At 48.2% G+C, this 288358-nt stretch overlaps 5 protein-coding genes and 1 pseudogene across 5 annotated transcripts; 4 read left to right on the top strand and 2 right to left on the bottom strand.

Annotated features, from left to right (window-relative positions):
* The first annotated feature begins 49388 nt into the window (after window positions 1-49388).
* On the top strand, window positions 49389-82628 carry LOC149366875 (uncharacterized). Its single transcript, XM_089552813.1, has 3 exons — window positions 49389-49497; window positions 75426-75639; window positions 82104-82628. Exons 2-3 carry the CDS (start codon window positions 75465-75467, stop codon window positions 82253-82255), a joined length of 327 nt encoding a protein of 108 aa, XP_089408939.1. The 5' UTR covers window positions 49389-49497; window positions 75426-75464; the 3' UTR covers window positions 82256-82628.
* Window positions 82629-117248: 34620 nt separating this feature from the next.
* LOC149366874 (uncharacterized) lies at window positions 117249-136427 on the bottom strand. Its single transcript, XM_089572130.1, has 8 exons — window positions 136197-136427; window positions 135307-135385; window positions 128113-128198; window positions 127659-127691; window positions 126842-126943; window positions 125268-125351; window positions 124464-124514; window positions 117249-118901 (listed from the first exon to the last, which is right to left on the bottom strand). Exons 1-8 carry the CDS (start codon window positions 136425-136427, stop codon window positions 117249-117251), a joined length of 2319 nt encoding a protein of 772 aa, XP_089428256.1.
* Window positions 136428-147056: 10629 nt separating this feature from the next.
* On the top strand, window positions 147057-230704 carry LOC149366872 (phospholipid-transporting ATPase ABCA3-like). Its single transcript, XM_089572120.1, has 24 exons — window positions 147057-147393; window positions 149552-149800; window positions 151755-151825; window positions 155032-155190; window positions 159042-159282; window positions 161342-161527; window positions 164716-164894; window positions 172603-172731; window positions 173265-173382; window positions 176486-176622; window positions 179647-179802; window positions 182884-183094; window positions 184552-184804; window positions 188553-188611; window positions 194040-194472; window positions 200723-201192; window positions 204184-204309; window positions 210654-210908; window positions 213206-213351; window positions 216292-216663; window positions 220140-220327; window positions 224277-224450; window positions 227367-227628; window positions 230534-230704. Exons 1-24 carry the CDS (start codon window positions 147057-147059, stop codon window positions 230702-230704), a joined length of 5082 nt encoding a protein of 1693 aa, XP_089428246.1.
* LOC149366873 (uncharacterized) lies at window positions 191727-192741 on the top strand (annotated as a pseudogene).
* Window positions 230705-252146: 21442 nt separating the features above from the next.
* LOC149366870 (uncharacterized) lies at window positions 252147-277528 on the top strand. The gene is made up of 2 exons (XM_089565978.1): window positions 252147-252326; window positions 277161-277528. Exons 1-2 carry the CDS (start codon window positions 252152-252154, stop codon window positions 277334-277336), a joined length of 351 nt encoding a protein of 116 aa, XP_089422104.1. The 5' UTR covers window positions 252147-252151; the 3' UTR covers window positions 277337-277528.
* LOC149366871 (uncharacterized) lies at window positions 263838-266620 on the bottom strand. The gene is made up of 3 exons (XM_089569598.1): window positions 266375-266620; window positions 265085-265091; window positions 263838-263965 (listed from the first exon to the last, which is right to left on the bottom strand). Exons 1-3 carry the CDS (start codon window positions 266618-266620, stop codon window positions 263838-263840), a joined length of 381 nt encoding a protein of 126 aa, XP_089425724.1.
* Window positions 277529-288358: the final 10830 nt, after the last annotated feature.

The following is a 288358-nucleotide window of genomic DNA, read 5'->3' as shown; positions in this document are numbered from 1 at the left end:
ATAATAATAGAGCTACCAAATTGGTTTGCGGAGCACTTGGTCCAGAGACTTTTGTCCCCGACTGTAGACGTGTTTATGTTACTACGCTTTTTTCAGCAGGATTTATTTAACACTGGGAAAATCAAAATATCTTTCAAAACATGGGTATTTTACTAGGAGCTATTTTAATTTCGCATTCATATAGCTCTTTTCGACGGTGTGATTGCTGGTATCAACCATAGCTAGCCTAAGATGTTAAGACCAGTGCGAAATCATAAAAATGATTCGTTACTGGAAAAGGTTTCTTGTAATCAACAGTCTAACTTTGTTCTTATTACTGCGTTCTGAACTCATTCTTTTTGCTTCTGTGCCTAGTTTTTTTTTTTCACTTTTGAAACATATTGAACATAATCCAGGGCGTGAAGGAGCTATAAGCAGTGAAGTATTACCGTCCAAGAAGGATGCCAGGAGGGGGGGGGGGGGGGGGGGGGGGTTGACATCTCTCCGCTGCTAATTTTCACATGTTTACTGGAAGTTTGGTGTTCTTTGGTTATCGGGTTTAACGTCCCTAAACTACTCAAGCTATGAGGGACGTCGTAGCTCCGGAAATTTCGACCACCTGGGCTTCTTTAACGTGCACTGACATCGCACTGTAGACGGGACCCTAGAATTTCGCCTCCATCGAAATTCGACCGCCGCGGCCGGGATCGAACCCACATTTTTCAGTTCAGCAGCCGAGCGCCGTAACCACTGAGCCACCGTGGGACTGTTTACACGAGGTATTCAGAGCATTGTGTTGGGAAGAGCTAGCATCAAAGTTTTTGGAGAGAATCTTAATAAATTTCGATGTGCGGATGGAATCGCACTACAAACTAACTTAGGGGAGCAAATAGACCGAAAAGCTGAGGGCAAGGACGCAGAATAGTATAGCAGGAGAAAAAATATATGTGATGAAAATTAAAGCAGCTATCGTTAGAAAACCATTCTGTGTGTGTTTGTTAACGTGTCGATCACCTCTCTTTTTTAACTCAGGAGGGGGACGTTTATTTTGTTCGGCAGTCGGGGGCGAGAGTTCGCGACATGCGCGCTCGGCCATGAAGCAGGTCGCGCGATTTCACAAGGACAGCTGAAGCGTGGACCCGTGACTACTGTGTGAGTGTCAGATCTGACATAGCCACGACACCGTCTGTGCGGCAGGGGCGTCAAACGAGCCGGTGCAGTTTGTGTCCGAGCATGCGCTAGCAAGCCGATGTTTCCAAGTTTACTGTCGCAAGGCAGCGTACATTGTGTAATTATCAAACTTCAAGATACTTTACTGTACCTTGTAGTCGGTATTTCTGCCCGTATTTTACTGTACCTTGTAGTCGGTATTTGTGTCTATATGTCTTCGTCTCTGAGAGTAGCACAGCTAGCGCTGCGTACAGTCTGGGAGGAAAGCATTTCTTGAAAGAGAGTGAGACATCGGAAATAGAAAGATAGTAATGCATTTACACCAAGGTGTGATCACAGGTCCGGAGCGTGGAAAAAAAAAATGATTTGGATAATAAGTTAGGTTTGAGCGCATCCGACAGGCACTTAGGTAAGAACCGGGACTATTTTATTTTTATTTATTTATTACATCCTCGAAGGACCCATTAAAAAGGTAGTACATGAGGGAGTGGAGTTCAGGGCACATGGTTGATCCGATGGATGATCTGAATGGTGATAAGTCTGGAATGGAGTACGACGGCGTTGGTCAAAGCACTCCAATCCTTTGCAGTGCGGACAAGAAATGGTGACAGATGAGCACTTGTCTGGGCAGGGGGACGGTAAACAGTCTTCTAAGGGTTCGTGCAGCTGGAGGTGAGGAGGGCAGAGCTTGTAACAGACTTGATCATGAGATGATAGTAAAACTTATGACAAAGGCATAATCTTGCAATAGTACGGCGGACTGCTAAGTTTGTAGAGCACTACGTTTTATTTAAGTGACACTTACATGACAGGAATAGGCCGAGTGGATGAATCTTGCTAAACGGTTTCACGTTGCTTCTAGTAAGTTGATAAGGTTACTATGATAGGGCTCCCAAACAGCGCCTGTGTATTGCAGTTTGGGAATAATTAAGGTTAAATAAGCTAATAACGTCACTGGAAGAGGGGCGTGAGGCGAAGGGTTCGCCGAAGGTAACCGAGTACACGATTAGCATCCTTAGTAATCTCTGTTATGCGATGTCACCAATTAAGATCGCGGGTTAAATGACTACCTAAATTTTTATACTCTGTCACAGCAGTGGTTTTGCAGTTGGATATAAAGTAGTTTGAAGTTGATTGGAAGTGATGTCGATGAAAGTATAGAAGAGATGTTTTCTTCCCGTTTATAGACATTAGCCATTTGTTACACTAGGATCTTATGCATTCAATGTCAGATTCTAGGAGCTGAAGGCCGCCACTGGTGGTCATTTGGCCATGAATAACGCAGTCATCTGCAAACATGCCCACGTTAGAAGATAAGTTAGCTGGTAAATCCCATAATTTTTTTTATTTATTTATTACCCACAGGGTATAAACAGAAAGAGAAGGGGCCCCAGGACGGCGCCTTGGGTTGCCAGATACAACCCAGGCATAAGAGGATGTCCGCCTATTAGCCAAAAACAAACTGCTTTTTGGTTAGTAAAAAAGTTCCGAATACTTTATAAAAAAAAAAGCAATTAAGATTTAGGCGTGAGTTTTTTTTTTCGTCGACCTCCTCCTAATGAATATATTTAAATAAAAAATCGGACTGAATTGAATCGAATAATCGCGGCCGGCGCCGCGCGTGGCTAATTAGTGGTCACTTGGGAGATGCCATATTTTTCCTGCACTGGACCTAGAGAATGATCTGATGGTAGTAACAATGATAGCGAATTGTTACATTTTTGTTCAGTTCGCGAGTATTATGGTTTCTGGTTCGTTTTCACGGATCATTTTCTTTCCACAACAGTAGATACAACGCACTGCTTTCTTGCTTTCATTTGGGCGCATTTTTTTGTCTCTCCGCTACGCAGTGAGACATGCTGAACTACGAGCGTAATCTTATGGCTAGGATGCTGATGCTGTGGGTGGCGTTGTTCGTGCTGAAGACGGCGCATGGCTTCGTCTGCCCGCGAGGCATCTGCGCGAGGGTTCGGTGTCCGCATCTGTCGGCCAGGAAATGCCGTGGCTACCTGAGCTACGAAGGCAGCGTCTGCAGGTGCTGCAGTGTCTGCATACGCACTTTAGGTGAACCAGTTTTATTTAATTTATTTTATTTATTACATACTGCAGACCAAATACGGTCCAAGCTGGAGAAGCACAGTACAAAACACTAAAGTACAAAACTCCGAGCTTCAAAAAAAGAAAAAGAAAAACATACATAACGACGCAACAAGTATTAAAAAGGGACGACCAACACTTCTACAACGCTAAATAGGCACAGGAGGAAAGAAGCAACACGCAGTGTCAGCTACATAGCGCGTCACAGGCAGCGCCAACCGACGGTTGAAATTACTCAGGGGAGGCAAGCAAAGGAGAATGATGAGGCAGTGCGTTCCAATCATTAATCGTATTCGGAAAAAATGAATACTTATAGGCATTCGTGCGGGCAAAAGTGAGTTTAATGTAGTGTTTATGCTTATGACGAGATTTCTTAACGTTTTAATGTTAAACGTGTCCGAAAACCTATACCAATTGCCTCAGTGTGGTCCGGCGCTGCTGTTTAAAGAAAGATAGACTTTTTTGAATTTCTGGCTGTCGTCAAGAACAAGACCGCGACTACATTCGCTCACTTGCGTCAACTTAGTGGTCAACGGAGTAGAGGCGGCAGCGTCCGGTTGACTCGCCAACTCCGAGTGTTGTTGTTGGCTTCAGTTGAAATGGCGCTTACTTACAGTGGGGGATTGGCCACCGTTTAGGTTGACCAAAACAAGAGTTGGAATAATTGTGCTCAGTTAGGTCTGACGGCTCAGGAGAAATGGCTGAGGGACGTGGGAAGTATTGCACTAATTTTGTTATAAATACTAAAGTATGATGAAAAAACTGGGAAAAGATAATTTCGAAAGTAATTTTGAGGTTATCGAGGGAACACGCAATTATGCAACAATGAAGAAAATGAAGACAGTGAAGTGGTGAGAGCCCGTCTCTGCGCTAAATTCATGTTCGTGCGTGTGTACAGTGTTTGCGCTAGGAAGCTTCTTGCGTTTTCTGGGGCCGTATTCCACAGCTGTCCTGTTCAAATTGTTCATTACACGTCCATTTGCTCCTCTGTCATTGGTCACCCAGATATAGCCGCGACTTTAGAGCGCTTGTGGAAAGCGACACGGTCATTAGATTGTTGGTGACTGGACCGCATCATTCGCTGCATATTGATTGTCATTCGCTGCGATACGCAGCCAACTACAGTGGTCAGGTCCGGTCAGCTCCTGTTGACAGATCTCTGCGATGCACCTTACTATTTTGGCTGCATATCGTAGCCAGCGGCAGACAATGGTGAGGTCTGGTCGCCAACCATGGTCGGGTCGCTTACTACCGACGCTTGAATGCCGCGGCTATATTTGAGTGAACAAGGACTGCGAACCAAACGGACGCAGAATGGACCATGGAAAATGGACAACCTTTAGAATACGGCTGCTCTACGAGGGCACGTTGCAGCTGCAAATCCAGGGAGGCGTGCCCATCTGGCCCGCCTCCCTGGATCTCAAGCTGCAACGTGCCCTCGTCGCCTTGGCCCCCCTTACAAAAAAAGTTTTGTACAGTCTATAGAGTGTCTATACAATTCTCTCTATAAAGTCTATAGACTCTCTATAGACAACAGTCTATAGGCAATACAAATGCCTTCGACAGTCTATAGACAATCTATAGATTTATGGCCATACAGTTTTAGTAGACTTTTGTCTACAGTCAGTCTATGACCTCTGAATAGACAAAAAGTAATATCTATAGGAAGTCAATAGAGTCAATAAATAGTCTATAGACTATAATAGAAAGGATGCTCTAATAAAAGTGTCACACCACCACCACCCTTACATCTTTTGAAGCGAATGCTCGCAGTGTTCTGAGAAATTTGATACTAGTGGCTGGTGGTTGTGTATTCTGCGGTTACATGAAATTTATGGTACGCGGCATAGTTTACTTAGGAGGCTTTGTTCTCATTTGCAGGTTTGGGACAATCATGCTTATTTTCTGCTTTGCGAGGCATACCCAGAAGAGCAGTGTGCAGCCGTGGACTCATTTGCGACCCGAGGACTTGGGTTTGCAGATATCCATTCACGAAGCGGCTCACACAGAAGCCTGCCTTCAGTAACATCTGGTAACGAAACATCCGTACATCTTGTTGTCGTTAGCGAATGAAACTCACTGCCTCGTTACATATCAGTTATAAAGTGGAAGCCAGGGAAAGTTGGTGTGGCATTAACAGAGCAGCGCGCGGGCACGGACGAGCAAAGAAGTGGCACCCTGTCTATATACGCTTCTTTACCAGCGCGTTTTGTGCGCTTTTGCGGTAATTATCAGTTATAAGTTACGAACGGACTACTCCTTCCAAAGTAGACAATAAGCATCCTGACGCCTACAAAAACACTTTCTTTTAAATGCCATGCGCTTATTGTGAATTAAAGCTCATTACTAAGTTCCTTAAAGCTTGCACTTACTTGGACTTGCGTATGTCGTTACTGTCTGGAATAAAGGATAACATTGCTGGAATCCAGTCTCAAAGTGTGACGTTGTATTTATACGGTATTTATTATCAAGATTGGAGTATGCGCCAAAATGTCGCATACGCAACTCCTTGTTGCTTCAGCACATTTAAACTCTCAGTTCACGATGTATGACGATTACAAGCAATCTTGCTTTCATGGCCAGTTTTGAACCTGGTGAACATCCTGCTCAATTTGAAAGTGTTTTAAAAAATTCTGGAATATTGCATCGACCCCAGCCCTACTACGTCTGTTAGGAGGATCTACACCCAATGCTTGGTAGGGTGGGAGGTCTTACTTGTACAGTGAACTCCTAAAATTTTTATCTGTAAAAAAAACCGTTGCAATGTGTCTCTTTTCCGAAATTTATCGCCCGGGACGAAGTCCGCTCTTGCTGTGCCTAGTAATCGATAGACGCTTAGCGTCAATGACACAAAGATTAGAGGGAGAGAGAGAGTGACAGCGAGAGATAGTTGTTTTTTTTTAATGCGAAAGTATTGCTTGGTTATATCGACGGTTTCGTGTCCGCTAAACTTGTCGGCAGCGATTTCTCCGTTCGGGTTAAGCGAAAAAGAATGATTATGGGACTGTAGGAAATGATGTACGGATGATGCTCGTCAAAATTTGGTCGATGTGACTAATAAGATAATTGATTAGAGCCAAAAATGTCACTTAGAAGTCAAAATTGTATCGGACGTCGATATAGAGCGAGGACATGAAAACGGCACTAAACATCAAAATTTCGGGGAAAAAACGCAACCGCGTGTTAGAGGATGATAAAATGTTGCTGTACATCAAATTTTATTGATCTGGAGTAATTAGTCAGTTAATTAGAGGCCAAAAGATCATTTTGATGTTAAAATAGCCCCGGACATGCATATAGTGCGAGGACGTGAAAATAGCGGTAGACGTCAAAATTAGAACTAAAAAAGAGAGGCAAACTGTCAGAAGAGTGAGAAAGAGGCAAAAAGAGAGGCAAACAGTCTTAAGTGAAACAAGGAGAGGCGACGACTGCCGAGGAGGTGTCAATGCTTTCTCATTCTCCCAATGCGGGTCTCCGCAGTGGTCTGTTAACGTTTTTTTCTTCAGGCTAATAGTTCAATAGAGTAAACTGCTGGGCTAGTTGGTTCATAATGCGCAAAGGTGGTACCCGTGAAACAGACGCAGGACAACAACAAAGAGGCAGCGACCATCATAATCCCTGAAAAGGAGTTTCAGCTTTTATCTTCGTAAAATTTTCCCTCACCTTGTCCAAAGTGTGCGCTTGCGCAGGAAGTATGTATAACTGAGGCTCAATTCCCTCGGAATAAATCAGTTGTAAGTCCAGCGGTGTTGTGTGCATGCCTCCTTGTTCTTGTCCTGCGTCTGTTTCACTGGTTCCACCTTTGCGCATTTTCTTCATGCCTTCCGCGTTCATTTGACGTTCGCGCTGACAGTGAAAACAAAAATAAAGCGCACAGAAAGCCGCTCTCGGCTGAGCCGCAGCTGGTCGGTCGTCACGCAGCTGCGGTCTCGTCCGTTGCGCGTTGTATTCGGTCGAGCGAAGTTGGTTGACGCCCCCTCTCGGCTTCGCTCGTCGGGGAAATCAGCCCGCGTCGACGAAGCCCTAGCTGGCCACCGGCATGGCGTCACGTCCGCTTAGCGTTGTAAACAGGTACGTTGGAATTCCTGGGCTGGTCCTGCGTAACCTCCACTGTATGACGTTTGAGAAAAGGAGGGACGAAGAATTTGGGCGTAAGTTCACGCCGTTAGTAACGTACTCTACTTTGGCGGTATTTCCGACATCATGTACTTTGCCGTCTTGGTTTGCGAAGCATGTGGGGATGCCCTATGTTCAGAGAAGCTGCGACCCTTGCAAGTGTGAAGTTTGAAGCTTATAAGCAGACATGGTTTCATGACTCAGTTTCGAACCTGATGACTGTAAGGTGCAATTTGAAAGTGTGTAGAAAATCCGTCTCAGGAAGCGTGCTTGGTAGGTACACTTTCAAACTTAACTGGAAGTTAGGTGTTTCAATGTTATAGTTATTATGTACATTCGACCACAGCGAAAACGATGATACAGTTGGGGCAGCAAGGTGGAAAACTGGGCGATTGGGATGGAGCTATCTTAGATGGTGCACAAAACGTCAAAAGGGAAGAGGAACGATACACCACGAGCGCTTGCGTTTTGTCGTACCCTAAAATGAAAAGAAAGTTAGTGTTTGTTGCTTGTTCCGTGGTAACTGCGTCGACAATTAGGTATTGTTGACAGTTAGGTATTGTCAACAATACCTAATTGTCAGCTATATTGAATTTTCTTTACTCTAAAACCTCAAGCGTTTTTCATACTAGTCTTAATTTTTTTTTTGTCAATCTTCCCCAGTCCGTTGAATTTGTTCGTGAGTGACGGTAGGACACTGATCACCCATCTTAGCAGCTTTATTGCATGCATGCAATCGATCTTGATTTTGTATATAATGGTAATTATAATGTTAATTTGATCCTCGTTGCATAGTTTCTGTGTTCCTGTAGCGCTAGTGTGCGTACAATATTTCTACATATGTATGTACTAATTACGTCGTGATGTACAAGTTTTTGGTGTAATCACGTTATTTGTCTGCTCTGTCAAACTGTATCAGGGTGCCGACGCCGCGTCGAGTTTCTTTGTCAGCCTTTTGCTTCGGCTGGGTCTTTCTGTAGAAAATAAATAAATAAATAAATAAATAAATAAATAAATAAATAAATAAATAAATAAATAAATAAATAAATAAATAAATAAATAAATAAATAAATAAATAAATAAATAAATAAATAAATAAATAAATAAATAAATAAGTTCATGCTTAGCATGGACGACACACAAGCGGAGTACTTCCACCGTGTTTACTGGTTCTTGAACTGCGCGATCGCCGCACGGTACAATCAGGCAAAAAAAAACAACAAAACAAATATATCCATCCAGCATATCACGCTCTATTGTTTTGTTTGTGGCTTCTTGCCCAGTTCAATGGTTTGAAAGAAGAAGGAGACAAGGTCGCGTAGCCTCCAGAAATTTGAAGCTTTCGTTACGCAATACGAGTCGCGCTGAGAGGTCCAGAAACGAGCCCATTGGTCGAGGATTTCTTACAGGGAGTGCCGCAGTATTCGACGGCCGTGAGTAAAGGACTACTTATTGGCTTGCTGGCCGCGCTGACCTGCCACTTTCACCTCTGCCCCACGGCTAGATCCTACGAAGCCAGCTCTAACGTAGTGTGGTTTGGTTTGGTTTATGGGGTTTAACGTCCCTAAGCGACTCAGGCTTATGAGAGACGCCGTAGTGAAGGGCTCCGGAAATTTCGACCAACTGGGGTTAAAGGCTATGAGAGACGCCGTAGTGAAGGGCTCCGGAAATTTTGACCACCTGGGGTTAAAGGCTATGAGAGACGCCGTAGTGAAGGGCTCCGGAAATTTCGACCACCTGGGGTTAAGTCGATATTTCCTGAGCCCTTCACTACGGCGCCCCTCATAGCCTCGGTCGCTTTGGGACGTTAAACCCCATAAACCAAACCAAACCACACTACGTTAGATCTGGCTTCGTAGGACGTTATAACCTCGCAAAGAAACGAAAAGCAATGTCGCTTCCACTTTTTAATCAAGCTGTGCAAGCGATTGCGCTAAACAGAGCTAAATTTCATCCCGCTCGCTTTTACGCGTGTCGTTTTATTCTCGCGTCAGGAAAAGCTCATTTTCGGGAAGATTGCGTTGAGCTTTACCAAACTGGTAGTCAGCCGGCAGTTTGTTGTTTGAAAGCGTGAAATATTTCAAGCGGCGCCCGCTGTGATAGCAACCAGAACAGATGCCATCCCGGTTTTCTTTTTTGAACTCCGGCAGTGCGCGGTCGTAGAAAAATGAAAATGACCGCAGTGATGCCATAGTGGTTTCAGTATCCGTCTCGTCGGTGTGACGTGCGGCGTTGGATTTCCAGTGCTGCCAAGTAGCCACCGATTTTCCATTGGTGCAGGTTTCCCTCTGGACTACTGCTCGGTTTATCTGGTTCGAAATGCTCGCAAACGATGTGTTTTTGTCTCCACACCTTGCAGGTCACAAAAGTGATCCACGACGTTCGTTGGCCGAGCTGCTTTTGCACAAAATAAAATAAAATATTCCTAATCACGAACCTGTTGAAAATGGTGGAAGCGATAGTCCCGTAGTCTACAATACTTCACAACATGGCATCCGCAAATCGTATTCATGTGAAACGCAACTCATTTTTTTCACTGCTAAGTTGCACGTCATTCAATATCGTCGTTCGATTACGGATCGCACCTTTCTGATCTTTGAACGAAGAGCACAAAAGGACATCGGATAGGTAGAAGGACAGGCTATTGTTTCTAAAATTGAGCATGCTAGGGCTCACTACTGACGCAGTACGATGGCTTGAGTGTTTATAACAGGACATAAGCGTTTTAACCACCAGTAACTTTAACTTTCTTTTAAGAAAGTTTATGCTGTTCTGCAAGGTGCCGTCCGCTCGGCCTTTAATTTTTTAATGTGCATTAATGACTTCGCAAATTGCATTACTTCGACGGTTCACTTACTTGCCGATGACTGTTCTTTTGCGTGAAATAACAAGTGATAATGATAAATGCACAATCCAAACTGATACCGACAGCATTTCTTAGTGCTGCCGATCATGTCAAATGACGCTAAATATTAACAACAAATCATGCGCATATCCCGAAACACCAGCAAATTACCATTATGTCACCTAAATGGTATCGCCTTGCAATCTGTCATATTGTCACGAATATTACACAGCACACAGAGACACAAGAACCGCTCCAGTCTGCCGAGCGGTCACCAGCAAGAAGACGAACCACTTCTTCTTCCTCGTCACAAGCGAGATGGCGAAGCACTTCTTCTTCGTCCACTTCTGAGCTGTATCATTGCTCCCTCCCCTGCAGCAGCGCCTCGATGCGGGCCGCTTTCACAGAGGGGAAAATGGGTTAGACACGGAAAGTGAGACACAGCTATCACGACACACAACCGGCGGCACTCAGCGTCAAGTACAATCAGCAGGACGGTCGTGGTACGGCTTCATACGAACGACGTGCACAACATCCGGATGCGGTGGTCTGCGCGAAGGGCGGCCTGGGGTTGCCGGTGAAACTTCGTACGTCACGTCGCTAATGCGGCGGAGAACTCGGTAAGGTCCGAAGTATCGGGGCAGTAATTTTTCGGACAACTCACGGCGACGAACTGGTGTCCAAACCCACACGTGGTCGCCTGGTTCGTACGTAACAAATCGCCGTCCGAGATTGTAGCGGTCAGCGTCGGCGTGCTGTTGACGGTGTATTCGCTGCCTGGCCAGTTGACGTGCTTCTTCAGCCCGCTGAACGAAAGTGGCGACGTCAAGATCTGGCTCTAGGTCACACTGAGGGTCGACGGGCAACATGGCATCCAAAGAAGTAACAACTGGACGACCGAAGACAAGCTGGAAGGGCGTGAGCCGCGTTGTCTCTTGCAGGGCCGTATTGTAAGCGAACGTTACGTATGGGAGAATTTGGTCCCATGTTTTATGCTCCACATCCACATACATGGAGAGCATGTCGGCCAGGGTTCTGTTAAGGCGCTCTACTAAACCATTTGTCTGTGGGTGGTACGCTGTTGTACGCCTATGGCTGGTGTGGGTCAGATCTAGGACTGCCTGAGTCAAGCGGGCTGTGAAAGCAGCTCCACGGTCAGTAATTATAACCGCAGGAGCGCCATGACGCAGCACGATGTTGTGTACAAAAAACGTAGCCACTTCGACAGCAGTTCCGTTTGCAAGCGCCGTTGTCTCAGCGTACCGCGTCAAATAATCCGTCGCAACAGCAATCCAACGTTTTCCAGTGGATGACTTCGGGAAAGGGCCGAGTAGGTCCATTCCCACTTGTTGGAAAGGCGTCTTCGGAGGCGCTATGGGATGAAGAAATCCTGCGGGTTTGAAGGGAGGAGACTTACGGCGCTGGCAGTCGCGACAGGTTTTGACGTATGTCCGCACTGATGGAAGTAATCTTGGCCAGTAGTACCTCTGCCGAATCCTCGCTAAGGTACGACTGACCCCCAGGTGGCCGGCAGATGGTTCGTCGTGGCAAGCGCTCAAGATATCAGGTCGCAACTCGGACGGGACTACGAGCAGAAATGTTGCAGTGTTGCTCTCAAAGTTGCGCTTGTAGAGGACGCCGTTCTGCAGAGTGAAGGATTTGAGTCCACGAAGAAAAACACGAGGAATGCGGGGACCGTCGCAGCCTTCCAGGTACGCGATGAGCGGCGCTAACTCTGGGTCTTCCCTTTGAAGCTGCGCCATATCGGTTGCGCTAACAGCACCAAGGAAAGAGAAGTCTTCAGTGATTTCCGGGGAAGCAAGGTCCACTGGCGCGCGTGATAAACAATCCGCATCTTGGTGCTTCCGCCCCGACTTGTACACGACCGTTACGTCGTACTCCTGCAAACGGAGGCTCCACCTCGCCAACCGCCCAGATGGATCTTTGAGGCTGGCCAGCCAGCATAACGAGTGGTGATCACTGACAACGCGAAATGGTCTTCCGTATAGGTATGGGCGGAACTTACTGATGGCCCAGACTACCGCAAGACATTCTTTCTCAGTCGTTGAATAGTTGCATTCCGAGCGCGAAAGTGTACGGCTTGCGTATGCGATGACTCGTTCGGCGCCATCCTGCCACTGTACCAGGACCGCCCCAAGGCCTACGTTGCTAGCATCAGTGTGTATGTCAGTTGCTGCGGCGTCATCGAAATGGGCGAGTATCGGTGGACGTTGCAGGCGGTGGCGGAGCTCCACGAAAGCATCCTCTTGGTCGCTTCCCCACAAGAAGGGTGTGTCGTCTCTGGTCAGCGCTGTTAAGGGTTCAGCTATTTTGGAAAAATCTTGGACGAATCGTCGATAGTAAGAGCACAGTCCCAAAAAACGTCGAAGGGTCTTTTTGTCAGTGGGACGCGGGAAACTAGAGACAGCAGCGGTCTTGTCGGGATCTGGGAGAACACCGCGCGCGCTGACAACATGGCCGAGGAAACGAAGCTCCTCAAAACAGAAATAGCATTTCTCGGGCTTGATCGTAAGTTGCGCACATTGGAGCGCCCGGAGCACTGTGCGCAGCCGCTCCAAGTGTTGCTCGAAGGTGGGCGAGAAAATGACGACATCGTCCAGGTATACGAGGCACGTCTGCCACTTGAGCCCAGACAAGACAGTGTCCATCATGCGTTGGAAAGTGGCCGGCGCTGAGCATAGTCCAAACGGGAGCACCTTAAATTCGTATAGACCATCAGGCGTCACAAAAGCAGTTTTCTCGCGGTCTCGCTCGTCCACCTCTATCTGCCAGTAGCCGCTTTTGAGATCCAAGGAGGAAAAGAACCTGGCATCACGTAGTCTGTCGAGTGCATCGTCAATCCTGGGGAGCGGGTAAACGTCCTTTTTCGTCACGTTGTTCAGTTTGCGGTAATCGGCACAAAATCTCAGGGTGTTGTCTTTCTTTTTCACGAGGACTACCGGTGACGCCCATGGACTTGTCGACGGTTGAATGACATCGTCGGCGAGCATTTCGTCCACTTGCCTTTTAATGGCTTCGCGTTCCGTCGAAGAAACGCGGTATGGGCGCTGGCATACGGGTGGTGTAGTCTCGTTGGTGATAATGCGATGCTTTGCGACAGGCGTACGACCGACCCTGGAGCTTGTGGCAAAACAACCCGCGAAGTCGGTTAGAAGCGCCGAGAGAAGAGCCTTCTGCTCAGGCGCCAAATCGGGATTGATTCTGACGGACGGAAGGACAGGGCATGGTGGGGCCTGGTCTTCAGGGCTTGTCTCCAGGGCGCACACTTGAGGCACCACAGCGAAGTCATGCAGGAAGGCGACAGCCGTGCCCTTGGCGAGGTGCTGCAACTCGTTGGCAAAATTTGTAAGGAGCACACTAGCACAACCGTCTTGTAGTTGGACGAGCCCGCGAGCGATGGCTACTCCTTTCTCGAGCAGCAGGGGTACGTGGCTATCAGCGACACCTTCGTAGTCGTGGAATAAATCATTCCTCACGAGAACTAGCGCACTGGACCGGGGTGGCACCATTACGTCGTCGTCAACAAGTCGCAGAGCAGTGAAGCGTGAATCGTCTGTGTCAGTGCGTGCCACGGCCCGTTTCGTCGAGAACGTGACCCGTGATTCGTGGAGGTCAATGACAGCACCGTTCGTGTGGAGAAAGTCAAGACCGAGGATCAAGTCCCTCGAACACTCACGGAGGACTACAAACTCGCCGACGTACACAAAACCACGGATATCGACACGAGCTGTGCACCTGCCGGCAGGGATAATCAGGTGACCCCCAGCAGTGCGAATGCTAGGCCCCGACCACCCCGTCAATACTTTCTTCAGTTGTACGGCAAGGGCCAGGCACATGACAGAATAGTCGGCACCAGTATCCAGCAAAGCGGTCACGTCGATTCCGTCAATTTTGACGCACAAATCGGAGGTAGCGCGTCGGATGCTGTCGCTACTCGCTCCCGGAGAAACATCGTCGCGTGGTATTGGCGCAGGAGGATCTTCACAAGTCCCGGCATCAGCGGCCTTGCCTCCAGAGGCCGCTGGATCCAGTTTTCCCGGCGTGGACTGGGAGAACGGCGTCCGGAGTAGCCTGCGGCTTGACGGGGGCTTGGAGAACGGTAGCGTCGCGGCGACGGTGATCGAGCCTCCTGGTGGCCTGACGTGATGTGGTTCTGGCGCGACGACAGATGGAATGCTATCTCCTGCGGTCGTTCCCCGTTCTGAGGGCACGGGTCGTCCGGCGCGAAACCACGCAGGCCCACGCGGCGGTATGGGCACGCCCTGTAGAGGTGACCCGCCTCGCCACAGTGATAGCAGAGGGGCCGACGATCCGGGGCACGCCACACTTCACTCTTTCGCGGTCGCTGATAGGCTGGCGGAGCGTCACCACGAGGGGAGCTCGACGAGAGCACTGCTGGAGTCGCGGCAGTGACGTCGTACCCAGGGGCCTGGCGCAGGACGGACGCATACGTGGGCCTTGCATCAGGCTGGCGAGGAACCTCGGAAATCTGGTGCTGTTGTGCTGCCAGGCGCACCTCGTCCCGGATGACTTCGCTCAGTGGCGTGAAAGATGGCGTCTCGGACGGCGTACGGAAGGCCTGCAGTTCCTCTCTGACGACAGATCGGACCAGCTCGCGTAGAAAGGCCGCGTCGATTCCGGGAGGCATGGAGATGGGATCAGGCCCGAAGGTGTTGACGTCGCGATTGTACTGGCGGGCTCGCTGTTCCAGCGTCTTCTCCATAGTTGCCGCCTCGGTGAGGAACTCTGCCACAGTGCTTGGTGGGCTGCGCACGAGTCCTGCGAAGAGCTCTTGCTTGACACCCCGCATGAGGTGGCGAAGCTTCTTGTCTTCTGTCATGTTGGGATCCGCGCGCTTAAAAAGGCGAGTCATGTCCTCGTAGTACATGCGTACACTCTCGTTGTGGCGCTGGTTGCGCGAGTGTAACGCAGCTTCTGCTCGCTCTCGACGGTCTGCATTCGGAAAAGTGGCTTTAAGATTGCGGCAGAAAGCTTCCCAGGACGTAAACGAAGCTTCATGATTTTCGAACCATGTCCGAGCCGACTCTTCAAGTGCAAAATAGACATTGTGGAGCTTACGGTTGTCACTCCAGCCGTTGTAACGGGCAACCCGTTCGAATATCTCGAGCCAATCCTCGGCGTCCTCGAACACGTCGCCATGAAACGACGGGGGTGTTCGTGGCTGATGACAGAGGATGTGCGCCGGGAGCGTGGTCTCAGTTGCCATGGCAGCTGGTGCCTCCGAAGGCCGGGGTTGCGTCGCCCTGGTTGCAGCCGGAAGGAGTCCAAATTCAGGGGACGCTCCACGGAGGCGGCGGCCGCGGCGCTGGTGAACTGGGGTGAGATCCGTATTGGTCGGTAGCCTACGCGGGTCTGGAAGCGTACCCAGCACCTCCACCAGATTTGTCACGAATATTACACAGCACACAGAGACACAAGAACCGCTCCAGTCTGCCGAGCGGTCACCAGCAAGAAGACGAACCACTTCTTCTTCCTCGTCACAAGCGAGATGGCGAATCACTTCTTCTTCGTCCACTTCTGAGCTGTATCAATATCATACAAATAACTGGACCTTCATATCCCCTGTAACCCGTGCTGGAAAACTCCCGGTAACTTTACTGTTAGCAAAGCTAACAGGATGGTTGGACACTTAGAACGCAACTTTCACGCGGCCCCTGTTAACAAGAAGTACTTGAAGCTGGGCTTGTTGGTGCATATTCATGAAAGACATGAGAGCGCAAAACGGGGACACGGACGAGGGAGGGAACAGGACGAGCGCTGCACTTTCAACGTTGAAAGTGAAAGTGAAGGTTGAAAGTGCAGCGCTCGTCCTGTTCCCTTCCTCGTCCGTGTCCCCCTTTTGCGCTCTCATGTCTTTCCCTGTTAACAATACGCTTTTATTGGACAAAATCATCATTCGCTTGCAGCTTGAATGCGCATAGCCAGTTTGGGTTCCTGGTATTAACGATCTGATTAACGAGCTAGAAATGATTCAAAACCATTCAGCTCGTTTTATCCTAACCAGTCATCGTCTTTTTATCCTCTCCAACATATCTATGATGAACTCTAATCAGAACGTATCACCATTTGGGTCACGTCGGAAGCTTGCACGATTTAATTTAGTTAATAAGATATCTCACCACGATAATTTACGAGAAGAATCGCTTCATATGTATGATCGCACGTAGACCACTTACACAGTGTTGTTTTAATTCCATGCCACAATAAAATATTACATGAACCGTTAATTCCCCGTACATGGAAAGAATGGAGCTGCCCACTCTCTGCAGTTGCAACGATCGGTAAATTATCATTATTTCAGTCCACTCTGCAGTGTGTGCTAACACAGCGTGCACTAACTATCCTTGGTCTTGTATAACGTTACGTGGAAGTCTCTTATATTTGCGCTTACTTATATCTGACTGGATTTATTAATAAGAGGGTAATTACTCATTAGCTTCCACCCAAGCGCAGCCGAACGACTACAGAGGAAAGCTATACAGCTTCCACAAGAATTTCCTAGTTAAAGAAAAATTCCGTAGTTAAAGAAAAATTCCTTCTGGTTCGGGGTTCGAACCCGGGACTACCACTTCACCAGAGCAGTAACTGTACCAACTGAGCTAACCAAGGCGGCAAGGTTATGGTGGGGCGAGAGCGAATTGATCAATAACTCGAAGTGGGAACAGTGTTGGTAAGGTATTTAGGGAAGCCCTCAAGGGGGAGTAGATAGTAATGAGGGAGTAATTACTGGCATCCACCGAAGCGCAGCCAAAGACTAATTACTCGCTTATTATAAATATATTCCACCTTGGGGGATTCCCCAAAATATTTAACCAATCGCATTTAACCAATCGCATTGCACTATGTAATGTCACGATATGCATGTTTCATTGTGAAATGGTTTTCATACCATTGCATATTACACAAAAACTTATTGATATAACTACTGTTTTTTGTGTTGCACAGACAACACGTGTTATTTCTCTGTCTTTGTTTTACAGCCATGCATGTAAAGCACTTTGTACTTCATCCACCACCCTCTGTAATGTTCTATCCTGCGGGTATCAATTAACAAAATTAGTTTCTCTGATACCGTGCTATTTATTCCCGCAAAGGAAGGAAAGAACAAAATGAGGAAGTTTCTGAATGGTTGATAAAAGTAAAGTTTTGTATTTCCGAGCTGTAGCGCTTCAAAAGACGAAAGACGGGGAGCGAGATGGACACACAGCACTGTGTGTGCACACACATAGCGATAAGTGTGTTTATCTTGTTCACCGTCCCTCGTCTTTGGATGCGCTACAACTCGGAAATATAAACCAACAAGCCGATTCATCAACGTTACACAAGTTTGTACCCTACAGAACTACAAAGCAGGGCGGCGGGAACGGGAAGACAGCTGCATAAAAACAAGCCGTTGACATGCCTTGCCACTGATGGCTCTGCTTGCTTTAAGCCCTCCCTTAATCAAATATAGAGGACCTATAGTTGCAGAAATTTCTCCTGCACTTTCTTAAAGGTGCATGAGAGACGAACAGAAGCTGGCCTACATCGCTAGGGTGCCGTTTTCAAATTCTATAGATAATAGTCACACCGAATACGGAGCTTTTATAAGCTACAAAAAAAAACAACCTAAAAACAGAGTCGCCACCAGCGGCCGATTTCGCAAGCAAGATGCATGCGTCGACCCCGTTTGCCGCGGAGCGCTGAGGCTATTCCATTCACTTTCCGTTATTTCCGTCCTTTTCGTACAACCCGTCCTTCTCGGCAACGACATCGCGAGTTTGAATTGACTGGCGGGCAGATAATTAAGTCAAATTTTCTCGTCGTAAATGGGCCTCTATGCCAGGGAAGTGTCAATATGTACAGGCAGAAAGATCCAGGAGTCAGCTTTCACTGAGAGCATTAATTGCACGGAGACGTCCTCAGGGGCCCTTTAAGCAAGTATCTGTAGCAACAGGACGGATGAAAATGACTCACCGGTATTCTAGTTCCATTACGCCAGTCCGCCGCCATCAGCCCGAGTCTAAAGCTAATTTCAGTGCAGCAAATGGCATGATCGGTAATTGTGAGCAGAGGGTTTTAGGACCTCCAAAGAATCTATCAAACTGATCTTGATGTGTTAGAGTCTTAACAGGTTTCTGTGTTGTCTTTCATGCTGAAAAGCGAGTTACTATATGTATTTACAAAAGTGCCTTCACATTTTCCAGCGTTGTTACTGGTTTTTCGCCCCAACAACTTCTGTCTCGCTTTTCAAACCTATTGACAATCATCCAGGCCGTGGACGGAGCCTGTGAAGGTAGGCTAGAAAAGCCAGCAGGATCTGCGCAGCGGCCGTAGTCTTCAAAAAGAGGACTGATGGAATAGAAATAAGAACAGCGGTCAGTAAAGCCCACCCAGTCTCTCCGTATCTATTCACAGGTAGTCAGAGGGTATGGTTGGGAATGACCAGCGTAAGAATTAGTGGAGAACACCTCGGTAACTTCTCATCTGGCGATGACCTTTCGGTACAAAATTACTCGATGGAAGAATTGTCCTATACAGCTTGAGACCTAAACACGGATAGTGCTACTGTAGGCAATGCAAACAGAAGTCTAGGATAAAAACTGGAGAAGACACTTAAGCTTCGCCTTGAGGATATGACGCGATAGCATAATGGTTTAATTCCCATGTATGAAGGAGGTCATTCTCTACTTTACATTCATAGATTCCTAGGAGTCCCCGGACTCGTCCTGTCGCAGTGGTGCAGCGGTTAACCCTCACATATATTTTTTAGACAGTGTATAGACTATCTACAGACTTCTGTTTATAAAGTCTATAGACTCTGCAGACAAATCCTATATAGTAGTCTATAGCAATACAAATGCTATAGACAGTATGTAGACAATCTATAGATTTATGGCCCTACACCTTTAGTAGACTTTTTTTATAGAAAGTCTAAAGACTATGAATAGACAAAAAGAAATATCTATAGGAAGGCAGTAGAGTCTATAAGAAGTCTATAGACTGTCTATAGACCATTTTTATACGGGAAGCGATGCACCACTGCCCTGGGATGGCAGGTGCGCCCCAGGTTGCTCTTCCCGAGCGACCAATCATTGGTTTAGCTGCCACCTGCCACGGTGGACAGTTTGCTCGCTATCCGGTGGGCAGGTTATGATGACGCCAAGAAGTCACGTGACCTAGATGGCCCTCCTACCTCCTAGGTTGCTCTCTGTGCAGCAATTACTAGTCATGCTCGTGATTTTTCGCTCACTACGCCTACTCTGACAACGCCGACGCCGGATTTTCTGCGTGACAGAACCTCTAACGCTATCGCGTTGATAAGGTATTTAAAGCAGCAGGGCAGATCTATGAAGGACAAGTAATGGCCGCAGATCTGGTGCTATAGGTTATAACTGCATTTGGGAGGCGATCAATGCAAGAACAGCAAGTCACCTATGTTTCAAAAGTAAAGTATATAGCAATTATATCCTGTCAGTATCCACCTCTGGGAAGAAAACCTGGCGGCTGAAGAAAAAACGTTTTCAATTGGTTTTCTGGGTAAGGAAATGCGCAGTATCTGTCAAATATATCGGTGGACATCTGAACCGCGCCGTAAGAGGAGGGATACAGGAGTGGCTGTAAGAGAGGAAGGAAGAGGTGCCGTAGTGGAAGGCTGCGGAATAATTTGGACCCCCTGGGATCTTTAACGTGCACTGACATCAAACAGCACACAGGCGCCTTTAGCGTTTCGCCTCCATCGAAACGCGGCCGCGGGGTTCGAACCCGGGTACTCCGGCTCAGTAGTCGAGCGCCTTAACCACTGAGCCACCGCGGCGGGTAAGAAGAGAAAGGTTTCACATTGTATTACAAGCAGTGACTTATGGAAATGAAACTAACAAAAATAATTTTGTTGGTACAAAGACGGACGCGCAGTAGAAATGAAACTGACGTAATAGTACACCGCCGCCAATAGGCGGAAAAGAACGAACTTGTGCCGGACGTGTCACCTCTAGTGTCCCGTCCAGTTTTTAATGCGAGAGCATTATATTGCGCTGCCGCATCAGAAAAAAGCGTCCGCAAATTTGTCCGCACGATTGCGTCGTTCTCTGAAGATAAATGCGTGAAAGATTGCCACAGATAGTATGTGTAAAATGTGGCCGTGGGAAAAATTTGGTTGATTAGATGTAATTAGTGAATTAGGTAAACGCTAAAAAGTACATTTAGACGTCAAAATAGCCACGGACGTCGATATAGTACATGGACGTCAGAACAGCCATGGACGTCGATATAGTACATGGACGTCAGAACAGCCATGGACCTGAATATAGTATGTGGACGTCAGAACAGCCACGGACGTCTATATAGTACATGGACGTCAGAGCAGCCATGGACGTCGATATAGTGCTCCAGTGCGAGTCGCCGCAGTGATCTCAAAATTTAATAATCACTATAATTTTCTTTGGAGGAGAAATTCTAGAGGCCCGTGTACCGAGCGATGTCAGTGCACGTTAGAGAACCCCAGGGGGTCGAAATTTCTGGAGTCCTCCACTACGGCGTCTCTCATAGCCTTAGTCGCTTTGGGACGTTAAACCCCATAAACCAAACCAAACTACTATAACTGCGGTCTTGTTTTGCATATGTGACTTGATCCAGTGCACAACAAAGGCAGAAAGATTGCACGGGTTTCGTGCTTTCGGCTGAAATTTCGGACTCCACGCTACGCAGTGTGGCCTGCTTAACTCCGAGCGCAACCTCATGGCAACGATGCTGAGGCTGTGGACGACGCTGTTTCTGTTCAAGATGGTGCATGGCTTCGTGTGCCCGCCGAACTTCTGCGCGAACGCCACGTGTCCGACGGTGTCCGCCGAGAACTGTCCAGGTTACCTGAGCAACGAAGGCAGCTTCTGCGGGTGCTGCGAAGTCTGCATACACACTCTAGGTGATCCTCTATGTTCATAGCTTTATCGAACGGGAGCTGGAGTATGTTGGAAAAATCACTTTCTTCTTGGGAATTCCACACTGCTACCGTTTCTTCAAATAACTTGTCTTTCCTTGTAAGGTGCGGCCGGCTTTGTCATGTGCTTGCATTTTGCCTGATTATGCGTGCCTTTATAGCATCATAATCATCAGCCTGACTATACGCCCACTGCAGGGCAAAGACCTGTCCCATGTCTCTCCAGTTAACCCTGTCCTTGGCCAATTACGGCCACCGTATTCCTGCAAACTTCTTAATCTCATCCGCCCACCTAACTTTCTGCCGCTCTCTGCTACGCTTGCCTTCTCCTGGAATCCACTCCGCCACCCTTAAGGACCAGCATTTATCTTGCCTTCGCATTACATGCCCAGCATGCGTTTATGTGCTCTAGTGTTTTTGCCTTTTAGGACAGAAGCCTTTAATGCCTCATCGCTGTAAGCAGGAGTTGTCGACAGAAATGTCACACTCTTGAATTTGTCGAAATGGTCGTGACGTCACAGTGCGCGATTTTTGCTCTTTTTTAGTGTATTTGCTTATGTTTGCACCTTGTTGCATTTACTTATGCCCTAAGTTGAGCTCTTTAACATGTTATAATTTCTGGCAAGGATGTACACATTTATGGATAACCAAATGATAAAGAAACAGAAATGCTCATGTGCATCTTACCCACTAGACTAAGCCTGCTTCAGGGGAACCTCCGAGTGTTAAATGTGCGACTCCTCCGACGTGAGCACTTAAAATGGCAGGCATGTCGTGATTGATTGTGTTCATATAAACAAAATAGATTGAACTGCGCGCAGATTTTGATGCACAACGATCTGTACACTAATTCCGGGCATACTTAGTTGGTAACATACCAGCATTATTTTAAAACCAGTCTAGCACCATAATTCTTTATGCTCTCAACTCTTCACTCTTTCTTTTTACTCATTTTGTATCTATATAACTTGTTATATATTACCTTTGTTTTACTTACGGATTCCTCAAACAACTCCTGTGCTGAGTTTTAGTGTCCCTCCATTATAAGCTATGCACTGTAAAACGGCGAACTTCTAACTGTCCCCTCCCTGTCTTTTATTCCATTTCTATACCCTGCCTGCTATTCTTTCATTTCCGCTGCCTCAGCTCAGGTGCTTCCCGTAATGATGACAGATGCCGAGACTAGTAAAAATGTTTTTCTTCCTTTTATTATTGTTTATTAAAAGCACTACTAGTACACTACTACTACTATCACTAATAAAAAAATCTCTGCCTCTCCCGTAACCGAGAGCAGAGTAAGCATGAAATGTTTGCGGGCATAACACATGGGCTGCAGATGGTGCTAGTCAAAATCTTGAAATGGGTCTAGTGTTCAACACACCACACGACACCACACCACACCACACATACTGTGCACTGGTCCATGTGGAGGAGAAATTCTAGAGGCCCGTGTACTGCGCGATGTCAGTGCACGTTAAAGAACCCCAGGTGGTCGAAATTTCCGAAGCCCTCCACTGCGGCGTCTCTCATAGCCTCAGTCGCGTTGGGACGTTAAACCCTTATAAACCAAACCAAACCAACCATGTGGACGCAATCGTATCCTGTGAGTGTCTGGGGAATCTCTTCCGCACAGCCTCGATCGTCAGCTGTATCCGGTTCCTCTTTGCCTTTCATCTTTGTAATCGTGGTTTTCATTCCTCGGTTATTTGTACCACTTTGCCTATGTGGCACTGGTGACGTCACCACTAGATTACGTCACACATAATTGATGATGAAGTAATGTGCAATTACTAATTAGTGACTAATTACTGATTAATGACTAAATACTAATTAACTGCTAATTAATGACGTTTAAGCTTCGCCTTTAGGACTGGAACGCGACAGCGTGTTGTAGCGCTGCCAGGCCGTCCTATCAGGAGTTGCGGGAGGCCCACCTCGTGTACCAATTTACGCGGCTATCGCAGACGGTTCCTGGGCGCTGCCTGCTTTTCCGCTTACACATCCAACACACATGCGTATCACAGGGACGGAGAACATCCCGGTGCTGTGGCGCCACATGCTCTGGGTCGCTCCGCTCCCGCGTAACATGGACATGGCTTCACATGAAGGCAGACGACAAGCGCGGGTACGCACGCTTGAGAGGCAATATGGATCTAAAGAGGGCGTCTACTACGTGGACATCACAGGGACGTCGCCCGCGGGATTCTGCACGGCTGCGGTAGTCCACCGCGGAATGAATGTCGGTGGGCTGTCTTTTCGGGCCCCAAATTCAACACGAGCGGAGGAAGTCGCAATAGCTCTCGCTGCCGCCGATCCAAAATCGAGAACGGTTATCAGAGACTCTCGCCGGGCCAGTGAACATTATCTTGCAGGCGAAATATCACCTCTTGCCTCCCAAATTCTAATGCGCGCTCCCGCCAATCCAACTCGCACAAAAGTGATCTGGGCTCTAGGCCACGAGGGTCTACGAGGCAATGAGGCCGCTGATGCGGCCGCCCGAGCGCTCACACACTGGGCTCCTCATCCTAGCTCTCCTGGCTCAGAAGCTCATAAACCGCTTCTGCGGTTCCGCGAAATCCTAATTCATTATTGCGACAGCCACCGTCTCTACCCGGCACCTGCCAAGGGGCTGAGTAAGGTGGAGGAGCGAACTCTGCGGCGCCGGCAGACAGGAACTCTTCTCTGTCCTGCCATAGCAAAACACTTCGATTCGAACACAGATGGGTGGTGGTGGTGAAAAACATTTATGGGCAATTAAATTTTTTACAGAAAGGTGATTGGGGTAGGACCCTATTGGCCCTATCCCCTCACATTACTAGGTGGAGCCCCTATTCCGGGGCCCCATTGGCAAGCAACGCCGCCCGCGTCCGTTGAACCAAGGCCTTTTGGCTCTTTAGATCTTGACAGCCGAGCAGGGCCGCCTCCCAGTCCTCTCTGGTGGGGTTGGGGTTGGGGGGGATAGATGGGTTAGATTGACACGCCCAAACCATGTGGAAGGTGTCAGACACCTCCCCACAGAACTGGCACGTGCCATCAAAGGATGTATTGAAATGTTTAAGCACCGCCGAGCACAGTACAGTGTTAGTGAGAATTTTGATGAGGAGGCGCTCGTCAGCGCGATCCAGACTCTTACAAGGGGCCGGGTAGCGCCGGTGGTCCTCCTTGTAGTAATCGGTGATTTGTTTGAATGTAATGGCCAGATTGTCTGATTGGGAGTGTCCTTCCAAGAACAGGGAGATAGCCCGGGGAGAGAGTGCGCGGGCGGCCTGGTCGGCCTGTTCGTTTCCCTGGAGTCCCTGGTGACCGGGGGCCCAAATCAGGTTGCGTGGAGTTGGATCTTCAGATCGACAGCTATATTCCAGTATGCGCCAGGCAAGCGGGGGAGCCCAGCCCAACTCGTAGTTCCGACAGGCCCCTCGCGAGTCGGTGATGATGTGTTTTGACTTGGGATTCGTGAGAGCCAGAGCAATGGCAATCTCCTCCGCGTGTGTGGCGCTGTAGGCTTTGAAAGTGAGCCCGTTAACTGTGTTTGTGTTGTGTACGACTGCGGCCGTGTACCACCCCCCGTGGTGTGGGCCGACAACGTCTACGTAATACACATGTTCTTGGTTACCATATATCGCGCCAACGCTTCCGCGCTCGCCTGGCGACGACCGCTATGGTCTTGTCTGGACATGTTGCGGGGAAGGGGTCGGACCCGGAGGGCGCGTCTCCAGGGTTCTGGCACTCTCTCCCTTTCCACAATGTGGCAGTCGTGTTTGATGTGTGGCCGGTTCAAGAGGCGGCGACCGGACGTGGTCCGTGCAAGACGCGTGTATTGGTTGACTAAGTGGGCTTCTCGAAGCTCCCGGAATGCGTTGACCACGCCCAAGGCCAGAAGTCTCTGGTTGGACGTGGTGACCGGGAGATCGAGAGCCCGCTTGATGACTTTCCGCAGGATGACCTCCAGTTGGTCATCATCGTGTTTGCGCAGGTGCAAGTAGGGAGTTGAGTAGAGGATTCTACTCGTTACGAAAGCATGGGCAAGCCGCCGTGCATCCTTGCTTCGTAATCCGCCCCGCTTGTTGGAGACCCGGCGGACCATTCGGCCCACCTGGTCTCCCACCGTGCGAAGTTTGGCTAGGGTGGTGTCGACTCTGCGTTGGTGGTGTATGAAGAGGCCAAGGACGCGGATCTCCTTGGCCTCCCGGATCGGTCCCGAGGGGAGACTGATGCGAAGCGGTGTTGTGTCCCGAGGGGAGGGACGTAAGTGCACAAATTCTGATTTAGCTGGGGCGCACTCGAGTCCGCAGTAGGCCGCGTAGTCGTCGACTAGGGTCGCCGCTGCTTGCAGGCAGGACTCCATGAGGCCCAGGTTACCTTGTGTGGCCCAGATTGCAATGTCATCCGCATAGAGAGCGTGATGTATCCCGGGCAAAGAGGACAATTTGGAGGGAAGATGAAGCATTGCCAAATTGAAGAGGAGGGGAGACAGGACCGCGCCTTTAGGTGTTCCCCTCGAGCCGATGGTGTATGGCCCGTGTTCCGCATCTTGTATGCGTATGTAGGCTTGACGGTCTGTAAGAAACTGTTTTATGTAGTTGAATGTTTTGTGGCCACAGTTGGTGTTACTGAGGTGGTCCAGGATTACTTCGTGTTTGACGCTGTCGAATGCGCCTTTAAGATCCAAGGCCAGGACCACCTTGTCGTTGTGGGGACATTCGACAGGATCTAAGATGTTGTGGTGAAGTTGCAGAAGTATATCCTGTGCTGACTTGTGAGGGCGAAAACCGAACATGGTGTCCGCGAAAGTGTGCTGTGTTTCGAGAAAATCGGAGAGTCTGTCGCGCACCATCGTCTCCATCAGCTTGCCGACACAAGACGTGAGGGAGATCGGGCGAAGGTTCTCCACATCAATAGGTTTTCCGGCCTTCGGAATAAAGGTGCGATATCTCGCACGGTGTGGGCATATACTCAGAATTCTCACCTTCCCCCTTCCCCCTTCCCCCACCCCCACCCGAGAGGCATGGGGGACTGCCCTCCTCAAATGCTCCACACTGGAGTCCCAAAGGGCTCTAGTAATGCGGGCGCGAGACGGGGCCTCGTCGTGTGGTGTCCCGGACTAAGGATACCGACCATGCAGCGGGGTTTTCTGACCCTCAAACTCTCTGAGTATTAAAGTTTTTCACCACCCGACACCCTTCTAGACACACTTCAAACCATGTACACATCTCCAGGCGGCCCCATACCTCTACCGCACTACACAGGACAAGCAAATCCAACACTCGACACCGACATCACGGAGACGGAAGTCAGAGCGGCCCTCCTGACTCTCCGCGCCAACTCCGCACCTGTTGCAGACCAAATCACAAACTCCATGCTCCGTAATCTGGATGACCAATCGATCACCCATATTACGAAATACTTCAACCAGTGCTGGAGGGAGGGTAACCTCCCGCAGTCCTGGCGCCACGCGTAGGTAATATTTATACCAAAACCCAACAAACCACTCACCATTCAAAACCTTCGCGCGATTTCGCTAACCTCATGCCTCGGGAAGCTCCTCGAGCATGTTGTGTTAGCGAGACTCACAAGTCACATGGCGGACAACAATCTCTACCCGCATAGCATGGTGGGATTCCGCCCTCATCTATCCGCACAGGATGCCATGCTGCAACTCACACACGACCTTTTTGACCCGCTTCTTCCAGGTCACACCAAGGCAGTCTTAGCTTTGGATCTCTCCAAAGCTTTTGATCGCATTGAACATCAGGCGATCATGACTGCTCTATCCCCATTGAATGTGGGTGTGCGCACGTATGCCTACATTCAAGCATTCCTGACTGACCGCACGGCTGAGATACACTTCGGCCCTCTGTCTTCCACCTCCTACACACTTCAGAGTATCGGCACCCCTCAAGGGTCCGTCCTTTCCCCCTTTCTCTTTAACATAACCCTCATACCCCTCGCCCGGAAATTGGCAACTATTCCCCACCTCAAGCACACTCTTTATGCAGACGATATCACCCTGTGGACCACCCACGGCAGTGACGGCGACATAGAGAACACCTTACAGGAAGCAGCCACCCTCACCGAAAATTACGCACGGACCATCGGACTGTCTTGCTCCCCAGAGAAGTCCGAACTGCTCCTCATCCGGCCTAAGAACCACCGCTGTCCCCGCTCCCCCATTGCCATTGAATTGAATGGTTACCCGGTACCTGAGGTTGGCACCCTCCGTGTATTGGGCTTGCACATCCAGAACGATGGCAAAAACACCGCTACCCTCAAGAAACTCAAGCAGGTTGCAGGCGCGATATCGCACCTCATCCGCAGGGTTTCGGGACATCATAGAGGCATGAAAGAGCGCGAAATATGTCGCCTCATTCATGTCTTTGTCCTCAGCCGTGTACTGTACACTACCCCATACTTACAACTATCCAAACATGACATAAACGCTTTGGATGCTTTGATTCGCAAGGCATTCAAGGTAGCACTTCATCTTCCCCTCAACACACCCACAGACAGATTACTAGGCCTGGGCCTCCACAACACGATCGGGAAACTGGTGGAGGCCCACCGACAGGCCCAATACATCAGGCTCACAAAAACTTCCACAGGTCGGTATATCCTAGACTCCCTGGGAATCAAAATACCGGCCAATGACCCAACCCTTCTGGCCATCCCACGATCCCTTCACCGAGAGCTTCTCATCAGGCCGCTCCCGAGGAATATGCACCCGTCCCACCATGAGCAGCGCCGCAGAGCCCGTGCGAAGGCACTCCATCGAGCGTACGGCCCCCAGCCGGACGCCGTATGGGTGGACGCTGCCTGCACGGGTGATGAAGCGACAGCAGCTGCGGTGGACTCCTCTTCATCCACCCTCCTCACACTACCTCTCCCTCCAGATACGTCCCGAGAGGCTGCAGAGGATGCTGCCATTGCACTTGCTATAACCCCCACGGAAGCCCGGTATATTTTAACTGACTCTAAAACTGCGATTCTAAATTTTGCTCGAGGCCGAGTTCATGTCCCGGCTTTTGGCATACTGGACTCGCCCGATGCACCCCCGCCCCGCCAAGTGGAGCTGATATGGGTGCCTGCGCACTCCGGGAATCCCGGAAACGAGGCCGCCAACCTTTTAGCCCGAGGTTCTTTAAACCGGGCTCAGGTGGCCTCGGATCGGGGATTCACGAAGGATCGCATGCACTCATTCAGTGAGCTGACCCAGGCATACAGAGCCTCTCGCCAGCTCTACCCCCCGCCCCACCCCTCCCTAGATAACAGACATGCAACACTCTGGCGCAGATTACAAACACATACTCCCCCGTCGCCCCTTACCCTAACCCACTATCATCCCTCCTTCCCCACTCCTGCTTGCGCCCTATGCCCAGAACCCTTCGCTTCTTCCCTCCTCATCCTTTCCCTCTGCCCGGCGGACCCTCCCCCGCGGGACCTAGAGAACCTCAAGACCTGGGAGGACTGGGAGACCTGCTGCACTCGGAGGACCCGGCCGTGCAGACCATCGCCACCGGCCGTGCTGCCAGTGTTATGGACCTCAGGAACATAAACACTTGAGAGCAGTGGGGTCGTGCGGGGACCCTGGGGCGTGCCCCGAATTCCTTTGTAAATAAAGTTTTCTCTCTCTCTCTCTCTCTCTCACCACCACCACCACGGAACGCCACCACTCGTTCGGCGCGATGCCTTGCCCTTTGAACGTGACGCTTTTTGAGGAAAGGAAATTACGCAGTAATTCCCTGTCATCTCGGTGGACACCCGAACCGCACTATACAGGTGGTGGTGAAAAACATTTATAATACAATAAATATTTACAGAGAGGTGATTGGGGTAGGCCCTATTGGCCCTTTCCCCTAACAATACTAGGTGGAGCCCCTATTCCGGGGCCCCATTGGCAAGCAACGCCGCCCGCGTCCGGTGAACCAAGGCCTTTTGGGTCTTTAGGTCCTGACAGCCGAGCAGGGCCGCCTCCCAGTCCTCTCTGGTGGGGTTGGGGTTGGGGGGGATAGATGGGTTTGACTGACACGCCCAAACCATGTGGAAGGTGTCAGCCACCTCCCCACAGAACTGGCACGCGCCATCAAAGGATGTATTGAAATGTTTAAGCACCGCCGGGCACAGTACAGTGTTAGTAAGAATTTTGATGAGGAGGCGCTCGTCAGCGCGATCCAGACCCTTACAAGGGGCCGGGTAGCGCCGGTGCTCCTCCTTGTAGTAATCGGTGATTTGTTTGAATGTAATGGCCAGATTGTCTGATTGGGAGTACCCTTCCAAGGACAGGGAGATAGCCCGGGGAGAGAGTGCGCGGGCGGCCTGATCGGCCTGTTCGTTTCCCTGGAGTCCCTGGTGACCGGGGGCCCAAATCAGGTTGCGTGGAGTTGGATCTTCAGATCGACAGCTATATTCCAGTATGCGCCAGGCAAGCGGGGGAGCCCAGCCCAACTCGTAGTTCCGACAGGCCCCTCGCGAGTCGGTGATGATGTGTTTCGACTTGGGAGTAGTGAGAGCAAGAGCAATGGCAATCTCCTCCGCGTGTGTTGCGCTGTAGGCTTTGAAAGTGAGCCCGTTGACTGTGTTTGTGTTGTGTACGACTGCGGCCGTGTACCACTCCCCGTGGTGTGGGCCGGCAACGTCCACGTAATACACATGTTGTTGGTTACCATAGTATCGCGCCAACGCTTCCGCGCGCGCCTGGCGACGACCGCTATGGTCTTCTCTGGACATGTTGCGGGGAAGGGGTCGGACCCGGAGGGCGCGTCTCCAGGGTGCTGGCACTCTCTCCCTTTCCTCAATATGGTAGTTTCGGCGCGATGCCTTGCCTTTTGAACGCAAGGCTTTTTAGGAAAGAAAGTGGCGCAGTAATTCTCTGTCATCTCGGTGGGCACCCGAATCGCACCGTACAGGAAGGGAGGAACACCACCACCCGTTGGGCGCGAAGCTACCGGCGCTTGTATGCCGGTCCTGTAGGAGGGCTTAGGGAGTCTCGTTAAATCTCGTACGGTGCCCGGATGCTCTCGTTTCAGTGCCCGGATGTTGGCCCTCGGTCTCGGCGTGACGTCACCACACTGCCGACAACGGAAGCTAAAAGCATTTCATGCTTAAAATTGGACGACGCTTAAGCTTCGCCTTTAAGACGCGATAGCGTCTTTCAGCGCTGCCAGGGAGTCCACGGAACGCCATCGCCTGTTCGGCGCGACGCCTTGGCCGCTTGACCAATCGAAAATTGTTTTTTTTTTAGGAAAGGAGGTGAGGCAGTAACTGCCTCACTTGCCTCGGTGGACACCCGAACCGCGCATGATACGATTTATTTTACGCAGCCCTCATTATTGATCGCTGGTTCGAATCCCTGCCGCGAGCTAGGCTCTAGCTTAACTAGTAAGTTTATGCTGCACGAAACACCGAATCGTATGACATTATCCGGGACATTCTGCGGCAATATTTGCGCAGCCCCAGATTATTTCTGACGCGTGATGCCGAGTACTACTACTACGTCCCCGGCTTTTCGACCGAACGAGGTAGTACAGTGTATACGCTGACCTGTAAAATATTTATTGAGTGATTCATAGCCGACTGCACAGCTTCCTTGAGCGAACTCTTCTAGCTTCTTTGATTCGCTAGATTCTTTTATGCTAGATTGTTACCCTTGCTTTCTCGTTGGCGATTTTAACTGTGTTCTGGATCCCGTACGAGACGTTCGCGGTCGAGGCCAGGGGCGACCCTACGCCGGGGCCCGGTCTCTGCTGGATATTTGTATTCAGTTTGGTTTGACCGACGCGTGGGTTAAGCTTCACGATGGTTGTTTTGGTGGAACTTGGGAGCGGGGCAGCTCAGCGAGCAGAATTGACAAGTTCTTGTTCCCTCGAGAGCTCGAGTGTTTATTGGTGGCCTGCAATGTGCTCGCGTTCCCCCCGGGTACACCGCGCATTAGCGACCATCGACCACTGTCAGCAGTACTGGACATAGGCGAGCGCGCCCCACGTTTGGAAGCGTGGCGTATGGACCCATGTCTGCTGACAGATTGGTCGAGCGTGATAGCCCTTGAACATGCGCTGGGAAACCCGGGTGGACGCGACGCGACGCGCATTACCTGGGACGAGCGAAAAGCGGAATGGCGCGCGCTCCTTATCACCGAAGGGCGCCAACGCCGTAGGCGAATAACGGGCGAAATTAACATCACCCTCGCTCGTATACGCGCCGTGCAGCGCGGCGCGCCGCTTACTTTCGCCATGCGCGATTACTTGAACATCTTGAAGGCGCGCTACCACACACTCCTGCGTCAGTCATCGCGGACAGCAAGTAGGGCGCTCGTACAGGGCCGACCGGTTTCCGATCCGACCGTATTACGCCAAGTACGGGCAGGTAGCCTTGACGAGGAGCGACAGGCCCGCGTGGAGGAGGTAGTTTTGCCGGACGGTACCAGGAGCAGCAGCGCGGCTGACATCTCTGACGCATTTACGCGTCACTTTTTGCAGCTGTTTGCTTCCGAGGCCGAAAGGCGGGACGACGCCTCTTTCACGGACTCCCTCCGTAGTTTCTGTGCTACGCTACCGCAGGTCCCGAGCGATCTCGGCGCGCAGCTGAGCGCTCCTGTAGGCGCGGAAGAGCTCTTCGCCACCGTTAAGGGCATGAACGCCGCCTCAGCTCCAGGCCCTGACGGCATTCCCATCAGCTTTTATGCTAGGTTTTACACCGTCCTAGAGGATCACCTCCTCCAGATGGTGAGCGCCTTCGTCAGGGACGGCGAGAGGCCGGAGTCTTTTCGAGAGAGCCGCGTAGTGCTCATCCTGAAGCCTGGCGGGTGTCGATCTGACCCGCAAGCGTGGCGCCCGATCACTCTGCTAAACGCAGACTACAAGATCGTGGCGTCACTGCTGGCTAAAAGGTTGAGTAAGGTTTTATCGGTGCTCGTAAGCCCTGCGCAGACCTGCAGCGTGCCTGGACGCTCGGTGTTCTCGTCTCTCGCACTAACGCGTGACTTGTTCACGTTCACCTCGAGAACAGGAATTCCGGGTTGTTTTGTCTCTCTCGATCAGGCTAAAGCCTTCGATCGGGTCGAGCACCGATACCTTTTTGGAGTTCTCGGGGCTTTCGGCTTTCCGCCGGAGTTCGTAGAGCGGTTGGAGCGGCTGTACTCCGATCTTACAGCTTGCTTGCTATTCAACGGGGCGTTGACCGCACGTTTCGGGATAGAGCGCGGTATTCGCCAGGGTTGTCCCCTGTCACCTATGCTCTTCGTGTTATGTTTAGACCCGCTCTTGCGTCGCGTAGCAGAGTCTCCATCGATTCGCGGTTTCCCTTTGCCTGGCCAGGGCCAGGTGAAGGTGTCAGCGTACGCTGACGACGTGTCCTTGTTTCTGAGGGACGCGGACAGCTTCGTAGCGTTTGCACGGCTTTTTTCCAGTTACAGCGAGCTGTCCGGCGCCCTCCTGAACAGGGGCAAGAGCAAGGCTCTGCGTTTCGGGGCCTTCGCGTCGGACCTGCTGGGCGAGGTGGAGTGGGTCCCGGCTTGTAAGGTGCTAGGAGTCGTGTTCCTCTCCTCGGGGGAGGTAGCCCGCGACTCGTGGACCGAGTTGAGAGCGACCGCTGAGCGACGCCTGACAGTAGCAGCGCGTTTCCGCCTGTCGCTGTCGGAACGCGCGTTTATCATCAGGTCATCGGTGTGCGCGCCGCTCTATTATATAGCTCGCGTCGCTTGTCCGCCGCGCACCTTTACGCGCCGCTTGGCCACTCTCTGTGGCAGTTTTTTCTGGGCGGGAAAAACGGAGACCGTCGCTCGCGCGCTCCTCCGTCTTCCCACGCGCATGGGCGGGTTCAGCCTGCCCAACCTGCGCACAATGTGCAGCGTGCTTGCTGTTCGAGGCGTCCGCGACCTGGTCGACGCCACCGACTACCCGGGAAGAGGGCTCCTCGCCTACCTTCTCGGGACTTCGCGGCGGCTCTTCTTTGGTGAACTCGTAGGTCCTTCAGCCGAACGGCAGCCGGCGTTCTTCCGGTATGTCTGTCGGACGGCCGAGTCTCTCACCGCCACCCTGCCCGAGGTCGACGTCTCTCAGACGCAGGCCTCCCGCGTTTGCGAGCTCCTTGCCATCCAGGAGGCTACACCTGAACAACTAGAGCGGAGCAGGCGGGTGCGGTGGCGAGACTTGACGTCGCACTGGGTACCACCAGACGTCCGCGACTTCGGCTGGCTGCGAGGCTGGAGAGTCCTCCCAACGGGGGTCCGCATCGCCGCGTGGGGCATCGCTCCTTCTTCTCGGTGTCCCCAGTGCGGTGCGACAGAGACCCTCGAACACGCGCTTTTTGAGTGCGTCGTAGCGCGCACTTTTTGGAGGCTGATGTCGCGCATGTTTTTTGTTAGCCTCGACACGCACACCAGGCCGCGCGACGCATTTGTGCGGCTCTTGCTGTGTGTTTTGTGGCGCCAGAGAGGCGTCGCTTCCTTGCAGGGCCGGCCTCAACGCGCCATGTTCCCCATGCTGCAGAGGGTTCGGGCGCGCCTGTTTCAACAGGCGTGTTTAGATCATGTGACCCTCCCAGAAGACGAGTTCCTGCGGCGGTGGAGCACCCGCTTCCTCGCCGCCAGCGGGGGCCGCGTGACGGTGCGGCTCCTGCCGTATTGAGTGTGTGGTGCGCGGTGTCGGTGCGCGTTCATCGTATTCAGTGAGCGTGCTTCCCCGCGATGCCTGGACATTATGGACCCTTTGAACATTTTGTGCTGTGAATGATTTTGTGTGAACGGCGGCAGCAGTCGCCGTCGTGTTCTTGTTTCATAGCTTTTTTGTACCGAGCGACACTAGTCGCTGCCTTGGTGTTTGTGTCTTTGTGAGGGACTATGGTCCCTTTGTATGAATAATCAGTCCAATAAACTTCTCTGCAAGCTTCCTTGAGCGAAATGCATTGTCTTGTGTTTGACCTTGACCTGCTGTTACCGTCGCAGAAAAACTAAGCTATTTACGGTCATGTTTATGTTAATAGGGTTTAACCTCCCAAAGCGACTCAGGCTATGGGCACGCCGTACAGAAGGGCTCAGGAAATTTCGACCACCCGGGGCTCTTGATGACGATGACGATGATAAATTGGTAAATGGGTTTTTGAGGAAAGGAAATGGCGCAGTATCTGTCTCATATATCTGGGCGGACACCTGAACCGCGCCGCAAGGGAAGGGAGGAACGTAGGAGTGAAATAAGAAATCACAACTTTATTTTCCGCCAGACAAGGAAGTCCCCTACTCCCCGTCCCCGGCACGCAGGGTTTGGTGACGGGGGCCGGGATCTCCGGGATTAGAAGCAGGCGAAGAGGTGTTGATTCCTCGCGGCTTCTTCCACCAAGCGGATGGCTTGTTGCTGCGGAGCAGGGGCCCCGCTCCGCAGCAGGGCTTCCAAGGTATCTCTACAATTCATGTTTTCTTTAGCCCCTGGGGAGCTAGCGCATTCCCTGATTACGTGGTCGAGGGTCCCTCTCGCCCCACAGTGCTTGCAATAATCGTCTTCTTTGTAATCTGTCTGAACATGGTATGCCCAGACCCGGTTTACGAAGCTCCCAGCTTGGAGGCGTCGCCATGCGATTGCATCCCTATTGTTTAAACTTTTATCCGGTGGTGGCACCAGTCTCCTCTGTAACCTATAATTTTCAACAATCTCCGTATAGTTTTGCAGACGCTCGTCCATGTTCCGGCAGTCGGGCGGCTCCACACCTACCCGGAAATAGAGAGCTCGGGCTAACTCGTGGGCTGCGTTGTTGCCAGGAACGGACGCGTGTGCGGGACTCCAAATTAGGCTAACTTTTCTGTTTAGCCGTGTACTGGCCAGAATCCTTGCCGCTACCTGCGAGATCCTACCCTTTCCAAAATAACAGATCGCCGCTTTGCTATCGCTAATTATAAAATTGGCTTCCGTTCCAACGTAAGCTAGCGCTATCGCAACTTCTTCAGCTGTTTCCGCGTTGCGGCTTCTAATGGTGGCTGCCGATACGAGGGCACCGCGGCCGTCGACCACAGAGGCGACCACCGCACCCGACTTGTCACTTGCTGCGTCCACGTATGCAACTGACTTGCTGTGCATCTGTTCGAAGCGTCTGATTAGTGCTTGTGCTCTCTTCTGTCTCCTTTCAGTGTTGAATACGGGATGCATGTTACGAGGGTTTGGGGGGAAGATTAGATTTTCTCGGCAGTCCTGCGGAACGCTCGATTTGGCTCGTAGTCCCCTATCTGTTTGCAGGCCTACCATTTCACCACAACACGCGTCACATTGAAACTACAACCGAAACCCCTGCCCTCGACACACGCCTAGACCACCTCCGGGAAGCTTATCACAGCCTCCTGGAACGCTGGAAAGGCAACAAACTTAACAGGACACTTAAAAAGCGGCAAATCCAACAACACTCTGAGGAGCTCTGCCGGTCCAACTGGGGACAGATATGTGACGGCATCGCAGGAAACCTGTCCAGCAAACGCGCATGTCAACTCCTCCGACACCTCATTGACCCCACACGCACCAAATCAGCAACACAGCACCACGTTACACGACTCACACACGAACACATTGACGATCCCGATAACCTCCTAGACACACTTCAAAACATGTACACCTCTCCAGGCGCACCCACACCTCTACCCCACTACACAGGACAAGCAAATCCCACACTCGACACATCACGGAGACGGAAGTCAGAGCGGCCCTCCTGATTCTCCGCGCCAACTTCGCACCTGGTGCAGACCAAATCGCAAACTCCATGCTCCGTAATCTGGACGACCGATCGATCACCCAGATTACGAAATACTCCAAGCAGTGCTGGAGGGAGGGTAGCCTCCCGCAGTCGTGGCGCCACGCGAAGGTAATATTCATACCTAAACCCAACAGACCACTTACCATTTAAACCTCCGCCCGATTTCTCTAACCTCATGCCTCGGGAAGCTCCTCGAGCATGTTGGGTTAACGAGACTCGCAAGTCACATGGCGGACTACAACCTTTACCCGCATACCATGGTGGGATTCCGCCCCCATCTATCCGCACAGGACGCCATGCTGCAACTCACACACGACATTTTTGACTCGTTTCTTCCAGGTCACACCAAAGCAGTCTTAGCTTTGGATCTTTCCAAAGCTTTGGATCGCATTGAACATCAGGCGATCATGACTGCCCTGTCCCTATTGAATGTGGGTGTGCGCACGTATGCCTACATTCAAGCATTCCTCACTGACCACACAGCTGAGATACACTTCGGCCCTTTGTCTTCCCCCTCCTAAACGCTTCAGAGTATCGGCACCCCTCAAGGGTGCGTCCTTTCCCCCTTTCTCTTTAACATTACCCTCATCCCCCTCGCCCGAAAATTGGCAACTATTCCCCACCTGAAGCACACTCTTTATGCCGACGATATCACCCTGTGGACCACCCACGGCAGTGACGGCAACATAGCGAACACCTTACAGGAAGCAGCCACCCTCACCCAAAATTACGCACTGACCATCGGACTGTCTTGGTCCCCAGAGAAGTCCGAACTGCTCCTCATCCGTCCTAAGAACCACCGCTGTCCCCGCTCCCCCATTGCTTCCCGGAGCGCCCGAAATGTGTTCACCATGCCTAGGCCCAGGAGGCGCTTGTTGGAGGTGGTCACAGGGAGGCCTAGAGCCCGCTTAATAATTTTGCGGAGGATGACTTCGAGTGAATCCTCGTCTTGCTTCCGCAGGTGGAGGTATGGAGTCGAATATAGAATTCGACTGGTTACAAATGCATGCGCCAGCCGCAAGGCGTCCTTACATCGTAACCCCCCGCGCTTGTTAGAAACCCGGCGGACCAAGCGGCCCACCTGGTCCCCCACCTGACGGAGTTTGGCCAATGTTGTTTCCGACCGTCTGTCTTGATGTATAAAGAGCACTTGACTAACCAATACACACGTCTCTCGAAGACATCGTCGGGTCGCCGCCTCCTTGCCCGGCTACACATCCAACATACCACTCTCATGGAAGAGCGCGTACGTATTCCATCCCAGTGGAGATGCGCCCTCCACGTGCGCCCTCTTCCCGCGAACATGAACCGTGAGGACCATAATGGCCGGCGCCTGGCGCGGGCGGAAGCCCTGGCCCGCCACTATGGATCGAAACCCGGCGTATTCTACGTGGATGCCTCAGGCCCCCATCATGGGGGATGGTACACAGCCGCAGTCGTCCACCAATCCAAAACAGTGAACGGCCTTACTTTCCGCGCCCGTGACATAACACACGCGGAGGAGGTCGCCATTGCGTTGGCTGCATCTGATTCCAATTCAAAAACAATTATTTCCGACTCGCGAGGGGCATGTCGGAACGTCGAGCAGGGCTGGGTACCGTATCTAGCCTACCGCATTCTTCAAAACAGCGTCTACACCGGTGACCCCGCGCACCGGCGTATCGTTTGGGCTCCCGCTCACATGGGCATTGAGGGAAATGAGGCAGCTGACGCCGCCGCCCGCGCGCTCTCTCACCGGACATTCCCCTCCGACCCTGACGATCAGGAACTCGAATTTATTCCAGCTTACACCTTCAAAGACATCGTTTTACTCTATCAATCTGGCCATGGTCTTTATCCCCGCCCGTGTAAAGGTCTGTCAAAGGCGGAGGAGCGGCTTCTGCTCCGCCTGTATACTAATACTTTGCTGTGCCCGGCAGCTCTGAAACACTTCGACCCTTCTTTCTCGGGCAGCTGTCCGCACTGTGCGGAGAAGTCTTCAGACATCTACCACATGGTGTGGGCCTGCCCCTCCAACCCTGCTATCCCCCCTCACCCCAACCCAACCCGGGAGGACTGGGAGGCGACCCTGCTCGGCTGCTCTGACCTGCAGGCCCAACGGGCCTTGGTCGCGCGAACCTGGGCGGCGGCCGATGCCACTGGGGTCCCGAACTAGGGACCTCCACCTAGTATTTGTAAGGGCTGGCCCCCTCTGGGTCAGCTCATGCATAACCTCCTGTATTATACCTGTACATAAATGTTTTCCACCACCACCACCCCCATTGCCATTAAACTGAATGGTGACCAGGTACCTGAGGTTGGCACCCTCCATGTATTGGGCCTGCACATCCAGAACGATGGGAAAAACACCACCACTCTGAAGAAACTCAAGCAGGTTGTAGGCGCGATATCGCACCTCATCCGCAGGGTTTCGGGACATCATAGAGGCATGAAGGAGCGTGACCTATGACGCCTCATTCATGCCTTTGTCCTCAGCCGTGTGCTGTACACTACCCCATACTTACAACTATCCAAATATGACATAAACGGTTTGGATGCTTTGATTCGCAAGGCATTCAAAGTAGCACTTCATCTTCCCCTCAACACACCCACAGACAGATTACTAGGCCTGGGCCTCCACAACACGATCGGGGAACTGGTGGAGGCCCACCGACAGGAGGCCCAATACATTAGGCTCACAAAAACCTCCACAGGTCGGTACATCCTGGACTCCCTCGGAATCAGAATACCGGCCAACGATCCAACCCTCCTCGCCATCCCACGATCCCTTCACCGGGAGCTCCTCATCAGGCCGTTCCCGAGGAATATGCATCCGTCCCACCATGAGCAGCGCCGCAGAGCCCGTGCGAAGGCACTCCATCGAGCGCACGGCTCCGAGCCGGACGCCGTATGGGCGGACGCTGCCTGCACGGGTGATGAAGCGACAGCAGCTGTGGTGGACTCCTCTTTATCTGCCCTCATCACACTACCTCTCCCTCCAGACACCTCCCCAGAGGCTGCAGAGGAAGCCGCCATTGCACTCGCTATCACCCGTACGGAAGTCCGGTACATTTTCAGTGATTCAAAAACTGCGATTCTAAATTTTGCTCGAGGCCGAATCCATGTCCCTGCTTTTGGCATACTGGACTCGCCCGATGCACCCCCGCCCCGCCCAGTGGAGCTGATATGGGTGCCTGCGCACTCCGGGAATCCCGGAAACGAGGCCACCAACCTTTTAGCCCGAGGTTCTTTAAACCGGGCTCAGGTGGCCTCGGATGCGGGATTCACGAATGAGCGCATGCACTCATTCAGTGAGCTGACCCAGGTACACAGAGCCTCACGCCAGCTCTACCCTCTGCCCCACCCCTCCCTAGATAACAGACACGCAATGCTCTGGCACAGATTACAGACACACACTCTCCCCTCGCCCCTTACCCTAGCCCACTATCATCCCTCCTTCCCTACTCCCGCATGCGCCCTATGCCCAGAACCCTTCGCTTCTTCCCTCCACATCCTTTCCCTCTGCCCGGCGGACCCTCCCCCGCGGGACCTAGAGAACCTCAAGACCTGGGAGGACTGGGAGAGCATGCTGCGCTCGAAGGACCCGGCCATGCAGACCATCGCCACCGGCCGGGCTGCCAGTGTTATGGACCTTAGGAACATAAACACTTGAGTGGAGTGGGGTCATGCGGGGACCCTTGGGCGTGCCCCGAATTCCTGTTGTAATAAAGTTTTTTCTCTCTCTCTCTCTCTCCCGTAGTCCCCTATCTGTTTGCAGGCCTACCATTTCAAGGATGGCTCTGCCTGTGGTTGTTCGGCTTAATCTTTGGATCTGTGAAATTCTTACAGTCTCCGCTATAAGGAGCAGCTTCTCTGTGGAGGTGCTAATTGGTAGGCCCAGGGCCCTCTTTTGCACCGTCCAATGAGCGAGTCTAGTTTCTTCTTCTCCTCAGCCCTAATGTTTAAGAAAGGTGTGGCATAACCAGAGTCGGGTTGCTTAATAAAAGTTTTTTCCTCGTCCTCCTCCTCCCTCAAGACTCTGGAATAACTTACGCGGCATATTACGCATGCTTGGGTTAGTTTGAGCAAGCTTCTTTCCTTCAGGCCTCGTCCTTTCAGCGCGACCCTTCCTAACGTGCGGTGACATCGCACAGTACAAGGGCCTCAAGAATTTAAAATCTGGTTGGTAAATTGGTTTTTGAGGATCTGTCCTCGCTTCGGCGAGCGCGGCTTCGGCCGCTTATCTGTTTTTTCAGCAGCGTCCGCTCCGGCGGACGCAGTTGGTGCTGCGACGTGCGTCTTTTCTTTCCTTTTTCTCCTCCCTCTGATCTTTTGACTCCCCTCCATCTGCACGTGGTAGCGGTGGTGGCTCGGCTCGAGCCAGTAGGCATGTACGTGCAATTTCCTTTTCATCCTTCTCTCAGTCACAACAACAACAAGGAAAGGGCACAATATCTGTCTCACATATCTCGGTGGACACCTGAACCGTGCCGTAAGGGCAGGGAGCAAGGTGGGAGTGAAAGAAGAAAGAGGTGCCATGCCAAAACCGACATCCCAGCCTCATGGAGAGGGCAACTCAAGGCAGCTCCACTACCCAGGAATATGCACTCCGATTTTCACCAGTCAAGACGACAAGCATGAGCCGAAGCTATGAAAAGGCACTACGGCGAGCGCGAGGGCGTGTTCTATGTCGATGGTGCGGGTCCCGAGCAGGGAATGACGGCCGTCGCGGTAGTGCACCAAAATACAACAGCCGACGGACTAGTACTGGCTAGCCAGGACATGCTGGCTGCGGAAGAAGTGGCAATTGCTCTCGCTGCAACACACACTAGCTCAGAATACATTCTCACCGATTCACAGACAGCGTATCGCAATTACCCCAGGGCAGGGTCGCACCGCTAGCAGCTAAAATCCTGCAAGATAGCTACACCCGTGGCTACCAACCCACACAGAAACACTTAATTTGGGTACCAGGTCATCAGGGCATCTCAGGGAACGAGAGCGCGCATGCCTCAACCCGAGCGTTTCTCCCCCGGGCGCACAGTAGGCATGCCGGGTAACCTCTTACCCAACTCCCTTCCTAGCCTATCGAATATACCAAAATTGCATACGGGATACGGACCCCGCACACCGTTACCTCATATGGGCCCCTGCTCATCAGGGGTTGGTAGGAAACGAGGCAGCAGACGCAGCCGCCCGCGCGCTCTCTCACCGGGCTGTTTTCTCCTCCCCATCCGATCAGGAACCCGATTTTAATCCGGTCTATACATTCAAAGATATTACAACATATTATCAAAATTGTCATCGCCTTTACCCTAGCCCATGTAAAGGCCTGAAGAAGGCGGATGAGCGGCTCCTTCTCCGCCTTCTCACCAATACTTTGCTGTGCCCGGCAGCGCTAAAACATTTTGACCCCTCCTTTAGCGGCAGCTGCCCACACTGTAGTGCAGTGTCTTCTGACACCTATCACATGGTGTGGGCCTGCCCCTCCAACCCCGCTATTCCCCCCATCCCCAACCCAACCCGGGAGGACTGGGAGGCGACCCTGCTCGGCTGCCACGACTTACAGGCCCAACAAGCCTTAGTCGGGCGCGCCCGGGCGGCGGCAACCGCCACTGGGGTCCCATACTAGGGACCTCCACCTAGTGTTTGTAAGGATCGGTCCCTTACGGGCTGATCCAAACATACCTCCTGTTCATTCGTAATAAGTGTTTTCACCACCACCACCCCACTACTAACTTACAATGACATACTTCAGCACTTAAGATTATCCCGTCGGGTCTACCCTCCGCCGGCTAAGACACTGGACAAAGGGGAGGAACAACACCTTCGAAAGCTACAGACCAACACTTACAACACCCCACGAAGACTACACGCAAATTCTGCGGGGAGAAGGCGGACCTGTACCATATGGTATGGTCCTGCGGACGAAATTAGGCGATCACTGTTAATAACCAGCCAACGCAGGAGGGGTGGGAGGCAGCTCTGACCAGCTCGGATGAAAAGAGTCAAAAGCAACTCATCGAAAGAACCCGGACAGCAGCCTACGCCAATGGGGTTCCGGACTGAGAGCTCCAACCACCGCTACAACCTCCTAAATAAACTATTTCATTAAAATATTTTCACCACCACCGGAATAACTGCGACCACCTCGGGATCTTTAACGTGCCTCCATCGAAATTCGACCGCCGCGGCCGGGATCGAACCCGCGTCTTTAGGGTCTGTTTACATTCAAACTGCTTGCGCAGATGCAGCGTATGAAGTAAATATAGGTCAGTATGGGGATAAATTATCGATATGTGAGAAAAAGAGTTGACAGCCTGTATGTTAAACGTATACCGCATAAAAACTCACTTTCGAAAGCGGGCAAGGATGCGTGCCCGAGAAGTGTAAAGGAAACAGACGGAGAAGGTACGGTTTGTTCATAGCTTTGCGCCCGTTTTCTTCAACGGCTTCTAAGATGCGAAGCATATCACTAACTATCCCACGTGATGACTCGCCGGAAATACATCGCGTGGTTGCAGCTTTGTAATATCTCCTGGTAGTTTCCTTGTTTGAACACCGCAAACGGATGTCATCGATACGATAGTGATAGTACTCATGTGTCCTACATATTACGGGTACTAGTATCTGTTGCCGGAATAGTTAAGTGCGGTTAGTATTGGTTCGCGAAAGGAAAGTTTTGGCACGGCATCGCGAAATCTTTCCACTCCGTAGCGAAGAAATTTCCCCTTTTCAACAAACGTGGTTTGGTCCCTTCTTCAAGTTTGGTTTGGTTTAGGGGGTTTAACGTCCCAAAGCGACTAAGGCTTTGAGAGACGCCGTAGTGGAGGGCTCCGGAAATTTCGACCACCTGGGGTTCTTTAACGTGCACTGACATCGCGCAGTACACGGGCCTCTAGAATTTCTCCTCCAAAGAAATTCAGCCGCAGTCAACTAATTTAATTCGAAATGTGCATTTACCTGCACAAATTTCTTGCTGATGCTGAATGTAAACTTTCTAATTTTTTTTTAACAGATTACTTGTCGACTGAGCTAGTTCTGACTTAGTGAGCTGATAGTGTCTCTATTAGCGTTAACCACTTTTCTTCAGATCATTGTATAGTTTTGTAGGCAAGTATTCACAATGTTGTGAAGGATTGTAAACGACTGTTTTTTTTTAGACATTTAACTAATCAGTGCTTTTCTCATTTGCAGATGAGGGACAATCATGCTTTTCTTATCTTCTGCTCGGCCTGCCCCAAAAAGCCGTGTGCAAGGCTGGACTGGTCTGCGACATGAAGACCTTCGTCTGTAGACATCCGTTCACTCAACACAACACTCAACGTACCATCAATAGCCTTTAGTAAAGATTACGCCTTACTTATCGATGCGCCAGCGCCGCGGTGGTTTCGATACCTCTGTCACTCGACGTACCTCGGTCGCCTCCCCTTACGTTCTCCGCACCAGTGAGGCTAGCGCTTGAAACACATTCCTCTTCACATATCGTTTGGAGGTCGCTGCCTATCGGCACCCTACAAGCTCATCAACAAATCGTATCAGTCGTACAAAAACACTTTCGCTGAAATTGTATAGCCTCAATACCAGCCCAAAGTGCGCACTTCTCCAGGAGCTGAAATAAAAGATATCTGCCTGAATAAAAGATAGCCCCATTTGTATTCCACGTGTAAATGTGGCTTTTTGACAACACGACGTTCTTATGTCCCCTTATGCTTTCGTACTTCTGAAAGAACCAATTTGAACTGTCTGTTTTGGTATCTGCATTTTTTTCATTGTTAGGTGTTTGTTGCTAATATTATCGTTTATTCTGACGCTGTTGCAGTTTGGTTATAAATACTGTTTTACCTAAACTCTTCTGCATACAACTCGCTACTCTTCATTTCATATCATTTTATTACCTTAAAGACCCACGAGTGGTATTACATAAGGGGTGGGTGCATATATTTTGGTGAGCAAGTGTTAACACAAAGAAACATGACTACTAACATCATCGGCAAATTTGGATGAGCACGTGATGGCTACGATGTCGTTGGGTAGGTCGTTCCAGTCTGCTGCAGTACGGGAAAAAAATGCGGCAAAGGTGGTAGGTAGTACGGGCACGAGGTCTGGAAACTTGAAAAGGATGACGAGTGCGATGAGATATACGGGCTGGAGGGACGATGTAGGGTGCGCGGCCTAGTGGCATTGATGCCTCACAAATGTTCAGTGCTGTAGCAGATGTCACCTGCGCGTGTTGATTTTCTTTGCATATAATGTCACGCCATTTCAACCCCACTCCGTTCTGCAATGCTTCGGAGGTGGTGGATATTGTAAATAAATAAATAAAAAAATAAATAAATAAATAAATAAATAAATAAGCAGCATTCGCGGTTTATGTGCTTCGAAACGTCGGCCCCTACGAGGCAATGTGTGTGTTGTAGAGGCTTTGTAGAGACGTTGCAAGGAAGCAGGCTTCCCCTGTTCCGGATGCTCCGAGCATACCTGCATGTTCCCATAACACTGTCATTTCATGCTAAACGTATTCTGATGGCCAAGCAGTTAGGTCGAGAGTTTCAAGCACGTTACTTGCCTCGTGTTTCGTTCTATGCGCCGAAGCAATCCGTATTTGACGCAGGACGATGCAGGCGGAACACTCCCCAGCGGCAGAGCTCTCGACGAACACGTCACGATCAACGCACACAGCGCTCCACAACCCAGCTGCTTCTTTTATTCTGGCTGCGAATGCAAGCGTAGGCAATGCAGTGGTGTCCAGGTGGCTTCTTCGACTTCCAGAAGGTTGACAAGGACATGTTTCAGCACTTCCAGAGATTACAAAGCTTGCTTAGTGCATGGTGCAAGGGCGCTCCATAGTACTTTGGTAGTCCGGCGGAAGGTGGCGCCTGATGCCTGGCTTTGGGCTTAAAGAATGCGCGCGAAGCGGTCCACACACACCTTGCCAATTCCAGGACACGTACACGAACACTTAACAGTCCCTCTTCTGCCTAAAAACATGCATCCACACTACGATACGGACAGAAGAAAGGCTAGGGCACAAAAATTTCACGAAAGATTTTCAGTTGAGAAAGACACGGCGCACGTGGATGTGGCAGAACATGCGGACAGAGACGCCTTTTCTCTTGCAGTTGTCGATCATCGAGGTTCTCCCCTTGCATCGGCGACAATAGATAAAACAAAATTTCCGGAGGAGGCCGAAGAAGCTGCCATAGCTTTAGCCATAACCTCCACCACTTCCAAATACATCATAAGTGACTCCAAAACAGCAATTCGAAATTTTGCAAAGGGAAGGGCCCATTCAGCAGCCATCAAAATCTTACAAAAAATCTCCAATACCCGCCAGATAACATTGATCTGGGTCCCCACCCATTCGGACCATCCTGGAAATGAGGCGGCGCACCAATTTGCCCGAGGATTCGTGGTTAACCGGGAGGTGAGCTACCCCGAGCTCAGGTCGGCCAAGGAGCGAATAACAACCTACAAAGAAATTACTACCCACTTCAAGAAAGAAAAACAGATCTTCCCAGAACCACATAAATCCCTGAGTAAAACACAAGTCAGTTGGCGGCAGCTCCAAACAGACACTTTCTTTAATCCGTACATGTACTCCGTATGGTTCCCGGAGCAGTACAGCCCCGTCTGTTCTCTCTGTGAGCACCAAAAGGCAGACACACCGCACATCCTATACTCATGTACTCAAGACAAGCCGTCGCACAGTCTGCAGATCTCTACCCAATCTCAGTGGGAGGCCGCGCTGCTCAGCTCGGACCCGGAGGTTCAACTTCGAGTCACAGAGCGAGCCGAAGAGGTCGCCGAACGACATCGTCGGTCGGCTACCTGGCGTCCGGCCTAGAAGAGGAGCCCACCGCGGGAGGGGAACATCACCCCAATCCGCGCCTAAGACCTCTTCTTTAATAAAGTTTACCTCCTCCACCTGTGTCATACCTGTGTGACAGTATCATAGTCTGGTCCATAGGCGGGTCGGGTTTTGTTTACGGCCCCGGACAAAAGAAAGACATAAGTCAGAGATCACCGAAGTAAATATGAAATGTATTGCTCCGAACACTGTGCGACTTTATGGGCAACGTCCAACTGCCTTGCATTTCGCTTTGCGTCACTTCAGCGTGAGTGGTCACCGGAACGGTATGATGGGCTTTTTGTCGCATCGAGATATGGTTTTGTTGCACTTGAGGCCGCTCTTACACTGGCCCCAGAGAGCCAGGCCGAACTGGGTGAACGAGAAGCAGATTTCGCCTTCCTCTGTACAGGGAAAGGAAATACCGGAGCGAATGAATTGTACAAAGAATAAATGCATGAAAAGCACCAATACACTAGCAGCATAGTCACGAGAACATACACACATAGAAAGTGAGTCAAGACCTTCTTGTCTGAAAAGAAAAAAATCGCATTTTACACAACAATAAGATGTCCCCATCACATCACTATCCCCATCAAATTACTCAGAGGAGGCAAGCAAAGGCGAATCATGAGGCAGTGCGTTCCAATCATTAATAGTATTCGGAAAAAAGGAATATTTATAGGCATTCGTGCGGGCAAAAGTGGGTTCAGTGTAGTGTTTATGCTTGTGACGATATTTCTTAATGTTTTAACGTTAAACGTGTCCGAAAACGCATACCAGTTGCCTCAGTGAGGTCCGGCGCTGGTGTTTAAGATAGCCTTTTTTGAGTTTCTGGATGTGGTCAAGAACGAGACCGCGACTACATTCATTAACTTGCGTCAACGTTGTGGCCGACGGAGCAGCGGCGACAGCGCCCGGTTGACTCGCCAACTCCGAGTGTTGTTGTTGGCTTCAGTTGAAATGGCGCCCACTTACAGTGGGGGATTGGCCACGGTTTAAGCTGACCAAAACAAGAGTTGGAATAATTGTGCTCAATTAGGTCTGACGACACAGGAGAGATGGCTGAGGAACGTGGGAAGGATTTTACTAATTATGTTATAAACACTAAAGTATGATGAAAAAACTGGGAAAAAATAATTTTGAAAATAATTTTGATGTTATCGAGGGAACCCCCAAGTTGGAATTTGTAACAATGTAGAAAATGAAGTGAAGTGGGCCCGTCTGTGCTCTAAATTCATGTTCGTGTGCGTGTACAATGCTTGCGCTAGGAAGCTTCTTGGGTTTTCTGGGGCCGTATTCCACAGCTGTCCTGTTCAAATTGATCATTACACGTCCATTTGCTCCTCTGTCATTGGTCACCCAGATATAGCCGCGACTTTCAAGCGCCTGTGGAAAGCGGCACGGTCATTAGATTGTTGGTGACTGGACCGCATCATTCGCTGCATATTGATTGTCATCGCTGCGATACACAGCCAACTACAGTGGTCACGTCCAGTCGCTGCTGTTGACAAAGGTCTGCGATGCACCATGGTGGCAGTCCATGGTGAGGTCTGGTCGCCAACCATGGTCGCGTAGCTTCCTACCGACGCTTGAGTGAACAAGGACTGCGAACCAAACAGACGCAGAATGGACAAAGGAAAATGGACAACCTTTGGAATACGGCTCGTCTACGAGGGCGCATTGCCTTGGCCCCCCTTACAAAAAAGTTTTAGATAGTGTCTATAGACTTCTGTCTATAACATCTATAGACTCTCTATAGACAACAGTCTATAGGCAATACAAATACCATATACAGTCTATAGACAATCTATAGATGTATGGCCATACACTTTTAGTAGACTTTTGTCTACAGACAGTCTATGAACTCTGAATAGATGAAAAGTAATACCTATAGGAAGTCAATAGGGCACTGTAATGCCTCACGGCGCTGTGGGTACTGTAATAAATAAAAAAATAAATAAATAAGAGGCCTATAGACTATCTATAGACCATTTTTATAAGGGCCAGGACCTATTGAACGCATAACAGAAAGGATGTTCTAATAAAAGTGTCACACCGCCACCACCACCTCTACATCTTATGAAGCGAATGCTCGCAGTGTTCTGAGAAATTTGAAACTAGAGGCTGGTGATTGTTTATTCTGCGGTTATAAGAAATTTATGGTGCACGGCATAGTTTACTTAGGAGGCTTTTTTCTCATTTGCAGGCTTGGGACAATCATGCTTATTTTCTGCTTTGCGAGGCATACCCAGAAAAGCGGTGTGCAGACGTGGACTCATATGCGACCACAGGACTTGGGTTTGCAGATATCCATTCACGAAGCGGCTCACACAGAAGCCTGCCTTCAGTAATATTTGGTAACGAAACATCCGTATCTCCTGTTGTGGTTAGCGAATGAAACTCGCTCCCTGGTTACATATCAGGTATAAAGTGGAAGCTAGGGAAAGTTGGTGAGCAGCGCGCGGGCACGGATGAGCAAAGAAGCAGCATCGTGGCTATATATCTTTGTTTGGCAGCTTGTTTGGAGCGTTTTGCCGGAAATTTTCAGTTATAAGCTACGGACGGACTATTCCTTTCAAAATAGTAAATAAGCAGCCTGAAGCGTGCAAGAACGTTTTCTTTGAAATTCCATGCACTTAATATGAATAAAAGCTTATTACTACCTACCTTAAAGTGCGGAGTTACTTGGACTGTCGTATCCCGTTACTGCCTGAAAATAAAGGACACCATTCCTGGAATTCAGTCTCATAGTGGGACGTTGTATTCAGACGGCAATTTATGATCAAGATTAGCAGTTCATTATCAGGATTAGAGTATGCGCCAAAAATGTCGCATTCCCTACTTTTTTCTTCATCAGCGTTCTTTAAAGACTCAGTTAATGAAGTATGTAGATTACAAGCAGTCATGCTGTCCTGGCGAGTTTTGAACCTGATGTACGCTCTGCTCAATTTAGAAGGGTTTTGAAAATTTCTGTGATATTGCATCGACCCCAGCCCTAATACGTCTCTGAGGAGGATTTACGGTCAACCCTTGGTATGGTGCGTGGTGTTAATAGTTTAAATTTTTATTTAAGGAAAAAATCGGGACAATGTGACTCTCTTTTCCGAAATTTATCGCCAAGGACGAAGTCCGCTTTGTGCCCGTAGAAAATTTTTTTAGGCAGTATCTGGACTGTCCATAGAGTTCTGTCTATGCAGTCTACAGACTCTCCATAGAAAAATCTTAGAGAACAGTCTATAGGCAATACAAATGTTATAGGCAGTTTATAAACAATCTATAGATTTATGGCCATACAGTTTTTGTGGAATTTCGTCTATAGACACTCTAAGAATCTAAATAGAAAGAAGTAAATATTTATAGGAAGGCAATAGAGTCTATCAGAAGTCTATAGACTGTCTATAGAAAATTTTTTATAAGGGTGCCTTGTAATCGATAGATGCTTAGCGCCTACGACACAGAGGTAAGAAAGAGAGAGAGAGAGTGACAGCGAGCGAGAGATAGAGAGCTGACGAATGTTTTTTTCTTTATGCCTTCCGCGTTCATTTGATGTTGACGCTGACAGTGAAAACAAAAATAAAGCGCACAGAAAGCCGCTCTCAGCTGAGCCGCAGCTGGTCGCTCGTCACGCAGCTGCGGTCTCGTCCGTTGCGCGTTGTACTCGGGCGAGTGAAGTTGGTTGACGGCCCCTCTCGGCTTCGCTCGTCGGGGAAATCAGCCCGCGACGACGAAGCCCTAGCTGGCCACCGGCATGGCGTCACGTCCGCTGAGCGTTGTAAACAGGTACGTTGGAATTCCTGGCCTGGTCCTGCGTAACCTCCACTGTATGACGTTTGAGAAAAGGAGGGACGAAGAATTTGGGCGTTCCGACATCATGTACTTTCCCGTCTTGGTTTGCGAAGCATGTGGGGATGCCCTAGGCTCAGAGAAGCTGCGACCCTTGCAAGTGTGAAGTTTGAAGCTTATAAGCAGACATGGTTTCATGCCATTAGTAACGTACTCTACTTTGGCGGTATTTATTTCCGACATCATGTACTTTTCCGTCTTGGTTTGCGAAGCATGTGGGGATGCCCTAGGCTCAGAGAAGCTGTGACCCTTCGAAGTATGAAGTATGAAGCTTATAAGCAGACATGGTTTCATGAAGCAGTTTGGAACCTTATGAATGCAATGTGCGTTTTGAAAGTGCTGTGAAAATCCGTCTCAAGAAGCGTGCTTGGTAGGTGTACTTTCAAACTTAACTGGAAGTTAGGCGCTTCAATGTTATAGTTATTATGTACATTCGACCACAGCGAAAACGATGATACAATTGGGGCAGCAAGGTGGAAAACTGGGCGATTGGGATGGAGCTATCTTAGATGGTGCGCAAAACATCAAAAGGGAAGAGGAACGATACACCACGAGCGCTTGCATTTTGTCGTACCCTAAAATAAAAAGAAAATTATAGTGTTTGTTGCTTGTACCGTGGTAACTGCGTCGACAATTAGGTATTGTTGACAGCTAGGTATTGTCAACAATACCTAATTGTCAGCTATATTGAATTTTCTTTACTCTAAAACCTGAAGCGTTTTTCATATTAGTCTTAATTTTTTTTGTCAATCTTCACCGGTCGGTTGAATTTTTTCGTGAGCGACGGTAGGACACTGATCACCCATCTTAGCAGCTTTATTGCATGCATGCAAGCGATCTTGATTTTGTATATAATGGTAATTATAATGTTAATTTGATCCTCGTTGCATAGTTTCTGTGTTCCTGTAGCGCTTGTGTGTGTACAATATTTCTACATATGTATGTACTAATTACGTCGGGATGTACAAGTTTTTGGTGTAATCACGTTATTTGTCTGCTCCGTCAAACTGCATCAGGGTGCCGACGCCGCGTCGAGTTTTTTGTCAGCCTTTTGCTTCGGATGGGTCTTTCTGTAGAAAGGAAATAAATGAATAAATAAGTAGATAAATAAATAAATAAATAAATAAATCGGTTCATACTTAGCATGGACGACACACAAGCGGAGTACTTCCACTGTGTTTACTGGTTTAACTGCGCGATCGCCGCACAGTACAATCAGGCAAAAAAAACAACAACAAAACAAATATATCCATCCGGCATATCACGCTTTATTGTTTTGTCTGTGGCTTCTTGCCCAGTTCAATGGTTTGAAAGAAGAAGGAGACAAGGTTGCGTAGCCTCCAGAAATTTGGAGCTTTCCTTACGCAATACGAGTCGCGCTGAGAGGTCCAGAAACGAGCCCATTGGTACAGGATTTCTTACAGGGAGCGCCGCAGTATTCGACGGCCGTGAGTAATGGACTACTTATTGGCTTGCTGGCCGCGCTGACCTGCCACTTTCACCTCTGCCCCACGGCTAGATCCTACGAAGCCAGCTCTAACGTAGTGTGGTTTGGTTTGGTTTATGGGGTTTAACGTCCCAAAGCGACTCAGGCTATGAGAGACGCCGTAGTGAAGGGCTCCGGAAATTTCGACCACCTGGGGTTAAAGGCTATGAGAGACGCCGTAGTGAAGGGCTCCGGAAATTTCGACCACCTGGGGTTAAAGGCTATGAGAGACGCCGTAGTGAAGGGCTCCGGAAATTTCGACCACCTGTGGTTAAGTCGAAATATCCGGAGCCCTTCACTACGGCGCCCCTCATCGCCTGTGTCGCTTTGGGACGTTAAACCCCATAAACCAAACCAAACCACACAATACGTTAGAGCTGGCTTCGCAGGATGTTATAACCTCGCAAAGAAACGAAAAGCAATGTCGCTTCCACTTTTTAATCAAGCTGTGCAAGCGATTGCGCTAAAAAGAGCTAAATTTCATCCCGCTCGCTTTTGCGCGTGTCGTTTTATTCTCGCGTCAGGAAAAGCTCATTTTCGGGAAGATTGCGTTCAGCTTTACCAAACTGGTAGTCAGCGCCAGTTAACTGTTTCAACGTGTGAAATATTCCAAGCGGCGCCCCCTGTGATGACAACCAGAACAGATACTCTGTCTGTTTGATTTTTTTTTTCTAGTACGACACAGTGCGCTCGTAAACAAGTGAAAATGACCGTAATGATGATAGTGGTTTCAGTATCGGTCTCATAGGCATGGCGTCCGGCGTTGGATCCCCAGTGTCGCCAGGTACCCACCGGTTTTTCATTGGTGCAGGCTTCCCTCAGGACTACTCCCTTATAGAAATGGTCTACAGACAGTCTATAGACTTTTTATAGACTTTTTTGCCCTCCTATATATATTTCTTGTTGTATATTCATAGTCTATAGACAAAAGTCTACTGAAAGTATATGGCCAAAAATCTATAGAATTGGGTTTGCCAGTAGGCTGTTCTCTAGGATTTGTCTTAGAGTCTATATACTTTATAGGCAGATATCTATGGACAGTCTATAGAAATTTTTGTAAGGGCTGCTCGGCTTCTGTGCTTTGAAATGCTGGCAAAGGATGTGTTTTTGTCCCACACCTTGCAGGCCATAAAAGTGACCCACGACGTTCTTTGACCAAGCTGCCTATGCACAAAGTAAAATAAAATCGTCATCATCACAAAAATATTGAAAATGGTGGAACCTAGAGTCCCGTAGTCTGCAAAAATGGGAACCGAGACAGGTTCCACTTTCTGCTTACTCAACCCACGCACATGATCCGGCTGCTCAGTCGGCTGCAGATGCTTTCCTCACAGCTTATCCCGTCAGCAGGATATCGCGTTAGCACGGCTGCTCGAATTTCTGAGGTGGAACGTTAGCAGCATCTATATATTTACTTTGTCAATGGAACTGAGGCTATGGTTAGCACCAGCGAATTCGAAATTGAATATCGTCGAGCCCGGATGTATCGAACACGGATATTTCGAATTATTGGCTATATCGAACACACAGATTATCCACTCAGAAATCCTTTGTACAAGTAGAGGAAAGTCGCGCTATATACGAAACTATAATTTAGTCGGCCATTCGATATACTGAAGTGCTCGCCGCGCCCTTCCAATTGGCGCTTCTCCTAAAGACACTCTCTGGTCTCTTTCCGCGCTCTGAGACTGATTGATTGTGTGGCCTTGGGCACCTGCGTGCAGTGCTAGAGCGGGCTATGCTAGAGCGGGGCCTTCAGTCTCTTGTACTTATATTCCCCGACACATCGCTGCTATTAGGTGGAGCCAACTGTTACACTTTGGAGGTCCTCGCGTTGTGGAAACCAAGTGCACTTTGATATTAGTAGGGATTATTCCTTTTATACTTTACCGGTAAGAGGATGCGACTTCTCATGGTAGGCAACGGATAGTCTCAAAGCAGCGTCTGCAGCGTCTTCAGGGCGAGGCAGGCTTAATCTAGAAACGCCTTGCAAACGGATAGCGTCCGACTTGGAAATCGTATGGGTGTTCTTAACCTTAGCCCACCACCAAGGAATTTTAAATACTTGTTATCGCGCTATTAATAAACAATCTACTCTCGTTTCTGAGCTTCATGATGCCATTAACAACGTTACGTCATATTACCCATCATCGTCTGTATGTTGGCTGGTCTTTACCCGCTGTGCTAAGTCTACATCTTCCTCGTGTGGAAAGCTTGCTGTACTTAAACAAACAAGACACACCATAAGGACGACAGACGAAGCGTCGATCATGAAACACCAACTAGCCCCTATAATTGCTCTTTACATCTTGCGCCTGCGAAGCATTGATGGATCTTTATTTGTGTTGTAACCCTACGCAGGTATTTACTTGACTTACAAGAATCACAGACACTTCAGCGAACATTCTAGACCTAATCTCTGCACGAACCACGAAATACATTCCGATGTAACATACTAGCTTGGGCTAAGGGATCATCTTGTACTAAGCTTTTTCTTCACTATACCCACGCGGAAAACAATTACGAAGATATAAACTTTTCCGAACTATCATCGTGCGGATTTCAAACAATTGAACAGCGAGTTTAGCGACTTTCTAACAGTGTTTTCAGTATGTTTTGAGCAACGATGGGATGCACTAACAGGAAGTCATTCAATTGTAAGGTTCACGAGCTTATTAGCCGGTCATTAGGAAACCAAGAAATCTCGTACAATCCAAAAGCACCATGAAAGAACTCTTATATTGGACGCCTATCCAACCGCAAAAAATAAACAAAAATAAAATATTTATATCGTCAAACCAAGACATCATGCAATCAGTTTACTAGTCTTTACACAGCTTTGCTAATTGTGCTGATGTGTCTGGTGCTGCAATGGATAAACGAAAGTTTCTTACTAATACATTACCTGATATGTTAATTACTAATGCCAGATTATTTTGGAAAGTTATTAATCTGCCGAACGCACCAGAAATTTTTCTAATCTCAATAATGAACCAGTTTTAACACAGTCGAGTAATTTAACACAGTTCAGCTAATGCTGAACTGATTTTTCTGATAGCACGCTTGTTATTCGTAGAAAAGAGGGAAAGAACGTAATGGGGAAATTCCTGAATGGTAGATAAAAGAAAAGTTTTGTATTTTTGAGCTGTAGCGCATCAAAAGACGAAAGACGGGGAGAGATGGACACACGGAACGGTGTGTGCGCACACACGCAGCGCTGTATGACAACCTTGTTCACCACGCCACCCCTTGTCTTTGGATGCGCTACAACTCAGAAATATAAACCAAGCCCAAATTTCTGCGTTACTCAGGTTTGTACCTTACGGAACTACAAAGCACGGCGGAACAGGAAGACAGCTGCTGAAAAACCAGTCGTTCACATGCCTTGCCACTGCTGGCGCTGCTTGCCTTTACACTACATTAGGCTTCGCATTACATTACAAGGAGCGACTTATGGAAATGAAACTGACAAAAATAACTTGTTGGGTACAAAGACAGAAGCGTGCAGCAGAAATGAAAGTTAAGTAATAGTACTCCATCGCCAATAGGCGTTAGGGAAAGAAATTTGGCCAGACGTGTTCCCTTCAGTGTACCCTCCAGTTTTTAATGCGAGAGTATTATACGGCTCTGTCGCGTCAGCAAAAAAGTGTCCGCAAACTTGTCCACACGATTACGTCATTCTCTAAAGACAAATATGTGAAAGTGTGACTGTGATAGATAGTGTGTGATAAAATGTTGCCGTGGGAAAAATTTGGTTGGTGAAGTGTAATTAGTTAAACACGAAAAACACGTGAAAGTACTCTTAGACGTCAGAATAGCCACGGATGTCGATATAGTACACGGACGTCAGAGCAGCTACGGATGTCGGTATAGTATGTGGACGTTTTGCTTTTGCATTGCTCTAATGCGGGTCGTCCCAGTTATCTAAAATTTAATCACTACAATTGCAGTCTTGTTCATGTGTCCCTTGACCCAATGTACAACAAAGGCATTAAGATTGCATCGGTTGCGTGCTTTCGAGTGAAATTTCAGACTCCACGCTACGCAGTGTGGCGTGCCTGACTCCGAGTGCAACCTCATGGAAAGGATGCTGAAGCTGTGGGCGACGGTGTTTCTGTTCAAGATGGCGCATGGCTTCGTTTGCCCGCCAAACTTCTGCGCGAACACCACGTGTCCGACGGTGTCCGCCGAGAACTGTCCAGGGTACCTGAGCAACGAAGGCAGCTTCTGCGGGTGCTGCGAAGTCTGCATCCACACTCTAGGTGATTCCCTATATACATAATGTTATAGAACGGGAGCTGGAGGATGTTAGGAGAATGAATTTCTTCTTGGGAATTCCACACTACTGCCGTTTCTGCAACTAACGTGTCCTTGTTTGTAAGGTGTGGCTCATTGTGCGCCCCTTTATATCATCATCATCAGCTTGACTACATCCACTGAAGGGCAAAGGCCTCTCCCATGCCTCTCCAAATAACCCTGTCCTTTGCCGGTTTTGGTCATCGTATCCCCGCAAACTTCTCAATCTCATCCGCCCATCTAACTTTCTGGCACTCCCTGTGCTACGCTTGCCTTCGCTTGGAATCCACTCCGTTACCCTTAAGGACCAGCGGTTATCTTGCCTTCGCATTACATGCCCTGCATGCGTTTATGTGCTTGCGTGTTTTTGATTTTTAAGGCGGAAGCCTTTAAAGGGAAGCTGAAGAGATTTTCGAATTCATTAAGATGCTCACGTATGGATGTGGGAACCCTAAAAATCATGTGGGTGAAATTTTTTTGCAGATTAATCACTTAGGAGCGACGTAATCGCCGTTTAAAATTGTGCGGTAGCTCCGCCCTCCGCTGTCCGCCGAGCGCTGCTGATGACACTGACGATGCGAGCCGAAACCGGAAACCGTGGGGTGGTGACGTAAACATTGGTGTTCCGTCGCCTCGCAGCCTCCGCGACCGTGCTTGTTTCTGCGTGCGTGCCATTGTAAGCTGCTTCGATCTGCCGTGTGTTCCTGTATTTGTGCGTTTTTATGTTTGTGGTGACGTTCAGAAACGCGTGCAGCATCGAGTGAAGCTGTGGACCATCATGCCGGCGTTCTGCGCAGCCTTCGGCTGCACTAACACCAGCGGCCGCGACGATGTGGTCTTTCATTATTTCCTGCAAAATAAGAAGCTTTCCGCGAGGTGGGTCGCTGCTGTGAAGCGAAGGGATTTCAAGCCCTCAAAGACTGCAGTGCTATGCTCTGACCACTTTCGTGATGAAGACTATAACCAGAGCCTGTCGATAATGCGTTCATTGGGCCTGTCAACAAAGTCAGCTCGACTGAAACCCGGCGCAATACAGTCTGTCTTCGCGCACAGGAGCTCGTCACCGCCACCGAGGCCAGCTTTCGCGAAAAGGAGGAAGCTCGAGGTAAGAATTTGTGTATTAATTCTATGAGAATTTGACTGCGCGAACCGGCGTTCTGTGTATGACGCGTAATTTCGTGGATGCAAGACTTTCGGTAGTAGTGAGATGAACGGCGCTGGAATGAGAGCGTCAGGACGGCAGCGAACTGCAGCTTACAAAATAAGTGCTTAGCATTTATGCTCGCAGGCATGCATCATGCATCTCGTACAGCATTACTCATATCAGAGCTCGGCCCTAAATTGTTTGGCTGAATAAAAATCTTAAACTGCTACTGTAATACTGCAAGAGGTGGAGCGACGCAAAGTGCGCCTCACAACCGGAGACTGCGCACCGCGCGTGAGCAGAGAACTTCGTTTGGTAAGCGAGCACGTGAAAAGACGTTATATGCAGCCTCTTTACTCAATTATGTTGGAGCTCACATATTCTAGGATTCATGCGTAGCCCTCAGTGGCGAGAACATAGGGAGTAATACGCGGCACATTTTTCTTCGTGCTCGGAGCGCCGACAAAAGTCTTTGCAGATGTTTCTGGTATACGGGCGCGCGGCGGTTCGTTTTCTATTTGGTTTCGCCTGGGGCCTGGCTGATAGCCGCCTCGTCAGCGCCCAATGTGCGCAGTCATGGCGCTTGCAGTCCGGCCCCAAAGCGTACACTTTTTTTTTTTTGAGCGATCTACGTCGGACGCGCCCGCTGGCGCTGTGTTAGCGCGTGAAGTTGCCTGTCAGGGTGAAAGTTTTTAAAGAGATCTTTTTTGCTTGGCTATAGTATTTGCAGGAGGTGCTCCAAATCTGCAAATACAACATAATATGAAAATAAAAATTTAATTAAGATATGCTGTTTAGTGAGCTAATGGAAGCCTTCTGCCTATTACTGGTGTCTGCCATTTCCCCCAATATAGCCCGAGGGATAAAATTAATACAAGGTTAGTTACCATTAAGTTTTGGACCTTCTAAAGAAACACCTGGTATATAATAAATGACCTCACTTTGCACGGAGCTCGCCAATCAACAAAATGGTTTATGGAATAAACCAGAAGATTTTACTCATACTGAAGCACACTTTTGTTCTGTTTGCAACAATAACATCATATGGCTTATGCCTTTCAGGTTCTTGTCGAACTGCTGCAAGATCAAGACTACACACCAGACGATAGTGCAAATAAATAGTGCGTGGAAAACGACATCATACCTGGAGGCTCCACACCAGACAGTCAAGAATGCACACCAAACAGCAATACAAATCAGGACTGTGCAACAAGTCGAATGCCACTTGCAGATGCTGCTGAGGACCCTGCATCGAACTTTTCTAAAAGTGATGACAAGGCTGACAAGTCTGTTCACGTTCTAATGCAGCCAATACCAGTAAAGTGTTCTGCCAGGAATACATTTATAATAGCACATATAGTCGTTAAAAATTGCCGAGTGCAGCATGGCTTCATACATTAATAATAATATATAATTGTGCGCCACGTGTGCTACAGCCAGCCTTGCGATTCGGCCTGCTCGGTTGCAGCACGAGGCCATCGAGTTAGTGAAAAAATTCACTTGTCGCTTGATCTGAGAACAGCACGACAAAGGCGACCGCAAACGGATGGAGATATTCCTACAAGGGCTTGCAGTATGAAGCAACTCGCCTAAACAAGGATTTTAATTTACTGCCAGATCCCATCTTGGCACGCAGAACGGAAGGCGTACGTTTGTCACCTCGACGAGTTCTGCCGCAAAGCGCCGCGAACTTCTGTTTTACGCGTGTGTTATGAACCGAGCCGGCACGAAGCGACCATGAAGCGATGCCAGCATAAAATTTGCGTGCAAAAAGAGCCTGATAACTTCTTGCGCATGTCAGTGGTCTGTGTGGATTACAAGCAGATTTTCGGCAGCACCGACAAGCGGCAAGACAACAATGCCGACGATCGCATCCAGCTTACATTGCATTAGGAAAATTTCGTGGAGCAGTGCTATACTACATTTGCTCGCTTCAAAATTAATTTATTATATCTCTGAATGAAGTTTGGCTAGAAAAGTATGCTTACGAAAGGACATTTCCAACACGTGGAGATGCTGACTCTTCGCTTTCGTTCAAGCCAAAAGCACCGCTTGCGCCAGCATCGTTGCTTCCTTGGAGCGGTTTGCTCTTTGCGATTGGTTCGTACATGTAGGGGATGACGCCAAGATCCTCCTGGTAATCTTCGATGTGTTCCATCGTGATATAAGCATCAAACCAACAGCCCGAACCACCGCGCGCCGCGCTTCATGTACTACATCGGCGGCGACCGAGCCGGGCTCACCGAGCCAACGCCAGTGTTCACGTCACGAGGCGCCCAACCAATCACAGGCGGCAACGAGGCGCGCGAGCTGGCCCGAGGCTGCTGCTGCACTTTTCGCCAAAATAAAATATGTTTGCGCTTTCCTCTACCTAATTTCGATGAGAAATTCGAATTCCGAGGGTGGAAAACTGTAAAGTGCATCTCTTTACTCAATTTTTTTGGGAAACCTTTCAGCATCCCTTTAATGCCTCATCGCTGTAAGCAGAAGTTGTCGACAGAAATGTCACACTTTTGAATTGGTCGAAATGGTCGTGACGTCACAGTGCGCGATTTTTGCTCTTTTTTAGTGTATTTTCTTATGTTTGCACCTTGTTGCATTTCCTTATGCCCTGAGTTGAACTCTTGAACATGTTACAATTTTCGGTCAGGATGCACACAACTGTGGATTACTAAATGATAAAGGAACACAAATGTTTATGTGCATCTTACCCACTAGACTAAGCCTGCTTCAGGGGAACCTCCGAGTGTTAAATGTGCGACTCCTCCGACGTGAGCACTTACAATGGCAGACATGTCGTGATTGATTGTGTTCATATAAACAAAATAGATTGAACTACACGCAGATTTTGATGCACAACGATCTGTACACTAATTCCGGGCATACTTAGTTGGTAACATACCAGCATTATTTTAAAAACCAGTCTAGCACCATAATTCTTTTTTTTTTTAACGTCTTTATTTCTGCATTTAGTAGGCCGATACCTTGCGGCAGAACTAAGGTGCTTCATGGAGGTTGGGGTGGGGGAGTGGTTAAGGGTGGGGGTGAGGATGGGGGTGGGGGTGAAGGTCGGAGTGCGGGTGGGGGACCGGTGTGCGCTTCTTCCTCGAGGTAGTGTCGTCCCGAGGTCGGCTCCGCGAAGTGATGGCCTGGCCCTTCATCTTCCTTGAAGTAGGAAAGAAAAGTTCGCCAGAGCTGGAGTGCGTCTGATGGCCCGATGTGCGATGGCGGATCGACCCATTCCTGCAGGGTTCCAGGTCGAAGCCCGCCGAGGGACTTGAGTGCTCTCTCCCGTACTGCGTCAAAGGTAGGGCAGCTCCACAGGAGATGTTCGGCCGTGCCTCTGGCAGGGCACGTCGGGCACTGAGGAGTCGGGTATGAGCGCGGGTTTATGAGATGCAACTTCGCTGGTGATAGAAGCTGGCCGGTCTGGGCTCGGCGAAGGAGCACTGCCTCCACTCTCCGGAATGCGCTATGTGGACGGCGATATAGTTGCTCAGGGTTGGCCAAGTGCTGTAGTATGCTGCGACGATAGCGTTGTGCGCGATGCCATGTCTCCGCCCTATCCATATGGGGCGACGACGGGTGCGCAACGTCATTAGGGGGCCAAGAAGCGGAAACGAATGTGGATCCAGGCAAAGGTGCGGAAAGAGCTGCTGCACGCGCTGCCTGGTGTGCCTTTTCGTTTCCAGTGATTCCTTCGTGTGCAGGAATCCATTTGATAATGACAGTGTAGCCCTCCTCTCGCAGGCGACGGGCTTCTGTTCGAATAGTGTTGAGAACGGCATAGCTCCCCCTGCGCGGCAGGCGGTGTACGCTGCTTGTGAATCTGTGTAGACATGGTAGGTGCAAGGAGCCGGATCTTGCCTTTCTACTATTCGAGTAATGGCAAGTCGTATGGCAATGAGTTCGAGATTGGTGACGGTGTGTTCCTCGGAAAGCCGTTGAACTACAGAGGTATCTGACACAGAATCGTGACAAGCTATAGCGGCGCAGTGTTGAAACTGAGCGGCGTCTGTGTATAGTTGGATGGCTCCTTCCTGGGCTAGCTTGTATGATGTCTTCTCGTGTCGTTTGGCGGCAGCTTTGCGCCTTTGAGGATTAGCCGAACTCATATTCTTTGGTAATGGCATACCGTCTACTAAGTCGATCAGTTCCCATGGCGGCGCAGCGGACGAAAGTGGCTCTAAGTTGTCAAAGTTGTAGCCTAATGCCCGCAGGATCTGTCGGCCAGCCGCCGTTGTGGAGAGACGGACTCGCTGGGCTAGCGATTGCTGCTCTGCCAGATCCTGCAGGGCATTGATTTTGCTGCAAGCGTGTAGGTTCACTACTGGGCAGTACTGCGGCAGACCAGTAACCAGCCGCATCGCCTTGCGATTGATTCGCTCAAGCTGAAGGCGTTGGGTTGCGTTAAGCCGCATGTACGAATATGCGTACAGGATTTTTGATGTTATGAGTGCCAGGGTAATCTGACGGAGCCCCACCTCCTTGATTCCCCATCCACGCGCAGAGACGCGGCGCATAAGGTGTAAAGCCTGATGACAGCTATGCATCGTGTTACGAAGCCAGCTTTTGGCTCCTCCGTCCTCGTCAATAAGCATGCCGAGTATACGGATTGTTGGTTTCCGGCAGATAACTGAGTGCCCTAAATGAAGAGAGATAAGTTTGCGTTCGACCTCGGCTCGTACTCGCGAACCATTTAAGACAACCACATACTCGGTTTTTTCGGGAGAGGTTTCCATTCCACACTTCTTGATGTATTCATGGACGGCATTAAGGCCTGTTTGTAGGGCTAGTTCTTGCTCTGCAGGGGACCCTGAATTAGTCCACAACGTTATATCGTCCGCATACACGGCAAAATTAAGACCGGGTATCGACGACAGCATTGGCGGGAGACCTGACATAGCAATGTTAAAAAGAGCCGGTGATATGACAGCGCCTTGGGGAACACCTGTTTGGTTACGTTGCCATTCACCCTGAGTATCTCCAACCATTACTGAGAAAGTTCTTTCTGCAAGAAAGGCCTTCACGAAGCGGTAGAGGTTGCCGCCTATCCCCACTTCCTGTAGCCGGCGAAGTATGGTCGAGTGGGGCACGGAATCGAACGCCTTTTTGACGTCTACCCCAACAACCACTCGGAGCTGTGCGCTGCTAGGGTATGCGAGAACGTCGTTATAAAGCCTTCTGAGAATGTCTTGGGCACAGAGCCCTCGACGAAAACCTACTTGCATAGGAGACAGGACGTTGTACTTGTCTAAGTACCATTCAAGTCTTCTTAGAGCCATACGTTCCATGACCTTACAAAGGTTGGACGTCAGCGATATTGGCCTGAGGTCTTGTAATGTTCGACTTGGCTTGCCAGGTTTTGGAATCGGTATTACCACTGACTTCTTCCAGGCAAGAGGAAGATCACCGTTGGTCCAGTACTTGTTCATCTCTTTCAAGAGGGCAACTTTATGTGACTTGGGAAGGTTCAGGAGTGTTGAGTAGCGTATATCATCCGGCCCTGGGGCGCTATTATGATTGGAGTCATACAGGGCTGCCTCCAGTTCGTCTAATGTGAAGGGAACGTCGTATTCGTTTTATGTACCTGATACGGGGTCCGCAGGCAAGGCATCTGCATTTTCAGGTTGGGGAAAAAATACCTTCCCTGCTTGTATAGCTAACTTCGCCGGGGAGACATTCAACTTCAAGGCCATGCATTGGGCAGGGGAAATTGGCTTCTTGCGTCCAAGGATGGCTCGAAAGATGTGCCAGGCCTTCGATAAGTTAGCTGCTCCATTGAGTGAATGGCACAGCAGCTGCCAGTCTTGGAGAGCGAGCTGCAGAGTATACTTCTCAACTTCTTGACTGATGCGAGTGAGAGCACGCCTCCGATGGGATGTCCGGCCTGATCGGCGATACGCCTTGAGAGCACGAAGCCTACGATTCCACAGACTCAAAAGGTGGGAGTCCGGCTTTGGGGCATCAAACTTGACTGAAAGCTTCGTTGTAGCTTTCTTCTTGGCATCGCTGATCTGAGTAATGAGCTCGTCTAACCCTGTGGGAACGTTCACCGTACCGAGCATTCTACGAAAATCGTCCCACGAGACATGCTCCTCTATTCGACGGCGTTGTTGCCGCTGTAATGACTTTCGCCCTCGAGGAGCCCATGAGACCACCACGGGATAATGATCACTGCCCATGAGATCATCAGCCCTCGACCATAGGATCTCACTGGGATGAGACACTAGTGTCAAGTCGGGGGAAGTGTCTTGTTGACCTTTGTGCTGGCCAAGGCGAGTAGGTAGCGTGAGGTCGTTGGCTATGGTCAGTTTCGCTCTGACAATTTGCTGCCAAAGGTGCCTTCCCCTAGCATCTGAGTGATGATATCCCCAGCTGCTGTGCATGGCGTTAAAATCACCCCCAACTACAACGCGATCCTGGGGATATATCCTTAAGAAGTGTTCTACAAAAGACATATCCACTCGATATGTCGTAGTGCCGAATGATCGCGCATAAATTGAAAAAACTAAGGCTTGTTGGTCGCCATCTAAGCTAAGGCGTACTCCCGCTACCTCCTGCGTCTGCGTGCACCACGCGGAAGTATCTAGTTCAGTGTGGGCCGTGCGCGACAGAACAAGAACGCATGCCTGCCCATTGGCCATTGGAGGCGCAGATCGCGATCCTGGCCCGGGACGCCGGTGCTCTATGGAAGGGGTGCAGTAAGGTTTGTACCCTATTAAATTGGGGTTATTAAGGCCAGTCTCCTGAAGCAGGATAGCTATAGGAGGCGTTGGCGTGATGGACAGTCTCCTCTGAAGTTCCGCTTGTTTGCGACGGATTCCCCGGCAGTTCCATTGCAAGAACCATATAGGAGAGTCCGAAGCAAAAATGTCATGTGGTTTCGCGCTAATTCCTGCCATTATTAAACTGGAAGGTACGCGGGAGTGAAGATGATGTGTGCCCAATTTCGGGCTCTTGATTCAGAGAAACCTGTGACATTCCCAAGAGTGGGAGCATACGCTTGATCACCTCGGCAGTGACCAGTTCGATAATGCGCGTGAGCTGGTTTTCATCTAAGTGTAGCGCACGCGAACTATCTTTTGCAAGATTCGTTTGCGGGCCGCGTTGCGTATCACGGAGTGTTTCGGCGTAAAGCCGATGGATGCGCGCTTGCTTTGGTGCCGTCGCGGTATGCTCAAAAACTGCGGCTAGAGATGAGGTGGCATTCCTTTCACTATTGCTCTCAGATTGTGTGGAGGGCTTGTGCGCGCCTTGCCGTTTAGATTTATGTTCGCTGTCTCGTGTCTTCTGCTTCGGCTGACTTTGTAGTGGAGGGAAGTCCTGATTAACAAGCACAACTGACTCCGAGGCTGATTGCTGCGTATTGACAGGGCTCTTGTGCACCGACGTCGACACCGTTTGGTTACCACGTAGAATCTCGGCTTGTTGTTTGCGTTCTTTTCGTCGCGATACTCGGATACGACGGAAAATGCCATTCCTCAATGTTTTTGTGGCCTGCCGCCGAGCAGGGCACTTTGGGTCCGTGGCTACGTGGGGACCTCTGCAATTGCGGCAAAGTGGTTCCGTCGGACAAACCTCGAGGTTTCCATGTGCAAGGCGACCGCAGTACGAGCATCGACGTTGGTCGACTAGTGGACACGAAATTGCCCTGTGTCCGATTTTGTGACAGGTCTCGCATATGATAGACTTCGGGGGATAAGGTGTCACCGGGAGGAGTATGCTGTACAGATGAATTTTTCGGGGAAGTCTGGAGCCCTCAAACGTGATTAGAGCTGCTCCGTTCTTGCCCATAGGCCTGGCGTTTATTATCCTGCACGAGTAGCACGTGAGGTTTGCCATGAGCTGTTCGCTTGTTAACCCGTTGGCACGATAAATGACCCCACGGATCTGGCCGGGGCGTATGGTTTCATAAGCTTGAATAGGTGTCTCCTTTCCAGAAATTAGGAGAGACTGCAGTCCAATTAGATGGTCTCTGGCATGCATATGCGATATGTCGACAGCAAACTGATTGCTGCGTTCAAGAGGCCGGACTTGAAAGCCAGAGTGAAAATGAATTTTTCGAAGCTCATTGGCAACAGCTTCGTGCAGCCAGTGTGCGGGGAGTGTCCCTAGTTGTCCAGGTGAGGTTAGCTTAATTATCACAGTGTATTTAACACTGATTGGATCGGCGGCTGCGGCCTTGTTCTTTCGCCTAACAGGCTGCCAATCATCTTCTTCAGTATGTTCATTATCAGCCAAGTGATCGATTCTGCCCATTGGGGTGACTATGGACGCTGAGGCACAGCCTAGCGATCGATAATGCGCATCCGTGAAGCGAGCATTTATAGCTATCGGCGAGTGGGCATGTTTTACGCCGTGTCGTTTGTTCTCAAAGCGAGTGCTTTCTTGGGCCATCCGCGAGGTGCCTGACCCCATCCTAGGTTGCTTGGCAAATTTCGAAAACGGAAAAGTGCAAGATCCTACCTCGGAAGGGGCGCTTCCCGGCTTGTTTTCCGTGGAAAGAACAGAGAATGGGTTGGAGACAGGTATCGTCGCAACCACTTGAATGGCTTCGTCATCCGCCATGCTTTCGTCGGCGCCGAGCACGGCGTCAGGTTCGGCCGCTGCGTTATCTGTGCCGCTGCAAAGCGATGTTACCGCGGCGTCTTGCCGAGGCTGCTGCGAAGCCATGTTGGCGGCTTCGGCGGTAGGCGTATCCGATGCATCTGGATGGTTTCCTGGGGTAGTCGTTGACGCGGAAGCGTTGAAACCGTCGTCCACAGGTGACGAGGAACACGATGGCGGTGGCCCATTCATTTTTGGGAGCCTAGCCCAAAAACGTCCGGGCCAAAAAGCTTGAAAAAGTCGGAGCGATGCGAACGTGCGTCTGTTCGAGACGGCTGCTCACCATAATTCTTTATGCTCTCAACTCTTCACGCTTTCTTTTTACTCATTTTGTATCTATATAACTTGTTATATATTACCTTTGTTTTACTTACGGATTCCTCAAACAACTCCTGTGCTGAGTTTTAGTGTCCCTCCATTATAAGCTATGCACTGTAAAACGGCGAACTTCTAACTGTCCCCTCCCTGTCTTTTATTCCATTTCTATACCCTGCCTGCTATCCTTTCATTTCCGCTGCCGCAGCTCAGGTGCTTCCCGTAATGATGACAGATGCCGAGACTAGTAAAAATGTTTTTCTTCCTTTTATTATTGTTTATCAAAAGCACTACTAGTACACTACTACTACTATCACTAATAAAAAAATCTCTGCCTCTCCCGTAACCGAGAGCAGAGTAAGCATGAAATGTTTGCGGGCATAACACATGGGCTGCAGATGGTGCTAGTCAAAATCTTGAAATGGGTCTAGTGTTCAACACACCACACCACACCACACATACTGTGCACTGGTCCATGTGGAGGAGAAATTCTAGAGGCCCGTGTGCTGTGCGATGTCAGTGCACGTTAAAGAACCCCCGGTGGTCGAAATTTCCGGAGCCCTCCACTACGGCGTCTCTCATAGCCTTAATAGCTTTGGGACGTTAAACCCTAATAAACCAAACCAAACCAACCATGTGGACGCAATCGTATCCTGTGAGTGTCTGGGGAATCTCTTCCGCACTGCCTCGATCGTCAGCTGTATCCGGTTCCTCTTTGCCTTTCATCTTTGTAATCGTGGTTTTCATTCCTCGGTTATTTGTACCACTTTGCCTATGTGACACTGGTGACGTCACCACTAGATTATGTCACACATATTTGATGATGAAGTAGTGTCAAATTACTAATTAGTGACTAATTAGTGATTAATGACTAAATACTAATTAACTGCTAATTAATGACGATTATGCTTCGCCTTTAGGACTGGAACGCGACAGCGTGTTATAGCGCTGCCAGGCCGTCCTATCAGGAGTTGCGGGAGGCCCACCTCGTGTACCAATATACGCGGCTATCGCAGACGGTTCCTGGGCGCTGCCTGCTATACCGCTTACACATCCAACACACATGCGTATCACAGGGACGGAGAACATCCCGGTGCTGTGGCGCCACATGCTCTGGGTCGCTCCGCTCCCGCGTAACATGGACATGGCTTCACATGAAGGCAGACGACAAGCGCGGGTACGCACGCTTGAGAGGCAATATGGATCTAAAGAGGGCGTCTACTACGTGGACATCCCAGAGACGTCGCCCGCGGGATTCTGCACGGCTGCGGTAGTCCACCGCGGAATGAATATCGGTGGGCTGTCTTTTCGGGCCCCAAATTCAACACGAGCGGAGGAAGTCGCAATAGCTCTCGCTGCCGCCGATCCAAAATCGAGAACGGTTATCAGAGACTCTCGCCGGGCCAGTGAACATTATCTTGCAGGCGAAATATCACCTCTTGCCTCCCAAATTCTAAGGCGCGCTCCCGCCAATCCAACTCGCACAAAAGTGATCTGGGCTCTAGGCCACGAGGGTCTACGAGGCAATGAGGCCGCGTATGCGGCCGCCCGAGCGCTCACACACTGGGCTCCTCATCCTAGCTCTCCTGGCTCATAAGCTCATAAACCGCTTCTGCGGTTCCGCGAAATCCTAATTTATTATTGCGACAGCCACCGTCTCTACCCGGCACCTGCCAAGGGGCTGAGTAAGGTGGAGGAGCGAACTCTGCGGCGCCGGCAGACAGGAACTCTTCTCTGTCCTGCCATAGCAAAACACTTCGATTCGAACACAGATGGGTGGTGGTGGTGAAAAACATTTATGGGCAATTAAATTTTTTACAGAAAGGTGATTGGGGTAGGACCCTATTGGCCCTATCCCCTCACAGTACTAGGTGGAGCCCCTATTCCGGGGCCCCATTGGCAAGCAACGCCGCCCGCGTCCGTTGAACCAAGGCCTTTTGGCTCTTTAGATCTTGACAGCCGAGCAGGGCCACCTCCCTGTCCTCTCTGGTGGGGTTGGGGGGGATAGATGGGTTAGATTGACACGCCCAAACCATGTGGAAGGTGTCAGACACCTCCCCACAGAACCGGCACGTGCCATCAAAGGATGTATTGAAATGTTTAAGCACCGCCGGGCACAGTACAGTGTTAGTGAGAATTTTGATGAGGAGGCGCTCGTCAGCGCGATCCAGACTCTTACAAGGGGCCGGGTAGCTCCGGTGCTCCTCCTTGTAGTAATCGGTGATTTGTTTGAATGAAATGGCCACATTGTCTGATTGGGAGTATCCTTCCAAGAACAGGGAGATAGCCCCGGGAGAGAGTGCGCGGGCGGCCTGATCGGCCTGTTCGTTTCCCTGGAGTCCCTGGTGACCGGGGGCCCAAATCAGGTTGCGTGGAGTTGGATCTTCAGATCGACAGCTATATTCCAGTATGCGCCAGGCAAGCGGGGGAGCCCAGCCCAACTCGTAGTTCCGACAGGCCCCTCGCGAGTCGGTGATGATGTGTTTTGACTTGGGATTCGTGAGAGCCAGAGCAATGGCAATCTCCTCCGCGTGTGTGGCGCTGTAGGCTTTGAAAGTGAGCCCGTTTACTGTGTTTGTGTTGTGTACGACTGCGGCCGTGTACCACCCCCCGTGGTGTGGGCCGGCAACGTCTACGTAATACACATGTTCTTGGTTACCATAGTATCGCGTCAACGCTTCCGCGCGCGCCTGGCGACGACCGCTATGGTCTTCTCTGGACATGTTGCGGGGAAGGGGTCGGACCCGGAGGGCGCGTCTCCAGAGTTCTGACACTCTTTCCCTTTCCTCAATGTGGCAGTCGTGTTTGATGTGTAGCCGGTTCAAGAGGCGGCGACCGGACGTGGTCTGTGCAAGACGCGTGTATTGGTTGACTAAGTGGGCTTCTCGAAGCTCCCGGAATGTGTTGACCACGCACAAGGCCAGAAGTCTCTGGTTGGACGTGGTGACCGGGAGATCGAGAGCCCGCTTGATGACTTTCCGCAGGATGACCTCCAGTTGGTCATCATCGTGTTTGCGCAGGTGCAAGTAGGGAGTTGAGTAGAGGATTCTACTCGTTACGAAAGCATGGGCAAGCCGCAGTGCATCCTTGATTCGTAATCCGCCCCGCTTGTTGGAGACCCGGCGGACCATTCGGCCCACCTGGTCTCCCACCGTGCGAAGTTTGGCTAGGGTGGTGTCGACTCTGCGTTGGTGGTGTATGAAGAGGCCAAGGACGCGGATCTCCTTGGCCTCCCGGATCGGTCCCGAGGGGAGACTGATGCGAAGCGGTATTGTGTCCCGAGGGGAGGGACGTAAGTGCACAAATTCTGATTTAGCTGGGGCGCACTCGAGTCCGCAGTAGGCCGCGTAGTCGTCGACTAGGGTCGCCGCTGCTTGCAGGCAGGACTCCATGAGGCCCAGGTTACCTTGCGTGGCCCAGATTGTAATGTCATCCGCATAAAGAGCGTGATGTATCCCGGGCAAAGAGGACAATTTGGAGGGAAGATGAAGCATTGCCAAATTGAAGAGGAGGGGAGACAGGACCGCGCCTTGAGGTGTTCCCCTCGGGCCGATGGTGTATGGCCCGTGTTCCGCATCTTGTATGCGTATGTAGGCTTGATGGTCTGTAAGAAATTGTTTTATGTAGTTGAATGTTTTGTGGCCACAGTTGGCGTTACTGAGGTGGTCCAGGATTACTTCGTGTTTGACGTTGTCGAATGCGCCTTTAAGATCCAAGGCCAGGACCACCTTGTCGTTGTGGGGACATTCGACAGGATCTAAGATGTCGTGGTGAAGCTGCAGAAGTATATCCTGTGCTGACTTGTGAGGGCGAAAACCGAACATGGTGTCCGCGAAAGTGTGCTGTGTTTCGAGAAAATCGGAGAGTCTGTCGCGCACCATCGTCTCCATCAGCTTGCCGACACAAGACGTGAGGGAGATGGGGCGAAGGTTCTCCACATCAATAGGTTTTCCGGCCTTCGGAATAAAGGTGCGATATCTCGCATGGTGTGGGCATGTACTCAGAATGCTCACCTTCCCCCACCCCCACCCGAGAGGCATGGGGGACTGCCCTCCTCAACTGCTCCACACTGGAGTCCCAAAGGGCTCTAGTAAAGCGGGCGCGAGACGGGGCCTCGTCGTGCGGTGTCCCGGACTAAGGATACCGACCATGCAGCGGGGTTTTCTGACCCTCAAACTCTCTGAGTATTAAAGTTTTTCACCACCACCACCACCACGGAACGCCACCACTCGTCCGGCGCGATGCCTTGCCCTTTGAACGTGACGCTTTTTGAGGAAAGGAAATTACGCAGTAATTCCCTGTCATCTCGGTGGACACCCGAACCGCACTATAAAGGAAGGGAGGAACGCCACCACCCGTTCGGCGCGATGCCTTGCCTTTTGAACGCAAGGCTTTTTAGGAAAGAAAATGGCGCAGTAATTCTCTGTCATCTCGGTGGGCACCCGAACCGCACCGTACAGGAAGGGAGGAACACCACCACCCGTTGGGCGCGAAGCTACCGGCGCTTGTATGCCGGTCCTGTAGGAGGGCTTAGGGAGTCTCGTTAAATCTCGTACGGTGCCCGGATGCTCTCGTTTCAGTGCCCGGATGTTGGCACTCGGTCTCGGCGTGACGTCACCACACTGCCGACAACGGAAGCTAAAAGCATTTCATGCTTAAAATTGGACGACGCTTAAGCTTCGCCTTTAAGACGCGATAGCGTCTTTCAGCGCTGTCAGGGAGTCCACGGAACGCCATCGCCTGTTCGGCGCGACGCCTTGGCCGCTTGACCAATCGAAAATTGTTTTTTTTTAGGAAAGGAGGTGAGGCAGTAAATGCCTCACTTGCCTCGGTGGACACCCGAACCGCGCATGATATGATTTATTTTACGCAGCCCTCATTATTGGTCGCTGGTTCGAATCCCTGCCGTGAGCTAGGCTCTAGCTTAACTAGTAAGTTTATGCTGCACGAAACACCGAATCGTATGAAATTACCCGGGACATTCTGCGGCAATATTTGTGCAGCCCCAGATTATTTCTGACGCGTGATGCCAAGTACTACTACTACGTCCCCGGCTTTTCGACCGAACGAGGTAGTACAGTGTATACGCTGTCCTGTAAAATATTTATTGAGTGATTCATAGCCGACTGCACAGCTTCCTTGAGCGAAATGCATTATCTTGTGTTTGACCTTGACCTGCTGTTACCGTCGCAGAAAAACTAAGCTATTTACGGTCATGTTTATGTTAATAGGGTTTAACCTCCCAAAGCGACTCAGGCTATGGGCACGCCGTACAGAAGGGCTCCGGAAATTTCAACCACCGGGGGTTAAAGGCTATGAGAGACGCCGTAGTGAAGGGCTCCGGATATTTTGACCACCTGGGGTTAAAGGCTATGAGAGACGCCGTAGTGAAGGGCTCCGGAAATTTCGACCACCTGGGGTTAAGTCGATATTTCCCGAGCGCTTCACTACGGCGCCCCTCATAGCCTGGGTCGCTTTGGGACGTTAAACCCCATAAACCAAACCAAACCACACTACGTTAGAGCTGGCTTCGTAGGGCGTGATAACCTCGCAGGGAAAAGAAATGCAATGCCGCTTCCACTTTTTAATCAAGCTGTGCAAGCGATTGCGCTAAACAGAGCTAAATTTCATCCCGCTCGTTTTTACGCGTGTCCTTTTATTCTCGCGTCAGGAAAAGATCATTTTCGGGAAGCTTGCGTTCAGCTTTACCAAACTGGTATTCAGCCGCCAGTTAACTGTTTCAACGTGTGAAATATTCCAAGTGGCGCCCGCTGTGATGACAACCAGAACAGATACTCTGTATGTTTGATTTTTTTTTTTGAGTCCGACACAGTGCGCTCGTAAACAAGTGAAAATGAACGCATTGCTGATAGTGGCTTCAGTATCCATCTCGTAGGCGTGGCGTCCGGCGTTGGATCCCCAGTGTCGCCAGGTGCCCACCGGGTTTCCATTGGTGCAGGCTTCCCTCAGGACTACTCCCTTATAGAAATGGTCTACAGACAGTCTATAGACTTTTTATAGACTTTTTTGCCTTCCCATATATATTTCTTTTTGTCTATTCATAGTCTATAGACAAAAGTCTACTAAAAGTATATGGCCAAAAATCTATAGAATTGGGTTTGCCTGTAGGCTGTTCTCTGGGATTTGTCTTAGAGTCTATATACTTTATAGGCAGATATCTATGGACAGTCTATAGAAATTTTTGTAAGGGCTGCTCGGCTTCTGTGCTTTGAAATGCTGGCAAAGGATGTGTTTTTGTCGCACACCTTGCAGGCCATAAAAGTGACCCACGACGTTCTTTGACCAAGCTGCCTCTGCACAAAGTAAAATAAAACCGTCATCATCACATAACTATTGAAAATGGTGGAACCTAGAGTCCCGTAGTCTGCAAAAATGGGAACCGAGACAGGTTCCACTTTCTGCTTACTCAACCCACGCACATGATCCGGCTGCTCAGTCGGCTGCAGATGCTTTCCTCACAGCTTATCCCGTCAGCAGGATATCACGTTAGCACGGCTGCTCGAATTTCTGAGATGGAACGTTAGCAGCATCTATATATTTACTTTGTCAATGGAACTGAGGCTATGGTTAGCACCAGCGAATTCGAAATTGAATATCGTCGAGCCCGAATATATCGAACACGGATATTTCGAATTATTGGCTATATCGAACACACAGATTATCCACTCAGAAATCCTTTGTACAAGTAGAGGAAAGTCGCGCTATATACGAAACTACAATTTAGTCGGCCATTCGATATACTGAAGTGCGCGCCGCGCCCTTCCAATTGGCGCTTCTCCTAAAGACACTCTGGTCTCTTTCCGCGCTCTGAGACTGATTGGTTGCGTGGCAGTGCTAGAGCGAGCTGTGCTAGAGCGGGGCCTTCAGTCTCTTGTACTTATATTCCACGACACATCGCTGCTATTAGGTGGAGCCAACTGTTACACTTTGAAGGTCCTCGCGTTGTGGAAACCAAGTGCACTTTGATATTAGTAGGAATTATTCCTTTTATACTTTACTGGTAAGAGGATGCGACTTCTCATGGTAGGCAACGGATAGTCTCAAAGCAGCGTCTGCAGCGTCTTCAGGGCGAGGCAGGCTTAATCTAGAAACGCCTTGCAAACGGTGAGCGTCCGACTTGGAAATCGTATGGGTGTTGTTAACCTTAGCCCACCACCACGGAATTTTAAATACTCGTTATTGCGCTCCTAATAAACAATGTACTCTCGTTTCTGAGCTTCATTATAACATTAACAACGTTACGTCATGTTATCCATCATCGTCTGTATGTTTGCTCGGCGGCTTGAATTTTCCTAATGTTGGCTGGTCTTTACCCGCTGTGCTAAGTCTACATCTTCCTCGTGTGGAAACCTTGCTGTACTTAAACAAACAAGACACACCATAAGGACGACAGACGAAGCGTCGATGATGAAACACCAACTAGCCCCTATAATTGCTCTTTACATCTTGCGCCTGCGAAGCACTGATGGATCTATATTTGTGTTGGAATCCTACGCAGGTATTTACTTCACCTACAAGAATCACAGACACCTCAGCGAACATTCTAGACCTAATCTCTGCACGAACCACAAAATACATTCCGATGTAACATACTAGCTTGGGCTAAGGGATCATCTTGTACTAAACTTTTTCATCACTATACCCACGCGGAAAACAATTACGAAGATATAAACTTTTCCGAACTATAATCGTGCGGATTTCAAACAATTTGACAGCGAGTTCAGCGTCTTTCTAACAGTGTTTTCAGTATGTTTTCAGCAACACTGGGATGCACTAACAGGAAGTCATTCAATTTTAAGGTTCACGAGCTTATTAGCCGGTCATTAGGAGACCAAAAAATCTCGTACAATCCAAAAGCACCATGAATGAACTCTTATATTGGACGCCTATCCAACCGCAAAAAATAAACAAAAATAAAATATTTATATCGTCAAACCAAGACATCACGCAATCAGTTTAGTAGTCTTTACACAGCTCTGCTAGTTGTGCTGATGTGCCTGGTGCTACAATGGATAAAGGAATGTTTCTTACTAATGCCAGATTATTTTGGAAGGTTATTAATCTGCCGAACGCACCATAAATTTTTCTAATCTCAATAATGAACCAGTTTTAACACAGTTCAGCTAATGCTGAACTGATTTTTCTGATAGCATGCTTGTTATTCGTACAAAAGAGGGAAAGAACGTAATGGGGAAAATCCTGAATGGTAGATAAAAGAAAAGTTTTCAATTTTTGAGCTGTAGCGCATCAAAAGACGAAAGACGGGGAGAGATGGACACACGGAATGGTGTGTGCGCACACACACAGCGCTGTATGACAACCTTGTTCACCACGCCACCCCTTGTCTTTGGATGCGCTACAACTCGGAAATATAAACCAAGCCCAAATTTCTGCTTTACTCAGGTTTGTACCTTACGGAACTACAAAGCGGGGCGGAACAGGAAGACAGTTGCTGAAAAACCAGTCGTTCACATGCCTTGCCACTGCTGGCGCTGCTTGCCTTTACACTACATTAGGCTTCGCATTACATTACAAGGAGCGACTTATGGAAATGAAACGGACAAAAATAACTTCTTGGGTACAAAGACAGAAGCGTGCAGCAGAAATGAAAGTTAAATAATAGTACTCCATCGCCAATAGGCGTTAGGGAAAGAACTTTGGCCAGACGTGTTCCCTTCAGTGTACCCTCCAGTTTTAATGCGAGAGTATTATACGGCTCTGTCGCGTCAGCAAAAAAGTGTCCGCAAACTTGTCCACACGATTACGTCATTCTCTGAAGACAAATGTGTGAAAGTGTGACTGTGATAGATAGTGTGTGCTAAAATGTTGCCTTGGGAAAAATTTGGTTGGTGAGGTGTAATTAGTTAAAGGGACAATGAGGAGAGCCCTATTAATATTTTTTATAGCAAAATTCGATAGTTCGGCATTTAATGGCTTTGTTGCCGCTTGGCCGGCAGCGAAAGGTGCATTATTTCTAAGAAATTTGGATTCGAAGTTGAAAAAGTTTTTCCCGCCGCTCTGATTCAAACTTGGAATTCTCCATGACGACACAGGACTAAGTGACGTGAAGCAGGACGTGCACATGACGTAACGCAGACTCCGTTATTTCTGACGGCCAGCAGAGCGGCCTAGGAGCAGCCGAAAAGAAAGCTACCACCGGCCGCAGGTTGAGGGCATCTATCGGCTACTGCGGCCGTCGCTACCGTCGCTTCGTTTACGTTTGCACCGGTGTTTTGCCAGCGTTACGATGGATCCCGTTCTCGAAGTCGTCGACAAAATTCTCGCAAATAGACACCTTTAGCATACCGTGTACCTTGTTACCGTTAGCGGAATACCGGAGCCCGCCTACCGGCGGTGAGCAGGCGCTGATTGGTCCCGATGCTGCAGGCGCTTGCGTAGCTGCCGGGTACGTGGCGCCATCTGGCGACGTCAAGTAGATTCGCGCGTGCATTGGCTGCGCGTCAGTGATTCGTCACTTCTCGTGTCCTAGTGTTGCTAGAACTATTGGTTCTAGCAACACTGTTTTGTCCTATGACGTCATCACGCTTGTACTTGCGAGTTTGGCCTGTGACGGCGATACCTGTATTTTGGTTCTTGCTCTTTTCTAGAAAAACCTTACAAGAACTTTGTTGTCAGTATGAGTGGCGTTTTTGTAATCAGGAGCTGGTATTCTGTCGATACAAGCCAACTTCAATTTCTCCTCAGTGTCCCTTTAAACGCGAAAAACACGAGAAAATACGCTTAGACGTCAAAATAGCCATGGGCGTCGATATAGTACACGGACGTCAGAGCAGCTACGGACGTCGATATAGCATGTGGACGTTTTGCTTTCGCATTGCTCCAGTGCGGGTCGCCCGAATTATCTCAAAGTTTTTGATCCCTACGATTGCAGTCTTGTTCTTCATGTGCCCCTTGACCCAACGCACAACAAAGGCATAAAGATTGCACGGGTTTCGTGCTTTCGGCTAAAATTTCGGACTCCACGTTACGCAGTGTGGCGTGCCTAACTCCGAGCGCAACCTCATAGCAACGATGCTGAGGCTGTGGGCGACGCTGTTTCTGTTCAAGATGGCGCATGGCTTCGTTTGCCCGCCAAACTTCTGCGCGAACACCACGTGTCCGACGGTGTCCGCCGAGAACTGTCCAGGGTACCTGAGCAACGAAGGCAGCTTCTGCGGGTGCTGTGAAGTCTGCATACGCACTCTAGGTGATCCTCTATGTTCATAACTCTATCGAACGGGAGCTGGAGTGTGTTCGAAAAATCACTTTTCTTCATGGAAATTCCACACTGCTACCGTGTCTTCAAATAACATGTCCTTTTTGTAACGTGTGGCCGGCTTTGTCGCGTGCTTGCATTTTTACCTCATTGTGTGCCCCTTTATTCATCATCATCATCAGCAGCCTGAGTGCGCCTACTGCAGGGTGCGACCATCGTATACCCGCTAAGTTCTTAATTTCATCCGCCCACCTAACTCTCTGCCGCCCCCTGCTACGCTTGCCTTCTCTTGGAATCCACTCAGTTGCCCTTAAGGACCAGCGGTATCTTGCCTTCGCATCACATGCCCTGCATGCCTGTATATGCTTGCATGTTTATTTTTGCTCTATTTTAGTGCGTTTGCTTATGTTTGCTCCTTGTTGCATTTCTTCGTGCCTTAAGTTGAACTCCCCAACTTGTTCTAATTTATGGGTATGATGTATACAGTTATGAATAATTAATGAGAAAGGAACACAAATGTTGGTGTGGATCGTAACCACTTCACTAAACTTGCTTCAGGTGTGCCTTCGAGTGTGATACGTGCGACTGCTCGTACTTGATAGCTTACAATGGCAGTTTTGTTGTAACTGATTGTGTTAAAATAAACAAAATAGGGTTAACTGCGTGCAGATTTTGATGTATAACGATTCGTGCACTAATACCGGGCATACTTATATGTTAACATACGAGCTTTATTTTAAAAACCCGTCTAGCGCCATAATTCTTTATGCTCTCCACTCTTTAATCTTTCTTTTTACTCATTTTGTATCTATATAACTTGTTATGTATTCACTTTGTTTTACTTACGGATTCCTCAAACAACTCCTGAGCTGAGTTTTAGTGTCCCTCCATTATAAACTATGCATTGTAAAACGACGAACTTCTAACTGTCCCCTCAACTCTTTCATTCCATTTCTACACTCTGCCTGCTATCCATTTCCGCTGCCTCAGCTCAGGTGCTTCCCGTAGCGATGGCAGATGCGAGGCTAGCAAAAAAGTTTTCCTTGCTTTTATTATGATGTTTATTAAAAACACTTCTAGTACACTAGTGCTACTATTACTAATAAAAAAAATGCTGGGGTTTAGCTTTGGTTAAGCCTAGGTAATTGCGAAAGCAATATCCCCTTGGCTACGCTATATGTTTCGCTTAAGGATGGTGCACAGTGTTGCTGCTTGTGTCAAGATGTGTGGTTAAGATGTTAAGCTTCGCATCTAAGAGTGCAACGCGACAGCGTCTTGCAACGCTGCCAGGGAGTCCACAGAACGCCATCGCCCATTCGGCTCTACGCCTTGCTCGACGGTGAATTGCTTTTTCAGGAAAGAAATGTATGTCTCTCGCATATCTCGGTGGACACCCGGACCTCGCCTAAGGGAAGGGAGAAAGATGCGAGTGAACGAAGACGCCGTATTAGCTAGACGCGCCTTGTTCGGTCGCAGGTGGTCGACCGACCGCGAAGTTCTAGCTGTGGCGCGCTGAAGAGCCGACTTGGTGCCCCATCTCTCGCTCTGGTATGACGTCAGAAGTCACATGACCGACCATCGACCGTGAAGGATAGGCTGCGGTACCGCGAAGAGGCGACACCTGGCGTAGTATTGCTTTCGCAATAAAATTGGAGGACGCTTAAGCTTCGCCTTTGAGAACGCGACAGCGTCTTGCAGCGCTGCCAGGGAGTCCACGGAACCCCATCACCCGTTCGGCGCGACGCCTTGCCCTTTTAGAGCGCAGCTCTTTGGCGTCCGTTCCTGGGTTTCGCGTCGGCGTCGGCGTCGGCCTCGTAACCAGCTCCGCCCCCAATGTCATGCTTTTCAATTGGTCGAAATGCTCGTGACGTCACAGTGCGCGAATTTCAAATGGGGCCAATTGTACTTTGGCTAGTAACCATGCAACCAATCAAAGGGATCGTATAGTGATGCTGCAACTAAGTTGGACTGAGTTTAGTTAATTGCTTAATTAATCAATTAGCCTAATTAATATAGAGGAGACTGAAGAGGTCAGAAAGAAAAGAAAAGAAAGACGCGCGCCGCAGCGACAACAGCGTCCGCGGAAGGAAACGCTGCTGAAAAAAACAGATAAGTACGAAGCCGCGTTCCCTCCACCACCACGCACTTCCCCACTCAGTAAGACGTTGCTCGTTTCATATACGTTGTGTCGAACATCGTAGACAGTTCCAACAATTGACAGGTTAATGACAGAACACAATGGATAGAAATGCAATAATGTAAATATGAAATAGCCTAATTAACCTTTCTAGTTAGACCGCATAAATCTATAAAACCGAGAACGAAATTGGTCGAGTTCGGGAATCGAACCAGGGCCTCCGGAGTGCGATACGAGCACGCTAGCCACTCCGTAATGCCAGCTGAATGGTTTGGAATGAACAAAGGCGCGTCTAGCTAATACGGCGTCTTCGTTCACTCCCATCTTCCCCCTTCCCCTTACGGCGAGGTGCAGGTGTCCACCCAGATATGCGAGAGAGATACATTTCCTTTCCTCAAAAAATAAATTTACCGTCCAGCATGGCGTACAGCCGAATTGGCGATGGCGTTCTGTGGACTCCCTGGCAGCGTTGCAAGACGCTGTCGCGTTCCACTCTTACAGGCGAAGCTTAACATGTTAACCACACATCAGTAACACACGCAGAGAGCCAATGGACGCGTCATTCGCTGGCAGCACTTGATTCATCATTCACAACCACATTCTTAACGTACGCTCCCTTGCCGCACATGCCAAGGACGTACACCACGATCACATTCTGCGCCATTCCTCTGTACTTTGCTTTGCTGAAACCTGGATGGATCCCGAAGAGCCTCTCGAAATCATAGATTTCCTATACTGCTGTGGTGCTCGCAGAGACCACAACACAGCGGCGGGAGTCGCTATCTACTTGCGCACAGGTCTCTCTGCAATACCAGTCGAAATGTTTGGCACGTCACATGAACTTGGCGAACTGTGCGCCGCAAAGTTGCCCAACGGCTTGCTGGTAGTAGCTGCCTACTTCGCCCCTACCGCACTCACGAAAGACGTCGTGCACTTCCTGCAACTCGCATTAACCGTCCATCGATCCACACCGATGTTAGTAGTGGGGGACTTTAATGTTGACATAAAGACAAACAGCAATTTCCTAACACTTATGCGGGAGAACATCCCGTTCCTCTCGCTCGTAACGCGTCCCACGGCTGTGACAACCTCGCGAGGCACTTGTATAGATCTCGTCTTTGAGAATCAAGCATTGGTGTACCAAGTCGAACATATATCAGTCTATTTCTCCGACCACAAAGCTTCCTTCATGACTGTCAAGAACTGTTAGTGGAATCTTTGTTAAAGGAATACGTGTGAAAAATAAAAAAAAAACTCTGCGATAGCGCATACATGTGTTGCTCGATTTCTTTGCCTCAATCTATCGAAAAGGTGAAACAGCTTTTTGCTGCGCTCAAATTTCGCATTAGGAAGTAACGTAATCGTCGGTAATTTTTTTTTTGACTAATCGAAAATTGTTGTTTTTTAGGAGAGGAAATGACGCAGTAACTGCCTCACCTGCCTCGGTGGACACTGGATCCGCGCATGATACGGTTTATTTTACGCAGCCCCCATTATTAGTCGCCGGTTCGAGTCCCTGGCGCGAGCTAGGGTTTAGCTTAAATAGTAAGTTTATGCTGCACGAAACGCTGAATTGTATGATACTATCCGCGACATTCTGCGGCAATATTCGCGCATACCCCGATTATTTCCGACGCGCGGTGCCGGCTACTACTACTACACCCCCGACTTTTCTACCGAAGGAGCTACAGCGTATGCGCTGACGCGTAAAACATTTTTTAGTCTGGCGCGTAGTCAATGCACAGCTTTCTTGAGCGAAATGCACGATCATCTGTTTGACCTTGACCTGCTCCTATCGTCACATCGAAACTAAGCTGTTTACATTCATGTTTATGTTTATAACGTTTAACCTCCCAAAGCGACTCAGGCTATGGGGACGCCGTAGTGAAGGGCTCCGGAAATATCGACCACCTGGGGTTCTTTAACGTGCACTGACATCGCACAGTACACGGGCCTCAAGAATTTAAAAATTGGTAAAATGGCAAATTGCTTTTTGGAAAAGGGAATGGCGCAGTATCTCTCTCACATATCTCGGTGGACACCTCAACTGCGCGGTTAGGGAACGGAGGAAGGTACCAGTTAAAGAAGAAAGAAAGGTGCCGTAGTGGAGGTCTCCGGAATAATTTAGAACACCTGGGGATCTTTAACGTGCACTGACATCCTAATTCAACGACCGCGGCCGGGATCGAACCCGCGTGTTATGAGGCTGTTTACATTCAAATTGCTGGCGCAGATGTAGCGTATGAAGTAAAAAATTACGAGGAACTTTAGCGGCTAAAGTGGTGAAAGGCGAAAGCCTGAGTGCTGCATTCAGCTACGCGATTGTTCACTGCACATTTTGTTAGTGAATTAATTAACTGCCAATTAATGACGCTTAAGCTTCGCCTTTAGGAGTGGAACGCGACAGCGTGTTGTAGCGCTGCCACGGAGTCCAAGGAACGCCACCACCCGTTCGGCGCGATGAGTTGCCCTTTGAACGCAACGCTTTTTGAGGAAAGGAAATGGGGCTGTAATTCTCTGTCATCTCGGTGGACACCTGAGCCGCACCGTACAGGAAGGCAGGAAGTGTGAGTGAATGAAGAAAGAGGGGCCATAATGAAGAAAATGAAAATTGTATTTGATGAAAGGAAATTACGTATTAACTGTCTCACATATCTCAGTAGACACTAGTCGAAAACTGTATTTGAAGAAAGGAAGTTGCGCAGTAACTGTCTCACATATTTCGGTGGACACCCGTCAAATTTCGCGCGCGGTGACGTCACGACAATTTGGATCAATCTGAAACGCGGTCAAATACGCCTTGCTCTTCGGTAAATTGTTTTTGAGGAAAGGAAATGTATCTGTCTCTCATATCTCGGTGGACAGCTAAACCTCGCCGTAACGGGAAGGGAGGAAGATGGGAATGAACGAAGACACCGTATTCACTAGACGCACCTTTGTTCATTCCAAACCATCGAGCTGGCATGGCGGAGTGGTAGCGTGCTCGACTCGCACTCTGGAGACCAGGGTTCGATCCCCAAGCTCGGCCAATTTCTTACTCGGTTTTATTGATCTGGTCCGACTAGAAATGTTACTAAGACTAATTGATTAAGTAAGCAATTAACTAAACTCAGTCAAACTTACTTGGAGCATCACTATACGATCCCTTTAATTGGTTGCATGGTTAGTAGCCAAAGTACCATTGGCCCCGTTTGAAATTCGCGCACTGTGACGTCACGACCGTTTCGACCAATTGAAAAGCGTGACATTTATGTCGACCGCTCCTGCTTAAAACGATGAGGCATTAAAGGCTTCCGCCTTAATATAGTTGTGTATGGGGTTAAATTATTGATATGTGAAGATGAGTTGACTTCCTGTATGTTAAAGATATACCGCATAAAAAATCATTTTCGAAAGCGGGCAAGAATACGTGCTTGAGAAGTATAGAGGAAACAGATGGAGAATGTACTGTTTGTTCATAGATTTGCCTCCGTATTCTTGAACGGCTTCAAAAATATCTTGTCACAGACTATCCCACGTGACGGCTGGCCGGAAATACATTCCTTGTGGTTGCAGCTTTGTAATATCTCCTGACAGTTTCCTTGCTTGAAGACCGTCAACGGATGTCATCGACACGATAGTGATAGTACTGGTGGCTCAGTGGTTATGGTGCTCAGCTGCTGACCTGAAGGACGCGGGTTCGTTCCCGGTCGCGGCGGTCGAATTTAGATGTAGGCGAAATTCTAGAGGCCTGTGCACTGTGCGATGTCGGTGCACGTTAAACAACCCTAGGTGGTAGAAATTTCCGGAGCCCTTCACTACGGCTTCTCTCATAGCCTGAGTCGCTTTGGGACGTTAAACCCCATAAACCAAACCAAACCATAGTGATAGTACTCATGTAACCTACATATGACGGGTGTATGTGTTGCCAGAATGGTTTAGTGCGGTTAGTTTTGGTCCGCGAAAGGAAAGTGTTGGCACGGCACCGCGAAATCTTCGCGCTCCGGTGCCAAGAAATTTCCCCTTTTCAGCAAACGTGGTTTGGCTGCTTCTTCAGTCAACTAATTTAATTCGAACTGTACATATACCTGCAAAACGTGTTTTGTTGACGCTTACTAAACTTTCTAATTTCTTTTTAACGGATTGCTTGTCGACTGAGTTGGTTATAACTTAGTGAGCGCCCCTCGTTTCAATTTGTTTAAAGTTAATGTCTCTATTCGCGTTAACCACTTCAGATCATTGTATAGTTTTGTAGGCAAGTATTCACAATGTTGTGAAGGATTGTCAAGGACTGTTTCTTTTGCGACATTTAACTAATCAATGCTTTTCTCATTTGCAGATGTGGGACAATCATGCTTTTCTTATCTTTTGCTCGGCCTTCCCCCAAAAGCAGTGTGCAAGGCTGGACTGGTCTGCGACATGAAGACCTTCGTCTGCAGACATCCGTTCACTACACTGAACACACAGCATACCATCAATAATAGCCTTTAGTAAAGATAAACCCTTCCTTATCAATGCGCCAGCGCCACGGTGGCTGCGTTACCTTGGTCACTCGACGTACCTCGGTCGCCTTCCCCTCACGTTCTCCCCACCCGTGAGGCCGGCGCTTGAAACACATTCCTCTTCACATATCGTTTGGAGGTCGCGGCTTACCAACACCTTCCAGGCTCATCAATAAATTGTATCAATCGTACAAATACACTTTCACTGAAATTCTATAGCCTCAATACCAGCCCAAAGTCCGCACTTCTCCAGGAGCTGAAATAAAAGATATCTGCCTGAAATAAAAGATAACCACATTTGTACTCCACGTGTAAATGTGGCTTTTTGACAACACGACGTTGTCCCCTTATGCTTTCGTACTTCTGAAAGAACCAATTTGAACTGTTTGTTTCGTTATCTGCATTTTTTTCATTGTTCGGTGTTTGTTGCTAGTGTTATCGTTTACTCTGACGTTGTTGCAGTTTGGTTATAGATACTGTTTTACCTAAACTCTTCTGTATACAACTCACTACTCTTCATTTCATTTCATTTTATTACCTTAAAGACCCACGAGGGGTATTACATAAGGGGTGGGCACATATATTTTGGTGAGCAAGTGTTAACACAAAGAAACATGACTGGTAACATCATAGGCAAATTTGGATGAGCACGTGATGGCTACGATGTCGTTGGGTAGGTCGTTCCAGTCTGCTGCAGTACGGGAAAAAAATGATGCGGTAAAGGTGGTAGTACGGCCACGAGGTCTGGAAACTTGAAAAGGATGACGAGTGCGATGAGATATACGGGCTGGAGGGACGATGTAGGGTGCGCGGCCTAGTGACATCGATGCTTCACAAATGTTCAGTGCTGTAGTGCATATTGTGTAGTGCATATTGTGTTCAGTGCATATAGTGCCATTTCAACCCCACTCCGTTCTGCAATGCTTCGGCGATGGAGGATATTGTAAATAAATAAATAAATAAATAAATAAATAAATAAATAAATAAATAAATAAATAAATAAATAAATAAGCAGCATTTGCGGTTTATATGCGTCAAAACGTCGCACCCTTATGAGGCAATGTATGTGTTGTAGAGGCTTTGTAGAGGAATTGCAAGGAAGCAGGCTTCCCCTGTTCTGGATGTTCCGAGCATACCTGCATGTTCCCATAACACTGTCATTTCATGCTAAAGGTATTGTGATGGCCACGCAGTTAGGTCGACGCTTTCAAGCACGTTACTTGCCTCGTGTTTCGTTCTATGCACAGTAGCAATCCGTATTTGGCGCAGGAGGATGCAGACGGAACAGTCCCCAGAGGCAGAGCTCTCGACGAACACGTCACGAACAACGCACACAGCGCTCCACAACCCAGCTGCTTCTTTTATTCTGGCTGTGAATGCAAGCGTAGGCAATGCAGTGGCGTCCAGGTGGCTTCTTGTACTTCCAGGAGGTTGACAAGGACATGTTTCAGCACTTCCAGAGATTACAAAGCTCGCTTTAGTGCACGGTGCAAGGGCACTTCATAGTACTTTGGTAGCCCGGCGGAAGGTAGCGCCGGATGCCTGGCTTTGGGCTTAAAGAATACGCGCGAAGCGGTCCCTGTGTCATACCTGTGTGACAGTATCCTAGTCTGGTCCATAGGCGGGTCGGGTTTTGTTTACGGCCCCGGACAAAAGAAAGACATAAGTCAGAGATCACCGAAGTAAATATGAAATGTATTGCTCCGAACATTGTGCGACTTCATGGGCAACGTCCAACTGCCTTGTATTTCGCTTTGCGTAACTTCAGCGTGAGTGGTCACCGGAACGGTATGACGGGCTTTTTGTCGCAACGGGATATGGTTTTGTTGCACTTGAGGCCGCTCTTACACTGGCCCCAGAGAGCCAGGCCGAACTGGGTGAATGAGAAGCAGATTTCACCTTCTTCTGTACAGGGAAAGAAAAAAGGGAACGAGTGAGTTGTATAAACAAGAAATGCATGAAAATGATCAATACACCGCAATAAACAACAAATGACGTCGCGGTCTCTCGTTATCCTTATGTCCGAACTTATAAAACTATTACTGAAAGTGCCTGAGCAAGCTTCCGTGCTCGTTTAGTCAATTGTGAAAGCTGACCATCCTAATTAGCTCGGTTCGTGGGGCGACTGCTCCGGTGAGGTGGCGGTCCCGGGTTCGAACCTCGGACCAGGACGAATATTTCTTCAAGTACGAAGTTTCTGAGAAAGCTGTCCATCTTTCCTTTGCAGCCGAATGGCTGCGGTTGCGTCGATGCTAATGGGTAATTGCTCTCTTATTAGGAAATCTATTCCACCTCTGAAGATTACCCTGCAGACTAGATCAAATATTAAAGGGCACTTTTCTTTTCTATCCACGCAAGTTTCTGCTTGCTTTGGTTAACATACTTTCCAGGGAAAGGGTGTTGCAATTTAGCGGTAGCAAGTTTTGGAACGCCGTACCATCTGGTGAAATTTAACTGTTCTTCACAAGCCGCTACAGGCAAGATTGAACGTGTTCAAGTTGATACAAGACTGTGAGTGAGATTAGTTAAACGTCTTTGTGAAGCCATCTTCGCATCGCAACAGCAAAATACTTCTGGAATGATGCCACTTTCACCAACCTTAGCAGAAAGAGCCCTTTTTAGGCTTGTCCGTATCCCCCGCTTATTTGATCCTCGACGCATTTGAGCAAAATATAGGACGACAATTAAGCTCCTCCTTTAAGGGTATGACGCGGCAGAATTAATGGCTCCCTTCAGCAATTTCTTTTCAGACGCCACCACTTTTCTTTGCTTCACATTCACATATTTATCACAATTATCTCACCAGTTTCCCCATTCTTGTCTTGGAACTCTACAAGAGTGCAGTTTGCGCTCAGAATGTTACTTTAATTAGTATCGCACTAATTGGCACGTCTCTAGTTCCCTCTATTAATAAGCACTTTGCTGGTCTAAAATAAACACGAAATCATTCCCCCCCCCCTTGCACCTCAGCCATATCGAAATGCCTACATGGCCTAGTCGGTAGCGCGCCTGGATGGCGACCCATGGATCATGAGTTTCAATCGCGATAAAAAAATGTCCAAAATTTTTCTGACGAAAAATCATTCGATGTAGATAAACCGTTTGACGCGTGTGCCGACCTTTAGATCCCATTTCAACTCCTGTTTTCAGTTATTTTCATTCCAGTCATCGACGAGTGACGTCACGTGTGACGAGCGTTTTTCGGTGCAACAACGCAGCCGGGAATACTTCGGGTTTTTCGCTGAACAGGAACCTTAATGGCTGTCGCGTTAAAACAGTGCTAGCATCCCCCCTCCCTTTTTCGGCTTTGCTCTTTCCTCGTCTCTTCCGGCCGGCACTGCCCAGCCTGGCTCACCCAGCTGCTTGACGCAGTAGTCGCAGCAGCCGCAGTCGCTGGCGTTGGCCACCACCAGACCGTCGCACTCGCTGGCGCTGACGGGCTTGCAGACCACCTCCCTGCAGTAGCCCTCGTAGCACTGCTTTGGCTCGACGGCCGGGGGACCGAAAAGCAACATGGCTGCGTGGACGATGGCGGCAGCTATGGCGGCGTACCTCATGCTCCCTTCTCTCCTGAAAGTGTGCGTAAGTTTTAGTGATAAAGCATTATATGGCTCTGTCCCGTAAGCAAAAAGTGTCCGCAAAACGTGTCCGCAGATTTTGTCCGGACAATTACGTAGTTCTTTGAAGATAAACTCATAGCTTGTTTTTGGTAGAGAGAGGGTGTGGTAGATGGTCCTTGGCGATCACAAAATGAACAAGGGAGGAGAAAACCTCGGGTTGCTTGAGCCAACGTTTCGACCAGAGGACTTGTCTTCGTCTGGGCAATGCGTTCATCATTGGCAGCGTTCATCACTGGCTTGTTTTAGGTAGGTTGTTGTGAGAGTTCGCATTCCGAACACTATTCTTGCATCAATATAGCTCATGCTAGGCCTCTTTTCATTAAGTATCGTTAACTCGCACAAGAGCAAATATTTGAGACATGTGGACCACGTCACGTTGTTTGTTAAAGGGCTATAGACACTTTAATATAGTTGCATAATTTCTTCTCTGTAATGGTGCATACGACATCATAATACATGGCTACCGCGTAGTGTCCACCTACATCGATAAATAATTTACAAATGAGTTTCTTCTCTGATGCTGCTTCGGTTTCACCAACCGAAAGACAGGAGTTAAGGATTGTCAAGCTCAGGTGAGGCATGAAACAGACTGCTATAGACACTGATACGTAGTTTTTTTTGTTATTCCATTGCTTCAAGTAGGTTGACTTCAGCGTTCTAGAGAATATATTTGCTTATCAGAGATTACAATGCAGTTTTTTTTCATGACTCACGTGACTGAAACAATTTTAACACAGCGCAGCCATCATTGGGTTGCTGAAACCAAAACCCAAACTTCTTCAAGAAGAAATTCAATTACACATTATTTAGCGGACGTAGGGAAATACCAAAGGGTGACCCATGTATGGTAATGTCTAGGTATCATTTGAAAGAACGAGCGAAAGCAAAATTTTTGTATCTTTAGTCCTTCAATGCAGCGGCACTGCTCTTCAACAATCAGTAAGTAAATCACCTGAATTATTTACATATAATGTTTGAAAGTGCAGTTTGCTTGATATTAGTTACACACCGCAAGGCTCTCAGAGTATCTGCGTCTTCTGACCGTAACATATGCGACAAAGAGTGAAGCAACAGTTTAGGCCAGCTATCATTCAAATTGGTTCCGCTGGACAATCTCGAGAATGCTCGTATTATTACGGTATTCGAAAAATAGCACACCGCAGGAAGCGTCGCCTTACATACTGTGCATCATAAGACGTGCCAAAAATATGCATCTGCAACATTCTCGGGCAACAATTTTCAAAACATTGAAGAATTGAAATCTACTGTTATCGAAATATTGAAAGTAATCGTTCGTTCTTCTGATATGTAGCAAAATCTTTCTTTCAAAGCATTGCCATTTATCGCATCGAACAGCTAACACTGGTGTAGAAAACCGATGGGGAACGCTTTTGATGACAGCAAAAAAGTTAATAGAAAAAAAAAAAACTACAAGCCTGCCATCGGGTGATATCCACATAATGAATTGTTATAGTGAAATATTACATTTTATGAAAAAAACTGCGTTCCTTAATTGTTTCCTGCCAAAAAATGGTTTTGTCCATAATTGTTGTTTATGGCTCAATTTTGCTGCAAATACGTCATGCATCATGCTCAAAATATGCTACATTGGTGAGAGATAGAGTCACTGCGAGGTTCTGGGATACTGTAGTCATTGTTAAATGAGTATGATAACTCAGTCAGCACCGCAGGTCTATCCACCCGACTAAACCAGCACCAAAGCGATACAGGATGCAGCAGTGTTTTCAGCCAGTTTACGGTGAGACGCCCAGTATCAAGCAGTGAGATGAAATAAATATTCTTACCGTTGGAAGAAGTAGGCCTCGTTACCTGTTCTCGTTTCTCCTAAGGATGACACGTCGTACCGTAAAGTCGTAGTGCTTCACAGGCGTATTTGCAACGAATTTCTCGCGCCATGGGCTCGGCGCACGACGGCGTAAGAGCTTTATCCGAGAAAAGGAGCGGTCTGTTTTACAGCTCTAATATGTGATGCCTGTGGTGAAGCTGCGACTTCGGCAAACGATGCACAAGCTGCAAACACGTGTAGCTACGGAGCCTCTTGAATGCCCCTACTTCTTGGCTGCATTCATGCACTTGTGCGCGGTATAAAAGCCGCCCGTGAATTTCCTGAGCCGCGGCTGCGAATGCTCATTATACAGGGAGTTTCACCTCAGACTCTACATAATTTTTTAAAATAAGCTTCCTGAGTTAGTAGAGTGCTTTTTTGGCTTAGCATTGTCAGCTATGTAGTACATCACAATATTGCTAAAAGGTGTTAACTAGCAGACTCGTTAACTAATCATGGTTAATTAACGATTTAACTATTACTGTTAGGCTTCTTAATTATTGAGAGCATGTCATCATGATCATCATCATCATCAGCCTGCCTACGCCCACTGCAGGGCAAAGGCCTCTCCCATGTCTCTCCAATTAACCCTGTCCTTCGCCAGCTGCGGCCACCCTATCCCCGTAAACTTCTTAGATTTCGTTTATTGGTTTATTGGGGTTTAACATTAAAAAGAAACTCATTCTATAAGAGACGCCGTAGTGAAGCGCTCCGGAAATTTCGACCACCTGGGGTTCTTTAACGTGCACTGACATCGCACAGTACGCGGGCCTCTAGAATTTCGCCTTCATCGAAATTCAGCCGCCGCGGCCAGGATCGAATCCGCGTCTTTTGGGTCAGCAGCCGAGCGCCGTAGCCACTGAGTCATCGCGGCGGGGCTCAAATTTCTTAATCTCATTTCTAACTTTCTGCCACCCCCTGTAGTCCACTGTAATTAATATCCATATCAGTTTATAGAATTTTGAGCTCGCGTTTAACCTCGGCTCTATGGTTCAACAAATGTCGGCAATATCTCGCCAAGATACATGCGCTCTTGAGAAGCTTGCAGGCAAAGCAACTTCTCCAGTTCTCGTGACTCGTTGAATTAGCCAGAATTTGCTGGGTCAAAGCGCTGAGTGTAACCGCATTTTCTGAATTATAATAACTGGTATGAATATTAATTACGGTGGGCTACAGGTTCCTCAATTTTTCAGAGGCCAATCAGTCATGGTTAAAAAGTTAACTATACAATATTAGTCAACAATCCGCTAATAGGCGCACCTTAGTTCTAATCTGATGTAGTTGACCGCTGAGATTGCTACGCCGAAGAAAGCACTGTTCTAACTCCAGTTCTAATTGACAATGGTGGGACTAAATGTTCCCACAGCGAGAGAACTGTTTAGATAATCACTGAGAGAAAACCTCTGCGATGTTGTTCTAAAGTTAGATGTTCGAAATGTCTCTCTGTTCTGCACATTCTATTCGCGCTCTTTCCGTGTTGTAACGCACTACTTCTTCCTGGCCTTTAAGCCTCATTTTGGTGCCTAATTATTCAATTTACTTTCACTGAGATGTAAAGCATAAATGTGCTTTAGGTGTTTTGAAATATTTCCTCATTTTCTTTATGCCGAACGTTCAAAAAATTTATTTCCTAGAAGGGTAGTATCGACGGCAACCCTGTTCGCGTCAGGCCAAATAAACGCACAAATAAGCAAGCAGTTTAGTGTCGCGATTACTGGCGGAAAATACGGTATATGCCGCGATACCACGAAGGCATGCATGATGTCTTTGTACTGACCACTACAAAGTGGGTTCAACACTCGACCGGTCGCGTCACACGCATTTCGACGCAAGAGAAATAGAAAAAGCTATGTGCCTGTTTAGATTTAGTACTTCACAAATAAGTTAAATAAACCTGGAGCCCTTCCTAGAAGCTTTCTTCTGAGGCCTAAAGTCGCCTCAGGAAAAAAATAGAGAAGAAAGCTGGCGAAAGGTAGCGTTTTATGCACTACGTATCGCTTGCTCTACTCGTACCAAAACTGTTGCACCAACGCATAGCGACGAAATCGAAATGTATATATGCCCAAGCCCTCGGAGGACGGTGGGAGACTCACTCTTCGCCGCACCATAAAAGCGGTCTACCTCGAGCTCCGCCTAGACGAACGCCTTTACCCTCCCCCTCATCCATCGCTCACGGTGCCGGAGGCTCGGCTTCTTCGGCACATCCAAATGAATGCAGTTATCACCCCGTCTCGCCTCTTTATCGCTATCGATCAGACCCTTCCTGTCCCAACTGCCCCTGTATCTATGGGGACCTGGCCCATTGCCTCTTCTATTGCCCAGCTGCTCAGCAGTCGGGTTCCTACCCACCACCTTCTTTATCCATCACTACCTGGCTCGACTGGCTTGGCGCTGAAGGGGAGGAAGAACAGCGACTTCTGGTCGCCCAGGCGGTCGACATGCTCGGCCTGTAAATTATGGCCGAATAAAGGTCTTGTACTACTACTACTACTACCTTCTAATGAGGTATATAGAATGTATTTTTCAAAAATACACGACAGGACTATAGAGCTCGCGAGAGGACGATAGCGATAACAATGAGTTTGATTGCTTTATTTAATTTCTTTAAGACGCAAGAAGGGAACGTGAATAAAAAGATGCTTTCTTCTTCGCAGGTGGCGCCTACAGATCGGAACTTCTAGAGGAAGAAGAAGGGTGATGGTTCCGCTCGTTGGGGGATCAAAAGCGCTTAGTTGCAGGCGCACCCTTTTGCGTAATTACTTTGATTTTCTCCTTTCCTTTATCGCGAGAGAACTATGGGAGCTGAGTGGTGGCTGGTCATCGTGCTTTCTGCATCTCCCTGCGTCGTCGGCTGCCCGTGTGCCGAGGACGTGTGCTCACAATTCAAGTACACCTGCCGTCCCCTTCCCAAACATTGCGATGGCCGGATTACCCGCGGCGCCGGCTTCTGCGGGTGCTGCAAGCAGTGCGTCAGGAGGATCAGTGAGTACAATCCGCGCATGCATCAACGAGCACTTTCCACTCACTCCTGAACTCGTTGCAGACGACTCGGAACACGCTTGGACCAACGACCCTTCGTGGAATACGCGTTTGGCGCCCACCTTGCACGCAGACTGTCTGGGTTCGAATACCAATGCCGGCAATTTCTTTTCTCGAATGAGGTCGCGTGAGAGGTACCACTTCCTGTGGACACATTTTGCGGACAACTTCCGGTAATGGATTTTCCTTCGCATGAGGCATACAGTGTTTTCCCATTAATAACGAATCAGGCTCTCTTCTTGACTTTCTCTCCCGTTGTTCTTAGCCCACGAGATTTATGCGCGCACCAGTTAAGTCTGCGTCGGGTCGCGGTGGCTGTAGGAAGCGCTACGGCGCGCTGCCTCAGTCCCGGTGACGTCACGTAGGAGGACGCCACGTTGTAGGTAACAGTTGAACGAGGCGCCCGCTCTAGTCCCCTTTGAAAAGCGGATGGTCTTAGAAGCCTCCGCACCACAGTACTCGCGACGGCGATCCCACTCGTCGCTCAATCATATGGGTCCCCGGCGACCAAGGCATGCCAGGTAACGAAGCCGCCCATGAGGCAGCCCGCGCACTCACTCACCGGGCACCAGGCGTCCCTTGGGAGGAGCTTAACCCAGATCACAGCCCACTCCTTTCTTTTAAAGACATTACTGAGCACTATCGTGCCGAACACCGGCGATACCCAGTTCCTATGAATGGACTGGGTAAAGCTGGCGAACGAATTCTTCTCAGGCTCTTTACAAACACCCTGCTGTGCCCGGCGGTTCTCAAGCACTTTAATCATTCTTTTGACGGCCGCTGCTCATTCTGTGGGGAGGTGGCCGACACCTTCCACATGGTTTGGGCATGCAGAAAAAATCCTTCTCTCCCCCCCATCACCATTCCCCTACCCGAGAGAACTGGGAGGAGGCGGCCCTGCTCAGCTGCCAGGAACTATCGGCCCAACAGGCCCTGGTTCGGCGGACTTGTATTGCGGTCTCGACCAACGGGATCCCGGAATGAGGACTCCGCCTAGTATTGTAAGGGGTGGGACCCATTAGGGGCCTCTCCCCGAGCACCTCTCTTTAAATTACTTAATAAATGCTTTTTACCACCACCACCACCACCAGACTGCGCCACGCCGCTGTGGTATGTCGCAGCCTTTGGGATGCAGCGCCGGCGCCCGCCGAGGCGCGTCACCTCGCGGGTGACCGGTTAAGTAGGCCTCCGCGTTGCTGTTATTGAAAATCGGGGGATCGGACAGGTAGTGATGGTACAGAAGGCATTGTTTAATAGGAACAGTCTTCAAATGGCTGCTCCTGTCTCTTGGCGGCTGTTGGCGCTCGCTGAAAGAAGGCTGCAACTGAATGAGACCCGGGAAATCCTCGTCCTCTGTTCAGGGGCCCGGGAGCTGTCTTCGCTTTCCTTACCATAAGCTACTGGGGAAATTCAAACACTTTGCTGGACGAGCTAGGTGCATAGCTCGAGAAGGTCAGGCGCAAATAGGACAGAACACAGAATGGACTACGGGACATGCGGTCGTCCCTTCTTCTGAGTGCGGTCCTTTTTAAATCGATGGCGTTAAGGCTTCCGTTTTGGAGAAAATACTTAATCGTCGTGGTCGTCGTTATGGTCGAAAAATCTCGGGAGAAGCAGCCTAGGTGCGCCACCTAGGTCACGTGACCTGTGGCGTAATCAGAACCTGCCCACTGGTTGTGAGCAAGCTGAACAGAGTGCCAGGTGGCAGTTCGATTAAATACTGACCGTGAGAGGTTGCTTGGGAAGAGTAAGCTGCTTCGCACAAGCCCCACCGGGGGAAGCACTTACAATCGCACGGTAGGGCTGAATCGCTTAACCGTGGCTCCACTGTGTCAAGAGCGGTATAAGGACCCCCATCGATAATGAATGTAAAGTAGAGGATGGCCAATTCCGCATACATGGGCGTTAACCCATTAGCTCTATCGCGTCATACCCGTAAGGCGGATCTTAAGTGTCTCCCCCCCCCCCCCGCCTTCCGATTTTTTTGCAATTCATCTTATCAACCCTGGAAGAGCATTCGAAAGGCAGTGTATAGGCTGAGGAGCTGCTTTCCGAGAGCGGATATGCAGTTGCAGGTCTTTTCATTGTTTGCTGATGCGCAGCCTTTGTTAATAGCGAGCATTGCAACGGGATTAACTGGCGTCTTCCATGTCTTGTAGCAATCGCAGGAGCCCTGACTTTCTGAGCGGTGACCGTGAGAACGTCTCTTCCCTTCGTGAGACTTGATCTAGCGCTGCCGTTTCCTAATGAATCGCACAACATGGTCCAGCAGCAGCACTTTGTGGTCTTAATTTAGACAAAGGCTGAACTACCTCCTCTATCACGAAGGGGTACAGTGTGTACTTCCAAACTAAAAACAAATTTTTTCTATTTCGTCGAGATCTGGCAGGTGCTTCCAGTGTCATTCGTCTAGCACAAGTCTGTGAAGACAACAGCTGTGCTCCTTATTTTATTGCGAAAATATTATTGGCCCCATTACGATGAAAGCCGGCGGCGTGTGTGTGCGTACTCGGGTGCAGGAAATCCTAGCAGTGCAAAAAAATATACGGTGACTTCATCAAGCGGCCGTAGGTCGCACACAGCAGGCCGAGCACCGCCACTTCAGACCATCATATACATGTGGCTCGTCCATATAGTATAGTCGCCTCTCGCCGAGCTCCATGCGGTTTTCGAGACAACATTCATACTAAAATTGTGGTGCAACCGATTTTCGTACACCATTCCGGGTGATGTCATGTTGTTTAAGTGCCGCTGTTGTTCAAGTGATATGTCGTTCAAGTACGGCTAGGGAGTGAGCGTGTGGTCACGAAATACGGGTACAATTATTCTTCCGTCAAAGATCCCACACCAGACACCGAATGTCCAATGGTATACTGGTGCTCTCACTGCGCCACCCAGTGTGGTATCGTATCGTTTTAGTAATGCGCATTATGAATGTCGACTAGCACAATTCTGGATAAGCTAGCTTCATCAGTCCAAAAACCTTGTCATTAAAGTCCGGTTTTTCGTCAGTGCTCACCAAGATCCAGTTCGCGAAATCAAGCCTTCTGACATTTGGAGGAGCTGGAGGTGATACGAGTGCATTTGAGCCTTCTTTACCATTCTCGACACGAAAGACATAGACGTGTACACCTCAGCAGTCGGAACTCTCGGGATGGCCTGAGAGTTTGCTGCCGTGAAAGCCAAAATGACTGCTTGGGCCTGATCACTTATGGTGCACCTTTTGTACCGCCACTTCGTGAAGCTGCCCGCCTCTTTTAGCGTCAAGTAACCGCTCATTATTGTGCTCCTTCTAGGTCTTTCTTCGCAATGCCACATTCGGTATATCATGGCACCTTTCCTCTTGTCGCCATGTTCGCCTTCTGCTCAATTGAGTAGGGCATGCTTGATGTATTGGCAACGAGAATTTGTTCGTAGCGGTTATATGCGGCGTGACGCTGGTCAAGCACTCAGCTTAGTAGCGCCCGTGCATCGATACTTCCTGGAAAGAAAGCTGAATTTTACAAACGATACGCTGTGTTATACAATCCGATCGCAGTGCAGGTGTCTGAAACTGAGATGACTGAGGTATCCGAGTGCTGATGTCTGAGATGGGAATGCAGATGTCCCTCTCTCGCAGAGCGGAAAGAAAGGAGAATGACGGCATTGTTTTCCGGGAAAAGTGTCGATGCTGGAGGCACGTTTTTCGTTCATCCCAGAACCAAGTGCTACGCAAAAATCCTGCCGTAGGCAGCGCAAAAGGCGCGAAGCAGAAGCGCTTAGCCAAGTCGCGAATGTGATTCCGACGCATGCAGCACGCTGTCACATGGTCTTATTTAAAAATTTCGCGGACATTAGTTTTGACAAACAAAGGGCTACGCTACTTGTATTTCGCCGGAAGCACCAGGGTCGGACTATTTTTGTGGCGCTCGGCAACTTTCCTTTATAGACCTGTGTGTTCAGAGCCCTGCAAAAAAGGTAATACACTCTGAACACAAATACACCTATATGGGAGTAAAAAAGGGAGTAAATTGTCCCCTAGCGCACACCCTTCTTTAAAGGGTATAAGCTAGAGTACAGCTTTACACCCTTTTTACTCCTTTCAGTTTACAGTATACTGTAAACTAGATTTTTAATGTGAGTGAAAGAAGAAAAATAGTGCAGGCACTTTACAAAACTCCTAACAAGAGTCACTTGATTTGAGTTTGGAGAACTGTTTCTTTTAAAATCTTGTTCCGTCGTGTCTGGCACACCCTAGGTCTATGTAAATCACGGACTACTTTCACAGTGGTTCAATGTGACACTGGCAGCATTTTGCCCTTTCTGTGACAATATAAAATATCGAACTCTGAGTAACAAGCAACTGATTCGTGGTACAGCAAGAGCGACTTGCTCTTTGTTAAGGTTGACTGGACGGCACAATAGGGACAAGGACAAGCAAGGCACAAGCAAACAACGGGACAAGCCTTCCTTCCTGCCTTCTTTGTCATTCTTCTTGTACTTGTACTTCTTGTTCCCTGTGTCCTCTTCTAGAAAACATCGTCCGCGAACTTTTTGTTTTCGGAGAAGTGTTGTCTTTGATTTTTTAAATCTTCTAAACGTTGCACTCTGCATCTTTTACTTACCTTTGCACATCGCTGAGTTTGAGTGCTGGAATTCCGAAACCGATGACGCGTTTCCATGCAGGCATCGGAGACCCCTGCAACCCATCGGGGCTCTGCCCGGGTCCGACCGAATGCATGAAGAACCTCTACTGCGACCCGGTCCAGAAAGCCTGCCTTCCTTTTCCAGTACCTTAAGCCAGTAGTGAAAGCAACGCCACCGAAGACACAAGAGGAGCCGTCAGCCACCAAAATGGATAACGTCCTCAGGATAGGCTTCATTGTACTTCTCTAAATAATAGCTGTAATCGATCTTTAAGCGACGAAACCGAGGGTGTGACTGCGAAACCCTCGATTGTTAACAGCTTGAATTGGTTCCCACCCCCTTGAAGTCAATTATATGCGCAGTGATGTTCTAGTGTTACGGCACTGTTCCACTTCTCTCTGTCGAAATGCGAAGACCACTACCGGGATTCAACCCACGACATCGTACTCAATGGCACAACGCAAAGGCCACTGAGTCACTGCGGCGGATGTAAACCCAAGTGTGTTGCTAGCGCACGACAGGAGCAGAGTAAGTTGAGCAGCCCGTCTAAGAGATACTCGAAGGAAAAAGTTTACGATGAATTCGATGCACAGAGTTTCGCGCGTTGTCCTCAATCCGTGTGTGTTTGACAGCTCCCGCCATCTGTCGCATGCGCCTGTCATTAACGTGAACTACGAATGCGCAGTAGGAGCTGGCGATTTTCAACCAGTGCAGCTGGAGGAGAATAGGCAGCATGCGCCGAGAGGCCTTGTGAAGGCACCTCTGTCGCTTTCGGGGTGCCGGCAAGACGAATAAAAGGTAGGAAGCGTGAGACATAGAAACTACATAGTCCGAGACACCTGCGCTCAAAGTTCTTTAATGGCATGAAGTTACGTCTAGTTTTCGTTTGAAAGATGAAACTACCAAAACGTTTCGCCTTCACTCAAGAGGAACAAGAAACTGCGATGAGCCGTATACTCGTTCTTCAAGCCAACGCCACGTTCACAAAAGACTATACGCCGTCGTGTGCTTCTGCCCCTTATATTGCATACACGTTGTATTTAATGTGGCATCGTCATTCCCTGCGGTTATACCAAAGGTAGGAATAACTTAATCTGCGTACTCTGAGGAATCGCCTCCCGATTAACTTGCGAAATCACTGCATATTTTGCTCGTTCTCTTCTACGTTTGATGAATTACTTCGCCATCCTAGGCTCTCTGTATCGGCGACAAAAAATTGACAGGACGATTTTGATAGTCGGTGATGGTAATTCGAGCGCATCTCCTCACGGCTGGTGGGTGGCGTGTTACGCTGCTAGCCACCCTCCAGGATCTTCCGCTCTCGCTTACTTCTTTGGGCTCCAGCCCGCGAGTCGCTCAGCGGAAAGGCCCAGGCGCACACTCTCGCCCGAGATCTCAGCTGCCGAGTCGAGTGTATGATATTCCTCCCTGCTTCCTCTGACATCACGCGCTTCTCTACTCACCACTTACAAGGACATAACTTAGCACTACCGGCTCTAAAGATGTCTCTATCCTTCCGCACACCGTGATCAACAGGACGCGAAGCCGTCCAATGGCGCAAGCTACAAACTGGCAGTTCTCTAAACCTCCTCTTATGCAGCAGGATCTTTCCGCAACAGATGGACCCCACGTGCAAATACACTGCTCAGCTGCGGCCACTCTCATACACCAGCAGGTCCACACTACAGCCCAAAGAACTCAAACACCCCAGAGACATGGGTGTCTCTCCTGCGTACTTCCGAGCCAGCAGACCAACGCCGGCTTATCCAGCGCGCGGTGGAGGCCGCGTCATCCCAAGGGATCCCCGCCGATCTCCTCCAAGCCAGCGCAACCGGTCCTTGGATTGGTGCCCTGTTTTTTGGGCGTAACAAAATAGTTCCCCACCACTCGTGGCAGTCATCTGCTAATGCCTGCCACGGCGAGATCAGACTAAAGGACAACCGGTTATGCCGACAGAGCCACCTATACCGACAACGCCGGCGACAACGACGCGGAAGCCAGGAACGGGCGCCTAAGAGCTGCGCTCTAAAATGCGTTAGCTATGTTGTGATAGCAAAGAATATTTCACGGACGTGTTCTGCTTTTTAGTGCGCTAGTCCGTTCCCTGGATTTGAATGTTGTGTGTTTGTCTGCTTGTCTGTCTCTCTGTCTGGCTGTTTGTCTTAAGCCGGTTTTGTGGCAGGCTGCTTACCTGCCCACTGGATGGCGGGCAACCTGCCGACCGTGTCAAGCGGTAACCCATTTCATCGTAAGAGGCAGCTCGGGAAGAGCAATCTGGGTCGCTACCCAACCCAAGCAACCCAAGCCCCACCAATGGCAGCACCTGCCATAAAACTTGCCTTATGGAACTCCGCCAGTGCTCACCTGCCAACCCACCGGGTGGCTACTTGCCAAGATGTAGCCGGTGATAACCAGGCGAGAACCTGGGGCGCTAATTAGGCGGACCGCCCCTAAGCGCGCCCAGCTAAGCGGAATGTTCAGCAGCGGTTAGGGGTAGAACTTGGTTCGAACGATGTTTGAACAGTAGCGAACAGTAGCTGAAAGGAAGTTTGGATGGTTATAGATAACAGCCTGGTACTACCTAGTAGTTTGTAGCACCAGCCCACAATTCACGTTATGCTAGCGCACATATCCGCATTTGGCCTAATTACCCGAATCGACTGAATTTTTTTTTGTCGCGAAGTCAGACAGCTGCAGCTAACCATAGACTTGCAAGATGACTGCAGTGGTACTCTGCAGTTGGTTGCGGTGGGTATCGAACCAACCAACTCCCGCAGACGAGGAGGACGTCCAAACCACAAGGCCACCCGCCAACTTCCACCCTCCGGCCTCTCTCCCTTTCCCTCTTTTCTGTCCACTAAAATTGTAAATGGTGATTTCGCTCCCCCTACATTGCCACCCATCAAATTCCACCCTTCGTTTTCCTCTTCCGCGCCTCCCAATTTCCCCTCTATCCAGTTGGGGGAGGAGGCATTTCCCCCGATCCCCTGCAGTGATCGCTGTCAGGCTGCTGCTGATGATATATCCGTAGCTCATCGTAATGGCAGATTCTGCAGCTTGCGAAAGTTGCGGGTGCGATGAGACGATTGATGGTGGTGTAAAACATTTATTATGCTATGCACAAGAGAGGTATTACTTGGACCGTGCCTGAAGGGCCCGGCGCTCACAATCACTAGGAGGGATCTATAGTCCGGGACCCCTGTGGCCTCCGCGGCGGCCCAGGCTCTTGTCACCAGGGCTCGTTGGCCCTGGAGAGTTGAGCAGCCGAGCAGGGCAGCCTCCCAGTCCTCTCGGGTGGGGTGGGGGTGGGGTGGGAAAGCAGGATTGGCAGGGCATGCCCACACCATGTGATACGTGTCCGCAAACACTTCCCCACAGTGTGGACACTCGCCCGTAAAGGCCGAATTGAAATGCTTAAGCACTGCCAGGCACAGTACTGTGTTGTTGTAGAGGCGAAGAAGCCAACGCTCCTCTGCCTTCTTGAGGCCTTTGCAGAGGGGTGGGTATCGGCCGTGAGCGGTTTGATACAGGGGAGAGATACCCCGAAAAATAATAGCCGGATTAAAATCAGTAACCGAATCAGGCGGCGAGAGAGGCGATGCCCGGTGGTTAAGCGCGCGGGCGGTAGCGTCCGCTACCTTATTTCCCTCTATCCCCGCAATGCTAGGGCCCAATTGATGGTGCGCCGGGTTGGGAAATCCCGGTACTCACATCTGTGTAAAATTTGGAAGGCACGATCTGGAATTTGGCCCTGTTCAAAATTGCGGCAAGCTCCCCTTGAGTCGGTAATAATGACTCGGGACTCTGGATCCGCGGCTGCAAGTGCGACAGCAACTTCCTCCACGAATGTAATGTTGGGGGCACGGAAGGTGAGGCCCTGAAATGGGTTGTTTTGGTGGACAACGGCAGCCGTGTACCAACCCCCATGATGTGGACCGGCCGCGTCCGTGTAAAATACCTCTGGTCGAGCACCATACTGCTCGGAAATGGCCTCCGCTCGCGCGAGGCGGCGGCCATCATGGACATCCTTTGTCATGTTATTGGGGAGGGGGCGAACCTGCAGTGCGAAGCGCCAGGCCTCGGGCATGGTACCCGCTGCTGCTCTTGGGTTGTGTAATTGATGTGAAGGCGGGTCAGAAGGCGGATACCCGCACGTGTTTTAATTAACCGCAAGTATTGATTGCTGAGATGAGCCTCGCGCAGCTCCCCAAAGGTGTTCGTCATCCCCAGGCCGAGGAGGCGTTGGTTGGATGTTGCAATTGGAACGTCGAGAGCTCTCTTATAGATTTTGCGGAGAATCACTTCGAGAGCGTTCTCATTGGATTTGCGCAGTTGGAGGTACGGTGCCAAATACAGGATTCCGCTGGTTACGAATGCATTGGCCAGCCGCAGGGCGTTTTTGCATCGCAACCCCCCTCGCTTGTTTGATACCCGGCGGACCATACGGCCCACTTGATCCCCCACCTTGCGGAGCTTCTTCAGGGTGGTGTCACTCTTGCGGTTCCTTTGTATGTAGAGTCCCAATACTCTGATTTCATCGTGTTCAGGTATAGGACCACTACGCTGCGGCCTTGAGTGCTCCCTGAGCAAGTCGGAATTCATGCACATACGTCCCAATCCAAGGTGCACAACCAAATGAGACGATTGGCAGCCCACTCTTTGACTGCCTTCGATTTCAGCGTGAGCGGATCTTTTCGGCTCCCAGGCTTTGCCGTTGGGCTCCCCGTCCTTTAAAGACAAGATTTCAGGACCTTGGGAATTACCTTTCCTCTAAGAGAAATGTGAAGCCGTTATTGAAATTCTCAAGGGACTCAGGGTTGAGTTCGAAAGTATGAATTTCCAGTCTGCGTCTGTGTACTCTCATAGTAAAGTCGAGCGGACACGTGCAAAGCTGATTTATATTCCCCTCGTCCCTTCCTTTCTCTCCCCTTATAATCCTTCCCACTTGTAGTGTAGCATGCTGGGCGTCGCCTAGGTAACCTCTCTGCCTCTCCGTTTCCTTGCTTCTCCGTTTTTTTTGTCTCTAGGATGGCATGCATTCTATCCTTACTTTCCAGGCACGCCTCGTATTTACTTCATTTATTTATATTCCCAACTAACAGGGAGCAGCACTCATAAAAACAAGACCGTAGAACTTGAAATCTCTATGCTGCAACTCCCTGCGTTACCGTAGCAGCAAGAAACGATTATAATTACTGCGCGTCCACACACAAAAAACACACGAATGCAGTCGATGCTATGAACTCAGGAAAGTAGAAACCACAAGGCTAACCCCACGTGTAGATTACAGCATCTCAACTCAACACAACTAAAGAAAGAAACAATTCGTCACCGGCTGAAGAACACGGTACTTTTACTTTCTGGTGCTTTAGGGAAGCTGGCAGCATCATTGGTAAAAACCAACGGCGAGTTTTTTTAAACTCTAAGGAAGCTGGCGTTGTTTTCAGGGGCGCGCAACATCTTTTTCCAAAGTGACATCATGCTGACGGTAAGGTTTGGTGGTGGCGCGTAGAAAAGCACCGCGCCAATCGTGTAAATCATGGTGATGTTATCGTCGACGGAGACGTAGCTCGTCAAGTCCCGGCTTTCCAGGCCGTTGAGATTGATATGACGGTCCTGCACGAAAGCGTTACCCACGAGGGGCGCCAGTCCCGGCCTCTTGGTCATTACCACAGACCACGAATGGCAGAAAGAGGGAAAGTGCGCATTGGTTCGGCTGTGACAGTGGATCGCCTCCGGCTTGTGGTCCATGTAGCGGAGTCTGTAGTTGTGGAGGTAGTACGGGTGCGGTATCATGCTGTCCTGCATGAAGACCACGAGGTCGACTTGGGGACAGTTTTCCAAGACCCAGGGCACAAACTGGAGGTAACTGGAAGTGTCTTGCCCCGTGCCTGCTCCCAACAATTCGTCGGTGCCGTTGTTCCTGAGGACGACGATGTCTCCGTGGCGCCCGCATTCAGAGAGGGCTTGAGCAGTCAACTCTCCTTTTTCGTCGGTGACGTTTCCCACCAGATTGAAAACGGTGAGCCAGTGGATGGGACTGGCAAAACTTCGCCTGGCGTAGGTGTTGCGCGCGGATCGCCGGTTTGAACGGTTGCCCAAGACCGTGTCTACGACGAACAGTACCTTGACGAGATCTTCATTGCGACAGGTATTGATGACCTGTATCCCCGTGCAGTTATCGTCCGGTAGTGCCATCCGATAAACCAGGCTGCGGGCCAGCTGCAACGGGAGACGGTGAATGTCGCCGTAATGCAGGTGAAGCGTCAAGCCGAGGACGAGTAGTAGGAGGAAGCCCTCACGAGCTGACGGCGTGGGGACTGTCGACAGCATGGCTGGTGTAGAAGCAGTCGTGATGGCAGCAGCTGAGGCGTTCCGCCCTGGTTGCGTTCGATGGAACGTGGCTTACAAGCGGGCTCGCGACCTGGTGCCAGCGATGACGGAGATGAAGAAGTGGATTGAATCGCTTTGTGTTTTTGTGATGATGTCTTTGCCTGATGATGATGATGTCCTCGGGCTGAATGGCACATACCCACGGCGGGGGATTGGCCAGGGTGCATAGCGGATACAAACGCACTCATGTACAGAGAATGGAGTATATTTAAATCTAAAATTTTGGGACGCAGAGCTAGAATTTGTACAAAACAAAAAATACGGAGAAAGAAAAGTTGTGAATTCACATTCTAGCAGAGGAATCTACCAGATTAAATTATCTAATCGTGAATATAATCGAACACTGGTTTCAGGGCATATCCCTTGGCGCTTGCCCCGAAGGATAAGAGAATCGGAATAGATAGAGGAAGCCCAAGCCGAGCGAGGGGGATCTCCAAGTAAATTCTACGGAGAGCAGCGAGCCGCCGGCAGGAGAGGAAAAAATGTTCTATAGGCTCAATTTCGCCACAAGACTCACAAAGGTTGGATATCGAAAGCCCCGATCGGCATAAATAAAGATTTAGCCGCGGCATCCTGCAGCGCAAAAGGGTCATGGTCTTTGCCTGAATCAAAACATAATCTTCTTCTTTCTTAATAACCACTTGCAAAAATTCACGGGGCACTTCGCCTGTCTAAAGTGCGTAGAGGCGAAAGCGTTTTCCGCACCACTTTCGCTGCTTCTGTGGCACTGGTGGCGTCACATATAATTGAGTACTAATAACGAAGTGATGACAAACCACTAATTAATGGTTAATTACCGATTAATGCCTGCATACTAATTTACTGCTAATTAATGACGCTTAAGCTTCGCCTTTAGGAGTGGAACGCGACAGCGTGTGGTAGCTCTGCCAGGGAGTCCACGGAACGCCACCACCCATTCAGCACGATGCCTTGCCCTTTGAACGCAACGCTTTTTGAAGGAAAGGAAATGGCGCACTAATCTCGGTGGGCACCCAAACCGCATCGTACAGGAAGGGAGGAAGTGGGAGTGAAAGAAGAAAGAAGGGCCGTAATGAAGAAAATGAAAATTGTATTTGAAGAAAGGAAATTACGCAGTAACTGTCTCACATATCTCGGTGGACACCCGTAAAAATTCAGGGGGGCACTTTTCTGACCTAAAGTATGGTCACTGATGTGTGGTTAAGATGTTAAGCTTCGCCTCTAAGAGTGGAACGCGACAGCGTCTTGCAACGCTGCCAGGGAGTCCATAGAACGGCACTGCCCATTCGGTTCTACGCCACGCTCGTCGGTAAATTGGTTTGTGAGGAAAGGAAATGTATCTGTCTCTCATATCTCGGTGGACACCTAAACCTCACCGGAAGGGAAGGGAGGAGGATGGGAGTGAGCGACGACACCGTATTGACTAGACGCGCCTTTGTTCATTCCAAACCATCGAGCTGGCATGGCGGAGTTTTTTTTTTTTAATAAAAAAAAGCTGGCATGGCGGAGTGGATAGCATGCTCGTCTCGCACGCCGAAGACCGGGGTTCGATTCCAGAGCTCGACCAATTTTCTACTCGGTTTTATTTATTTATATGGCCTGACTAGAACTGTTAATTGGGCTAATTGGGCAATTCAGCAATTAACTAAGCTCAGTCCCACTTACTTAGAGCATCACTATACGATCCCTTCAATTGGTTGCATGGTTACTATCCAAAGTACAATTCGCGCACTGTGACGTCACGAGCGTTTCGACCAATTGAAAAGCGTGACATTTCTGTCGACAACTGCTGCTTACAACGATGACACATTAAAGGCTTCCGCCTTAATATTGTTGATGCGAAAGCATTGATGACTCATAGACGTCCCGAACTGGCAGCGCACAAAAAGTGGCGGCATTGCAAAATTTGCGACTGGTGGAAACGGTGTGACGTCATCAAAGACGGGAAAATACGAAATATTAAGCCGCAATATTCAATACTAGTACTTAAAATTCTACCAACTACAAAGGAATAGAATTGAATTGGAGTATAAATTATTAGAATTGTAATAGAGTTGGAATAGACTTAAAATGGAAGTTGAATACAATGGCAATGCCTTCGCATTGCTCGAACGTAATTTCCTGAAGTGCCTCTGCTAATTTTAAGCTAAGGCTAAGTATTCTTTTAGAAAACTACGTTGTGTGCTGTGTTCCAGCAGAGGCGGCATTACAATTTGCGCCTTGAAAGGCAGACACTCCCGAGGCCCGCTAAGGGTGTCAGTAAATCAGAGGAATATCACCTTCGCAGGCTACAAACTGTGTCTTTCAATATCCAGCTACGCTTCACGCCACTGAGCCCGAGTCCTTTTCGGCACAGTGCAAATTTTGTGGCCAGAAGGCAAACTTATACCATATGGTATGGGCTTGTCATAAAAATGAGAGTATAGACATCATAAATCAGCCAACGCGGGAGGGCTGGGAGGCGGCCCTGTCCAGCTCGGACCTCGAGGAACAACTAGGCGTCGTCGCCAGAGCACGGGCAGCGGCTTTTACCAACGGCGTCCCGGACTAGGGACCCGATCGGCCTTCCCTTCAACTAAGGCATTACGGCTTTCAATAAATGTTTTCATCATCAATATGCTAGGGTGTATTGCACCACCGCCATCTGGTGGGACCTAACCGAATTTCAAGTGTTGTCCCCTTTAGGCATTACCATCAACCTAACTATGATACCTTCATTGGAAGACAAAGGCTCTCTCATAAGCAAACATGCGGAAAGCTTAATATTTAGCACGGGCTTAGTGAGCCTGTGCTTAGAATTAATATTTTCGCAGGTTTGCTCCGTCAGAAGCTGCAGGAGCATGGAAAACGCGGCCGTCACACACGCCGGCCGAAGATTTGACCGGCTGTACGTACAAACGGAGCTGTGGATCACCTTGTGACATCATTGATGGATGCGGCTGAGCTGTATCTCTTTTGTCGGCCGCCGAAAGTGGCATGTCCTGGACGCTCGACTTTACTGCAACTGGCCGCTGATTTTTCTTTCTGACATCTCACAGTGCAGTATTACCTTGCTGTGTTGACTGGTGGAAATTGTCTTATTTCACTATGTGGTCCTTAAAGACACAAACATGCTTGAATAATGCGCTGCCATAGCTTTATGTTTGCATATAGGCGGCAGGGATGATTTGGAAAGAAAAAGTTGGCAGTGGCTTAGCTGTGGTTAAGCCTGGATATACAAGCGAAAAGCTGCAGTTATGCTTTGTTTGACGTCATGGCTGTTGCAGTTCGCGACAATGCACTCGGAGTACCACGATAGCGGTGTAGATTTTGAGCCAAATCCCTCGCTACAACTTCTGGGCATTCTTTTCTTCCTTCCATGGGGAATGTCTGCGCCTCTTCTACAGCAGCCGCCGCCGCTCACGCGTGCGTTCTCGCAACGCCTTGCGAAAGAACCTGCTCTTGGGACGGCGGCGGAGACCGCGCAGCATCGGCAAGGGATAAACCGGTGGCAAGGAGGAGAAGTGGCCATGGAGCGCGCGCCGCGGCGCGCGGCGTCTTTTATGGCCGCCGCCGCCGGTCACGCGTTATCGTAACGCCTTGCGAAAGAACGTTCTCCTCTTGGGACGGCGGCGGAGAAAGCGCGGCAGCGGCGAGGGTTAAACCTGTGGCGAGGAGGAGAAGAGACAGGGTGGCGAGGAGGGGGAAAGACACGCCACGGCGGCGCCCAGGGGTGGCCCACGCGAAGCGCGGTGTTGACGAGCCTAGTGAAGCTTTTCGCTTCAAAACCTATTTCTAAACACGGATGAATATCATTCCTGCTGTAACGAAGACTTGCCACAGTCGCATTGTCACAGCAGAGAAGACTGTGCAAGATGGCTGACTCGCCCACAGGCCCACTTTGTCCTCTCTCACGAGCACGCGGCAGTATCTTATAAGCCAATCCCACAACCTCTAGCAGTTGTCTCCTCAAAGAGCACATCGTTGACGAACGAATGAAAGCAAATTGTTCTATAAGTAACCTCACAAGGTGTACAGCTCTCCCTGCCGTATCTTGAGGTGTTTCAGAATGATTCTCCTTTTAAACGTCGCTTTAATGTCACAATGCAAATTTAAGAATAAAGAGTTATATAAAAAGATATATTTTTTTCGAATATAGTGCCTTCGTGCCACTTTGCGTCAGCCTGTAGTGACATTCAGCCCTGTCGGAAGGCTGTAGCTCTTGGCAACCCCAACAGATGGCCTCGAGGCCTCTACTGTCGGCTGTGGCTGCTCAGAGGTCGCAGTCTCTTCCTCATCAGGTGGCGCCGCCGTCGGTGGCGCGACGGTGAACTCGTCCGTGTAGGCGGTGGCCAAAGCGGGAATCCCAGGCGACGGGTAGAACTGGTCGTCGTCAACGGCCGTGCTCTCTTCGTCGCCGCCTGGGACGGCTGGCAAGGGTAGTTCGTACGCTGGCAGACCCGCGACCACCGCTGCATCCTCGTCCACTGACTGGCCCTGAGCGGCGCCAGTCCTCAAGGCTGGCAACAGGAGAGGAGAGGGTACAAGAGGACATTAGCGAAACCAATGGACGCAGCTATTGATGTATACAATCATGTGAGCTGGAGGAGCCCGGCTACGACCACCGCAGTACAAAGGTCTCCGCGAATGACCGGCAACTCTAATTTTATGCGAGCTACGGCCACCCTGTTTTGTCCGAAATTCTAAGTAATCTACTGACCTGACTATATTCGGCCTTCTTATGCATTTAAATTCTGTAAGACTACAGAGTGGCACCATCCCTCATGGTATATGCCCTTAAAAATGGCCTATACACAGTCTATAGACTTCTTGTAGACTATATTGCCTTTTTATACGTGTTTCTTTTTGTCTTTGATAGTCTATAGAGACTGCCTTGCACAAAAGTCTGCTAAGAGTGTATGCTCATAGATGGATAGATTGTCTATAGACTGTCTATAGCGTTTGTACTGCCTATGGACTCATCTCTAGGATTTTTCTATAAATAGACAATAGACTTTATACACAGAAGTTTATGGGCAATCTACACTGTCAATTTATTTTTGCAAGGGTTGGCTACTATTCACCTTATAAAAAGCTCTGTGCATGCCCATTTCTTCGCATATAATACACTCGATGTCCAACGGTCGCAGCTGACGTTTTAGAACATATACTTCAACTTCGCAGCAACCTGCTCATTCTTCGCCATCAAAGTTTTTACGAATTGTTAACTTTCTCACATTCGACAACTACCAGAAGAGAGTAAGACTGAACACCTGTTGAGCGGGGTGCAGAGAAGACAAAGTAAACGGCACTAACAGAGAAAGGTTACCGCATCGTCAGTTTTCTCAGTGAATATTAAAAGGAACGGAAAGTATTACAAGGCAATAAAACTAAATATTTAAAGTAGCCAGCAATAAAATTTCTACTTATTCTGTTGAGGTTTCTCTTATTATAAAAGCTCTATATTCCTGCCTATATTTGCCCAGAACGGGAACTAGAAATATTTCACCAAGAAGAGAACGTACAGCCCAGCGGGTTTGATTGTGACCCACGTCGTGTAGCTCCTTATGCACCTCTAACGATTTTAAACCGGTAACGCGAAATTTGGTCCTCACTCCACCGAAAGTTCTGACTTCCAAGTATGCTACAAGAGCGCCACTGCGCGGATTCGAACCAAACCCCCCTCGGCTCTAAACTTTTTACAGACTTTACGTTCGTGCTGGCGTTAGTAGCGTGTGCGTGCGCTTAAGGGTTATCTAAATTCCCAACATGACACATAACTTCGCGAAAGACGACGAACTCGCGTATTACGCTTGGTTTTCTGCCCACAAAATAGCGCCAGCATACTAGCGGTCTGAGCTACGTATGAGAGAGCCAAGCGTTCTGATTAGCAGCTTATACTCTTTTCTGCATAAAAAGACGAACAGTTGCCTGGGAATACCTTGCCGTCATCAAGTTTTCCAGTTGATGGTTTTCAAAACGAACAATGTAACATGAATATAAGTGTTAGCAGTTGGATATGAACTGCGAGATACCAATGAACGACCTCGTCTACGAAAGCGATATGTGCGTGGATAAGCTTGCTCACATTTCGTTGGCCCCGTCGCCTGATTGCTGCGAACGTTCTAAGGGTCAAATTACTGGCTCCTTACCAACAATAACGGCCACAAACAATTCATGTCGACAGCGCCGAACTACGAGAAACGAAAAATTCCGCAGTGTTTGCCGGCCTATTAATGCAGTCTTGACTTACGCCTAGAAGTAGGACATGGCAGTTCACAAACGCCCATCTCTCGTTACGACAGACATGTAGTAATGGTGAATTAATGAAGGTTCCTACCAGTCTCCGACACTGTCACCACGAAGAGGACAAAGACGACGACGACGACTGACAGCGCAGCCACGAGTACGTTGAGGCCGGAGACGGCGCGCTGGTGGCTCGACTGCTCAGCCCTGCAAAGGGGTCACAGCGCTCTCTGTTACGAACAGAGTCTGTGTGTTGAAAAAAAAAAGCTTTCCTCATGCGAGTATCGGCTGAAGGTACTGAGATCTATGTCCCAGTGCCCTATGAGTCCGAAAGTACGCTTACCATTGCTCTGTAAAAAAAAGATATGCAGTTATTTTTAGGAGGGTTATCTCTGAAACCACCGAAACTCTGAAGTTGAAGAAAAATTCGTTCTGCTTTGGAGTTAGCTGCCGTCATGGTTAAGTTAGCTCGTAGAGCGACTGGCTCGGACAAGCGGTGGTCACAGTTTTGAACAAAAGCCCTACAACTTCAGGCCTGTGGACTTGCTCCTTGACACCATGTACCTTGAGCAATGTTAGGAATGGAGGTCTACACACTGGGAAGAATTTCCAGTGAGCTGTCAGCAGACGTGCAGAGTAAAAGGGGCTCCAGCGTGAAGTCATATTCCTGAGCGTTGCTACAGTGGTTGCGTCATCAACGGAAGTTTTCCTTTGTCCGCGGGAAGAACGGTTCCCCGAAAAACAGCCCAGTTGAGGCAGCTGCTGTGTTATGTGCGCGTTCAGGGCTAATTGCCAGGTTGGGAAAAAAGCTTCCTCCCCCTGTGGAACGGAGGCACACTTTCCCATTCACAAGGTGGAGGAGTCCGAGCCTTCCTCTTCCTGCAGTGATTAAAAATGCGGCCGTCCCCTTCCATTTTCAAGAAGCGCCATGGCTCTAAGATAGTGCCTTTCTGGGCACGGTGCGTTCAGCTAATTTTGATCAACAACCGATGCATCCAGGGCCTGCTATTAAAGATGCTGCATCTTTGCCATCATCGGTGTTGCTCGGAGGCAGCGACAAATCGACATGGCTACCGGGATAGTGGACCCTCTGCGCCAGAATAGCAGCGGTGGACGGCTCCCCAAGTCATGATGAGTGACCATGCTAATGGACACTGATCAAGTGCGGAGATTACCCAACTAGGGATCTGAAGATCTCTGACTGTATTTAAGCGGCAATACGGCGCATGTAGAGTAGTAACCTTCCATACTGTGTGATTTCTTCTTGAATCTAACGTACCTTGCAAGTATCTAAAATAAATCTGTTGTAAGCTCCTCCCTTCGAAGCCATTCATCCTCGTCACATGAAAGCAGCAGACCTCCGAGCCGGGTCCGTGGACATCGACCTGGCTGAGATAAACTCAGTCGAACCAAGGGCCCACATCCAACGTCGAGCAATGGGGGAAAGCACTTGTCAAGCCGCTCAAGCAGGTCTGTGAACCATATCGCCTCGGCACCGAGCGTATTGTCTGGAGTGTTCTTGGACTAGTTTTATGCTGCGCGTATGCCTTGTTCTGCATACCTGCTTAAAGTGCAAGCAACACAGGATGGGCTGCCGCTGCGTGAAGAACTATTCATTGACTGAATTCAGCGGGTGCTGACTTGAAGAGCCTAATTTGGAATAAATCTTGATCTGGAAATGTTAGCCAGACATTTCGGACAGCACTTCATGAAGCTATCGCCGGCTTGTTCGATCTAATTGCCATGATTCGGCTCAGCAGATATTATTGGAATCCGATACCAAACTGCGTTTCAAGACTTACTTGTATTCCTCCACATGAAAACTTCCTCATTCAAGATGCATCACATGCAGTACAACATTCAGACTACTTGCAGTGACATGAGCTTAAACCAAGAACGTTTGCCAGATGTATCGTACATAACAGGTTTCTTATGTTAAGGTTTCTTAGTTCATGCTGCCTAGAAAAAACTTCAAGTTTTTGCTAGAAACCATGCAAGAAGGCACAGGGATATTCTGCAGGATGCCAACTGTTCAATCGAATTACTCGCAAGGCAAGCCCTCAAGTTTCTGCAGCCAGTCGTCATCGCTGTTTTACACACTGAAATTGTTCTAAAAAACTGACAGCGAAAGAAACTGCCGCACGATTTCGTGCAACACGCCACCAAAGAGAACAGCTCCTGACGGCGTTGGCGCACTCCGTTGAATAGTCATCATTTCGTTGAATAGTCATCAGTAATGGGGCTGAAATAAAGGAATTCTGTATATTATTCTTCTTACGCCTGCCTTCTTTTTCTTGTGAAAGAAATGAAAGAAAACTCACTGTCGTAAACTGGCTAGCATTTTTTGCTGCAACGCAGATGGAACCACGCTGAGAAAACCCGAGCTCGCGAGCAGCCCACACGATGAAGCTGCTTTCATGCACGACATGGACAACTCCAGCAAGAACTTTCCCACATTGATAGGGCAAGGTACGTGACGTCATGGAGCGAGTGCAGAGGCTACATAAAATTTTTAGTTTGAACTGCTGATAAGAAAGAATTTGTCTTTACGAAGTTTCTTTGAAGTCTAAGCTTTTCTAGCCATATGGGTGTGTTTGGGCAGGTGGTAATGCGTAATTACTCCCTTATTATAGTAGATTACTTCACTAGCCACTCGGCGAAAAATGCTTTATTATGCTTTCACTTCACATACACCAAGGAGTGGGAAAACTCGTCTTAGAATTGTAACCTAATTGCAACAAACATTCTACGTTCAAACGTAATACATTACCTTCCAAACTTACGCCCTCCGAGGGGCGGTCTCCGGCTGAAAGCAGAAATATGGGTAATTGCAGTTATTCCGTGAACAGATGAAATTAACAAGCCGAGGTATAGTCTTCAGGAGTAGTTTGTTAAGCGTGGTGCGGTCCAATAGGGTACAGTTTTTGTCGCTCTAGTAAGTACTGAGTGAACGATAGGCTTTAGTCTATCCTGAAGAGTAGCCTTGCACCAAGTTGTCCGCTCCGCTGAGGACATGTCCTTTCAATCGTGTGCATCGCACACGTTACAATGAACTTTTGGCAAGCTGGCTAGCGGTAAGTAATAGTTCGTCAACTGATGGTGTGCCTTTACACGCGTCGCACCGCTCATGTTTGGAACCAACGCCTGGCACCACAACAGCAGGTATATCTTTATCTCTGTGTATATCTTTATCTCCGTATTATTTTCGCAATGATTGCTGTTCAAGGAAGTTTCTCAGGAATAAACACAGGTGATGTTGCAACCGAAGCTTAACCGTCCGCCTACTGTTCCGAAGAAAATGCCCTGCAACCACAAGTAAATCTGGAGGAGTTATTGCACTCGAAGTTGTGCTATATGTCGTTATGCAGACATGCTAATGGCAATGAATGGTACTCCAGGAGCGATCGGTAGAAGATGGGGGAAAGGGGAAGAGGTGGAAGAAGGCAGCTAACTCTACAGGTATAGCTCTTTATAGTTTGCACCTAGTAAAAACAAGAAATTCTAAGAGTTTTCTCATATTAACTCCACGCGAGCAACTTTTGGATCTGTTAGAAATGCAATTGCCTGTGTTTCGCAAAACTGCTCCGTGCTGGTGTAGAGAAGAGAGTATAACGTAGTAAGACATGATGTTGGGCTAGTCGGTTCATGGTTAGAGCGAAACAAAACTGCGCGAAGAAGACGGGACAAAAGAAAGGCACGAATACACACACACAAAGCGCAGACTTGGGCTTTGTGTGTGTGTATTCGTGCCTTTCTTTTGTCCCGTCTTCTTCGCGCAGTTTTGTTTCGCTCTAGTATAACGTACCTGACGACGATGTGCGAATGACATTCGAGTTGACTGAAATGAAAAAGCAGATTATGCGACAGAAATATAAACGTATCATTCGCTGCTTGAATGACCTTCTCGTGTGAGACGCAAAAGCAGTATCATACATGGAGCCGGCACATTCTTTGTTATTGTTTCCCTTTACTCCCATTTTTTATGCACTGCCTGAGATCTGCCGGCATTCCTAATAATTAGTCGAAAAAGTAGAAAGTATGCCTCTGCATCCCCGTTAGCTCTATACTTTTTCGCTGTTTTCGTTTAACACTGAGGGTTAAAACTGGAGACATTACTTTATGGACAGAGAACACTTGTGAATTTTAGGGCATTCGTGGTAAGTTTTGCAAACGTCGACAGGATTTATTCACCGCCATGCATTTCTAGACTACAAGAGAAGATGCTACGGACTATCTACAGGAAATTAGCCGCACATAGGTCTGCGCTGGTCGTACTCGGAGACACAAAAACAGCATTAAGAGCTTACCAGACGTCATCAGGGTGGCTTGGCTAGACTCAGCTGAAGAATATTAAAGGAAAGAATAGGAAAGGTTACCAAGAATATCAAAGAGTTTGTGAGAATTCGGCACAAAAACCAAGTGTAAACCTATTTAAATATCCAATGTCTATGAAGTGGTAATTTATTTGCTTGTAGTTCACTTGAGTAATTTCAGAACAAGGTAAGACGTGAGCAAGCTACACGATTTTTTCGATGTAAATCCTATTACACTTGAGACTGCGTGAAATTTCATGTCAACAATGTAAAATATTTCTGTTCGCAAATATGAATACAAATCTACTAAGGTTCTTACTGCTCCCAAATCTGAAGATCGTTTGCGAAGTCTATAAAGGCGTGCGACAGGAAAACTTGCTGCCGGAGATGCTAAAATAAAGCTTGCATCTGGAAGCGCCACGAACGATCCCTTTCGGTAAGATGTATGTTGGTGCTCCACTCATAATGGCCTATGTGAATCTCAGCCTTTTATTTTGGTGCCTATTCCGATACCGTTCGTTACGAACCCCAGAGACACATGCTTTTCATTGCATAAATAAAGACTAAACGCATGATTCCTTTCACAGCCACAAGCGTTGTAAGTCTGTACGCCTTATTCACTTGGCCGCTCAGCAGCAAGCTAAATTATCATTTCAGCATCCAAGGCCACAACAGCCACCTCGATATCAGCTTCGTTAATGAAAGTGACGGGAACAGTAAATCACTGATAACAGGAACCTGTAGCACTAAACTCTAAGCTCTGCAAGTCCATTAAAAGTCCCGTTCAGAACATGATGACGATAATGAGAGGCAGATCGATTTAATAGGCACATAGCTCAAAATAAGTGCAGCCTGAAGAGGAGTCAGTTTGTGGGCTTGCACATATGAGCGGTATGAACACCTGTAGTAACACTTTACTGTTAGTAGCACCAAGAGCGTGGCAATGCATTCTCTAGGGACTTATAATGACCAAGGTATACGCAATGGGTGCAGACCTGTCGGATGAACGAGTAAACGAGAAATCCAAGGGATACACTCACCCATTGCGGTGCGCTAGTTGATTCTTCTTTTTCCTCCAGTTCATCGCCGAGTGCCCCACGCACGTGTTTTTAGCGCGACCGCCACAAATATGTATACTGCCGGACGCAGTTTACAAGCAGTCGCCTTTAGGTTAACCCACTTACCAAACTGATTCATTGTTCTTTATTTCCTTTGGGCGGCTGAGTATATTACCGCGGTGGAGACGGACGTTTTCATCTTTAGTTCATCACCTTTGTAGAACAGCAAGTAATGCGAAGATTTTATTGGCCTTGTTTTCCCGATACAATATTCATCTCGATGATAATTCCACGTGCAGCTAAACAGAGATTACAAGATTCTGCACGAAATATTTGCTGATGCTTCATTTCTGAAGCGATCTCACGCTCCGGAAGTGAGAGAACAGAAGTCTGGTAAGGACTGGATTATAAACCGGCCGTGACACGTACGCGATATATGAGCTCTTTACGCAACATTAAAAATTTTGTCTTGCGTCTGAAGAGGTAGTTAACAAAGCAATAGTTTATAAGTTTCGTGCGAAAAAGCAAGGTTAATCGGCGAAGCCCCGTCTGCCAATACAAATATGGCTACCGTGCTAACTATCTACTCTAAGCTTTAAGGTGCTGCCGGTGTGGCTTTCTGGTTTGCTAACAGTACTGCATTCCGATTTTTTGCCCTTTTGGTCCAGGACCCATCAAGAGAGAAGATGAATAATGCTTTATGCTAAGAAAGTTGGAAGTGTTTAATCTTCATTCTCCTCTTTCGTGGTTAATTCTCATCCAATTCTTAAGATCAAAAATTGGTGGGGCTTTGAGGGTATGACGCAATAGAGTAATCGAGTTTATATTCATAGATCCCTCGAAGTCCACATACCACATATGGCGCAGTGGTGCAGTGGTTAAGCGATGCGCCACTGCCCTGCCAAGGAAGGTGCTTCCGCCAGTGGGACTTGTGCTCTCAAGTTGCTCTCCCCAAGCAGTCCGTAATGACCAATCATTAATTTAACTGCCACCTGCCACGGTGGGCAGTTTTCTCACAATCCGATGCGCAGGTTATGATGACACCACAGCGTGAATTGACTTAGCTGCAAAGCTAGGTTAATTCTCTGCGGAGTTTTCTCTGCCAACGCTACCGATATCGACGGATTTTCTGGAGCCTTAACACTCTCGCATTAAAACAGCTTTCCAGCACTATAGCATGCGCTGAGGCGGTTACTGGCTAGGAGATAGTGGCATGAGTTGTGTTATACTTCGTGAACAAATAGCGCCGACCTCTCTATTGAACATTGTTAAATAGGTTTCCCGGGACCTTCTGTAGAGGACAACAGTCAATGTGTCGTCGAAATCAGTTTAGATTTCATGTACAGAGATACGCTGATTTGCATAATGATAAAGGCTTTCCCCAAGCAATGTTTATGCGATATCTGCGTGGATACATACTGAGCTGACTGAAAGGCCTTGTAGAAGGAAGGTACCCATAGAGAGAAGTTATATCGTGCAGACTTCTCTGTAATCTTACTGCCAGTACAAATACAGTTTACTCTTCAATAAGCCTAATGAAAATTGAAGTGTCTTCTCTGTTGAAGCAACCTTGCCTTGAATGTACTAGAACGAGGGAGTTAGTATGCTGCAGACTTAACTGCGGCGGAAGTACCACGTTCGTATTAAGAAGACACATACACAAGTCCGTGCGTGTATATATTGAGAGCTTAAGGCTAAGACCTTGTCGCTGCACACCTGCGTCCCCTTGTAGTCTGTCGGTGCCCCACCTTCCTGAAATGTTTCCTGGACGCCTTTGACGGCGTCCAAGGCCTCTGACGGCCTAGCTGTCTCGACTAGCGCGCCGCTTCAGAACAGCCGCCAGGCGCGGCTTCTACCGCAAAATGAGTGATACAAGCGTTCACATTATTGCAGGCATTATAGTACGGACTCTCGCATGCCGGAGCTGCGCATTAACATGACTCTCCCTTGTGCAGTCTGTTGCTTGATACTGACTTTGCACAGCCAACGCGTGAAGAAGAGAGATCTTTAGCACGGGCGAGCCACAAGAAGATTGATTGAAAACGTTTATTATGGATTTTAGTCACGGCGACTGGTCGGATCCTTAGCCCAGGAACCCGTTGGGTTCGGCTGTCGTCTTGGCCCCACACACAAGCCCACAATCTCAGGGTGCTTATGTCGTTGGGTTTGTTACCCTGTCTACTTACGGATTTTCCTTGGAATTTCCATACTACATGGTAAAGGGAGGCCCGTTCCACAGAATATAGTGCGAGTCTATGTCATCTGTTTACACATAAACTTTATCTGGGCTTACTTCATTGTTTCTTGGTGAGCGAGAGGTCCGGTGGAGCCTAGAGCCTTCAAATTCTATGGTGGTGCAGAGCATCACTGCACCTTATCAGTGTAGTTGCTGTGCAGTGTCCTTAGAACTTGTCCGGTGCGGCGCCTTCATTCCCTCCGTCTGAGAAGTGTTGAGAAATCACGATAGTGGAAAGCCTGTCAGTATCCTGCGTTTTTGCAAGATCCGGAGAGCGTGTATACAAGGAGTCCTCTGCTGCTTTGCAGTCTGCATGCATGCGTTTATGCATAGCCAAGTAATGAATCACGAGGACACAGCTTTCTGCAGTCTTTGAAAAGCACCTTCTAATAAGCTGGAGTTTAGTTTCTTCCAGTTTTTTTTCCGCATTTTCTAATATATAGCTTAGCGAAATTAAAAAGAGCTCGAAAATAATGCTCGCAGTTCGGCTCAATTGCGTCGTTTAAGAAGGTGAAGCTCTCAGGGCTATAGAATTATCAAGAGTTCAGTATCTTGGTGTTGGCCTGAAATCGAAAATTTAGGAAGACAGGAATTCTCAACCGCTTCAAAACCTTCACAACGTGCATAGATTAGAGCACACACAAGCTTTGCATAACGCATATATATTGCTTCCTGCGACGGTATTCAATAGAATGGCTTCATCACATGAAGCTTAAAACAGCATAATCATTTGTTTCAATTTTCACCCATTCGCAAGCACACATCACACTGTCACACGTACGGCTTACTATTCTTATGCACTGATACTCTACTGAGAAATTTTCACGGCGTGCATGACTAGGCAGCACATGCACTTCAGCTCTGCATGGCGGACATATATCGCATCATTTGTTGGTGCGAAATACAATGGCTTGGTAGCCTTGATTCGATCAAGCTTAAAGCGGCAACGTCTCGCTTCTGATGCAACCCGTTGACACAGTCACACTCTGTGAAACACGTACCCGTTATTAGTTTTACACTTTCAGGAGCGCTGAAAATATTCTTATCAGCAGTGCAAACCAGACACAGTGTCAACTTTAAGCCATCGAGTGAAACAAACAATTTTGGAATTAAATGCGGCAGGATTGAGCGCTCCCCACCGTCCACACATGAGTTCATGTCAGTGCAGAACAATCCATCTGAGCTACGCGGCACAACGCAAAACATCGCAGATCCTTTGAAACGTAATTATAGAGCACTTATTTTCAAGAGCATGGTGCTTGATAAGACATAATCTGATAACAGAAAAAAGTCAAGGGCCATGGTGTTTTGTGGGCGCTAATTACAGCATTTCTTCCTGGCGGGAAGAAGAAAAATGCTGCCCGCGAAAATCATACACAAATATTGGCTTTGTGCAAGTTCATTCACGGTCTTAAGCGTTAAACCCAGAGAAACGTGGCCAGTCCGAGCTAGCAACGGAAAGATAAGAGTGGATACTTGATATCTACTCCGAAGCTTCGGTGGTTAGCGTACGAGCGCAGACGCAATCACAAAATACCTCTCAGAAGAGAAAAAAATAAAATGTCAAATAGTTGAGTATTATCGGGGGGGGGGGGGGGGGGGGCATTCGTCGGAAAATGAGGTACGTTCACAAAAGCTTCTTCCAAATCAGGGATCTAAGTTCCGTGTAAACGATGAACTGCTGGCGTGCATCTTTTCTGTCTCCACCGAGAACGCGCCAGTGACCATCTCGGTAGTGTGCTCTTCGTCCGGTGACGCCTCGTGCTTCACGTCGTCGGCCTCCTTGACGACTTCGTCAGCTCCTCCAGTACCAGAAGCCCTCGCCTGCTGCGTGTCCGAGCACGGGTGTTCCTGGCGCTCTTCGGCAAGATTGGCGCCGTTTTTCTTCCTGCTCTTGCGCCGGTCTTTCACCAGAACTGGGCCACGCAACGTCAACGGAGGCAGGACGCCTCGCGCAGCAACCACGTCGGGCTGTTCGTTGACTGGGCTTTGCGATTCGGACTCGCCCTTACCGATATCGAAGCCTTCGGTTGCACGCTCCTCATGCGGTTCGTCGTCTTGGTCGGCTGCGATGACGGACGCAAGCTGCTCTGGGGCTCTTTCGGTCGTCGTTACAGGAGCACTGACTACCGCGGATTGACCTACGGCTGAGTCGTCCTTGTCGAGTGTGGCTGCACCGGCGTCAAGACCAACGAATAAAACACGTTTTCGGTCTTCAGCATCATCCGTCAAGTTCACGTGGTCAGGTGCATCGCTGGGAACGCCTGGAACTCCCTGACCACTTCCTTTCTCCTGCTCCATCACTTCAGTGGTGACGGCCACCTCCCGTGATGGCAGCAGTGATGATTCGGGCCCTGGCCCAATTTCCACCGGTCTATGGCTTACAGGAGCGTCGGTAACAGGGCCAGCGCTGGGAGCTTGTTCCTGTTCGAGGTCTCCCTGCCTGTGCTGCATCTGGATCTCTCCGGCAGCTTGAGCCGCAGGCTCCGCCCGCGCGTTGTTCGTAGGCTCGGCCAATGGTGGTTCTGGAGGGACACCGCTGCTGGCCTTGCGTTCCGAGCTGCCCCCATCCGGCATCGCAGGCAGTAACTGTGTGGACGCCTCTCGCCTCCTCTTCTCGAGGTACTCTTCGAAGTTGAACTCAGGGGACGATGGCGCCCCTTCCTTCTTACGCGACGTGCGGCTGGGTGTCGTTGAAGCCGTGCTGTTTGCCGTACTGCCGAGGGACTCCTCCACTTTCCCTGTACTCCCATGGCGCGCCGCTTTGCCGTGCGTCCTGTTCCTGGTACCGAAAAGCACCATCTGCATGGCGTCGAAGCTGGGCATGCCGCGACCTGGCTTCTTCGACGACCCCGCCGCGGTCTGTTTGCTGTCCTTGGCGTCTGCGGCGTCGTGACGCCAGACATAAGACACCGCGCCCTTGTTCGGAACGACTTGCAGGGGAGCCCCTTCTGCATCGTCGTCGTACACGTGACGCAAATGGCCAGCGGGCTCGAACCAATTCTCCAGCAGAGCTGGTTCTTGCGCTGACGGTCCTTGGGTGTTGCCAGACGGCCGCGGTGGCTGCTTGCTTGACGGGCTGTCTCGTTCGGAGTGGTGCTTGGCTGAGGAGGCTTGGCTTGGCTGCTTGGAATTCCGGGAATCTTTGCGGCGCCAGGTGAAGCGGTCCCAGGTGCTTTGGTCCTCGGGCTGGGTGTAGGACGATTCCTGGCAGGATATCGCGTTGTCGGCTGCGGTTACCGGCGATTCTTCTTGAAAGGACGAAAGGTAGTTCACGTAGACGTTGAGAAGAATAAGGGCCTGCAAAAAGTTAAGGCATTCGATCACTGGACTAAGTTATCTTCCAAGGTGCCAACGATACAGAAAACGTCATGCGGAGCAGCCCCTACTGCTACGCTGGTTGGTAGGCCGTATCTCAGAAGAACCAGCGCAAAAAGGACAACGGACAAGAATTTAGGAGGACGACACGAACAGAAGCGCTGAACTTTCAACTTTTTTCGGAGGAAACTCGTGCAACGTATATACCAGGTGTCCCAGCTAAATGTAACCAAGCTTTTAAAAAACACGGGATGCCCTAGCCGTCTGAAACCAACTGAAGGTTCTTTAGAGTCGCGTGACCTAGTGTTTTTTTTTTTTTTCAAAGTTATGTAATTATTTAAGCTTAATTAGCTTACTTTTTAATTATTGGCTTGATGAACAAAGTGTCAATGGAAAAGTTGTAGATCGCTTTGAAAAACAGCTGACTGAAACATTTGCAGCAACGCACTATTTATGTAAAGTAGTTTTTTTACCGGCCTTTAGCCGTAATTCGGACAATAAAAAAAAGCTTCCACGTGACAACCGTGCCACTTCAACGTCGCAAGATGCACCATAGAGAATAAAATCCTGTTTTCCTGAAGTCCTCTCCTCGATGAGACTTTGGGTGCATATTGGGGCAGAGATGCGAGTGAGCAGCTGGTCTCGTGATAACTGTCTTTTAAGGCCGTTAAATAAAGCTACGTAAATCGTACCGTGATGGAAACAGCACTACTAGCGGTTTTTCGAGGCGATCTAAAATTTTTTCATTTCCAGTTTTTTCTGAAGTCAATAATTAAAAAGGTAGCTAGTTAAGCTTAACTAAATTATTTAACTTTGAAGAATAAAAAAAAATACTCGAGACTAGGCCAAGCGACTCTGAACAACCTTTAGTTGCTCTCACTGGACTATAACACTTCATCTTTTTTAAAAGGTTGGTTACATTTAGCTGGGACACCGGGTATATAGTTTCCTGTAAGGGACCATGGCGCAGAAGCAGAGCAAGATAAATTAGATAAGACCGTGACTCACGATATGCCCTTTTGCGCTGGTCCTTCTGAGATCATGTGGAGCAAGCTTCTTATTTTGGGTCCCAATGTCGAGATAACGGACTATCATTTAGGCCATTACTCATACTAATAGTAGGCGTCATTTGTTGCATAGGGCGGCTGAGAATATAAGCAGACGCAGGGTAAAAATTCAGGAGGGCACTTTGTTGACCTAATGTGCGGTGAGGCGAAAGCCTTAAGCGCGGTGTTGCTGCTTGTGTCACTGATGTGTGGTTAAGAGGTTAAAGGGCAACTCCGGCGATTTTTCGATGTTCATCATTCGAAATGAAATTTTAAGACTGTATTCTTTATGGTAATCTGATATCTCATGTAAATTTTCGCACCTGAAAGCGGCGTAGTTTTTTCGCAGGCGAATTTTGAAGACAGGCGCTCCTCGACGCGATCGGCACCCATTGATCGAGCAACTTCTACAGGCCACCCTGTACTCTGACGTCACTGGCGGGGCGGCGTGTCAAGCTAGTCGGGCGCGCGCTGGCGTTGGCAGTGCAGGGGGGAAACTGAAAACTGATTTTGAGGAAAGTAATTGACGCAGTAACGGACACCCGAACCGGGACATAAGGGAGGAGTGAAAGAAGAAAGGAAGAAAGAGGTGCTGTAGTGGAGGTCTCCGGTATTATTTCGACCACCTGTGCAATTTCACGCCATATCAACGTGCCTGATGTGATGTGTACGCCAGAGTGATGGGTCACGGCAACTTCTAATGTGCTGTGGGCTGCACAAATTCTTCACCTGTGATAACGGGCGTGATCTACCATAGGTTTCCTAGCGATAAGAACCTTCGCGACAATTGGGTGAGAGCTGTCCGGCGTGTCTCCGAGGAAGCATTCCCGCTTGTGCTCGGAACATTTCGCGCCAGACTGCTATGAGGACAGCGTGTACCTCAGAGGGAGCTTTTGACTCGCTAAGGCTCCGTTCAACCGGGGCTTGAAGGCAGATTCTGTGCCAACGTTATTCGAGTACAACCGCCCATCGCAGCGGCCAGCTGAACGAAGCGCGGCCGTCAAAAGGAAGCGGACCACGGAGAGCGCGCTTAAAGTATGTTGGATTGTAGAACTGTAGCTCATCATCATCATCATCATTTATTTACCCTTAAGGGCCCTTGGCTTAGGGCATTACATAAGGGGGGGGGGGGGAAAGGTCGTTTCATAATCAGTGGTCAGTGAAATCAACAAGAAATACAAAGTACAGGGTACATGGTCAACATTAACATTATCAAAATATTAACATGAGAAAGACACAGCAGCTCAAGAACAACTTGAGATAAGAAAAAAAACAAAAAAGAACAAAAAAACAAAAAAATAAACACATGCACACACTCAAAAACACGACAAAATAACTCATCCCTTGAAATGTGATGATAATAACTGCCTGAATTTAATGGGTTCTGTTTCAATAACTATGAAATCGGGTAAGTCGTTCCACAGTGTAGTGGAGCTAGGTAAAAAAGATTTATTAAATGAGTTTGTGGAGCCGTGAATGCGCTGCAGACTTAAAGAGTTAAAAAGTCGTCGTGAGGTGCGAAGCGGCGGGTGCAATACAGAGTTTCTTAGCTGTGGGAAGGTGTAGTACAATTTGTGAAACAAACACAGCTGTGAAATGTTACGCCGGAGTGCCAGGGGTTGCAGATCAAGGGATGCCTTGATGAGAGTTACACTGTGTTGTCTGCCGTACTGCGATGTGATAAAACGGGCCGCGCGATTTTGGATGGCTTCAAGCTGATCGATTAGATATTTTTGATGGGGATTCCAGATCGCCGAGGCATATTCGAGTTTGGAACGGATGAATGTTACGTAGGCGAGCTGTCGGACAGAATGGGGTGAAAAAGCAAGGGATCGTCTGATAAACCCAAGCATTTTGGAAGCGTCTGTACAAATTTTTGCAATGTGCTCACACCAGGTTAGTTTGTTGTTTATGATGATTCCAAGATACCGGTATGATTTTGTTTCGGAGAGCGGTGTGGAACTTAATGAATACTGATAGCTGAGGTTATTTCGCTTTCTCGATACATGCATGAATTTGCATTTCGAAATGTTCAGTTGCATGAGCCATAATGTACACCAGGTTTCTATGAGGTTTAAGTCGCGTTGAAGCAGAGTCTGATCATCGGTAGTAGATATGCGGCGGTAGAGGACACAATCGTCTGCGAAGAGGCGGATACGAGATGATACGGCATTGGGAAGATCATTTATAAATATAAGAAAAAGGAGTGGTCCTAGCACCGATCCCTGAGGGACACCAGAGAGGACTGTGGTATTTGACGATCTATGGTTGCCTATTACTGTATATTGTGAGCGGTCGCGGAGAAAGCAGTCGATCCATGACAGGATTAAAGGGTCGATGTGGAGGCAGGAGAGTTTTGTCATTAAACGCCGGTGTGGAACGCGATCGAAGGCTTTGGAGAAATCCAGGTAAATGACGTCGGTTTGAAAAGAAGAATCTAAGTTTAAGTGAAGGTCTGTAGTGAATTCGAAGAGCTGGGACTCGCAAGAATGGCCTGACCTAAAACCGTGCTGTTTTTCATAAAAGAAAGCGTTATTATCGAGGTGTGATGCGATCTGCGAATATAATATGTGCTCCAGTAGCTTGCATGGAATGGATGTTAATGAAATTGGGCGGTAATTAGAAGGATCGGATCGGTTGCCTGCCTTAAATACTGGAGTTACTTTACTAGTTTTCCAGTCATTTGGTATTTCACCATTTGAAACCGACTGCTGAAAAATAATAATAAGCTGGCGTGAATTCACTTCCAAAATCTCGCCGTCGAGACAAAGCTTTGCAAAGAGAGGACTTTTGGTTATGCATTTCCCTGTAAGGACGTTGTGCACCGCGGCAACGTTTCGGCAGCAGATTCTTTCACCAGGCTGGGTCGGCCGGCACTCGCCACACGAACAGCTATCAGCGGGAGTATCACATTAACTTTTGTTCTGACGACTGTGTCACAAATGCATGCACGAGAAATGAATCAAATACATACTTCTCCGAGTAAGTATTCAGTTCAGACCGTCTCCATGCTGCAGGTGACGCGGCCTGTGGTGTGACTCGGCTAGCTCGCGCGGCGGTGGATCATACCTGAAAGGCGACTCGTCCAGTCCGAAATCATCGAATGAGTCGTCTTCTAAAGACTCGCTGGTTTAGGAAAAGCTGTTCTCCGCGCTTCAGCCATGTCGACAGCGCGGCTCCGAACTTCGCAGCGCGGCGAACCCGCTAGTGACGTCACAGTCAATACCGCACGAAGGCACGTCTCCGGTTTCGGTTTTGCGGTTTCGGTTTCGAGTTTTGGTTTTTTGCTGTTTAAAAATTATTTTGGGGTTGCTTTTGAAAACCTTGTATCGTACACATTACAGGAGGTTCTTAGGAACACAAAACCGCCATTTACTTAAAATGGTTGAAAAGTCGCCGGAGTTGCCCTTTAAGCTTCGCCTCTAAGAGTGGAAGGCAACAGCCTCTTGCAACGCTGGCAGAGAGTCCACAGAGAGTCCATCGCTCGTTCGGCTCTACGCCTTGCTCGTCGGTAAAGTGGTTTTTGAGGAAAGGAAATGCATATGTCTCGCATATCTCGGTAGACACCTGAGCCTCGCCGTAACGGGAAGGGAGGAAGATGGGAGTGAACGAAGACACCGTGTTCACTAGACGCGCCTTTGTTCATTCCAAATCATCGAGCTGGCATGGCGGAGTGGTTAGCATGCTCGTTTCGCACTCCGGAGACCCTGGTTCGATTACTCTGCTCGACCAATTTCCTACTAGGTTTTATTTATTTTTCTGGTCTGATTAGAAAGGTTAACTAGGCTAATTGGTTATTTAAGCAATTAAGTAAACTCTGTCCCACTTACTTGGAGCATCACTATGCGATCCCTTTAATTGGTTGCATGGTTACTAGTCAAAGTGCAATTGGCCCCGTTTGAAATTCGGGCACTGTGACGTCAGGACCATTTCAATTAATTTAAAAGCGTCACATTTCTGTCGACAACTCCTGCTTACAACGATGAGGCAAGGCTTCCGCCTTGGTCCAAATTATCACTTGGTTGTCTAGAGCTGAATACATGGGACGGCTTCGGCGCGTCATTTACGGGGGTTTACAAGCACACCTATCCACATGTTGCTAGAAGTGCTGTTTCCTCGTCTTGGGTGGTTTCACGACAAGCGTGACGGGACGAGTCTTATTAATAGACAGAATTTAATGTAGCTTAATGCTTACCAGCGAGACCGGTAAAATGGCTCCTACTAATAAATCTGTTCCGTACCAAATAATACTTATTCCCCTTTTGAGCTGACTGCTTCCTGTTCATAACACGTTTGCCTGTTATATCATAGCTTTGATTGGCCGACTCTGAAACGGTTGATTGTATTTCTTTCTATTCACATTACCGTATATTGCAGTAATTTATACACCTGTGTATATGACACACATTATTATCGCTGTCCGCCTTTCATGAGCGCAATTCGAAGGGGGTAGTGCGGGCAATTAAAAGGGAAAGCTGCAGAAGTCTTGAAAAGGTACCTTGACGACAGCCACCGCGGTGTAGCCCAGGGCGCCAAGGATGTAGCTCCACTGCAACGGTAATTAACATGCGATGCATGAGCGTAAGAAAGCGCACTGCTCAATCCAGCGCGAACACATACACGCCTTTGACAGTTCGAAAATAATCCCGTTTCTGAGGCTACGCCGACTAAATGACAGGCTGTATTAGTGCACCCGGTTACCTTAGTGACTGATGCACCTTCCCGAAGTAAGCCAACCAGCTATGGCTTTATGGGGGCTTAACGTCTCAAAGCGACTCAGGCTATGAGGGACGCCGTAGTGAAGGGCTCCGGAAATTTCGACCACGTGGGGTTCTTTAACATGCACTGTCGCGCATTACACGGGCCCCTAAAATTTTACCTCCATCGAAAATCGACCGCCGCGGCCGGGATCGAACCCGGGTATTTCGGGTCAGCAGCCGAGTGCCATAGCCACTGAGTCACCGCGACGGCTATGGAAGCTATCATATAGTTTTTTGCGGTGAGGCTTCAGAGGGTATGATAGCCTCAGCAAAAAAAAAAAAAAAGCCGTTGGTCAGCCAATTGAGCAAGTTTTCATTTGGCAGTGGTGGCACAATAAATATTCTGAAGATGAAGCCTTTCGGTGAAACGGATAAAAAACGCCTATATTGGCCCTCTTGTTATGATAAATCAATTAGGCTGTGTGACGTCCTAGTAGAAGTGCGGAGATTTGTGAAATTTTTTTGGAACGTATATTCCTGCGCACTAAGGTTAAAATTCCGTCATGAAGGAGCCACACGGCAATGGCTGCAGTTGTACATACCGGCGAAGCGGATGTGTCCCCTGGACTGGCGGTGGTCTGCGTCTCTCCATTGACATTGGTGGTCATGTCTCCGTGTGATGACGTCTGCAGAGAGAGAGATAGAGAGAGAGTGATCGGCGCAAAAGAAGAAACGTGCTAAGTGCAGAAAAGCAGGTCGAGGTTTTCAGAAAAATGAAGGAACTGTGTAGGAGGAGGAGGAGGAAAAAGTTTACTTCAGGCCTGTACAAAGGTCATTCCAGGAAGGAGGGGGAGGATAAGTAATTAGAAGGAATCGGAATGAACCAATTTGTTTCCCTCGATCCAGTCATGAGGACATATCCCGGGCAAGGAGATTTTAATGATCGGGTTGCTATTATAGGATTCTATGGAATGTCGTATAGTTGGGTTTCCAGTAGTCTGCGCTGTATATTGCAAATGACTTTGCTGTTGTCGTTATGCAGGATCTTGATGTTAGTGGTCTGGTGCTTAATTAGTAAATACGCTTCCGGTATGGCATATATTAGCGCGTGAGTTTCTAGAGTGACTGTATTGGGAGGGTTGGAAAATGGTCCAACTGTGCTAGTGACTGGTTCTTTTTGTCTGGGTGCATAAATGCATACGCGTCTACCCCATATCAATGTCCCCGGTGCCGGTGGCGGAATACTACCCAAGTTGGCCTGCCCTAGACGGGCAGTCGCATATGCCCGTCTTCCTTCGCACGCAGGACCTTTGGCATATCAGACTGTGTGGCACCCGTGTACATCGTTGTACATGTGATATCTATCCGGTGATGGTTCGCATATGCTTGATGTCCACCGTCATGAAGGTGTGACGTCATGTATTTTGGCATGTTTGCACTGTTGGCTGAGGGCATTGGCTAACTGGTGTCAGGTTTCCGGGGGAGATGGGTGCTTGGTTCAGGGTATCGCATCCTTGCTCCATACGAGCCAAGCGCGCTACTTGCCTGTCTCTATTTTATTGTGTTATTCGGCGAGATTGAGAAAGAGGCCAGTGTGTTGAAGTCGCTGATTTAAGGCGTACATAGGAAAGACCCAGAGAGGCCTTGTGAAGGGTGTTGGGTGAAAATTCGAGTTTTCTAGTTTCTCTACGTGTTAGGGTTTCATACCAGGTGGTGTACAGGAGTCTGCTAAGTGAGGAGACCTAGGTGGCTCATCTGCCTCTTGGGTTGCTTCTCTGAGGATTTTGCGTCAGTTTTGCGCTCCCGGTCTACGACTCCGACGACGGATTTTCTGCGACACGAGGTCCTTAACGCTAACTGGTTAAAATTGCTGAGCGCTGTGCGACATCAACGCAAGTTAAGTAACCCCAGGTTGTGCATACACTCTCAATACGAATACGCCTGTGTGTGAGCAAAAAGGGAGGAAACTATCCTCCAGCGTACACTCTTTTTCCGTATCAGTCCGAAGCGTTCGACCACTGATCATTTAGCGTGAACTTTGGGAAATTGTACTCTCTATGCCGTACTAATAGCAGAGTCATACACCTGTCTATCGTCTTATCAGAACGGGTGAATGCTGAACGAAATAGGCCCCATTTACATACAAAAAGCATTAGGATATCAAAGGACTACTCACCGGTGTACTCGGGAGGAACGTGTCGACACAGGAGGCGCACCAGATGAGGAGAGTGGTCAAGCCGTTCCACAGTATAAAGAGTCTGATGATCGAACTGAGATTCTGCATCGCGAAGAAAGGATCGATTAATGTTGTCTTTACTGATTCTGTCTGCTCATACATGAGGGAATTTGCAAAACTCAAGGATGAACTGCCGCAAAAGCATGATATCCTTGAAGAGAATGGAGCAGTAGCAGTCCACTGCGGCAAAATAAGCGCCTATGTGGCTGTTAGTTGTTATTACAGGTTCATAGCCCAAGAGATTATTTTAACTTTATGAATTGCGCAGCTCATTTGGCTGAATACTTGGATGGCACACGCGTGGAACTTTGCCAAAGGGTATCTGAAAATTCCCCACAGCCCTCTTATCTCTGTGATACCATGCACATGGACGAGAAATAATGGTCGGCGAGGAGTAGGCAAAGAAAAAGAGTATGGCACGCTACACTCGCGAAATGCACGCCGCGAGGGGGATGAAATACACGCGTACACTTACGAAGCTGGCCAAATCTTTAGGGGAATCCCCCAAGGTGGAATTGATTTGTAATAAGGGAGTAATTACTGATTGGCATCTACCCGAGCGAAGCCAAGCAGCTACAAAGGAAAGCTATAGAGCTTTCTCAGAAACTTAGCAGTTAGACAAAAATTCGTCCTGGTCCGCGAACCCGGGACACCGCTTCACCGGAGCAGTCACTCTACCAACTCAGCTACTTATGGTAGGGCGAGAGAAAATTGATCAATACATCGAAATGAGAAGAAGCTACATGTTTTCGCTTACTTGTTCTTCGTCATCCTTGTTTGGCCTTCGAGCCTAGGAAAAGCAAAATAGCAAAAAGGACTCCTTTAGCATGCTCGCTGACAGAGGTATAAGGAACTCTTGCAGCTCTGCTGCTGACACTGGTGATCGTTTTTTTCTGAGCGCCATGAATTACTGCGTCTCCAGACGTCAGGAACCATCGAGCTTGGGACAGGACTAGGGTAGAACTCAACAGAAAGTCCCGGGTGCATATCAATAGCAAGAACAATCTTAGCGGCACAGTACACTATGATAGCCGGACAAACACGCGACCAGCATGAAACTCTCGCAGTTAAATTTTCGGCGAAACTACTACACCTTTATTGAAAATACTGAAACAAACACGGAGCTTTTAGTAAAGTGGTGCCTAGTTAACTTTCACGGGAACACGAAAGACAAGCTCGCTGTAGCTAAAGTCGCAATGTAAGGTACTCACGAAATAAAGGCTGAAAATTAGAATGACGTCACTCAGCGCATTCGTGGAGTGGGCTATGTCCAGGATTACTCTCATGGTCCAGTGATCTAGAAGATGCAAACAGAGAAAGTTCTCGTAGTGGAGTAAGGTATTCTCGGAAAAAAAAAATGAATGAGACAAGGGGAAAGTGTCAATATTTCATGTAGCTGAAAGCACATTGTGGGTACAGTTTTAAAAGGACAGTAACCCTGTTTGGTAAGAAAAAATCTGTTGTACCGCATCCTTTGCCACTGGGTAGATATTTCCACGCATGAGTTAGGGTACGGAGATTTACTGCGTAGGGGGCTTTATTGCGTATTTGGCTAAGCCTCTTACACTATAAACTGGTAACGTCTCCTACCCTAATATGTAGGGTAGGCGGCCTTACTGCCGGGGTCAAGAAAAATGCACGTTTCAAGAATAAGTAAAGCATTTTAAAAAGTTCTAGGCCATCTTTTCCGCGAATTGTCAACATCTGGTCCTGTAGAATGTGCGAACTCCCAACGAATGGTTTAAAACCACTGCAGTGGCTCAGTGCTATGAGTTGTGCTGCAGAGCATTGGAATTTGTCCCTGCGGCGGAAGCCGCGCGCAGATAGAGATAGTGTGAAAATTTTGGTGCACTGACGTATCCGTTAATGAAAAACTTTTCGCATATGAAAGGAGAAGTTATTTATTTTATTTATTTTTATTTTCACAATACTGCAGACCCTTATTTGGGTCCAGGCAGGGAGGGCAGAAAAACACATTCACAGAACAATGTAGCACATATACAATCTAAAATAGCTCACAAAGTGCTTTGTCAAAATCAACAGCCGATATCACTTGTAGAGGCAGGGCGTTCCATTCGTCAATAGTTTTCGGGAAAAAAGAAAATTTAAAAGCGTTAGTATGCGCGAAGTATGGTGCTAAAGTGTGATTATGATGACGTCGAGTTCTACGCGTTTCAGAAAACTGCACATAGGAGGCAGGAGAGATGCCTAGTTTTCCGTGGATTAGTTGGTGAAGGAAAGATAGACGGGCTATCTTGCGTCTGACATGAAGAGGTTTAATATTATTTGCTGCCATTAACGAGGATGGGGAATCAGTTCTGTTGTACTTATTAAATATAAAACGTACTGCGCGCCTCTGTATTTTTTCTAATTCTCTTATGTCTTTTTTTGCATGTGGGTCCCAAACGATGGCGGCATATTCGAGTTTTGGTTTTATAAGAGTATTGTAGGCTAATAGTTTGCATTTGCTAGGTGCGTCCTTAAGTTTATGGCGAAGAAAACCAAGTTTACGCGAAGCTGAGGATTTAATGTGGTCGATATGGTCATTCCATTTTAGTTGCGAGTTTAGAACAATGCCAAGGTACTTATACCATGGCACTTCTTTAACTGAAACGCCATTAATGCGATAGCTGAAGGAAAACGGATTTTTCTTCCTTGTTATCCGCAACAGCACTGTCTTTTTAGTATTGATTTCCATGCCCCATTTTTCACTCCAGGAAACGACACTAAGAAGAGCATTATCTAAATGTTCCTGGTCAGAAACGGAAGATACGGGAGTATATATCATGCAATCATCGGCAAACAGAGCAATCTTGACAGCTGAATTAACACTTGAAACTAAGTCGTTTACATATATTAAAAAAAGCAGGGGACCGAGCACACTTCCCTGACGGACCCCAGAGGTTACAGGGAGTGGGGAAGAACAACTACCGCCAATCTCCACAAACTGCGTTCTGTTTTGTAGATAAGCTGCAATCCAAGCAATGAGCGGAGGTGGTACACCAATGAGTTTAAGTTTTAAAAGAAGCTTGTTATGCGGCACCTTGTCAAAGGCTTTGGCGAAATCTAGAAACAAAACATCAATTTGGCCTGACTTGTCTAAAGCTGAACTAAAATTATGAATGGCTATTATCAGTTGTGTAGTGGTAGAGAATCCCTTCCTAAAGCCGTGCTGAGCTGGGTTTAGGGCATTATTACTGTTTAATATTGCAAGTATATGATTGGCAATGATATGTTCGATAAGTTTACAACAGGATGACGTTAGAGAGATCGGGCGGTAGTTGTTTACAGATAGTCGATCATCATTCTTATAGACAGGAATAACCTTCCCTGTGAGCCAGTCAGGCGGCAAGGAGCAAGACGATAAGGAGACACGAAATATTTTGGACAAAAAACGAGACAATGATTCAGCATAGCGCCGCAAAAATGCATTAGGAATGCCGTCTGGGCCGGGAGAACACTTCGTATCTAATCGGAGTAGCATTTCAATGACACCTTCATCAGATACAATGTCTAAAGGTTGAAAGGAATCACAAACAAAACCGTCAATATTTGCACCTTGATCAGTTGAGAAAACAGACTGGAAATAATTATTAAAAGCTGCGGCAATGCCCTTTTGGCACGTAACAACACATCCATTCATGACTATTTTTTCGATCGGCTTATGAGATTCTCTGATATGATTCCAAAACTTAGCAGGATTACTTTTTATGAATTGCGGGAGACATTCTGTGAAGTACCGTTTCCTGTCCAATCTAATATTTGAAGAAAGTTCAGCCGCAAGTTCTGCTAAAAGATCTGTGTTTGGCCGTTTCGAACGCTTTAGGCGCTTGACTTTACGTTTGAGATGAATAATGTGGCGATTAATCCACGGATTCTTTTTCTTGACACGTTTCTTTTTGTCTGGAATAAAATTCAGCTTACAAAATTCACAGTGCTCCTTGAAGGTATCCCACAGAACCGAGACATCTTCACCCACAAATCTGTCGAAAGCAATGTCTAAATAATCAAGCACTGATTCATCATTTGCACGTGAAAAGTCTTTTATGACTTTAAACAAATTTTTGCATGGTTTATTACAAGAAGAAAATATCAGAGAAACAAGTACTAGCCTGTGATCTGATATTCCCTCCAATACAGATGACATGTGCACAGAAAACGAGCGGCTGACAAATACTAAGTCTAAAACAGAACTGCTCATCCCTCGCACTCTTGTTGGCTCAGTTACAACTTGTACAAGGTCATGAGCAATCATTAGGTCTGAAATTAAGTCTGCATTTTCAGAAGTTTCAAAAGATCCAGTAGACCAATTCATATTTGGAATATTAAAGTCGCCACAAATAATGATTTTACTGTTCCTAAATGAATGCATATGATCCTGCAGTTTGTGCATATAGTCAGAACCAGAATCTGGAGGCCTATACAACGCGCTCAGAATGAAAGTGTGACCAACGTAATTAACCTTTAGGAATAAACTTTCATGGTTATCTATTTGCTGCAAAACCTCACCTTTAATATCATGTTTTATTAGGATAGCGACGCCACCACCGCGGGAACCCCTATCACGCCTGAAGACATGGTAAGAGGGAGGAAAAACGCAGTCGTCACTAACGCCAGAGTGAAGCCAAGTTTCAGTGATCACAACTATGTGGGGACTATGAGTGATCAGTAAGACTTCGAGCGATTCTGCTTTATTGACTATGCTCTGAGCATTTAGGTTAAGAATAGTTAGGTGTCTATAGTTCGAAGGAGTGGATGCGGGTAGTCAGTCGAAATTCCTTGTGGGGACCGAGGCGATTTTAGTACGGCTATTCGATGAGTCGTTCCAGACAAACGTTTCTTTGTCAACAATGAGTCTATCGTGTACCAATCTCACCTTATGGCCGTCATCATTCTCTTTTCGAGCCGACTCCCAAAGCAACTTGCGTTTTCGTAAAGTTTCCTGAGAGTAGTCGTTCTGAATGTAAATGCCAGAGCCTTTTAGTTTCCCTATGTTTTTAAACACGGAGTTCTTTTCATCAAGATCTTGGAAGTGAACTATTATTGGTCTCTTTTTATTGGCTGATTTACCAAGTCTGTAGAAACGGTCTACTGATGAAGCAGAGACATCAAGCTGTTTTTGAAATACGTCATTAAGAACGGTTTGCTTTAAATCTTTCACCGTTTCTTCCTCTTTTTCCGAAACTCCATAAATGACTATGTTTGCGCGCCTGCTACGATCTTCCAAACCAACCAATTTTCGATTTTGCATATGAAGAGATTGACAAACAAAATTTAAGTGCTGCTCTATAGGGGTGAATGTTTCATGAATGTCACGAAAGACAGCGACCGTTTTTTCTACTTGAATTACTCGGTCAGACAGGGAAATGATAGCCGCATTTACCTTTTCGTACAGAATTTTCAGATCAGACACGTCTTGCTGTACGCACTTCTGGCTTTCCAAAATCTTATCAAGTATTACTTGTACATCAGGACCCGGGTTACTTTCAACATCTCCACACAAGAGAAGTTCACAAACGCGTAGACACTCGTATGCGATACAAACAACACGCCGTGGGCTCGGCAGGACCAGCAAAAAAGGGTCATCACTTCTGTAAGCATAACCGACACTGACCTGCATAAGCAAGAACGGAGGCATGCTTAGTGCGGTGTTACGGCGCGGTCCGCCGTGCCCACTGAAGATGAAGCTGTGTAGGTCTTCTTTTATAGCTGAAGCTGTTGTCGACGTCACAGCTCGAACGATACTGCCAGCAGGGGGCTGATCGGGAGCTGATGCGTCATATTCAGATGCCAAGGCCATAGGTGATAGCGGTGAAAGACAGTCGATGCACGTGTGATTGCTGATACCGACGAATCCGAGCAGAAAAGCCTGCATAAGCAAGAACGGAGGCATGCTTAGTGCGGTGTTACGGCGCGGTCCGCCGTGCCCACTGAAGATAAAGCTGTGTAGGTCTTCTTTTATAGCTGAAGCTGTTGCCGACGTCACAGCTCGAACGATACTGCCAGCAGGGGGCTGATCGGGAGCTGATGCGTCATATTCAGATGCCAAGGCCATAGGTGATAGCGGTGAAAGACAGTCGATGCACGTGTGATTGCTGATACCGACGAATCCGAGCAGAAAAGCCTGCATAAGCAAGAACGGAGGCATGCTTAGTGCGGTGTTCCGGCGCGGTCCGCCGTGCCCAAGTTAGTGCTGTCCATAAGCAACCGAAACAATGCTTGTGGCCGCACTGCAATGACGATGCCTAAAGCAAGTATTTTTGAAAGGAGCAGCAAGCGTAATGCAAATGATACGCCAGCAGTAGTAGGTTTCCGCACACTGTGAGACAGTCTGGCATAGGTGTCGCTGTCGGAAGAAAACCAAATGAGGAGAGGTGGTACAAGCAGTGCCCAAGTAAAAACATCCTCCATGATGGCTTTGGAGTGGTGTGTTAACGCCGGGAATTCCTGTGTGGCTAATGATGGCGTCAGACCGGTAGGGTTTAGTCTGGAGTTGTTTGTCCTTGGCGCCAGACAAGTGAGAGCAGTCCGCCTAGTGTAGATTATTTTCGGCGTAAATGCAGTTCGTCTATGCTGGGTCTTAACACCGTGACAAGTCGCATGGAGTAAAAGCCGAAGCACACTCGAGACGCACAAATACACAGGTCTCTAGTAGTCGAGGAAGGTCGAGGGGGGGGGGGGGGGGGGATTTTATAGCTTGGAAAGGGACACCTGATCCCTGTCTCAGTATGGTACCATTTCTTGGAGGGTCGATGACCAAGCCAAACGTTACGATAAAACACAACAGAGGTTTGTTATTTTTTGACGCAGGATGTCTCAAAAACATATGAAAGGGGTTGCGAAACGTTTTCCGCAAATTTAGAACGACGTATGTATTACGACTCCTGACTTTTCATTCTACAGTATGCTATGATTAGTTTAATCGTCCGGATTGATGACAAAAACATACGTCAGAAAAACACCTGAAAGTGGTTGTGAAATGTTTTCCGCAGATTGCTGACCCTGCTTTGATTAGTTTTATCGTCCGGATTGATTTAATAGTGACAAAAACATAATTTAAGTTACCCAACGAGCGTCCCCCTCCACTCTATCAAAACGTCATCTTAGTCAGCCAATCAGGAACTCCTGTCGTCGCACAAACATGGCGCCGTAGCGAGGCCTGTTGACCCATAGTTGACCGAGGTCGGAGCATCACAGTGTTTAGACTGCAGCGCCGTTGTGACATCGGCGGCGATAACAGCGACGGCGAAGACTGAGCCTGTTCAAGCACGAATTTCGCACTATAGGGGCATATGGCGCTCAGTTTTGTTTTGTACAACGTTTTAGTGGAGCACCTTCTCATTTAGTCTCGCTAATCCCCTTCGTCCACGGCGACGACTCGCGATAACAACGAACGATCGCAGGAACGGTACCGGTAGCAGAACATCGCTACAGTGGAGGCTGCGGCAATAGAGCACACGTTCTTACAGTGGGCACAATATGGCAGAAACTGTACCATTCCTGCGGAACCTCGTTTTACTTCTTCGTCTCTGCAGACGACGAGGAAGTACCCTAAACAAATGTAGCATAAAAGCAATTCTGCCGACCAAATGGAATTTCTGAGCGAAATCTGAACTCGAAGAAATCGCCAGTTTAGCCGAGAGAAGCATTCTAAGGCGCGCGTTTAAAACCATACCATGTTTTTGCTTTATAACTTTTAGCCGCCGTGACGGCTCAGCGGTTATGGCGCTCGGCTGCTGACCCGAAAGACGCGGGTTCGATTCCCGCCTTCGATGGAAGCGAAATTCTAGAGGCCCGTGTACTGTGCGATGTCAGAGCACGTCAAAGATCCCCAGATGATCGAAATTTCCGGAGCCCTTCACTACGGCGTCCTTCATAGCCTGAGTCTTTAGGCGCTTTGGGGCGTTAAACCCCTCCAAACCATAAAACTTCATAACTTTGGTATAAACCTGCTATTTAAGTACAAACCAAAGCAGAAGGTGTGTCTCTGTTTCTGAAGTCTTAAGCTCACGTAATTGTCTAACGCTGATGCTGGCAAGCGGCGTCGCAATGCCATTTTAGGAACGCAAAAAGGCTGGATTTCAAACGGGCATTATTGATTCTACATTCGACACTGCGCCCAAATATTTAGGAATCGGCATGTACAATGTTTACTCAAGCAATAAAAATTGCAATCGCGCAGGTCTATTTTCATTTGAAGACCCCTTTAAGCAACACATAAAGTACCAGAAAATTTTATGGATAAAAGAAACACACTACTTCGAAACGTCGTCTACTGTCGGTGCGTTCGTGGCGCTGTCGCAGAATCCAAAAGGGATGCAGCATGCGCGCAAGTAGCAATACACTAGCCTTTCATCTTGAACTCCATTAACATGAGTCGGTGCGCACAGCTATCTCTCGCTTACGTGACGGCCCGGGAAATCCCAAGAGCCTCGGGAGCCACGAGTTCGACGACCTTGCAAGCACTGAGGCGCAGTTCCACCCCTGCAAGGCGAGTAAGCGGATACTGCGGGGGTGCTCCTTGAGCACTACAAAGACGCAGAATAGTGGCGCTAGTGAAACGGCAAAAGCGCTTACCAATCTAACGTTATACCAATCAGGGGTAAATCAGGTTCACATGCAAGCGACTGACCGAATTGAGAGGTTGAGCGGCTGTTGTTTATTATTCGAATACGCCCGAGGTTGAGGGATCGTACTCCGTTCACGCTGGACTACAGGAGACTAGCTCCACGGTACTTTACAGCGGACAAAAAGAAAGCCGCATGGTTCGGTTACGATATATTCATCATCATCATCAGCCAGACTACGGCCGCGGGGCAAAGGCCTCTCCCATGTCTCTCCAATTAATCCTGTCCTCCGCCAGTTGCGGCCACTCCATCCCCACAAACTTCTTAACCTCGTCCGCCCACCTAAGTTTCTGCCGCCCTCTGTTACGCTTGCCTTCTCGTGGAATCCACTCAAGGACCACCAGTTATCTTGCCTTCGCATTACATGCCCTGCCCAAGCCCATTTCTTCGTCTTAATTTCGACTACAATCCGCGTTTGTTTGCAATTAATCAGCGTTTGTTCCCTCACCCACTCCGCCCGCTTCCGATCTCTTAACGCTACACCTATCATTTTCTTTCCATAGCTCGCTGCGTTGTCCTGAACTTAAGCCTAACCCTTTTCGTTAGCCTCCACGTTTCTGTCCATAGGTGAGTACCGGTAAGATATATTAGACCGCATTAATCCCGGAGAAAAACCTTCACGGAGCTATAGCAGCAGTAGAAACACATGCTGCCCATCAGGCACTCACGAAGCAGGCTGTGGTGACCAGGGCAACCTTGAGCTGTTCGCGGAAGTGCTCCAGCATCTCACGGCGCGCCTCGTCCGACGGCCGTCGGGTGCGGTCGGCCGAGGGCCGGTGGTGCTTCCGCGCCACGTCGGTCCACGTCGAGGTCGACTGGTCCCGTCCCGGCATGCGCTGCTGCTGCTGGACGAGATGCACTGTTCCCGGCTGGTCTCGGTGGCGACCCGATTGCCACATCATTGCGCAGCAGAATGCGAGCCTTTTCTGTGGGCTATCGGCCGTTCGTGTGCTGCCGTTCGCTGCCTCTTTCTTCTTATGCTTCGCACGCGCTCCTCGTGCAAACGGATTTCTTTGTCGTTTTCGAGGCATGAATCGAATAGCTGGGTTGAAATGGAACAGCGTTTTTTAAGATAACAGCATATGCTTCTGTTGTTAGTATTGATCTCCGTACTGTTATCAGTATGCAGGTCCACATTTGTTTCCTTCGTGAGCATTGGGTGTATGTGGTTGGTTGGTTGGTTTATTGGGGTTTACCGTCCCAAAGCGACTGAGGCTATGAGAGACGCCGTAGTGAAGGGCTCCGGAAATTTCGACCACCTGGGGTTCTTTAACGTGAACTGACATCGCACAGCACACGGGCCTCTAGAATTTCGCCTTCATCGAAATTCAGCCGCCGCGGCCGGGATCGAACCCGCCTCTTTCGGGTCAGCAGCCGAGCGCCGCATTGGGTGTATGTGGTTTCCGCAGAGTAGAAGACAAAGCCTGCGGTGTGCTCCGGCTGATTGAGAGAGGAAAAGTCTTTGAGAGGTCAAATTAAGGCCTTGTATGTAATCTTTCGCAACACTAGTGTCAACTACTCCACTTGAGCCGCCGGGGCCACTGGGCAAGAGAAGGGATGAGGGAGTGGGGGAAACTGATGACTGTATGTTAAGCGAAAAGGAGAGTTTGCACTTTCGCTTCAACTTTTCACACTATTGCAGAGCGACGGCTATCGCTGATGCGTGAACCTTGAATGAAATCTTCCCGGCAGTCCATTACAGCTGATTCGACACAAAACAGTCCAAACATTGCATTGTAATTTGATGTCATTGTAAAGCTAATAAAAGGATTACATTGCAATATACTAATAAAACTTTCGTAACATCTTACCCTCGGCATCAGCGCACCCCGCACTCGGCTTTTCTTAGGCGGAACCTCGAGCATGTTTTTAAAGAACTTGCTTATGTCGGACTGATCGGCCTAAAAGCTGAATACGCTTCTACCATGTAGTGTCCTGATGAAGTATGAAACAACATTAAGTCGGTGCGAAATAATGCTGTTCGCTACATAATTTTAGATTATTCACGTTTCACTAGCGTCGCAGCGTCACACGTTTCATCAGTGTTTAATCAGTGTTTCACCAGCGTTGCGTTTCAGCAGCGTCACAGCTAGCGCATTAAAAAAGCGGCCTCTCCCGCACCATGGTTTCACCACGGATGATGAAAGAAAACTGAATTTGAAGCTTCCGAGAAAACAGAAAAAAAGCAGAAAGCCTGAAATAAGACTCGCGAAGAGCGCGGCTACGCCACCGCCGGAGGTATACCGCGGGTGACGAAGGTAGCGCAGGGGAGAAAGCGGTGCCACCGACCAAGCGAAGGGGGAGGACATTAAACTGCCATCTCGGACAAGGTTCCTCCTAGAATTAAAGGTCGTGTTGCAGCGATAGTGCAATTTTTGCCAGAGCCACTGTTTGCAACCTGTTCTTCATCAGCAGGCTCTGGTACGTCATGCAGGTGTTGCACTGTCCACTTTTAAGCATTCAAAAGCTGCACAGAATTTTCGCCGTCTTCATCTGGTCGTCTGACTGGGAGCGCTCCAGCCGGACCAACCTGTTCAGACGGGTACAGGAAGGTGGGCTGGGACTGGGCCATTTGTTTCTTCGGCAGCTGGTGAATAGTTTCTTGTTTTTTCGGGACACAAGAGACCCGTTTTTGCGCACCGTATGCCAAGTTAGGCTGCGGCGCCTGCTGCCGGAGTACGTAGTCGGAACTGCTGAGGTTTACAGTAGAGTCAGCGGTTTTTACCGGGAAATCGTTGCCAGTGTAAGGTTTCTTTCCGCGCGGTTTTCGAATGACTTTCTGTCCACTGTGAAACGAAAGAAACTGTACCGGGCTCTGTGCGATGTAGTTTTCCCCGTGCCCTTGTACAGGGCCTTGTACAGTGGAGGCCCAGGCAAAGATTTTTTAAAGAGAGTGAAAAAAATGCAGGTGCCGCCAGGAACAAAAACCTTCTTTTTTAAGCTGCACACCGGAACCTTACCGGTTAAAAAATTTTTAGAGGGAAAGGAAATATTTTTACCCTGGGGATCTCACTGTTTGATTTGCAGGAAGCTGGAAACAATAGACCATGTTTTTTTTTACATTGTTGGGAAGGGGTTTATTTTTTGGATGTGTTGCAGCGAACCTTAAAGAAAGAATTTCCGCTAGACCCGTACGGCATTCGGTACTTATCTGTTGAAAATGAGGATGGGGTGCCTTTCGACTTTATAATGCTGACAGGCCTCCACTGTATACATGGCGCTCCAGAATGGCAGGCTACCATTGTGACCGAGACGCAAGACCTGCCAGGATTTACTTTCGCGAAAATATGGACATGTTTCTGGCCATTCAGAAGGCCGCTGCGGACCCTCCGGAGTGGCTTTCAAAACTAGAGCCGCTCTGTACATTGCCTGAATTTTAATTAGACGAAGCCAGATTCATGCTGGCTGACCACGAGTCGTATGTACATAGCGTTTATTGTGTTTTGTTGATTGTCTATTTTGTCCAATTTTGTTTGCAAAAGCCAGGCAATAAAGAAAAAAAATAGTGCAGGAACCATCGGCGCTGAACAGCCGCCGCCGTCGCGTAAAATTCGTGACCAATGGCGGCTCTCGCTGAATGATTGAACTAAGCCAAAGCCCGTTATATCCGATGATTTTGTATATGCTAGCATGCAGTTAAGAAGATGCACCTTCAAAAAAAAATTACCACAGGTGTGATGGCTTGAGGCGTCTTCGAAATGCGCAGCCATGTGCAGCCGCTTCTCAGCCTGCAATCGCAAACTCGGCCAGCTACGTATCGTCAGCAGGCACGCCTTCGTTTACGTTTCCGATTGCTATCGTCGATACCCCTTTGACCGGTCCTGCCGCGCCCAAGTAAATGGCCTCTTCCATTTCGCCCATGTTCTCCTGGCGGCGTTCACCCGAGCCTTTGTTCTTTCCTAAATTCCAGGTGCATATTTCTCGGAATTGGCTGCACCCCGATCTTGCTTCTAAGCTGGTTTTCCAAGTTCTTTCTGTCCTCCGTAGATCAAATGCACGGGAGCTCTACAGTCTATCGAGCACTTCCCTTCTTGTCCTGCTTCCTGATAGCTGTATCCTCTGCGTATCAAATGGCAATCAAAAATTTCGTCTGCAGTAGTGTGAATGCACATGTGTAGTATTTCTGTTCCTCCGTTTAGGGGGATACCAAGTTCTCTCTGGGTAAGGGAGCAGCTAGCGACGTTGTTGTTGTCGTAAAGGAGACAATGGCCCGTAGTCACTGCAGGAGATTGGCCAAGACACAGGCGGTGACTGAAAAGGGCTCAAAACGTTGTTCTTTTAAAAAAAGAAGAAAAAAGGAATTCTAATTTGATTATTTAAGTTAAGAGCAACTCGAACACTGAGATTCGTGAATGAAAATGGGAATGGGGCTGAAGGTGTCGTGTTCAAGAAGATTTGGTTACAGATGAATTTTGAACATGAGCAGCCAGAAGGTGGTAAGAAAAATTTCAGGATGGTAGCCGCTTCGTGTCTAAGAAGAAAGTTTGAATCGCGGAGAACACACTCCAGTTACTGTGCCCAAGGGAGGCAGCACCAAGAGACAGAACCACCTCAGCAGACATACTTAGACGAGCTGTCGTAACTGGTGTACTAGCACAGCTAACACCACGACAATCATTTACGATTCACCCTGGGTCTGCGCTACCTTTTATGACAGACACTCAGGTGCTTCTCCGCCAAATCACCGTTTAGAAAGCTCGTAGAGCAGCTTGAAGGAGAAACCATAAGCTTCGGGTGCTGTTTCCTTTATTTTCAAACAATAGAAAAAAAATTCAGGGGGACACTTTGTTGACATAAAGTGCAGTGAGGCGAAAGCCTTTACCGCGATGTTGCTGTTTGTGTAACTGATGTGTGGTTAAGACGTTAATTAAGTACACAAATGTTTGTGAATCTTAAATGCTGGAGGCACTGAAGGGCGTTTGGGCGGCATCCGTCTGATTCTAAGCCTTTCTGCAAACACTCTCCAGCGTTCTAGACGAGGAGAACTACGCATGCGTTGGCAAGAAGTAGCGTAGCCTTTAGCACGCTCGGCTGCGGAACGGAAGGATGGTGGTTCGAATCCCATCATGCACAAAGATTTTTTCCCTCATCTGACCAGAAAAGCGTGACACCTTGTCGCCGGTCTACCGAGCCGGAGTACCCAGGTTCGAACCCGACCGCGGCGGCCGCGTTTCGATGGAGGCGAAACGCAAGAGGCGCCCGTGTGCTGTGCGATGTCAGTGCACGTTAAAGATCCCCAGGTGGTCGAAATAATTCCGGAGACCTCCACTACGGCACCTCTTTCTCTCTTTCTTCTTTCACTCCTACCTTCCTCCCCTCGCTTACGGCACGGTTCAGGTGTCCGCCGATATATGTGGGACAGATACTGCGCCATTTTCTTTTCCTCAAAAACCAATTTACCTATTTACCTCTGCGGACAACCATGTGTTGACAACCTTCTGTCCGGTCTCGCCGGCAACGAGGCTGCCCACATGCTCGCCCGCTCCTCGCTACCTCGGGGTGCTGCGGACGCCTCCACAACATCATCTAAAAGGAAAGAAAGTATTGGTTCGTTTAGGGATGTAACCGAAAATCTGAAGAAAGACCGGAGGATATATCCGCCACCGGATAGATCCCTGAGTAAAAAGGAGTCGTACGACTGAAGACTCCAAGCTCTAAATTTCTTCTCGCCCCTGTGGAGGAGTTGGACGGGTGCCAGAGGGCGGAAGAGGGACGGTGCAGAAACCGAAATTTGTAAATTTTGCGGCCACGTGGAAACATTAGATCACATAATTTGGGGATGCGTTCGTGCCCCAGGGCGCAACGCGATTAAAACTAGCGATGAATGGGAGACCACGCTGAGAAGCTCCGACGAAAACACTCAGCGCTTCGCCGTCTGCCTGGCGGCCGAGGCTGAAGACCTCTTCTCCTAGACGGGATCGGTTGTCCTCCGGCCGCGGTGCGACAGACTGCCTCTCCGGACGCCTGCGTGCGGACTCGGAGGTGGTGTTGTTGTTGTTCACCTCATAGAATGGCGCATACCCACAGAGGGGGATCGGCCAAGAGGAGGGGTGCATAGAGAGTTTTTGAGATTTTTGTTTGTTTGTTTGGTTTTGTTTTCTGGGGAAAATAAATAGATAAATTAAGTAATAAATAGAAATAGCAGAATGCTGGGGATGAGAATCTTTAAGAGAAAGCAGAAAGACCAAAAAGAAACAGGACAAGCATAGCGCACGCAAGAGCTGGACTCAGCAAGATCTCTAGCACAAGCAATTGATTAATAAATAAACGAATGAAAATTATAATAATAGTAACGGCGAATAGAGAAAAAAGAATGTAATGATGTTAAAGAATAAAATATTAGCAAGGTAACCGTTTAGATTCCAGTAAAAAATTTTGAATGGCGGTAAAAACAGACCTGTGGTTGTAACCGAGAATGGTGGCCCCAAATGCCGATATGATCGGGCTGCTCAAACTGAGGCCAAGCTGTTGCAGAGGTTCCTCTAAATATCGACGTCTCATCATGGTGAAGCGCCGACAAAACAACAAAAAATGGTCTATTGTTTCTTGCTCACCACAGAATGCGCAGACGGGAGAAAGCGCCAAACCAGACCTGTGCAAATAAAAATTTAAGTGGGGGATCCGGCAGCGCAGCCTAGTTAGAGAGTCTTCAAGCTGTCGCGAATGGCATGATTTCCTGCTCCACGGATACTGAAGATGCAGAAAATCATCAGATCTTAAAATTCATGCCTAACAAAATGCTTCTCCGAAACCTCGCTGCTGTGATGTACGCTGTAGCCAGAAGAATAGGTAGCACGGGGCCATTGAGGGACGCTTTTGCCAGGCTATCAGCCACTTCATTGACTGTCACACTGCTATGACCTGGATAAGAAGGTATTGAGGATTGGAGAATGCGTAGCTGAGGCAAGGGACAAGCACAAAGAAAAGGAGTCTGTAATGACAGCCACTGCGGAGAAAGAAGGGTCTAGTTTGCGAAGAGCAAGCACCAACGCCAGAAACTCCGCTTGGAAAATTCGGCGGAAATAAATGTTCTTCCTCCTCCTTCTCTGTCGACAACGATGAGGCATTAATATGCCGCCGCGAAGCTGTCACGTCGCTTGCCGCGTGCCACGTGCTCGGCTTGAAGACGAAGAAGAAAGACGTTGTTCGAGGGCTGCAGCTGTGACCTGCACAGTGTTGGAACGCGCAAGGCAAAAGTCTGAATTCATAGTCACAGGATCCAAGGATGCAATCACCAATAATTGGTGGAATGCAGAGTGCACGCGTGCCTATAGACGGCGGAAAGCAGCCTGGAAGAAACTCCTCCTAAATCAATGCCCTAAAAATTGGTTGGATTATAAGTATGTCGCAGCAACATTTAAGCGCACTATCTCCCGCGCGAAGGAGGAGTATATTACAAGTCATTATGATTTTCTTTCTCAGTCAGGGAATAAACGGGCCCTGTTTAATTTTATGAGGAGAAGGAAAGTGATTCCACCGGCTGTCAATATTGAATCCCTCGTTCAATCCCCTGCTGACATCGCTAAGGCCTTAGAGGGAATTGCGGGTGGCCTTGAACGTCGATTCACATCTGCACTTCATTATCCACCTACATTCTCATGCATCTCCAGTGATTTCATTGAGGTCACTATGCCTGAGCTTTCGCAAATTGTTTTGCGCCTATCTCCAGCGGCTCCTGGCCCCGATAAGGTCACTACATCTATGATTAAAATTTTGTTTACCGAATCTCCTGAAGATCTATTGGCTTTGGTTAACCATTCCCTTAAAGGTCCATGGATACCCCATGAGTGGCGTCTTGCGGAAATAGTTCCAATACTTAAAAAACAAGGGGAGGGTTTCACTTCTGACAACATACGCCCGATTTCATTAACATCGAATTTAGTGAAATTGGTGGAACGGGTCCTGCTTCGTCGTATCATGTATTTCATTTCTGCAAATGATATCTTGAATCCTTGTCAAATTGGTTTCAGGCCGGGCTGTTCGATTTGGTGTGCTCATACTGACCTTGAGAGCCGTATTAAATTAGCTCGCAGCACTAAACAGTTTGCCGCGCTTGTCACACTGGATATCAGTAAAGCCTACGACAGCGTCGAGTACTCGATGCTGTTACACAGATTACAGGTCCTTAATTTCCCAAACTATTTCGTAGCCTGGATCTTTGCTTTCCTGGAAAACAGAGAATTTTATTGCTGCCGAAATGGTGTTTCTTCAAAGAAATTCCGACAGACAAGAGGTGTTCCGCAAGGCTCAGTTCTTTCCCCTGTTCTATTTAACATCTTTCTAAGCTCCATTCCATGCATCCATAATGTGTCAACTTACGTGTACGCTGACGACATCGCATTTTTTGCTTCTGCAAAAGATATTCACTCTCTGTATCAGATCTTGCAGGATTACCTCAATATTCTTGACAACTGGTTAGGAAGTATTCATCTGTCCCTCAATGTGAACAAATGCGCCTTGTTGGTCTTCCCGGTTTCTCATCCTGTACATATCTGCGTTTCTTATAGAAATCATATAATTCCTCAGGTTCAAACAGTGAAGTATCTTGGAGTGATCTATGACTCTACTATGTCCTGGCGGCCTCACATTGAGCAAGTTTCTGTAAAAGGAGTTCGGGCCATTGGCATCCTGCGTCGTCTTTGCAGCGCTAGGTCAGGGATGAGAAGGCACACACTTCTGCTGATCTATAAAATGTATGTCCGCCCAATTTTGGAGTTCGGATGTGTTTTATTCTCAGGAGCTCCTGCCTATAAACTTCGACCGCTTGTGCTCTTGGAGCGTGAGGCGTTGCGCCTCTGCTTGGGACTTCCGAAGTATGTAGCTAATGTTGTCCTGCACCTTGAGGCGCGAATTCCTTCTTTATTAGCCAGATTTCGCCTTTTAACAGTCCAAACCTTTTTAAATGTGTGCGACTCTCCTCTCCACACATCCAATGTAATATTTCTTAGTCAGCCCGCAGTCTCTTTAAATGCTACCTGGTCTCGTTTGCATACTCCGCAGATATGTTTCGTGCAGTCTCTCCTCGATCCCTTAAACATTAAGCTCACAGATATCCATCCTCTGCATAACATCTCACCTTCAGTCGAGATTGCATTTGATAACATTTTCCCATCGAATGCCAAGCTCCAGCCCTTTCCTCTCCTTCTCGGTTTGTTACAGGACCACCTAAGATCCTTTCCTTTTCATATTCTCATTGCTACCGATGCCTCGCAGGATCGTGAAAAGGCAGGTGTGGGCATTTTTTCTCCTGCATTGGGATGGTCCTTTTCTCTCCGTCTCCCTGACTTCACTCCAATTTATCTGGCCGAATTATTAGCTGTCATTCTAGCTTTACGTAAATTAGATCCTGCCGTTTCCAAAGTCATGGTTATGACGGACTCTCTATCTATTTGCTTTTCATTATCATCAACCTCTGAGTCTCGGGCATTACGCCTCTTTAAGCAGCTGATCCCGCTTCATCTAAATTCGGTGAGGTTGCTTTGGGTACCGGGTCACGTGGGCATTCAGTTAAATGAGGTTGCTGATTCATTAGCAAGGGCCTCTCTCTGTGGCCCAATAATTGCGGTCCTGCCAACCTGCGCATATACAGCTGCGGTGAGGTTTCGCAGTTACACAATATTTCAGGAATTTTCAGCCTCGGCGCTTACTTCATCCCCCGAATACAAGCATCTTCTGCACCCTTGGAGCAGCAAAGACTGGAGTTCGCGCAGACTGGAGGTCTCTTTCACGCGTTTGCGATGCCGAGTTCCTCTGCTAAATTTCTACCTTCACAGATCTGGTCTGGCGGTTTCTCCACTGTGCTCATTTTGTGCCGAGCCTGAGACAGTGGATCACTTCCTGCTGTTCTGCCGCCGATTCTCTTCTTTGAGGAGGCGCCTATTAGAAATTCCGTTTCATCAGCTGGGTCTGCCTGTGTCCGCTGAGGTTGTTCTTTCCTTTGGCGCTACTTCGCTTGGACGAAGCAACAGGAGTGCGCGCTGTGCGGTTCAAAAATTTCTTTTAGAAACACAGCGACTCCCATGCTAATTTTTTTTTCTTTTTTTAATTTATTTATTTATTTATTTATTTATTTATTTATTTTTTCCCCTTTTTGTTTTCATTTTTCTGATTATCAATCTCTTAATTTATTATTATTATTTTTATTTTTTCTGCCTCTTTTTCAGTCAATACAAAATTGAACCATTCCAGATGTTGCATTCAAATCTGCACATTATGCCGTCCTCCCATCTTCGATCTCCCAGCTAACAGGACCCCTTTCGTTGCGTCGTCCAATCTGTCACCCAATACCCTATTAATTCTCCTTTTCCTCTAAAGCTCCTAATCATTCCAACAGTTCACCGCCTGTGTCTTGGCCACTCCCCCGTAGTGGGTATGTGCCATTCTACTCGAGGCCAACCAACCAACCAACCTTCTCTGGTAAGCCGCGTTTGTCGTTTCCTTTGTTCGTTTACATTGCTGAGGCGACTAAAAGAGCGACAAGTGTTCTCCTCTTAATTGTGTGGCTATTTGGCACGGAAGAAGCTGTATCAGAAGGTGCGTCGTGGGAGAATTGTTGGACATTTCGCCAGGCAAGCTCACCGGTCACATAGCTCGATCGCCTCTGAACGAACTCTCTAGCGAGCGTGATTTCGGGGAGCCGGTTTGATGAATATTGGTCCTAGTGGCGCCGGTGACAAGCTTCGCGGTATCTGCGGGCGCAATTTTACTATTTTGGAAGCATGGAACTACGACTGTGCCTTACGCAGAGTTTAATCTCATAAACTTGCTTTTTGGTATGAGAAACGCCGTAATGAAAAGGTGCGGATGAATTTCGGCAACTCGTTTGTTGCCTTCGGTAAATAATTGATTTTTGAGGAAAGGAAATGGGGCAGTATCTGCCTCTCGTATCTCGGTGGACACCTGAACCGCACCGGAAGGGAAGGGAGGAAGGTAGGTATGAAAGAAGAAAGAGAGAAAGAGGTGCAGTAGTGGACAGCTCCGGAATATTTTGACCACCTGGGGATCTTTAACGTGCACTGACATGGCACAGTACACGGGCCTCTAGAGTAAACTGTATTGCTACTTTGGAGGGCGCTCCTTCCAACATTTTGGGGAGGAGTACGTTGGAAACTGCCGATATAGTGGACAATCCAAAACTCCAAGAATTTCGACCACCCAGGTGTTAGAAATTTCCAGAGCCCTTCACTACGGCGTCCCTCATAGCCTGAATCGCTTTGAGACGTAAAACCCCAAAAACCAACCAAAAAACCAAAACTCCGTAACTGTTCGCAGTGCATTCCCACCAGCGGAGTTTCCCGTTCCAACCTCTCAGTAGGAAGGCTCTGCGCCGCGATTTTCGGAGCCCCTCACTACAACCTCTCTCATAACCTCAGTCGTTTTGGGACGTTAAACCCTCATAAACCAAACCAACCAACTAACACTCCGTAACCGTTCGCAGTTCAAATCAACCAGTCGAGTTTCCCGTTCCAACCTGCCAGTAGCAAGGCTCTGTGCCGCGGCTGCCAAGGCGTCCCAAGGCCACGCGGCCAATGGGTGCTCGGAAGGTGCTCTGCGTGGTGTGGCGGCGGGTGTGGCTCCAGTCGGTGCGGCGACACTACGTGGCCACGCTGATCGAGGTGGCGTGCGTCGTCGGTCTCGCCTACCTCATGGTGCCGGTGGGCGCACCACTCCAGCCACGCAAGAGCAGAAACGGGGAGGTGCAGGCCGTTTTCCAACCGCCGAGGCTCGTATACCCGCCGAAGAACACAATGGGCGCCACTGGCAGCAGCACCTTTGCTAAGTCACCTAAGGCGAGCGTCGTGTATGGGCCTAAGAACGCCGCTAGCGACGCTCTCATCCGGGCAGCCTTCCCAAACCTTCCTGCCGGTAAGTTTCGTGCATCCGTTTTCGCGAAAAGAATTTGAGCCACTACGCTAAAGCTTTTCGTTCTCTCTAGATTTTTTAGTGCGCTAGAACTTATACGGGCCATTGCCCGCCTTTAGCCGTTGTGTGCGTGTCCTTCTGTCTGTGTGAAGCCGGTTTTGTAACGTGCAGCTCATCTATCAATCTTCATTATCAATAATCATCTCATCATCTATCAGTCATCTATTAATCTATCAGTCATCATATATGAATAATCTATATGCCTGCCCAGGGATATATTTATATATTGAAGAAGAGAGTCGTACGAACGAAAACGATTATTTTTTTCCGACGTATCGGCCGGCGCCCGGCCTTCGTCTGGGGATGGCGTTTTCGTTCGTGCGAACCTGCACTTCAATACGTATTTCTGGATGCGGGAAGATGACTTCTGGAAGCATATACATACATTGTAAGCATTGTGAGTGGCAGCACAATGCTTTATGGACTTGTACTTGTAGCGTGGTTGAAGCGTTCACGGGCGAGCTGCAACCTACAACGGTGGGAACTGGCAGAAGAAAGACGAAGACAGGGTGACACGCGACGGGTTGTGGGTTGCGACGGGTTGCGGAGGGAAGCCCTCCTTTCCTTTCGTCTGCAGCCCCGGGTGGGTCAGTAGTGCAAAAGCCGTTATCTGTCCTGGGGAAGCCTGGTGGTGTCCTGTCGAGTGTGCAATACATACGCTGCATGAGGAAGATCCGCTCCATGTGCTGCATGTCTCGCGAGATGAGTGCCACCCATTGTGTGCGCAGTTTCCTCTAACCCAGACCCCTCCAATGTTGTTGTTGGTGTGAAAACTTTTATTGTCCAACAGATAAGGACCACACCGCCTGGGCCGCTCTGTCTCACCCCCCTTTACGGGGGAGGGGACTTAGGAGCGGCCCAGCCGCACGGGATGGTCGCAATCGATGCTCGCCGGGTTGGTTTCGCCGGTGGCCTCTTCTGCCAGTTGGACGGCGGTTAGTTGGAGCTCAGGGTCCGAGCTCTGCAACAAGGCTTCTCAGGCTTCCCTACTGCTAATGTTTTTCGCCCTGCCTGAGGAGTAAGGGCACTCCCAAATTATATGGCCGAGGGTTCCTCTCGCCCCACACTTTATACATTTATCGTCCTCCAAGCAATTCATTGCTGTATGTCACCATCACCCTCCATTCGCACCCTGACTCTCCATTTACATTACCTTTTCCCCCTTAAACAGTGTGTAGTAGCAGACCACGGTCCCCTCACCGCCGGCCGACCTCTCCACCTTTCTTTTAATTAAATTGCTCCCTCTCTCTCTCCCTGTGCATTAGGTAAATTGGTTTTTGAGGGAAGGAAATGGTGCAGTATGTGTCTCACATATCTCAGCGGACACCTGAACCACGCCGTAAGGAAAGGGAGGAAGGTGGGAGTGAAGAAGAAAGAGAGAAAGAGGTGCCGTAGTGGAGGTCTCCGGAATAATTTCGACCATCTGGGGATCTTTAACGTGCACTGACACCGCACAGCACACGGGCGCCTCTTGCGTTTCGCCTCCATCGATACGCAGCCGCCGCGGTCGGGTTCGAACCCGGGTACTCCGGCTCGGTAGACGAGCGCCTTACCACTGAGCCACCGCGGCGGTAGTGAAGCAGGAAAACCGGTTTTGCGGCAGCTGCGGGCGCATGGAAAGGACAAAATCTTGTTCTGTGCATTGCGTCGTGCACGTGTGCCTTTACTGTGTTAACCAGATCATCACGCACGCGCGACCTGTACATATCTTATTGTGCTTATATGTAAATAGATTTATTGCCCAGTGTACTTCTCCCCCTTGTCCTTTCTACTATCCACTCACCTCTTTCATTTCACTTCTACACACTGCCTGCTATCCTTATTTCCATAGTCTATAGACTCTCTATTGAGAAATCCTAGAGAACAGTCTAAGGAATACGATTGGTACAGACAGTCTGTAGATAATCTATAGCTTTATGGCCACACACTTTTAGTAGACGTTTGTCTGTACTGAGTTTATAGACTATGAATAGACAAAAAGAAATATCTATAGAAAGACAAAGTCTATGAAGAGTCTATAGACTGTGTATAGGCCACTTCAAAAGGGTTACGTCGCATTTAGTTTAACGATGTCAGTCGGGGGTGTTTGCTTCCATCGCAGCCAACATCACGGCCCTAGATGCACGAGAGGACGTCCTGGAGAAGTGCCACGACGTCTGGAGCGCATCGGATAGGCCAGCGGACATCCTCTGCATCCAGTTCTCTGCGCTGTTAGGGACTCAAGCTGACGACTCCGGTCTGGAGTACAAGCTACACCGAGTCGCGCCCGACCAAATTCCCGAGTTGCTGCCGCTTCCACATCCAGACCAGTTTTACCTGCATGGGGAGATAGGAACGACGTATATGATGGGTAAGTGTGGGAACTACTCGCCCTGTGTGGTGCATGCACGCAGTTCACCTCCTGCGGCTTAGACAATGCAGTGTTTCTTGGTTCTCGTCCCGACGGCCAGGTGCGAAGGAACCGTCTTTGGGAAGGTATTCTTTGAAGTCCTTATTCGAAAGGCGCAGCTCTGAAGTATGCCTGGACGGGGCTGGCTAGATAGTATGCATGTATGTGTGTGTATGTATGTATGTATGTATGTATGTATGTATGTATGTATGTATGTATGTATGTATGTATGTATGTATGTATGTATGTATGTATGTATGTATGTATGTATGTATGTATGTATGTATGTATGTATGTATGTATGTATGTATGTATGTATGTATGTATGTTGGTTGGTTGGTTGGTTGGTTCGTTGGTTGGTTGGTTTATTGGGTTTAACGTCCCAAAGCGACTGAGACGACGAGAGACGCCGTAGTAGAGGGCTCCGTAAATTTCGACCACCTGGGGTTCTTTAACGTGCACTGACATCGCACAGTACACGGGCCTCTAGAATTTCTCCTCCAAAGAAATTCCAGCCGCCGCGGCCGGGATCGAACCCGCGTCTTTTGGGTCAGCAGCCGAGCACCATAACCACTGAGCCACCGCGGCGGCGTATGTATGTATGTATGTATGTATGTATGTATGTATGTATGTATGTATGTATGTATGTATGTATGTATGTATGTATGTATGTATGTATGTATGTATGTATGTATGTATGTATGTATGTTGGTTTATTGGGTTTAACGTCCCAAAGCGACTGAGACTATGAGAGACGCCGTAGTGGAGGGCTCCGGAAATTTCGACCACCTGGGGTTCTTTAACGTGCACTGACATCGCACAGCACACGGGCCTCTAGAATTTCTCCTCCAAAGAAATTCCAGCCGCGGCGGCCGGGATCGAACCCGCGTCTCTTTTGTCAGCAGCCGAGCACCATAACCACTCAGCCACCGCGGCGGCGTATGTATGTATGTATATATGTATGTATGTACGTATGTATGTATGTATGTATGTATGTATGTATGTATTGGTTTTAGGGGGTTTAACGTCGTATGTATGTATGTATGTATGTATGTATGTATGTATGTATGTATGTATGTATGTATGTATGTATGTGTGCGTGTATGTGTGTGTGCGTGTATGTGTGAGTACGTATGTACGCATGCATGTTTGCATATATAATGTACGTACGTACGGACAGACGGACGGACGGACGGACGGACGGACGGACGGACGGACGGACGGACGGACGGACGGACGGACGGTTGGATGGATGGATGGATGGATGGATGGATGGATGGATGGATGGAATGGAATGGAATGGAATGGAATGGAATGGAATGGAACGGAATGGAACGGAACGGAATGGAATGGAATGGAATGGAATGAAACGGAATGGAATGGAAGAAAAAATATGAGCTCTCGCATTTTGACAGGTAATAATCGGTGTTGCTAACAGTCCGCGGTGCAACAAGTACCGCATATATTGGAATAAACAGATGCCTGATGCTCACTGATTTCTCGACGTGGTCTGCAATAACATTCTCACTGATATGTGGAGCCACATTTTTGCCAACAAAATTGTCACAGCTCCAAATGAGAGAATATTCGAGTTTGGGTGCTTTTCGTAGCGGTAACGAAATAACAGCAGTTTTTTCTACAGCCGCCGCGATGGCTCAGTGGTTATGGTGCTCGGCTGCTGACCCGAAAGACGCGGGTTCGATCCCGGCCGCGGCGGTTGAATTTCTTCGGAGGAGAAATTCTAGAGGCCCGTGTACTGTGCGATGTCAGTGCACGTTAAAGAACCCCAGGTGGTCGAAATTTCCGGAGCCCTCCACTACGGCGTCTCTCATAGCCTTAGTCGCTTTGGGACGTTAAACCCCATAAACCAAACCAAACCAAACCAGTTTTTTCTACAATTTCCTTTGTGCTGCAGAGGATATGCTGGATGCGCAGGCAAGGCTGGACTACGCCTATTTGCAAAGCAAAAAGAAGGCAACCTATCAGGTTAGTAGTGTTCATCTGAAAACTTTTGGTTGTAAGGGTGACTGCCAGATTGAACTATCAGCCTTTCTCCCATTCAGCGGAGCAAATAGCGGCGTAAGAGGACAATATTTTTTTGTGATTTTAAGCCATGCCTTGTAGCTCCACTGTGACCACTTTTCAAGCAGTCTGCGTGCCTTTCTTGCACTTTAAGGCGTTACCTATGCCTTGGCCTGTGAACGCAACGCTTCTTGAGGAAAGGAAATGGCGCAGTAATTCTCTCACATCTCGGTGGACACCTGAACCGCGCCGTACAGGAAGGGAGGAAGTGGCAGTGAAAGAAGAAAGAGAAAGAGGAGCCGTAATGAAGAAAATGAAAATTGTATTTGAGGAAAGCAAAATTACGCAGGAACTGCCTCACACTCGCTCCTCGCGCATGCGCAGTTGGGGCTCTCCGGGGCTCCACGAAATCGCTCACACCTAGCGTAGTGTTGTTTCCGCAACAAAAAATTGTCCGGCGTCTCCGTAGGTGACCGTTTGAAGCCTCTTATATTGAGCGGCCAGAGCAACCAGGCCAGCGATCTGTGAATGTAGAGAACAACCACTACCGCATATATCGACATTAACCCTTTAACGGCATTGCTCCATACCCGTAAGGCCGTGCTTAAATATTATCTTCAGTTTTTCTGTGATACCACGGTGACGTCATCTGGGTCTTTGGGAGCAGTACTGCTGGCTGACGTCGGATTTCGTTGCTGAAGATGGTTTACGTTGGTTTATGGGGTTTAACGTCCCAAAGCGACTGAGGCTATGAGAGACGCCGTAGTGGAGGGCTCCGGAAATTTCGACCACCTGGGGTTCTTTAACGTGCACTGACATCGCACAGTACATGGGCCTCTAGAATTTCTCCTCCAAAGAAATTCAACCGCTGCGGCCGGGATCGAATCCGCGACTTTCGGGCCAGCAGGCGAGCACCATGACCACTGAGCCACCGCGGCGGCAGAGTCAAATGATGCATTCGCATATGAATTTACACAATGTTGCATGTTAAAAGATTTCAGGGACGCCCGTGTACTGTGCGATGTCATTTTCGATTAAAGAACTCTAGGTGGCATAACTTAAATCGCAACCCTCCACTGCGGTGTCCCTCATGTCCAACATTCTCGTATAAAAATTTTGAAAATTAGAAGATTGCAAGATGCTGCTATGGAAATATTGAAGGTAATGGTCCATTCTTCTGATACCCACCAAAATATTTCTTTTAAAGTGTTTCCATCGATCGCAACGAAGATTAAAGACTGCCATAGAAAACTAATGAGGAACGTTTTTTACGCTATCGAAAACGCTAATGAAAAAAAATTCAAGACTGTCGATATATTGATTGTTATAGAGAAATCTTAGATGATTTTGTCCAGAGTTCCTGGACATAGCCCATGTTTTTCTTCGACATGTTCAACCCCACATTTCACCGTTCAATTTGTAGATGCATGGGTCTAAAGAAGTTTCCCCAGTCTTTGCTTGGATGGCGGTCTGCAAACGGAAGTGATTTGCTGCGACTTTGAAGCAACAGAATCGTATTTCGAAGTAAGCGTTAAAGAGCGCGCAGTTGTGGAATTAGAGCTGAAATTAGACTGGAATTAGAGCTAAAAAAAGCCAGTAATCTTCTGGAAGCTAAGCGTGACCTATCTGGCGGCAGCGAAATGACAGGCGATGCCGAATAACAGGAGCAGAAGCAGTAGACAGTTTCAGATGTGTGTCCGAAAAACCTTTACGTACGCTACGGGCGCGCCTTACGCTCACTACCGCCCGTCCTGACAATGAGAGTCTTAGTACGTGTGGCTAAGGTGGCGACCGAGAAGCGTAACGTACCATGGCGCCCTCTAGTGACAACAAGTCCAAGATCCTGAACGGAGTGCCGAAGAAACTTTTTTTTTGTTTTATGAATGGTAGTAATTAATGCATTCGAAGACTGATTTTTTTATTAAGTGTAAATCAGTTGAATGAAATCATAGTGTAAATTCCAGTTCGCCTGGGGTCGTTGCTATGACGACAGTGTACGCCGGATATACTTACGCCTAACATCAAGAAATTGTTCAACTTATCTAAAAACGATAACTATTTCTGACCACTTTCATTACAGAGGGGTCAGAATGCACAAAAAATTGCGACCACACTTTGGCAACTAAAGTGTGGAGAGGCGAAAGCCGAGGACACTATCCCGTGACGACTTCAGGTGGATGTGACGCCACACCACTCCCGTGGCTATATCGATACCCAAATTATACATCTTTCGAGGATCTTAAGTGTTAATTACGCTTAATTAGACATTTTTCCATCTAATCTGACACAAATCCGACGTTTTTCCGACCACTCTAACAATTTTCACTATGCCGAGACGACTTCCGGTAGATGTGACGTCACACTGTTCTTGTGGCTATATCGACGTCCGTGTTATTTCGACGGAATTTTGATATTTTCACTATAGTTAATTAACTAATTACTCCACAGTCAAGAAACGTGGCTTCTATGCTCACGTTTTCCTCTTCTATCTGAAGCAACCATTTGTTTTCTCATATCTGTTTTAGTTCCCGAGTTAACACGAGTTAAACGCTGCCAAGGGTGTGACACCCCCCGCTAACGGACGACAGTATATTAGCCATTAAAAGCTTTCGCCTTAAAATGAAAGCGAATACAACGGCTTAAAGCGAGCTATGGCGTCGAAAAGTGCAGCGCCGACGCAGTGTTAGCTCCGAAGCGGGTGGGCAGGGCGCCGCCATGTTCTCAACGTTAACCACGCAAGCTACGCTAACACCGCAGCGCAGAGTCCGCCGGCTTGCGTACGCACGCAAGACGCAAGGCTCCCGCTTATGTTCTGCGCATGCGCACTACCGTCCCCGCAAGCTCCTTGCGCACGCTAAGCCGTTGCGGACGCACAGCTACAACTGTCTAGTCCTTTACGTAAATTTGTTTAGACAGTCTATAGACTGTCCATAGACTTCTGTCTGTAAAGTCTATAGCCTCTCTATAGACAAATCCTAGAGAACAGTCGATAGGCAATACAAAGGCTCTAGACAGTCTTGAACAATCTATAGGTTTATAACCATACACTCTTGGTATACTTTTGCCTATAGAGACTCTATAGACTGTAAACAGACAAAAAGAAATATCTACAGAAAGGCAGCTGAGTCTATAGACAATTTTCATAAGGGGCAAGCTGGGCATTCCTGCAGATCCCGCTGGTTCAGCTGCGTGAGCTTCCCCAAGTGCCACCGGCCTCGGACAGCATGGAGTTTCGCATATCCTCCGTAGTCCTCACGGCGATGGTTTATTGCCTACCCCTGCTGCGCCGCATTTCCGCCGTCACCAACGAGCTGTCAACGGGACTCAAGGTGGGCAGTGCTCAGCCTCTTCAGTGTGCGCATCCGTTTGGGGGGGGGGGGGGGGGGGGGGGGGGGGCTATGAGCACAGGTGCATCCAATTCGGTTCTCCGTCAGAATCGTTTATTGTGCCTGTGGCCCGCTTTAGCGGTATTTGTGCGGTGGCAGAAGAAGCATTCACTCCTGATAAAGTTGAATTTTAAAATGGAACATTTTTTTTTGCCCGCCACTCGATTCAATGCTCGTGACGTCAACGGTGCAAAAGGACTCCGAGATCACAGTCGCAAATGAATGGCGTGTGTCTCCTCTGCAGAGATCGGCACCGCGAGAAAGGAAGGCTCGGAGGTGATCGCTGCTCGCAAAACCTTCGTTTGCATTGAAGGTTGTCATTTCGTCAATTGAATGAAGCAAGCAATGAATAAAGGCGAGGTTATATTTGACGTCTGTATCCACTTCGCGGGAAGAAATTAGTGACTTGATGGCGCTTACGCATCTCTGCCTTGCCAAGAAAACGCGTTTGCTGCGGCGCCATCAACTGACCCCCCTTATCTCTAAGAATACCACCGAGACATACCACCCCCTCCCCCCCCCCCCCCCCCCCCGGGCCCCGATAATAGTCAACCTTCAGTCTAAATATAGAGTAGGCCTAACATTTCTACATAGTAGGGAGCATAGAATTGGAAACTAGTTGCTGTCTCAAGAACACGTGAACGTTTGTGTTACGCGTGTGTGAGCCTAAACGTTAAACGTAAATCTCTAGACTCTATAATTTAAAATAAAATCGAGTTCATTGTTTCACGAAAAAGCTTTACAAGATGCGCCTGAAAGAAGCAGTGGTAATGACTCTTTCAGTGTCTTCATTCTAGCAATACTTGCTAAGAGTTCATCCCGTTTCACCCTAAATTGTGACGTGATGAGGGAGTCTGGTCGCATAAGCACTTAATTTTCTTCAGGACACCAGAGTGGCAAGTTACTTAGCTACAGCTTATGCAACTGGCCGTACTTTAGAGCATTTAATTCGTGTTTCAGACATTAGTGTCATCATCGTCCATCGACTAGTATTGACACTAATAAAACTACCGGCACCACTGCTAATGCCACCACTGCCACTAATATTCCGAATATATTAAGCTTTTTCTATTAATAATACTGGTACTGCTACTACTGCGACTACCACTACTCCTACTCTCACTACTGTTGCGAATATAGTAATCTTTTTCTATTACTACTATTGCTAATCCAAGGGCTATTACGAATATATTAAAGGTGCACTAAAGAGGAATCTGAACTCGTATTTTTATCGCTGGAACTCGATTTCTGTGCGCCGTCCGCCGTGAACTGTGCGCCGATTTCCCAAATTTAAATTCTATTTACGTCTGGCTCCCGCCTTTTTTTTTTTTTTTTTTGAATTCCCCGCAAACGGTGGGAGGAGTCGACCAACCTTTCAACCAGTCCCGTGGCGGCTTGCCGCTCTGCCTTCGGCGGAGTGATACGTAGTGATCGGCGAAAGCAAAGAGCCCACGCGTATTTTTATTTCCGTGGGCCTAATTTGCAGCTATGTAGTCTCTGACTATATCTATTTATTCACGGAAACCTAAAAGAAACAAAATAAGAGCGAAAGCAAAGTCGCCACGTGACTGCCTGAAAGGCACTCCATGCGTTGGTCGACTCCTCCCACCGCTTGCGGGGAATTCAAAAAAAAAAAAAACGCGGGAGCCGGAAGCTAATCCGATTTAATTAGGGAAATCGGCCGCACAGCGCAATAAATCGAAGTTTCTAAGAATGCTCGTAACGTGTGGATCGAATTCCCGCGGCAAAAAGTCGAGTTCGAATTCCTCTTCAGTGCACCTTTAAGCATCTCTCATAGCCTTAGTCGCTTTGGGACGTTAAACCCCATAAACCAAACCAACTATTACTAGGGCTACTACTACTGCTGCTAAAACTACTACTATTACTACTACTGCCACTACTATTACGAATAATTAAGCTTTTACTATTACAACTACTGCTACTGCTCCCACGAATACTACTGCCGCCACTGTTCCTACAAGCACATTTACTACTAGAACCACCCCAGCCGTTTCTACTGCTACGACGACTGCCTCTGCTACTACCACTTCGGCTTTTGCTACTGTTCCTACTCTGGCCAGCATGGTAGTGGTGGCCGCCTTAATCAGAGAACACCCTCAAGAGCTGCCACTGTGAGGCCCGCATTACCCAGACCCTGTGCTTCCAAGAAAATGCAGTGCACGCCTTCTAACTGGTGCTTTCTGCTGGGCTAAATACTGTTCTCATTGGCGAAGGCGTGAAAACGGGAATTATCGGTTGCAACGCGATGGCGAGATCCGCGTTGCTCGCCGTGGAAACAGCCCTTGCACATTACCGTCATTCGCTCCAAATACGCATTTGCCTATACGGGATTAAAAAAGGAGTTTAGAGAACACCAGTAGCTTATTGTGTGCACTGTTATAAATGAAAAGAGTGTTAGCCACTTGCCAGAAATGCATTACGTTGCTGCCTCATTTTTACGAAACTCATGTTTACGAAACTACTACACACTATGCAGAAATTATAGTAAAGAAAAAATACGCAAAAACTACGGCACCCAGAAAGCGGCCTTTAGAATTTCTAGTTTTTAAATGATCACCACCGTGCTGCCAGCATTATTAAGCAAAGCAAGTCACTGAAAGCTTGAAAAAGAACATTGCTCTGTACCTGTTGCCACTGCAGGCATGAACATTCTGCTCACTTTTCTCTTTTTTTGTGTGTGTGTTTTCGTTTGACGCCATATAGAGGTTAAATATGAAGCACTACAATGTTAACCACTCATTGTGTTTTTCCATTTGAGTGTTTGTTTTCTGCACTGGATGTCTTGTGCTCCTCAATGGGAACATGACAGGGGTAGACTCTTCGTCAGGCATTTATCATTATTTTGGTCTGCTCCCTAGACAACTGTAACTGCGTTGTCTGAATAAAACTCTTTGTCTTCGAGTACGTTGTCCTCTAGCGCAATCATTTTTAAGGACAGGGTATGCTGTTGAAATGCCAGGGTATATTTCGATCACTAAGGGTAGAGAATGCTTAATCTTGGCCACGGAGGCATGTTTCTACAGCAGTAGAGCAACTTGATGCAGTTAGCAATGGAAGGAGTTTTGTAAACGCTTCACCGCAGGTCTTCGGGTTAGCAAGATGAGAAGTTTGAGAGAGAGAAAAAAGCAGTTGGGGAGAGTAGTTTGAGACGTCCTGTTAAAGTCTTCGTAACTGAAAGAAATTGGCACGTTTTGAAGAGAGAATTTGTTTTGGTTGACAACATGAAGTACTCCTCAATTTAGCGATGAGAGATCTACCTTCGGGGTAATAAGGGAATACTTACTCATTGACATCCACCCAGACGCAGCCATACGGCTACAAAGGAAAATTCTCAGAAACTTCGCAGCTTAAGAAAAGTTCGTTCTGGTCCGGGGTTCGAACCCGGGACCACCACTACACCGGAGCAGTCGCTCTACCAATTGAGCTAACCGGGACGGCAAGCTTATGGTAGGGCGAGAGCGAATTGATCAATAACTCGAAGTGGGAACTGTGTTGGTCAAATGTTGAAGGGGAACCCCCAAGGTGGAGTAGATTTGTTAAAAGGAAGTAATTACTAATTGACATCTATTCCACACTCAAATCTACTCCACCATGGGGGATTCCCCTTATATTTCACCAATACTTCGGGGTTCGGCAGAATACCCAGCTTACTCTTTTTTAATCCAGCTTACTTCTTCTTTGCTTTCGTATAGACTAATTCGTGTTTACAGACTAGAAAAAAAGAGTATCTCTGATTTTAGGGCGTGCAGTGCTGAGCGGGTGCTATATTACAGGACGAGCAGCAAGCGAATGGCCTGTCGATGCCCGCGTTCTGGTTCGGCCACTTCCTGTCGGCGCTTGCCATCCAGATGGTCGAGACGACGGCGATCGTCGGAATCATGTTCAGGGTGTCGCACTACGGGGTCAGTTGTTTCTTCAATCACTCCGACAACACGCTGGTCACATTCGTCATGCTCCTCTTCAACATTTGCCACATTCTGCAGGGGATGCTTTTCGCTGCAGTCTGCCGAAGTGGTGAGTTCCGACGTTGACCTGCCAATAGAGTTCATGGATGTGTTCGGCAATAAGAATTTCTAATAAGGGAGTAATTACTCATTGACATCCACCCGAGCGCAGCAGTATGGCTATAAAGGAAAGCTATGCAGCTTTCTCCGAAACATCGTAGTTAAAGAAATATTCGTCCTGGGACCACCGCGACTGCATGCAGAGTCACTGCTCCGGTGAAGCGGTGGTCCCGGGTTCGAACCTCGGACCAACAATATATATATATATATATATATATATATATATATATATATATATATATATATATATATATATATATATATATAAGCGCACAATTAGGGTTCTGTGATTGGTGGAGGGACATACCGACCAAATAAACATCATTCAGCCAGCTAATGACGCTACAAGCAATCGCCCACATACTTAAAACCATGACTAGACGGAATAAGCGAATTCTGATTTCTGTTCAAACTTATTATAAACGCTGCTGGTTTCCATAAGTTCTTTATTTAGGATTTGAAGTCGCATCACACGATCTGCGAGCTCCTTCGCGTGAACCGGTAATGTGATGACCCTGACCAAGAAAACCGTGTCCGATGCCTTTTCTGTTGCCACGGCATTAACAGCTGCTTCTGTAAAACATCCTATCTGCCTTAGACATGTCGCGCAGAAAATAAATATTTATTCTGTTACCCTCGGCACTTGAAGAATGTGGCCAAATTTTGGGAATGCACCGCCGTGGTGGCTCAGCGGTGACGGCGTCCGACTACTGAGACCCGAGTCGGATCGCGGCCGCGGCGGCTCCGTCTCAGCGGAGGAGAATCTCGAGACGCCTCTGTGCTGAGAAGCATTTGAACATGTTAATGAACCCGAGGTGGCCTAAATTATCTACAGTCCTGTGCTACGGCGTGCCTCATAAGCTCACTCTCTTTGGGATGCTAAAATAATACAAGCCAAGCCAGCCCAGAAAAAATAGATGCATTTCATTGAGACTGCGGTGCTGAGATGAGCGGCAGCTGTTTTAATTTTTTTAATTTTACGCTCAGTTATACGCTGAACCGACGACGTGCTGCAGTGAGTGAAGTGCGCTTCCCCGCCACGCCGACGTGGCATGCTCGGGCGCAGTAAGGAAGCATTGAGTTAGGTGCACTTCACTGCAAAGCAAGCTCCCCTGCGCTGTAGCAGACGACACGAAGCCCCGCCTCCAGGCCCTTGTGCGCATATGCGCCGCTTCTTTCTTCAATGCGCGGCCTAGACGGATGCTCTGAGGAGGCGCTGCTCTGGCGTAATTCAGGCGTTTCGCATAGCGCCGCCAGGCTGAACCGTGTTTCCACTTAGAATGGACGACCCTGTACATCCGCGGTTTTCAACCTGATAGTTTCAGAGTCCATCACAGGTGCTAGTGCTAATTTAGCCACACTTTAAACGAGGCGTACGCCTCGTTACAACCGCGTCTTGCGTACGATGCAGTTGGAGCGAGCATTGCGATGTTAGCAGTCGATTTAGCAAAGGGAATATAGGCATATGTAATTCAAGATATTGTAAGGAAAAACTGAGTTTTTTTTATTCAGATTTCGTACTTTCGATTTTTTTCGAAAGTTCATTCTTTTGCAGTTCGTACTTTCGATACTGAACTGAATTTCGCAACAAGATCTTGCGAGAAAAGCTAGGAGGAAAGTTGTCCGGAGAAGAATCCGGAATTTATCAACCTGTTTATACAACAGCATGGCCGGTAGTGCGAATCCTTACTTTCTGCCCTGATAGCGGGACCAGAAAAGAAGTAAAACCCATCCATCCCCACTCAAAAGCGTAATGGTTTTCTTGGTTCAGTGAAACTGTAGAGGACTGCTGAGGAATCAGTTACATAACGCATATTCTAGGGTCATTGTTTTCTATAGCTTTCATCTTCAGGAAACTAACCTTAGTCAACAACAATAACACGTCCTGCCTAGTCTCTGCTTCAGGCGCAAAAAAAAAAAAAAACTTTTTGGCAGCATTTCAGCAGAACATAATTTTCCTCAAGGTCGGCGCTTCACTCGATTCCTGTTTTTTTTTTTTTCTACTCCAGGCAAGCTGGCGATGTCACTGGCCGTCATGCTAGCGTTTATGGCTCCCCTCGCACAAATCTCGTCGACCCAGACTCTCGGCCAACTTGTGTTTAGAGACCGCCAGAAGAAGCTGCTGGAAGCCATCTCTCCTCAACTGATGGGGAGCCACGTACTGAAGACCCTGGCCTACTATGACGATTATGAGGGTGAGCGATGCCCACTTTTTTGTACTAAATAGCGCAGCATAGGATTAGAGAGTCCTGGACTTATTTATATAGGAGGTCTGTACAAGTTCAGGATTAAAGAGTCCGGGACTGAATTGTAAAGGAGGTTTGTACAAGTTCTTGATCGTTAGCACCCGGCTTTCTTAACGCATTTTGTCAGCAAGGACTGGCATTTATGTTTATAGCGCAGCAAGGACTCAGGGTACAAACACAAGCGCTAACTTCCACTGAAGCTTTATTTGATGAACACGCTATTCATACATGAAGAAGAACCAATACGTGTCAGCTTAGACAAGACAATTTGTGAACAACCACCTTAAAAAGCAAATGCAACCCGTTTCACCGGTTGGCATACTGCCCTGAGTCTGAAAATGCCATATCTTTCCTTGTCAGCGACAATGGCGGACTGCTTACACAGCTTTCAAGTCCAGCTCTTTCGATTGCGGCGGCGTCGATAATTTCTCTTGTCAGTCTATCCGCATTTCTACCAATCACCTCGCATTCTTAACCTCGCTTAACCGTTCATTAAGGCATCTGCCTGACGGCCCAATGTACGCCTTGCGGCACGGAAGCAGGAAATTGTAGATTATTTCCTATCTGCACGACACAAAAGGGTTTCTATGCCGAATCCTGCAGCTATTCTGAACCCTGCTGACAGGACAGGTGGCCTTGCAAATTCGGGACAATCTTTCCGGCGCAGACATACACACCTTCACTCCCACTTTTCGTGCTAACTTTTTGAGGGAGTGCGACAGCTTATGGATATATGGCACCCCCACTACCTTGCTGCCCTCTTCTCCATCAGTTACAGTCCTCTTGGCCTTTTCCTGCTGATGCAAGCTCTCTCACATATATCCACAAGCTGTCACACTCCCTCAAAAAGCACTGCATTATTAACTGCATTATTAAAGCAGGCGAATATTTGTCATTTTAGGTCGTCTAAGAGGATAATACTTCCCAGAAAAACGTAGGACCGAGCCATGCTGAATAGCAGAATGCAAGCCTGCTCCCTTCTCTTTCTTTGTAGCACGGTCACAACAAACATTTATAGATATATAAGCTGGGAACGGTAGCTTTTGAAAACTGAATACCTTGACAAAGTTGCCCGTTCGCGAACAAATGAGAATGTTGTCGCCATTTAGAACATTTGTAACTGAAAAACTCGGCGTTTCGAAGTTTGCGTGGCCCCTCCTTCGAGGGTGACAATGCGCTGTCCAGTTGTGGCGTTTATATACAGAGAAAGGACACGTTTTCATCGGCTATTCGCGGCTGAAAGTCGAACCGCCGAACCCATAGCGAGATCTGTCGAGTGCAAGCGGACCACGACGGGCCGCATGCTTGGGAGCTAAGGAACAGCATGCGCTGATGAAGAATGCATTTTCAGCTGCTGCAGCACTAACGTTGGCTAGCAACCAAACGTGCTAACGAATACAGGACGTTTGACTCTTTAAAAGGGTGACCAACGAGCGTTAGCCCATGCTAGGGCAGTGGAGACGCTCCGAGGCCGGTAGGGGCGAGCTTGCGGTATTCTTACCACGAGTCCTAGGCCGCTTACCTAGCCGTGCTGAAATGTCTGAACGCGACGTCTTCGCTAGGCCGCCAAGAGAGAAAATAGTCCCTATCACCCGCAACCGTCTCGCCGTCCGTGGCTCTAGTGCCACTGCGGCGCGGGTGCCCTCCATGGAAAAATAGGCACTACAATACAATACAATAGAATTTATTTGCCACTTTTTTATACACATAAGTCTGCTGGTCAGCCTAAGCACAAAGCGCTTGTTGGCTGACCTGGCAGTTGGTGGATACATATTCAGTAAATTTTCTATCTCAAGAAGTGATTAGATAGCAGGATTCTGTCCTACTCGTCACAAAAAGAAAAAGAAAAATGGGAACAAAATGAAAAGGCCAGTAATACATGGTAAGCACATATATGAAGGGAATTAAGACACATGAGGTATGCAAAGAGGATCCGTTCACACCTGCAAAGCCATAAAAAATGTTATTCTTGCATTGTTGCTAAGCACCACTTTCTAATGCTTTTCACCACTGTTTTCCTTTGTTCAGTATTGTACAGGTCGTTGTTAAGGCAGCTAGGGAGGACGCGCCATCGTGAGGAAGCCGAGCCTAAGGGGACGGAGTTTTGGGGGATTCCCTACATGGAGTGAGATTTCAATTGAAGGAATAGGTAAAAAGATTGGGAAAGCTGGGTACGGCAAGAGGGCGAGTATAGTGGGAAATATGTGAGGGGCAGGAATCTTTCAGGGATGATTCAGGGTGCGAACGTGCTCGAACTACTTGCGGGTGCATTACTGGTGTCCTCTCTTGCAGACTTTTTGGTTTTATTCACATTTGTTACATTTTTTTAAATGCGCTGTTGATTGAAGCTAACTTCAACAAAAAGTGTCTCGAAGATAGATGAAATTGTTTTGAAGACGTGAAGGCTCCTACTTGAGCAGACGCGTTCCCTTGTGTTCACGGAGCATATGTGGCATGAGACTCGACCAGATGCTTCCGACGTTTTGGAAACTAGCAGTCATGCGTCCGAGCACACAGTAGAGAGCCAGCTTTTGAGTGTACATTTAGAGCGTGTGCGGCCGCGCCTTCAGAAGGGTACAGATGACAAATTGGAGGTGGTTTTTATCAGTACGTTGGCACTTTTCAAAGACACATGTTCTACTTTTACTGAAAACAAAGCTTTTAGTTTTGAAAACGCTAAAAAAGACGAAGCACAGGTGTTCCCGCCATAGACCGGTTTCAGCAAGCAAACCGCATCGACGTCTACGAAGAGTTTTCTGCGCGGATCTCCGAAGCCCGGCTGCATTGGCTTGCATTTCGCAACGGTGATCACGGGGTCCCTTTTGATCCTTTCACAAGTATCAGCCGAATGGGAGACAACAACTGTCCCTTTTTCGAATTCTGCATTTTTCGCTAAAATGCTTCCCATGCAGCCGAACAAGCATGCGCATAACGAAACTGAACAAGGGAATCGATTTTTATTGTAAACTAAAATGGGATCGAGTAGTTTTTGGTTTTAGTTTTCTTTTTTTGCGCGACAACCTTCACAAATATACTGAGCTACCTGCTCGTGTTACGAGCCTTTGTCAATACCTTCTATGGACCGAATCAGTGCTAGTTACGGTACACTTCACTGTTTCGCGCCGTGTCTCTCGCAGGCGGAGCCGACTGGGGTGTGCTCTTCAAGCGTGCTCTTGACCTGGACAGTGTCACCTTGTTCGAGCTTCTTGCGGCCATGTGCGCCGCGGCTGCCTTCTATGTCTTCCTCCTGTTCTACGCCACCAACGTCCTTCCGTGGGCCACCGAATCACCACAGCACCCCCTCTTCTTCCTGATGGTGCGTGCAACCACTTAGCACAAAGCGGCCGCCGAGTTCCATTTGTTGTATGTGTACGTTTGAAAACAGCTGTATTTTCAGTGGCATTCTACTCGTTCTGTTGTTGTTTTTTGCCTACATTTCTTCTCATTGTCAGAACGTTCTGAAAGTTCAAGGTTAAGACATTTTCAATGCACTTGAGATGGGTGCCGGTCATTTTTCTTGGCACTTCATAATTAGACATATAGGCTGCAGAACCGTTTTCTGGCCGGCTAGTTGGTGACTGAAGTTCATTGTAGAACTCCGCAAAGAACAACCAGAGAGCAAAGGACACGCACAACACTGAGCTTGTGTTTTGTGCGTCCTTTGCTCTGTGGTTGTTCTTTGCGCAGTTAGAAAATGAACGCATACACACGCAGACGTACACGCGCACACGCACGCACGCGCATGCACACGCACGCACGCACACGCACGCACTCACACGCACAGGAACGCACACGCACGCGCACGCACGCGCGCTCATGCACACGCACGCACACACACACGAGCGCCGGCATTTTGTTGAGTTGGATAGTTCGTCACAGACAGACCTTTGTACGTTGAAACCAGCCGAATTTTTTATTCAGCATATCTTAAGGACCCTCTATTCATCGCGCTGACGCGAACGAATTCGCCATTGTGATGCCTCTGGTTAAATGTGAGCCAGTGACGAGCTCCATAATAGCGCCTCTTTTAGGTCTGGATGCTAAACCACTCAGAAGAAAAATATTGGTAGGGTTTTAAAGTTGTTAAACCTAATAGTCGTACGAACGCATGTTTTTAGCCTCTTTCGCTCATGATTTTGCTTTCCTGGGTCGTCGGCACGTCTGGTGATGATGGTGGGCTGAGGTTAAGCTCTGATCGTTATTAAGCTGATCGGGTCTGTTCACGCCACAAATGGCAGTTGGTGAAGACGACGAAGTGCAACGCACAAAGCGAGAATGTGTTGCAGTTTAATTAACACGACACGTGATTGGTTGCGGCGACAGCATAATGCTCTCGTGCTGTGGCCAGAGAAGATGATCTGTTCGCGGGTTCGAGACTCAGTCTCGGCGATATTTATTTTATTTCTGCATGGTCTGCTGCTATACCAGGTCTGACCAAGGACACCCTGAAGGTCAGGGAGCCAAAGGATCGCTGGCTGGGTTTGGCAGAGCTGAATAGTGTTTTCGCACTTAGAGTGTGCATGACTCGTGTCCTGTGGAACAAACATCAGCGCGTCCAGAAAGAGGTGTAAAATAGACTTTCACTAAACAAATATTGGACAGTGTTGCCTTGATTTGCACTTCAATAAGGCTCACGTTGAGGGACGAAAGGGTTGCAGTGAGGATTAGCGAAGAAACTTGAGGTTATTACGCAGCAGCGGATTTTACGATGAAGAAGTCAGCGGTGATAGCCTAGTGGTCTCGCCGAGCGGCCCTTAAAGGAGATCGGTTTGCGCAGCCGTGGGTTCGACTCCCAGTCATGGATATTCACGAAATTAAACGCTAAAAAATACACTTAGAGGTCAAAATAGCCATGGACGTCAGAACAGCCACGGACGTCGATATTGTCACGTTGTAGTGACGGCAGTCCAGCGGTTAGGAAGACACCAGAAAGACTTGCAAACGAAGCTCTTTATTTGGGCTGACTTGCGCCCGCAAAAGAACTGAATCACTCGGTGGCGGCGTAAGCAACAAGCGTGCTCGTCAATCGTCGAACTACGAATGTCCGCCGCTCGCGGCATCGCTAAATTTAAAGCCGGCAAGGAAACTTCCAGATAACAGGACAAGATCATCTACAGAAATCTGGAAAAACCTAGATGCAGCCTTTCATGGCTGCGATCAATCGAGATTAGTGTGGTCGCTTCTCGCGTCACGAACAAAAGTGATAACAACCCTTTCCTGCAGCCTTGAGCTTGAACGAACAAACACTACAATGATACGTGGCATTACCCCCTTTCCAAAGAAGCATCGTCTCGATGCTTTAAAATGAAAATAAACACGGAGATTGAAACTTCGAGTCCTTCAGCGTTCATAATATGGCTTCAGGCGTACGACATGTACGACTTCCGGGCGTGGGCGGCGTCGCTGAGATGCTGTCTTGCCGTCGGGGATGACTTCATAGTCGAGGTCACCGATGCGACGGAGAACCCTGTACGGGCCAAAGTAGCGTCGCAGCAACTTTTCGCTCAATCCACGGCGGCGAACTGGCGTCCATATCCAAACCCGATCACCTGGTTTGTAATGCGTGTCTCGTCGGCGCAGATTGTAGCGTCGGGCGTCGGTGTGCTGCTGGTCTTCAATGCGAAGCCGTGCAAGTCTTCGGGCTTCCTCGGCGCGATGAAGGTAGGCGGCGACGTCGAGGTTGTCTTCGTCGGAAACGTGCGGGAGCATTGCGTCGAGTGTTGTCGTGGGCTTCCTGCCGTATACCAGCTGGAATGGAGTAAACCTGGTTGTCTCCTGGGCGGCAGTATTATAGGCGAAGATCACGTAGGGCAGAATAGAGTCCCACGTCTTGTGTTCGGCGTCGATGTACATGGAGAGCATGTCTGCGATGGTCTTGTTCAGACGCTCTGTCAGTCCGTTGGTTTGCGGATGATAGGCAGTTGTCCTCCGATGGCTTGTCTGGCTGTACTTTAAAATGGCTTGCGTCAGCTCCGCTGTAAATGCTGTTCCTCTGTCTGTGATGAGCACTTCGGGTGCGCCGTGTCGGAGGACAATTTGTTCGACAAAAAATTTTGCAACTTCTGTTGCGCTACCACAAGGCAACGCTTTTGCTTCGGCGTAGCGGGTCATGTAGTCGGTGGCCACGATGATCCACTTGTTACCTGATGATGAAGTCGGATAGGGGCCGAGGAGGTCCATCCCGATTTGCTGAAAGGGCTTAGTTGGCGGTGGTATGGGGTTCAGGAGTCCGGCTGGTCTAGTCGGAGGCGTTTTGCGTCGCTGACACTCACGGCACGTTTTCACGTAATGGGAAACGTCGGTAGCTTGCCGCGGCCAATAGTACTTCTCCTGGATGCGGTGCAACGTGCGAGCAATCCCGAGATGCCCTGCAGTCGGCTCATCATGACATGCCTGCATAATTTCTTGCCTGAGATTTTTGGGCACTACAAGAAGATGCACTGTCCTGTTGGGAGCGAAGTTCTTCTTCAGAAGGACGTTATTGTGAAGGACGAAGGACGACAGTTGGCGCTTGAACCCCCGGGGAGGCGATGCGGTCTTGCCTTTCAAATAATCAACTAGGCTTTGCAACTCAGGATCCGAGCGCTGCTGCTGCGCGAAACTGCTGGCGCTGACCGGTCTTAAGAAAGCGTCGTCGTCTTCCTCTTCCGGTGCTGCGTCTACGGGAGCTCGCGATAGGCAGTCTGCATCGGAATGCTTGCGGCCAGATTTGTAGACTATAGTTATGTCGAATTCTTGAAGACGCAGGCTCCAACGAGCAAGGCAGCCGCAGGGATCTTTCAAATTGGCCAACCAGCACAGAGCATGGTGATCGCTCACAATCTTGAATGGTCGTCCGTATAGGTAGGGGCGAAATTTGGACGTGGCCCAAATAATGGCGAGACATTCTTTCTCTGTCGTCGAATAGTTGGCTTCGGCTTTCGACAGTGAACGGCTAGCGTACGCGATAACTTTCTCCTGTCTGCCATTTTTCTGAACGAGGACCGCTCCTAAGCCCACACTGCTTGCATCGGTATGAACTTCGGTTTCGGCATTTTCATCAAAGTGCCCGAGCACAGGAGGGGACTGTAAGCGGCGCTTCAGTTCGTTGAAAGCTTCCTCTTGCGGCCTTTCCCATTTAAAAGGCACGTCAGCCTTGGTAAGTTGGGTCAAAGGTTCAGTGATGCGCGAAAAGTTCTTGACGAATCGCCGGTAATAAGCGCACAATCCAAGGAATCTGCGTATAGCCTTCTTGTCATTAGGCTGTGGAAACTCTGCGATCGCAGCCGTCTTCTTGGGGTCTGGGCGAACTCCATCCTTGCTTACGACGTGACCAAGGAACAGCAGCTCCTCGTAGGCGAAGTGGCACTTCTCTGGTTTCAGTGTCAGGCCTGAAGACTTGATCGTTTCCAGCACTATCCGAAGCCTTCTGAGGTGGTCTTAAAAGCTTGAGGAGAAGACAACAACGTCATCTAAGTAGACTAGGCAAATCTGCCACTTCAAGCCTGCGAGCACCGTATCCATTACTCGCTGGAACGTCGCTGGGGCAGAACAGAGGCCGAATGGCATCACCTTGAACTCGAAGAGTCCGTCTGGCGTGATGAACGCAGTCTTCTCGCGATCTCTTTCGTCGACTTCAATTTGCCAGTAGCCGCTCTTCAAGTCCATCGATGAGAAGTACTTAGCGTTGCACAGCCGGTCCAGTGTATCGTCGATGCGGGGGAGGGGGTAGACATCCTTCTTCGTAATGTTGTTCAGGCGGCGGTAATCGACGCAAAAGCGAAGGGTGCCGTCTTTCTTTTTCAATAGGACGACCGGTGCTGCCCAGGGGCTCCTCGATGGCTGGATGACGTCGTCACGAAGCATTTCCTCAACTTGCTTGCGGATAGCTTGGCGTTCTAGCGGCGATACGCGGTAGGGGCTCTGTCGCAGTAGTCGTGCGTGTTCGTCTGTGACAATGCGGTGCTTGGCAAGCCGGGTTCGTCGCACATTCGATGCTGATGAGAAGCAATCGGTGTACCTTTGAAGAAGACTGCGTATTTGGTCTTGTCTGCTCCGGGGTAATGCCGGGTTGATGTCGAACGTGTGTTGATGGCCTTGTTCAGATAATTCTGCGGGTTGGTCGGGTAGGGCAAATATGTCTCTTATGTCTGCCAGCTCGTCGAGGAAAGCGATCGTTGTACCTTTGTTTAGATGCCGGTATTATTCGGTGAAGTTGGTTAGGAGCACATGGGCTTGGCCATGTCGGATTTCGGCGACTCCCCTCGCGACGCCCAATCCTCGATCCAGGAGTAACTGGGTGTTCCCCTCGATAACGCCTTCGGCATTTTCGATGTCTCCAGCACCTATGCAGGCGAGGACACTTGATCGGGGCGGCACGGTCAATGCTTCGTCGAGGACGTTTAAGGCAACGTGATGAGTCGCGCTCGTCGCAACAGGTATGACTTTGTCCGTGGAAAGCTTGATCGACTTAGATCGAAGGTCGATGATCGCTCGATGTTCATTCAGGAAGTCCATTCCCAAAATCACGTCTCGCGAGCACTGCTGTAGGATCAAAAAGGTTGTCGCATAGGTTCTCCCGTTTACAGTAACTCTCGCGGTGCAGCGTCCTGACGGCGTAATCAGGTTGCCACCTGCGGTGCGGATCAGCGGGCCATCCCAAGTTGTTGTTACCTTCCTGAGTCGGACAGCGAGTGGCCCACTCATGACGGAGTAGTCAGCTCCGGTGTCCACCAAGGCAGTAACCGCGTGATCGTCGATCATAACTTCAAGGTCACTTATTCGCGTTTTCGCATTGCACGTTGTCTTCGGTGTACGGTCTCGGCTTCTTCGAGTAGTGAGGGTGTGGTGGGCGTACTGCGTCGTTACTTCACTGGGCAGCGGTAAAAGCTTCAAATCTGGCCGCGTCGTCGTCGTCGGTGTCGTCGTCGTCGGTGTTGTCGTCGTCGGTGTTGTCGTCGTAGTTGAGGCATGGTCTTGAGTACTCGTCGATGGAGGATCTTTGTCATTGTGCTTAGAAGCAACCTCACCTCCAGAGGCTGCTTTATTTAGTTTAACCTTCGGGGGCTTGGGGAGCGTCCACGCATGGCGTAACGTCGGCTAGGAGATACAAAGCGCGGGGACGATGGCGACGGGGAACGTGATAGGCGGCTCGGCGATGAGTATTCTTCCCGACGCAAAAACTCCTCGATTTCGGCTGGTCGCTGGCCGGGTCGGGGTCGTGGAGCGTCGTAAGAGAACTCTCGGATGCCCAGTCTTCTGTATGGGCAGTGCCGGAGGACGTGACCGGCTTCACCACAGTGGAAGCATAGTGGGTGGCGCTGGTCGGGAGTTCTCCACTCGTCGTATTTCCTCGGCTGCGCGCGTCGCTCGTAGGACCGGCGGGTTGGGGCGAGTGGGCGGCGGTCCAACGCAGCTGGCTGAGGGCGATAGGGGCTTGGGTCCCGTCGTCGAGGTGCAGGACGGCGCACAGCGGCGGCGTAAGTCATGGCTGGGGGCTGCAGAGGCTGCGTGGGTGTCGGCGTCACACCCAAGGCCTGTTGAACATCGTCCCGGATGACGTCAGTGAGCGATGAAAGTTGCGGCTGCGTTCCCGTTGGCAGCAATCGTCGGAGCTCCTCTCGCACAACTTCACGTATAACCTCCCGCAGGTTATCGTTGTTAGCGGTGTCCATGCAACTTGCTGACAAAAAGCGCTGCTGGCGGTCATACTGGCGGGCTCGGGCGTCAAGAGTTTTCTCCATTGTGGATTCCTCTTCTACGAATTCCGCGACGGTGTTAGGTGGGTTGCGAACGAGGCCGGCAAATAGTTGCTCTTTAACTCCTCGCATAAGCAACTTCACCTTCTCTTCTTCCTTCATGCTCGCGTCGGCACGCCGGAAGAGACGCTTCATTTCCTCAGTGTACACAGCAACGGTCTCATTTGGGTGTTGTATGCGAGACTGTAGCAGCTGCTGGGCTCTCTCCTTTCGCACGACGTTCGTGAAGGTCTTTAGAAGCTGGTCCTTGAAGGTTTCCCAGTTCGTGAGGTTAGCTTCCTCATTCTGAAACCAGACTTTTGCTGGTCCCTCCAAGGCGAAGAAGACGTACCTAAGTTTCGTGGCATCGTCCCAGTTGTTGAAGATAGCCACACGGTCGAACTGCTCCAGCCATTCTTCGGGGTCGGCGCCAGGCGAAGCGTCGAAGGTTGGTGGCACCCGCTGCTGCTGAAGAATGATTGGAGTCATTGTCTGGGGCAAGCTCATGGTAGACGTTGCTGCTGGCTTCCGCTTCCGGGTAGGGTCCGGCAGAATCCCGAACTCTGGTGCGTCCCCTTGCAGGCGTCGGCTAGCGCGGTGGACTGGACTCAGGTCCTGCCGTTAATGACTCAGAGGGCTGGCGTCACGGCTTGTAGGGGGTGTCCGGTACATGGAAGGCTACCCAGCACCTCCACTAGATGTCACGTTGTAGTGACGGCAGTCCAGCAGTCAGGAAGACACCAGAAAGACTTGCAAACGAAGCTCTTTATTTGGGCTGACTTGCGTCCGCAAAAGAACTGAATCACTCGGTGGCGGCGTAAGCAACAAGCGTGCTCGTCAATCGTCGAACTACGAATGTCCGCCGCTCGCGGCATCGCTCAATTTAAAGCCGGCATGGAAACTTCCAGATAACAAGACAAGATCATCTACAGAAATCTGGAAAAACCTAGATGCAGCCTTTCATGGCTGCGATCAATCGAGATTAGTGTGGTCGCTTCTCGCGTCACGAACAAAAGTGATAACAACCCTTTCCTGCAGCCTTGAGCTTGAACGAACAAACACTACAATGATACGTGGCAATATAGTATGTGGACGTTTCTGCTTTCGCATTGCTCCCATGCGGGTCGCCGCTTTGATCTTAAAGCTTTTCATTTCTCCTAGAGAGAAGATCCGACATCAGGTCTTGTGAGTATGGGGCCACGTCTATTCGTAGAGTTTTTGCCGTGATAAGGAGTCTTCGGAAATACAACGCTAGTTTTACTCCCCCAAAAGCTTTAGTGATGCAACGAAGGCTCTGTCTTCGCACAGCCGGGCTACTGGAGGCCAAGTCCTGCAACGCCTACGGGAAACGAGTCCGCAACTGAGGAACCCCACCCGGACCGTTTTGAACAGCCGCCAGAGGGAGAGCCTGCTGCGGACGTCCGTCACCTCAGCGTGGTAAGGGCAATACGTGATACGCCGTGAATTATGTTTCGACGTGTTTGGCAGCATGCCCAGCTGAGTCAGAATAAAAAGTGGCAGTTAGATCTTTAACTCCCAGGGGACGCATCTGTTTTCGTGAATAGTGCCAAAATGGCTCTTAATATTAATACCCCTGTTGCGATCTAACGATCTATCGGTAAACCAAAAAAATTCTTCGAACTAAATGCTTCCAGTAGCTCTAAACTGGACCCAGAATGCCTGAAAACTCACTACAAACTGGACTAGCCAGGAGCCAGAAATGACAGATTTTGACGGCACTTACTCATCCATGTTCGTTACGCCTCCCTTACGAAAGTTTTTTAGACAGTCTGTAGACTGTCCATAGACTTCTGACTACGTGTCTATGAAGTCCATAGAGTATCTACAGAGAACCCTAGAGAACAGTTTATAGGCAAAACAGATGCTATGGACTGTCTGTAGACAGTTTATATAATTATGGCAATGCACTTCTGGAGATTGAATTATGGTCTGGCTTTAATTTTACCCAGGTGTTTGGGAGCCACAAAGCTCTGGATGACGTGAACCTGAAGATCTATGCCTCCCAGGTGACGGTGCTTCTCGGTCAAAATGGCGCCGGCAAGACGACACTCATGAGAACACTCACAGGTGGGCGCTGCCGCTGTCGTCTGGGCTACAAACACAGAAGTTGCAACAGCGTACAAAGCTACGGCGGTAATCTGGGTGGGTACATGCCTGAAATATTGTAACGAAAGCTACATTGGCCACGAACTTGCGATATCGCTGCGGCGGTGCTTCGAGGAGGTACAGAGACCGACCTTGAGCCGTTGCCTAGCAACCGCCTCAGCTGGCGGACGCTTCACGCTCACCGCGCCATCTGGCATGACGTCACACCGCGCGCCTCGCCGCGGGGCCACCGCCACCGTTTGGTATGACGTCACACCGCTTGCCTCGTAGTTGCGCTCGCCTCCGCTCGCTTCGCCAGCTGTGTCGCATGCCTGATAACATGTCGGAGGATTGGAAAGGAGAACTCTCATGCGCCGCAACCACCAAGCTATGCCTTAGCTTTCGCTACGTATATCCTGGCATAGCCGAGCTAAGCCACTGCCAATTTTTTTGGATTTTTAGCACGAAAAATGCTAGCACCTGCAACCAGTGGCGTAGCCAGAAATATTTTCAGAGGGGGGGGGGGGGGGATATTATACGCAGTCGGTAACAAAAATTAAAATAGGAAGTTAGCCTGCGCCCAGACAATACCTTAGTCATTTTTCTTCTGTAATAAACGTTCACGGTGAGTTATTTCGTTCACTGCAATATATACATAATACCTGTGCACACAGGACTTCGAGGACTTGATTCGTAAAGAACATTTATTTTGTCGCTAAAAAAAACATTCCTACGAAAGATCGTCCATATTTACAATATTTAAAACAACACAAAAGCAACTCTGCAACTCCTCTGCAACTAAATCAACAACTGCGAGCGAATGGCATTTTTGAAAACTTCTACCCCATGCATGTGGACCTGCGCTCGGATGCAGAGGCGCTTTAAAAAAAGTGCGGTTTTTATTTTCGCGATGGTTTATGATCATTTGAGGACAATGGATAGGATGGAAAAGTAGGCTCACGAGAAGTGGTTTGTTATATTCTGTGATCTGTGCCTGCAATTAAAATGAGTGCCATACGCAGTGCGATGGTGAAGACGACTATTTTGTGCAATAACTTTTGGTTCCTATCTGAACAGCAACTATTTCTATCAAAAAACTCACAATCCTCGTGTTTTCGTTTTTAAGTTTTAATGTACGGGTGCGTTGTGAACAGCCAGGGCTGGGGGGGGGGGGGGGGGGGGGGAATGGGAAGGAGGGGGGCTGGAGGGTGGGAGGAACCTGAAAGGCTGAGAATGCAGCGCTCAGAAAATTTCGGGAGGTGTTCTGACACCGAACCCTCCCGACTACGCCCCTTCCTTCAATTGGGCATAAGATCTAAACCATCGCATTCAAAGAGATTTCTTACTGGTGATTTTTGCTGCATAGATTGGGCGTCTAGAATAAACTAATGTCGCTTTGCTTGCACATTTTTGTAAAATTTTGGTTACTGGGTAATCGAAATTATCATGAACATTGAACTGGTCATACACGATTTCATGTACTCTTCAAGAGCGGCTACGCATGGATGATAATTTGGCAAATTTTTCTCCTATTGCGCATCCCATTTAAGCGAGGAAGCTTCTCTTTCTTCTCCTTTCTTTGTTGATACTGTCCAGCCCTGCTGAAGGGCCACTACAAGAGTGGAAACCACAAAACTAAAATGAAAAACAAGCAATTCTAGCAAATCGAATAAGGTTAACGCGCAATGCATACAAAACTGATCACACTGGATAACGGAAGTCTGCAGTTATATGTATGAATTGCACAGGACAGCAGCAATGTATGCAATTCATACAGTGCACTATGGCACACGCAGACATAATGCTTAACTCAGGCGTCATCAAGGATATCTGAAGGATAATGCTATACAAAGACAAATAATAAGTGAGAAGCGCCTGCAATTCCACTACTACCAATCATCTTTTCTTTTGAAGGAATAGGTACACTTTAGTCGTGAGGCACAGCCTGACGGAAGACGTAAAGTGGAGTTTGGATACTTAAATTTGTTTAAATTGGCGGGAATCCCGGCACGGCGTTTAGCACTTCGTCTTCGACGAAACGCAGCTTCCCCGACGTGTTACCTAATGCGAAATTGTTTACAGTAACAGAAAGTCCGAGACCTCTTGAGGCGAGTGGGTGCTTCAACCAAGTTTAAAATTTTTTATTCGTCATTGATGGATGGGTCACTGAAATTAAAAGTGGCACTTCTTTTACTGCAGGCTCAAGGTATTTTACTTCGTCGAAATAAAGGTTTCTTATTTTGTGTCTTCTTATTAGATATGAAACCAAACATTGAAGTTTTAGGCGTGCGTTGATAAACAAATTTTGCTAACCTTATATTATACCCAAAATTACTTTTTCGCTGCCCTTCTACAGATGGATACAACTTAAGTCTGCAGTGAAGCTCTGCCCACATTCAGGACCCCCGCGCGTAATTCCTCCGCGGCAAAAAATAATCCGTTGTTAAAACTTTTCTTGGTGCCTAAACAAAGAGCTAGTAACAAGAAAAATATACAATTTTCATAATTTTGATACCTATCTTGCTTAATATATTCAAACTGTAAAAAATTGATTTAGATTATTAATGTGATTCAATAGCGGAGTAATACAGGACTCAGCGGAGCGTGGTCCAGTGTTAGGAACTGTTTTTTTTTTTGTTATATCTTACTCAAAGGAACTCCAAGGAGAGAAATGTTGAGATGGCATACTGGGCCAGTTAAAGATTAAATCATTTTAGGAAATGCGTAAAACATCAGCACGGCTTTTAATTAAATTTCAAGCTAACCATAGGCCTTCCGAGCCCAACAGTAACTGAGAGGACGATACGCGGCCCCCGGGAACCACTGTGCTGCAAAAACCCTTATCGCTCACATAAGATTCCTGCGCTGGTATGCGCATGAAGGTGTAGCTGTGCCGATGTAGCTTTGCTTCGTGCATGAAGAAGGTAGCTATGCTACTTATGCGTGATTATCTTTTGCGATTTTTCTCTCTGGTTGCTTCATTTTAGCACAGTTTACTGTAGAGTGCGACACTGAGCACAAAATTCTTAACGTTTTGACAAATACTTCGCATGTCCTGTTCTTGTTTTGCGCTCCGCACCTTCAGGCCTACAGAGACCTACATCCGGGTTCGTCAAGATTGGCGGCGACACACATGCCACAAATACCACCGCCTTCTGTCAGCAGCACGATGTACATTTTCCAGATCTTACCGTCAACGAGCACCTTATCTACTATGGTCACGTGAGTAGAGGAGTGTGATGAACTATCCGTGTATTATGCGAAGCTGTGAAAGAGAAAAACATATTTCCTGAATTCGGCACGACTTGAAGAAGTGTAAATTCCTTGCATTCTCATTTTTGGTCGCCTTTTAATTTTTTTTTATTTTTTATTTAAATACCCTAAGGGCCCGGCTGGGCATTACATAGGGGGGGGGGGACAGCAAATAACACAACTACTCAAGCTTCACTTCATGCATAATACAGATAGAGAACAAAAGAACTAGGTGTTAATTATCAAATTCGGTAGTTTTTTTGTTTTTTTTATACATCGTGGGCATGGTGCACTGGGCAATAAACAAAAATAATATGCACACGCATACGGCAAAGCAGGGGTACAAGGCGACAAGTTCAAACAGACGACAATGCTGTGCCTGATTCAAGAAATGTTAGTAGCGCTGAACGGAAAGATGATGGTTCAGTGATAGCTACAATGCTAGCAGGTAAACCATTCCACTCCCATATAGCCAAGACTAACGGGGAATTCTGATATTCCTTTGTGCGGGCGAAAATTGTTTGAATTTTATGCGCATGGTCGGTTCGAGATGATATGTGATGTGCTGCTGTGATGTGCCTCCGTGCAAAAGATGAATGGTTGTAGTAGAGGGAGTGGAACAACGATAGGCGAAAGAATTTGCGTCGTATGTTGAGGTCCAGAAGATTTAGAGACTGTTTTATTGCAGTAACGCTCTGAAATGGAGTGTACGACCGTAAAATAAAGCGTGCTGCCTTATTTTGCACTGATTCTATAGAGCTAGATAAGACGATTTATACGCAGATATCATTACACATTGTTTCTGAGCTCTGTACTCAAGAACAAAACTAATCCTAATAGTTACGCGGATATAGATTCAACAGCGAGACACTCAAATTTTCATTCTTTCCGCAGACCACATGAGTAGGAAACTGTAGCAACTATATTAATAGTAGGTGAATTGATATTGCTTCTTGAAAGAACGATACCGCGCAACTAAAACGAAGGATTAGCGCTTATGCGGGTCTTTCCTTTCCCTGGTTCTTCGTTTTCGTTGCACTGCTTCCTCCTTTGAGGAGTTTGGATTGTGCTGGAAAATGATGGTGTCACCTATACATGTTCACTTATTTACCTTTTTATATTTACTTCCACATATTTAGATGCCTTCTGGCGCAGCTTTTCAACACTGAAGTCTTGTAGTTTGTAATTTTTCTTTGTGATATTTATATTTTTGCAATGTTTTCTAGCGACATTCCTTTAAGCCTAGCACTTAATTTAGCTACCAACGATCCTCCTTTCTTTCTTTTTTTAGTCTCGATATAAAAAGCTGCACACTTCTATTTTGTTGCTTTCGTGCAACAGTTATGCTTGAGGCCAGCTTTTAGAATAAATCAGGGAGAAATGAAAAAACTGGTTGCACGCTATCAGCAAAACCACCACGAAACTCTTCAAGGGGAATACGCTGAATATTTGTTGTGCTGTTCAATGAGGGAAGTAAAGCTGTTTGTGAAAAGAGCCTACCGAGGGTGGGTGAAAACGTAGGCATCGATAAGGTCTGCTAGTGCTACTACAGAAAAAACATTTACTGGCGAACTCAAAAGTGGAGGCAAAGATTTAGAAACAAAGTGGTATGTCAATGGGAAATTATAATGAGACAATAAGGACACAGACAGTATACGCGGCGTAAATTCGATCGCAATCAAGACAACAGTGGGTCAGTATAAAATTAAAAGTGAAATCAGAAAACACAGTTATTTTGTAGCAGTTAAGTAGGCAATACACTAATATTTATGTTAAGGTAGTCTGTAGACGAAGGATCGGGGATCTGTTCTGGCCCGCGGACTAGCCGTGACATGGGGTCTATAGCTTTCTGCCGACAGTGTCCGCAACCTGAATCGCGCTAGAAATGCGAGGACATTTTCTTTTGTTTTGTGGCGGCGGACCACAAACATTTTATCCTACTCGTACACTCCTCGTCTGGCAACAACACCACACTGGTCTTTTCCGGCAGTTGAATCACCACTGCTATCCTTATGCACGCCTAGGCGATACCATCGAAAGAAGTCTTGTGTCTACCGTCAACGTATGAACGTGGTGGGAAGACGCTGTATTGCTTCTTATTTTTAGTACAGCAGTTCCCGACGTTGTGGGACAGCAGCTGGTATAATTTCCACCGATGCTACAAGAAAGATTATTGGGCAAAATATTCGCAAGCAAAGGTCGCAGCTTTGGTGTTGGGGTGGACTACCAGATGGCGCGAGCGTCGTCGTGGTTAGCGCACCACATTGGCTGCCGTTTCACTCCAGCTCACGCAGTGTCAAATATGCTGTGAGGCACCCGGCACATATAATTAATTGTCTATGCACGTTGTTAAATGCGTCAACGTCCACTTTTCTTTGCAAAACGCTTTGTGTGCCTGAAGTTTGTAGCATAATTCTCCTGCTGCAAACCGAGCGGCCTGTTCAGTGTTAGGCGGTCACACTATACTGCAACTCGGCAGCAAGACTGGCCAGCTGCACTGCACGCCTGAATGCACAGTCGTCCAGAGACCTGCCGACAGCCCTCGAACTCCGTGCCGTCTGCGTGCCGTCTGCGCTCTGCGCTGCGGAGAGCGCTCAGACGACACTGGAACGTCTGATGCTCAGACGACACTCGAAGACGCACAGTCTCGAACCAGGTGCTGCCGCTAGACGTCGCTCTGCGCGCTGCGGAGCGCAGACGGCACGTAGTTCGAGTGCTCTCGGCAGATCTGAGGACGACTGTACACGACTTGCTGCTTTTAATATCAGTTGATAACTGTGTCTACTCACGCAGGGCACATGGTGGATAAACAGCACATGATTGATGCGTAACAATACGAGATACTTGATGCACAATGATATGCAGCCATGCACTTTTGCACCTTAAATGTAAATATGCTGCGTTGCCGCGAATTTCTTGGCCGAATTACGCGCATTAAGTTCTCGACGACCCGCAGCTTTTTGCATAATCTGTATACACGCGTCCCCCCGGCAGCTTCAAGACCGAGGCGGCCTCGAGCTGACCAGGCTCATCACCGAAACTCTGGAAGCCGTGAAGCTCACCGACAAGGTGCACTGCTTCTCGAACCAGCTGTCAGGTGGAATGAAGAGGCGGCTCAGCATGTGCATCGCGCTCGTCGCCCACGCCAAGGTACGACAGTGCCACGCGGCGGCTATCTGTACTCACAGAGCAGTGTCATCACAATTTTTAAGGCGAAAGCCTTTAGTGGCTCATACTGTCGTCCGTTAACAAAGCGTGTCTCACGCATTTAACTCAGGAACTAAAAAGGATAGCAGTGAACCAAAGACTGCTTCAAACAGAGGAGGAAAGAATGAACCTAGAAGTCCAGTTTGATGACTGTAGAGTAATTAGTTAATTAATTATAGGCAAAAATGTCAAAATTACGTCGAAATCGCGCGGACGTCGATATAGCCGCTGGAACAGTGTGACGTCACACACATCCACCGGAAGTCGTCACAGCATAGTGAAAATTCTCACATAATGTTCACAAAAACGTCACATTTGATTTGTGTCAAATTAGATGGAAAATGTGTAATTAAGCGTAATTCACACTTAAGAACCCCGAAAGATGTATAATTTGGGTATCGATATAGCCACGGGAACGGTGTGACGTAACATGTACAGGAAGTCGTCACGGCATAGTGAAAATGTCACAGAATGGTCGGAAAAACGTCAAATTTGATTTGTGTCAAATTAGATAAAAAATGTGTAATTAAGCGTATTTCACACTTAAGAACCCCGAAAGATGTATAGTTTGGGTATCGATATAGCCGCGGGAACGGTGTGATGTCACATCCACCGGAAGTCGTCACGGCATAATGAAAATTCGCACAGAATGGTCGGAAAAACGTCAAATTTGATTTGTGCCAAATTAGATGGAAAAATGTAATTGAGTGTAATTAACACTAAAGATCCACGAAAGATGTATAATTTGGGTATCGATACAGCCACGAGAACGGCGTGACGTCACATGCACCGGAAGTCGTCACGGCATAGCGTCCTCGGCTTTCGCCTGTCAGCACTTTAGTTGCCAAAGCGTCCTCGCAATTTTTATCGACTCCCCCACCCCCCCTGTTGGGAAGGACCACAAACGCTGCTACCTTTTGCAGATAATTTTTTTTTTCACAAAGCGAAGAAATAATACAACGGAGTGACAAAACCAATTGTTCATTCTAAAGCTATATTTTACAAGCCGGAAGATTCACAGTGTTTTTGCGTTTTTTATTTTTCTGGATGCAATATGGCAGGACGCAGAGGTACCAAAGCCGCGGCAGGTCACATTATTGTCTTTGTGTGGAGTTTCTTATCAAAGAAACAAGAAAAAAACTCTGCCCACACAACTGACTATAGGGAATTCGGGGTGGCGAGAGGAGAATTCAAAGTGAGCAGGGGGGGGGGGGGGGGAGCCTCAGTGCACTTAGCCACGGTTTCGACAAGATGTTTTGTCTTTGGGCAAAGCGTTCATCGTTATTCGGGGTTAGATAGGTTCTTCGCTCGAGGGAAGACCCTATTTGAACCCCGGTAATAATGAACGCTTTGCCGAGACAACAAGTTACCTTGTTGAAGCGTTGGATAATTACCGTAAGACACTCCCCTTGTTCATTTTGTGTGATACGGACTTCTTATAAATCTGCGTAGTTTGGAGGAACAGCCCAAATATATTTATTTTTTTCATTATGAGAAGTGTGGCCAAGCGTATTACCGTGCGCGGTTAAATGCTACATTGACTCGCTTTCTCATGCTTATAATCCGCGATCTTGCTATTTTTGGCATTTCGAAATTTCACTGCTGCAGAATGCGTTAGTCGCTATGAAGCAGTCACGTTCGAATGGCCACACACAGAAATATTCTATAAATAATTTTTCAGTATCTACGAGTCACTTGCGCACTATGTTATTCGTTTTGTTTAAATTGCTACTGAATTTGTAGTATCCATCAAATTTTTACTTTAGTGCTCAAATAACATAATTTACCTTGTGTGCAACCTCTTATTTCTCTTTTATGTTGCATATAGGTGCGCATCTCTTCTTTGCTACGCCTGCTTTTAGCACTAGTCTCCCCGCAGTTCAAATGTAGCTAACTCCTCGGCATTGATTCTGTATTTGGGGAAGAAATATCCTCAAATTAAGGAAACCCGGATTGTTATCTGGGCATATCTCGAACCCAACCAGCGCATCATTCACGGTTCGGTGTTGCACTCAGGAAGATGAATAAAAGAGAGGGCCGGACCGTTCAGCGAGCTGGGCCTAAACGACCGGTAAAACGAGCCATGCCTATCCGGATTGATCATTAAAACACAAATTCACCTCCGGGAGCGAGAAGGCTCAAGACAGAGCAAAAGAAATAGCCGTGCTCTAAGAACGAGCCCCGGACCCACACCTATGACAGGGATAGCTGTCTTTCATGATACTTAGTTTGTTTACAGGCCAAGAAGTGAAAGCAAAGTAAAGTGTGGGAGGGAGTATAACCTTGCTGCGACGGCTAGTCGCCCTTTCCCCGTACGCAGGCACAAGCAAGAGCCTGACCGATTACTCCACTTGGGGGATATATTCCTTAAGAATGTGTAGTGTAATCAGTAAACTCAATGGACTTCAGGTCTGACATTTGATTGGTGGTGTAGTAATTACATGAGCTGTATTTTAACTTTGACCTTAGGTAGTCATATCAGTGTTCATAAGCCATCTATCGGTTGTGGTTCTCTTCGTAGAGAATCAATTAATATAGTGGCATGTGACAGCTTCTCCTCGCCTCAAATGAGGTTTACACAGCAGTATTCCAGCCGGGCTGCTTGGAAGGAGTTTTCTTCTACTAGAATAGTGCCTACAGCAGGTCTTAACAAGAGCTGTTGTCGGGCTAGTTGGTGATCGTCTACATAGCAGGCCTTAACACGTGAGTTTTAACGAACGGATTTCAGGGATTAATGACGTCATTGCGAGAAAAAGTTAAAGGCCCCAGAATGTGCGCTGAGCCTGTATCCTTCCCCATACTGCCAAGTGTCCGTCCTCACCTCAGCCGTAGTAAAAAGGCGACGTACCTTTATCTTTTGTTCTATTTTATTAGCTACATTGTACTAGCCATTGTTTAGCCGTTTGTCATAGCCAAAAGGTCTACTCTGATCCAAAGAATCATTCACGTGCTTTCGGGAAGTCCAGTTCAACCCTTGTAGTGGCCACTTCGTGATATTTTCTCAGCGTCCATTCAACTGCACAGGTTTTGATATTTGACGAGCCGACGACCGGGATGGATCCCGAAACGCGGAGAAGTATTTGGGACCTGATCAGCAGCCTCCGCAGCAGTTCCACTATTCTGCTGTCCACGCATGACATGGAAGAAGCCGAGGTGTTGGCAGACCGTATTATCATCATGTCCGCTGGCAAGGTCCTGGGCGCTGGCTCCACAGCTTTTCTGAAGAAGGCCTGTGGTGCGTACTGGCGCACTTGGCTGGCACCCTCCACAAATTAGGCGAACACATACCCCAGTGGCTATTAGAGCGAAAACTCTACTCTTCGCACAACTCTCAAAGTCAAGTTTGGTGTACGTTTGATCTTGAGCCGGCGGAGCGGAGGTGTGACAAGTGACGTCATATCACGTGACTCGCTGTGGAAAGGCAACGCAGCCAGCTGCGCTGGCTCGGTGCCTCGCCACTGCCGCACTACGTGGCTAGAAGGAGGTATAACAGCTGATCAATGACAAAAACGAGAGCGTGGGGTGAATATATTTTGAAAATAACGGCCGCGTTGGCGGCCACCAGGCATTAAGTTTCTAAATATTATCTGGAGGGAAGGGCGGAACTACCGTCTATGCGAGTTCTTTAAAGGGCAACTGCAGCACTTTTTTCACGATATTTAAGGATTCAAATCTATGTAGGCTGTAGGTATAGCGTGCCAAGTGTTTTTGCACTAGCTTTTAAAATAGTGACGTAATCGACGATTGAAATTTGCACTTCTCCTCAATGCACCGGAGGAGTGCAGGAAACCTTAGCGTGACGTCATGGAAGGTATGATTTCAAATTACCGCTGTCGTTAGCCACACCCTGCCCTGACGCGTTGGACGCTGCCAAACAACTATTTGCAGGGTTCGCCTTCGGTGGCGTTCGTTTTTTTCCTTCAAAGCAGGCGTTTTGTGCGTTGTAAATGTACCCATACCTTCGATGACGTCATCATGCGCCCCCCACTTGGCGTTGTGCGCTGCGGAGAAGCTTGAAGGGCATCCAGAATTTAATCGACGATTACTTCACCATTTCAAGTGCTAGCTCAAAAAGAATTCGCATGCTTTACCGGCAGGTTTCACACATTCGACCCTCTTAAGCTCATTGATTTCTAAAACCTCTGCAGTTTCCCTTTAAAGAACACTTCATCGCGGGAATGCCGGGAAGACGAGGTTTCATGTTAGGCTCGGATAGCGTTAGGCCGAAAACGATGGAGTAGCCCGGTTAGCTACGTTGGTAGAGCGACTGCTTCAGTGAAGCGGTGGTCCCGGATTCTAACCCCGGACAAGGACGAATTTTTCTTCAACTGCAAAGTTTCCGAGAAAGCTGTACAGCTTTCCTTTGTAGCCGTATGGCTGTGCTTGGATGGATGCCAATATTTATCCTTTTTTTTCAAATTTCAATATTTAGTCACAAGTAATCAACGGTTATTCACAAAAACGCATAATTAGTGCAACTCAATTGTACTCGATATAAGCTATTCAACGCTATAGCACAACCATGGCTATGGCTTGACTTCGAAGGTTTGAGCTTGAGCAGGACTGAAGGTCAAAATTATGCACCGGACAGGGTGCCGAACTTTTGCATTGAGTAGAGCTACCGCCTTAGCAAGTATGAGAGTATACACAAGAAGCACAGGGCACGTTGTTACTATTGATATTCCACTGCAGGCGTTGGCTACACAATCAACCTGATCACGGTCCCCGAGAAGTTCGTTGCGGAGCGCACCCTGGAAGTGGTGCAGAAGACGGCGCCGGAGGCCATCGTCAAAGACGTGAAACAGGGCAGCGCGATTATAGCGCTGCAGACGATCGAACACAACGGCTTCGCCGACATGTTCCGCACGCTGGAGACGGAAGGAGAGGATCTGGGAATCGAGAGCTTCGGTGTCACCGTGGCTACCATTGCAGACGTGTACATAAAGTAAGCATGACGTCGTTCTATTTGCGAACTTTACTACAAAGCCCATCGATATCTTTCGACAGTTTTTTTAATGCGAAAGCTTTACTTGGCTATGTCGACGATTTCGTGTCCCGAAAACGTGTCGGCAGCGATTTCTTCGTTCGTGCGAGAGTTAAGCGAAAAAGAATGATTGTGTATGATAGCGAACAATGTGGGGATTATGTACGTCAAAATTTGGTTGATGTGGAGCAACTGGTTAATTAGAGCCAAAAATGTCACTTGGACGTTAAATTAGTATCGGACGTAGATATAATGCGAGGACGTGAAAACAATACTAGACGTCAAAATTGTGAAGAAAAAGCAACCACGTGACAGAGGTTGATGAAATGGAATCTGGAATCATTAGTTATTAATTAGAGACTAAAAGGTCATTTAGACTTAAAAATAGCCCCGGACGTGCATATAGTGCGAGGGTGTGAAAATAGCGGTACACGTCAAAATTGGAAGAAGTAAAAAGAGGCAAAAAGGGAGGCAGACAGTCTTAAGTGAAGCAAAGAGAGGCGACGATTGTGAAGGAGGCATCAATGCTTTCGTATTCTCCCTGGGCTGGTGGCCGCACTGATCATTAATGCTCTTTGGTTTATTTTGCTGACACATTTTGCAAGGTACGAAATTCCAGCGCTTCGCATTTTGTACGCCAGGTGCAAAGCAAGGTGCGACCGGTTTTTAATTTTAAACCTCCAAACGTAAAGGGAGAGCGCGCCCTTAGTGTGTCCAGGACTGCAAGCTGGGCCACATTCACCGAACTCTTAAATTCATTAGTAGAGTGGCATAAAACTTTCAGAATGTTATTACCGTTGAAAGTTCACGAGCGATCCAGAAATTCGCTTCCTCTGAACAGCACAATAAAGGAGTAACGCTCGAACCAAAGCGTTACCATTATGGTTTGAACATTCATCTTTGCATGCGGAAGGTGCGGGGGTTCGATCCCCAGTGTCACCACGAACGTACGACGGTGAAACAATGAGTACAATATATGTTGTTGTGCTGTATATAGTCGGGTTGTGTCAGATATCATAGAATCACAGCGCTCGCAGACGACGACACAGAGATGACACATGCGTAACTGCGCAGTTGTGTGTGTGTTGCCAGCTATAGACCTCCTCCATGTTTGCAAACAAGCGAGGTGGCGCTGCAGTCGCGAACGGGCTCGCGGTAGGCAAGAGGCCAGGGAGTGGCGTCGAGTTGGGGTGGTGCAGCGCCGGTTTTCAAGGCTTGTATGCGCGTTTTGAGTTTCTGAGAATCATAGCAGGGGTTGATGCTTTCAAATTAGTATTCCTCGAAGTACACGGGCTCGCGTTGGCCATGTACGGCGTATTTCGACACGGTGTGTATTGTATTATGGCTAGAAAGCGCTGCAGTTGGTTTCTACCGCAGGCATTCAATAAAATGATAAGTTTTTGACACTGAACTAGCAAGAATGATTTTACCTCGGGACAGTGCTGAGGGAAGCACTGGCGTTTTTTCGGCAGAGCCGACGGGCGCTCACCGTCTTTTGACACACGTGTCGCGCAGTGCGAAAAGTGGGGACAGCGTCGATCGTGTCCCGATCTCATCTGTCTCGCGTAGCCGCTCTTTTTAGCCGTCAGATCAGGCACCACCAGGCTGACTTCTCCCCTTCTTAAACTGGTCGATTTGGTGAAAAGTTTGGATTCCTGAAATTATATTTCTTCCAGCCCTGGGTCTTCTGTTTGGTTACTAAAAATTATAGCAAAATATTGAGTAGAAATTCATAAAATTACGGTTTTTAGATCTGTGGTCGTCAAAAATTGTAAGGTAATGGCGTTTCTGATGGTCCTGGCACGTCGCGAATCCTGTGGGTTTCCGACGACGGAGCACAACAATGGTAGTATCACTACGCAGAAGAGGGATCAGAGGTTTCGTTGATTTCAGTGCGGCATTTCTTTGACCAAAACGAAAGCGAAGAGGCCATAAACGAGGGAAAAAAACTTAATGGTTTGTTTTGTGATGTACCACATTTTCTGATTGGCATCACTCACCCCTTCGTAAATTTGTAACGAATGGAAATAGAATGGTTCTATTTGTTGCGAACGATTCCAGAGACATTGAGGAGTGCAATAAATCTCTCGACTTTTTTTTTGCTACAGGAGCAGTAGTATGGTAGTCATTTTTGATAAGAAAGGTACTGCGAATCTAAAAAAAAGAAGTAATACCGCCATCATAGAGAATAGGGCGTTGGCAACGTGATGGCATAAAAAATTTCCGCATTTTCTACTTAATTATTCAAGACCCGTGGTGACTTGACGAGGGTGTTAATTATATTTATCCAAGAACTTTACCAGGTATAGCTGAAAATAAAACGCATTGCTGAAATTAACAGAGCAATTTCATATTTGCACCAAATTTGGTTACATATCTCAAGCATCAATAAAGAAAACACTTTTCATTGCCTCATCCGCTGTCAATCTCGCTACGTGCCTGTGTTGGTAGCCCGCCTGCGGTTGCTTCTTTCCAAACAGCCTTCGCGATCATGTACTACTTCATGAAGAAGCTTATGACACATGCGGGATGCAATGAAAGTACGCTGTTCGAAGCACGCCAACGCGACCGCGCAAGATTGTCACAACTTACCAGACTTTTCTACTACAATCAAATAATTATGTCGTTCATGTTAAGAAATATTATGAAGTATATATTAAATGCCATAAAATGCGTCATTACACATTCGTATAACTTCTGCACACGTTATAACATGCTGCGCTATCAACAAAATAACGCACTCCTCGGTGGAGAGTGACCCTGCCGGCGCCCGTGCACACCAGCTCAGGGTGATAAATACGTTCGCAGCTACATACATGCTTTTTCTTTTCCTTGCGCAATTTTAAGCGTACCATGCGGTTGTTCAGGTGAATGAGCGCGGCAGTTTCCGTGCTATGAAGTACGTTGACTGGCAGCGCCGGTCTACACCCAGACTTCGCGCTTTTACTACCGCGGATCATTTCCTAATGCGGCATTTATTTCCGAGAAACCTATTAAGGCTAATCTAATTTTCCGTTTTATGAGGCTACGCGGATCCAACAGCGACGCAGCTGGTCAGTACATGCTGCTTCTGCAGTGCGCAGCCACGATATGCAGCCGCCGGTAGCTGCAGCAGCTGCGGTAGGCACGGCCAGGCGGAACCTGTTTTGCCTACCACGCGAAAGTCGCTACTGACATCAGCGCCACCGCATCTCCGTGACGTCGCGGGGTGAAGGAGGTCTATATCGTTATTGATCAGAAAATCCCACGCTAGTAGGAGAATACTGTGGCTAAAGACACAGTATAAAAACAAACAGCAACAATCAAATACCGCAGTTGAGAACCCGTGCAAGTAGATCGAGGGAGATTGTTTCTTGTGAAACTAAAATTCTTGCAGCTCGTAAAAAAAAATATGGAATGATTTATGGAGTTCAACTTCCCAGATACTCAGGCTGCGGGGTACCGTGGTGGAGGACTGAAAGTAATTTCGACCAACTGGGGCTCTTTACTGAGCACTGACATCGCACACCACACGGGCCTCTAGCATATCGCCTCCATCTCAATGAGAACCGCCGCTGCCGGAATCTAACCCGCGTGTTTCTTTCACGTCAGCAGATGAGCACCATAACCACTGAGCTTCCGCGACGGCGTAACAAAATCTAACGAGCCTTCCGCTGAAATTACAAGTCTCTGAAAGATGTTCAAGTTCAATGTTGTTGTTTTTTTTCAGAATTAACAAGCTTTGGACGGTGAACGAAAGTCAAGATAATGAAGGCAGTCCTGCTGAGGGTAAGTTTCGTAAAATAGAGTTCCTTGCCTCTGTCAGGTTTGTCTGCTGCGGTCACTTTAACCTTATTATTCTCAGATTGAATCAGCGTTAGGCTGTAGATAGAGCATCAAAAGCACTGTTTTACAACGCTATAAAGTGTGGAATGCTGTCGGTACAAGTGCAAACGCGGCTTTTTTTTTTCCCATCGACGGGGGCGGACGGTAAGCCGGTAAGAGAACGGTAAGAGAACGGTAAGCCGGGGACGAAGCGAGACGAGCCAAACCACGGCCAGCCAACACCAGACGCAGCAAAAGAAAAGCAGCGGAGTCAAGGTGAGCTGGGAAGGCGGCTCTCCCAAAATACCTTTTGCTCCGCACGAGGGGAAGAATACAACAGATACACAAACAGAAATCGAAAGACTTAAAGCGGAAAACAATAACCTAAGGAAGGAGCAGGAGCAAACGTGGAGGGAAAACAGACAGCTAAGAAAACAAATTAGCGATCTAATTGCAGAACTACAGGAGATACGGAGCACGGGATTCTCGCCGGTGAGAACACCGACACCCCCGCAACAAATAATAGAGAACCCCCAACACATGGAGGAGATAAACACAACAGAGGATGACTTAAAAACCCTCATGCTATAAATGCAGCAACAAATACAGCAACAACAGCAACAAATGCAGCAACAAATGCAGCAGTTAAAGCAGAAAATAGCCCTGCAAGATCAGAGCTTCCGCAACTACGTCAAAAATCAAACAACACAGAGAACGGTAAACGACGCCAGGGACCGCCTATACAACGAGCGCAGGTTCGGCACAGAAACCCAAGGGAACAATAGTAGCTGCAACACAGCAACATGGCAGAAAGACAACAACTAGAGATTTGGCAATGGAACTGTAGGGGCTACAGGCGTAAGCAGGGGCTCTTGCAGCAATTCATTAGCACTAGGGGAACCCCACCAGACTGAATATTATTACAAGAAACAAATTGTATCCCGACCCTAAGAGGCTACAAATGCCAGGAAAACGGGAAAACAGCGACACTAATTAGCGACAGGATAACGACAATAAATCACGAGGAAATAGCAGATACGCAGTTGGAACACGTGATAACCGAGATAATTCCCAAAAGGAAAAGGAAAGCAAAAAGCACCTTCGTAATAAACATATACAGCCCACCCAAAAACAGGGGTGACTTTATTAAGCTTTTCGCGGAGGCAAAAAAGCTTGTAGGGCAGAATACCCTAATTATAGCGGGAGACTTTAACGCGAGAAGCCCACAATGGGGCAGCAAAAGAGAAGACATAAAAGGGCGGAACATATGCGCAGCAGCAGAAAACACAGGATGCGAGCTACTCACGGATGAGAGCCAGCCCACAAGGCAAGGCAATAGCGTAAGCGTAGACACGTGTCCCGACCTAACCTTCGTCAGAGCAACAAAACAAGCAGAATGGGAAAACACGCAAGAAAACCTAGACAGCGACCACTATATAGTCAGAGTGGCCATAGAAGCTGAAAGCATCAGGAGGAAAATCGGCAAAGCAAAATTCACAGACTGGGATGCCTTCCGTACCCACTGCAGAAGGATTAAAGGCGACATCACATCTTTAGAAGACTGGAGTCAGCAACTCAAACAAATTAGAGACATAAACACCAAAGAAGTGATCCGCACGGAACAGGCACCAGAGGTAGACGGAAGGCTCCTCGGCCTATGGGAGGCAAGAAGAAGCCTTAACCAAACGCTGGAAAAAACAGAAGCTGAACAGGAAACTAAAAAAGAAGATAGCAGAAATCACCAAGCGAGCGGAAGAATATGCAACACAACTGGCTAGACAAGGGTGGCAGCAGTTCAGTACAACACTGAACGGCACCGTAGGGACAGCCAGGACGTGGCAAATCCTCAGAAATCTCATGGACCCATCAAAGAGCAAAGCGGAAAGCAGCAAGTCGATACAAAGACTAATCCATCAATACGAGGGGACAGAGGAACAAATCCAGGCAGTAAAAGAGAAATGCTACGGTAAGGAACACGTGGAGGACTACCGGGGAGAATACCAAGGGAAAGAAAACCAGGAGATGGACAGACCGATAACGAAGGAAGAAGTCATCGAAGCCATAAGGGCAACAACAAAGAACACGGCGGCGGGGGCGGACAAGATCCAGAACGCGTTGATAAGAAACCTCAGCGACGAAGCGATAGAGCAGCTTACGAAATATCTGAACAAACACTGGGAAGAAGGGACTGTTTCGGAAGAATGGAAGCATGCGGAGGTCGTCATGATACCCAAACCAGGCAAGAAACTGCAGATAGAAAATCTCAGACCAATCTCGCTAACATCGTGCCTAGGCAAGCTGTTCGAGAGGATAATCCCCAAAAGAATACAAAGACACCTAGAAGACGGACGATGGTACCCCAACACCATGTTCGGCTTCAGGGAACACCTATCGACACAAGACGTGTTACTACAACTGAAGGAAGAAGTCCTAGAAACAATGCCGAGCAAAGGGGAAAACGTAGTCATGGCCGTCGACATCAAAGGGGCTTCCATGATTGCCCATGCGGCAATCATGGAAGGCATCAACACCACCCACTGCGGAGAGAAAACGCACACCTACGTGAGAAGCTTCCTCACGAACAGAACTGCAACGGTGGGCTTGGGAGACCTGCGAAGCGAAGTCTTCCAAACACCATGCAAAGGAACCCCGCAAGGCTCGGTGATATCACCAGTGCTCTTCAATAAAGCAATGATAATCCTAGCCAGAGAACTTAGTCAGATACAAGGGATTAGACACGCAATGTATGCGGACGACATAACCATATGGGCCAACGAAGGCTCGCTGTGAAGTAAGCAGGAGGCGCTACAAGCGGCAGCCACCTGCATCGAAGAATACACGAAGGGGACTACAATGCTCTACGGAGAAGTCCGAACTCCTCAGAGTAGGAAGGCACCCCACGGAAGCCAGCCTTGAGGTGAAACTGGAAGGGCAGAATATACCGGAACAAAGAATAATAAGAACACTAGGCATGCGGCTACAAAGCAGCAGGAAATTCAGCCGCACACTCAGCCTGCTAAGCAAAGCGGCGGAGCAAGTACGCCGAATGATAAGCAGAGTAGCCAGCAAAAGACACGGCATGAACGAGGAAGACACAATCAGACTGGTGAACAGCCTGATAGTCAGCCGGGTGACATACTCACTACCTAACCACGCAGCAACCAAAGCCGAAAGGGAGCAAGCAGAAACAATCCTCCGCAAAGCATACAAGACAGCACTACATCTACCAAGGAACACGGCCAACGAGAAACTAATGCAGTTGGGGCTCAGCAACACATTCGAGGAGCTGAGTGAATGCCAAGTTAAAGCGCAAGTCCGAAGACTCAGCGACACAAAAACGGGAAGAGCACTTCTGACGAGGTTGGGTCGGGAGACGGAGAACCACCAGAGTAACAGGGCAGACATACCAGATACATTAAGAAGTAACATAAGCATACAACCCATACCCCGCAACATGGACCCAAATCTCCATGCCAGCAGAAGGAAAGCTAGGGCAGAGCACTACGAGAAAATGATAGGACATCGAGACAGAACGGTATATACCGATGCCTCCCCGTACTACGGCGAACATAGAAACAGGATGGCGGCAGTAGTCGTCAACCACCAGGGAGAACACATAACGAGCCTCACAACCAGGGCATCAAGCGTAACAGAGGCGGAGGAGATAGCGATAGCCCTAGCAGTGAAGGAAGGAGATAGGAGGGGAAGATCTCTGAATATCCTAACAGACTCACAGGAAGCGTGCCGAAACTACACAAAGGGTAGGATAGGAAAAACGGCGCTCAGGATCCTCAACGAGGGGGTACCCTCGGGGAGGAGAGAAAAGCGCAATATAATTTGGATACCGGGCCACGCGGAGGTCTGGGGCAACGAAAGAGCGGACGAACTAGCTCGAGGATTTACCATCCGAGCAGGGGAGTCACAAGCCCTGGAGGAGCTCTGGACCGACCGAGGGGCTGGGTATTCTGAAACACTAAGTCTATACAGGGGTCTGAGATACAAATATCCCCCACCACACAAAGAGCTAAGCAAGGAAGAAGCCGCAAAATGGCGGAAATTACAAACAGACTCCTTCCCAAATTTATACATACTAAGCAAGATGTTCCCAACGCAATACCGCGCCACATGCCCCTGGTGCGAAGCGAGGCCAACACTATACCACATAACATGGGAATGCGATAGAAACATATCGTTTCACAAACAAGACACACCAAGTGTGGAGCAATGGGAGAGCCGGCTCACCAGCTGCGAGCTAGAGGCCCAAAGGGCACTCATAGCATACGCAAGCGAGGTGGCCAGACTCAGTGGAGCCCTGGACTAGGGGCCCACCCAAGGCTAAGGAGGCGACCTCAAGACCTGAAGACAACCTCCGCCGCAAGCAAAACTTAAGAAATCAATAAAGTTTTTACTCACTCACTCACTCACTCACTCACTCCCCAACGACAGCTGTAGTCTTCATTCTTTGAATGTCTGAATAAAAACGCACAGTAAAATCGCCGTACTACAGGAACATTCAGGATATGTTAAAGTCGCCATGTGTCTATAGATGACGGTAGATTCACTGAAAATAGGCTTTAAAAGGCAAAAAGAATAATCAAGAGCATAGCCCCTTCTATCCGTCTCCGCAAACATACAGCAGAGCTCCAAAGCCATGGGGACCGGGAGACTCTGAGGCTGAATATCGCTGAAGCTGGTAGTTAATTGAGATCGCGGGCTGTCGCGCAAGGGGCCATCGGGCAGCGCACATTCAGCAGCCGCAGCTTTGGCCCTCCTCGGTTTTCTTTGTAGTTTTTTGTCGGGATTCCTCGAGAGGACGCCACCCCGGCGCCGTTCGAATGGGGTTGCTTTAAAACAGACGTGGTAAAAAGTACACGCGAGAACGGCGGTTAGCTATACTGCACTGTGGCCAAATGCGAAAAGAAGAGGCCTTGCAAGGTCGCGTTCATGCCGCTGCAATGCTGCAAAAGCTAAAGACGAGCCTAAGCCTAGGACAGCCTGCCAAGCGATATTTCTGAAGATCTTTTGCCTGTCTGTGGTTGTTTGTCAGAGAAGTCGTGTTCAACGACGGCACCTGGATGACGCGTGGGTATTGTCGGTACCGTAGTGGATAGCACAGGCGATGACGTGTTTTTGCTGTATAAATATGTTGCATGTGTGAAACAAAATTTGTTGGAAGTTAGCGCTCGTGTTGTTCGTGTCTTCTTGTGTCCTGTCCTACCCTGCGCTATATTATCTCGCTATGATCATGCAGCAACAAGCCCAAAAAGCTACGCTTTTAAAATTTGTTGTCTCTCAGCCTAGGTTTTTTCCCAGCAAAAGATTGAGATACTGTCACATTTAAAACGCTGCGTTCCTATAAGTCAGGGTCGTTTCGTGTCGCGATCATGCGCAGGCTGTCCGCCAGTGCACACGACCTTGTGCTCCGGTGTCGCCACCTATCCCAGCTCCACGCAACGAGTGCGCGCCCTGCTCACCAAGCGCTTGCTGTACTGGTCGCGCTCGCCCATCTCCATCCTCGTCGGCTGGCTCGGCACCGTGGCACTCTTCGTCACCTATTGGGAGCCCATCCGAGCTAGTTCAGAGCAACCGCGTGCCGTGTCGAACCTCGAGGTGCAGAGCAGCGTCCACTTTCGCGGTGGCCACTGTTTCGTACAAGCTGCGCAACCCACAGACTTCACTCGCCAATTCGAGGACCTCGCCAAAAGTGAGGGGGTCTCCGTCACCCCGTTGACGAACGCGACGAAAGAACTGGTGGAATTCGCACGCAAGGACTTTGCCTCGTACTACATGCACTACGCCTACGGTGTGGCTGACACCGGCACCGGGTGAGTGCTGAGCAGGTGGCATCCGAGGAGAGTGCGACGCGATATGCGCACGCGCAGTGTTGCAACGCAAAATGGAGGACTTGAGATCGGGCGGAAGAGTATGGGAACCGACTGCTTACCCACAACCGCATAATCACGAAAGAGAAGTGCCGTCATATGGTAATTGCGCTGAACAAATGTCTGAAAGCAAAATCTAGTTTCCTTTTAAAAGAAAATGCGCTAAGCGAGCTTATTCCGCTCAGTATTATAAATAAAAAAGCCTTTCTCCTCGTAAAAGCAATCTTGCAATGTGATCCAATTACAGTAGTTCCATAATTTACTAAGAAATGGGAATAAATATCATTGTTTTGGCTGTTGCCAGTATCAATGTTGATGTAACGGCGTCTCTCACAGCAACTACACTTATATGACCTGAACCTCGCAAACCACCTTTTCTTGAAAATCACCGTCCTATACCCCTCACTAGCTGCGCAGGTAAATTATTCGAGCATGTCGGGTAACGAAGGCTACAATCACACCTGGTAACCATCAGCTCTTTTTGCATGCACTAACTGCTGCTTCCGACTTACTTTTCGACACGGGGCATAGTAATGCACCTAATGGAAACCGTACTCAACAACCAGACACACAAACAAGCCACCAGACCAGTACTGCACCAGACATACACAAAGCCTTCGACAACGACAGCCACGACGACATCCTACCCATACTAGCAAGAAACTGCGGTACGCGTACATTACGGTCCTGTGTTAAAGGGAATATCAGATCGTGTGGCCTCCGCGCTTCGCGAAACGCTGCCGCTGTGAACTTGTGGGAATTGTCGGCACAAGGTTCATGCACAGTAAACATAGCGGCTGGTCCTTTCGCGCATGCACCTGATGCCGCCCATTCTCGCCGCATCTGGGCAGCACGGCTTCATAAAGTGCAGAGGCCACGCGATCGCATGTTCCGTTTAACACTGGACCGTACTGTGCATGCAAATATGTATATGCATTCCCTTCCCAGTGCACGATCACCTGGGGGTCTTTAACGGGCACTGACATCTCATAGCACACGGACGGAAAAGGTGCCCGTGTGCTGTGCGATGTCAGTGCACGTTGAAGATCTCCAGGTGGTCGAAATTATTCCTGAGTCGTCCACTACGGCAACTCTTCCTTATCTCACTACCTCTTTTATCTCTGCCCTTACGGCTGGAAAGAAGTGCTGCGCAGCTCGGACCCCGCCGTCCAGGCGGGAGCCGTATGCGCGCCTAAGAGGTCGTCGCCAGTTGTCAGCCAACTGCCACCTGGCCCTTCTGCTAAGAATACATGAACCCTTCTTTGCCGGTAATAATGTTTTCTCTCTCTCGCTATACAGCGCGGTTCAGGAGTCCGCCGGGATATGATACGGATACTACGCCATTTCCTTTCCTGAAAAACCAATTTTCACTTTTTTCAAGGATGCTTGGAGCGGTTACGTTACGCACCATCCATTTACCCAACAGCGGCATTCTGCAAGGATCAGTTTTATATCCCCCCCTCCCCCCATTCAATATCACCATCACACCGCTAGCTAAACTTCTTGAACATATACCGAGCCTCCTCCACGCAATTTATGCCGATGGTATCGCACTCAGGTCTGCCATTGGGACACCAGGGCATGCTCAGAACTCTTTGCAACCACACAGTACAAATATTCACACAGTCTGCTGGTTTCAGCGCCCATTAAATCTCAGCTACTTGACGTATCTGCAGCAAAATAAGCCTCAACAACACAACGATACCGACAGAAAAAAAGTTCCAATGCACACACAGTAAGACAACAAAGCGACGTACAGCCTTTGTCAAAAGTTTGGAGCCCAGGGGGTGTGCTTCTGAAGCACACTGTCTGGTTCGTAATGCATCACCAGCGCTCCAAATTTGCTGAAGATAAGAAGATTTCTGGTCCTGCCTCCTCCAATGGGTAGGACTATCACGAATGTTACAGGAGTCCTACTGCGAGGCTTAGAAGCAAACCTCCTGGGCTCTAAACTTTTGACAAAGACTGTACATCACACGTACCGTCATCGCTAAAATAAGCCAAATAACGCATCTCATCATACTTGTCTCCAAACAGAATCGTGGACTCAAGGACAAAGATACTCCAGCGCATCATAGACGCCCTAATCATCAAGAACCCCAGGTGGTCGAAATATCCGGAGCCCTCCACTACGGCGTCTCTCATAGCCTTAGTCGCTTTGGGGCGTTAAACCACATAAACCAAACCAAACTATCAGTAGATTGGCATAACGCCTACCATATCACAACCTCACTAAGGCAAAACGAACTGAACACAATGCTCCGGACAGCTGTCAAGGAAGGGCTACACCTACCTCTACACGCTAACACGACCAGCCTGCTACAACTGGGAGAATATAAAAATTTAGAGGAAACAATTGATGGCCACTAACCAAGTCAGAAACACAGACGCAGAGAAACACCCGCTGGGCTCCACTGATTCAAAATGCTGGGCTACAACCCACCAAATGCACCCCCCTCCCCCCTTAGCTAACGATCCTCTCTCCTCAACCTACAGGTGAAACCACTCCTTCGAAACATGAACCTGGACTACCACAAAGGTCGAAGGAAAGAGCGTTTGTCCTTTCTCACAAAAATACACGACACAAAAGACGCTATATATTGACGCGAAATCGCACCCCGAATCCCAGCCACCCAAACTGCCGCCTACCTGGACGCCAGCACTACCCGTGGAACAGCAGCCCTCAGAACCAAGAAGATCGCAGAGGAAGCCTGCCCATATCTATGTCTACAGCACACATCTGCATCCTGCTCACAGACCACACGAACATCTGTACAGACTACCGAACAGCATACAGGCTTTTCTGTAAGGGCACCGTTTCTTCATATTCAGCTCACGTACTATATACGCTACGTGCCTCATTGCAAGTAATCTCCATTATATGGGGCCCTGGGCATGAGGACATCCCTGGAAATGAGCGCTATCATGCGTTTGCTGACATGGTCAAACCACAAGGTCGCACCCAAAGGGACCGCTCGACTACTGCACCGTCAAAGAGCACTACAGGCAAAGGCAAAGCTGTATCGTATACCCTTCTCATCATTCCGGACTAGACCGCTTACAAAGCACCTATTGGAGACAACTTCAAACAAACTCATTCCCGTCCCCTCGGTGTGCCCAAATTTCCACCCCACCTTCTTTCCTTCGTACCCTACCACTCACGAAGCCAGTTCCCCCCCCCCCCCCCCCCCCCCCCGCTCTGTAGCAGTACATCCGGGAATATCCACATCCAATCTGTGTCCCATTCATTTACTCAATGGAGACTGGAGAGCGCCTTTCTGGTCAAACCAGCCTGTGAACAGCTCAAGCTGATCGACCGCGCGAGGCAAGAGGGGAGCGCCAGAAGGCTCTTGGACTGAGAACACCGGCCAAGAAAGTGTTAAGCCTTTCTGTAAAATAAAGGTTATTCTTTCTCTCATTTCCATTTCTGCCGACTGACTCCGACACTTTTGAAAAAGGGGTCGAGAAGCCTGTCCAATTTTCCGTGTGGCATAATGATGATTAAGTTTTTATGACGCAAGGACTGCCTTGGCCAACGTGGGCCGTGGCACAAGCTAGTTGGGTCTAGTCCAGGTCGGGTCAGATACCCATTTTTGAAGCATTTCTCCCTAGAGAAGCTGAACACCAGTCCAGAGGAAACATTGTACCGATTGGAAACCGGTCGGTACCTGAAAGTACTGGGTATCAAACCCTGCACCTATAACATACAAGGCGAATGCTTAAGTGACTGAGCCACCTCTGCGATCTTTTCAAGTGAAACATGTGAAGCAACTGCCGACGGACCCGATATAAAGTCACACCACCTGCCAAAATCCGCTTCCCCTTATTGTTGTTTGAATCAGTTGGCTTCCATTGCCAATGCCCTTTTTTGCTGCTCTAAGAGTTCAGTGAGTTAGTTTTTCCTCTTTTTTTTTTGCAAATTACACGTCGAAAAAAGCTAAGAAAATTGATATTGCTTTGCTTGCCTGCCATCATGTAACACGTGGCAGTGAACACCAAAATCGGGTGGGGTAGATTTTTAACAGGGGAGCAATTACTCTTTGGAAACCACCCAAGCGCAGCCATACTACTACAAATGAAAGGTGTGCAGCTTTCCCGGAAAATTCGTAGCTAAAGAGAAATTCGTCTTGGTGCGGGGTTCGAACTCGGGACCACCGTTTCACCGGAGCAATCGCTCTACCAACTGAGCTAACCGGGACGGCCAGCTTATGGTAGGGCGAGAGTGAATTGATCAATTACTGCAAGTGGGAACAGTGTTGGTGAAATGTTTAGGGGAAACCCTCAAGGTGGAGTATTTTCGTAATAGATCAATTACTCACTGAAAGCCACCGGTGAGTGGTGGGTTGATGCCAATGAGTAATTACTCCCTTGTTACAATTCTGAACGTCCGGAAGAGCCTATTTATTTTATATGGCCGTCGGAAACAGTTTGGTGTGACCGCAGAAAGCATTTAATAGGTCTGACGTAATCAGGAATCTTTTGCGCAAAGCGAGACAAGACACGAGGCAGAAACACGCACACACCCACTAGTGCAAACTTTCAAAGTTTTACAGCGAAGAGGGAAAGTTGGTCATGATAATTAGTGTTCGCTCAACCTCTCGATGCCCTCTATTAGTTACTCAGAATTCCAAGCTTAAAATAGTTTCATAGAGTTGCGCGGAGTTTGCTTCTGGCGCCCCACAGACGACTAAACATGTTGATATTACGGACAGTTAGGCTACACCAGTGTACATTTCCTTCAAATTTTGGAAATCAAGAAATTTTAGCACCAAAAATATGCGCTTATCCTCAAGCTTGAAAAAAAAAAAAACCTCTACCGAGAAAGTTCACCGAAAAAGACAACACAAGTCCTGTGAACAGAAATTTACTACTGCAGAACAAGAAACTTGCCTCATATATATGTCTACACTCTTCGGTCTTCGATGTGCTGACTTTGTGCCAGGAGGACAGCCACTCGATGGCCAACCACTAGCCGCGGAGGGCGCACCGAGAACGTGTCATTGCAATCGCATATAATAAAGAAACATTGACGCACTGACAAGCCGCTGCTGAGAACGGCGGTCGATCACTTAGCCACAGTCAGCGGGTACGCTCCGTTTGCTCGAAGCGCCGTTGAGAGCGCTGCAAGTTGGTAGCGCACGAGCGCAGTTACGTGGTATGTTTTCATATTTTGCGGGCTTTCTTTAGATGCCGGAAAAAAGGACCCCGTAGGAGATACGATGCTACAATAAACTGGATCGGTTGTTTATAAACCTACTCTGCAACTTAACGAAACGGTCTTCGCACTAAAATGACTATTTAAAAATTTGCATAATTCATCTTAGTTAATTAACTTGTTAAGCGCAATAAAAAAATATGAGGAGCGCCACGTGATGGCGAACAATGTGTCGTTGGTTTCAGCGGGCTGCGGTTTACCGCCGTTTTTAAATCGTTGGTTCAAGTTACGTGAAACGCCCATGTTTAAAGGCGAACGACATTTATAGGATTGTCTGGAGTGGCGGTGCTGCGCTTGCTATGTGCGTCAAACGGCCGCTTGATGACGTCGTGCATCGCTGGAATTTTACGAACCGTCTACGAGTATAAACTATTCCGCACACGCCGCCGGCTTTTCTCATAATGGGACTAGCAATACTTTCGTATTAAAAGGAACAAGAGCGTTTATCATTTATGATTATAGTAATCAACTATTGAATACTTCCGCTGTTCCATTTATGTTTAAGCTATCTGTGCATGCTTAAATCAAAACTGTGACGTCATATGGTGACAATTAGGCCGTGCCGCCCAACACTTATGACCATACGTAAAACATTGCAAACGAGACAAGGACGCAAGAATACATGTCGCACACGCAGGCACTGAATCTTCGTCCCTGTATTGTTTGGGCTGTTTTCGATATGTGCAACAGCCAGCTCGCTTGATATTATAACTTACTTATGACCCCCCCCCCCCCCCCTCCCCACCACTATTGGCAAATATTTTCTAACCCTTTGCAATCTGAGCAGTACCCTCGTCCTGAGCTTTCAGCATTTCGCAGTATTTCGCGGCGGGGCAAGTGCATCGCTCCTAAATACCGTGTTATACGATAATTAGTATATCGGTAAGCATGTTATACCAAGACTTCCGACCAAGATTGCCCTTTTCGCACATTGCGTATACAGTATACTCGAGTTTTCGTTGCGCTTCTACGGCGCAGGGTGGAAGGCTGGTACAACCAAGCGAGTCCCGTGTCACTCAACGTCCTGCTCAACCTCATCGACACGGCCTTGTTGCGCGCTGGCTCTGACACGCCCAAGGCCCGCTTCAGCACCAGCCTGTCCTTCCACAGCGGAGGGCAGACGGCGCAGTACGTGAGGGAGGAGCCGAATGCGTCGCCACTGGAGGTCAAGAGAAGGGACGCTCTCTCCAAGATGATTTCCAACAGACAGCGGTGGCCCGGCTTGCTGCCCGGCATCCTGTGCCTGACGCTGTGCTGCATTGTCCACTACCCCGTCGCGGAATCGCTGAGCGGGATGCGGGAGCTGCAGCTCATGACCGGCGTCTCCGGCCCCCTCTACGTCGCCTCGCACTTCCTCTTCGATCTGCTCTTCCAATACCTGGTGCCCTTTGTCACGTGCTTCGCCATCTACTCCTTGAGATATGCGGACCTGCAGGCCAGCACGATTGGTGATTCGTTGCTTCAAAGCATGATTCATCATCATCATCATCATCACCAGCCTGACTACGCCCACTGCAGCGCAAAGGCCTCTCCCCTCTGTCTCCAGTTAACCCTCTCCTTTGAGAGCTGCGGCCACCCTATCCACGCAAACTTCTTTATCTCATCCGTGTCCACCTAACTTTCTGCCGCCCCCTGCTACGCTTGCCTTCTCTTGAGATCCACTCCGTCACTCTTAAGGACCAGCGGTTATCTTGCCTTCGCTTTACACGCCCTGCCCAAGCCCAATTCTTTCTCTTGATCTCGACTAGGAAAGTAGCGGAGCGTATAATTGTCAGGCGAAGTAAACACACGGGTAGACGGTTAAACCACACCGCCATGCCGCAAAAACCGGAATCAAACTGCGCTCGGCACGTGAGAAGCACAACGCTTTCTCCACGGGCTATGTATAGCGAAGGTATTGCGAAACAAGAAAGCTAACGTGAACTCGGGTGAATTTGCCATTACATCGTGATTTGCTAGTAATCTCAAGGCGCAGCGGTTCGTGCACTCTAAACACAGATGCACCTATATGGGAGTAAAATGGGAGTACGCTGGCCTCTAGCGCACACAATTTTTAGAAGAGTGTGCTAGAGGGCAACTTTACTCCCTGTTTACACCTTTCTTTTTACAGTGTACCCCGCACGCTATGTGGCATCGTTGAATGGGTTGGCTGCCCAATGTTGGGCGAACATTTGCGTGCCAGCGACATAATTTCGTTGCTCTTACGCTGACAAATTAACCGCAAAACGCTCCATATACTCTAAACACGAATAGGCTTTCATGCAAGTAAAAAGAGAGTGGGATGTCATTTAGCGCGATCCCTTCTTAAAAGGGACTGCGCTGGACGACAGTTTACTCCCTTTTAACACATTTCTCTTTAGAGTGTATAGGCGTCGCTTGAGGCTTAAAAAGTTTTTCTGTACGTTGGGCCGTACTTTGCGGAGCGTGTTATGTGTAGAAATTTTGATTTGCTGCCTCGGTTGGTAGGGAAGTCATAGAGCACTGTTACAGATCGGCATATCTGACGTGAAATGTCAAACGAGGTTCATTTGTCATTCGTCGTACACCACTGTAGGAAAATATAACTTTGTATAAACGAGATATCAGATACCATGGATTTCAATGGCAGCTTCCACTGAGAGCTGTTGTTTCTTGGTTATATTGATTATTTCGTTGTAAATAGCTTTTTAGAAAAAAGTTTTACTGCTGTCCACAGCTTTATACATAGAAGTGCGCAGGTAGCGAAATTCATCGTCTTAAAATTCACCCTGCAATGGTGTTTTTTTATTTCAACTCCGCCCCTTTGAGTGATTGGTGACGTTCATTTTCTGTACTACGCAACCTAGGTACGTAGGAATACTTTGTTGAAGTAAAGGGTGTGCCCTAGCTAGACGTCGAATCAGTATTTCGCAACTCAAATAGCACGTGTTAGCGTCCTGGTTCTTGATAATACGGGTCATCTGGAGCCGCGCAGCTGTGCGCTGGTGGCAGAATGTGCAGCGTACATAGCAAAAAGACTTTGAGCGGTCACCCTTATCAAGTAGGGTGAGACGGAAAATAAATTTTTAGAGTTGGAGCTGTACTCCTCGGGGTATAACTTCCGATTTCGATGTGGATGAGACAATGACCTTCAAGGCCTCACAAGGTCAAACCGAACTTAACGGCGTGGTGCGGCCCAAGCTATGACTATGACTATTAGGTACCTGACCTTGACCTTGACATTTGATTTGAGACAGCGGGCATCGCGTCGACAATGACCTTCAATGTTTCACAAGGTCAAACCGAACTTAACTCCTTGGTTCTGTGGCCTAAGCTATACTACCATGACGACGTGATCATGACTATGACTATTGGGTACCTGACCTTGGCCTTGACAATTGATTTGAGACTGTAGGCACCGCATCGACAATGACCTTCAGTGCCTCACAAGGTCAGTGCCTCACAAGTGGCTCACAAGGCCACAAGGAAATCATATAACTATGGCCATTTTGACATTCGCCTTGACCCTTGACATTTGATTTCAGACAGTGGAGACTATACTTAAAGGGCAGCTGCATCACTTTTTTGAGAATTTTGCGATATTCAAGGATTAAAATCTATGTAGGCTGTAGGTAAAGCATGCCAAGTGGTTTTGCACTAGCATTTAAAATAGTGACGTAATCGACGATTTAAAATTGCGCTTCTCCTCAGTGCACCTGAGGAGTGCAGGAAAACTCAGCGTGACGTCAAAGAAGGTATTATTTCAAATTACCGCGGTCGTCAGCCACACCCTGCCCTGACGCGTTAGAAGCTGCCAAACAACTCTCGGCAGGGTTCGCCTTCGGTGGCGTTGGTTTTTTTCCTTGAAAGCAGCCGTTTGTGCGTTGGAAATGTACCGATACCTTCGATGACGTCATCATGCGCCCCCCACTTGGCGTTGTGCGCTGCGGAGAAGCTTGAAGGGCGGCCGGAGTTTAATCGGCAATTACTTCACTATTTCAAGCGCTAGCCCAAAAATACTTCGCATGCTTTACCTCCAAGTTACACACATTCGACCCTCTTAAGCTCATTGATTTTTAAAACCTATGCAGTTTCCCTTTAACAGAGCTGTCACTCGCACGACAAAGTTCAAGCCGCGTTGAACTCCAGCCATTTTTACTTCTCTGTTTCCGTTGACTGCAAAATGTCTGGAAGAATTTTTTTTGTGGCGTGTGAAATATTTTGTTTCGTTCTTCGTTTCTCTATGGTGCTATACAATGGCACAGTTTCTCCCTTGCTAAGAATAAATTGTGAAGAAGTTGGGAGAGGCTGAATATTTTTTATTACTTTCCTGTTTTAGAAGTGTGAGTAATATCTGGGAGCAATTATTTTTTTCACGGGTAGAAAATTATTTGTGTTTCGTCTTTTACAGTGCTACAACAATACAATTCCTCCTTCGCTGAAGATAAATTGCTGACAGTGCTCCCTGTATTTTTTTCCAGCGGCCCTGTACGTGTTCGTGCTGGCGTTCGCCCCAATGGCAATATTAGAAGCCTACATGTTGGCGGAAGTACTTCAATCAGAGGGTGCGGTCAACCTGTGGGCCAGCGTGCTCTTCTTCATTGGAGGTAATTAAATATGCCGATATTTTGGCGACAGAATACGCGGCAGCGTTAACGAATTCTGTGCTTTCTGTCATGGCAAACGTTACACAAGGCGACATCGCATGTTTTACTGCCATGGCAGGCTTTCTTTCCGAGTGTACTAATTGGGATAGTTTGTTAAACCTGACAGGACCTTCAGCGTGAGGCGATAATATTGCATATAGTAATGCAGCATAGATATACAAATTCAGGGTTTCAGCTTGCCTAGCTTTGAGTATGTGATGCCGTGAATTGTAACTGGTTGTTTTAAGTGCTGAAAACATGAACGTACAGCGGAACCTGGATCTATCGAACTCGAAGCGGATCGAAAAGTTCGTTATATCAATAAGCCAATGCAAAAAATTGGCAGCGGCTTAGCTCGACTGTGCCATGTTGGGTTTGGGATGCCCCCCCCCCCCCCCCTGCCTTGTGGATTAAGGCAGCTCGCGGTTCCCCTCCTGCCTAAGTGGATTAAGGCAGCGACCTTCCAGGACCGTGCGACCATGGTCGCAGTGGCGAAGGTCAAAGACCGCCGAAGGCCGAAGATGCGGCGACGATGGCGGCGTTCCGTGGCCGAGTCGACCCTCGGGTCAACGAGGAGTTGCGGGAGGCCCACCTCGTGAACCAATATACGCGGCTATCGCAGACGGTGCCTGGGCGCCGCCTGCTAAACCGCTTACACATCCAACACACATGCATACCAGAGGGGACGGAGAACATCCCGGTGCTGTGGCGCCACATGCTCTTGGTCGCTCCGCTCCCGCGTAACATGGACATGGCTTCACATGAAGGCAGACGACAAGCGCGGGTTCGCACGCTTGAGAGGCAATATGGTTATAAAGAGGGCGTCTATTACGTGGACATCACAGGGCCGTCGCCCGCGGGATTCTTCACGGCTGCCGTAGTCCACCAGGGAATGAATGTCGATGGGCTATCTTTTCGAGCCCCAAATTCAACACGAGCGGAGGAAGTCGCAATAGCTCTCGCTGCCGCCGATCCAAAATCGAAAACGGTAATCACAGACTCTCGCCGGGCCTGTGAACATTATCTTGCAGGCGAAATATCACCTCTTGCCTCGCAAATTCTAAGACGCGCTCTCGCCGATCCAACTCGCACAAAAGTGATCTGGGCTCCTGGCCACCAGGGTCTACGAGGCAATGAGGCCGCTGATGCGGCCGCCCGAGCGCTCACACACCGGGCTCCTCATCCTAGCTCTCATGGCTCAGAAGCTCATAAACCGCTTCTGCGGTTCCGCGAAATCCTAATTTATTATTTCGACAGCCACCGTCTCTACTCGGCACCCGCCAAGGGGCTGAGTAAGGCGGAGGAGCGAACTCTGCGGCGCCTGCAGACAGGAACCCTTCTCTGTCCTGCAATAGCAAAACACTTCGATCCGAACACAGATGGGCGCTGCCCGCACTGTGGAGAGATCTGCGATATCTTTCACATGGTGTGGGCATGTACTCAGAATCCTCACCTTCCCCCCTCCCCCACCCCCACCCGAGAGGCATGGGAGACTGCCCTCCTCAACTGCTCCACACTGGAGTCCCAAAGGGCTCTGGTCAAGCGGGCGCGAGACGGGGCCTCGTCATGCGGTGTCCCGGACTAAGGATACCGACCATGCAGCAGGGTTTTTTTTTTTTTTACCCTCAAGCTCTCTTTGATTAAAGTTTTTCACCATCACCACCATCTACCCTCTCCCATCAACCGAGCTGCGGGAGAGCCCCACGGCCCAGCGCCGCCCTGCCGTGGGCGGTATCAACAGTATCCACAACGGTCCGTCTGATTGGACACGTCATTCTTCGAACTATTTCCCCAGACAGGGATCTGGGGAATCCATGCGCTATTTAACCGGCTGTTGTTTTGAGACTCCAGAGCACTCCTGTTGACTCCTGAAGACGTTCTCTTTCACTGAGAATCCCTCTCAGTTACCCCTTTTTGTAAATAATGTAAATATTCCTGCATAAAGTTCTCTCCTTCCTTGTTTTTCTCTTCGTAACCCCGTCTCCCGCCTTCCTCGTCCCTTCTCCGGCCCGACCACGCTCACCTGATCCTAATAGCCAGGATATACGTAGTGAACGCAGGCATGCGACACAGCTGTCGAGCGAGCGGAGGCGAGCGCAACGACAAGGCAAGCGTTGTGATTTCATACCAAACAGCGGCGGCGGCTCCGAGGCGAGGCGCGCGGTGTGACGTCATGCCAGATGGCGCGGCAATCGCAGGGCGTCCGCCAGCTGTGGCGGTTGCTAGGCAACGGCTCAAGGTCGGTCTCTGTGCCTCCTCGGAGCACCGGCACATTGAAACCGCAAGTTCGTGGCCAATGTAGCCTTCGCTACAAAAATACGTTACATAAGCTTATCCGTAAGCTGGAAGCTAACATACGTTGTCCTAGAGCTACTATAGGCAGTTTTAGCTGAGCGTTTTTACGGCCAGCGGGGCGGAGCGGGCGAGCGGATACACCAGCGGAGACGCGCGCGAGAAAACAGTTTTAGCCGGGCGGATCACCCGTCTTCTTGGGCGCACTAGAGTCGAATTTGCTCTGCTGCTCCACCTATAGGTCCCAATTCGAGTTAGAGTGAAAAGAATATCAATTAAGGCAGCTAATAATGCGCAGAAACTATTTAGTAAAGATATATTCTGTGTTTTTAACTATTTATTGGGTAAATGTTGCGTTTTAGATGTACAAAAGAGGTTTCCATCTTGAATACCCATACACGCCCGCGCGCTCTTACGCACGCTCGCGCGCTGCCTATAGCTCCGCTGGAGAGGGCTTCCCAGCGGGCGTAAGCTTCGCTGCGTAAAAACGCTGGCCGGCCCAGCGACGTACGCATGCGCAGTGGCGTCTGCGTTCGTCCGCTCCTCTCCGCTGGCCGTAAAAACGCTCAGCTAAAACTGTCTACTGACTTGCCACCCGCCGGCGTGTGGGCAGCACACCGCTCGCTAGGAGTTGCTAGGCCTAACCTGCTTCGCACCGAACCGTAGCCGTCAGGGCTTCGTAACTGCCTATCATAAGATGTGTAACACTGTTACCAGTACGCTAGAGATGAAAAACCTGCTAATTAAAACCAGGGCACCGTTGGTTTTCGCGACGCCTTCGGGATCGAAGCAAGCGATGCATACTATGCGAAGGCTAGGTTTTAGTTAATCGGGTGGCTCCAGTGCATGAAAGCGATGTGGTTTGGAAATTTCTTCAAAAGACCGAACTGCATCCTCAAGCCCAACCCACGTGCACCTTAGTTGTCACGTTGTTTAACCCACCGCGGTAGCTCAGTGGCCCAGGCCGTGAGATAAGTCCTGGACGCGGCTGCCGCATTTCGATGGAGAGGGGATACAAAAAATTCAGGGGGGCACTTTGTTGCTGCATTGTCACTGCGGTGTTGCGGCCTCTGTCACTGATGTGTGGTTAAGATGTTAATTAAGTACACAATTATTTGTGGATCTCTTAAATGCTGGAGACACTGGAATCCGTTTGGGAGGCATCCGTCTTATTCGTCGACGCCTTTTTGCAAACACTGTCCAGTGTCCTAGACAAGGAGATCTACATACGAGGGGGTACCCAAAAGAAACCGGAGTAAATTTTTTGGTTGGCAAAGCTTCTGTGGTACCGCGTTTTGCCACTAGGAGCGCATAGAACGAACATTCCAGAGTCAATAAGCCGAGTGCCTTCGTTGAAGGAGGTCAGACTAGTTTAGGCAGAGTTTTAGAGTGACGACTGTTTTGTGTGAATGTCGTTTTTGCAATGGCTGATTTTCGTGAACAGCGTGCGCCGGTGAAATTTTGTTTTTTGCCCGGAAAAAGTTGAATGGAAACTCATGAAATATTAAGAAAGACGTTCAAGGACGATGCTATGGGGACAACTCAAGTGTTCCTGAATCGAATCCTGAATCAAAGCAGCAATCATGCCAATGGAAAACTTCAAATTCACCTCGCCTCAAGAAAGCTCGTCAGGTGAAACCAAACCTCAAAACAATGCTGATTTGTTTTTTCGACGACGTGAGAGGAGTCGTCCACTGAGAATTTGTTCCGCAGGGTCAGAGAGTTAGCCAGGCTTTCTGCTTGGATGTTTTGAAAAGATTGGGCAACAGTGTGCGGTGGAAGCGGCCAGATTTGTGGTGGTCGGGTGACTGGTTTTTCCATCATGGCAATGCCCCTGCTCACACAGTTCTGTCTGTACGACAATTTTGGACCAAAAATGGCATGACCCCTATTCCTCAACCCTCATACTCTCCCGACCTTGCCCCGTGCTACTTTCTTTGTTTCCTAGAATGAAAAAATAGGTGACTGGAAAGCGTTTCGCTGATGTTACTGAGGTGAAGAAAAAAACGACGGAGGCACTCTAAAGCATCACAAAAGATGAATTTAAACAATGTTTTGAAAAAGGGAATGAAAGATTCGACAAGCGTATCATTGCAAGTGGGGAATACTTTGAAGGAGATTGAAGGTCTGTGCTTAAAATGTGAACAAATAAGTTCAAACAAAAATAAGTCCGGTTTCTTTTGGGTACCCCCTCGTATGCGTTGGCAGTAAGTAGCGTAGCCATTAGCACGCTCAGCTGTGGATGGTGGTTTGAATCTCATCGTGCACAAAGATTTGTTTTCTGGTCTGACTAGAAAAGCGTGACACCTCTGCTGACAACCTTCTGTCGACAACGATGAGGCATTAAAGGCTTTCGCCTTAAAGCGAGCCTGTGCTGTACGATTTCAGTGCACGTTGCCTCGGGGCTGCCTCGGATCTACAGTCGGCGTTTTGCGTTTTAAGATCGGCTTCATCTGAGCAGGTTTATGCATAGTCTGCGTGGCGTAGGATTGAGAATAGACGAAAGCACATGTGTGGAAACGTAGGACAACGCTGAGGCTATCAACGAAGCTATGTTCCTTTCTTGCCTTCCTCAATGACGCATTGTTCCAAAAACTATTGTTTATTATTTTCGCGGGGTGAACGGGTGCGTGCGCACAAGTTGGCAACAACGAGAAATTTTTTCTTCTAGACAGCCTTAGCTGCAACAAAAGAACGAACTGCTTTTGTACATGTGCGTACCATTTTCTAGATCATCATCATCAACAGCAGCAGCAGCCTGACCTCGCCCGCCCTAGGACAAAGGCCTCTCCCATGTCTCTCCAATTAACCCTGTCCTTCGCCAGCTCAGGCCGCCCTATCTATCACCGCAAACTTCTTAATCTCATCCGCCAACCTAACTCTCTACCGTCCCCTGCTACGCTTGTCTTTTATTGGAATCCATTCCATTACCCTTAAGGACCAGCGGTTATCTTGCCTTAGCATTACATGCCCTGCCAAAGCCCATCTCTTCCTCTTGATTTCGACTAGAATGTTATTAACGCGCGTTTGTTCCCTCACCCTATCGGCCCACTTCGTGTTTCTTAGCGGTACAGCTATCATTTTCCTAAGCCGCGGTGGCTCAGTGGTTATGGCGCTCGGCTGCTGACCCAAGCGACGCGGGTTCGATGCCACCAGCGGCGGTCGAATTTCGATGGAGGTGAAATTCTAGAGGCCCGTGTGTCAGTGCACGTTAAAGAACCCCAGGTGGTCGAAATTTGCGGAGCCCTTTACTGCGGCTTCCCCCATAGCCTGAGTCGCTTTGTTACGTTAGACCCCCACAAACCAAAGCAATCAAATAAGTTTACATCTACAATTAAAAGTTTAGCAAAACGAACTGAAACCACGATCTTTTATGCACATTGTATTCGTTACTAGAAAACAAAGCCTTGCATTTATGTTTTAGGTTTCAACGTAGTTTCAACTGAGTAGACATGCGAAAGCACGTGTTTAGCCTGGTTGGCTCATGGTTTTGCTTTTATGGGTGGCCGGGAAAGTGTCGCCCTTCAGCTTGAAACAGTTTTTGTTCAGAGCTACACATGCCAAGACGAAGACAACTCCTCTTCTGGAAATGTCGCGTAGCGGACTTAACTATCTCTTCCACCCCTTGTTCTGTTTGTTCTGTGAAGGATTCCGTCTTTCCTGCGCTGTTCGTACTGCGGAATTTGGTTTAGGCTCATGTATTAACAAATATGGCGCTTCCCTCTCCTATAAAAATGGTCTATAGACAGTTTATAGACTTATTATTGACTCTATTGACTCCCTGTAGATATTGCTTTTTGTCTATTCATAGTCTATAGACTATCTATAGACAAAAGCCTACTAAAACTGTATGACCATCAATCTATACATTGTCTATTGACTGTATATGGCATTTGGATTGCCTCTAGACTGTTCTCTAGGATTTTTCTATAGACAGTCTACAGACTTTATAAACATAAGCCCATACTGTCTAGAACGTTTTTTGTAAGGGCTGCCTAATACTCTCTCTGCAGGACCCATGGCCGATTTGCTCCACGCTGTTCTCAAGATCAAGTTGCCGTCGCTGACGCAGCTGCGCCTGGTGTTCATGCTCTGTCCTCCGTTCGCGCTCAAGGAGGTGGTCATTGGGGCGCTCAACCTGGACGCGGCAGCCTCCGCATGCTCTGCTCTGCAGTCGTCCCTGAAGAATGTCGACGTGTCTAAGCTCAAGGCTGATCTCTGCCAACTGTGGCAGGGTGACAGCCCCGTCCTGGAGAAATGCTGCTTGAGTAAGTCGCTGAAGCAATGGGCATGGGCTCCAGGCCTACTACTTCATGGTGACAGCTGCGTAAGGGAGTTTCTCTGGGCAGGTTGTGTATATGCCGGGTGTTTCAGCGAACACTTAAAATTTTTTTCAGAAATGGCTGTTTTGGGTAAAAATACGATTTCTGCGGCATACTATTAGCAGTGTTGGCGGACACCAGAAAACCGGTGAGTCGTCTTTAGTAAACTGGTTAAATATTTTTTTTTAATTAACGTTGTAACTAGTACAGTTAGGCACCTAGTTGCAAACAGAGATTTGTAGCCGGTTGTTAGTAATAATCATATCAGTTTTTGGAATTTTGAAAACGCGATTAGCCTCGGCGCTGTGGCTCGACAAATTTTGGCTTTTTCGACTGTTACGTGCACTGGAGAGGTTGCTTTGCCTGCATGCTTTCCAAAGCGAAGTCGGAGGCACGTCCCACAGACAAACCTCCAAGACGATTGCCATTAAAAGACAGCGGCTACCATCACTTCACTATTAATTAGCCGTCCGAGAATGTTCTATATGTACCAATCAAACATTCCTCGAAAAAAATTTTGAACATTGAAATATTGTAAGGTAGTGTTATGGCATATTGAAAGTAATGGTCAATTCTTCCGATGTGTCGAAAGATCTCTATGTAGCAAACTTCTTTTTGAGTGTTTCCATCGATCGCATCGAACAGTTAAGACTGCCGTAGAAAACCAATGGCTTTTGACAGCAGCTAGAACGTTAAGAGCAAAAAAATTCAGGGCAGCCAGCGGCATATCTGCGGATATATTGATCCTTATAGTTAAATCTTACAATACATTCCCAAGTTTAGACACTTGGGCGAGTTGGTAACGGTGATCCATGGTATGTGAGCTGGCGCAAAACGGGACAAGGGACAGAGTGCTGTGTGTTGTGTGCGTCTTTCTCTGTCCCTTGTCCCGTTTCCAGCTACGTCACATACAGTTTACTTAAAATATATTGAAACATTGCATTCATAAACTGGTTCCCATTCAAAAATGTTTTCCTCTGGAATTTTTGGGTATGGCACTTTCAGCAGGCCCTACCTTGCCTACGCCTACTTTCAACGATTGTAGGGGTGGAAATTTTCTTATTTTTCTTTCTCATTTTCTTGTAAGTCTGGAAGTACTGCGCCTATCATTCACACCTGGCTTCCCCCATTTTTCCGCGGGGGGGAGGGGAGTGGGCCGGACATAAAGACGTTGTAGTCCGCCTTATATCTGCTTCCTTTAAGTCAATTGCAGGACGCTTCGACTGTGCTATAAATTAGAAGGCAGCATTCCCACTAGATAACAATGCGGGTATTATGGTATCTAATGCGTTATCTCCCTTGCGCACGCCTATCTAGACCCATGCACCTTACATCATTAATCTTGCTTTTCTCGGACGGGATTTCCAAAGCCCCTCTGTAAAGATGGAAGGTGAATTAGTACAACTAAATTGCAGCTTTGCTTTGTAAAAATATGGCGCATTGATACGATATCGCCTTGGCGCTGTGATGCTTGTAGTGCCATGCAGTTCATGTAATAACAAAGAGGATATGTGTCGGAGGCTACTCCAAAATTCGAAAAGAAAGCTGATCGTTAAATTTCACGCAACCAAACCATATTACCAAGGTTAAAAGGGAAGCCTCAGTATTTTAACCTTGAATTCGACGAATCCTCTTGTAAAACGCCGGCTAGGGGACAGAGGTCCTCAAGACTTGTTCATTTTGTTTTTGTGCGGTCAAGAACCCCTAATTCCTGATTTCTCAGCCGTGCATTTAAAGAGAAAAAACAAAGTTATCATGGTGGAAAGTTCTCGAGAATAACGAAAAGTGGAAGCCTGTAGAGAATGCGCTTCTGTTAAAAACTATGTACTGCAACTTTATGCACGCAGCCGGAAAAAAACAATGTCTTTGAAGAAATAAAGTTATCGCCTGAGCGCTCTTTTACAAAGCCTACTCTGGTACATATACACGTTGGCAGTATGTGGCAGGTGAAAATAGATTTTGGTTCCTAGTGATACGAGCTAATGCTCTTAATTGGGCTAGTTGGTTTATGGATTCCGAGCGAGTGTATGAATATTTCCGTCCACTAATAAAATATCAGTCGCAAGTCTAGCGTGTGTCCTGTCGCTTGTTTCTGTGTCCGTGTCTGTAGCGCTAGTTACCATGTAATGATCCTAGCCTGAGAACAGCGGATCATGTGTTTACCACGGTGGAGGAATCCCACGCCCCTTTCTCTACGACTGCCGGCTGATTCGTCGACCTGTGATGTCATTACTGTGTTTCAGGTGCCTTAAAGAACGCCGACGGGACGGTGGACGTTCCGGGACCCTTCTCGCTCTCCGAGCATGGCATAATGAGTGACATTGGGCTCATAGCGGGCACGGGGGTTCTCCTCTTTCTGCTGCTCAGCGTACTGCACTCTGGACATGCCGTGCAACTTCGTGCACTCATGACAGGTTCGTATTCGCTGTTTCTACTCACTGGCACTAGAAATTAATTGGCGGGCAGAGAGTAAATTCGAGAGTATTGTTTCCAGAACATAGATCTTGCCCACCTAAGCAAAACAAAGAAATTCACAGGGACATCAAAGTCATATATATTAGGGCAATGCGACTGCACTAGCAGCTGTTCATGCCTTTGCTGGAAGTGATGTCATTTCCGGTATGATGACCTCACTTCCCACCTCTCAATGACAATGCGCTCCCCTGGTAGCATTACTTCTCTCCAGCGAATGGGAATGCTCCGTTCTGGTGACGTAACTTCCCTCTAGCCATTTGGAGAATTTTATGAGGGATGACGATTTTTGGAGATATAGGGCTTCTAAAGATATCGAATTAGAAAATAATGCTTTTCGAGTTTGGAGGAGAGGCGGATTTGAGGGATCAGTTTTGTTGCATATGACCTACTCTGCAGTAACGATCCAGGAAGTTTTGCAGTTTCATCCGCCTCTGATATGCAGAATGCGGCCCAATAGGTGGAAAAACCTTCACGCTTGAAGATAAAAGACACTAAATACTATATCTACTTCTGCATGTTTCACAAGGGGTCTGAGGGCTGAGCTCTTATTGTGGGGTTAATAAAAGGGTCCTCCTTTTTTTTTTCATTTGGAATGCGAAACAGCTTGCTTACGAACGTTCAGAAGCCCAGATAACGACACATGACACTTTACAAGGAACTGTTCTTTTTCATTCACATCCTTTGCGATGTGTTCCAAACCATTGGAAAGGCTTGGAAGGAGTCGAAAGCGTTTCAACGAAATAGCCCCGAAAACTAGGGGCTAGAGCACTGCACGCATCTCTTTATGAAGCCGGAGCTCATCCTAGGCACGGTACTTTGAGCCCGAGCCTGACATGAGCCCGCGGTTTTAGATTCTGGAAAGGTCTTCACTAAACACGGTTCTTTTTCGTAAAATTAAACCTTGAAGTAAAAGACATTTTTTTGTGGGGCTTGCTGCCCACAGTGCCTGTAAAAAATTGTATTATGTATGATCTGGCTTATGCATATCACTTGGTCTTTATGTGCACAACTGTGTTAAAGTTTAGCGAAATATACGATGTGCACATTAGTTCCCAGTTACGTTGCAGGTGTTCCTGGCTCGCTAGCATAGCTGTCACATTGAGCCCCTTAAAGGAAAGAAGCTTTCGATCGCACCCTGTAGGTGCGCGGCGGCTCTGGAGCAGAGCCAGAACCTGGTGCGCTCGAATGTGATGATAAGCGCTTGCGTTGGCTTTTGAAGCGAAAAGCTTCACTACGCTAGTCAACACCGCGCTTCGCGTGAGCCGGCGTACGTCGGAGCACGAGTGACGTCACGCACGGCGCAGGCTACTGCGCATGTGCGCCGCCGCTTCTCCTCCTCGCCACCGTTTGACCTTTCGCCTCAGCCGTGCGCACTGGCGCAGTGCGCATTTGAAAGGAGAGGTATATAAGGCGCGCTTGCCTATAGAACAGGCGCACGCTGCCGCGCGCTATGCGTCATCGTTTGACGTTCGCCGCAAGCTCGTGTTTATCGCGGATCACCGCATCTTTTCGCTTCTCTATATCCAGGCTTAACATCAGCTAAGCCATAGCCAATTTTTTCATACGCGTCCTTGACTGGACAGGTGCCCCCGGGGGAACTTTCACGTTCATCTTCGCATGCTCAAGAAATCACCGTTTTCGTCGCTCTAGGAAGAGGCATTCACGGTTAGCGAAGGGTTAAGCCTGCGAAAGTACTATCTCAATGCGTGACCGCGAGCTCCTTTCTGTCCGTGTACTGTGGACCCCTTCGGAAAATGTATCTTTCTCTTACGTCATCGCCAATCTGAAATCGCGTGCTCAAAAACCGCGGCACGCCTCTGCTTTTACCTTGTTTAGTAATCCCTCCAGTTCTCTGAGTATTTTTCATCTTTTATCCCCAATTTATTGCTAATATTATGTCGGTTTTCAACCGCAGACCCGCTTTAATGTAATCATTCGCCTCGTGCGTATTATGTAAATGAATAAATATATGTAAATAACACGGGCAGGAAAGGGAATACGAGTAAAATTTTTACGTGATTCCTTTATCTGAAATGCACAGGGCCCCTTACATTTGGCTCCTAAGAACAGAGTTATTTTTAGAAAAACAGATAAGAACACCGATAAAGCGTTGCCTCTCATCGGTTCATGTCGTTTCTCTTTTGAACTCTTACGATAGCATCTCGAATCCGCTTGTTCATGTAAAGTTTGTGTTATTTTCTACACCCATAACATCACACAAATCTACGACCTCCACTTGGCGTGTGTTACGTAAGGAGGTTTCAGATCCTTGCGAGCCAAAATAGCCGCTTAGGATGTTGTCAGTCGGGATTCGATGCCGAACCGCAAGTTGAGGAATTGCACTCTTGACAGAACAGAGGTGTAAACCCGGGGAAAAAAGCCTGTGGACCACGTGTTCCTCGAACGAAACCGCTATCTCAATTAATAACCGGCAGCTGGAGACCGCATTTGTGAAGCTGAAAGAACAAAGTTTTGACTTTCATCTGGACAAGTTTGGTCTTCAGCCGCCGGCTATTGATAGAGATATCGGTTTCGTTTGAGTAACACGTGGTCCACAGGCTTCTGACCCGACTGTACTGTCGGGGACCATAGCGGTATACTCCCCGCGGCGGAAGCCGGAGCAACAGAAAACTGCGGCATTTTGGCGAGCTAAAGCTCGAAACATTGAGACGAGCCAAGCGACATGCCTGCTGAGAACAAAGGTCACACACTGGCTGTCTCGATCCCAGATGCCGCCTGTAGATGGCGTTGCAACGCAGTTTTCCGTTGCTCCGGCTCCAGCCGCGTGGAGTATACCACTTTTGTCCCCGATAGTACAGCAGCGTAGAACTTGCAATGCTCCGAGTAACCTGAGCTGGATTCGTGCCCTGATTCTGCACTGCGCCCAGGGGCTCAAGGAGGATCATTGGACAGCGATGACGCGGCATTGGACGAGGACGTGCTGGCCGAAAAAGAGCACGTCAAGCGGCTCGCGTCGAACGGTGCGTCAGCCCAGTTGGAGAGCGAGGGCTGCGCACTCGTAGCGAGCAACCTGCACAAGAAATTCGGCGCTCTGTGGGCCGTCCGGGGAATCAACCTGGCGCTGCGCCGCGGCGAGTGCTTCGGACTGCTCGGGGTGAATGGCGCCGGAAAAAGCACCACTTTCCAGATGCTCACGGGCCTGCTGAAGCCTAGAGCGGGAGACGCGTACATGGCCGACGTCGCCCTCTCAGCCTCTCCTAGGAAGGTAAACAATTTATTTGACGGTCCCTTATGGGTGACGGTCCTTTTTCGTTGACGGCCGGAGCTAGTGGCAATAAGCCGATTAGTCTTGCGCGCGGGCTTCAACCACAGTCCAAAAACATGGTGGCCACTGGGTCTTGAATGAAAGCTTTAGCGTTACTATATGCAATGAGGTTTTTTTTTATTGCGAAAGCAATACTACTCCCATGAACGGCCGTTCGCGTAGCGGCCACCACTTGCCACGTTTGACTTTTCGAATGACCCCTGACGTCATACCATGTCTAGTGACGTCACAGCGTGAGGTCATACCATGAGCGAGAGACGGGCTGCCAACTCGGCTCGTCGGGTAACGGCGGCCGCTTGGGACGGCGCGCCGCGCTCCTCCCGCTAGAGGCGCTTGTGACGTTATGGCGTGACGTCATACCAGGAACAAGAGACGGGCTACCAACTCGGCTCGTCGGGTAACGGCGGCCGCTTGCCACGGCGCGCCGCGCTCTTCCCACTAGAGGCGCTGCATATGCAGTATATAACACTTGCTTTAACCTACCAGGCTTAACTAAAGCTAAGCCCCCGCCAATTTTTTTCTACATGTTATATGCCGCCATCTCCAACCCTGAGGCTATGTAATCTAAGCAGACTGATTCGCAACTCACTGAGCAAATATTTTTGGGTTGTGCAGTTGCTTAATAGTTATTGCCAGGCCACAGCACTGGGTGATGCTGACTCTAAAGACACCGCTGTCAACAGGAATCCGCTGCAGCGCTCCCAAGTGATGCGGACGGCGAATTCTTCAAAATCTACAGGGGGCGATATACGAGGTCTGTTAGAAAAGTATACGACTTTATTTTTTTTTGCGAACACCTGTTGGATATGAAACAAGCGCGCTTACAGCAGCCGACCTTGAACCCTCATGCGCATGTACGAATTTTTTCCCGCCTGCCGATAGCGTCAGTTGCTGGGAAGCAGCGTTTGAGTGAGGCAGTGCGCAGTGCTCTCGTCGGTTTTTTGTTGCAAGGAAAATAGCGGAGCGAGAGGAGCAGCGCTACTACCTCAAATTTTTGCCAGAAACTTGGCGATAGCCAAGTGGAAACCATTCGAAATGTTCAGGCGGCTTTCGGTGATGATGCTGTGAGCAGCACACAGATTAAGCAGTGGTGCAACTGGTTTAAATACGGCCGCACATCTGTGGAGAGAGAGCCACGCTCCGGTCGGCCATCAACATGCCGAAATGACTAGGTAATTGCCGAAGTGAACGCTGTGGTGATGCGGGACGGCTGTGTGACTATCCGAGAAATTGCGGAAGAGGTGGACATCAGCAATTTTTCTGCACATTCCATTATCACCGAAGATTTGGCCATGGAGAGAGTTGCGGCGAAATTCGTGCCGAAGTTGCTGACGGTGGAGAAAAAGCAGCTTCATGTTGAAGTCTCACAGGAGATGCTGGATTCCACAAATAGTTACCCTGACTTCACCGACGCCGTAATCACTAGTGACGAGTCTTGGGTGTACGGGTACGACCCGGAAACCAAATCCCAGTCGTCACAGAGGACGCATTCCACGTCACCAAGACTAAAGAAGGCCCGCCAAGTGCGCAGCAATGTCGAAGTGATGCTGACTGCTTTTTTGACTCCCTCTGTGTGGCACACCACGAGTACGCACCCCACAGGATCAAAGAATGACTAAAGAGTACTACAGGGATGTCCTCCATCGCCTACGTGGTGCTGTGCGGCGCAAGAGACCGGAATTGAGGTCAACAAGAAATTGGCGCATCCCTCGCGGCACTGCTCCTGCACATTCCTCGCATTTGATTCAGACTTTTCTGGCGAAGAACCAGACTACTGTAGTTCAACAGCCTCCTTACACTCCTGATATGTTCCCCTACGACTTCTGGCTGTTTCCTAAAATCAAGAGGCCATTGAAAGGAGCGTGATTTCAGAAAAGAAAGGACATTATGGCTGCAACGACAGCAGAGCTAAATTCCATTCCGAAAAGGGCCTTTTCGGAATACTTCCAACAATGGCAGCACCGCTGGGAGATGCATATGGAGCCCCAAGGAGACTACTTTGAAGGTTATTAGGTTTCTAACGCTCCAGTTATGCCAGTTTTTTTTTTCTTCGGCCAAAGGTCGGATACTTTTCTAACAGACCTCATACAGCACATCATTTAAACTCACCTCCGGATGTAGAGCGCGGTCAGCGATATTAAGGTTTCTGACTAGACGCCCAAACCTTAAAGCCCCTTCCATGTTCTACAGTGGGTTGTCCTGATCTTCGTCAGTAGAGCCGCTATTTAGCATGGTCATGGATGACCAAACAGAACATGCGCCAAAACTTTCTTCGATCTTTCGCGCCTAAACGTACAGCAGGCAGGATCGCTCGTTGCTTCTCCGCTTTACCAGTTCTAGTTTGCTGTTCTCCTCCCAGAAATCGCTTGATGCCTAGGGAACTAATCCGTGTTCTAAAAAATGAGCTTTCATTGAATAGTAAGTCCTGGTTCAACAAATTCGTCATCGCTTGGAGGAATCAGTCCTGGGGAATTTCATTTAGAACAGCGGTCCTGGCTGGTGGGGTTTATTCGCTTACGTCTACAAACCAAGCCTGCTTTCAGAATCAATAACGAGGGGAAAAACTACCAGGGGCATTTAAGTCTGCTTACGTGCTATGAATGCGAAGGCATTGTGCACTACTGCTGTTTCCGTTGGGGCGTTTGTGTTTGATTATGTCTGCTGTATTCGGCGTATTTGTGTAACTTAAGTTGGCGTTGGCCACCAAACCGCGCACCATTTGAAGCTCCATGGGTTAATCCTTTTATCAACCGCTACAATTACTGACAACCAACGCTTCAAGACAGCATTAGAAAACACTGTATAAGTAGGAGCATCTATTTTTATATTTTTTGTTGTTTTTTTGTACGAGCATTTTGTTTGTTTGTTTTTTCACTGTATTGCTGCGCTGTATGTTGTCTATTATATACTATTAACCAGCACACCAAGAACCCAACAGCTAACATTGCATAAGTAGAAGTCATCATTTTTGTACCACTAATTAGTTTGCTGTGCTGTACATTTTTTTTAATTTATGTAACCACTACCAATAATAATGTCTCTGGGCCTGAAGGTACGCGAAATAAATAAATAATAAATAAATAAATAAATTTCCATATATGCAGTATTGGTCACTCTCTACCGAACGTTAATAGCTGGCGGCGAGTCTTTATGCTACTATGAGAGCTGTGGCGCATCGGTTAAGCGATACGGCGCTGCACTGGCAAGGGGTGGTTCCTGTCACAGCCAACGGTAGGGATTGTGTGATGTTGTTCTTCCTAAGTCACTGCTGGGTAACCGAGTTACCAAGTAAATCTGGCAATCTCGGGTAAGCGTCCACCGAAAGTGGACACTTCCTGTACACGCCACTCATGAGGCAAGTAATGCTTTCGCCTTAATAATATCTTCATGCATTCTCTCGCTGTCCCCATTCGCAGTGGCAGTCGTACATCGGCTACTGTCCCCAGACCAACGAACTGCTGGGAAAGCTGACCTCGTTCGAACACCTGCGGCTGTTCTCTCGGCTCCGGGGCATTCCGGAACCCAAAATCGAGGAAGCGATACAGGCCGCCATCGCTCTCGCGGACCTCGAGAAACACGCCGGCAAGCCGTGCGGGGTCTGCAGGTGCGCCACCTTTTGGGCCTGGACGGGTTTCTGTAGAAAACAGCTGTCTAAGCAGTAACCGCTTGATTTGCGATTCAGCCTGTTTGCAAAGCTCACTGGCCAGTGACTTTCCAAAGCAGCCGCCTCCCCGCGTTGATCTGCGCTGTGATTACTTTGGAGACATTTAGAAACCTACAGCGGATATGTGCCACTGTAAGTGTAGGCGAAGTAGGGCTGCAAAAACGTCACACGTTTCGGAGACGATTGCGGAACCGCGCAGCGTGACTTAAAATTTCTCGGAGTAGTTTGCACTGTGGCTTGAGCGTTAATACTTCTTTCATTTTACCTTCGTTTCCCAATGTTGTATGTTTGCTGAAACGATAAAACATGTGGCTTCTTGCGCGCAAAGCGTACTTAATGTGTATAATGGAGAGGATATAGCGACGGCTGAATCGAGCGTGATCAGACTGGCTGTCTCGCGCCATATGCGGCGGAAGCAGTAAGGAGCTGTGACAGCCACGGCGCATTATTCCGTGTGATGGCGGGCCGAGCTAGAAATCTAAAAAATTGGCTGAGATTCAACCTGGCTCAACCTAGTAGACGAGAGAAAGCAAAGCTGGTGGTATTTATAGCTAAGAATGGTGTGACGCCATTGCTACGCAAGCTCTAAAATGCAGAATTCAAAAGTCAGGGTTATCGGAACTAAGGAGAGGAAGAACCAAGCCCGCGATAGTGTGAGGTTCGAGCTGCTTTTATTGCGCTGCTTGTGCTGCGGCTGCCTATCGCCAACCAGGCGGACCTCCCACTCGAGCGGCTGTCATCTTGAGCTCCTGCCATCGCATTACGGGGACCCAGGGCCACGGGGGCCTTTTAGGAGAGTGAGAGGGTTAACGCTTTAGCTCACGGTCTTGACACCCGAGCAGAGATGCCTACACCCCACGTCGCATTCGTAATGTCTTGAGAGCCACCGCCACACAGGCGCCTCGCTTCAGAGGAAGCCCACGACAGCCGTCAGGTTCAAACGAATACCTTTGCAAACTTCTCGATATTCTACACAATCCACCCCACCCAACACCAAAACATCTGCCCTTGGTAAAGCACTACACCGAGACTCTTTCATATATAATGGGCGCGGCAGGCTAAATTGCACCATTTACAGACACCACACACGCCACACGAAGATTGGGGGGTACAACTGACCAATATCACCTTTTAGAACCAACGAACGCGCCCATCCAACTGGTGCGCTCGTCGGCCAACGCCACTGAGGTCCTGGACTGAGAACTGCAACCTCCACCTCAATTAACACCTTGTTTTGGTCCCGAAACGTTTTACAGCAATCGCTGTTAAGCACCCGTTCCTCGGTTTCGTGTCCTAGTAGTGTTAGTATGTCGCTGTATGTCGTAGTCTTCGGCGTAGTCGGCGGGTGCGTTGCAATGGGGGCCACTCGGACGGTAGTTACCGTGCAAGGAGAAAGGTGTGACTTGAGCGAGGAAATGAGTAAACGGTGCTTCGTTACCACGCAAACCACTCGAAGGGTGGCTACCGTGGAAGAGCGAGAGTATAGGGAGAAAAGAGGGATTGCCAAGAGGAATATGCTTACTGAGGAAGGAGGAGGGTATATGGCGAGAGCGTAAGAAGGCGCAACCGGTCAGTGGTTGCCACTGAAACTGCCCGCAGGGTAGTTATCCTGCAAGGGTAAGGAGAGCTACCATGGAAGCAGGCTTTATGGTGAGAGCATAGGCAGGCTTAACCGGAAGGTGGTTAGCACAGGAACCGAACAGAATGCGGTTTGTGTGCAAGGAACAGTCGTGGCGAGATTGTAATAGGCGTAACTAGAGGAGGATTCGCCCGAGAACCGTTCAAAAGGTGGTTCCCGCGAAAGGGGAAGGTGTGGCGAGAACGAAGGAATATCCAACAGGAGTATAGTTACCCTGCAAGTGGGGAGCGTATGGCGAGAACACAAGAAGGCACAACCGGTCGGTGGTTGCCACTGAAACGAATCGGAAGGTATTCACCCTGGAAGGACGAGGCGGGTTACCCTGGAAGGAGGAGGGTATGGAGAGAGCTTCAGAAGGCGAAACCAGATGCCGGTTACAACAGTAACCGTCCGGAAGGTGGTTACCGTGAAAGAAGTTTGTAGCGACAACGACAAAATCCCCAGCCAGAGGATGATTACACGGGTACGGCGAGAGGAGGAAGAAGTGTGTTATGGAGGAGGAGGTTATGGCGACAGTATAGGAATGCATATCACGGTAATCATCCGGAACGTGGTTACCATGGAAGGAGTAGGGAGGGTCTGCCTGGAGCAGAGGAATGTAGCATGTTCCATCTGAGGCGACTGCTGCGAAACATGCCGCTCGAGTAAAAAATCATCGGTGGCGCAGGGCTTCTAGCCCAGCGGACAGCACAGGAGACCTAGACGAAAAAACGGCTATGTGTGGAAAACTAAAAAAGAACGTCCTATAACTATACAGATGTGAGGTGGCTCTCATATTCTCTACCACAACATATCGTAAAGTATAAATGCCTGAACAGCTCTCACTGAAAGTCGTGTTAACCAGTGATTACCGTCTTGTAAATTTTTCCGCCTCCCTCCTGAAAACTAAAATCAGCAGCTGACAGAAAAGACAAGTCTACTGCGCTAAATATTTACTTGAGTAAAGAAAGTAAATTTGTTGCTTCAGTAAAGTGAACAAATAAGACACTTGCATAAATAATCTTCAGCTAAAAATTTAGCGTTTCGATTAGATTTTTGTTTCAGAAATGAAGAACTCTTTCACGACGAATTGATTTTTTTTTCGCGGAGCAATCGCGTGCGGTGGACTCGAATGTTCGCTGAGCTCCGCTCCCGATTTAAATTCTATCCAACTATAGCACATTTCGCTAGCACTGAGTGGGAAGCCGTGAATGCAGTTTCTCAGCGTTTGGTACAACTTTCGATAGAGCGTAAGTTCATGATAGGTGTATCTTGGCAGCAGTACTAAAATTAAATAAAAGCAATGTTAATTTCCACTCCTCTGAATTGCTCCAAAACCGCACTGCCGTGAGCCACTGACCTGTTTTCCGAGAGGACTTTAACAATGATGGATGGCACAATCGCATGTCCATCGCTTTTTCCTATAAGAAAAGATGTAGGAAACGATGGTGTTTGACTCTGCGCGCTTGGAACGCGCCGTTTGCGGTGGGGTATCCTGAGAAATATTGAAAACAAGAAGATAAAATAAGTGAAATCGTAAACTTCTGGTTTGACATCGCCGCCACCGTACTGTGCCACGGGCTTGTTAGGCAGTGTGCGGGGTTTTTCACGTTACGAAGGTTCAGGTTGCAGTCGAAAAAGAAAAGAGAAAGTTTTCTGTCGTTGCAACAGATTTTCTGTCATGTTCTTGCCCTTGAACTCGTAGTAACAGCAGAAATATTTGTAGTAACAATAGAAGTTGTGTAGTTACTACAGCTTACAGAAAGGTGCTAGAGAAGAACCACAGCATTATAGAAAAATATTACAAAACAGAAGACAAATCTGCTGTTCGACGAAAGGACAAAACATTTATTCGTATTTTGGAGTTGGTTCCGTCGTGTTTTTCGATTGGGGGTGGGCTATGGGAGACGGCAAAGCGAGGTGCTTCGGACCAGTTTATGCAATCTGGAGTTATTCAACTAGCCCTGACATTGCGCAGCACAGGTTCGTTATTTAGTTTCGGCTTCACCGAAATACTGCCCCCGCTGTTTACATTCGCTCTCGCGACCTTGCGATCAGCAGCCGAACCCTGTAATCACTTAACCTCGGCAGGGGGTGGGCACTTAACCACGGTTGGGTTCCGGGCGCATAGAAACGAAGGAGTAAATTCTAAACAAAATGTTTCTACGCTTGTTTATAGCCATGCTCCATGTGACCTAATCACCGCCGTTCATACAATTAAGCAGTGGCTGGTTTTTGACAGCGTTTTCCTGCGTTCCGCCTCTCCCACAGCGGAGGCAACAAACGCAAGCTCTACATCGCGACATCCGTCCTGGGCAATCCGAGGGCGGTGTTGCTGGACGAGCCTTACGCTGGCGTCGACGTAGTGGCCAGGGAGAAGATCGGCGGCAACCTTTCTGCAATGCGCAACCAAGCCAACATAGCCGTTGTGCTCACCTCTCACGGGTATACACACATTCTTCTCGCTTACGTAGTGCATGTGATGCAGGACAATTTCAACGTCGCCTTCGCTTACTGTCTTCGCTGTTGCAACCTCTTTCTGGACAGTCCTGCTTATCGCTCCGGCTGAAGTTAGTGGAGCTCTGCTTCAGTTAAAAGGCGATACACTTTAAACTAATCCACCTATATGGGAGTAATAAGGGAGTAAGGTTTCGTCTAGCACACTTCCTTTTATACAGAGAATTCGGTTTTTATGTGCGGGAATTTAAAAAATTCCTGTGAGCAAACTACTGGCCTAATCGAGAGCAAACTTCGCTCACGGGGTAGCATATTATGGTCTACGTTATGTGAGATGTAATTAAACGTCGGTTCTTGCCTGCATTTCCTGAAATTAAGAAGAAACTGCTGTCAACTGCGAGTAAAGCTGCCGCAGACGAGAGCTATACGCGAGCCGAGCAGCTGGTTTGACAGGGCGCGCCATCTACCGGAAGGAGAGATTCGACGAGCAGACGAGCCGGGACGTCGTTTGTCTCGCCTTCCGGCAGATGGCGCGCCCTGTCAAACCAGCAGCTCGGCTCGCGTATAGCTCTCGTCTGCGACAGCTTTACTCGCAGTTGACAGCAGTTTCTTCTTAATTTCAGGAAATGCAGGCAAGTACCGACGTTTAATTACATCTTAAATAACGTAGACCATAATATGCTACCCCGTGAGCGAAGTTTGCTCTCGATTAGGCCAGTAGTTTGCTCACAGGAATTTTTTAAATTCCCGCACATAAAAACGGAATTCTCTGTATAAAACGGAGTGCGCGAGAGGACAGCTTACCCCATTTTCACTCGTTTTCGTTTATAGTGTACTCTCTCATAAAGACTAGGACAAACATTTTATAGCGACGTTGAGAACAAACTGTTGGTCTTTTATTGATTGATTACCGCGGTCTCACGACAAGCAGGGTATATTTACATAAAGCGGAGCATTTAAAAGAAAGAAGAAGTGCCACACACTTATCGCAACCCCCGCCTGTTTTCTCAAGCAATCTTCGTTCACGTTAAGCCATTTTTGCACAGATCTCTGAGGCTAGGGTACATCTTGATTCCTTTCCGAAAGGGCATCACGGGTTCTTTTGGTCTTGATGTCGCGTGTTTGAATTGAATGGCGAAAAAAATATTCCATGTTTAAATCCAATTTTCTCCGCAAATAGTTCAACTTTTGGGGCTGAAAATCATCAATACAGCCAGAAAAATCCATTTGATCGTTTGTTGCTAAGCCCGAAAAATTTGATGCTGTTCTTGATGTCTCTCTATATACGCAAAGGGGGCTTCGCTCAATATCACCGTAGATAATTTAGTCGTCTTGCCTAAGGTACAATATTTTGCACTTGATGCATATTTCAAGATATTTTACAGAAACTGCCATGCAGGGTCAGGAGCATAAAGGGGAGATCGGAAGAATAAATTTGGTAGCAGAACTTTCACTCTGACAAATGCACTCACACTGAACCTAGCTGCTGCTCTCAGCAAGGACTTGTAGCTTATAAACTCATAATATAATCAGCCATGCACAGGTGTACAGATCCTGGAAATTTTTTTCAACGCAGCTGGACATTTTGCCACAGGTACCGTGTGTTAAAAAGCACGTTTAGCAGAGGAGCATGGAAAGGGCGTACAGTCAAAATCTGAGCAGTTATAACTCCGCTGAGCAGTTATAACTTCTTTTTGAAAAAGCTATATCTTAAAGAAAAAAATGCCATTGGGCACTGGTTTGTAGTCGATGCTATTTATTGTACAAAGAAATTAACAGCAACACATGATAGTTTTTGCATGCATTGCGCATTCGTTTGAATGATAGATTTAGCCAGCATAATTGGTGATAATGAGTAGTTGTGCCCTTTAAAAGTCTGCCTGATGCGAAAAAAAGTTTGCCTTGTGAACATGATGCGCATTTTGGAAGCGCTGCGGGTGGTTTCTTGATTTTATATCCATGGTTAATGGTTTATGGGCATCTAACGCCCCAAAGCATGGCTATGAGGGACGTCGTAGTGAAGGGCTACGGAAATTTCGACCACCTGGGGTTTTCACCGTCGTCAGCGCTAACGCATGTAGCCCACCTCTCTCTCTCTCTTCACCCCACGTACCTATAAACGCGATTCAGGCGTCCGCATAGCCAGGGAGCCAGTTCTGCGCACTTCCTCTCCTTAAAATGATCGGAGTGTAATACGTTGTCAACGCCAATGAAAAACGGCATGGGATGTTGTAATAGGGGCAGCTATGGGAGAGTTGAAGAATACGTAAATTAACTCGAAAAGTAGTAAAAGCCTCCCCAGATAATAATAAAGCAGAAAGAAAAAATTAGCATAAGGTTACCACAAACCAAACATGATACATTTAGCAGTTGTCGCAAAACAAACGAAATTCATACCTCATGTAAGCTAGTATATTGAAGTTACAGTTGCACTCGAAGGAGAAGACAGGACACCGACCTAAAAGAGAGGAACGTACTGACGACATCTCCTTATATTCTTCTTTCTTTGGTTGGTGTCCTGCCTTTTCTGCAAAGGGCAAAACACATGCCTAGAATGGCCGAACTGCGTGTTCCGCAGCTCCCAATGCCGCTGCGACCAGGAAGCAAAAAATGACAATGAAATCTGATGAGAGTAACTGCACGCGCTGACATCCATACCATTTTTAAGCACGTGTTATCGCTAGATACTGCCCGTTCGTCCCAAAACACTTCATGAACATGTTCTAGACAAGCGTTTTGCCCTCTGTACATACCCTACCAGACGGGTTTCCGTCAAACCCTTACTACAGTTGCACTGATAAACAAAAAGAACAAAAATATTTTTTTAGAATTTGAGCCGAGCGTTCACTGCACAGTAAAGGCGCGCATAAGGTCATCTCTCCATGCGGTTTTCTATATTCGCAGCATGGAGGAATGCGAGGCAATGTGCGACCGGCTCTGCATCATGGTGGCGGGGCAGATGACCTGCCTCGGAACCCTGCAGCACCTGAAGGACAAGTTCGGCACGGGCTACACCATGCAGCTGCTGCTTCCCTCCTCCCCCAAGACCGAAGGCGGCGAAAGTGGAGGGGGCGCTGGAGAGGCTTCCCCCGAAAGTAGTGGGACTGCTCTGGACAAAAAAGTAGAAGAGTTGTTCCCGGGCGTGCGTGTCCTTGGTGCTCATGGTGTAAGTTCACTCAAAGACACGGTGCTCCAAGTTTTCTTTCTACGGAATGCTTTTCTCTTTTTACACGCCCTATATACGTAGAGCCATTCTGGAACAAAACATTCTCGAACAAAAATTTCGAATATTGAAAAATTGTAAAATTGTTATAAAATTTTGGAGGTAATGGTCCATTCTTCTGACGTGTAACAATATCTTTCTTTTAATGTGTTTGGTTTGGTGTTTATTAGTTTATTGGGGTTCCACGTCCCAAAGCGACTCAGGCTATGAGGGACGCCGTAGTGAAGGGCTCCGGAAATTTCAACTACCTAGGGTTCTTTAACGTGCACTGACATCGCACAGTACACGGGCCTCTAGATTTTCGCCTTCATCGAAATTCACCGGCTGCGGCCGGGATCGATCCCGCGTCTTTTAGGCCAGCCTTTTAACGTGTTTCTACCGATCGTATAGGGCAGTTAAGACTGCCATAGAAAGCCAATGGGGAACCCTTTTGACAATAGGAAAAACGTTAATTGAAAAAAAAAAATGCGAGACTGCTGTCCGCTGGTCAGCGGATGTATTGATTGTTAAACTGAAACCTTACATTGTATCAATCAATTGCGTTCATAAACCGTTTCCCGTTAAAAATGGTTTTGTTCGAAATTTTTGGGTATGCTTCAAAAAAATTCTTTACGTACACTGAAAAGTTCCTAAAAAGAAGCTGAAGTGGCGTGCTATCAGCTTCTGCAAGGAACCAACATAAGAAGTGGAACCTGTGTGCTTGCAACTTGCGCCATCTATTACTTCCTTCCGTCGCCAGCACGAATGCGCATGCGGTACAAGTAGGCGGCGTGTACGCAGTACAGCGTTGAGCCGCTGGTCACTATGCTGAGGATAAAATCCCTGGCGGCGCGACAGAATTTCGATGGAGGACAAGTTTGAAAACGTAAAAACTTGTGGTAAGCCGTAAGCCGAGGAGCTTCACAGTGCGCGTGCACTGCAACACGCCCATCTTGGCATGCTCTCGCCGAGGGGCGGTTTTTGCAGAAATTTAGGAAACAGGTCATTTCGATAGTGAAAATTTATTTTGGTCAACAGTAGCGGGAGCATCTTTTTTGGAACGTAAAAAGGGCCTTTACACTCTATATTTAGTACACCCTGTATTAAAAAAATTACCGACGATTACGTTACTTCCTAATGCGAAATTTGAGCGCAGCAAATAAGCTGTTTCACCTTTTCGATAGATTGAGGCAAAGAAATCGAGCAACACATGTATGCGCTATCACAGATTTTTTTTTTTATTTTTCACACGTATTCCTTTAACAACCAGGTCTAGCCGTGGGAAGGTGGTCACGTATTCGTCGACGTGCCGGGGCCTACGTGAAATAACCGGCGCGTCGGCAACTGAAGAGCACCCTATCCGCCACACAAGAACAGGGGGGGGGGGGGGGGGGTGACCCTTTCCTCCTCTTTCTGCATGGCGGCGACGGTGTTCTATGCAGTCACGTTATCTTGACTCTCTAGCGGCGTCAGCGGCATCCAGCGGTATCAGTCGGTCGCTGCTATCTTTCTGCATGGCGGCGACGGTGTTATCTTGACGTTATCTTGACTCTCTAGCGGCGTCAGCGGCATCCAGCGGTATCAGTCGGTCGCTGCTAGCGCTGGGGGGATGAAAGGGGGGCGGAGCTGGTTACGAGGCCGACGACGACGCGAAACCCAGGAACGGACGCCAAAGAGCTGCGCTCTAAAACTCTTCAAACCTCTGCTCCTAGACGGGGTCGGATGTCCTCCGGCCGCGGTGCGACAGACTGCCTCCCCGGACGCCTGCGTGCGGACCCGGAGGTGTCTGCCGCGCCATATTCGGCGGAAATAAATGTTCTTCCTCCTCCTCTTCAAACCTAGATAACAATGCTCCAATCCACCTGGTTACACATGTATATGCGTAACACTGTCAGCTGAGTGTTATTCAGCAGTGATGACTTTCGAAAGCAGTTTCTTGGGGACGGTGTGCATTATCAGAATGAAAGTGGCTCAACAGCATGTCCAAGCTATCTCACGAGAGCACTCTTGCTACAATTTCCCGTAGTGCCCATTCTTGTTAAATTATATGCCGTAGCTACCTAATCGAAAAATACGGTAGAGCCGGTTCAAAAATACAACAGAAATTTTTGTCGTCCTGTCGTTACTGCAAATTTTTCTGTAGTATTTCCGAAGTTTTCTGTTGTTGCGACCGAACCGGCTCTGTCCTTACGACAGGGGACTGCTCAATACTACAAAAAATTCTGTTGTGAGGTCCAAAAGGAATATGTGTTGTGACATTGTTGTCTCTTTCGACAGGGGGCGTAACATATTCTTGTATTCTCAGCCTTTTGCAGCAATGAAAGGGTCGCACTGAGAAACATGTAGTGACCGAGTTTTTAGAGCGAAATTTCTACTCATCGTGGTTCAACTTTCGATTTAGATGTGGATGAGAATGACCTCCAATGCCTCACAAGGTCAAATGAACTTAACTGCGGGGTGCTATAGCCAGAGCTATGGTAGTATGACCACGTGATCATATGACTACGACAATTGGACCTTGACATTTGTCCTTGACCCTTGACCTTGACATTTGGTTTGAGACAGTGGGCACATTGACAATGGCCTTCAATTTGACACAAGATCAAATCGAAATTAACTTTGTGGTGGTATGGCCGAAGCTATGGTAGTATGACTCCGTGGTCACTATGACCATTGGGTATACCTGTCCTTGAACTCTGACTTTGACTTTGGCATTTGATTTGAGACATTGGAGACCATGTTTAACAGAGCTTTCGCTCGTATAACTAGGTTCAAGCCATGTTGAACCCCAGCCATTTTTTACGTCGGGCTGTCATCAAAGTACCGATACGTTGCTGATCGCAATCTCTTTTTGTACCTTGAATTTCAGAGTGTCCACGACTACCACATCTTAGAGAAGCTGCCATGGAGCACTATTTTCGAGAAGGTTGAAGAGCTGGAGACGTCATTCAAGTTCGCCCACGTTCTGATCCAAGACACAAACCTGGAGAAAATTTTCATCTCCTTCGCTGGCAAGAGCAATGCGCCGGCAAGCGTTTGACATAACCTGCGTTGCTCGGTATTTTCGATAGGAATAATTGACCGATACGACATAGAACTTATATATCGGACATTAGTGGAGCTTTTATTAACATACGTGATAGAAATCTTCTGACGATCGTGACGATGAAGTAAAATAAAATTCGTTGTTTGAATCCACGAACATTTATTTTCCAGGGCTGTCCACTACAGCTCGTCTGATAGTCCGATCTGGTACTGTTGCGCGCAGAAGGCTCCTTAACTTCAGCTGACGTCAGGCTCGACACTACATTCAGCAATAAGTCGGAACGAAAACATTCTTTAGAAAAGAAACACTCTGCATTAGGAGAGAGGATCGCAATCCTGAAGCAACTATAGCGCGCTTACGCGATGTACAGCCGGTATCCACGCAAATACAATTCCTGCTTTTAAAAAACGTGCGCAAATAAAGTTCTTGCAACTGCATGGACTGGAAAATAGGCCTAACTGCAAAAAAAAATGGTATCCTCCTTAAACGAATTCTTAAAGAAGAAAATACGATAGAATTCAGGTTAGTGTGTAATGTTTTTGCGATTTTCCCGCCAAAACCTGCAATCAGGGGAGCATGCTGCTCTTTCAGCGATGGGCAGGTTGTGAAGTTGTGATGACGTCATAATGTCCGTCACCCCTGTTAACCAATCACGATATTCGAGGGGAATTTATAATTTCACTCTGCTCTCGGATTGGCTTATTGGGGTGTCACCCTTATGACGTCGTCATCAGGGAATTGCTTATTTAATCAGGCAATTTCGTTACTTAGAAGCACGAAATTTTTAAGGCGGAAGCCTTTAATGCCTCATCGTTGTAAGCAAGAGCTGTCGACAGAAATGTCACGCTTTTCAATTGGTCGAAACGGTTGTGACGTCACAGTGCGCGAATTTCAAACGGGGCCAATTGTACTTTGGCTACTAACCATGCAACCAATTAAAGGGATCGTATAGTGATGCTCCAAGTAAGTTTGACTGAGTTTAGTTAATTGCTTACTTAACGAATTAGTCTAACCTTTCTAGTCAGACCAGATAAACAAATAAAACAGAGTAAGAAATTGGCCGAGCTTGGGAATCGAACCCCGGTCTCCGGAGTACGAGTCGAGCACGCTACCACTCCGCCATGCCAGCTCGATGGTTTCGAAGGAACAAAGGTGCGTCCAGTGAATACGATGTCTTCCTTCACGCCCACCTTCCTTCCTTCCCGTTACGGCGAGGTTTAGGTGTCCACCGAGATATGAGAGACAGATAATTTAATTTCCTCAAAAACCAATTTACCGTCGAGCAAGTCGTATTTCTCCGCGTTTCAGATTGGTCCAAATTGAGTGACGTCACCGTACGCGAATTTTGACGGGTGTCCACCGAAATATGTGACACAGTTACTGCGCAACTTCCTTTCCTCAAATACAATTTTAGACTGGTGTGTCCTGAGATATTTGAGACAGTGTTGTGTCCCCCCCTTATTGCTTTTGTGTGTGTGCGCCCCCTCCTAACGACCACTCGCATTCCCCTCCTAACGACAGTTCGCATCCTCCTCCTAACGACCACGACAGTTGCCCCTCGTCGCACGCTGTCGCCAGATGCCCCCCCACGGTGCGCCCCGCACCCTCCTCCTGTTCTGAGAAGCCACTCCCTCCCGTGGACGCTTCTCCGCTCCGTCCTTTCTTCGGGCGGCCAGTTCGGCTCCTGCCTCGGTCGACGCTGGTCGCACCCTCTTCACCTTTAAATAAACGAAGTCTAAAAGTACCGTGTGCGTCTTCGCTGCATTCAACACAGCGACCGGACACGACAGTGGCGACGAGAAAGTGGATTCGACCCGCGCTACGCAACGCTATTGACAAGCCATGGCTACGCGAGGGTTTCCCAATCAGATACCAGAATTCAACGGCTCATCGTGGTCATCGTGGGTTGGACGCCTTCAGTTCTACTTTGAAGCTAACAACATCACAGACCCAGCCTTGAAGAGGGCCAACCTGCTGACGCTGTGCGGGGAGCAGACCTACGATACTGTCTGCGCCCTTATTCAGCCAAGCACACCAGCGGCAGTGTCTTACGACGACATCGTAAAAGCGCTGCAAAAGCACTACGACCCAAGGCCATCCGAGGTCTACAGCCGGGCTCGCTTCCAACGACGAGATCAACTGGAAGGAGAAACAGTGAGCGCCTACGTAGCAGCGCTCAAGAAGCTCGCTGCCGACTGCAATTTTGGAACGCTGTCGACAACAGCTACCGGGCAGGAAATAGACGCAGCTTCTTCTGCTAACACCACCATGCTTCCCTTGGACGTGATGTTACGCGACAGATTTGTGTGCGGACTGAGTGACGAGTCACTGCAGCAGCGCCTGTTCGCTGAGAAGGACCTCACATTCAGCAAAGCTTACGACATCGCCGTTCGAGCGGAGAGCGCCGGTCACCAGCAGAGAGGGATTCGCCGGAACACCGAGCCGGTACACCAGACAAGCAACCAGGTGCGCAAGCCTTCTGTTGTTGTAAAATCGGTCAAAAAGGCACAACGCTGCTGGCGGTGTGACGACCAACACAACCCCCAGGGATGTCGATTCCAGTCAGCCACGTGTAATTTTTGCCACAAGCGAGGGCATATCGAAAGAGCATGCATTACGAAACGGAGACTTGCCAAGATAAAGTCACCTTCCCAGCCTAATCACAGCGTCAACGCCTCAGAGAATACGCCGCTATCTGATCTCCATGGAACAACATCAGCAACACCATCTGTGTTGTACGACCTGAACACCATGAATCTCGGCACGCGACCGAAGATTTTTACAGAAGTAAGCGTACATCACCAGCTGATTAAGTTCGAGGTGGACTCCGGCGCAGCCTGTACTCTGATCAGTGAGGACACGTTCCGAACTTCATGGCCATCTGACGCACCCGCCCTGCAACAAGACGACACGCACCTGCGAACGTGGTCAGGACAGAATCTGCCACTATTGGGCTCTGCCAACGTGCAGGTTAACTACAACGGCCAGACCCATACGCTACCTCTGCTTGTTGTGAAGGGCACAGGATCAAGCCTTCTAGGGAGAAACTGGTTTTCTCCACTAGGCGTGATGATATGCGGTAAACATCAAAACGCCGATGCGCTAAGCCGTCTGCCACTAGACGCAACTGTTGACGAACCATTTCCACCAGGAGACGTTCTGATGTTCGAAGCACTGCCAGAACCTCCGCTTACAGCAGGCACAGTTGCAGCATCTACGCAGAAGTGCGCAGCTCTCCGGCTAGTTTACACAGCTGTTCAACAAGGCAACGTGCATAAACTCAAAGGGGACAACTTCGACGCTTACCGCAGGCGAGCTACAGAGTTGAGCACCCATCGCGGCTGCATCATATTTGGGTCCCGAGTTGTGATGCCGAGAGAACTACGCGCACAAGCTATGTCTCTCATCCACGCCGGACATCGGGGCATCGTTGCAATGAAAAGTGTGCCAGAAGCTACATGTGGTGGCCTGGCATTGACAACGACATCGAAACAGTGGTGCGAGAATGCAAGCCTTGCCAGAGCAGCCGGAGCGCCCCGCCGAAAGCTCCTGTCCCAGAATGGGAAAAGCCAGACACACCATGGCACACACTGCACATTGATTTTGCAGGACCAATTGAGGGCTGCACTTTCCTTGTGGTCGTAGATGCCTACACAAAGTGGCTTGAGATAAGGCAAATGGGACAGACGACTTCGGCAGCAGTCATTGACAACCTCCGATCACTATTTGCAACGTTCGGCCTGCCGCGCAAGGTAGTGTCGGACAACGGAACACCGTTTGTGTCTGCGGAGATCCTCAAGTTTTATCGCGACAACGGGATCTCATCAGTTACATCGGCCCCCTACCACCCAGCGACAAACGGACAAGCCGAGCGCTACGTAGCCGAGCTAAAACGCGCCCTTGAAAGAGATCAGACAGGCTCGCTGCAGCGCCGCCTTGCGCGCTTTCTCTTCAAACAGCACACGACGGTTCAGAGCACAACAGGCGAGACCCCCTCGAAAATGATGTTCGAGCGTGAAATGCGAACCCAGCTCACAGCCATCCTCCCCGAGCCAAAGGCAGAGACGTTCCGGGAAGAAAAAGCAATTCCGCGCTGCGGCACGCTTAATGAGGGGCAGCGCGTCCTCGCCCGACAGTTTCTGAAAAAGCCACGCTGGGAGGAAGCTACAATTGTCAGACGCATAGGCCTGCGCTCTTGGCTCGTCAACATACATGGCACAGTAGCACGCCGACATCTCAACCAGCTGCGTAGATTTACGACGCCGTCTGAGAGCTGTCCGCCAGCGGAGAGAACACGTGCACCATTTTCCCACATAGCCTGGCACCTCTTCCCGGAAGAAGAGACTTCGCCCAGGACAGACCTAGGAGACACAGCGAACAACAGCCAGCCTACAAGTGTTTCTCCCCCGAGCGCACAAAGCCAGCGCGCCTCCACGCGTGAGCGCCGACCCCCTGCACGATACCAGGCAACTTTCTAAGGGGGAAGGAAGTGTTGTGTCCCCCCCTTATTGCTTTTGTGTGTGTGCGCCCCCTCCTAACGACCACTCGCATTCCCCTCCTAACGACAGTTCGCATCCTCCTCCTAACGACCACGACAGTTGCCCCTCGTCGCACGCTGTCGCCAGATGCCCCCCCACGGTGCGCCCCGCACCCTCCTCCTGTTCTGAGAAGCCACTCCCTCCCGTGGACGCTTCTCCGCTCCGTCCTTTCTTCGGGCGGCCAGTTCGGCTCCTGCCTCGGTCGACGCTGGTCGCACCCTCTTCAGCTTTAAATAAACGAAGTCTAAAAGTACCGTGTGCGTCTTCGCTGCATTCAACACAGCGACCGGACACGACAGACAGTTAATGCGTAATTTCTTTTCCTCAAATACAATTTTCATTTTCTTCATTACGGCCTCTCTTTCTTCTTTCACTCACACTTCCTCCCTTCCTGTAGGGTGCGGCTCAGGTGTCCACCGAGATGACAGAGAATTACAGCCCCATTTCCTTTCCTCAAAAAGCGTTGCGTTCAAAGGGCAACGCATCGCGCCGAACGGGTGGTGGCGTTCCTTGGACTCCGTGGCAGCGCTACAGCACGCTGTCGCGTTCCACTCCTAAAGGCGAAGCTTAAGCGTAATTAATTGGTAGTTAATTAATGCACCAACAAAATGTGCAGTGAACAATCGCGTAGCAGAATGCAGCACTCAGGCTTTCGCCTTTCAGCACTTTAGCCGCTAAAGTTCCTCGTAATTTTTTGTGACACGACAGATTAAAGCTATTGATTTAGGAAAATGATTCGATTTCTTTTCTCCTAAATTATCTGAGCGGGCACAAGATCAATCTCGACCACTTCGCAGGCATCCAGCTCCGATCACTTTTTTTTTCTTTTTTTAGCGGCTGCAGATGAAACCCTGCCTGGGCTTTTCATAAACCAAGACGATGTTTATCGAAACAAGAGAAGAACTCTATAAAACCCATATTTTCGGAACATGTTCGCCATATCTCGAGTTATACGGCTTATGGGGGTTTAACGTCCCAAACCGACTCGGGCTATGAGGGACGCCGTAGTGGAGGGCTCCGGAAATTTCGACCGCCTGGGGTTCTTTAACGTGCACTGACACCGCACAGTACACGGGCCTCCAGAATTTCGCCTCCATCGAAATTCGACCGCCGCGGCCGGGATCGAACACGCGTCTTTCGGGTCAGCAGCCGAGCGCCGTAACCACTAAGAAACCGCGGCGGGGCTCGAGTTTTAAAATATTACGTGGCGCATGGGCAGTAAAGCTAGGACCCGAATTATCTAATGCTGCACATCTCGTATCAAACGGTCCTCAGATCAACCCTTAGCTACACGTTTTTTTTTTCAGAAAAAAAAAATACGCACAAAAGAGACGAACGCCATGAGCTTCGTCTGAAACAGAATGAAGGCGATTGTACCACCATGCTCACATTTTTTTTCTTGATTCCACGTGATGCGCCAGGTGACGATAAGTGACCCAGACAGAACAAAACGATCTACAGAGACAGAAAAAGTGACCTGGACAGACCTATGTCTTCAAAAACGCAGGACAGTTATTATAGCCACCAAGGCAGTTCATGACAGCCCGTATCTATCCCGCGGCCGCCTTCCAACATGCGCTAGCAACCACGACGCCATTTCTCCAACAGGAGGAGCGGAACTAGACGTTGTTTCATTATAGGCTCATCTGTACAGTGAGTGGCGATAGTGGGTTTTGCTGCAGCAATTGCGGTGCATGAGTTAGGAGGGCTCGAGAAAGAAAGGAAAGCAAGTATGTTGCTTTCCCCACTGTTTGCACAACGAACTGCGAAAGTGACACTGACACGGTCGCCATAACATGGCCCCAAGAAAAAAAAATGGCTGCTGCTCAACTCAGTTCAGCCAGCATATACAAATCGAAAGCTGTTAAGCGTGGTTAGACACTGTTTAGCTTTGGTTCATCTTTATCTTTCAAGGCTTGAGTGCGAGCAAATCACGTGATTCATCACGTGCCACAAGTGCAAGAGCGAGCGTCCGGAGCGGAGGACGTTACTGCCAAGCGCAAGAGCAAATCACGTGAGTATCACATGCCACAACAGGCGAGGAGGAGCGGCGGACGTGACTACCAAGCGCACGGCTACATATGGCGTCGATGAAGAATTGCGAGGCACCTGCCACGCGCTATTTTACACATGCGGCGCGCCTCCCGTTAGAGGTCAAATCTAAGAGCCAGATGACCTTCAGGCTCAGCATGGAAGGAGTAAAGCTTTTCGCTCAAAAAAGTTTCAGGGCACCTCCGACAGCCCGCTTACTGCCCGTAGAAGGCGCCACCATCTGGTAACCTCCAAGAAATGGCCACGCGGGATAACTGGGTTGGAACTGATGTTGCGCAGCTGGTATGACTTAAGAGCTCTGCCTACCACCATTTTTTCGCCCTGGAAGACGATGGGTAGTTGTTTTACAAGAGCCGCAATGAATACAAATGGCTCCAGCACACTGAGTACAAAGCTTTATTAAACAGTGTATCGCACAGAAATTAACATTACATTACAGCCACAGTCTGAATACACACATCAAAACAGTCTCTGCAACCCCCCTACGAAGCCCAATCGCAACCTTGTGAGGGAAGACACAGGCATTGTCAAACATACCATGTCGCCATGTGCTGCAGTGGCAAAATATTAATATTAATAGTTCATGTAAGCAATAAAGATACCTAAAATGTTGCAGGAGAGCGAATGTGCTTTCTAAAGTTTCTTTTGTAGAATTAAAAGACTGATTAAAATGTCAGTTAAAACAGCGCATTTATAGATGCGTTAACGCGTCTCCAAAATAATGCGCTATAGTCAATATGTAATAATCATTCAACACACGGGTGCTTATTTTCCACCAAAAATACTCCACATTAATGTATGGGTCGTCACAGCGCTGCAGCAAGCCGTGCTGCTGAGCAGAGTCCTCTGAGGCTTGTCTGTTGGGAATTCTGTTGGCGGGCTTGAGGCGCTGCCACAGGTTGGTGTAGCTGGAATGGTAGAAAGAAAAAGGATTAAACGAGCAGCTGGGAAGGGTGACAGGTAACACTACGCAATCTCTGCAATGGCATTTACTGGATGCTTACCAGAATTATTCCGAGGGTGGGATTTGGATGATCGCGGAGGATAACTTAGTAAGCTTCGATTTGCTGATGACATTGCTCAAATGACATTGTCCAGCTATGATGTTGCTTTCGATGTTTTATGGCACATCGGACACTTCGGGAATATTCTGCTTGTCAGGTCGTGCTTTGGAAATTCACATTGTTTTTATACCCTATTGTCTTGTAACAAATAGGATAAATATCCTGAGCAGTCAAAAACTATACCTAGGATGTGAAAAGTGAAGGAAAGTGAATACGCGAAAGTCTACTACACAAATCAGGGACGAAAATTGAATTCATGGTTTAGGACCCTTAGCACTCCGATATAAAAAAATCGATTGAAATGTGCAAGAACTAATGCTCAAAAACATGTGGAAAACAACTACAATAGAAAACAGTGCATATGAAATCGTAAGGGAATACATCTACGCGATAATTTTTTTAACGTTTCCAGTTATACATTCTAAAAACAATGGGTGGTCAGTTTGTGCGGTCTCTTCAGTTGGGTTGTACAACGCAGCGGACATTCTGTTCGAATAGAGCTCGGCTACAAGACTAAACCCCGTAGCGGACTTGGACGAGCCAGGCTCGTCATAAGCCGACTCATTTCGGGCTCATGACGAGCCCAGCTTGCCGCGGGTTTTCTTTTTTTCTTTGGTACTCTGTGTGCGAGTACCGCTCGTCCAAAACACTTTTTTGGTTTGCCGATAGATGGCGGCAAGAGCACTAAATAACCATTTTGATTGGCCACGTAATGAACTTTTTTTGGTGTTAAGAACAAGGTTATATTGCGAAACTTTAGTCCGTCAACATCAAAGGCGAGTACAGTTTCCTGTAATTTTTGGAATCGACAATGTGATTAGAAATACCGGACGACATAAATGCGCTTGCTAACCTCATTCGCTTGCCTTCCCCGTATAGCATAAATCCGAAATGGTACCATTTCTAGAAAGCACGCACGAGAGATTCGTGAGTAATATAAAACTCTTCACCGACTGTCTCGGAAATGCACTTCGAAAAAATGCTTGAATTCCAGTATAAAATAAGAAATAATAAAGTTTCGAGGAATACCTGTGCTTCGCCATGAGCAGTGCATTTAATGGTAATTTTTTTTATCTTGCCCTTCACTCCCACCAAAATGGAGCCGCCGAAGCCGAGGTTCAATCCCGCTAGCCTGAGTTCAGAAACCGTGCGGCAGGGAAGGCGAGCCACCGCAGTGAAAGCAGAGGTTAGCGCAACGACGAGGCAAGCGGTGTGACGTCATACAAAACGGCTGCAGTAGCTCCGCGGCGAGGCGCGTGGTGTGACGTCATGTCAGAGGGCGCGGCGAGCGCACGGCGTCTGCCAGCTGCGGCTGCTGCTAGCCAACGGCTCAAGGTCGGTCTCTCTGCCTCCTCGGAGCACCGCCACAGCGGAATCGCAAGTTCATGGCCAATGTAGCTTTCGCTACAAAAGCACTCAAGCGAAACAGCGCGCGTAACATGGGCAGACTTGAGGCGGACAATAAAAAGGGGGCCAAAAAAGGGGGCCTACGATCTATTAAAATAACGCCACCAGTGAATCATTAACCATGAATGGGCACAAGGAGAAGAAAGCATTTTTTTTTTTTTGCCCCAGAGGAATTCCAGTTCGTTCCCAGAAAACCCAGCAGGGGCGTAGCCAGGGATGGTATTTCTGTGTCAGAACACCCCCCGAAATTTTCTCAGCGCTGCATCCTCCTCCCCCCTCCTTTCAGCCTTTTTCGCCCATGCTGTTTACACACCGTGTCGATATATGTAAAGACGAAAATCAGAGTCGGTTTGCTGGTAAAAATGATTCCTGCTCTAAAAACCAGGTGGCACCACTAGGCTTTTCTTCACCGGCGGAGTTTAACATCTCCTCAAAAATACTTCTGTCTACGCCACTGCTACCCAGGCTAGACAAACGCTGTATCTTTCGGCATACAGTACCACCTACACAGCACCTCACATTTGTGAATAATAGCCGACAGGTGAAGTATCCGTCTTGTTTATTTTTTGTTCTTCGACGGCTCATTTTTGAAGGCTGAAGAGAGAACCGACTTGCAAGGAAACTTTTGTGCGCTGTACTCGAAATTTCGCTAAAAAGGCGACAGCCGTGAGGTTTCGGTTTCCACGTTTGATTAACCCACACCTGTGAGACGCTGCCAGCAGTCTGAAACGGGCAACTCGAAGGAGGAGCAATATGTTGTTGTTGTCCTCTAGATAATGGCGCGTACCCACTGCGGGGGATTGGCCAAGACACAGGCGGCAGCTGATAGGTGCACAAAATGTTAAACAAGAAAATAATGGTGGGGAAAAATCAAATAATTATGATAATTATAGCAATTAGGAAATAAATGAAAGGATCTCAGATGTGTAATTGTATTGCAATTAATCTTACTCTGCAGCTTTTTCTTTCTGCCCGCATCAACCTCCTCAGTTTGGCAGCTGGACGATTTCAAACAGCAACACTGCGTTTTAAACGTCAACAGTATTAGACATACTTTGGCATCATCTCTCTTGCTAAACAAAACTCTCTGCCTTGAACTATATAGGTCGGCTGAAAATATTTCAGCTCATTCGTCGCTTCCCGCAGTTATTTAAGCCATTCAACTTGCGTACAATAGCCTTATTCTATGCCAGAAGTGTTTTTGCTGTCATCGCCACGTCACAGGAGCAGCGCCCTCGCCATGCAAATAAAGTTCCCGTTATCGTTTCCTTTTATAGCAGTACCGGGAACCCACACGCTATAATTGCACGTGCGCAGATCGCCTTGCGAGCGCCAGATGGCGCCACGTACCCGGCAACTGCGAGGTGATAACTCAAGAGGCAGTGCCCTACTTTTTGAAGCTAGATCAGGGTGTCTTAGAACGCGCAGCTACAAAAAGAAATTTAAAGAAGATGATGACACATGTGCAGTGTGTGGTAGATCTGTGGAAACAATTGAACACCTCATAATCAAATGTGATGGTATCCATCCGGATGTCGATGCAGGTGCAGTCACTCTTCCTGAGGCCCTAGGGTTTAAAGATAACAATGGCCATGTAAATGCATCTGCAGTGGAAGTTAGCAAAAAGCGGTTGGAGGATTGGTGGCTGAAAAGCAGAGATGTGGCATAAGGTTAGAATTGTAGGAAACTGTAGGTAAAGATGATGGCGATTCTTAATGAGAACTGCCAACACAGTAAACAAAAATAATAAAGAAAGAAAAGCTGAGCATGGTGGCAATTGCCACCACCCCGTTTCAAAGGGGGCGCTCCTATCCATCCATCCATCCATCCATCCTGCGCGCACGCCTGCTGCATCGCGGCCAATCAGCGTGTGTGCACTGGTGGTGGGCGGGTTCTCGGTATCGATACTGCGGCAAGAGAACGGTAACATGGTACACAGTATGCCAAAGGTGCCTATTTTAGCAACTTTACTCGTTCTGAAAACGATTTGTTGCGCCAGAGTGAAGAGACCGCGAGTATTTTGACGCTGTCGTATGCTCACAATTGTCCAGAACAAACACCTAGACTGACTAATACCGCACTTGCTCCGAACGACTTCATTCAAGCGGAGAAAAAGGGGAAACTCACCCAGACTTTCGTTTTTCTCCCAAAGGGGTTTCCGGTCTGTAGCGTATAGTTCGGTGTTGATTGCGTCCAAGTCGGGCTTTGTGGTGAGACAGGACACTGGCAGGCATGCAGGAAGTAGGCCTGGAAGGAGCACGCGAAAAAGCAAGGTCATTAGAAGTTCTGGAAAGAGGTCGAGAACCCTTTTTAACTTGTACTGAGCCCTGAAAACCTCGAAAATGTGAATGTAAACATAAGGCGCGAGGAGAGAAACAAAATTGAGTATGAGTAATGCAGTTGGAGCTTTAAGAACCAGCCGCGTTTGTAGAACAGTGTTGATGACATTCGAAGACATTCCGTTGAGGACATTCGAGAGTGCCGACTGCTTGCAGCATCAGAAGCACGCAGCTGGAATCTGCCGGGTGAGTTCTCCGTAGAGCGCTCACAAATATTTTAATAGGAAAACTATGACAACATTTGAATGCGCCGAAGAAGAATTTGTAAGAGCAAACATGCTTCCATGTGTTGCCTATCCAATGACCAGTGCACGGCGCCACCTCATCGTGGCACCGATTTCGTGAAAAGCGCCAATAAAGGCAGAGTGCAGTCACGTTTCGGTGTAATTTACTGAATGTTGCTCAGTGCAGAAACCGTTTTGGAATGTTTTCGCTTTACGCACATTTTAATTTTCGACGGCTACGGTAATTCGCTGTGTCTTGCCCATAATGACGTTCTTGTATAGCGGTAATTTGCTGAGGAGATTTTGGCAGCGTGAATTGTGGCAGCATGAACCACGCACGTAGGACAAGTGTTTAGGTCGAAGACACGGATGCTCCAAGTTAAAGCCATCGAATTTTTTGGAGGGCAGTCTAAATCATTGCAGCAGTCTGGGACGAAACTTTAGCGTAGCATGAGAGATATTGATAGCAAGTGTATCTATATTATGTTCTTGGACAGGCTTCACTGTCATAGCAATGGACCTCTTTTCTGCTGTCATTGTGGCAACCGGCTGTAGTATGAACAAATGTTTCGTTTTTGCTCGAACTAGTGTGATCAGAGACTTATTTTCGAGTTATTCGTAATTGACTTGCACGACAATAAAGAATGATGGGTGCGTAAAGTTCCACTTATACTTATTATATCATATTATATTATGTATACATATTATACACATTATATTGTCTCGCGGTAGTGGCGATAACATGCACAGAGTTGCGGCACGAACACAGAAAAAAAATCGGGGCTTTTTATATACATTTTTAAACAAGAAAATGCGATAGTATTTAGGTTGCCTCCTGCGGTGTCTACAATGTGTCTAATGTTGTTCTTGCGGTCTTCCCGAGAAAATTGCAGTTGAAATCGTTTCCGTTGGTCTTACGTGGTGTGCATAAGCCGTCACTTTCTACTAGAACGTTCGAGTACCTTCTACTGGATTGTCACCATATTACTCTAATCAATCCAACTAATCCTCCTAATTCATTCCCGGAGGTGGGCCTACTTTAAAATTATTTTTTTTTGGAGGGGGGGGGGGGCTTATGAATTTATCGGGGGCGAGTACCAGTCTCAGGCTGCATCTGGCATACAAAAGGAAATGGCTTGTGCGCATGTGATAAACATGAAAAAAAAAACGAACCATGGAGGCAGTGCAACGCATTGACGCATATCAGCGATGTCGGAATGAAGCCTACCTCTGGTCATGAAATCATGGTGCATGATGGCCTCGACGTTTGGGCGCTTTGCTGGCTCTGGCTGCAGCATCCACTGGATTAGGGCCCTTGCTTCAGAAGACACACTCGAGGGGACCTGGTATTCGTTCTTCTTGATTCGGGCGAAGGTCTCCTTCTTCGACGACGTCTTGAAGGGGGGATACCCCAACAGCAGCTTGTACCTGAGGAGAACCATTTCAAGCCTCTCAATGTTCGCGGGGACACCACACCGGCTGTGGCGGCTACCATGTGAGCGCTGTACAGTTAGGAGTGTGCTCACAGTCATGGTAGGAGAACGTTATCGAATAATAGACACCTTTAGCATAGCGTGTTACCGTTACCGGAATACCGGGAGCCAGCCCGCAGACAATGCGCGTGCGCAAATCGCCTTGACGGCCCCAGATGGCGCCACAGACTCGGCAGCTGCGCGCGCACCTGCAGCATCGGGACCAATCAGCGCATGCTCACCGGCGGTAGGCGGCTCCCGGCACTCCGGTAACGGTAACACGGTACACGGTATGCTAGAGGTGTGTAATTGCCAAAAATTGTTAACATAGGTGCGGGCAAACGACACCATTTACGCACGGACGTATCCGGCTTCGACCATGATGCGGATGAGCTGTTTACTTTAGCTTAGAAAGCGACATTGTATCGATCGTATTCGCTTTGCAGCAACCCAAACCTCCTCGCCCGAGATATAGTATACCCGGATGCGTGCCCGAGATTCAAGGCAGAAGTATTTGAAACGCGTTTTTTCGCCTTAATAACGTCTATTACCTTCTGGGGGGTCGGGGTCTGCTAATCCCGACGTCAAAGGCGCGACAGCTGAAGGACTTTAAACAACAGTGAGCATCTTAGAGTTTTAACAGGACAAAAGACACGCTTCCAATTTTTGTGTATCGCGCCGTTTGCGCTGTTTTCCAGAATTACAGTAATGAGCGTCCCTTTAACTGAGACATGGATTTCATTGCAACTACAAAATTAAAGCACTAAATGGTTTGAAACAGTATCAGTAAAAAGCAATAATATCTATCAGATGTGCGCAAGTATTTTTTCCCCAACAGGAGCGCCACTGTCAGCGTAGTGTGTAGGAATCGGAGACCAGTTGCAAGAAGACAAAGTTATGGCGTGTTACGTTTCTTCGAATTGAATTAACCGTTCATGTGGTGCTTAGTTCATTTCTAAATTTAAAATGTATTTCAGGCGACGCAGCCAGACTAGTTTGATCACTCCCCGGCTGCACCGTCCGCACTGGTTCGACTTGCTCAGTGAATTATAAATATAAATAAAAGCTGAGGCCACGACTACTTTCTTCGTTTATTGTCACCAGTTAGGCAAGAATGTCAATTTTATATATTAATTTACTGCAGTAGCCTGTCCCTTTATTAAAGTTCCGGATGATGGAAAACTTTATCATGCAAGCGAGTTTGGACCTTGCAAGGTCTCAGGACCACCGCATAGCCCTCACATTACGCGCATGTGTCCAGGCCAGGCCACGTAGGGTCATGGCACTGGCACCCCGGTTCACACAGCGAAGTTGCGTGTCCGGGTCCTGCGACGCAAGGAGGGCCTCCCATTCCTCCCATGCTCCGATGGCGGGCTGTCCCTGCGGGGGAGGAACGGCAGGGCAGCCGAAGAGGATGTGGTCCAGGGTGGTGTGAGATTCTCCGCAGAGAGTGCACTCTGGGGAAACATCGCGGAAGTAGGATATAAGCTGAGGGGTACGAAGAGTTCGGGTCGGGAGTCGCCTCCAGAGGATTTGTTGGGAATGGGACAGGCGGGGGTGGGGAGGGGGATAGAGTCGACGGGCAAGGCGTGCTTGTTGAGTCAGTTCTGAGAGCGTGTGTGCCTGCTCCCTCGAGAAATCCTGGCTGGGGTCGCCATTTGCCCGGCAAATAAGTCATCGGGCTATGTTATCGGTGGCCTCATTTCCAGGATTGCCAGAGTGAGCCGGCACCCACACGAGCTCAATACGCCTATCGGAATTTAGGGTGCCCATTCTAAACATCTACCACGCGGGGGGACGGACGCGTCCGCGTGCGAAGTTAAGAATGGCTGTTTTGGAATCGCTAACTATATAAGCCCCATTGGTTTCGGCAATGGCTATTGCTATAGCTGCTTCCTCTGCTTCTTCCGGGGTACAAGGGGGGTCTATGAAATGGGTAAGTGGGGGGGCTGCTGGATGGTAAGCCACAGCTACTGAACGGTCTGGACCACACGCGGCGTCCACCCAGCGCCGGACTGGTATAACTGCAACTGGTAAAGTTCCGGACTGGTATAGCTGCATGCTAGACACCGAGCTGCACTAACGTTGTAACCAGTTGCAAACATTTCACGCATTCAGGCAAGACTCACATGATGCACCCGACGGACCAGATGTCGGCTTCGTAGCTGTAGCCCTTCTTGGTCAAGGTCACTCAGTCAAGGTCACTCACCTTGACTGAGTTTACCGACGATGGATTAAGTATTGCTGACAATACCTACCTTTTTCAGCAATCTTGAATTTTTTTTTACTCTAAAACCTCAAGCCTTCTTCATATTAGTCTATTTTTTTGTCAATCTCCAACAGTCGGCTGAATTTGTTCGTGAGCGCCGGTAGGACACTGGTCACCCATCTTAGCAGGTTAATTGCATCAATGCAATCGATCTTACCTTTATACATAATGGTAATTATAATATTCATTTGATTCTCGTTGCATAGTTTCTGTGATCCTGTAGCGCTTGCGTGTGTACAATATTTCTACATATGTATGTACTAATTACGTTGGGATATACAAGTTTTTGGTGTAATCACGTTATTTGTCTGCTGTGTCAAACTGTATCAGGGTGCTGATGCCGCGTCGAGTTTTTTTTGTCAGCCTTTTGCTTCGGCTGCGTCTTTCTGTACGCTGGAAAATTGCAGCGCAGCAGTAACAAGGACGAGACGAGAAGGACGCAAACACAAGCGCTGACTAACAACTGTGTTTTATTGCTCTGAGCCAGCCTATATAAGAACTAGGTACAAAACAACAAAACAGAAACCAACACATCACCTCACGCATTCGTGGCACGATTATCGGAATTGTCTCCCGTTTCTCCAATCTTTTGTCCTATCATTGGTGTTCAGAAATGACATTTCTTTTTCACTAAGGCGCACAGAGGGGTTGCTGACACACTTATCTGCGCATTTTGATATCGCCACAGCTTCTGCTATCAACCTTGTGGTGGTGTCCCGACACTTGCGAAGAATAACTGTTCTTTCAAGGGCAGGGGTGCAGCCCTCGCACTGGCTACAGTGTAAGGCGAGTTCCCCTGAGTTTGAGTCTCTTAGGTTCCTTTTGTGCTCTTGTAGCCTTGTGTTCAGGCATCTCCCTATTTGGCCTATATAGATGTTGCCGCACGACAGGGGAATTGAATATATCACTTCTTTTTCGCAATCGACAAGACGCGGACGGTGCCTCGTCACGCAGTCGGGCTCACGTTTGGTGTCAGAATTTACTCCTTTGCACAACTGATGCAGTTTCTTCGGGGCCGAGAAGAAAATATCAACCCCCGCTCTGTTTCCTATCCTTTTCAGTTTGTGTGATACCGCATGTAGGTATGGTATCACAGCTGCCTTTGTTCGACGTTCATTTGTGGTGGGCCCATTTCGCGATTGTTTCAGTATGCCCTCTGCAACAGCAATTAGGAGATGCGCTGGATATCCGGCTTGCTCGAGACGACGCACTTGGCTTCGAAACGCTTCTTCTTTACGGTGCCCACATGTCTTCTCAAGAGCGCTCACAAAGCAAAACTTCACAATGGCCCTCTTCACAAGCTTTGAGTGCGGTGAGGCATACCGGAGGACTGGTTTGTTACCACTCGGCTCACAGGCCCAGCAAACGTGTTCAGAGCTAAAGTACAGTCCTAAATCTAAGAACCTAATGTGGCCGTTGGCTGGCCGCTCATGAGTCACCGCCAACGGTCGAAGACACTCTGAAAACATCGTCAAAACTTCGGGCACTCATGTATTCGCACAACCGTTTTCGTCGTTCAAGATTACGAGAAAATCGTCCACAAACTTAAACACTTAAACGTCTATTCCAAACTCAGCGCATTGGTCCCGTATCTTGCGGTCCCGGACAGCAAGGCATATATCGCTTTGCACGGGCGCGACACAAGAACCAATGCAAATGCCGTTTCTTTGAGAGACAATGTGGTCTTCGAACTGTGCAAAGGTGGAATTCAGGTAAGTGTCCAGCAGCTCCAAGAAGCTACTGACGGCCACGCCTGAAGCATTTTGAAATCTAACGGCACCATGGGCCTCGATACAATCTCTGACATCGCTTAACAGGTCGTCATGCGGGAGGGAATAGTACAAGTCTTTTATGTCCACAGATATGACAGTAAAACTACCTCCGCGCCTATCTTTTAAGTAGTCAATCGCCTGCTCGGAGCAGGTGACGAGGCACCGTCCGCATTTCGTCGATTGCGAAAAAGATGTGATATATTCAATTCCCCTGTCGTGCGGCAACATCTGTATAGGCCAAACAGGGAGATGCCTGAACACAAGGCTACAAGAGCACAAAAGAAACCTAAGGGACCCAAACTCAGGGGAACTCGCCTTACACTGTAGCCAGTGCGAGGGCTGCACCCCTGCCCTTGAAAGAACAGTTATTCTTCGCAAGTGTCGGGACACCACCACAAGGTTGATAGCAGAAGCTCTGGCGATATCAAAATGCGCAGATAAGTGTGTTAGCAACCCCTCTGTGCGCCTTAGTGAAAAAGAAACGTCATTTCTGAACGCCAATGATAGGACGAAAGATTGGAGGAACGGGAGACAATTCCGATAACCGTGCCACGAATGCGTGAGTTGATGTGTTGGTTTCTGTTTTGTTGTTTTGTACCTAGTTCTTATATAGGCTGGCTCAGAGCAATAAAACACAGTTGTTAGTCAGCGCTTGTGTTTGCGTCCTTCTCGTCTCGTCCTTGTTACTGCTGCGCTGCAATTTTCCAGTATGCAGAACCAACTAGCCAGTCACTATGTTTTAAGTCTTTCTGTATAAATAAATAAATAAATAAATAAATAAATAAATAAATAAATAAATAAATAAATAAATAAATAAATAAATAAATAAATAAATAAATAAATAAATAAATAAATAAATAAATAAATCAGTTAATGCTTAGCACGGACGACACACATGGTGAGTACTTCAACCGTGTTTACTGGTTCTTGCAAGAACTGCGCGATCGCCGCACATAACAATCAGGCAAAAAAACACACCAAACATAATCATCCAGCTTATCACGCTCTATTGTTTTGTCAGTGGCTTCTTGCCAAGTTCAATGGTTTGAAAGAAGAAGGAGAAAAGGTTGCGTTGCCTCCAGAAACTTGGAGCTTTCGTTACGCAATACGAGTCGCGCTCAGAGGTCCAGAAACGAGCCCATTGGTCCAGGATTTCTTAAAGGGAGTGCCGCAGTATTCGACGGCCGTGAGTAATGGACTACTTATTGGCTTGCTGGCCGCGCTAACCTTCCACTTTCACCTCTGCCCCACGGCTAGATCCTACGAAGCCAGCTCTAACGTAGTGTGGTTTGGTTTGGTTTATGGGGTTTAACCTCCCGAAACAACTCAGGCTATGAGGGACGCCGTAGTGAAGGGCTCCGGAAATTTCGACCACCTGGGGTTAAAGGCTATGAGAGACGCCGTAGTGAAGGGCTCCGGAAATTTCGACCACTTGGGGTTAAAGACTATGAGAGACGCCGTAGTGAAGGGCTCCGGAAATTTCGACCACCTGGGGTTAAGTCGAAATTTCCGGAGCCCTTCACTACGGCGCCCCTCATCGCCTGTGTCGCTTTGGGACGTTAAACCCCATAAACCAAACCAAACCACACATTACGTTAGAGCTGGCTTCGCAGGATGTTATAACCTCGCAAAGAAACTAAAAGCAATGTCGCTTCCACTTTTTAATCAAGCTGTGCAAGCGATTGCGGTAAACAGAGCTAAATTTCATCCCGCTCGCTTTTACGCGTGTCTTTTTATTCTCGCGTCAGGAAAAGCTTATTTTCGGGAAGATTGCATTCAGCTTTACCAAACTGGTAGTCAGCCGCCAGTTTAATATTTCAACGCGTGAAATATTCCAAGCGTCACCCGCTGTGATAAAAACCAGAACAGATACTCTGTCTGTCTGTTTTTTTTTTCGAGTCTGACACAGCGCGCTCGTAAACAAGTGAAAATGACCGTAATGATGATAGTGGTTTCAGTATCCGTCTCGTAGGCGTGGCGTCCGGCGTTGGGTCCCCAGTGTCGCCAGGTGCCCACCGGGTTTCCATTATTGCAGGCTTCCCTCAGGACTATAGAAATGGTCTATAGACAGTCTATAGACTTCTTATGGACCTTTTTTGCCTTCCTATAGATATTTCTCTTTGTGTATTCATGGTGTATAAACTGTCTATAGACAAAAGTCTACTAAAAGTGTATAGCTAAAAATCTACAGATTCTCAATAGACTGTCTATAGCATTGACTGCTTTCTATGATTTGTCTACAGAGAGTCTATAGGCTTTACAGACAGATGTCTATGGACAATCTATAGACAGTGTAACAATTTTTTACAGGGCTGCTCGGCTTCTCTGGTTTGGAATGCTGGCGAAGAATGTGTTTTTGTCCCAACGCCTTGCAGGTCTTAGAAGTGACCCACGACGTTTTTTGGCCAACCTGGCTTTGAGCAAAATAAAATAAAATCTTCCTAATCACGAACCTATTCAAAATGGTGGAACCTACAGTTCCGTAGTCTGCGAAAATGGGAACCGAGGCAGGTTCCACCTTCTGCTTACTCGGCCCACGGCCATGATGCGGCTGCTCAGTCGGTTGCAGATGCTTTCCTCACAGCTTATCCCCTCAGCAGGATATTGCGTTTGCACGGCTGCTCAAATTTCTGAAGTGTAACGTTAGCAGCATCTCTATCTTTACTTAGTCAGTGGAATGAAGGCAAAGGCTTTTGATAAAGTTTGTCACAGTCTTTCGTTTCCAAAATTCAGCTTGATAGCCTAGGGCTCAATTCTAAAGTGCTAGGATGGCTTGAGTGTTTTTAACAGGACACCAGCAGTTTGTAACCACCAGTAACATTAACTCTCCTACCAACCCCGCACTTTATGGGGTTCCACAAGGTACCGTCCGTTTGGCCTGGCAAATTGCGTAACTTCACCGGGTCACTTATTTGCTCGGTTCCCTTTCTCTCATCGGTTCGCCTACTGACTCTGTTCTTTTCCGTGAAATAAAACATGATACTGATAAATGCGCAATTGAAACTGATACCGACAGTATTTCTTTTCGCTCACTACGCCGACTCTGACAACGCCGACGTCGGATTTTCTGCGTAACAGAGCCTTTAACGCTATCGCGTAGATAAGGTATTTACAGCAGCAAGGCAGTACATCTGTGAAGGAAAAGTAATGGCCGCAGATATGTTGCTATAGGTTATAACTGCATTTGGGAGGCGATCAATGCAAGAGCAGCAACTGACCTATTAGAGAGAGAGACTTTAATGAATAAAGGATAGGTCTGAACTCACCTATTAGTTTAAAAGTAAAGTATATAACCATTATATCCTGCCAATATTGACCTCTTAGAAGAAAACCTGGAAGCTGACGAAACAGTTTTTAATTGGTTTTCTGGGAAAGGAAATACTCAGTATCTGTCTCACACGTCTCGGTGGGCACCCGAACCACGCCGTAAGGAAAGGGATAAAAGAGGGAGTGAAAGAAGAAAAGAAGGAAGAGGTTCCACAGTGGAGGACTTGCGAATAATTTCGACCACCTGCAGGGATCTTCAACGTGCACTCACATCGCACAGCACACGGGCGCCTTTTGCGTTCCGCCTCCATCGAAACGCTGCCGCGGTCGGGTTCAAACCCGGGCGCTCGGTAGACGAGCGCCTTAACCACTGAGCCACCGCGGCGGGTAAGAAGGAAAAGGTTTCCCATCACATTACAAGCGGCGACTTATGGAAATGAGGCTGGCAAAAAATAACTTTGTTGGTACAAAGACAGGGACGCGCAGTAGAAATGAAACTGGCGTAATAGTACACCACCGCCAATAGGCGGAAAAGAGCGAATTTGTGCCGGAGGTGTCCCCTCCAGGGTCCCGTCCAGTTTTTATTGCGAGAGCATTATATTGCGCTGTCGCATCAGCAAAAAGTGTCCGCAAATTTGTCCGCACGATTACGTCGTTCTCTGAACATAAATGCGTGAAAGATCGCGATAGATAGCGTGTGATAAAATGTCGCCGTGGGAAAAATTTGGTTGATGAGGTGTCATTAGTTAATTAAACCCGAAAATTACACTTAGACGTCAAAATAGCCATGGACGTCGATATAATACATGGACATCAGAACAGCCATGGACGTCGATATAGTGCTCCAGTGCAGGTCGCCGCAGTGATCTAAAAGTTTTTTAATCACTGTAATTGCTGTCTTGTTTCGCATGTGTGACTTGATCCAGTGCGCAACAAAGGCATAAAGATTGCATCGGTTTCGTGCTTTCGACTGAAATCTCGGACTCCACGTTACGCAGTGCGGCGTGCCTAACTCCGAGCGCAACCTCATGGCAACGATGCTGAGGCTGTGGGCGACGCTGTATCTGTTCAAGATGGCGCATGGCTTCGTTTGCCCGCCAAACTTCTGCGCGAACACCACGTGTCCGACGGTGTCCGCCGAGAACTGTCCAGGGTACCTGAGCAACGAAGGCAGCTTCTGCGGGTGCTGCGAAGTCTGCATACGCACTCTAGGTGATCCTCTATGTTCATAACTCTATCGAACGGGAGCTGGAGTGTGTTGGAAAAATAACTTTTCTTCATGGAAATTCCACACTGCTACCGTGTCTTCAAATAACGTGTCCTTTTTGTAACGTGTGGCCGGCTTTGTCGCGTGCTTGCATTTTTACCTCATTGTGTGCCCCTTTATTCATCATCATCATCAGCAGCCTGAGTGCGCCTACTGCAGGGTGCGACCACCGTATACCCGCTAAGTTCTTAATCTCATCCGCCCACCTAACTTTCTGCCGCCCCCTGCTACGCTTGCCTTCTCTTCGAATCCACTCAGTTGCCCTTAAGGACCAGCGGTATCTTGCCTTCGCATCACATGCCCTGCATGTCTTTATATGCTTGCATGTTTTTGATTTTTGCTCTTTTTTTAGTGCGTTTGCTTATGTTTGCTCCTTGTTGCATTTCTTCGTGCCTTAAGTTGAACTCCTCAACTTGCTCTAATTTATGGGCATGATGTACACATTTATGAATAATTAATGAGAAAGGAACACGAATGTTGGTGTGGATCGTAACCACTTCACTAAACTTGCTTCAGGTGTGCCTTCGAGTGTGATACGTGCGACTGCTCGTACCTGATAACTTACAATGGCAGTTTTGTTGTAACTGATTGTGTTAAAATAAACAAATAGGCTTAACTGCGTGCAGATTTTGATGTATAACGATTCGTGCACTAATACCGGGCATACTTATTTGTTAACATATAAGCATTAATTTAAAAACCAGTCTAGCGCCATAATTCTTTATGCTCTCAGCTCTTTAATCTTTCTTTTTACTCATTTTGTATCTATATAACTTGTTATGTATTCACTTTGTTTTACTTACGGATTCCTCAAACAACTCTTGTGCTGAGTTTTAGGGTCCCTCCATTATAAACAATGCATTGTAAAACGACGAACTTCTAACTGTCCCCTCAACTCTTTCATTCCATTTCTACACCCTGCCTGCTATCCATTTCCGCTGCCTCAGCTCAGGTGCTTCCCGTAGCGATAGCAGATTTATTTATTTATTTATTACAATACCTTCAGGGCCCCAGTGGGGCATTACAGAAGGGAGTGGATAAAAAAGTAAAGACAATGCAGCAAAATGAAAACAAAAAGTAAATGCAAAATGTAATGTAATACAGCAAAGAAAGAAAAAACGTAAGCTTGAACAAAATACATATCAGATTAGGTAACAAAACAGCCTAGTCAAACACATAGTTTTCCCCGGAATTTTTAAATAAACAGGTGTCAGAAATATCAGCAAACAAGGTGGGCAGGTGGTTCCAATCGCTCGCCGTCTTGGGTATAAACGAGTTAAAGTGTGCATTGCTTCGGCAGTATGGAATGCGTACGTTGTGGCGATGATCCGTGCGAGGTGATATGAATGATGGTTCAGATAGAAGATCCCGTTTTAGCTGATGATTGTGGTAATAAATCTTGTGAAAAGTTAGCATTCGGGCGAGTTTTCTACGAAGGGAAAGGCTAGGATGGTTCAAAGTATTTTTCATTGCAGTTACACTAGCAGTGCGGGAAAAGTTAGACAAAATAAATCGGGAGCTACGATTCTGTACTGACTCTAACTGATTAGTAAGAGTTGGATGTCCCGGGTCCCACACAGAGCACGCGTATTCTAATTTCGATCTGACTAAGGTTTTATAGAGTAGTAGCTTTATAGAAGATGGAGCCATGGAAAAATTACGACGCAAGTAGCCAAGCATGCGGTTAGCATTGTTAACAACATAATCAACATGTGCCTATCATGAAAGGTTAGAAGTTATATGAACCCCTAAATATTTATATGTGGTAACTTGCTCAAGGAAAGAACCTGATATATGGTAGGGAATAAGATTTTCGTTAGCAGATCGGTGTGAAATACGCATGACCTTACACTTGTTAGTATTCAGTCTCATGAGCCAACTATTACACAAATTAGATACCTTATTAGGTCACTTTGAAGTATGGATGAGTCTGAAGCGGATTTGATTACTCGATAAATAACGCAATCATCTGCGAAAAGCCTAATTGTGGAGTTAATAGAAATTGGCAGGTCGTTAATATATATTAGAAACAACAGCGGCCCGAGTACCGAACCTTGAGGCACGCCGGAGGTAACAGAGCATGGTGAGAAATCAGCGTTATTTGCAGTGACGAATTGAGTTCTGTAACGAAGAAAATTTTCGATCCATGAAATAATGTTTGGGTCGATGTTCAGTTTACCGAGCTTAAAACAAAGCAGTTGGTGATTAACAAGATCAAATGCTTTCTGAAAATCTAAAAATACGCAATGAAAAGTCCCTTGTCTAATGCATGAAATAAATCATGGGTGAAGGAAATGAGTTGCGTTTCACTAGAAAATGATTGACGAAAGCCATGCTGATGAGGGAAAAAGAACGAATGATTTTCTAGAAATTAAACCAGATTAGAAAAAATGACATGTTCAAAAAGTTTACACGGGACACTCGTTAATGATATGAGTCTGTAATTAAGAGCACAGTGAGCATCACCAGACTTGAATATTGGTGCCACCTTACCCACCTTCCAGTCCCCGGGCAGCTGTCCTGAATTCAAAGATTGCGAAAACAGTGCACACAAGTAAATGGAAGAATAAACACTTGTATTCTTTAAAAATTTAGAATTTATGTCGTCGATTCCCGAAGACGAAGAAATTTTGAGATTATTAATTAGACTTTCTATGCCAGTACTGTCAAACACAATTGGGTCCATTAATGGATTCTGCACAGACTGAAAAGAGGGCAGAGGAACAGATGATTGCTGTAAAAAAGCATTAGAGAAGGCGTCGTTGAGCACTTGAGGGCGCTCTGATGAAGGAATGGCTGCGCCGCTGCTGGGACCAGAAATGATGTTCCAAAATTTTTTGGCATTATCAACCAACAAAAACGGAAGCGTACTCTGGAAAAAAACCTTGGCGTTTTTTAAGGCTTTTCGATAATTAGATGTTACGGCACGATACAAATCCCAGTGATCAGAGCAACCGGTGGTTTTCGCTCTGCGATAAAATGGTTTTTTTTTTTTACTTAAAAGGCGTCTTAATGCGGTAGTGAACCACGAGGAACGTTGCTTGCCTGATTCTACAGCAATCATCTGTTCCTCTGCCCTCTTTTGGTTTGCTTTGGTTTATGGGGTTTAACGTCCCAAAGAGACTGAGGTTATGAGAGACGCCGTAGTGGAGGGCTCCGGAAATTTCGACCACCTGGGGTTCTTTAACGTGCTCTGACATCGCACAGTACACGGGCCTCGAATTTCTCCTCCAAAGAAATTCAACCGCCGCGGCCGGTATCGAACCCGCGTCTTTCGGGCCAGCAGCCGAGCACCATAGCCACTGAGCCACCGCGGCGGCCTCTCTGCCCTCTTTTCAGTCTGTGCAGAATCCATTAATGGACCCAATTGTGTTGGACGAGAAAATGAACCTTTTCTTTAAAAAGGCGCCAGTTCGTTTCCACAGAACGGTTATAAAAGTTTAGCATGCACTCCGTTAAGAAGATTTCGAGTTCTGCGTTAATCGACGGAAAATTTGTCTTTGAATAATCTCTGATATATTTGGGATTGGGTCGCACACGTGTGTTAGTGTCTTTAAGATCAAACTGGATGAAGGAGTGGTCACTGAGGCCTGGTAGAATTGCCAATGAATGAACTAGTTCAGGAAGCGTAGTTAGAACAAGATCAAGAATATTAGCGCTAGTTGTGGTGATACGGGTTGGCTGGGTAATGAGCTGGAAGAAATTGAAGTCATTGCACAGATTTGTGAAGCCAATCGTGTCAGGTGACGAATCCAGAGTGGAAGGAAACGCGCCAGACCATTTTTTGTTTGGCATGTTGAAATCCCCAAGTAAAAAGATTGGCGAAGAAGGAAACCTAACTAAAGTTCGATTGAGCACATCATGAAGTTCACTACAAAAAGATGATGGAGCATTTGGAGGGCGATAGCATGCGCAGATGATTACGTCTCGATGATTAATGCGTATAGAGGCGCATACAATTTCTAGTGAAGAAACAAGTGACACGTGCGAAGAATGCAGATGATCAACGACCGCTATCAGAACACCGCCTCCTATTCTGTCTCCACGGTCACATCGATAAGTAATGAAATCCTTTTCGCAGTTTAGTATTTCATCATTCGAAATCTTTGAATTCACCCAGGTTTCAGAGAGTACCAAAATGTCTGCGGCGCACGTGTCGATGAGAGTACACAGTTCATCACGCTTGTTAACAACACTACGAATATTAGAGAACAAAACGCATATGTCATTTGGAAGCTCATGACCACGAGCAGGTAGCTTCGCGGTAGAATCATCGGCTGGCAAGGCACTACTATCAGGGCTGCGTGGGGATGCTTCGTTATTGATATGATATTCACAGATGCTATCTGATGCCGAAATGTAGATGTAACACTTATTCTTTATGAACAATTTGTTCTGACGAATAGTACTTCTCTCCACTTGCCTGTCCAAAGTCGAAAAGTTTTTTACGTGCGTTGCGAGTTGACAAGCAGAAATCTTCCGTAACCTTTATCCCAGCATTTTTCATTTTGCTTCGGTCAGTAAACACAGCTTCTCGGATTTTAAAATTCGTAAACTTGACTATGACAGGACGGCATTTGTCATACGAAAATTTACCCAGCCGATGCGCGCGTGCTATAGCCTCGCTGGGTAGCTCAAGGTCCATTTCAGAAAAAAGCCTTTCACGCACGAGCTTTTCAGATTCATCCCATGATTCGTTTTGCGTGTCAAGGAGGCCGTGAAAAAGTAGATTATCGCGTCGAGACCTGTCTTCGAGGTCGTCAAGTCGTTTATTAAACGCCTCTGCTTCATTTATTTATTTATTTATTTATTTATTCAAATACCTCACGGGCTCCGACTGGAGTATTATGTGAGGGGGGTTACATAACTGGGGTGGGAAAAAGAAGCAAGTAGAACATGGTTATTTTAACATCGTTATACAAAGAACAAGCAACCAACCAGAAAATAGAACTAAATTGAAAAACTAAATTGAAAAACGCACTATTCTGTACAGCCTCAGACACTTCCCGGGGAATGTCAAAGGCGCTGGGGGCTTGCGAGGCAGCTACTTTTTCTTCTACGGCAACAAGCCTATCGTTCATACTGGCCATTTGACGCTCAAGCTTTGATTGTGTTTGCCGAACTTCATTGAGTTGGGAGAGTATTTCGCCATGGTTCTTGTCAATTTTTTCGTTTAAAAATTTTAACAGAGTGACTACGTCATCATTGGACTGGCTAGGATCTTTTTAGGGGGCCCTTGGTTCTGTTCAATATCGCCACCTAAGAGCAATAATTTCAGCACATATACACATTCGTACACTATGCAGATGAATACACTTGGGCATGGTAAAAGCAGCAGGTTGACATTACTTGTGCGTTTACAGTGAAAAGAAGGACATGGACTGAGCTGCACCAAGAAATAGAAGAACATTGGTCGTTGCTGCATTGCTGCTGCTGTTCGATGCCCACTGAAGGCGCTCAGTGATTGCCAGTGCATAAAAGGGCGTGATACGCTTGATGACTGTGACGATGGGGCTTGAGCGGCCAAAGGTGCAGACCACTTGAAGGCGATGGCTTCTTCCGGTGGCGTCGGGCAACATTCGCTCATTCGTAGCGAGTCGGACTTGAACTGTTCAGGCAGCCGAAGAGGTGATACGGGGCGCTCAGTCGATGTCAGGCAGGGAATGTGCTGCCGGTCGCTCGAATCATGACAAAGGCCGTTCCAAGACAGCATCTGCACCAAGAAATAGAAGAACATTGGTCGTTGCTGCATTGCTGCTGCTGTTACATGCCGAGGCTATAAGTTTTCCTTCTTTTTATTATGATGGTTATTAAAAGCACTTCTAGTACGCTACTGCTACTATTACTAATAAAAAAAATTGCTGGGGCTTAGCTTTGGTTAAGCCTAGGTAATTGCGAAAGCAATATCCCCTTGGCTACGCTATATGTTTCGCTTAAGGGTGGTGCGCAGTGTTGCTGCTTGTGTAACTGATGTGTGGTTAAGATGTTAAGCTTCGCCTCTAAAAGTGGAACGCGACAGCGTCTTGCAACGCTGCCAGGGAGTCCACAGAGCGCCATCGACCATTCGGCTCTACGCCTTGCTCGACGGTAAATTGGTTTTTGAGGGAAGGAAATCTATGTCTCTCGAATATCTCGGTGGACACCCGAACCTCGCCTAAGGGAAGGGAGAAAGATGGGAGTGAACGAAGACGCCGTATTAGCTAGACGCGCCTTTGTTCGGTCGCAGGTGGTCGACCGGCCGCGAAGTTCTAGCTGTGGCGCGCTGAAGAGCCGACTTGGTGCCCCATCTCTCGCTCTGATATGACGTCAGTAGTCACATGACCGACCGCCAACTGTCGTTCGGCTGCGAAGTCTAGCTGCGGTGCGCTGAAGAGCCGACTTGGTACCCCATCTCTCGCTCTGGTATGACGTCAGTAGTCACATGACTGACCATCGACCGTGAAGGGTAGGCTGCGGTACCACGAAGAGGCGACACCTGGCGTAGTATTGCTTTCACAATAAAATTGGAGGACGCTTAAGCTTCGCCTTTGACAACGCGACAGCGTCTTGCAGCGCTGCCAGGGAGTCCACGGAACGCCATCACCCGTTCGGCGCGACGCCTTGCCCGTTTGACTAATCGAAAATTGTTGTTTTTTAGGAAAGGAAATGACGCAGTAACTGCCTCACCTGCCTCGGTGGACACTGGATCCGCGCATGATCCGATTTATTTTACGCAGCCCCCATTATTGGCCGCCGGTTCGAGTCCCTGGCGCGAGCTAGGGTTTAGCTTAAATAGTAAGTTTATGCTGCACGAAACGCTGAATTGTATGATACTATCCGGACATTCTGCGGCAATATTTGCGCATACCCCGATTATTTCCGACGCGTGGTGCCGGCTACTACTACTGCACCCCCGACTTTTCAACCGAACGAGCTACAGCGTATGCGCTGACGCGTAAAACATTTTTTAGTCTGGCTTGTAGTCAATGCACAGCTTTCTTGAGCGAAATGCACGATGATCTGTTTGACCTTGACCTGCTCCTATCGTCACATCGAAACTAAGCTATTTACATTCATGTTTATGTTTAGAGGGTTTAACCTCCGAAAACGACTTAGGCTATGGCAACGCTTTGGTGAAGAAGGGCTCCGGAAATTTCGACCATCTGGGGTTCTTTAGCGTGCGCTGACATCGCACAGTACTCGGGCCTCAAGAATTTAAAAATTGGTTGTAAATTGTAAATTGTTTTTTTTAGGAAAGGCAATGACGCAGTATCTGTCTCACATATATCGGCGGACACCTGAACCGCGCCGTAAGGGAAGGGAGGAAGGTAGGAGTGAAAGAAGAAAGAGAGAAAGAGGTGCCGTAGTGGAGGTCTCCGGAATAATTTCAACCACCTGGGGATGTCAGTGCACGTTAAAGATCCCCAGGCGGTCGAAATTATTCCGGAGACCTCCACTACGGCACCTCTTTCTCTCTTTCTTCTCTCACTCCCACCTTCCTCCCTTCCCTTACGGCGCGGTTCAGGTGTCCGCCGAGATATGTGAGACAGATACTGCGCCATTATTTCCTTTCCTCAAAAAACCAATTTACCAATTTTATATCTTTAACGTGCACTGACATCGCACAGCACACGGGCGCCTCTTGCGTTTCGCCTCCATCGAAACGCGGCCGCCGCGGTCGGGTTCGAACCCGGGTACTCCGGCTCGGTAGACGAGCGCCTTACCAGTTACCACTGAGCCACCGCGGCGGGTAAAAATTGGTTGGTAAATTGCTTTTTGGAAAAGGGAATGGCGCAGTCTCTCTCTCTCTCTCTCTCTCACACATATCTCGGTGGACACCTCAACTGCGCTGTTAGGGAACGGAGGAAGGTACGAGTGAAAGAAGAAAGAGGTGCCGTAGTGGAGGTCTCCGGAATAATTTACAACACCTGGGGATCTTTAACGTGCACTGACATCGAAATTCAACGGCCGCGGCCGGGATCGAGTCGTGTGTTTTGAGGCTGTTTACATTCAAATTGCTGGCGCAGATGTAGCGTATGAAGTAAATATAGGTGTGTATAGGGTTAAATTATTGATATTTATTTATTTCATTTATTGGTTTTGTTTGGCCAGTACAGAGACTGCAAACAAGGGAGAGCAAGCTAAAGGCGCCTAGTAGCGCCTGACAGAGGCCTGCCCTCCCCATGTAAAAAAAACAAAACAAAGTGGCACTTGGCAATGGTACAAAGTTTCCATAAGTAACAGAAACTAGAAAAACAGCGGATATATTGACAACGAAACAGAGATCAGGCATGCATAGAGCTAAGCACAACAAACTAAGATCAAAACATAACAAAAACAAAAACTGATTAGGTAGAAACACACCACAACTAGCTATAACAAAAATATTCATGAACAGTTTTCCTAAATCTGACCTCGGACATATTTTGTAGTGACAATTCTGTTAAATATGGATAGGTGTTTAATGTATGAGGAATTATGTGAGTTAGTTTTTGGAACCCATAGTTTGTACGGGATTTTGATGAGGATTAGTGACTTTCTGTATGTTAAAGATATACCGCATAAAAAATCATTTGCGAAAGCGGGCAAGAATACGTGCCTGAGAAGTATAGAGGAAACAGATGGAGAAGGTACTGTTTGTTCATAGATTTGCCTCCGTATTCTTGAACGGCTTCAAAAATATCTTGTCACAGACTATCCCACGTGACGGCTGGCCGGAAATAGATCCCCTGTGGTTGCAGCTTTGTAATATCTCCTGGCAGTTTCCTTGCTTGAAGACCGTCAACGGATGTCATCGACAAGATAGTGATAGTACTGGCGGCTCAGTGGTTATGGTGCTCAGCTGCTGACCTGAAGGACGCGGATTCGTTCCCGGTCGCGGCGGTCGAATTTCAATGTAGGCGAAATTCTAGAGGCCCGTGCACTGTGCGATGTCGGTGCACGTTAAACAACCCCAGGTGGTAGAAATTTCCGGAGCCCTTCACTACGGCTTCTCTCATAGCCTGAGTCGCTTTGGGACGTTAAACCCCATAAACCAAACCAAACCATAGTGATAGTACTCATGTAACCTACATATGACGGGTGTATGTGTTGCCATAATGGTTTAGTGCGGTTAGTTTTGGTCCGCGAAAGGAAAGTGTTGGCACGGCACCGCGAAATCTTCGCGCTCCGGGGCCACGAAATTTCCCCTTTTCAGCAAACGTGGTTTGGCCGCTTCTTCAGTCAACGATTTTAATTTGAACTGTACATATAGCTGCAAAACATGTTTTGTTGACGTTGACTGTAAACTTTCTAATTTCTTTTAACAGATTGCTTGTCGACTGATGTGGTTCTGACTTAGTGAGCGCCCGTCTCGTCAAATTATTCAATGTTAATGTCTCTCTCTAGTCGCGCTAACCACTTTTCTTCAGATCATTGTATAGTTTTGTAGCAAAGTATTCACGATGTTGTGAAGGATTATAAGGGACTGTTTCTTTTGAGACATTTAACTAATCAGTGCTTTTCTCATTTGCAGATGTGGGACAATCATGCTTTTCTTATCTTCTGCTCGGCCTACCCCAAAAAGCCGTGTGCAAGGCTGGACTGGTCTGCGACATGAAGACCTTCGTCTGTAGACATCCGTTCACTCAACTGAACACACAGCATACCATCAATAATAGCCTTTAGTAAAGTTAAAGCCTTACTTATCGATGCGCCAGCGCCACGGTGGCTGCGTTACCTTGGTCACTCGACGTACCTCGGTCGCCTCCCCCTCACGTTCTCCCCACCCGTGAGGCCGGCGCTTGAAACACATTCCTCTTCACATATCGTTTGGAGGTCGCGGCTTACCAACACCTTCCAGGCTCATCAATAAATCGTATCAATCGTACAAATACACTTTCACTGAAATTCTATAGCCTCAATACCAGCCCAAAGTCCGCACTTCTCCAGGAGCTGAAATAAAAGATATCTGCCTGAAATAAAAGATAACCACATTTGTATTCCACGTGTAAATGTGGCTTTTTGACAACACGACGTTCTTATGTCCCCTTATGCTTTCGTACTTCTGAAAGAACCAATTTGAACTGTCTGTTTTGGTATCTGCATTTTTTTTCATTGTTAGGTGTTTGTTGCTAATATTATCGTTTACTCTGACGCTGTTGCAGTTTGGTTATAAATACTGTTTTACCTAAACTCTTCTGTATACAACTCAGTACTCTTCATTTCATTTCATTTTATTACCTTAAAGACCCACGAGGGATATTACATAAGGGGTGGGTACATATATTTTGGTGAGCAAGTGTTAACACAAAGAAACATGACTGGTAACATCATCGGCAAATTTGGATGAGCACGTGATGGCTACGATGTCGTTGGGTAGGTCGTTCCAGTCTGCTGCAGTACGGGAAAAAAATGCGGCAAAGGTGGTAGTACGGGCACGAGGTCTGGAAACTTGAAAAGGATGACGAGTGCGATGAGATATACGGGCTGGAGGGACGATGTAGGGTGCGCGGCCTAGTGACATCGATGCCTCACAAATGTTCAGTGCTGTAGTGCATATTGTGTAGTGCATATTGTGTTCAGTGCATATAGTGCCATTTCAACCCCACTCCGTTCTGCAATGCTTCGGCGATGGAGGATATTGTAAATAAATGAATAAATAAATAAATAAATAAATAAATAAATAAATAAATAAATAAATAAATAAATAAATAAATAAATAAATAAATAAGCAGCATTTGCGGTTTATATGCGTCAAAACGTCGCACCCTTATGAGGCAATGTATGTGTTGTAGAGACTTTGTAGAGGAATTGCAAGGAAGCAGGCTTCCCCTGTTCCGGATGTTCCGAGCATACCTGCATGTTCCCGTAACACTGTCATTTCATGCTAAAGGTATTGTGATGGCCACGCAGTTAGGTCGACGCTTTCAAGCACGTTACTTGCCTCGTGTTTCGTTCTATGCACAGTAGCAATCCGTATTTGGCGCAGGAGGATGCAGACGGAACAGTCCCCAGAGGCAGAGCTCTCGACGAACACGTCACGAACAACGCACACAGCGCTCCACAACCCAGCTGCTTCTTTTATTCTGGCTGTGAATGCAAGCGTAGGCAATGCAGTGGCGTCCAGGTGGCTTCTTGTACTTCCAGGAGGTTGACAAGGACATGTTTCAGCACTTCCAGAGATTACAAAGCTCGCTTTAGTGCACGGTGCAAGGGCACTTCATAGTACTTTGGTAGCCCGGCGAAAGGTAGCGCCTGGTGCCTGGCTTTGGGCTTAAAGAATATGCGCGAAGCGGTCCCTATGTCATACCTGTGGGACAGTATCATAGTCTGGTCCATAGGCGGGTCGGGTTTTGTTTACGGCCCCGGACAAAAGAAAGACATAAGTCAGAGATCAGCGAAGTAAATATGAAATGTATTGTTCCGAACATTGTCCGACTTTATGGGCAACGTCCAACTGCCGTGCATTTCGCTCTACGTAACTTCTGCGTGAGTGGTCACCGGAACGGTATGACGGGCTTTTTGTCGCAACGGGATATGGTTTTGTTGCACTTGAGGCCGCTCTTACACTGGCCCCAGAGAGCCAGGCCGAACTGGGTGAATGAGAAGCAGATTTCACCTTCCTCTGTACAGGGAAAGAAAAAAGCGGAGTGAATGAATTGTACAAAGAATAAATGCATGAAAAGTACCAATACACTGGGGCCAACTGACAAAGGACAAGAACTGCAAAGCATGATCAATCAGTTAGACAGGCAGAGCATAACGGTGGGGCTAAGAATTAACATGCAGAAAACCAAAGTAATGTTCAACAGCCTAGCAAGGGAACAGCAGTTCGCAACTGGTAGCGAGGTGCTGGAAGTAGTAAGAGAACATGTCTACTTAGGGCAGGTAGTGACCGCAGATCCGGATCATGAGAGGGAAATAACTAGAAGAATAAGAATGGGGTGGAGCGCATATGGCAGGTTCTCTCGGGTCATGAATGGTAGCTTAACAATATCCCTGAAGAGAAAAGTATACAACAGCTGTATCCTACCGGTACTTACCTATGGGGCAGAAACGTGGAGGCTAACAAAGAGGGTTCAGCTTAAGTTAAGAACAACGCAGCGAGCTATGGAAAGGAAAATGATAGGTGTAACGTTAAGAGATCGGAAGATGGCGGAGTGGGTGAGGGAACAAACGCGTGTTAATGACATCTTGGTTGAAATAAAGAGGGAGAAATGGGCTTGGGCAGAGCATGTAATGCGAAGGCAAGGTAACCGCTGGTCCTCAAGGGTAACGGAGTGGATTCCAAGAGAAAGCAAACGTAGCAGGGGACGGCAGAAAGTTAGATGGGCGGATAAGATTAAGAAGTTTGCGGGGATACAGTGGCCGCAACTGGCAAAGGACAGGGTGGGAGAGGCCTTTGCCCTGCAGTGGGTGTAGTCAGGCTGATGATGGTGGTGGTGATGATGATGAAAGCTGGCTGTCCCGGTTAGCTCAGTTGGTGGGTCGACTGCTACGGTGAGGAGGGGGGGGGGGGGGGGGGGGGAGGGTCCTGGTTAGAACCTCGGGCCAGGACGAATTTTTCTTCAAGTACGAAGTTTCTGAGAAAGCTGTCCATCTTTCCTTTGTAGCCGAACGGCGGCGATAAGGTCGATGCTAACGGGTAATTACTCTCTTATTATGAAATCTATTTCATCTTTGGAGATTCCCCTACAAATTACATCAAATATTAAAGGTTACCTTTTTTTTCTAGCCAGGCAACTTTGTGCCTAAGATAGTTTCCGGAGAAAGAGCCTTGTAATTTACAGGTAGCAAACTTTGGAACGCCTTACCATCTGAGGAAACTAGATTGTTCTTCACCAGCCTTAACAGGCAGTATTCAACGTGCTCAAGTTGATACCAGGCTGGCTGTGAATTTAACAAAACGTGTCTTTGAAGACATTTTCGCATTACAACCGCAAAATACTCCTGGAAGGGTGCCACTTTCACCAACCCTAGGCTTGTACGTTTTCCCCGCCTATGTGATGCTCTGCGCATTTGAGCAACCGCCTCTAAGCACCGCCTCTAAGGTTACGACGCGGCAGAGCTAACGAATCCTTTCAGCAGTTGCTCTTCGTATGCAGCCACTTTTCTTTGCGTGTATTTCTCTTCACATGCGGTGACTTTTCCTTGTTCACATACACACATTTATCGCAAGTATCACGCCACAGTTTCCAAATTCTTATCTCTGAACTATAGCACGGTTCAGTTTGCGCTCAGTTGTCATTTAAATAGTATGTCACTAATTAGCACGTCTCTAGTTCACTCTGCTAGTAAGCCCTTTGCTAGCCTCAAATAAAGACAAAAGGACACAAACAGTGCAGTAACACCCCCCCTCCCCTTCCGTTGTACATCAGACATATTAGAGTGCCTACATGGCCTAGTCAGCTGCGTGCCTGGCTGGCGACCCAAGGATCACGAGTTGCAGTCCCGATAAAAAATTTACAAAATTTTCTTAATGTAAAATCACTCGATGTAGTTAAGATGTTTGAAGCATGCGCCGACCTTAGTTCACATTATAACTGCGCTATAAAGTTATTTTCATCCCAGACATCGCCGTGTGACGTCACGCGTGACGAGGGTGTACCGGGACAACAACGCAGCCGGGTCTGCACCGGGTCTTTCGCTTTGCAGGAGCCTTAATGGCTGTCGCGTTAAAACCGTGCCAGCATCCCCCCCCCCTCGTCTCGTTTTCTTCTCCTTTGCTCTTTCCTCGTTCAGCAAGGCGGAAATATAGGCGAGTTGGTAAGTATTCATGATTTTGTTCACAGCGCAACTTGAACGCTACAGGAGACGAAAGAGTGACACAAACCTTCCATTGCCTTATCTGAGAGGGAATTGAGGTATCTAAGCTCCCACGTGCCTTCCCGATAACTTCTGTGTTCTTTATAAGTGTTTTAATGTTTGTATATATACACCTTTCGTTCTTCAATAAAAACTAGTTGATAGTCAGCGCTTGTTTGTGTCACTCTTTCGTCTTTCCCGTTCCTGCGCTGTGAACAAAATCATGAACTCTTTCCTTGTCTCTTCTGGCCGGCACTGCCGAGTCAGGCTCACCCAGCTGCCTGACGCAGTAGTCGCAGCAGCCGCAGTCGCTGGCGTTGGGCACCACCAGGCCGTCGCACTCGCTGGCGCTGATGGGCTTGCAGACCACCTCCCTGCAGTAGCCCTCGTAGCACTGCTTGGGCTGGACGGCCGTGGGACCAGAAAGCAACATGGCGGCGTGGACGATGGCGGCTGCTATGGCGGCGTACCTCATGCTCCCTCCTCTCCTGAAAGTGTGCGTAAGCAAGTTTTAGTGAGAAAGCATTATACCACCTGTTCCGTATTTGTCTGTACGTGTTGAAAAAATTCTCCTGCGCAAACTACTGGACTATATGGGCTCAAACGCCGATTACAAGGTAGCTTATGATAGTTTTCGTCTTTCGATATGTAATTTAACATCTAAACTTGACTACATGTTCAGAAATCGTCGAAAAACTGCATTCGGCTGCGGCAGAACTTTTCGTCCAGGCGAGCAAAGAAGCCACTTTGACAGGCTGCGCCATCTGGCGAGCGGTGAGGCAACCGATGTCACGGCTTGGGGCGGGAATGCACACCTCGCGCGGTTTCTTCGGATCTGCGTGTCGTCTGCTCCTTGAAATTAACACCGCTCGCCAGATGGCGCAATCTGTCACACTGGCTTCTTTTCTCGCCTGGACGAAAAGTTCTGCCGCCGCTGAATGCAGTTTTTCGCCGATTCCCGAAAACGCAGGCAAATTTAGATGTTAAATTACTTATCGAAAGACGAAGACCACCCCTTGTAGTCGGCATTTTGAGCCCATATAGTTCAGTAGGTTGCGCAGGAGAATTTTTCGTAACAGGGACAGATAAATACGGAACACGCGGTATGGCTCTGTCCCGTAAGCAAAAAGTGTCCGCAAAACGTGTCCGCAGATTTTGTCCTCACGATTACGTAGTTCTTTGAAGATAAACTCATGGTTTGTTTTAGGTAGGTTATCATGAGAGTTCGCATTCCGAGCACTATTCTTGCATCAATATAGCTCATGCTAGGCCTCTTTTCATGAAGTACCGTTAACTCACACAAGAGCAAATATTTGCGACATGTGGACCACGTCATGTTGCTTGTTAAAGGGCTATAGACATTTTAATATAGTTGCATAATTTCTTCTCTGTAATGGTGCATACGACATCATAATACATGGACCACCGCGTAGTGTCCACCTACATCGCTAAATAATTTACAAATGAGTTTCTTCTCTGATGCCACTTCGGTTTCACGAACCGAAAGCAAGGAGTTAAGGATTGTACAGCTCAGGTGAGGCATGAAACAGACTGCTATAGACACTGATACGTAGTTTTTTTTGTTATTCCATCGCTTCAAGTAGGTTGACTTCAGCGTTCTAGAGAATATATTTGCTTATCCGAGATTACAATGCAGTTTTTTTTCATGACTCACGTGACTGAAACAATTTTAACACAGCGCAGCCATCATTGGGTTGCTGAAACCAAAACCCAAACTTCTTCAAGAAGAAATTCAATTACACATTATTTAGCGGACGTAGGGAAATACCAAAGGGTGATCCATGTATGGTAATGTCTAGGTATCATTTGAAAGAACGAACGAAAGCAAAATTTTTGTATCTTTAGTCCTTCAATGCAGCGGCACTGCTCTTCAACAATCAGTAAGTAAATCACCTGAATTATTTACATATAATGTTTGAAAGTGCAGTTTGCTTGATATTAGTTACCGCAAGGCTCTCAGAGTATCTGCGTCTTCTGACCGTAACATATGCGACAAAGAGTGAAGCAACAGTTTAGGCCAGCTATCATTCAAATTGGTTCCGCTGGACAATCTCGAGAATGCTCGTATTATTACGGTATTCGAAAAATAGCACACCGCAGGAAGCGTCGCCTTACATACTGTGCATCATAAGACGTGCCAAAAATATGCATCTGCAACATTCTCGGGCAACAATTTTCAAAACATTGAAGAATTGAAATCTACTGTTATAGAAATATTGAAAGTAATCGTTCGTTCTTCTGATATGTAGCAAAATCTTTCTTTCAAAGCATTGCCATTTATCGCATAGAACAGCTAACACTGGTGTAGAAAACCGATGGGGAACGCTTTTGATGACAGCAAAAAAGTTAATAGAAAAAAAAACTACAAGCCTGCCATCGGGTGATATCCACATATATGAATTGTTATAGTGAAATATTACATTTTATGAAAAAAACTGCGTTCCTTAATTGTTTCCTGCCAAAAAATGGTTTTGTCCATAATTGTTGTTTATGGCTCAATTTTGCTGCAAATACGTCATGCATCATGCTCAAAATATGCTACATTGGTGAGAGATAGAGTCACTGCGAGGTTCTGGGATACTGTGGTCATTGTTAAATGAGTATGATAACTCAGTCAGCACCGCAGCTCTATCCACCCGACTAAACCAGCACCAAAGCGATACAGGATGCAGCAGTGTTTTCAGCCAGTTTACGGTGAGACGCCCAGTATCAAGCAGTGAGATGAAATAAATATTCTTACCGTTGGAAGAAGTAGGCCTCGTTACCTGTTCTCGTTTCTCCTAAGGATGACACGTCGTACCGTAAAGTCGTAGTGCTTCACAGGCGTATTTGCAACGAATTTCTCGCGCCATGGGCTCGGCGCACGACGGCGTAAGAGCTTTATCCGAGAAAAGGAGCGGTCTGTTTTACAGCTCTAATATGTGCTGCCTGTGGCGAAGCTGCGACTTCGGCAAACGATGCACAAGCTGCAAACACGTGTAGCTACGGAGCCTCTTGAATGCCCCTACTTCTTGGCTGCATTCATGAACTTGTGCGCGGTATAAAAGCCGCCCGTGAATTTCCGGAGCCGCGGCTGCGAATGCTCATTTTACAGGGAGTTTCACCTCAGACTGCACATAATTTTTTAAAATAAGCTTTCTGAGTTAGTAGGAGTGCTTTTTTGGCTTAGCATTGTCGGCTGTGTAGTACATCGCAGTTTTGCTAAAAGATGTTAACTAGCAGGCTCATTAACTAATAATGGATAATTAACTTTTTAACTATTACTGTTAGGCTCCTTAATTATTGAGAGCGTGTCATCATCATCGTCATCAGCCTGACTACGCCCACTGCAGGGAAAGGCCTCTCCCGTGTCTCTCCAATTAACCCTGTCCTTCGCCAGCTGCGGCCACCCTATCTCCGCAAACTTCCTAGGTTTGGTTTATTGGTTTATTGGGGTTTAACGTCCCAAAGCAACTCAGGCTATGAGGGACGCCGTAGTGAAGCGCTCCGGAAATTTCGACCACCTGGGGTTCTTTAACGTGCACTGACATCGCACAGCACACGGACCTCTATAATTTCGCCTTCATCGAAATTCAGCCGCCGCGGCCGGGAACGAACCCGCGTCTTTCGGGTCAGCAGCCGAGCGCCGTAGCCACTGAGCCATCGCGGCGGGGCTCCAATTTCTTAATCTCATCCGCCCACCTAACTTTCTGTCACCCCCTGTAGTCCACTGTAATTAATATCCATATTAGTTTATAAAATGTTGAGCACACGTCTAACCTCGGCTGTATGGTCTAACAAATGTCGGCAATATCTCGCCAAGATACATGCGCTTTTGAGAAGCTTGCAGGCAAAGGAACTTCTTCAGTGCTCGTAACTCGTCGAATTAGCCAGAATTTGTTGGGTAACAGCGCTGAGTGTAACCGCGTTTTCTGAATTCTAAAACCTGATATGAATAATAATTACGGTGGGATACAGGACCCTCAATTATTAGGAGGCCTAACAGTGATGGTTAAAGAGTTAACTATGCAATTTTAGTCAACCATCCTGCCAATCAGCACACCTTAGTTCTAATCTGATGTAGTTCGCCGCTGAGAATGCTATGTTGAAGAAAGCGCTCCTCTAACTCCAGTTCTAATCGACAAGTGTAGGACTAAATTTTCTCACAGCGAGAGAACTGTTTAGCAGAAAACCGAAAACAACCAGGCCAAACACACGATAGTTTGGGTGCCGGGTACTACCGACATTGCAGGAAATCAGGAGGCGGATAGGATAGCTCGAGGGTACGCAACAAACCGAGCATCCAACATTACCGACCCCGCTGAAGAACCCCAGCCGGTAGCCCAAAGCTATACAGAGCTGCTAAACTACTACAGAGGGATCAGACGACTAAATAGAGAAGACGCCGTAGCATGGCGACTGTTACAGACGGGAACATTCCCGTGCCTGAGCATGCTAAGCAAAATCTATCCCCCCGCAGTACGAGAACAAGTTCCCGTGGTGTGGAGACAAACCAACCCTATACCATACCACATGGGCTTGCCAGAAAATAGACGAGCTAGCTATAATTGAAAACCCGAGTGCGGAACAGTGGGAGAGGAAGCTATCCAGCGACATCCTGAAAGTTCAACAAGGATAAGTAAGGTGTGCACGCAGGGCAGCTACCCTCAGCGGAGCCCTGGACTAGGGCAAACGACCCTGAAGAGAATATGGAAGACTCCGTCTGAAGCCGCCGCAAAAACCACTGTAAAATAGAGCAAATAACGTTTTCCACCACCAGCTAATCATTGAGACAAAGAATTTTCGTTTTTGTTCTAATGTTAGATGTTCGGAATGTTTCTCTGCTCAAGACATTCTATTCGCGCGCTTTCCATGTTGTAAAGCGCTATTTCTTCCTGGTCTTTAAGCTTCATTTTGATGCCTAATTAATCCATTTACTTTCACTGAGATATAAAGCATAAATGTGCTGCAGGTGTTTTGAAATATTTCCTCATTTTCTTTCTTGCCGAACGTTCAAAAAATTTATTTCCTAGAAGGGTAGTATCGACGGCAATCCTGTTCGCGTAAGGCCAAATAAACGCACAAATAAGCAAACAGTTTAGTGTCGCGATTACTGGCGGAAAATACGGTATATGCCGCGATACCACGAAGGAATGCATGATGTCTTTGTACTGACCAGTACAAAGTGGGTTCAACACTCAACCGGTCGCGCCACACGCATTTCGACGCAACAGAAATAGAAAAAGGTATGTGCCTGTTTAGATTTAGTACTTCACAAATAAGTTAATAAACCGGGAGCCCTTCCTAGAAGCTTTCTTCTGAGGCCTAATGTCGCCTCAGAAAAAAAATAGAGAAGAAAGCTGGCGATAGGTAGCGTTTTATGCACTACGTGTCGCTTGCTCTACTCGTACCAAAAATGTTGCACCTACGCATAGCGACGAAATAGAAATGTATACATGCCCAAGCCCTCGGAGGACGGTGGGAGACTCACCCTTCGCCGCACCATAAAAGCGGTCTACCTCGAGCTCCGCCTAGACGAACGCCTTTACCCTCCCCCTCATCCATCGCTCGCGGTGCCGGAGGCTCGCCTTCTTCGGCACATCCAAATGAATGCAGTTATCACCCCGTCTCGCCTCTTTATCGCTATCGATCAGACCCTTCCTGTCCCAACTGCCCCTGTATCTATGCGGACCTGGCCCATTGCCTCTTCTATTGCCCAGCTGCTCATCAGTCGGGTTCCTACCCACCACCTTCTTTATCCATCACCACCTGGCTCAACTGGCTTGGCGCTGAAGGGGAGGAAGAACAGCGACTTCTGGTCGCCCAGGCTGTCGACATGCACGGCCTGTAAATTATGGCGGAATAAAGGTCTTGTACTACTACTACTACTACCTTCTAATGAGGTATATAGAACGTATTTTTCAAAAATACACGACAGGACTATAGAGCTCGCGAGAGGACGATAGCGATAGCAATGAATTTGATTGCTCTATTTAATTTCTTTTTTAAGACGCAAGAAGGGAACGTGAATCAAAAGATGCGTTCTTCTTCGCAGGTGGCGCCTACAGATTGGATCTCCTAGATGAAGAAGAAGGGTGATGGTTCCGCTCGTTGGGGGATCAGAAGCGCTTAGTTGTAGGCGCACCCTTTGCGTTATTACTTTGATTTTCCCCTTTCTTTTATCGCGAGAGAACTATGGGGGCTAAGTGGTGGCTGGCTATCGTGCTTTCTGCGGCTCCCTGCGTCGTCGGCTGCCCGTGTGCCGTAGAAGTGTGCACACAATTCAAGTACACCTGCCGTCCCCTTCCCAAACATTGCGATGGCCGGATTACCCGCGGCGCCGGCTTCTGCGGGTGCTGCAAGCAGTGCGTCAGGAGGATCAGTGAGTACAATCCGCGCATGCATCAACGAGCACTTTACACTCACTCCTGAACTCGATGCAGACGACTCGCAACGCGCTTGAACCAACGACCCTTCGTGGAATATGCGTTGGGTGCCCACCTTGCACGCAGAGGGTCTGGGTTCGAACACCAATGCCGGCAATTTCATTTCTCGAACGAGGTCTCGTGAGAAGTACCACTTCCTGTGGACACATATTGCCGACAACTTCTGGTCACGGGTTTTCCTCCGCATTATGCATACAATGTTTTCCCATTAATAACGAACCAGACTCTCTTGACTTTTCTGCCGTTGTTCTTAGCCCACTAGATTTACGCGTGCGTTAGTTAAGTCTGCGTCGGGTCGCGGTGGCTGTAGAAAGCTCTACGTCATGCTGCCTCAGTACCGTTGACGTCACGTAGGAGGACGTAACGTTGTGGGTAACAGTTGAGCAGGGCGCCCGCGCAACTCCCTTTGAAAAGCGGATGGTCTTAGAAGCATCCACCAGACGGCGCCACGCCGCTGTGGTATGTCGAAGCCTGTGTGATGCAAGGCGGGCGCCCACCGAGGTGCGTCACCTCACGGATGACCGGTTAACTAGGCCTTCAAATGGCTGCTGCCTGCCTTTTGATGGCGTTGCCAGCGCTGGCTATGCCAGTTGGCGCTGGCTGGAAGAAGGCTGCAACTGAATGAGACCCGGGAGATCCTCGTCCTCTGTTCACGGGCCCGGGAGCTGTCCTCGCTTTCCTTACCATAAGCTCCTGGGGAAGTTCAGATGCGTTGCTGGATGAGTTGGCGCATAACTTGAGAAGGTGAGGCGCAAATCAGGACAGAACACAGAAGGGACGACGGGAAATGCGGTCGTCCATTCTTCTGCGTACAGTCCTTTTTAAAGTGATAGCGTTAAAGCTTCCGTTCTGGAAAAAAATCCGGAGTCGTCGTTGTTGGCGTTTCGAGCGAAAAATTCCGCCAGAATAAACCTATGGGAGCGGGGCCACCTAGGTCACGTGACCTCGCGGTGTCGTCAGAAGCTGCCCACCGGATTGTGAGCGAACTGAATAGAGTGCCTGGTGGCAGTTCGATTAAAGAGTGGTCGTGAGAGGTTCCTTGGGAAGAGTAACCTGCTTCGCAGAAGCCCCACCGGGGGCAGCACCTGTCATCGCAGGGCAGTGGCGAATCGCTTAACCGCGGCCCCACTGTGCCAAGAGCGGTATGAGGACTCCCAGGGACCTATGAATGTAAAGTAGAGAATCGCCAATTCCGTACACATGGTCGTCAACCCATTAGCTCTATGGCGTCATACCCTTAAGGCGGAACATAAGTGTCCCCTCTAGGTTTATTTGCTCTTCATCTTCTCAAACCAGGGGAAAACATTTGAATGGGCTGAATATGGCTGAATATGGTGTATGGGCTGAATAGGTGCATTTCAGGAGTGCATACCCCAGCAGCACGGCTAATTGGCTCAATATTCTAAATATATTGGCAGAGGCTGGTCCTACAAACATCATCATCATCATCAGCCTGACTACGCCCACTGCAGGGCAAAGGCCTCTCCCATGTCTCTCCAACTAACCCTGTCCTTCGCCAGTTGCGGCCACGGTATCCCCGCAAATCTCTTAATCTCATCCGCCCACCTAACTTTCTGCCGCCTCCTGCTACGCTTGCCTTCTCTTGGAATCCACTCCGTTACCCTTAAGGACCATGCGTTGATCTTGCCTTCGCATTACATGCCCTTCCCAAGCCCACTTCTTCCTCCTGATTTCAACTAGGATATCATTAACCCGCGTATGTTTTCTCACCCACTCCATCCGCTTCCGATCTCTTAACGTTGCACCTATCATTTTTCTTTCCATAGCTCGCAGCGTTGTCCTTAACTTAAGCTGAACCCTTTTCGTTAGCCTCCACGTTTCTGCCCTATGGGTGAGTACCGGTAAAATACAGCTGTAGTATACTTTTCTCTCGAGGGATATTGGTAAACTGTCATTCGTAGGAGTCCTGACTTTTTGAGCGGTGACCATGAGAATGGCTCTCCTCTTCACTAGATGTAAATTAGCGCTGCCGTTTCGTAATGAATCGCACAGCACGGTTCAGCGGCAGCCCCTGTGGGCTATTTAATTTAGACAAAGGCTGAACTACCTCCTCTATCACGAAGGGGAGCAGTGTTAACTTTGAAACTAAGAACCATTTTTTTTTTATTTCATCGAGATTTGGCAGGTGCTTCAGCGGCATTCGTCTAGCACAAGTCTGTGAAGACATCAGTTGTGCTTCCTAATTTAATGCGCATGCATTACTAGTCCTGTTGCGAGAAAAGACAACGGCGAATGTACTCGCAGGTGGTACAGAAAATCCTAGCGGTGGCAAGAAAACTACGGTGACGTCATCAAGCGGTAGCATGACGCACACAGCAAGCCAACCATCACCCCTTCAGACAATCCCATACATGTCCTTCGTATTTATATGTACTCGCCTCTGGACGAGCTCCATATGGTTTCAGTTTTCGGGGCAACATTCATAGCAAAATTGTTGTGCAACCATTTGTCGGACAGCGTTCAGGGTGACGTCATGTCGTTTAAGTACCGCTGTCGTTACAGTAAGGTGCCGTTCAACTACCATTGCGCAGTGAGCGTGTGTTGGAGAAATACAGGCACAATTATTCTTCTGTCAAAGATCCCACACGAGACACCGAATGTCCAATGGTATACTGGTGTTCTCACTGCGCCACCCAGTGTGCGTTCGTACCACTTCAGCAATGCTCGGTATTGTTGGGTTTGGGATGCCCCCCCCCCTCCTGCCTAAGTGGATTAAGGCAGCGGACCCTGACCGGCGAAGGCCGAAGATGCGGCGGGGGCTGGCAAAGACGGCAGCAGCGGCAGAAGCAGCGGCGAAGGTTAAAGAGGGGTGCTGTAGCGCCTGTGATACCTCCCCTCCTGCCTAAGTGGATTAAGACAGCGACCTTCCAGGACCGTGGGACCACGGTGGCAGCGGCGAAGGTCAAAGACCGCCGAAGGCCGAAGATGCGGCGACGATGGCGGCGTTCCGTGGCCGAGTCGACCCTCGGGTCAACGAACAGAGTGGTGGTGTGCTGAGTGGCAGCAGTGTTTGATTACTGAGCCTCTACCCTCTCCCATCAACCGAGCTGCGGGAGAGCCCCAAGGCCCAGCGCCGCCCTGCCGTGGGCGGTATCAACAGTATCCACAACGGTCCGTCTGATTGGACACGTCATTCTTCGAACTATTTCCCCAGACAGGGATCTGGGGAATCCGTGCGCTATTTAACGGGCTGTTGTTGTGAGACTAGAGAGCACTCCTGTTGACTCCTGAAGAAGTTCTCCCTTACACTGAGAGACCCTCTCAGTTACCCTTTTTGTAAATAATGTAAATATTCCTGCGTAAACTTCTTCCTTCCCTGCTTCTCTTCGTAACCCCGTCTCCCGTCTTCCTCGTCCCTTCTCCGGCCCGACCACGCTCACCTCGATCCTAATAGTATGAATGTCGACTTCCGAATTTCTGGAGATGCTAGCTTTATCAGTCCAAAGCATGTTGTCACTAAAGTCCGGTATTTCGTCAGTTTTCACCAAGATCCAGTTTGCGTAATCAAGCCTTCTGATATTTGGAACAGGTGGAGGTGATATGAGAGAGAGCATTTGAACCTTCCTTACCATTCTCGACACTAAAAACATAGATGTGCCCACCTCAGGAGTCGCAACTCTCATGGTGCCCTGAGGGTTTGCAGCCATGAAAGCCAAAATGTCTGCTTGGGTCTCATCATCAATGATCCCCCTTCTGTGTCGCAACTTCGTGAAGCTTCCCGCCTCTCTCAGCGTCAAATAATTGCTCATTATTGTGCTCATTCTAGGTCTCCCTCCGCAATGCCACATTCAGTATACCTTGGCACCCTTCCTCTTAAGAATAGCCTCCTGCCACTTAACCAAGTCGCGGATGTGAGAGCTCTGATCGCAGCCAATTCGGGCGCAGGAAGCGTGCTGCCACGTGGTGTTTTGCTTTAATTTTGCGGGCTTCTGTTTTTGCCAAATAAAGGGCTACGCTACTTATATTTCGTCGGAAGCACCAGGATCGGACTGCTTTTATGGCGCTCAGCAACTTTTCTTATAGACCCGAGTGGTCAGAGCCATACAAAATAGTTAATAACTGTAAACTAATTAATGTAGGCGAAACAAAAAAAAACACTTGTAGGTACTTTACAAAACTTCTAACAAGATTCACTTGAATTCAGTTTGGCAGAATGTTTTTTTTTAAATATTGGTCCATCCTATCTGGCACCCCCTAGGTCTATGTGAATCATGCGTGGTACAGCAAGAGTGACTTGCTCTTTGTTAAGGTTGATTTGACGGCGCAATAGGTATAAGGACAAGCAAGGCGCAAGCAAACAAAGGGACAGGCCTTCCATTCTGCTTTCCTTGCCTTTGTCTCTATAGCGCCGACTTCAGAATCAAATTTAGGTGCGAACCAACTAGCCCAAACCAAAATGCTTCTTGTTCTTTGTGTCCTATTCCAGAAAACATCTTTCGAGAACTTTTTTCTTCCGGAAAAGTGTTGCCGCATCTTGTATCTGCCTTTGCATATTGCTAATGATTTTTAACGGTGGAATTCTGAAACCGGTGGCGCGTTTCCATGCAGGCATCGGAGACCCCTGCAACCCATCGGGGCTGTGCCCGGGTCCGACCGAATGCATGAAGAACCTCTACTGCGACCCGGTCCAGAAAGCCTGCCTTCCTTTTCCGGTACCTTCAGCCAGTAGTGAAAGCAACGCCACCGAAGACACAGGAGGAGCCGTCAGCCACCAAAATCGATAACGTCCTGAGGATAGGTTTCATTGTACTTCTCTAAATATTAGCTATTATCGATCTTTAAGCGACCAAGCCGAGGGTGTGACTGCGAAACACGCGATTGTTAGCGGCTTGAATTGGTTCCCACCACCTTGAAGTCAATTACATGCACTGATGTTCTAGTGTTACGGCACTGTTCCACTTCGAAATGCGAAGACCACTACCATGATTCAACGAACAACATCGTACCCAATAGCACAACGCAAAGGCCACTGAGTCACTGCGGCGGATGTAAACACAAGTGTGTTGCTAGTGCAGGACTGGAGCAGGGTAAGTTGAGCAGCCCAGTCTAAGAAAGACTCGAACGGAAAAGTTTACGATGAATTCAATGCACAGAGCTTCGCGCGCTGTCCTCAATCCTTCTTCGGTCGAAAACTAACTAGCGGACCGAGATGCCGGCGTGATCTGGTTCCACGAGGAGCCAGCTGTGCTTGCGAAATGCCTAGTGTGTGTTTGACAGCTCCCGCGTGTTTGACAGCGGTCGCATGCACCTGTCACTAACATGAACTACGCATGCGCGGTAGGAGCTGGCGATTTTCAACCAGTGCAGCTGGAGTAGAAGAGGCGCGCATGCGCGGAGAAGCCTTGTGAAAAGGCTTCGTTTGAAAGATGAAACTGCCAAAACGTTTCGCCCTCACTCAAGAGGAAACGATGAACGGTGCTCGTTGAACGAGCGAACACTACATTCACAGTACACTATACGCCGTTGTGTGCCCCTTATTTTGCTACACGTTGTATTCAATGTGGCCTCGTCATTCTCTGCGGTTATGCCAAAGGTAGGAATAACTTAGCCTGCGTACTCTGAGGAGTCGCCTCCCGATTATATTGCGAAATAACTCTGCATATTTTGCTCGTTCCCTTCCACGTTTGATTAATTACTTCGCCATCCTACGCTCTGGCTGACAAAAAAAATGACCGAAGACACTTTGGAAATTCTAATGCGTGCTTGGTGAAAGCCTTGTGGTCAACCCACTGCCGCTTCCCCGAATCGTTTGGCGCGGAATCACTGGGCCGCTTCGGAACCATGCGTCTCACTCGACTGCAACAAGGCGTCTGGCGAAGGAGCGGCGGTGCAGCTGCCACTAAAGCCCCTCAATGAAACAAAAGTAGCGAAAAGCTTTGACCTTTCCGACACTCCTCCTCTCCTGGCGCGCCGCCGGAGAATCGAGCCTCCCATTGGCCGAGGCGCCATAGTCACGTGTTAGCGCGCGCTTTTTGGCTCCGCAGCAGACGCCGGCGCCACTGCTGGGGGCTGGGAGTCGCGCTTCATTTTCTTTCTGTGCAATAGTTTTGGCGGGAAGCGTTTTTTTTTTTCATCTTTGACGGCGTCTACGTGTTGCGGCGATGCCGAGCTCCTGTTGCGCGTATAGGTGCAACAACCGAGGTGGCAGTGGCAAAATATTTTTTGCAATTCCTTCCAGAAAAAGCAACGCGGCTCGCCGAAAGGTTTGGCAGCACAGGGTCGGCCGGGCAAACTTCGATAATGTTGTGGATTCGCGTCTTTGTGAGATAAGTGGTCGTTTTTTGGTTGTCAGTCGTGTTTTTTCGGATGATTTGGCGTGAAGCGCCAGCTGCTGCAGTCTTTTTTCGCGCTAAATGCCGTTTGGCGTGATTTTAAATACACACGTTCGCTAGCGGGTACGAAAGCCGTGCTGAAATGCAGGTTTAATGTTGCTCGCAGTGCGCGACGTGTCGGCTTGGTTTCAGTCGGGCTTGTTCGCATGTTGTTGGAGCCCCGCCGGTTACGCTGCTCGCTATGCAGGTCCAGGCTTGATGTTGCGCGCATTGCTTGCCGTATTTGTGTTGCTGCAGCTGGACTCCTGGACTCACGAACTCTATACTAAAGGGGCGGTACTCGCTGTTTGAGCCTACGCTGCTCATGCTGATCGCGGTGCAGGTCTAGCTTTCATGTTGAACGCATCGCTAGACGTATTTGTTTTGTTACAGTTGCACTCCTTCTCTCACGAACTCGACACCAAAGGTGTGGTACTTGCAATTGTAGCTCCTGCTGCTCATGCTGCTTGCGATTAAGGTCTAGCTTTCATGTTGCGCGCATTGCTGAACGTATTTTTCAAGCAGGGTTCTAAACCGAAATCGGGCGTTACTGTGCCTAGGCACATTACCGCACCTGTCGCTTGAATACTCGATATCTGCGTGGATAATACTTGAGAATGCAAGCAAGGACCTCTGTAAAACATAGTTTCAGACATTTTGGGTTGAGGCCGTCGTCACTGCCGCGAATTCCTGTGAAAATCACGCTGCGTGGAGCTATGCAACGTGGATAGGTGGTATCAAATGAATCACTAACGCAGGGGCGCGCGCAATGATCCAGACCATTTCCAAACTTCGACATTGGAAAAGCTCCTCATGGCTCTTAATGCGGAGTGCTGACGTGTTAACACTTCTGTATTCCTTTTTCAGTTATGAAAGGTCACGCTCTATATTTTTTTCCGTGCCTTGTATCTCCCACGCCACAATCTCAATGCGGCCGAATCTGAGTCAGACAATGCAACAAAAATCATGCGGGCGCGCGGTCCGCTGCGCGCCAAAGCGCGAGCGACGAGAAAGCCACTCGTCGAGCGATTGTAGTCACTCTAGTGCCGCGAACTCGCTCGCGCGCGCCACTTCCAACGTGTGCTTCGCTGTCAAAGCGATCGAAGAACAAGAAGTTTCTATAAAGCAATCTAACGTTGGTCTGGGCAGTTATTACAGTAACTGATTTTTCAATCTCTCATTTCATGATGTCATTTTGACCGAAGCCAAGTCACAAAACGCAACACAAAGTTCATTTGGGCGAGCGGTCTGCCGGGCGCCAAAAGGCGACGGTTGGAAGCGTCTGCTAGCTGCTACCGGCCTAGGTGCCGCCACCGTCGGCGCCCGGGAGAAGCCGAGAGAAGGAGCGCTGGCATAGGAGGAGGAGGGAGGAGATGTCGCTACTTTTAGTTCTTTAGGGGCTTTAGGTTGCTATGCACAGCTGCGCCTCCCACCGGCGCGCCGGTTGCTAAGGAGGGGTGGAGGTTGCGCCGCTGCGCGAAGCAGAGGACACAGTTGGCACGATTCCATCGCACGGACGTATGTACACCGCGAGCATGAGCCATTATAGGCTTTCGCCTTAAAAATGACAGACGGTTTTGATAGTCGGTGATGGTAATTCGAGCGCATCACCTCACGGCTGGTGGGTGGCGTGTTACGCTGCTAGACACTCTCCGGGATCTTCCTGTGGCAGTCATCTTCAAGGTGGTGTTTCTCTCTGCTAATGCCTCCCGCGGCGAGATCAGACTAAACGACAACAGGTTACGTCGACTATGCCACCTACGCCGACAATGCCGACGACAACGACCCGGAAGCCAGGAACGCGCGCTTAAGAGCTGCGATCTAAAATCGAAAAGCTGCGTCTCGATAAATATGGAACTGTGGTCACGATGGCGCTTAAAGGTACTCCCAAGGCACCCTCAATTCTAGCAGTCGCTCTAGATCGGAAGAATGTACCTTAGGCTGCTGTCAGACGACAGCTACAGGCCGCCGCGGTGGCTCAGTGGTTATGGCGCTTGGCTACTGACCCGAAAGACGCGGGTTCGATCCCGGCCGCTGCGATCGAATTTCGATGGAGGCGAAATTTTAGAGGCCTGTGTACTGTGCGATGTCAGTGCACGTAAAAGAACCCCAGGTGGTCGAAATTTACGTTCACTACGGCGTCACTCATAGCCTGGGTCGCTTTGGGACGTCAAACCCCCATAAACCATGAGCCATAGAAGACAGCTACGGCGTGTTTATCGAGGTAAGAGGCATATCCGGAAAGTAAAGATTCCAAGGGTAGCACGGTTTAGGAGCATTTTTACTTGACGAAACTTTACGTCAATAGGAATCATGTTATACTGCTATTTTTCCTCACATTTGCCGTCATTGTCCAAATGACTGATTAGTCTGGGAAGTAGCTTTTGTAAAGTGTAGTCATAGAAGTCTCCCGCCTGCCGTGTAAACCATGTGACGACTCTTTGCGCCAACCATTTGTTATCGGTGAATCGCTTTCCATAGAAACATTTCTTCAGATGGCGAAAAAAAATTCAGGGGAGTACTTTCCCCACCTTTTGTTGATCTAAAGTGCGGCGAGGCGAAAGCCTTTAGCGCGGTGCTGCTGCTTGTGTCACTGATGTATAGTTCGGATGTTAATTAAGTACACAATTGTTGGTGAATGTTAAATGCTGCAGACACTGAAGGGCGTTTGGGAGGCATCCGTCTGGTTCGGCGCCTTTCTGCAAACACTCTCCAGCGTCCTTGACAAGGGGAACTACGTACGCGTTGGCAGGAAGTAGCGTAGCCGTGTTCATGCCAGAGTCGTATGTCTAATAGCGTTTATTGTGTTTTGTTGATTATTTGTTTTGTCCAATTTTCTTTGCAAAAGCCAGGCAATAAAGAAAAAAAAACGAAAGGAAGTAGCGTAGCCATTAGCACGCTCGGCTGCGGAACGGAAGGATGGTGGTTCGAATCCCATCGTGCACCAAGGTTTTTTTTTTTCTGGTCAGACTAGAAAAGCGTGATGCCTGTGCTGACAACATTCTGCTGACAACGTTCTGTCGACAACGATGCGGCAAAATCCCGCGGCGTTTACGAGTATGCAACGCGAATGTTAGAGCGTTAGCTATGACGTTACAGCAAAGAATATTTCACAGACGCGTTCTGCTTTTCAGTGCGCTATTCCTTATAGTGGCCGTTCCCCGCATATGGACGTTGCGTGCTTGTCTGCTTGTCTGTCTCTCTGTTTGGCCGTTTGTCTGGCTATTTATCTTAAGCCGGTTTTGTGGCAGGCTGTTTACGTGCCCGTGTTAGGCGGCAGCTCATTTGATTGTGAGAGACAGCTCGGGAAGACCAACCTGTGTCGCAACCCAACGCGAGCAACCCATGTGCCACCGATGGCAACACCTGCCATAGCACCTGCCCTATGCAACTGCGCCACTGCTCCTCACCTGCCTGCCGGGTGGCTTGCTTGTCAAGTTGTAGCCGGTGGTAACCAGGCGAGAACCTGGGGCGCTAATTAGGCGGCACCGCCCCTAAGCGCTCCGAGCTAAGCAGAATGTCCAGCAGCGGTTAGAAGGTTTTGAGGACGAGGTTCGGGGTCGCGGCTCGACGGAACCATGGTAAGCACGACGCCCGTTTCCACCTCAAGGCAAGGGGCAGGAGTGTTCTGAGCGAAGGAGTTCATAGGTGGCGAAGAAGACTGAATTTATTTACATATTTACATGAGTGAAGATCAGAAAGTGTTACTCGACCGCATTCGTCGCCAAGTTTTATACCGTCCTTCTTCCATAGCTTCCCTAGGATGATGACGTCATCGCCAGGGTAGGAGTGGCCAGAGACTTGCACCCCCGCACTTGTGGACACGCCTACGTCCCGTGTTGAGCCTGGGAGAGAAGGATGCCTTCGAGGTAAAGTTGATTCCGGGATGCAATGTTCTCGGACTCGCCGATTGTTTCCCCGGCTGCTGACACCGACATCCGTCGCGAAAGGGGGAGAATGCGAGGTGGGGAAAAAGGCGGAAGTAGGCCTTAGTCCTTTGAGACGTTCGTGAAGGTTGCGGAAGTCTCCCGCCTGCGCGGCGCGGCGCTCGGTACGCAGAAGAACCACCGACACGAAGGCCCTTGACATCCGCAATGTTTACTGCGAAATGGGAGATGTAACGTTCACCTGGTGATGTCTCCACGCACGTGGGCCGACCCCGGAGAATTGGGCGCTTTTGTGTCCATTGGGTCATGCACGGAGACGCAGCAAAGTACGTGGTCCTCGCCTCGTGGTGAATCCGGTACGACTTGAGGCAAACGTCGTTGAGTCAGACAGACATTTCTCGGAACCATCCCCGAGAAACGTGGGTGCTGGCGGCTTCCTGCTGACGCCGATCTTAACAAAGGATAACGTGATTCGAATGATGCTTGCATAGAAGCTAAGCGGAAGTTTGGATGGCTCTAGGTAGCCTGGTACTACCTAATAGGTTGTAGCTCCAGCCGACAATTGACCTCATGATAGCGCGCATATCCGCATTTGGCCTAATTACTCGAATCGACAGAATTTTTTTTCCGCAGCTAAGTCTGGACTTAAAAGATGACAGCAGTGATACTCTGCAGTTGGTTTCTGTGGGTTTCGAACCAACCTCCTCCCGCAGCCGAGGTGGACGCCCAAACCACAAGGCCACCCGCCACCTTCCACCCTCCGGCCTCTTCCCCTTTCCCTCACTCTTCTCTCCACAAAAATTGCAAATGGCGATTTGCCTCCCCCAACTTTGCAACCTATCACATTTCACCCTTTGTTCCTCTCCCGCTTCTCCTTTTCCCCTCTATCCTGTGGGGGGCGGAGGTTGGGGGGGGGGGGGGGGCATTCCCCCGATCCCCTGCAGTAATCGCAGTCAGGCTACTGATGATGATATATCCGTAGCTCATCCAATTACAGATTCTGCAGCGAGCGGAAGTTGCAGGTGCGATGAGACGACTGGCCGCCTTCTCTTTGACTGCCTTCGATTTCAGCGTGCGCGGATCTTCCCGGCTCCCAGGCTTCGCCGTTTGGCTCCTCGTCCTTTAAAAACAAGATTTCAGGGCCTTGGGAATAACCTTTCGTCTAAGAGAAAACCTGTGAAGCCGTTATTGAAATTCTCAAGGGACTCAGGCTTGAGTTCAAAAGTATAAATTTCCAGTTGCGGCTGCGTACCCTCATGGTAAAGTCGAGCGGACACGTGCAAAGCTGATTTCCATTCCCCTCGTCCCTTCCTTTCTCTTCCTCTTTAAGCCTTCACACTTGTAGGGAGCATACTGGGCGTCGCCTAGTTAACCTCTCTGCCTCTCTGTTTCTTTGCTTCTCTCTTTTTTTTTCTATAGGCTGGCATGCACTCTATCCTTACTTTCCATGCACGCCTCGTATTTACTTCATTTATTTCTATTCCCAACTAGCAGGAAGCAGCGCTCAGAAAAACAAGACCGTGAAACGCGAAAGCTCTATGCTCCAACTGCCTGCGTTACCGTAACAGGAAGAAACGATTATAATTACTGCGAGTCCATGTATTTAGACACACAAAAAACACACGAATGCAGTCGACGTTATGCACTAAAGGAAGAACCTGCAATGCTAACCCCACCTGTAGCTTACAGCACCTCACCTGAACTCAAGGAAGGAACAACAATTCGTCACCGGCTGTAAGAACACGGTTCTTTTACTTTCTGGTGCTTTAGGGAAGCTGGCAGCACATTGGTAAAAACCCACGGCGAGTTTTTTTAAACTCTAAGGAAGCTGGCGCTGTTTTCCGGGGCGCGCAACATCTTTTTCCAAAGTGACATCATGCTGACGTTAAGGTTTGGTGGTGGCGCGTAGAAAAGCACCGCGCCAATCGTGTAAATCATGGTGATGTTATCGTCCACGGAGATGTAGCTCGTCAAGTCCCGGCTTTCCAGGCCGTTGAGATTGATATGACGGTCCTGCACGAAAGCGTTACCGACGAGGGGCGCCAGTCCCAGCCTCTTGGTCATAACCACAGACCACGAATGGCAGAAAGAGGGAAAGTGCGCATTGGTTCGGCTGTGACAGTGGATAGCCTCCGGCTTGTGGTCCATGTAGCGGAGTCTGTAGTTGTGGAGGTAGTAGGGGTGCGGTAGCATGCTGTCCTGCATGAAGACCACGAGGTCGACTTGGGGACAGTTTTCCAAGACCCAGGGCACAAACTGGAGGTAACTGGAAGTGTCTTGCCCCGTGCCTGCTCCCAACAATTCGTCGGTGCCGTTGTTCCTGAGGACGACGATGTCTCCGTGGCGCCCGCATTCAGAGATGGCTTGAGCCGCTAACTCTCCTTTTTCGTCGGTGACGTTTCCCACCAGATTGAACACGGTGAGCCAGTGGATGGGACTGGCGAAACTTCGCCTGGCGTAGGTGTTGCGCGCGGATCGCCGGTTTGAACGGTTGCCCAAGACCGTGTCTACGACGAACAGTACCTTGACGAGATCTTCATTGCGACAGGTATTGATGACCTGGATCCCCGTGCAGTTATCGTCCGGTAGTGCCATCCGATAAACCAGGCTGCGGGCCAGCTGCAACGGGAGACGGTGAATGTCGCCGTAATGCAGGTGAAGCGTCAAGCCGAGGACGAGTAGTAGGAGGAAGCCCTCACGAGCTGACGGCGTGGGGACTGTCGACAGCATGGCTGGTGTAGAAGCAGTCGTGATGGCAGCAGCTGAGGCGTTCCGCCCTGGTTGCGTTCGATGGAACGTGGCTTACAAGCGGGCTCGTGACCTGGTGCCAGCGATGACGGAGATGAAGAAGTGGATTGGATTGCTTTGTGTTTTTTGCCTGAATGAAAATGTATCTTCTTCTTCCTTAATAACCACTTGAAATATTATTGATGCGAAGGCATTGATGACTCATGGACACCGCGAACCAGCCGCGCACAAAAAGTGGCGGCGTTGTAAAATTTGTGACCTGTCGAAACGATGTGACGTCATCAAAGGAGGGAAAATACAAAATATTAGTCAAATGTTGTAGGGGAATCCCTCAAGGTGGAGCAGATTTGTAATAAGGGAGTAATTACTCATTGACGGCACCACCTTTGGGGATTTGACCAAACCACACATTTGACCAACACATTTGACCAATACAGTTCCCACTTCGAGTTATTGATCAATTCGCTCTCGCCCTACCATAAGCTTGCCGTCCCAGTTAGCTCAATTGGTAGAGCGACTGCTCCGGTGAAGCGGTGGTCCCGGGTTGGAACTCCGGACCAGGTGGAATTTTTAACTACGAAGTTTCTGAGAAAGCTGTATAGCATTCCTTTGTAGCAGTTTGCTGCGATCAGGTGGATGCCAATTAGTAATTACTCCCTTATTACTAAACATTAAGCCGCAATATTCAGTACTAGTACTTACAGTTCGACCAGCTACAAAGGAATAGAAAAGAATTGGAGTTTAAATGGAATATAATTTTAATAGAGTTGGAACAGACTTAACATGGAAGTTGAATAAAATGGCATTGCTTTCGCATTGCTCGAACGCATTTTCCTTAAGTGCCTCTGCTAATTTTAAGCTAAGGCTAACTTCCGGGAAGAAATCTGCGTTGTGTGGTCTGTTCTAACAGAGGACGCATTACAATATGCTAGGGTGTATTGTACCACCGACATTTTGTGGAACTTTACCGAATTTCAAGTGCTGCCCCTTTTAAGACATTATCATCAACCTAACTACGATACATTCATTGGAAGGCAAAGGCACTCCAATAAGCAAACATGCGGAAAGCTTAATATTAAGCACGGGCTTAGTCAGGCTGTGCTTAGATTTGATATTTTCGCAGGTTTGCTCCGTCACAAGCTGTAGGAGCATGGAAAACGCGGCCGTCACGCACGCCGTCTGAAGATTTGACCGGCTGCAGGTTGTGGGATATACAAATATCCTTCATCGCCCCCGCGCCGAGTCACGCGCGAAGGCGCGCGCCGCCGGGCGTGGAGACAGGGGGCACCTGGTCTCAAATTTCCTTGGCATTGACGACGAGGATGAAGTGCCTCGATGGAGTAAAGCAGAGGGGAAATACGTAAATGTGAAACGTACCGCAGTTCTCCGCGAGTCCAGCCGAAGTTTGGGAGGCGTTGATAAGACAGACTTTCTGATAAGCCTGTACCGAACGTTCATTCGCAGCCGAAAATGGACACTGCGAGTTATCACACATTTTATCAACCTCTACGTGACTAACTCGCGGCTCGAGTACAGGCGCGACGCTGAAATTCAAGGGCTAAGAAGAGAGAAGATGGATTTGCTCTAATTCACTCTAAGAGTCGTGCAAAGTCAACCAAAAGATGATACTTGCGATCTTCCACGGAAACTTGGAAGACCATCCTCCTCTCCTCTGCAGCCACTAAAAAGGCAAAATTGAACAGCCCAGCAACCAGTGTACGGCGTAAGATAAGATCAAGTTGGGCACTGGCTGCTCATGGCCGAAATCCAACAGCGATAGCGATGAAAGTTGGAAGGATGCAAAAGAAAGCCAAAAACCAAGTGCGAAAAGTGCAACGTCCGCCTGTGCATATCAAGCATAAAGAACTGTTTCAAATCTTTTCACACGCATTACTCATTGTCCAGTATTAGCTGCACCTCAAGGCAAGCAGCATGTTTGTTTTCAATATTTGAATTTTTGTGAAAGCTTGAAAATAAAGAGTAGCGCCAAACTTTGCTTTTTTTTTTTTGTTCATGCAACCACTAAGCCCTGGTGTTGTCCTATATATAGGACACGGCGCCATCTTTAAAACCAAGGCTGTCCCAGTGAAATTTTTTGCCTTAGTGTGTACCTTGCGTGGCAGTGAAGCAAAATAACACTTTAGAAAAATTCCCGAAGTGGTAAAAAAATTCAGGGCTGAAAGGGTTAATGTCACAATGCAAATTTAAGAATAACGGGTTATATAAAAAGATATTTTTTTGCGATATAGTGCCTTCGTGCCACTTTGCGTCAGCCTGTAGTGACATTGAGCCTTGTCGGAAAGCTATAGTTCTTGGCAACGCCAACAGATGGCCTCGAGGCCTCTACTGTCGGCTGCTCAGAGGTTTCAGTCTCTTCTTCATCGGGTGGCGCTGTGGTCAGTGGCGCGACGGTGAACTCGTCCGTGTAGGCGGTGGCCAAAGCGGGAATCCCAGGCGACGGGTAGAACTGGTCGTCGTCAACGGCCGTGCTCTCTTCGTCGCCTCCTGGGACGGCTGGCACGGGTGGCAGTTCGTACGCTGGCAGACCCGCGACCACCGCTGCATCCTCGTCCACTGACTGGCCCTGAGCGGGACCTGTCCTCAAGGCTGGCAACAGGGGAGGAGGCGGTAGAAGCTGATATTAGCGAGACCAATGGCCGCGGCTACTGATGTATGCGTACATATGAGCCGGAGGAGCCCGGCTACGACCACCGCAGAACAAATGTCTCTACGAATGACCGCTAACTTTAGTTGCATGCGACCTCCGGCCACCCTGCCTTGTCCAAAATTATGAGTAATC

This window comes from Amblyomma mixtum, chromosome 1, assembly GCF_055824585.1.
Source record: "Amblyomma mixtum isolate Tamu chromosome 1, ASM5582458v1, whole genome shotgun sequence".
In the NCBI taxonomy this organism is placed as follows: domain Eukaryota; kingdom Metazoa; phylum Arthropoda; class Arachnida; order Ixodida; family Ixodidae; genus Amblyomma; species Amblyomma mixtum.
This window is presented reverse-complemented; position numbering and strand designations above follow the sequence as displayed.

Bases quoted from the DNA above. Each gene is read 5' to 3' on its own strand.
- LOC149366875 (XM_089552813.1), top strand. From the start codon at position 75,465: ATGCTGAGGCTGTGGGCGACGCTGTTTCTGTTCAAGATGGCGCATGGC. The intron at 75,640-82,103 runs GTGATCCTCTAT...TCTCATTTGCAG, and splicing joins AGTCTGCATACGCACTCTAG to ATGTGGGACAATCATGCTTT.
- LOC149366874 (XM_089572130.1), bottom strand. From the start codon at position 136,427: ATGTGGCAATCGGGTCGCCACCGAGACCAGCCGGGAACAGTGCATCTC. The intron at 126,944-127,658 runs GTAAGCGAAAAC...TTCGCGATGCAG, and splicing joins ACAAGGATGACGAAGAACAA to AATCTCAGTTCGATCATCAG. The intron at 118,902-124,463 runs GTACCTTTTCAA...AACTTTTTGCAG, and splicing joins CCGCGGTGGCTGTCGTCAAG to GCCCTTATTCTTCTCAACGT.
- LOC149366872 (XM_089572120.1), top strand. From the start codon at position 147,057: ATGGGTGCTCGGAAGGTGCTCTGCGTGGTGTGGCGGCGGGTGTGGCTC. The intron at 151,826-155,031 runs GTTAGTAGTGTT...GCATTCCTGCAG, and splicing joins AAAAGAAGGCAACCTATCAG to ATCCCGCTGGTTCAGCTGCG. The intron at 176,623-179,646 runs GTGAGTAGAGGA...TCCCCCCGGCAG, and splicing joins ACCTTATCTACTATGGTCAC to CTTCAAGACCGAGGCGGCCT.
- LOC149366870 (XM_089565978.1), top strand. From the start codon at position 252,152: ATGCTGAGGCTGTGGGCGACGCTGTATCTGTTCAAGATGGCGCATGGC. The intron at 252,327-277,160 runs GTGATCCTCTAT...GTTTCCATGCAG, and splicing joins AGTCTGCATACGCACTCTAG to GCATCGGAGACCCCTGCAAC.
- LOC149366871 (XM_089569598.1), bottom strand. From the start codon at position 266,620: ATGAGGTACGCCGCCATAGCAGCCGCCATCGTCCACGCCGCCATGTTG.